Source organism: Lepisosteus platostomus, chromosome 12 (genome assembly GCF_059453375.1).
Source record: "Lepisosteus platostomus isolate fLepPlt1 chromosome 12, fLepPlt1.hap1, whole genome shotgun sequence".
Classification (NCBI taxonomy): domain Eukaryota; kingdom Metazoa; phylum Chordata; class Actinopteri; order Semionotiformes; family Lepisosteidae; genus Lepisosteus; species Lepisosteus platostomus.
In genome coordinates this window covers 10,612,982-10,850,326 of record NC_142622.1, presented here as the reverse complement: position 1 = coordinate 10,850,326, position 237,345 = coordinate 10,612,982, and the positions used below count along the sequence as shown (strand labels likewise).

General features: G+C 38.2%; 2 protein-coding genes across 7 annotated transcripts in view; one reads left to right on the top strand and one right to left on the bottom strand.

Annotated features, from left to right (window-relative positions):
- Positions 1–1,465: 1,465 nt before the first annotated feature.
- Positions 1,466–173,443, bottom strand: LOC148651071 (oxidation resistance protein 1A-like). 4 transcript variants are annotated; one of them, XM_088600923.1, is made up of 17 exons: positions 173,292–173,443; positions 155,728–155,820; positions 97,428–97,630; positions 55,849–55,931; positions 42,756–42,863; positions 41,292–41,405; positions 32,060–32,212; positions 30,992–31,176; positions 28,523–29,310; positions 25,468–25,636; positions 20,673–20,838; positions 9,934–10,014; positions 8,327–8,452; positions 7,519–7,671; positions 5,992–6,087; positions 3,821–3,894; positions 1,466–3,158 (listed from the first exon to the last, which is right to left on the bottom strand). In XM_088600923.1, exons 2-17 carry the CDS (start codon positions 155,742–155,744, stop codon positions 3,023–3,025), a joined length of 2,652 nt encoding a protein of 883 aa, XP_088457049.1. In that variant the 5' UTR covers positions 155,745–155,820; positions 173,292–173,443; the 3' UTR covers positions 1,466–3,022. The 4 variants fall into 4 exon arrangements, with proteins under 4 accessions (XP_088457049.1, XP_088457051.1, XP_088457053.1 ...); XM_088600925.1 differs by lacking the exon at positions 173,292–173,443 and adding an exon at positions 173,117–173,135; XM_088600927.1 differs by lacking the exon at positions 9,934–10,014.
- A 34,419-nt stretch (positions 173,444–207,862) lies between these two features.
- LOC148651070 (uncharacterized) overlaps positions 207,863–237,345 on the top strand; it is a 32,610-nt gene continuing 3,127 nt past the window's right edge. The window contains exons 1-8 of one of the 3 annotated variants that reach the window (XM_088600921.1): positions 207,863–207,882; positions 210,505–210,667; positions 211,585–211,656; positions 212,377–212,453; positions 215,666–215,766; positions 219,471–219,587; positions 221,455–221,529; positions 232,573–232,711. In XM_088600921.1, the coding sequence (XP_088457047.1) occupies positions 212,379–212,453; positions 215,666–215,766; positions 219,471–219,587; positions 221,455–221,529; positions 232,573–232,711 (507 nt within the window). In that variant the 5' untranslated portion in view covers positions 207,863–207,882; positions 210,505–210,667; positions 211,585–211,656; positions 212,377–212,378. Of the gene's footprint in view, positions 207,883–209,656; positions 209,830–210,504; positions 210,668–211,584; positions 211,657–212,376; positions 212,454–215,665; positions 215,767–219,470; positions 219,588–221,454; positions 221,530–232,572; positions 232,712–237,345 lie in introns of those variants that run through there. The other 2 variants (XM_088600920.1, XM_088600922.1) reach the window with 2 other exon arrangements.

Here is a 237,345-nt window from a genome sequence, read left to right as displayed (position 1 = left end):
GGGAATATTATCTGACACAGGTATGCCAGTCTTACAAAGGCAGTATCTGCTCTAAAGCAACACCAGATAAGCAGAGAGAAGCTGGTAAACTGGCAAGACGCTTGGTTTGAGTGGACCAGGTAATAAAGAGCTGATCAGGGAAGAACACCTACAGAGACACCGACCCTCCGGCACTGGGCCTGGACCATCTTGACGCATCGCAGATAAGCAAACAGCCATGGCTCATGGCTCATGGCTCATGGCTCAGGCAGACGCAGCCTGAATCAGAGTGGCAGAAGACCACATTTTAGCTCTCCTCTGGTGCCCAGATTACAGCCAGTGTCTCAAAGCAGTGACTTCTCTGGACTGGCTACACACATTCATCTAAGAAAAAACAACGGGGATATGCGGATATACAGCATGGTGTTCAGCAGCTGCATGACAATTTGACTGTTCACAAGACCAAGGTGGCAGAGTCTGCCTATTCATTCTATTCACACTGTCACTAGTGTGGTTTTCAACGGTTACATTACTGACCCTACAGCCTAGATCAGGAACAGGAAACCTTAGCTCTTATATTTCAGTTTAAGTGTTTGTTCCAACTAATTCTTAACTTCTAAAGTGATCTTTAATTGTTCAATTAACCAAGGTGCTGAAGAGTAATTCAAGTTCAATAACACTATGGAATAGAAGAGCAGAGACTGTCTACCCCTGGGTAGACAGCCCCTAGTGACTATTATTTACTCCTTTGCCTTTGGTTTGTGCTGCACAGCACGCAGTTGCAAGGCTATTAATTTGCATAATGTTTGGCACCGATGAGATGTTAAAGGAGCAATCAAAAGAGGACTGTGATTAGGGAATTGGTAGCTCACAACTGTGTTAGTATATTAAGAAGAAGAAGAATGGCAAAATGGAAAAATAAAGTCAATAAATTATTTCTTGGAAGAGTTTAAAGAGATGCTGTACTCCATATGACCTGTTTATGTGAATTCTACATGGTATGCTGCATATCGCTGTATTCAAGTGTATATTTGAGATTTTTCTCGCTTATTAAAATACTATGTTCATGGTTTGACTTCAATGCTCATGTCTAATTGTGCGTTTTCTATATTGCTAAGGATTATGGTGATATAAAATGGTTCTAACAACGAATGTACACACCTAAATGTGATTAAACAGATTAAATTCACTGACTTGGGGAATGGTGCATTTTTCTGCAAAAAAACAAATCTGACAATCTCTTAACAATAAAGATACACATACATACTGCATATCTGGATGCCAATAAATCACAAAGGCTTATATTTCCCTGTACTATGACAGTTTCAAGTTTTAAAATTCAAGAGGATAAAACAGAGAAAAATACTAAGCAAAGTTGATAAATTAAATGTAAAACATGCAAATAGCTTGGAAATTAAAATAATTCGAAAATTATTTCAAATTAAAGAAAGATTATGACAAAGAAAACCAATGATTCAGACAATAACCAGGTTACAATAATTTATTTTTTTTACTATACATCACTATTACATCATAGCCTGATGATACCATTTTAAGATTTTGTATTGACTCCACAAGGACAATAATACTGTTGTGGAAGACCAAAAAAGGGAAGAAAGCTGCTGTTAAGTTTATTTACAACTGTAAATTCTCTATCAGTTTGTAAACATTCAGTCTACATACTAAAAGTCACAGAACTAAATGCAAAACATTGAAGGGAAATAACGATGCCCTGTATTTGTTTCTTCAACATTCAGAATAACTTTTAATACAGAACATTACATTTGCCCTTTTTGTACTGTAGCAGCAAGCTTTCTATAAACAATTAACATCTTTATGATCTAAACAAATTACTGTACATCTACTTCTAATTATGCTTAAGAACCTGGCTTTCTGCTTTTACATTTCTATAATAAAGTGCTATAAGCAACCCACCAATCCACACTTTATATATATGTATATATAGGAACAAATCTACTATTTTAACATTAATTTACAGGGTAATATACATTATATATTTGTAACAGCTGAAAATATCAGCACAAAAAAAGTCACTGTCACACATATAACAGCAATATATATATTTTTTTCATGTAAAACAAACAATATCTCAGGCTTTTCTACCGATATGCAGAAAAGCCCCTGTTTTCCAAATCTCTTTAAGAGTTCCTTCTGAAAGAGTGACAGGCTGCAGTGGTCCTGTCAGTATTTCTGAGGTCACATGACAGTAATTTGCATATTCCACAAATCTATTGCAACACATTACTGCCTACGTACAGTGTACACTACTCTTCTTTAGAGCTGGTGTTAGCTGAACTCACACACACCCACTTGACAGAACATCACAACTATGAATATTCAGATACTACCTATGTGCTTGAGGATGTGCTATGATGGTGGATGGCAGGGAGACTATAATACATTAAGTCTACACTTCTTTCAATTGTTGGTATGGAAACTTCACTGTAAAAAAAATGGTCCTTACCGACATATGAATCCTCATAAAACTATTTTTAAACCCTGTCTCAGCGATAAAAGTGAAATTAGTTTATTCTTTTAGATTCGTTTCCAGGCCCACACCAGGAAAATGTGATCTTATCCCAGCTAAATCGTGTTATTACACGCCTTCTATAAATCTAGAAACATGTCTGATACAATCCAGAACAGTTCAGGTCCCTGGCCTGTCACGGCTATTATTTTTATTTCCAGACCTGTACGACCAGCAACAACACTTACAACAGTGTAAATCCCCTATTCATTCTTAACTCGATGTGACAACCAGCTAGAAAACAAATATTTGGTGACAATCTTCGGTGTTTTCTCTCCATTTCTTTACTTCTGTAGAAGGTTATAAGCTGTATGCAGCTTTAATGTAACAAAATAGTAATTTTAGGAATACCAGTGCACACACTTTAGTTACATACCAAAGCATAAAATATACTTTAATATCTAGCTTGCTGGGAACCTGTGTGGTACCTAGTCAGGTTAGGGACACGACTGTTTTTGGGATAATGTTTTTTTTAATTGTATTTTCCACATTTTCTCATTCAAAAGCCCAGATTTCAATGTCTTGCACATAGAAGTCTTCTTTCTTGGACAGTGTATGGTTCCCGAACGTTTTGCAGGAGTGACTTCTGCCATGATAGAGATCTCCATCCAACCACAAACCAAATTCTCCCCTACCATCAAAAGCAGAACAAGATGGTTATGAAGTGCAGGAGACGTAAAACTGTACATCTACTAATCTGAAGTCTGCAGAACTGCTGTCATACTCAAGCACTTTTTTTTGTTTGTTTTGAGAAGCTGACAGATCTCTGTAGAGGCCAACAGATCATGTAGTAAATATATTGTGAATGATTTTGGTCTACTGAACAATTATGTATTATCAGTTTCAAATTAAAAACCGCCCAAAACATACAAATCTTTTTTCAGATTGAAAAACGTTTGTCTGAGGCACTGATGTCAGCAGAGCTTTTTCAACACTCATACTGAATTTGCAGACCTTCCAGAGCTATTACATAGTATTTCTACCAGTAGTTCAAACAAGGAAAGCAAGTTTAAGAAATGCATCCAGATTCACATGATTGCAGTGAACTGCAGTGCAGCCTTGAAGTAGACAGCTGAATGTCAAACGAATTTGTCCATTTTGTTGCAAACTTCAGATTAATTCAATTTCACAGAAAACAAAAAGTTGGATTGTGGAGAACAAAGCTCATCACCACATTAAAACCTTCACAAAAGGTACAGTAACTACAGATTACCACAGAATGTAATACAAAACTGTTCTTAATATGCTGCTGATACTTAAACAAGGAAAAAATCACCAGAACAAGTTACTTACCCCCCTCCTCCAAAAGCTAAAGAGTCCATATCTCCCTTTATAAAGAACATGTTGTCTCCTGTCCATTTGAATACCTGTAAAGAAAACCATATTTGAACAGAACCGAAACACATCTTGTTCTGCATTATACAATTATATACCTTTATATGCTTATATCAAATAATTCATACATAAAAATATCACAATTAAATGTTTTAATGTAAATTCAACAAAGTACAAAGCAGTCAGCCTGGATGGAAACAAATGACTTATAACTGTATTGGTCAGCACTACAGTAAACACTTCTGATGGAAGGAAGTACAGCTACATTTTATTGTGCTTGTGTAGAAGCTATAATGGTAAGGCAGGGTGGGTTTGACTGCCTCTCTTTCCTTCTTCTCTACTGGATTTTCAGTCCTTTGTGGTCTGTTCTTTTTTAGTTCTCAAGATTTATCAAAACTAAAATGAGCCTGTGTTTTCTTACACATTTCAAACACTTGGAGAAGGGCTGTAAAGAGGTCATATGATAAGGTATGTATAACAATACAGGAAATCTTAATACTACAATATATATGGGATCTGTAAAAAGCCACAATGATCTCAAACGTCACCTGGCAGTAACTTGCCTAACAGTTTTTGTTTGGTTAAATGCTGTGGGACTCAGACAATCAAAAGCTTGGCAGAGCTCAGTAACCCTCTGGTCTTCCAACCCTTAGCGTAGGGCTGTCTGGCCTGCTGGCCACTGGTGTGACTCAGTTGTGGTCAGAGCCTTTTTGACAAAGCTCTGGGTGACGTTACTGTATCAGTGTGCCAATCACACACGCCCTGCTGGTCTCTACCTGGACTAAATGGCTTTGTCTCATTTATAAATGTAAGGTTTCATGTTCTCCACCTACGTCCAATTGTGTGGTGCTGCTGTTTGATGATGTCACAGATCTAACTTGATAACGGCATCTTTATATGAACACAGCGTTGAGGAAATAAACGGACACTGCAAGACCACGCTATCTCCAAAACTCCTTCTCCAAACCGCGCAGCAATATCAGCAGCTGAACTATCATTGGTCGAACTGAAGCTGTACCCTATGTTTACTACCTCAAAAGGGAGATTTGTGAACATACTGGACAAAATACTGTACAGCAACGAAAAGAACAGCTGACATGACTGATTTGTACAACAGGCAGTAGTTGTAAAACAGGTATAGCAATAGGTGCATGTATGTATCTGATGTCTAGTCAATATTATTCTACGTTTTTGAGTGATGTCCCTCTAACCATGCGTCTTGCTGAATTGGTCTCCCAATTAATTAACAGAGTTTGTGTTCTTCTGAACCAAGGTGAACTGTGTCTCATTCATCATCACACGTGTGTTGATAATGTGTTAGTTTACCAGGCTCTCAAGCAGACTCATACCAATGACTAATCCCAGAGCCTGCATCTATAATGAAAAATTCTAAAAAACGTGCAGCGGCTCATTATTCAATTCAATACGTGTATACAGTACATATCTACCCATCCCCTCAGCTTGTGAAGATAAATCTTTGCCCACTGTTTACAAGTTAAAGCTAACAACTCTTAAAATTTATTTTCAACATAACAGGTTTATATAGCGTACAATAATTATACTTTTATAAGTACACATTTATAGTATAGTTACAATTAATTATAACTTTTATTTTTATTTTAAACTAATGGTTAATAAGGGTAAAAACATACTCAGAGGATAATGAGTAAATTTTGCTGAATCCTATTGACTGCTACTTGCAGTTCAACAAGAGCTATTTCGTTGTAAAATAAATACCAAAAATGCAAAACACTGCAAATAGTTAAAAAGGCACAAAGGCGTTGCCTTGATAAACTGGTCATTTTGGTTCTTTTCTGGTACACAAGACTTGACACTTAACAGGTTCAATCACTTAATCTCATGTGCCCAGTCAACTTACACTACAATAAGGTGATGTAAGGCTTATGCAACAAAGTCATTCAAACAAATCACCGCCATGCACAGTCATTTAATCAAAAAGATGTAAAAAACAGTTGAGCAATATCCAAAATATACATACTTTTTTGTTTTCAATTGTACACACGTGAATAGTGATTTCTTTTGATGCTCAGTATGTAACATTCTTCAAACAGGCTGTCACTCAAATTATGAGGTGAAGTATTCCATTTCAAAGTTCTCTGTACACCTACCTCAAATTCAGGGCAAAACGTAAACAAAAATGTTTCGCCAGTCCCATAAAAACAGTCACTAACTTTGAAGGGATCAGATGCTAAAGCACCGAATATCTAGAGAAAAAAAACATTTTTCATTAATTTATAGTTACTCATGCAAATGCATCAAACAATTCTTTCATAAATTTTACTGAGGTCTCCTTTATTATAAATGTAGAACATTGCAATAGCTATATGGTATACGATATAATATATAATAGGTTTTAGCATGATTTTGACTTACAATATTTGATTCTGTCTTATCAAAAATGATAGTGGGGGAAAAAAAAACATTCTATGTTTTATGTATAAAAATCCTTGAATAACTCACACCGCTCAAAAACCTGGAAAAAGTATAAGGATAAAAGAGAAACACATGAAAGGTCTTTTAAGGATATCATCTCATATCACCTACAGTTTTTCTACAGATCTTCTAGTCATCTGATTTTTAGTCTAGTATTTTATTTTACTGCAAATTGTACAACTTTGTAATGAAATGTGCATGGAAATTAAACGTAAGAATTTATAAAGAAATTGACTTTTTGGGAAACCAAATGTGTGATGTTCACAAAATACAGCACAAGCAGTCCCTAGCCTATACAGGTTGTTCTGAGCTATCTCTACAATACCCATGGCAAAATAATGAAAGTCCATAAATTACCAACCAAAGAAAACCACAAGCGCGACACGACAGTCTATACTATGTAATGGCAAGGATAACCGTGTCATTCATGGGTGTCATGTCATGTCATGTCAGCGACAGTATCTGATGGCTTGGAACAACATATTATTATTCCATTAACATATTGTAGCACAAAGCCCCCATGGTTTTCCAAGGGAACAATTAAAACTGCTCAGTTCCTCAATTTGGTGGTTCACCTTTCTACTTTTCAAGGCAGTCTTCTTAACCAATTTGTTGAAATGCTAAATCTAAAACAGTTCACTGAATGTGATACAGCGACTATAATTACATAATTAAGATCTAATTAATTATTGTATAATATAGTTACAGTTTAAGGACTGAGGGGTTGCCTAGCTTTAGTAATAGGATGGTCTTCAGAGTATGCTGCAATAGTGTAGTGAGAGATGTATGGGGAGTGAATGCTAACACTGGCGAGCTATAGTAAAGCTGTAGCTGTAAATGCTCTGTATGGCCTATAAAAAAACCTCAGGTAAAGAAATATGATGAGTGCATAATATTTGTGATCCCTGAGGTCTATTATCTGCAATCAGATTAGTTTTCTGCTGGGGGTTTCAAACCTTATGAAAAGGCACCTTAGATTCACTGTTATCCAAACACCTTAACTGCAAGCATAACAATATGGTTTCCAAAAATGTATTTATGACTCATTCAAAAACGTATTCTGTATTATTCACCGGGTGCTTTGACATTAGCTGCACAAAATAAATTTCATTTGTATGATAAAGGTATTGTTTAAAATGCAAGAACAACAATACTAGTTCCCACTGGACAAATTCTACTTCTAGAATGAATGAAATCCTTACCTGTCCATCACTATCTTTTATCACCATCAGCACTGGGGTGTCCTGGCCTGCCATTGTACGGTACAGAGTCTTGATGCTCATGCCATGCTTCGCAGTGCTAAAAGCAAGCGTCCATGGGTAACCAATTGTTCTGGGTGGAAGATGTTTTGCAAGCTGAAATGTAAGAATGCTAAGGTTAAGAAATATTACCTTGTTCAGAATCTTCTCTTTCCAAGGTTATTTACGCCTATACAGGTAGATACCTGTACACTCACACAAAAATATATTCTGTACTACTCACCATCATGCCTTTGATGTTAGGGGTGTGACCGTTACTGTGCATACAATTGTTTTAAATGCAAGAATGTTTCGAAAAAGCAATTTTTGCCACTAAACTTTAAACTTCCAAAAGCAGGTGTTATACACATAAAAGACTCATGCACTGTATGGAAATGTATTACTGGACTACACAACTTTAACTGTTTCTTTTTGTAATTCTATGGGATTCCTTGGAATTCAATAAAGTTATCACATAATACACAGCTTGTGAAAATCCAGTGCCACTTGCACAGTTCTACAATAAAAATACCAACTTTTATAATCAAGGTAACCAATACTGAATGCATTTTATCAAACCTCTTTTGAATAAATTTCAGTTTCTTAATTACAGAGCATTTCACCTACCAAACATTCAATTTGATTAAGTCCACAGAAAGCAATGAACGAATATTTTGATAAAATGGCAATCCACTTTCCACAAGAAACATACTGTAATAAAACATGCAGAAAACAGCAGGCATGAAAAGAATACGGAAGAAATCATGCTGACCTTCTCAATCTGCTCTGGCTGAAGGAGGTCACTGGGCTCACTGAGATTCGGTCTGAAAGTGTCTGGTTCCAAGTCCGTTTTGATGGATGTACCTTGTGTTGAATTGACTTCTTCCTTTGTAGTGATCTAATAAGATAAAAGCAAATACATTTTCAGCACACTATTAAAAATATATGAGAACTATTAAAGGCAGGTTGGAAATACAAGTAAAGATTGTTTGTGCATGGGCAAAAAATGGCATTTCTGGAGTGTAAATTTGCTCTAAAAAGTCACTTTCACAGTTAAAGAGGTCTGTGGTGACAAAACCCACCATCTTTGAACTCTGAAGCTTAAAAGGTAGATTTGATGAATGCCATGAATTCAAAACAAATAAACAAGGTTTTTCACACGCAGACTGGGGTATTGCCCACCAAAGACTTTCAAATGCTACCAAAGGTTAATTTTTTTTCCGCAAAATTTCCAACAATTTTCCAGAATACAACTGAAGCATAGAAGTGGTAATCCTGTGGCAGCACTATTGTTTAACAGATCCAGAACAGGAAAGATGGTTCTATAAACAAAAGCAAATCTCCAAGTGTTTGAATTACATGAGAATCTAATGCATACAAAAGTCTCCGAAAGTAACTCCAAACAACTTCCAATACATACAGTATACCAATATACCAGTATTGTAATTACTACTCTATGTATAGCAATATTTATTTTATGAATTGCACTTGGATATTTGCATTGCTACCATGCTTATTCTGGTCTTTAAATTATACGTTTAGTGCAACCAAAACCATTCTGATCCTGTTGTTAGTACACTGTGGATATTAACTGAAGAAAGCAGGAAATTTCAGGTGAACCCATTGTATTATCGGCTATACCGAAAAAGGTTGCAAAATATATTTTTTTAATGGGATTTTCTGTGGTTTCAGGAATTGCTGTTTTTTTTCCTAAGGCCCAAGCAAAATGCATTGCGCATCAGCAATGACTGCTTGGATGCACTCAAGTTACTTGATCCTCGCTGAATTACCTGCATTGTCTTCAGCAAACAAACCCACAAGGCCAAAACAAAACACTTCTGCTCCCCCCCTCACTTCCGAGACGAAAACGAACTGTGAAAGGCAGCTAGCTCCTCATCGCCACAGAAGCTGCTGTAATGTGAGGACAGTTTGTGAGGCGTCACTAAGGAGGCTAACAGAAAATTCCTCATTTGTCTGGAATAACACCATAAAATCCAGATAATGTTTTAACCCCACCAGTGCCTTGGGTTGATGTAATTATTTGTTCTGGACACAAAACTGACTGATGAAGAAACCCAAATAACAGAGTGTGTATGCATGTGGGAGTGTGACGTGTCGCTCATGAGGACAGACAATGTGCAGTCTGAGATATTGTGCATTGTTAGGGTTAAAAGTTTTCCAAACTTTGCAGAAAAAAAATCACAACACATTCACAAACCTCAAAAAATGATGGAATTTTCTGCTGGAACTCTATTTTGTGGAGAGAAGCAGCTGTTGACAAACCCACCGAGTGTGGGACTTGTCCCAGTCAAAAACACTACAACACTGGAGACAAACTACGGTCTCTGGTGAAAGGGTTTTAACTACTGAAGGGGGCACCTTGAGACGTCTGCAGAGAGAGCGCAGATCTTCAGTGTTTAGAGCATCGATCCTGCGGTGATACTCAGCCACTGACACTACCTGAATACAGAGACAGGGAGAGAATGATTCTGCTGACAACGGAGGAATGGGAGGCAGGACAGCAGTGGAAAAACAGAACACAGTACAGGGAACTGGCAGTACAGTGCGGAGGGAATGCAGCTTCTCAGTAATTTGGTTAATGATTTCATCCTAAGCGACTTGCTTTTGCAACTATTTATTCAGCATTTTACCGAAGTACTCTGATCAAGGGACAAAACAACAGCACCTCAGCCGGGATTTGGGACTCCCAAGTCCTAACCACTCCTCCATACTGACACCGAAATTAACGACTTCCACATCGGGATCTGAATCAAAACTGTGGATTTCACTGTTAGCAAAAAGCTGTGCAGCATTCAGCAGTTTTACCTAATGGACTTGTTTGGTCGACCAGGCTTTCTGTAAGGTGATAAATAAATCCACTTTAACATAATTTATCCCATTTATATTGTCAAGAAACAAATTACTTCCTGTTAAAAAGAATCACATTTATTTCAGTTCATCTCATTACATGAGTTGGTGCTTTTACTAGTGCCATAACTAGGAAGAATTTCCTTGATGTCACATTTGGCAACAGCTTCAAATTATTCTTATTGACTATGAGGCACACTGGATCTGATCGCTCATCTGAAAAGTTATGCATCTAGTGCATTGTAAATCCCTCATGTCACTGCAGTATGGATATACAGACACTGAATACTGAACTTGTGCTTAAGTGTCGAGAGCACGAAGGTGCTCCAGCAGTGAAGAAGATGCTACAGTACATAATGCCAGAAGCTCAAATCAAGGCATCACTGAGTGCATCCAATATTAAAGATCCTAAAACAGCTGTCCTAAGAGCTTCTGTAGTCCTTCCTATGTGCACAAGTAACATTAATAAGTGTTAAAGCCATAATGCGTGGTCTTTGAAAGCTATAAAATGCAATTTGCTTATTATTTTGTATCATTTTCTAAACTTTAAAAATAAAGTATATTGTTTATAGAATCCAAAGTTCATAAAGAGTATGGATTACATGTTAGTCACTTGTCAAAATATTTCTTGTTTTGATATGCATACCATTCTAATTCAACCAGTGACTTGATCTATAATATTGTATTCCTTCACTTTGCAGTTAAAGCTGATTATGATTGGCTAGAAACAGTACTTTCCATTCTTGTGGCATGTAACACAGAAGGAACGCATGTTTTCATAAGTGTCTGAATTTTCAAAGTGTCTAAAATGCACTACAACTCAAATGAAACCAAACCCACTTTGACTGTAAAACACACCCACACTCATATGACAAATATGTAACAAGAAATGTTAAGGCTCCTTCATTTTCACATGACAATGATGCACATTAACAGCAGAAGCAGAATCGGATCTGGCGTGCAACAGCCCTAACGCCACTCCAACATCTTTACAAAGAAAACCTCAGTCATGTCATGTCGCATCGTACTGCCACGTGTATACAACACCTTCACGACTGAAAAGTGGCCAAAACGTTGCGTAAGGAAAATCAGCTTAATTTAAAGGATCTGTATCGTAAGATCCCTCTACCAGATAAACATTGTCACATGTTCTGAACCAATCAGTTAAATGCAAAATCATGCAAAATGTTTCATCAACTAGTACATTCCAATTGCAAATAAATAAGCAAATAATTACGTGTTCCATGAATGCGACAGTAGCACGATTGTCCAAATGCTTCCGAGGACATTAAGATGAATTTTACCACATTTTAAAACAAAAAGTAGAACACAAAATTAATGCTCTACATGCTTTCTGTCGCTCTTCAAATTTTAAGACCTCCAGTCTCTTCTGGTAAAGTAACCTCTCAAAACTGTTCCACGGCCATGGTAGTACACACCTAGGGGTAGCGAGGAAAGGCAGACCTTCCAAAAAGGCATTACAAGTACTAACTGACACCCGAAGAAGACCCCACAGCCGAAACGTTGTGTTTTCTCTCTTCTCTTTTCAGCATGGAATAAACCTTTACTTACTCCTTTGGAGCCTGCGCATGCTGACGCACCTACCTGAACTAATTGAACATTTGACCAATTTAGATGGTCAATTAATTTTGAGTATCAGAGAATTGCTTTAGCCGATTCAGCATGGAATGACCCAGACAAATCTGCTATGTATTTTGAAAATGGGAAATCTTTGATAACTTTTCAGGACATAACAGAATCCTTTACTCCTTTAATCAACAGGATTATATCATTGAGCCAAAGAAAGCTATTGTTTCAAGATAGGATCAGCTGACATCAGCATGCTACCCTGGCAAAAAGCCTGTTGTCTACTGTTGCCCACAGATATGGGACAAGAAGAATTCACAGATATTTAGACTGTACAAAAATGTATTGGCAAGATCGTATGCTATATAAAATTCTATTCACAGTACAGTAGATATTTAAACTATTACATGCCTTTAAATGTACTAAAGAGCAGAATACAGTTACACTTTTATGTGACAGTACAAGAGATGTGCTTGATTCCTCTTTACAGTCTAAGCTGGGATAAAATGGTTTCACACCTCTTGTAAGTCAAGTCCCATAAGTTTAGTATGAGAAGGCCTTCCAATAATTTTCAGAAGGCATTCAGCTGAGCCATGCAATGATTGTATGTATGCAGACAACAATATGATTGGTTAATGCAGGACTAGAGGCTACTGAACAGACAAATTGTACTTAAGTGTGTATAAAACTTTAAGGATATAACTGTGATAAATAAAACAATTTACGGCTAATCACAAAGATCAAGGCTATTCCACAAAGGTTATTTAAAATCTGACTAATGAGGGTCTTACACGGTAACAGAACTAGAGACTTTTTAGGGTAACAACTTTTTTCACATTCTGCAAAACTGTCAATGGTACAACAGCTGCAGGTCTCCTTCTATCTATGATTTAAACATTCTAAGAATGCTGCAAACAGTAGTTTGTAAATAACTACAGAACAAATCAAATAACTTGGAATTTTAGAATGAAAATGGTCCACAGTTTTTAAAACAAGCTACATGGTTCATTTTAATTTCCATTATTACACAATGCCATATGTATGGTTATATATATATAAGAAATACAGCAATAAACTGAGGCATACAGTTTATTCAGATAATGGTTATCTGAAAACCATGTAACAAAAATAAGTTGAAGGATAGTGCAAAATAGAGTATCTATAACTTTGGTACATTGTTAATGTAATTTGCACAACCCTAGCACTGGTTTTCAGACCGGTACAACCAATTTCCATACATCTTAACAACTATAATAAAAATATAAGCAAAATACCAGTTGTAGAGCACTGTCATAGTATATGAAAGTTTAATGATAAATGTCATGGACCACACAGGTCATCGTCACCTTCCAGTCTGGTCTAGTCAGAACTCAGAAGCTATGCAAGGTTGGGTCTGGTCAGTATTGGGGAACAACTTAAGAAAATCAGGATGCTAATGTAGTTTGTATTGGAGGACCAGTCGGTGGCACTCTTCAGTGGAATTGGACCAGAATGTCCCAGCATGGTGATCATTTGTGCTGTAGCAGATGCCATTCTTTGGATGAGATTTGTCAAATCGAGGTCCCAAACACTGATCGGTAAAGTTAAAGTGGAATTGTTTTTCAACAGCATTAGTGTTATCTCTTGTCCTACAAACTTGGACTTGCAAAATCTGGTCCACCATGATGCAAACCGTAAAGCAATTTCTTGCTTCTCTGCCTGAACTGCAGTCCAGTAGGACTTTGGTGTGTGAGGGGAGCCACACCTCACCCAGGTGGGTCTAGCATTTTAATTAGTGGATGACATGGGTCCCTCTTATGGGAAACAGTGCTTTGTGGTGAAACGCGACATAAACATACAGTAAGTAATTACTCATTTACAGAGAACTTCATAAACAGCTTAACATCATGACGATTACCTGGCTAAACATAACAGCAATGTGGCTCCGGTTTCAGACTGATACTGACTTGATATTGTAAAAAACAAAATAATGATCAAGTCCCCTTTAAATACATGACCAGAGCAACAAATGTAACATAAGGTTCTTTCGACACGTTTACCTAATATAATTTCAAAGAATTCATCTTAATGGAAATAGATTCATATAATTCTAAATGTTTGTGAGCTGATACATTTTTGCAACTTTTCATGTGCTTTTATTAAGACACTATATGAATAAGGCTGTAAAAAGGGTTAAAGCAATGATTTTGTAGATTGTAATGACTAAAGCAAAAACATCAAAGATTTAAATTGCAATTTTAAATGACCAGGCTAGCAAGACATCAGTATCTAAGAACTGAAAGATCCTAAAGAGGGATTTCGTAGAAATACATTAAAAAACATTAATTACATATTTAAAATCACAGTAAATAGGGTTAAAAAAAAACATCTATTTTACTCAATTGTCTGGAAAGGCGGTGGGCTAGGAACTTTCAGTGATAAATATTGTAATTTATAAATTTTACAATATGAGGGTTTTAAAATCTGACAGAAGGATAAACCAGAGTGTAGTTCAGGTTCAGCTAGAGTACTAATAGTTTGTGCTGAATATACTGTATAAGCCAAGTCAAAATATTCTAGGTCAAGGTGGTCTCAGTCCGATTTCTAGGTCACTTTTGAATCAGAACCACTTGAAATATTAAGAGAAGCTGGAAAATTGCCACAATTATGCCTTTCGCTGATTGCCTATAATGATTGTTGGAAAACTAATCATTTTGGACTGAGAGTTGTAACACCAGACTTAACATCCATTCATAAATTCACTCTCATTCATACTCTCTAGCATCAAAATGGCATCAAAATTATTCCCAACCTTAAATGCAGTAATCGACATAAATAGTACAACGACCAGGAAAATCTCGGGACTAACTCTGACAATCGAGGACTAGATATAAAAATGATACGACAGGCAGCCAAAAACAGCACAGCATGCTTTGAGACACTTTCTCTTGGGGAGCACCTATCGACAACGACCAAGCTACGATTCCTTCTTAAAGGCTCAGTATAAAGTAAAGTGTATTATCGTGTCGGGTAAGGCATAATTCACGCCACTCGAATCAAGAATTACAAGAAACAAGAAAAAAAGCTGAGTACAACTGATCTGAAGGGAGCTGTCAGAGAACCTCTCGCTTTGCTTGATCATATACGAAACAACACGTCTTCATGGCAAGTCTATAGTATAACTGCACGCCTACAGTAACATTTATGAGAACTGCAATGGATCGGTATTGGTATTTGGAGAAAAAAAAACACGTACATGAACGAAACAGTTAAATTAAAATTAAACACAGTGCACCGAAGACCGTTTAAAATACGTCTCGGTGACAGCTAACCCCTCTGTCGTATTTTCGTGGTGATGCAGGTACATAACTGCTGGGACCAGCGTGCAGTCACAGACGCAGGTCACAGTCACTTTGTCGTGAACCTTGGGCAATACAATACTGACTTTTTAGTGGTGCCACACAAACTGTGAATAAGGACAAATATTGCAGTTCCGGCTACAAACTTTTCCGAACTGTCAACGCTCAACGTTAGTACTACTACTAGGCAACGCAAGACCGTAGCTGCCGTAATAAAGCAACCAAATCAACATTACCAAAGCATAGCTGTATTTAGCCGTCAGCTGCTTTTCGTCCTTCATTCCACTGGAAGAAAACATTTCTTATTTGGGGTCAATCGGATCCGTGACATTTACATTTCACCTTCCTGACTTCCTTCCATTCAGAATCTGCCAGCATCAGAAAACAAGGAACAGCACCGACTACCCTAAATTATCCACTTCTCTCGGCTTGTCCAACACACATACGACAGACACCGCATACGGCCAATAGGAAGGTGAGGACTGAAGGATCGCGGTTTTTATTGGACAATCCCATCGATGAAGGCGGGATTTCCTCTGACCACCGGATCGTTTTAGGACGAGACGTGCGGGATTTAAAGACGCAGAACATTCTTGTTTGGATTCTAAAAATGCCGTTTTCTGGGGCCTGAGCTCGTGACTGTGTGCGTAAACTACAAACAACAACAACAACAACAACAACACCACATTGCTTATGTACTACTGACAATAATTAAACCTTATACTGTAATAGTAAATACAGTTTAGATTACGAGACAACAAACATTGAAAATGACTGTTTTAAACAGAACAAGCCGAATTCACATTGGTTTAAGTGTCATTTTCTGTTAATTTTGTTTAAAAGCTCTCCAACGTTAGTGTATCCAGTGTTAAACAAGTCAGAAAGGTTCAGTCTAGCGTGCGCAGATTACAAAAACGATTCTACAAAAAAAAGAACTGTAATCCAATAATGTTGATTCATTCGGAATTGAGAGAGCCATATCTTTTTAAACTATTTACATGCCAGTGTAAGGGTACGCAATTACAAGCCGTTTCCTCTAAAAGATCCCAGGGTGTCGCTTAACGATTCGCACAAAATAGAAAAAGTCTACAACATAACCCAATTACATCCTTAAAAGAAATAAAATTATTACATAGGCAATTAACGTCACCAGAACATCTCGTCAAGATACGTCGCCCATTACTATTATATTCACAACTCGGCACAGACGTCGGTTACGTTGGTCCTGATTTGATTCTGCAATTTATGTAATAAAACCAACAGAAGTAATACCGAATGAAAAAGAAAGAAATATTAACATCAAAGCACCCAAATCTAGATATTTTAATAGCTCACTGTTTTGTGCTTTTGCTATGAGATATTTTGTGTATTAGGTATATTAACTACTAGTAAAACTAAAAAAAAACCATTATCCAGGGACACACCATCTAGAGAAAACGCAGACTTCTTAGCACAAAAAAGTACTACTGTAATTCTTCAGACCTTTCCAGATAAAACTCTTTTCATCACACTTCGTACCTACGTTGTCCCTCTATTACAGGTATCTGGGCAAAAATTGTATCGTTTCAAGAAAGTACTCGGATTGAGAGTGTATGATACCATACAGCTGAACTTTATTAATATGATGCCTCAGGAACCTCAGCTTTTTGTATTATTTTAAAGAGGAAAAGGAATTTAAAATATAATGTTGCTTAAAAGTCATGCTTACTCATAGGACCGAGAGACATTGAAAGGATATTGTTTTACTTATTCCAATCACAAGATCAAGTGGCTTTTCAAAGTCTGTGAAGCCCATGAGAACAAATCAGTCCACTTTGTTTCCTACATCATTTATCTGCATTAATATTTAAATTTCAAGCCGGAGCTCAAGTATCCATTTCTTGGTGTCATGTATCAATTTCATACCCCTGCCTCTCAAGAGAGTCTCTTATGTCCAGTTTCTGGCTGCCTCTCAGGCTGTCATTGGTAGAAACTCTGAACAGACTCCTGTTGCAATTTCCTATTCCTGTTTCTACAAGGTGCTCCCAGAGTGATAAGGTTGTTTCATTACTTTCACTACGTCTGAACAGAGTAACTTGCTAGGAGATGGAAAATAATAGTCTCCTGAGATAGGCATTTCAATTTAGAATTACTACCATGCCTGTCGTACCATACTGAACCATACTGATAGGGTGCGTGTATTTCCCTATGCTGAAAACATGACACCTTGGAAAAAAAAGGGTTGGAAAAATACAGGCTGTCCTGGCCTGGCATACTGTATGTTCACGTGACATACAGGTAACTGCTTAAAAGAAACAAACACTTGAGTAAATGAAGGACCCAAAGCATATTGAAAACAGGTGTGGTTCCTGTGTTAATTCAGCAATTATCATCCCATCATGCTTAGGGTCATGTATAAAAATGCTGGGCAGGGCCAGGTGCCCATTATTTTGGCTACCATGGCTGCAAGAAGAGATCTAAGGACTGCGAGAGAGGGGTGATTGTTGGGCACGTGTGGCAGGAGCTTCAGTGACAACAGCTGCTCAGCTGGCTGATGTTTCACGAGGAGCAGTGGCTGAGGTGATGCTGGCATGGAGGCCGAAGGGAAAAGACATCGTCAGCTAGGGGCAACTGTGGACGAAATTCCACAGTACTCCTCGACCACGATGTCCGTGCATTGGTTTGGAATACAGGGCAGAACAGACGAGCCACTCTGAATCGTCTCTCTGCAAATGTCAATCTAAGGTGCGCGCAGGCAGTTTCATCAGCTGGAATGCAGCTTGAAATAAGCATGATTTGTGGCATATAGGGGCCAGCATCACAATTACCACTAAAGTTTGGCTAAAAGTATAATTTTATTTGGATTCCAATACAAAAAACGAGAGTCGGGTTGGAGTGCATAAACCCTTGTTACAGTTAAAAATGTACTTTTGTAAAGTGGTGCAGAGAAAACGGGCAATTGTCTACTAAACAGTGCAAAAAAAGTAATATGGTCAGATGGGTCATCCTTCACTCTGCTCTCAACAATGGGACGAGTACAGTACATTCTGTATATGGCGCAGGCCAAAAGAAGCCTACAGGCTTGACTACTTGTTTTTGATGGTGAAGGGATCTGGTGGCTCTGTGATGGTGTGGGGTGCATATTCCTGGCACGGTTTAGGTCCGCTCAACCCCTTAGAGGGCAAGGTAACTGCCAATTAATACAAAGCCATTCTAAATGGTCACGTGAATCAAATGATGAAGCATTTCTGTCCTGATGGGAGTAGAATCTTTCAGGATGACAGTGCCCCCATTGTCATCCAGTGACATGAGTGGACACTGAATGGTTTGATGAGCAGGGAAATGATGTAAACCTTATACCATGGTGATCTCAGTCACTAGATCTCAACCCAGTTCAACACTTATGGGAGATTCTGGAGTGGCGCCCCAAACTGTGGTTTCTACCATCAAAAACATCAAATGATGCAATTTCCCGTGGAAGAGTGGTGTATCATCCCTCCAGTAGAGCTCCAGACACTTGTAGAGTCTACGCGAAGGTGCACTGAAGCTGTTCTGTCAGCTCATAGTGGCCCATTGCCCTACAATGACACGTTATGTTGGTGTTTCCTTTATTTTGTCAGTCACCTGTATGTTCACCCTAAACAGAGAGAATGTGTACAGCACAAACCTGCCAGCACTAACCAGACACGTAGAGCTAATCATTAGCCATGCCGCTGTACTGTTGCACAAGACTTTGTTGTAAGCTGAAGGGCCCTAGCCTCTGCATATATCAGAGCTCAATCGGCACCACCTACTGAATCATCAATCTGCAACATGGTTCCCATAATTACGAGTGTTGGACTACTCACAGGGAGATACTGCTGCTTCTATTCTGAATGATTCCATTATTTTACTTCAGCTGATGATCAACAATAATTCATCGATATACAGTACACTGGACTTTTCCATGTCGGCAGGCTACCGATCGAAGAGAAACAAGAGCAACAGTGCATGGTAGATGCATGCTGCTGTGCAGTCCCCCCGAGAGTTGCAGAAGAACTGGAAGGCTGAGTATACTAATAGAACTCGGCATCACGTAGGGAAACCTCTAGTTTAAACATCTTTTTATTATTTCCTGTCAGGGAAAAGCATGACTACCTGTATTAATAATGTTAATGAAGAAACCATCAACCAGGCAGGTGTAAAAATGTGTTTCTTTGCGATTGCGTGTATTTAAGAGAACTGCCCCCCGAAAGTTATGATATACAGAAAGGTTAAAATAAACATTTAATCATCACAATACACTAGTAAAAGTCTACACAGATCATCCTAAATTTAAATAGTCAAATTATAAGGCACAATGTTCAGAATTTTATAGAAAGCAGGTAAATTAATTAAAAGCGACTTGAGAACAAAGTTAAAGAAAAGCCAGAGGTCTCGCTCTTCCTATATATGGGGATTTGTTGTACTTTTTATAGTGATCCTGTTTTAATATTTACCCCAGAATATTTTAAGAAATTAACCATAACCTAGACAGATGAATCTGCTCTCACAACTACAAACGTGAAATCATTAGACAAAGACAATGTTCTTTAAAGAATCGCAGTCGCTGCAATCCAGTGGTATTAAAAACAGAGTCAAGGGACAAATGCATCTCTCACCCAGAGGTTTGAGACCGGGGTGTTTTTTTATTCAAGTGTTTTCAATGAACCTTCTAGAACGTTAAGTGCATTGTCAGAACTCTCTTGCAAATAAGACCTGTGCAAAATCCCTTACCTTTAAATAGCATCTGACCATCCTATTAAAGATTTAACAAGTAACGGGTCCATGATTACATACCGTTTTAGTGAATCCTTTCAAGTGATAAAACACCTTTACGGCATTAGGAAACAAAAAAACACTAAAACAAGAGATTTAATGAACATTGACAAACACAAAAGCATTCATGCAATACTAAAACATTATACAAATAAAATACACTTCTGTTTACTTGTTTTATAGATAACCATATCGGTGACATGCAAAACATATCAGCTCTCACATTGCCATAGATGCTGATGTAGTTTAGCCTCATAGAAAGCATGTCAAAGATGCTTTTTAACACTTCATGCAAAACTGGATAGCTCAATGACAGTACAGTCACTGGAAAAGCAAAGCCTTTCAGCAAAGAAACCAAGGTTTCACAGACCTATAGAAAATGCACCTTAATGACATGAGAGGATCATGCCAGGAGACGAATAAGGACTAGTGACTGCCACACAATTGTACATGTGTGAAGACAAACCACAGTTAGACGAACAGTATCTATGCCAAATATCAAAATTACGCAGAAAGACACAGATAGTAATGAACGTCCCACAGCCCTACCTCCCATTCTTTGGCTGTCACGTCAGTGGCCAGTGGTTCCTCCGCCGATTCGGGCTCCTCGTTCTTTTTGACCACCATGAACCCGGGCTCCCGGCTCAGGCCCCCAGCTCCTTCCCCGTACATGTCCGGGCTCCACTGGATGAAGAACACATACAAATGGTCCGACCTGGAGAGACAGGAGCAGGCGAAAGGCTACAGTGTCTGCAGGAGATCGGTCGCCCGGACGACCCGGATGCTAACGACGAGCGCTGGCGGCCAGGTGTCGCGCTGTGGCGTTTGTGACAAGACGCATGATGCTCCGCTGCCGCACTGAGTTATTTTCTCACCTACTCTAAAACTCTGAGGCTTCAGAACTTTTGAGGGAAATAAGATCTGAGTCTTCTTCAAAGGCAGCAACTTTTGCAACGACAGCTGTACTGATAAAAACAGTAATGCTGTCCATGAGGCTAAAAAACGGTCAAGCAGGGAGCTGCATCAGCATGCATAGGCTGCAAAGGAACAAGTAAAGGTTAACTCCATGCTGAGAAGAAACACGTTTCGGCTGTGGAGCCTTCTTCAGGTGTGAAGAGGTGTAACACCCGAAGAAGGCTGCACAGCCAAAACGTTGTGACTCTTTTCTTTTCAGCATGGAATAAACCTTTACTTGTTCCTTTGAAGCTAAAAAACACCACCGTAACTCCTTCCTTGCACTCTGCACAACACTATGAAATAACACACATGATCCATTCCTGACATTTTGGCAAAGGACTTGACAGGCACACAATACTTTATAATCGCTCACAATGAGACAGTTTTAGCCAAAGGCTAACTGCCGAACTCCAGGTAAAGAGAAGCCAGGTGAAAATGACAGAAGACAGCCTAAGGACTTGACAGCTGTCAAGCACTTTCTAAAAACGCACCTCAGAAACAGTCCTGGGATGTTTACATCACACCTTATTTTGCTATATCGTTGTTCTGCACCTTGCTTCATCATCTTGAAGAGTGTTTAGCAGAGAGTTATAATGGAGTTTTTAGCCAGAATCAAGTAAAGCACAAAGACAGCAACGGTGAATTACATTTTTTATAAATCGTCCAATGCCTTTCACTTACAAACTTTAATTGTATATACAGTTGGTAAACACTTTTCATTTTCTACTGCAGCTACAATTAAATAAACATTTAAAGATTCCTTAAGGTTTGCAATTATTAAAATGAAAAGCTCTAGGGTGAGTGAAGACAGACAATTCTGAATGCACAATTCAACATTTTCTTGAGTTCATGAATTGAACTAGTCAGCTGCTTGCATTTTTTATTTCACTTCAGAAAAGCACTGGCATTCTGATACATCTCCATATCATTCATATATTTAAAAAAATATTTCTGAAAATATCAATTAAAGTGAAGAAAGATTGTCCCACAGCTTATTCTTTAAAGACACAGAAAAAAAGATTAACCGACACTCCAAAAAGCACCACCTCTTCTGTGAAAGCTAGCGTCATGGCCTGGACATACATGGTTGCCTCAGGAACTGGCACGTGTCTTGATTAATGATGTAACTAAAGATGACAGCAACACAATGAGTTCTGACGTTTACAGAAACATTACGTCTGCTGTTGTAGGAGAAAATGCTTCTATACTGGGTGGTGCTTCACCATGCAGCACAACAATAAACAACACATACAAAAATGCAACAAAGTCATTCATCAGAAGCCAAAAAAAGTGGAAAATCTCCAGTGGAAAAGCCAAGCCAATCTCCAGATTTAAATCCTATTGAGTCTGGACTTTGCACAGCGAAGAAAGAAATTTTACATGCTAATGAAAAATGGAACACCCCCAGAACAGGTGTAGTAAGGACTCAAACACAGACTTCATGCAGTTGTTGCCTCAAAGAGACCAAATATACAACCAAATACTGACTTTATACTTAATGTGAATGAGTACCAATACTTACGGTCATTTGAAATCACTGGGTTTAACACAAAGTTTATATTCATACTACTATTATCAAATATATGATTAACCAAACATATAAGGCATGTATCATTCGTACTGTATTAATCTCATGATCATAAATACAAGTTTACTGGATTGTAAACCAAGAATAAGTTTTGCCTTGCAGTCTCAGTACTTTGTGAGAACACTGTATAATACCAACATTTTCTCCTTGCTATATTTCTACAATAAGAATCCTTTATAGGACCCAGTATTATGTTGTATGAAGTTGCCCTACATCAAAAGAGGTTTCCCTCAGTGCAAAAAAGTTCTCCCTTTAAGTCAGGTACAAAGTAATGCTTTTTTGAGAAACAATTAGAAAAATACAAACAAAAGATATGTTCAGAGGAACAGAAACAGAATGTAGTGCCAGTTTGCTACTGAGTGTTCCTACAGTATGTGGTGTACTATGGGATAACGACGAAAACATATTTTTTAAATCTCTGCGTGCTCAGGATTGTTTTGATATTTTATGCGCATCTTCTGTGTCATCAGCCAACTGGGACATGCATCAGTTAGCATTTTGCATGAATTTTGATAAAATGCAGTAAAACTAGACTGCTCATTGAGTCTGTGATTGCTTTTTGAAAAAAAAAAAAGCTTGCTTTGCTGTCATGCTGCAACTTGTCTCAATCAGGACGGGAAAGTACAGAAAAAACGAGCCAGATTTTTAAATGAATAGCATGTCACTGTAACCCTAACTTCAGATTCCAATAAATTATATGGAAGTTAAGAATTTCAGGAGTCTGCTCTTGGCAACACATGACATGTGCAATCAACTGTATTACACAATAAAACATACAAAACAAATGAAAACAACAAAATAAGATGAATCAAAACCAAGTCAGTACATTTCTTGAAATGTCACAGCTAGAATAAAAGTTTATTATCTGAACTAAAGCTGGTACAAACGTCTGTTTAAATCATGTGTTTTTCTTTCCAGTTAGCTACCGTAATCAAATATCAAAGTGCTTGTGGTACAGAACAGTAAAATAATGTCATGGCTTATTTAGTTGAAGATTTGGGGTAAACAACAGACCCCTTTATGAGACGACTAATTTGATTAAGTTGTTGGAGCAATTTAGACTAATTTGCTGCAAAGTTGTGGTTATAATACAGCTTTGTTTCCCTATAACAGATCCTCTTTGAAATGACAGGCTGTTACACACAAATGTTGACACGCAGTAAATTGCAGGGAAACTTTAGACTGTGAAATTCAGTCATTTCATACAATCAGTAATAGCAGCAGAAAGGGGACACTATGTCTGGCATGCTGCTTTACACAGAAACCCATGTCGACTGCCCTGGGTGGTGCAGTGGCTCTGTGGCTGGAAGGTTGCCAATTCGTATCCCACGACCGGCAGAGGAATCCTACCCCATTGGGCCCCTGAGCAAGGCCCTTAACCCCAACTGCTCCAGGGGTGCTGTATAAATGGGTGACCCTGCGCTCTGACCCCAAGCTTCTTTCCCTGTCTGTGAGTCTATGTGTTTCATGGAGAGCAAGCTGGGGTATGTGAAAAGACAAATTCCTAATACAAGAAATTGTATATGGCCAATAAAGTGATCTTATCCCATCTTATCCTTAAGCCTTTTCCCCCTAAAGCATGGCTGTTTTACCTACAGTTACCATGAGAATTACAAAATGACACCGATTCTTACTGTATGACACTGTTCTTTTTTTTAAAACTACTGTATTTTACATGAGTAAAAACATGAGCCTATGCTTAGTTACATAGTACATTTAGCCTCGTACATTTGTACAAATTTGCCAAAGGTTTGTAAGGAAAACTATGAAGTCTGAATTTTCAAGGTTACCCTACTTACTCATGGCTGTCACATGCAATGTCATATGCAATTATTTGTTATAAATTCACTGATTAATCTGGCACACGTATACTGTAAGTGGGAGCAGTGCTTTAAGGGTTGTGGAATCAATCCCCTAGTAAACACGAGGGCTGTATGTCTCGGTATGCTCTGACTGCTCCAGTCCACCCAGCTGTATGAAAGGGTATCGGCACTGCTGGGAGTAGAACAGCCCTGAGATGAATCAGGGTCCCTGGTCCCATCCAGCGATGGGTCAGGTACTCTCACCCTGCTTAATGTATCAGAAGCTAGGACACACACTGGTCTGAACACAGCTGCACTTGCTCTGGTAGAGTAAGCTGCAGTGTTGCACTCGTGATGCAAGCAAAAATATATGGAAGTCTGTAAGAATTAATCACATAATTAAATTTCAGGTCACAAAGGCACTTAAGAAACTTTAGAATTCATTCTAGTATAACACAGCATATTCAACAAATCATCCATGATAAAATTACAACAATTATATTTTAAAGTCATTATTCAGGGATATCAGAAAGTACCATATAGAAGAAAGATGGTAATAAAGTACCAAACAATTTGCATAGCAAATTTCAAACAAAAACATCCTTCACAAGGCGCTGTACTTGAAGAGATTATGTTATACAAAGATTTAAAAAAAAAAGATGTGAAAAAAATGATTAATGTATAAAGGCAAACCACAAAACAGACAAGAAATAGTTAAAATTAATTTATTTTTTCTTCTAAAGTGAGTCAGTAAAAACACACCACTATATTTCAAAGTAATAAGCACTCCAAGACGCTGTTTACAACTACTCCCAAATATAGAATGCGAACCTGTGCTTGATCATCATGCAAATTCTATTGCTGTGAGCAGGCTATAAGGGCCTTATCTTGGGAAAGGCAAGAAGACACACAGTAACTACTGAGAAGAATTCTCCTGCTGTGGCAGGTGATTCTTTAACAGCGTCTGCCAGTATTACATACAGTAATCGTGTCTCACCTTTCCTGCGGCACTGCAAACCAGTATTCGTGCTTCCTGTCCCTCTGTGCATACTGCTGCATGGACGCGCTCGCGTGGGACACAAAGGTTTTCCTCATGGGCTTCCCAACCCGCAGACACAGAAACTTGTGAGATCTGTGCCTCCTCTTCTCCTTGCAGACGACAGAACCTGCAGTATTCAGGACGCACAGGGGTTTCAGGTCAGGATGAGCAAGGAGACCAGTCAAATTGGGCTCAACTCTACCATCTCAATCCGCACCTTCAAAATGTCGTGATAAAAAATAAGGTTGACAAAAAATGGAAGACATAATGTTTCTTCAGGACCAGGTCTTTGTAACTTAGACATCAGAAAGCAGGCTATATTAAGTGATGTCAACGTGTAACAGCACTTTAATTTAATTACATTTAATTTAATCTACAAACAGACTGGCTATGCCATAATGTCTTTGCCGTTCCAGTCATTGATACTTACGTGAAATCACTGTTAACCCCTTGAAATACCAACATAACTGTACAAGACAATGTAATGCAAATATTTTCTGCCTGAAATTATGAAAGATCATGGAAATGTTATCTAGATTTTGTGCAAATTAACAGAGTAAATGATAAATTACTGCACAAACTGAATTAAGGGGAAACTCTAGGTCAAATCATGCAGAGCAAACTGTAGCCAGGTTGCCAGGGCTAGTGTGGGATCTTTAAATATAGAAGTAAAGTTAGGTCCTGATGTCAGAAAAAGAGCACCTCCTATAGCAGAGTGTCCCCATTAATAATACTGGGGCATTGGTTTGGAAATTCCGGCCCAGACGAAAGAGCGCCACCTACTGGTCAACCAGTACCACATACAGCAGCAACTGTGTTTTCTTCAGAAGTCCCCCCCATCCCAGCATTGTCCTGGCTCACCATTGCTTAGCTCCTGATATCGGACAAGATCAGACTACAGGTTTTTTAAAACTCCACTGTGAGGAAATTCAATTTGAAATAATTTCATCTCTAGTGGTTTTCCAATTAACAATCCTAATTATTTACACCGACAGTAATAACCTCAAATACATTTCAGATCTAGGCTTTAATCATTAAAAAGGCATGCTTCCCAAAAACCTTCTAGAGAATACATTTCAGTGTACAGTATGACATGGATACATCCCTTGCACTGCTGAGCAATAATGATTATGTGAACAAAGCAAAGGAAGAAAAATAATGCGTGCATCTAAAACTGCACATGTGCTGAGTTTTCCCAGTGTCACTTACCCATGAAACACCAGCTCAATTCATTGCAGAGGCTCACCAGCTCTTAAAGATTAATTTTTCAGAACAAGAACACTGTGCAGAGTGACAGAGTGTGCAGGTTTGATTAAGCCTGGGATGCTTGCCTCCCAGAGTTTGCATATTGCATATTCTCTCTATCCAGACAACTCTGTAGGAGTTTTCACCAGGTGTATCGACTTCATCCAACTTCCCAAAGACACAAAGACTAAGTTAATGGCTGTCTTAACACTGTCCATGCTTGTACGCGCCAGTTTGCGTGAGCTCTTACAATGAATGAGAATGAGCAATACTGTTCTGTTACATATACAATTCAGCTAGTCGAGATCCTCGAGGTGCTTCAATGGCAATGCAGTTGTTGCCGAGATATTAAGAAGAGTAGAAATGAGCAGTAGGAAAACGTTTTGCATTTCAGACAAATTCAACGGTACATTTTCCTTGCAAATGATGAGACAAATTTTACTATAAAATAGAGAAGCACTGCACTTAAGAGAGAGTAATAAGCTGAGCTTTCATCAAATATGCCACTTGCACAGCACATTCTAAATATACGTGCTAATAATGGTTAAGTGGTTGAATACTGTAAGATATTGAAGAATGAGGTACTAGAAGGAGGAGAGTTGTACCAATCCCAAAAACTAACGAAGAACAGGATTTTCTCATTATACTTGTCAAAGTTACTATAGTAACTGAGGACAGACATGACGTTTGTGACCTGTGTGTTACAGTAACTAGCCCTTTAGTGCAAGGGGTATCTGGAAGGTACACTCTAAACCTGTTGACTGAGTTCAGTGCTCCTCTTCAGTAATGGATTCAGTATCCAGGGTTCACATCTTATTTTGACTGACTGCTATTGCAATGCCTTCTGTGTACACAAGCAAACTGTTATCAAACCCAGGACAGGGGTTTTAGTTTTTGGCATCAGGTGGTTTCCTGGATTAAGCAGGAAAGGAGCTGAACAAGCACTAAAGCAGGAGACAGGAGTGAGTGCGTGGCAGGAGTCCTTTGATTACAGAAAGCAATGAGGGTTATTTAATTGGAGAAAAGCCTTTCCAGTACACAGTGAGAGGTGGACAGGGCAAGATACAAAAAAGGTGGAGCTCAGCTGGCTCTTGTGATAATTAAGGCCGTTGAGAATTACTTTTCACAGCTATTCTGCTTGGCATTTAGGTTTTGATCGGGGAGGTTTCTGAACTCCTGGTTTCCAATCCTTAGATTTATTTCCCTAGTCTCTAAGGAAAGGCCGTGGTGTCTGCAGAGCTTATGAAGCCTTGTAATAATTCACAGTACATGGTTGCCTTGGGTGGTTGTGCTTTTCAGCTGTATTTTCTATTGTGTTGTTTCTACAATTACTGTGAATGTTGTGAAGTACTTATTTTATTATAATTGTCATTGTTCTGCAAAGTTATTAAATATATTTGTTAAGAAGTGTAACCAGTGTTACCAAGTCATTTATTTTTATTGGTATGATAAACTAATCACACACACCATGACTTTTTTTATTATTATTAGCCCCGAGATCCACAAATCATTTTGGCAACATTCAATCAACAGTATTCTTTTAACCTTACGTGAATTAGAAGGGAGCTTTGGCTTACTGCCTTGGAGTTGCACGATGAAGATAATGAATGTTGGACAGAACTGTAAGTACTGTAAAAAAAAAGTCACCTGCATATAAAAACTGGGCTCATTTACCTATGAAGAACACAAAGCAAAACCATATATTTGGAAGACAACCATTTAAAGTAGCTGTTCATTAAAAGGCGCCACCACACAAACCTTAACATACCTTCCAGTGGCAATAGTCCTTCTATGACTTTCCCTGGCTTCGGTTTCACTTCTTTGTGTGGCTGCTGGACATGCTGCCTCTGCTCCTTGGCTTGTTGCATAGTGTGAGTCTTCCACAGCTTTCTTAACTCCTGCACCTCGGTCTCCGAGTCGCAGCTCTGCTCCCTGCTGAGGCTGCTCTTCTCTGGGCCCTCTCTGTCGGAGGGGTCTCCGGCCGCAGCTCCGGGGCCCTGCGAGTCCGAGCCGGCGCGCGACTTGGCCACGTCGCCCTTACAGCTGGAATGCTGGTCTTTGCAGGCTGGTGTGCTCGGTTCTTTGTCTGTGCTGTGCTGTTTGGACCCCATCGGAGACTGCTTGGGGGTTTGGCTCCGGGACGGATTTTCCTCCGGATTTCCTGCCGGTTCCGATTTCTCCCCCTCTGCCCTGTGCCTGACAAGACCTCTGTCCTGGGTGGGGGTGTCTTCAGCACTCGGTTTGGGAGGCTCTCCAGTCTCGGAGACAAGGCAGCAGTCTGCCCCAGTCTGGTTTATGGTTTGAACAGACTCTGAAGAAGCTCCCGATGACTTGTCTTGCCGCAGTTCGTCAGAAGACACCAGCTCTTCCCGGATTGGGGAGAGCTCAGATTCCGTGAACACGTCTTCCGACAAGGACTCCTCTGTGCTCCGTGGAGCTGTGCTGGTGCTATCATTCCCTGTATCCCGAAGTCTCAGCTCCATCTCGTCTGTATTGCTGCGTGGTATTCTTTTTAAGTGACAGGGATCTCTTCCAGATGCCAGATGTTCTAGATCTCTGTGAAGTAACAAGCACACTGACTAAATGTAAGGTTACATACACTGTAAAAGGATACTATCTGGCTTACCTGCACAACATACAAGCAACTTCACAAACCAAGAACATCACCAAGACTTATCTTCAAAGCCTCCTGAGACTCGATATAAAAACACCACTGGGCAAGTGTTTTCTACAAACCTGAAAACCCTTGGTTTAGGAAGTACCACCTGATTGTTTTAAATCCTGAATTCAGCTGCACTTAATCGGCAGTTACAGCCTGCTCTTTGATCTTTGTGAGGAACTTGAAGTAGAGGTCTGTTTTGACTCTGCCATTTTCTTTTTATCAATTTTAAAACCATCGATCAGATCTCCCCTGTATTTCCTTCAAAGTTGAAAAGCTTTATTTCACTTTATCCATTTAAAATCACTCAGAAGATCAAATACAACTCTGGCTACACTCCTCTGCACTCCTTCTAGTGTTGCAGTATCCCTTATAAACAGTCATTGCTCTAGGTCCCTTCTAGTAGAGTACACACACAGACATTTGCTGTTGGTATTAATCTTCATGCTGACAGTTTTTTGAGATGTGTTCTGACTGTTCTTACAATAGCATTGACATTAACACAATCCTTTTAATCTTTCAATACAACAATCCTTTCTCCAACACAGCAAATAATATATATCAGTGTCAAACGCTACCAAATGACATCATTAAACTGTCACTTGCCTTATAGAATAGGGAAGCATCCCTGAGACCCAGGTGCCACATCTCTGCCGCTTGTTCCAGTTAACGGAGGACATGCCTTGTAAGTGACGGCGTTTGGCTCAAATGCGCCATGTGACCCGTACCATTCATGCCTTTCACATTGTTACTTCCGGCATTTGTTTAAAAATAATAATACCACAAGCCGATGGTGACTGTGAGTCAGCAATGCACACTAGGCTTAGGAATGGGACCAGTTAGCCCCAGCTGATCAGCTAGCTTTCTGACAGTACGAAGACTCCTGTGATTCGCCAGGTGCTGCAGGGTTGCGCCGATGCCAGGGAGAGAGGCCCTGCTCCTCTGACTGGTGCTAACACCCCTGTCTGGTACTGTGGGGCATGTGCATTGCTACAGGCCTCACCTGCTCCCTAGATGACACGGGAGTTGTTGCCAGAGTTGAGTTCTAAAACAATTAGCGATTCCAAACTGGATGGCCATAGAAAATTCAAGATTCCAATGCACAAGGGTTATAAAAAGAAAATACTATAATGGATAAATCCACCACACTATTACCTCTGGTAATGCATTATAAGTAAGCAAATGTGGAGAAATGGATTAGGATGGGATACGTTGAGCCTCGTAAAAATAATTTGATGTTCTACTCTATATCAGGCCTATAGTACCTAATATGACTGCTGCATTAAAACAATCTTCCATAGTGAAGAAAATGCTCAGGAATCTGTTGTTTGGAACTAATGTGTCGAAGGTTCATGAAGTGCAGCAAGGCTGTAAATACAGTTTCCATATTTTGTTAAATGAGTGCATTCTTTTGCCCTAGCCAGAGAAAATAACCAAGCTATGTTACCAAGTTTTTCTTAACCCCTATAACTGGCGGACTCGTACATATTAACTAACGATAAGCATCTTTTGCATTCTTGGTTGGGGTGAATTCTGTACTCTGAAGTGGGAGGCAGTACAATAAGCAGCAGCTCTTACGGAGGTAACGACTCCTTGATTTTGCTGTCCACGATTTCCTTGTGCATGGCGGCAGACATGACCTCTTCCAGGGGACACATGATGCCGTACTCCTCACAGCCGTGTTCCTGGACCAGGGGGTCTGTCTTGTGCGGGTCGAACATGATGTTGTTGGGCGTCACCAAAAGCACACCGCTCACTGCCCCCTAAGAAGACACCACGATCAGTTAAAGCATCACAGCTGCAGCAGCACATGGGTGCAACCTCTGAAAAAGGGCTTGCAAAGTTGACCATGAGGTCGTGCGGCACTGCAGCATATTGCATATGCCCATTTGTGAAGCACTGTGCAAAGCATTCTGGGAGACTGAACATAGTTTTCTACCTCACTACCTCACATTCTGTATCACTCATGCATTCAAGAAACTGTTTTTGACTGTAGGAGTCAGCAGGGAGCTCTTCAAGCAGCAAAAACAATAATGGGCACGAAAACAAATGGAGCAAGAAACGGAATAACTGTAAAAAACCTGTAATCAGGCTTTAAGATGTGGTAACTCTCATGGTAAGATTCAAAGACTCTCATAATACATACTATTATTGGAGCTTCTGTCTAGTTATTAAACCCCAGTGGATTCTTACTTTAGCTATCTATCAAACAAAGGGCTGTTGTGCCTCACTTAAAAGTAAATCAGGCCAGATTTCAAAGTATAATTACAGAACGAACCTCAGTTTTTGCCATCTCTCGCATATGGATAGCTCTGCCACTGTATTCACGTGCCATTTAAGGAGTTTAGGATGCTAAGGACCCCCAAACACACACACACCGAGAGGAACACCTACAATTGCTACTGTTTCCCTATAATCATTAGTTACCATTTATTACGCCTCTTGCCACGTAAGTAACACAGGATTCCAGATTCACATGAATCTGAATAAGTAGCTCTTTTCTATGCCTTTCTCCCTTCTAGGATGTCCAAGAGGAGGCACTGTCAGTGATGTGGTGTGGAAGCATGCTGAGTGCATGCTGTAGCCCCCTCTCACGTTCTTACTGCTACACTACAGTGCTCCAGTGGGCTGAGACAAGAGGTGCACCTTGCCATCCGTGATGTATTTGCAGTTGATTTTAAGAAACTTCTCGGTCAGCGCTTCTTCCTCCTCCGAGGTGGACGATACCACTCTGGCTGGCCGGGTGCAGGCGTGAGCTGGGGACGAGGTGGCCTCCTTCCTAGGGACTCCATCCGAATCCTGTACAGAGGACATAAAGGCCGACCCTCAACAAGCAGGACATGGATATCTGCCGTGTTTGATGAGTTCTTGTGTCTATGGATCTGCATTTGAGGAGTAACGGTTAACATAAAGCCCATATCAGAACTACAGTGGCTCAATAGGCCATGGCTCATCCTCATTCCTGTGTTAAGTGGACAAGAGAATACCTACCCCCCCCAACCCAGTCACCCCCAGATGGGACGCTGGTCTGTCACAGGGATTATGCCCTCATCAACGCTGGTCCCCCTCTTATACAGCTCAGTGGACTGAAGCAATTGGGGTAAAGTGCCTAATTAAAGAGTACAAGAGCAGAGTCTACAGCAGGGACTTGAATCCACAACCTGTCTGCTACATGTCTCATTACCGCTACACTATGCCAGCCTATTTGAGGAGTACAGTTCTGTTAATTTCAAAATACAAAAAAGTCTCGATTTTGCACGGATGACAGCAGCAGGGAGAGTATAATGTGTCTGACGAGAAAGAGCTCTGCTACAGTCCTTATTTGTACCTAGATAGTTTTTTTTATAAACTGCGTGTTGTTCCAAAGGAGAAAGAATGACACTATGCATTCCCTATCACTACAGTATAGTCCAGCATTGCACAGGATTCAGTCCTCACACTGTCAGGTCAACAACGCCAAAACAAGTGATAATGTGGCAAAATACTGTCACAGAATGAGAAAAAAAACTGAAATGGAGTTTTCCTGAGGCCTCCTGCATGTGCTATTAAATATACTGAAAGACTGCCTTAACTGCATGAAAGGAAAAAACTAGTGGAAGAACCAATATGATAAGTATTTGTCCCCACTTATTCATTTACATGTCAATGCGGTAGAAAGGCCTGACAATTATTACCACTGCTGCCGTGAATCACCATGCAGGCTGTACTTTCTGTTGGACAATAAAGCTTGGAATAAATTACCCAACAGATATAAGAATGGGTCTAAAAGCTAGCATGCAATCTACAAAGTGCCACACGGAGGGTATTTAACTTTAAACCACAACAGAAAAAAATTGTGAATCTACAGTTTTTTTTAGAAACCCTGCTGAACTATGAACATGCTGTATTCCACCATGTAGTGGATGGAAAATAACAGGTTTCATAACTTTTCTTGGACAGCCTTTATCAGATATAATTATATTAATATCTCAGAGAAACTACTGTTAATCAATTGATCCCAGTTACCCAGAAAAGGAAAAATAGACCAATCACAACACACCAATAGACTAATCACAACACACCATTGCTTGTCGGACCTTATCAGCTCGAAAGCACAACTCATGAAGAAGCAGGAGGACAATGCAAAATCTGAGTTTAACGATATTTTAAACACTTAAGAGAATTGCCTATTTTCCTTTTAGAGCACTTTAATATTAAGCACATACAGTAAAGGTGAAAAGGTTAAAACATACTTGCAGTTAATTACAATTATGAAACAATTTAATGACCTGGTGAAGTCTGAAGACCTGTAGCATAACCGCATAAAGGAGATGTCAAAAGAAGCTGTGTACTGACAACAAACTTCAGAATCCTAGAGTTCCTAAAGAAGGTGGAGGACAGCCATAAAACCAGCTGAAAAGGACTAATATCGCCTGCTGAAGGACAAAGAAAACAGAGCCAACTTACAGCGTGTCTTGATAGACTAGACAGAACGCTCCAAAGCTGACTGAGAGGGTCGTTTTAATTTTCCCACCCAAAGAAAAGCTTGGAACAACAGTTGTTGAAATTCATATCACTACAGTATCAAAATTCAACATGCAGTAGTCAATACTTTGCAGCTAAAATGCTACGGCTTGCTAGGTCAGATCTACTTTGCCCATTTCTGCCTATAGCAGTGCTTTAGAAAGGTTTTTGAATCATAAATGACAACTTTACATACCCAAAATATTGTTTTCAATATTTGTGTTCAAAGTTGCTGACTATATTGTGGTGTTTTGTATGTTTCTACACACCATTATAATAAATATTATGGTATAAGACATAAACGTTGTCATGAGATAAACCCCATGATCTTTGTCACTATTCAAAATACATGATAACCTATGCAAAACAAATGTACAAGAGTCTGTACTTTGGAGTTTTAAAAGACCTCTTTTGCATTACAGTGGTTAAAATGCCAACAGTCTGGTGCACAGGATAGAACATTGAAGGTTAGGCTCCATCTGAAGCAAAATGTTAGAGCTGTAGGACAAAACATCTTGCTTCTGTACTGAACACTTATGATTTATTAACAACCTGCCTAAGAAGAAACACCACCATCATTGTCAAGTTCTTATAGTTGTATCAGCAAGTTATAGTGGTACGAATCTGAATTCTTTTCAACTTCAGTTTTAAGAGATAATCCCAGTATAAGGAATACTACAGAAATACCCCTATACACTCCTATAAACCTAAATTGTATCGCCTTACTATCTAAATATAACTTTACGTTTTAAGCATCTCTAACTTTGGCTGAGCCACTCATGCTTCACAAAGTGTGAAAGCTGCTCTGCTGTACAATTTCTCTTTGTCCATTAATAACATATTCTTAGCCACTGCCGTGTCTCTGGAGAAGCACTTTCTTTTGAACATGACACAGCATTTTAACACATACAGTACGCACTGCAACTTCACATATACAGATAAAACCCATTTGACTGTGTGGGAGATAACAAGTACATAAGATCTTTTGTGCTGTAAAAATATCAGTGACTGCATCAGCCATGCATTAAATAATCGGCATCTATAAGAACTGCCCCTAATGTACACTGATATAGGTTTCTTGTCCAACATTAAAGGCAGCATATTGCAGATATGTGTGGTCCTGCATCCTCATTCTGACATGTAGTATGTAAATACATATTGTAAAAGAGCAAGAATTTAACAAGACCCTCAAGACAAAAAACACAAGAAAGACATCAAGAAAGACACAGGGATCTTTCATTAAATGTATATGAACTGTTAGTAATAATAATAAATAAAAACATTGAAATATGGGAATGGTGATAAGAAACATGAAAAAGAACATTGGAATATTAGTTAAAGTCTGAAGGAATATTGGCTTCCTTCAGACTTTAACAGTGATTCCATCAGGACTTCCACGCTCCTCTGACTCAAAATCACAAATTCAATCAAACATCACATTTTGGATTTGCACTGCAATATTAAATCACCAAGACTGGGAAGGAAAAACAAAGACAGCATCTTCCATAATTATATTGGATATGATCATCATAATGTAACTGGGGGAATCAAAGTCTACCGTCTAAAAAGTAAAACAGTCAGTTATCTCTAATGAAATAACAAAGCCCTTTAAGCAAGGTTGGTTTTCATTTTTGCTTTCGCAAAGGCCAGCTAATTATTTGTCTGTAGTCTTGAGTTATCCAGATATCTGGATAACTAATAACTGGAAAGTGGGGCGGAGTGGTGGCACTGTGGCTAAGGATCTGTGCCTGTGGCTGGGGAGGTTGCTGGTTCAAATCCCGCGGCTGGCAGAGGAATCCTACTCCTACTGCATAAATGGCTGACCCCTGTTCTGACCCCAAGCTTCTCTCCGTGCCTGTGTGTCTCATGGGGAGCAAGCTGGGGTATGTGAAAAGAGAAATTCCTATTGAAGAAATTGTATATGGCCAATAAAGTGATCTTATCTGAAAGACATTTTGATCTCAAAGGCATCTTGAGGTTCCTTTAGTTTTTTTTCCAATCTTTCTTTAGACATTATTTCACACAATACTCATTGCAGTACTATGTTTTAAGGGTGGCTTTATTCTTTAAACATCTTTCTTTCAAAGCAATTCAAAGCACAAACATTACACGACTGTTTTGACCTATGTAAGGTAGGAAGAATAATAATGAAAACATGCCTTTAAATAAGAAGCTTTTTTGTGGTTTAATTGTTTTACCTATCAGGCCTTATTAATGTTGAATCTGTCACAAAAAACAAGGAGATTAAGTAGACACAATATACAGTAAATCCACTCAAATCTCAAGCTGGTCAGTTGCTCACATATGCTCCTGAAAGACTGGAATCAATTACAAGTGAACCCGGTTAGTCTTCCAAATGGTGGGGAAGAGGCAAAAGAACAGCTGAGACTTATTTAATATCTAAACTTATCAAAAGGCCACATTCATTGGAATTAAGAGCCAGGCTACAACACAAGTCCATCAGTGGCATTCTCGAAAAACTGCAATGCCATTAAAGATAACTGGATCAAGCTGAAACCATTAAGCACTGACAGAATGGATGAGGACTGCGTGCAGGCCATTCAGTCACAGTGTAATGCATTCTCTCACAGTATACCAATGGCTTCAGTGGGTGGGTTCTGTGCTGGGGTCTTCTAAGACCAAAATGACACTTCCATCAGTCCACTGTTTCATGTTTCAAGAGAGAATATAAGATTGTGCATACTTTGTGCGCCTGAGATTTACAGAGGCTGAGGGCTTTCACCCTTCTGAACAGTGCACCTTTGGTAGGCTCCTCATCATTATTCACTAGAAAATTATTTTTCTGTTGTTTCAGGCTTGAGCTCCCTCTTTTCAGTCGTTATGTATTGGCGTTCTTCCAAATAATTACTATTCTCTATTTGGAGAACACCCCATGCTCTGCACCCCATCCATAACCAACTGGATAACTGGACTTGGTGTTAGTGGGGCCAGCAGGGGGCGCTCACCCTGCAGCTCACGTGGGTCCTAACGCCCCCAGTGTAGTGACAGGGAGACTATACTGTAAACAGGTGCCGTTCTTCGGATGAGACGTAAAACCGAGGTCCTGACTCTCTGTGGTCATTAAAAATCCCAGGGTGTTTCTTGAAAAGAGTAGGGGTGTACCCCGGCGTCCTGGCCAAATTTCCCATTGGCCTTTATCAATCATGGCCTCCTAACAATCCCCCTCTATGAATTGGGTTCATTACTCTGCTCTCCTCCCCACTGATAGCTGATGTGTGGTGAGCATTCTGGCGCACTATGGCTGCCGTCGCATCATCCAGGTGGATGCTGCACATTGGTGGTGGTGGAGGGGAGTTCCCCATTACCTGTAAAGCGCTTTGAGTGGAATGTCCAGAAAAGCGCTATATAAGTGTAAGCAATTATTATAATTATTATTATTATAAGCAAAGTGTCAGTTTTTGGAGGCCACGCCAGGTACTAGTGTTGAGCGTGCAGGTATCTGTCTACGTGAAGTCAGGCATCTGCAACAGCCTCCTCTGTGATAACTGTGATCGGTTTTGAAATTACATACCAAAGAGTCCCTCCCCCTGCCTGTAATGGACTGCCATCCTGTCCAGGGTGGGGGCAGTTATGTGCTCTGAGTTTTGTTTTGTGTCCAACGCTACCAGCAATGCAAAACCCCAGACCAGTAGATACACATTTTTGTATTTTCTTGGGAGGATGCTTTTTTTATTTTTACACCATTAGATATACATGAACGGATGAATGGAAACCTTGTCAGCAGTTTATGAAGCGACTTTGCCCAGATAAGTACAAGTAAGAGGAGGAAGAATTGTGGAACTATGGACCAAACTGCAGGGGAGGTGTGAAACGCAATTATATGAAAGGAAACTACAAAAGTCGATGAATGTGTCAAATTAAGAGTACCTCGCTGCTTCCTCTCTCCTGTTTGTCTTGGGCAGCTTATGTGTGGTCAGTTAATTGCTCTTTCACATTGAAAAACAAGTGCAAAATGTAGGTTTTTTCTAAATTTGGAAAAAAAAAGTGCAGGTACATTATCAGAAAACATAAGCGCAGAGATTAATTTCCCATGTTTCACTTCAAAAAGAAAAAGCTTTGTGAAAAACAGATCATTTTACCTGTCATAGCTGTTTCAAAAATTTGAAATGGCACTGGGTAAATATGATCTGAAATACAATGAATAAACCTACAACAATATAGGAAAGTTAATTGAGTGCCTAATTACTGTAGGATTTCTAGGCTTCTGTTGAAAGTTTACTATTTTTAATATTTCAGGTGGGTAGCTGCGTCAGCATGCGTAGGCTGCAAAGGAACAAGTAATAGGTTTATTCCATGCTGAAAAAAAGAAGAAAGAGAACACAACGTTTCGGCCGTGGAGCCTTCTTCAGGTGTCAACACCTGAAGAAGGCTCCACGGCCGAAACGTTGTGTTCTCTTTCTTCTTTTTTTCAGCATGGAATAAACCTATTACTTGTTCATTTTTAATATTTGATGTTTATCAGCTTAAAACGCTATAATAACTTCTTTTAACATAACCCTCTAAAACCACCAGTACCCTTAAACTTGTAACAATCTGTAGCACCACACAGTGGAAACATTATGCATTGCAGTCATAATTTATTAGCTTTCTTGAGCATAACATCTTTTTCAATTTAAAATGAAACCGCTGAACCAATCATGAATTTCACCCCTAGGCATTTAAATCCTTGGTACTAATTGCTGAGTAATTTAGGTCCTACATTTTCCTACAGAAAAGCAACAAAATAAAAAAAAAAGAATAATCTCCTCACATAAATGCAATAAACAGGCGTGTTGTAATTAATCTCCTGCTTCTTCAAATGAAGAAAACGCCCTATGACAGCCATTAAAGTGGCCTCTCCTGTCTCGCTCACTTGTTTATAGTCCCTATATTTAGAACAACACAGCAGGACGTGTGAGGAAATGTAAAGGAAGGGGTCAGTGAATAAGCAGCAAGGCTCAGTGCCGACGTCAAGAGGCACAGAAGGCACTGGGAACAGAAATGACTTGTTCTTCCTTTGAAATGACAGAAATCCAGTATCTTGCCAAACATTATAATGAGTGCAAACACAGCCTTCTCCTGCAGGGTGCTGGAATATTTCCGTCATAGAACTACAGTAGATGCCTGTTCAAGGATAGGATGTGTTAAGGATATACATTCATTATAGGATATTATGTTACTATGTTCATATTAAAAATTCAACTGCATATTAATCTGGCTTCTTACATAAATTACATAGCTATTTTTTCCAAATGTTTTATCTTCTAGTAACTACTGGCAATAATCTCATTAATCCAGTAAACAAGTCTCAAAGCCACTACGAATTCTTAAAGATCTATTTAAACTGTCATACTCCATTTCTAAGAAAGCAAATGAAATCCAAGCCTAGACAAAAAGAACATTAAACGTTTAATCACCACCACTTTAAAAAAAACATCTCACAGGTTAAACTAAATTTAACCTAGGAAACAAACTCTAAAGAGACAGAACTGAGACAGTGACCTTCCTGATGTGTTTAGAAACTTGACCTATCCACCAAGCACATGATTCGAAAACATCAATAAAGAAAGCCATTGCAATATGAAAAAAATACCACTGCCAATGGTAAGGATGTAAAAGAATTCCTTAATTGGTAATACAGCATCAGTTCAAGCATGACAACAAGTCTAATATGTTGCTTGCACAGATGCATTCTGAACCTCTTCCTTCGGTTGTATAAAAAATAACTAATTAAAAATCAATTAAATAATTACTCAAAACTTCAGCACTTCTTGGACTAAATCATTAATTCGTATCACAGCCCATACTGTATCACTCTCCAGAACATCAGACTTTGCATCTGTGAAATAATTTTATTAAAAGGGTATAATCACCAGCTTGTTAGGCTATATTACATAAACCTATTAAGTTCTCTAAATGTCGAGAAGGCTTTTCTAAAGCTTAACTCCCCCTTCATCACATTGAGCCTGGACTGAGAAACAGTAAGGAAAAATCCTGTTTCTGTGACAGAAGCTGATTGAAAAAGTTTCAGTGTTTATTTAAAATTTACAATGTCACTTTAGACTGTCTAGAAAGATAGTCACATAGTAAGTGGCAATTATAAAGAAAATTACAATGCTGGGCTGACTGAAAAAAAATATTTTGCCAATACCTCTTCTCTAATGCAAGTCACGATGAGTTGAACATTTATACTTGCTAAAAGACTATGACTTTGAGTTTAATCGTCATGCATTCCGGGACTCCTTTTTAATGGAAATTTAATTTTAACAAGATCACAGGAACCTCACAGAAACACTTCAGATTCATTCCTGTTAAGCATACTCTCAATTAAACAAAGTGCGCACTTGTGTGTCCATGCAAGTATCCACAGTATATAGAAAGGAGATTAATGATAGCAGGAAACAGGAAAGATGAGGCGTGCGCTGAATTTTGAAGCAAGAATTCCTGTAAGGGTGAAATTGTGAAGTGACAGTTACAGCTGCTGCCTCAGGGGTCCCGGGTTCAATCCCATCCTTGGGCATCTGTCTGTGAGGAGTCAGTGTGTTCTTCCTATGGTTTCAGCTGTTTTTTCGCTGGGAGCTCTGGCTTCCTTAAACCTCCTAAAGACATGCTGGGAAGGAATGAGTATTCTAAATTGTCCATTTCCCCTAGCGCTGGACTGCTATCCCATCCAGGGCAGAGAAATCAGGAACTGGACATCCATTCCTCTGTTTCCAGGACAGGTGGTGCATTAGCTGCCCACAGACAATGGATGGAATTTCTCTTTGTCAATACATTCCAACATGAGAACGCTCAAGTACTTCTCCCAGGTTCCAGGAGCACCCAAAATGGACTCTGCTTACTTTTTTAAGATACCTGTGAGACATGCTTCATTGTGTTACAATCCACAAATCTTACTATGCTGGAAGTAACACAACAATTGCTTGTTTATACTGTCATGTACTTCTAAAAACATTTTTTTTTCCATTCACAAAAATGTTACATTTCTTAAAATACAGATGTGAATTAAGCTTATAGGGCACAATTTTTTTTTATTTGTGGGGAATACATCTTTCTAAAATGGCAATAGGTAAATGTTTTCACAGAGTATAAGATTTAGAAATGTTTTTGTGTGTTAGGGATTTTAAATAAGGTATAAAAAGCATTTTTGTACTTTTGTTTGTAGGTAGGGGTTTGTTAGGCAAATTAATGTTTAACCTGTATTTTTATGGACAAAATTCCTTTACTGTTGCTTCACTATATATATCAATTGGACTTTTCTGGAATGTAACCTGGATGGACAATGGGGCTCATCTCACAGAAACAAGTCCCCAGTCCCACTTCCCAAAGATGACAGAAACCCTTCGGCGGCGTTTCCCCGAACATGTCTGCGTACCGTGACTTTTTCGACCTCTGCCTCGGATGAAGTTGGTGACAAAGGGCTGATGGGACTAATGGAGGGAGAGCTCTCAACACTGGAAATGTACTCTGGGTCTGGAACGTACAGAACCTGCAAAACAGGACCAGAAGTCTTCTTGTTGAAGAACTGGCATCAGGTTGAAATCACAAGACATGACAGTACGGAAAACATCCTGATAAATTACAGAGCATGACTTTACTATGAAGTGACTTTTAAATGTATTGCAAGCTCAGGCAACAGAGAACAAATACTAATTCTTTAATACCAATATACTGTATTACCATCTTCTTTAGAAAGAGAAACATGAAATTTGAACTTGAGAGATAATTACGCTACAGTGAAAGCTATTTGCCAGGCAAATGTGACCCTCTGGGCTGAGGCAGCTTTCAGCAAATTTTAATCTATTTCAATAGGAAAGAGAATTGCAGCATGTGGCTCATTTTCATTTTAGGGGAAGGACTAAAACTCAAGGAAGATTTAAGGACAGGGCCATTCGGGTCTGCTCTTTCCACAATTTGCAATAAGTAAAGATCTGAGCTCCTGTTTTCTCATTAAGGGGTTTAAGAACTATTTTAATTTGTTATGACCCCACCTCCCTCTCAAAATGTTTTGGAGACAAGAACTGTGAATGAATTCAGCCTGCTGCCCATGTACTGGACAAGTAAAGCCACAGACATGGCCATTTCCCCCAGCTGGGTCTGTCTTAAATTCCAGTTTTTAACATTCACCCAAATGAATGTTTCACATAAAAGGTTAAAGCATTGAAGAATTACTCTGACATTAAACAAACAAAATAGGAGTGTTTGTACTAAAGATGTACTGCGAAAATATGACAGGGTGGGGGTTTTCCAAAATTGTTTTTCATTATTTCAGGACAAAAGAGAAGTTTTCAAATAGAGCCTACCAAGAACAATGCATACAAAGTATTTTTACAGCATTCAGGCATTTAACAATTGAATTTGGATATGCTGCACTCTTGGTGTTGATGAAGGGCTAATGAAAAACTCCAGAGGCACCCCAACAGGCAATCTCGAGAAGTCGAGTGGAAGCTCAAGACCAGGGGTACATTTTGAAAATAGGTTTTTCATTGCATGCTCAATGTCGACCGAGCAAAAGAATCTTGATGACAGAAATAATTTCCATCCACAAGTACAGCACTTTAGAATCAGAATGATCCTCTTTGTTTCTTAAGTGCCCAGGTCTTTAATAAAGATTACTGGAAGACACACAGCTCATGAGTAGGCTGTTTGTGAAACTGAGCATGTGAACAAAATAACACAAAATACCTCTTGAAAGCAAATGCTTGATTTATTTTATTCTGTACGTTAATGGAGCAATCAGATCAGATGGAGTTGTGTCTTTAAAGACTTCTTAAGGAACATAGCCAGGAAAAATCTGTCCTTTTGCTGGGCTGCACAAATATGACAATATGTTCTGTACCTGACCGGGGACAACTGCTCTGGAGAAAAGCTTGTTCAACTGGACAAGCTCATTGGGAGTGGTGTCGAACTTCAATGCAATGCTGTTCAACGTGTCCCTTGATTCCACCTGAACAAAAAAGAAACGCAAAAAAAAAATCATCATGCAAGTTCTTTGGTTTGTCAGGAAGAAAAACCCTTAGCAGGGCTATCACAAAGCCAGGTGCTGCCATCCTCTGAGACAACACTGGACAGCTGTGATGATAGCTGACCGATGAGTAGGAGAATTCAGACTCACTCCTGTATTCTTCATGCCTGGTCAATCCTGTCCGTTAACCTACAATTCACCCAACACACGAAAAACACTTTCGTGCGCAGTGAGAGACTTGATGGTTGAGAAAGAACTGGTTACTAGACAATGGAGGGTGGATGGAAAGAATTAATTTTTCTTAAATTAAGCTCCTGTGCTGTTTTGCTTGCCGAACTACATCCCTAATACAAATTTAGGAAACAACGGCTGACTCCACTTCTGCTTGTCTGATACACAATAGGCACAATCCTGCTACGGATGTTTTACTAAAACATTTAAGCAATGCTTATAATATTATAGTGCAATGAGTAAGTGCTAGTAATTATTCACTCAGAATCTTACCATGAAAATAATATTGCACAGAAAATAGAAAACAATAAAATGCAGAAGCCTAATCTTCAAATTGTTTGTACGCAAAAAGCTTAATCTTAAAATTAAAAGCTCATCTAATGTTTTCTTTAGAGTAGAACTTTAAATTGTGAACATAAAAACAAAAGTATTTACTTGTCCTTTAAAGTGCAGCAATAAATAACTGATTTAAAAACTTGTAATTGGTTAGCATCTGGTTACACAGATGCGCAAAAGAGCAAAGCCTTCCTACTCAGCTATACAAACATCTTCCAGAAGTGCCCTCGACCTACTAGACAAAACACTGAAGCAAACATTAGCACTAAAAAGCCTTCTGAGGTCTTTAAAATGCCACATTTCTCAAAATTAATAAAAGAGAACACAAGAGTTAGGGCGTAACGAAAAAAGCAACATTGCTGTGCTCATTAAAATTAATTGCAACACATGTAAGATCATTTTCCTAACCCAATCAGATGTTTTATGGGAGGCTATGGAAATTGTGCTAGAAAACACAACAGCCTTTCCTTGGCAATGAACAACTGAAGCAATAATGTGGTTCTTTGCACTATAGCACAACTAAATTCTAAAATGATATACAGTTATCAGTAGGGCTTTCTGATATCTTTAATAAGATAATCCTAAACTATACTACTAGTAAAATGGGTGTAACACATGTGATTGAATCTGCTTGTTTATCATAATGAGCAGGAAGATAGGACGTTTTAAGATTTTTTAAAATGAAAAGCTACTATATAACAATTTTGGTAGCTCATAAAAACATTGGGATTTCTGATCTGAAGTGCCTCATAATCAAGAAAAGCCGTGTTACAAATCCATAATGATACCTGGAGATCAAAGGTTAACTTTCAGGTACCACTCTAACAAAAATGCCGTCAGTCTTGTTGCAGCTGGGGTCCCCAGGGGATCAGCTCACTAACCTCGCTCCTGTAATTGTGTGCAATCTCAGTCACACACATGGAAGTACCAATCTTGGCTAGGGACCCACAGGGCCTTCACAGTGGCCTAGGATATCCCTGAAGGAAACCGATAGGGATTCATTTGTTTCACTGGTTCATTGCAAAATCCTTTGAACAGCTCAGGGACAAATGTAGCCAGAAGGCTTTTGAATCTTGAGCAGGGAAAATGGTGAATTTCAAATGTGATGTCTAACATGACAGATGCCTGTGCAAGACAAATGCTATTTTAGAGACTACCAAGGTTTCCCCGAGTAAAACACTGAAAGACGTTTCTTGTATTTGTATTTAGGTGTATATGCATAGAAGTCCACATTATTTGACTGCCTCTTACCTCTAGGCACCCATGTTTAGATCAGATGCTTTATAGGTTTATATACAAATAACCAGAGCTTGGTGAAATCAAAAACTCAGCGAGAAATGTGGAAGAAATGGGGATTATGCTAAACGATGAAATTAAAATTGACAGATTTTTCAACAAGCCAAAAACATACAATGCCTCCACTGATAATAAACCTTGATTATCTATAACTAAAAATATGCCTTAATACAATATTTAGTTTTAAATCTAAATTTACATTGCTTTTACATTTAATGAACATGTTTATAAAACAATAGCATTTATTACATGACAACATTTCATTACTATTTAATTACCCTGTTAAAGAAGACAGGGTGATTCATGATGTCCACAGCTTGTAAGGTGATGTATGTTTAACACTGACAGTTCATAGCTGGTAAAACAAAAACTAAAGGAACCACCAGCTGTGAAAAATAGCTAAAGAGACCTTTTTTGATTAGACTGGAAGCACTATCAATCAGATCTCAATCATAATTCGGGCTTACATAACAAAATCAGGAACATACAGTATGTGTAAAGGAAGAAGTGGTTAGCGTGGGAGATTTTCATTTTCCGCACATAGACTGTGAAACCTCATCGGCCAAAAATAAAATGGCAGACATGACTAACAGCTGCTTTCTTCCTCATTTGTCAGACCACCTGCCAGAGGGGGACTGTCTGTACAGATCCAGTCTTTAAGAATCAAAACAGACTAATGAAAACAGACTGGAGCCCATCCTCAGGGAACTGTGATCACAACATGGTATGCTTTGAAGTCTATTTTGAAACTGCAAGGGTAGAGTATAATGGAATGAGATAATAATGGAATCAGCAAGGAAAGGAAGACAAGATATTTTGCTCGGAATGCATAACAGATTCAGGCCAAGAGGAGACTGTTGAGGCCAGAGCAAACAAGTCAAGGGCAAGAAAACATTAAATGGTATAATAAATAAATTAAAAACACTAGGGAGAAAGAAAGTACAAAAATAACCAATAAAGAAAAAGATCTACTCGAAGAAAAGGGATATAACTGTGAGTACATGCAGGAAAAGGTTATTGCAAAGGCTACGAGAAAGTGTTGTAATGACGACTAAAACTCAAGTTGAAGACAGACTAGAAAGTTCTATACTAAACCTGTAGGAGAGGTGGAAGTGTTACAGGTACTAGAAGCCCTTAAAGCTGCAAGGCGTGATGTTATTCTACCAATTCTATTAAAGGAAATAAGTAATGTTAATCAAACAAGTTTAACAAAAGTGTTCTAACAGCTACTAAAGACAAGAGTAATACCCATTGACATGAAAATTAATAATGCACCAGCCTTTTGTAAAAAAAAGAAAACTGAAACCAAGTAATTACAAATCATTAAGTTCTAAGAATGTAAAAATGAAGAAATCAATATGATGCTTTTAAGTTCATGTGGGGCAAAAATAAAAATATCAACAGAATGTTACAACGTATAGTTAAAAGAATATAATTTACATGAAGGGATGCTACAGTTTGTTGAAACTGTACAATGCTCAAGAGCTCATACTGCATAGAACATTGTTCAACAAATTACTGAAAAAGGTCCTGCTACTCAGGAATCAGTCCAGAAGAGAATCTGATATATTCCTGGGTTTAAAAGTATGCCTTACCTAGTCTGACATGTTAAAAGAACTTAAGCTCTTTAGTCCTGAACACACAAGGCTATGAGGCAACCAGATTCAAGCACTCCGAACCCTCAACATGGCACTGACAATCAAGCCAACCCGCCAGACTTCTTCCAAATCAACAGTGAAAAGCAAGTCAGGAAAGGTAAGTGAACACGGAGGAGGAGATGTAATAAAATTGAGATCAAGCGGCACTTTTTTTTACACAAATTGTTGTGGGAGTCTTGAAGTCAGCCACGTTGTTAAAGCTGGGACTCTCTGACGGCTTCTGAGAAACAGCTAGATGAAATCCTATGACCAGTTATCAACCAGCAGCCAAACAAGTTAGATGGGTAGAAGTGGTATTCTCTCATTTGAAATATTCCCCAAGTTCTTATTTACTGTGACTTTTCATAATATGCAAGGAACTACGAACATAGTTAACATCCAAGTAGGAAACAACCCAAAAAGGTTTCGTAAAGGAACAATAACGGATCAAATTTCTATTAGTCAAGCACAAACGTCACCCAGGAATGCTGGTACTTACTAGTAATCACTTTCACGGCGGGTCCTGCTGCTTAATTAAACCCGGCTATTAAGCACTTATTAGTTTGTGCCTGGAAAGACCAGCAAGCTTGTTCTACCTGCAAATTGCTGACACTAGGTTTATAATAGGCAGTGATTAACTTGGGCGCATGTACATTTCTCTCCAATAAGCTCAGAAGTAGAGTTTACCCTTACAAATGAATTGATTTATAGGAAATGAGATAGCTGGCGTTTTGAAGAAAGAAAAGAAACTGGAACTTCTTTATTGATTCATTTTGCCTTGAGACACAAAAAGAATAGGAGCTAAGAATATCTGCTCTTTTCCAGTAAGTTTGCAGGAATGGAATTTACATAAACCAGCTTAAGCTATGCAGAACAAAAACATAAATCAAGATTTATTTAAAAACAAGCATAAAATCAAGAGCCAGAGGGAAAACAAGCAGCTGGAACAGGAGATATTGCTCACAGCAAAGGGAAAGATTCCCCTGCAGTAGATATCTGACATCAGCAGCTGAAATCCCCTGGCCCAGCTCCATCTACCCCTGTCCACTACACTGGCTTTCCTCATCTTGCCCATCAATAGCATGCAGCCCACACTCTGTCCTGGTCAACCTCCCAGCCTCCTGATTCAGCACACAGAGAGAAACAATTGAAAGACTCAGCTGGTTGAGGTCCGTCCAACACCATCAACGGGATGAGCACAGACAAATGGGAAGCCTTTCATCTGAGATTTTCCACGCCAATTCCAGAGGGTGGCTGAGATACCCATCAGCTCTATACAACGGGACCACGATACGGATTATTGAGAGCGAGGATGCTGCTCAGTTTACGGGGGGACAGCATTAATGGGCTTCACTGGATAAGAGGAGACTGTTGGAAGTTTCACCACTCCTCAGGACTGGCAGTACCATTCAAGTCTCCTGTGGCTGCAGGCCTGCATTAGGCTACAGTGGGCAACCAGTATCTTGTGTGGGATACAGGTATAATGCTCACATCTGCAAGAAGCGACAGGAAGAAACCTTGCGTACGACTGCACACACAACACAAGCTCTCCTTAAGGAAGAGGTAACTGGATTCTTTCATCAGGGTGGGGACCCACAGGTGACACAAAAAGTGGCCGGGCTGGAATATGAACTTCTCCCCCATTTATTGTTAGGGTCCAAGACAAATATGATGGGAGTTAGGCTCAGGTATAAGACTGAAATAGGATGTTTTTTTCTGTTCAACGAGCACACACCCAGTCTCGTTTGCCAAATTAAACGCAGCATTCAACAAATAATACATCTGCAGTTCTGGCAGCCAGAGGCGAGTGGGACAGTCAGCTGTGCAGTGCTCTTGCTCAGTCAGTTTAACTGTGCAACATTTGCTCCCAGGCCTGTACTATTTTAACTTGACTGAGGTGTCTCAGAACAGACAGATCAATCGATCAGTTGCTACATGTGGCTTTCAGCGGAGGAGGCAGATGATATACAGTTTTCAAACAGCCTTTTTAAAGTGAAATGTATAGTATTTAATTCATTTCTAAGCCACATGTTTTCAGTATACTAAACCCTGATAATAGGAAAATTGTTTTCTGCTCATTTTATCCATCTATTCATTTTCTAACCACTTTATCCACTACACAGCTGCAGGGAACGTTAAGCAAAAACTTGCAAACTTCACACAGATAGCAGCCCTTACCCCCAGAGCTGCAAGGCAGCAATGTTAATCACTTTGTCACAGTGATGCCCAGTGCATAAACTATTCTTTACTGATTACTGATTATTTGCACGATAAAATATATTATTTTATCACCACAACATGCTGTCAGTGATATAAAATGGATGTACATATAAGTCTGTTATTTATGGGAATGTGTACGATTGCAGATTAAGCTTCCTACGAAAAATACCCAAACCAGAAAGCCACCTGATTCCCTGTAAGGGTCATGGCAACCTAAACCCATCCCTGGAAACAGAGGGTTCAAGGCCAGTCTTCCTCCTGGATGGCGTACCAGTCCACTGCAGGGTATAACACACACAAGCACACTGGTTAAAACTGGGTTAGGGTTCGGGACTGGTAACTGGAATCCCGGGTGAGACACTGCTCTTGTAACCTGCAGCAAGGAACTGCACACAGATTGCTTCAGTAACATACCCACCTGTATACAGTAAAAGGGTACAATGAGGATAATCCATTACTTGTTCCTTTGTGCCACAATAATTTAGTTGATTCAGAGAAACCCATTAACTGAGCCAGCATGCCTTTTTATAAGGTGGGGGGAAACTGGGGTATTGGAGAAAACAAGCATGAACATGGTGAAAAACTCCATGCATGAGGAGCCTCAGCACAGATATGAACCCAGCACCCAAGAGTTATGTGGCATCAGTGCTAACAGCCCTGCCAGCGTGTAGCCCACACAGAAGCACGTTTTAAGGCATTATTGGAAAACGACTGGCATTTAAAATTTGAGGTTCGCACATATTCTAAGCTTTCGTCTTATCTGGATCAGTGCTGAAATCTGCTGTGAAAATCACAGGCTGATAGTGGGTATGGCTGCTGGCAGAAGCAATACAAGCTGTACATCTGCGATACATGCTTTGCACCAGGTTGCAGATGCCATCTAAATGGGACGGTGTCCCATCTCTCTTGCACAGCCTGGATAAGCATGTCAGTGCGCCCACGGCACAGCTGCAAGAAGAAAACTCATCTCGCGAGAAAGACGCTGCTTCACGAGCTGCACAAGAACATCCCCTGTCCCGCAGGAACAGCTGTCACCTGGACTTGAGCAATAACAATAATAATAATAATAATAATAATAATAATAATAATAATAATAATTGCTTACACTTATATAGCGCTTTTCTGGACACTCCACTCAAAGCGCTTTACAGGTAATGGGGACTCCCCTCCACCACCACCAATGTGCAGCCCCACCTCGATGATGTACTGTAGCACGGTGCTGTCAGGCAGACATCAATCAACGACAAGCGAGCTTCTGTAGTAACTAGACACTCCTGCCCAGACCATCACCATCAAACTGACAGCTAATTGTACAAAACAATTAGCGCATTTTTCTGTGTGTCCCCCACCATGCTGTGGTGACAGCTATCGGGGAGGTCTGCTAAAGAGGACCAGGGACCACTGCTGGAGAGCCCACCTGAGGAAGACACACCAAGGGCAGGAATCGTTCTTCTCTTGATAAGCAGAACATTGCCACACGCAACAGGTTAAATCACCTCAGCACGTGTTCCCCCTCTCGCTCATGAGGCGATTGGAGTTTATCAGTCAGTCGCGAATGATCAATTAATTAAAATGACACCAACGCTTATACAAAATCTACTTTATTTTGAAACAACACACAGTTCTTAAGATTTTATTGAATGTTAATACCTGTGTCTAACTGTGTAAAGTGTCTTTTAATGCTCAGTGTATTTAATGAGTGCTTGGAATACACACAATGATATAAAATACAATATTTGACAACAAACGATCTTCTGTCATTAGCACAAATTACTCAAGACACTATGAAGACAAACAGTAAATCTGAACAGTAACAATTTTACCTTGTTTTTTGGACAGGAGGGAGGTTTGCAAATGTCTCTCTCAGATTTTCTCCTCTATTTTTAAAAAGTGAACTAGCCTATTAGCTTGCCTATATTCATTGTCATTCACTAACAACAGAGTATGTTGTATTCTTACTTGGTGTATAATGCTGGAGACCAAAGAAAACAGACTCCTTTTTTCTGGGTTCCTACAGGTACAATACTGTATATTTCACTAAAGTAGAGGAAGATTGGGGACAAAATGTACAAAAAGACATGCAGAGTTCTAGTGCCGTTTTCACAGAATAAGTCAGGAGAATTTAACAAGAGAGACTCTCAGCAAGAAATCCATTGTTGCACGAGTGATCTAAAAAAATAAGTCCTATATAATTAATAGCATTCATTTGTATTACTTCTAGTACCATATTACTGATGAATAGGACTTATTAACACTTGGTTTGCATGTTCCCTATGTATTTTTTTAAGTGTCATGCTGGAAAAAGAACAAAACACCATAAAAAAGATCCTGTGTCCTGTGCAATTACACTAACAGTAGGAGGACAGATTTACTCTGAAGAATTGCAGCTGCATCAGAAGTGTCCTGGCTGTTTTGCCAAACAAGCCGCTTGACTGTACCAGACAAAATTATCTGTAAGTGCTGGGATTAATTCAAGAGCCATCTTCATTCTTTCACACACAGAAATTCTAGTGTTTTCAGAACACTAAAACGCACTCCACGTCTGAAAAAACAACTTTGAAGATGAGATCTTGCAAAACGAACTGGACTGTTTAAGCTTAGTTCGGTGCTTGTAGCAACACAGCACGTCCCAAAACGAGTAACTTATGACATAAGCTGTACAAATACAAAAAGTAGCACAGGCTATTTTAAAGTAACAGGCAGGTGAGAACTTTCCATTGCCCTCCTACCATCAGGCATTTTCACACACACACCATAACTTGTGATATCTAAAAGCTCAGACAACCATTCTCTTCTTCAGACGTGTTAATCTTAACGTGTTAACACGTACAGAGGTTTGTGGACTAAAACCATCGAAAGGTCAATCCAGATCTGGCAAGCTGAACTTCAAGGTTAGCCACATAGTTTTGTCACAAGAAAAAATGAAAATACCGAAGTAAAGGGGTTCCATCCCTCTCAGACCGTCGAAAACCCAGTTCTGAAAAATGTTCAAGTAGATATTGCAGAGCTACAATGCTTGTCTGACAGTTGCCATAGCAATTTCCCTGTTAAAGCCAGGATGAGGATGTTAGGACAACCTGTAAGGGTTGCTCTTCCTGCTTCTGGCTGAATGAAAAGAGCTTCTTAGTTACCATGACAGCACCTTTTAATAACTACTTTCAAAACAGTCAGCAACTCAGGAAGGAAGAAAAAACTGAATACTGTTGCTACACAATATTCTAACTACGTGTCCTTGAAGCTCATAAAATTGGTTTAAAACAAAACAGTCTTATTCCTTCAAGCCAAACAGCAAGTCTTGAAACAGACTGTTATCTGAACAGAAATTCCTTCTTGTGAATACAATTACTGAAAATTTTCATTTAGACTTTTGTCCATTTTAAATGTCTTAAACATTGACTTTGTAGATTGTTTATTTTACTTTGAAAGACTAAGACTTGAGCCTCAAGATAAGTCTGAATATTAGAAGATCATAATGGTAGGGTCATTCCACAGCAAAAAGTTACTGTAAATCGACAAGTAGTTACTGTAAGTAAAATTACAAATGACAATTTCTTAAAGACAAATGGGTAGCTAGCATTGCTGCCTCACAGCGCTGGGACCCGGGGTTCAATTCCTGTGTGTTCTCCCTGTGTTCACATGCTTTTCTCCCCAGTCTAAAGACATTCAGTACTCGTAGGTTAACTGGCTTCTGGGAAAACTGCCCCTGGTGTGGGTATGTGCATGTCTGTGTTTTGTCTACAGTTCCCCGAGATGGACTGGTGTTCTGTCCAGGGACCCTGCCTTGCCCCCTCTGCTTGTCAGGAGAGTCTCCAGCTCATCCTGCGACCCGAAACTGGCTGAAGAACTTCGAAAATGGATGGGTGGACGAAAGAAGCATGTAACAGAAAATGCTGTGTTGAACTTGTTCGAAACACAAAACATAAATGTGGTTAGGCAACTTACCACTAAGGATAATTTTCCCTTTAATCATCAAGATAAACTCATTTACAGTACACAGGGCTAGTATTTACCTTATTCCCTCTGATCTGCAGGAGGACAATTTAAAGCTACAGTACATAAACTGGCTAAAAGTAAAATACTTTAAAAGAGACATTCATACAGAAATGTGAAATTCGAATGGAAGTTCATATTGCTTTATTTATGTCTGACCAAACTGGCAGAGCATTTAAACTTATACATCAGTAGCACCTTTTTTTCTACACACTGCTACTATTACTAGCAGTGCAGTAAAATATAATATGCACTGCTCAAAATATAACATGCGGATTTTAAATATAAAATATTATATAAATTGCCCAAGCAATCCTCACAAATGAGATAATATCATGATGTTTGAAATTTATTTTCATTCTTATACCAAGGTATTTAGTGAGCAACTGAGAAGTGCCTCATTTAACATCCTGACAACATGAGGCGCATTATTCTGATGGTGACAGGTGACCTCTTGGCTCTGATTGACATCCTTGCCCTCCTCTGCTAGAATCAGCTATAGAGAAGCAGTGTCCTGAGATCAAACCCGTGCAGATGGACTGGTATGCGGTCCAGAGGGATCTCTTCTCTGTGCGCCCTGTCCCGCCTCATTCCCCTGGATTCTGGAATTCCGACCTGCCGCGGCCCTCCCCGGACGCAAGAAGCCGCAGAGCAGTCCGGCGAAGGTTTGCAATGAGTTTTAATCCGTCACGGAAAGGCCACTCTGGAGACCAGACGGAGAGACTGTCTGGCGTGTATGCACTGCAAATGCTCATTACATTAAATACTCTAAAGCATCAACCTCAAATGCCATTCATGTTAGAGAACACGTTTTAGGACACGTATATTCAGAATAAACCTTTTCGCCCTTCACACAGATTTCCATATATGAGACAACTGTACGCCATATTCATCTTTAAGTTATATTGTAAAAACAGTCGAACAGGTGGTGTGTCACCAGCTCCAAAAAAAATCATGCACGAAATCCTACAGGCAGAAGTGGTTTACTGGGACTGGAGGGCATTAACAAAAGTAAACAGATAACAGAAGCAAGCACACATATGCAATCTCACGTAGAAATAGCAATGGTGTGTAATACGGGACCTACATCGTTAGACTCCTTAAGGAACATGTACAAATGGACTCGGGGGGGATTTAATATTTTTGTAAATGAGAAACTTCTTCATTCTGGAGAAGTGAATGTTTTTGGAGACTTTTTTTTTTAATTCATAAGTGTGTTTAATTTATTGCGTTATTAAAGGGTTAAAAAAGTATTTCAATGTATTAAAATGTAAAATGTGGAGGTGTAAGAGGAAGAAAATGCGAAAAATTCAAGGGGGTGCATACTTTCTGAAGGCGCTGTATGAAACATTTATCAGTAAACAACGATAATCTTGTCTTATTTCTCACATTCGGATTGGAATAAAATTACATAAATATTTTTTATTAGAAGAGTTTAGTGGAAAGGGAATTTGTATTCTTAATGGCAAACAAATGAAAAATTGTTGAACAAGTATTATTATTATTATTATCATCATCATCATCTTGTTTTGTTTTGAAAGAGTATGATAAAGATGACCATTTGGATCTTTCCCAGCTCTTATAGGTTTGCTTTACTCCAGGGACAGTGGTCAGGAATCCATGAACTCATTTCTGGGGCCCTTCTGTCTTCTGCTCGTCTTTTGTTGTGCTCCTTTCTCTCCAGTGGAGTTCTAACCCTGTTTAATTGGCTCCAGGTCAGGGAATGGGAGGACCTTGCTGAAAGAGGGAGCTACAGCAGGGTGACTGAGCAGATGGTTTTTGCGGCTGTTTTTCAAACTGAGATTCTCTTGATAAAACAAAGGCTTTCCTGTTCTCTAGCGGTCGAAGATTAGAAATTTATCTGATGGAAAATCACCGTCCCCTTCAAAAAAGTTTTAAGCGAACACCAAAGACTGCAGGCAGCAAATCACCCTAACTTAATGTCTTCTTAATTGAAAATAGACATCAGAAAAAGGACCACAATAATATTGTTCTTGTACAGAAGACAGTCAAAATGCCTTAAATACGCTGCCACATGACAAACAAACTCACACATGGCATTCTTGGCATTCTTCAATTACTACAAACAGTGCTAACAGCAGAAGAAAAACCCAGGTAGTCACAGCCAAAGCAACTTATAACGGATAACAGAGATATGAAATTCATGCCTATCTATCATCCCTGCGCATGACAAAGCACACTTCCCTATGAAAATCCCATCTTGCTATCAGACACTTTAAATGGTCCACTGATGAAAACAATTTTGCTGTCATTCCCTTGCAACACTGTCTGTGACACATTTGCAGGAGAGGCGTTTATCAACACCTGCTCAGGAGGGAATATGCTTCTAAATGCAGAATGCACAATACTGATGCCCGAGATAACTGCTCACTGTGTTCAAATAGTATAATTACATCTGTAGTGCAAAGAAAAGAACCAGATGCTGAGGCATACTATTAAACCAAGCAGAAATCAATCTGCTATACAAATAATACGTCTGGACACTTGCTATTTTCAGCCCAATGGTCCTAGCTTGTGACTTTGCTCCAGTAACAACTGAGACTCACATCAGACTCCTCATCGTTTCCAGGGAGTGTAAGAAACTGACTGCAGCTGGGTTTGAGGGTCATTTGAAGAACATACAACAGACAGAGCCAGGCTCCATTTTCAGTTAATGCTTAGGAATTGGAGCTTCTCTCTACAGACACCAAATCAATAGAAATGATAACACAGTTGCAAGGTCATTTGTGAACACTGCCGGAATGTATGTTGATAACAGGCACACAGCACACAAAAAAAAAGAAGAACAGACTCATTCATTTCATGGACTTCAAATTTAAAGGGGACTTCTACACTCTGAACGATTTCGATCTTTAGAAAAGATTCTTTGCTTACTGTATACTTGGAAAATTAATACTTTGTTTTTCTACAAATTACATACAGCACAGCGTCATAGCCGTTTATTACTCTAGCATGCGTTTCACATCAATGCCTGTTACTGTAAACAGAAGAAAGGCACTGCTCCAACTCCAATTTCCAAAGTGTTTAGGTGTGCAGAAGACAAACAGGAATGTTTGTCTGAGCAGGAATGGCTGAAATGGAAAACATATACAGTACACCTTAAAAATGAGGAGGGGTACAGTCTCACCACAGTGAAAGAAAAGCATATGTGCAGCAGGTAAGAAGACATCACATGAACTAACAAGCTCCTTCTGGAGAGAAAGAAAGTGCCTGTGATAAAATCGGCTCCTACTTACAGAATATTCTATGGTCCCTTTAGGTTTCTGGAAAGACATCCGACGCCCATCTTTCTTCTCTGGAGTCTTCTTCTGCCCGGTGTCTGAAAGCAAACGAGGCAAGGTGCGCATTACATTCATGTTCCTCTCTCCCCAGCTTGTCACAAGCTGCTGATTCCAGCCCTGTGGGCAGACAGCTCATTCGTCAGCTAAAAACAGTTTGCGCTGCAAGAGACTCTACCCCCTTCCCTTCTCCCAGCCAGCCAGCCAGCCAGCTGACAGACACAGATTCCTCTTCACCTTGCTGCTCTCAGGCTTCATCTCGCAGACAAGACACAGACCGCCGTGACCTCGGAGAGGTCGTTAACAACAGAGGCACCTGCTGGCATCTGCTGAGGGCATTAGTGTGGAAGAGGCTGAGCAACTGACTTCTCCTCCACGGGCAAAGTTACCCCCGCCATACAAGCCCCGTTAAGAGCTGACAGGCTTTTGTGTGTTGCTATGACAAAGAAACACTGTCACACATGAGTCACTGTGACCAAAAAAGCTTTTCATGAGACTAAAGATTGCATTGGGGGGAAAAAAAAAGATAACTTTGGCAAACAACAGGTGAAACTCTGTCAAGGAAGAATCCATGTTGGAATAGGTAGCCCTACGTTTCATATCTAGACAGTAAAAGGTACTGTATACCAAGTCATTAAGAAACATAAATATTCACCCTCTTCAAAGAGTGCAACTAATTTAATAAAAGATTTCAGTGCAATTGCTAGGCTTTGCAGAAGTCACAAAAAATATTCTGAATTATTCTACTCATTAAAAAAAACTTGTAATTCTGTGATCCATAACACAATCCTAAGGATATCTTTTACTGCTATATAAGCAATTTTGTTTTGAAATAACCAATTTGTATTTTCATAGAATAACAAGCAGCTTTTAGACTTATGAATGTGTAGACAGGAACAACTGTGATGCTCCTGATGAGGAAGACCTGACTTGTTTTGACTGGAAAATGTGATGGATTAGCTACAATTAAATGTCATATTGGCTCCTCATGCATAATTTACATTGAATTGTTGTGATGACGTTTTTGAAGTTTCTGATCAATGTGAATTTAAGATTGTGAAATTTCTCCCAAACTAAACTGTGTTCCTAAACTAATGTATGTTGTCCTAATAGTTGTTCATATACTGTAAATGACTGTCTAAGCTTAGTTGTTTTATGCTCGCAACTGGTAGTTTAAGAAAAGGAAAACTGAAAACAACAACTAAAAAGTAGACAAATTCTTCAAGACAGAATAATATTAATTGAGCATTCCAGTGATTCAATAAAAACAGAACATTAGTACTGAATTGTTCTTTTCAAGCGGTGTGATCCAGTGGTTCATTATTTGACAAGGACAATAAAATAACCTTTTCACCAAAGTAATAACTCTCTTTGGTGATCCATTTACCAACCTTGCAAAAGCCCTAATGAAGATCTTTGCATCGTCCAAAGAAAAGGGGAAGAAAGTTAAAATGACTTTTTCCATTTGTCAGAAAAAGGAAATCTGTGCAAGAGAAACCTCATTCCGCCCCATATTGCAAATTGCTCCTGATCTCATCGAAGCCCATTTGTCAGTGTTTGGAACCCATACCTTTCCAGACAAACCTTCCCCAAAGCTTGACCATCCTTATAAAGCCATTGGTACCAGCTGTGGGATCTGCGATAGAACCTAACCTGTTTGGTTAGTAACGTCAGCAACAGTGGTTTGTGGTTTGGAAAGTTTTTTGATCATCTCTCACCGAAAGCGATCAAAGCAATTTACAGCACCAATATAACACTTCATTTGTGGAGCTGCAGAAGGGCAACACATGGTGATTTTAAAACATGCGTCTTCCAAACTTGGTGCTAAAACTGAGATTTTAGATCAGAAGCTGCGAGCATCTTATAAAAAAAACTCCCCCCTCCTTTTAAAGCCCTTATTCCTATATCAAATGCTTCTTGTTTCTAAAATAAAAGCTGTTGTCTTTGATTTTTTTTTCACATTTCACCTAATCGTGCTGTGGTAATAATGACGGTGGACAAAACAGTTATTTTCATGAGGACAACTTGTTCATTTGCACTACATAATTCATTTTATACAGCCATTGAACACAATGCAAGTCACCTGTTATTTTTTCAGTCAACAAAAAACAGTTGCACTGAAGCTGAAAAATTATAAACATCATTCTGTGAAAAAATCATAACATTGACAAACAGAATAAAGGGGGGAAAAGCCATTACTGCTTTAGGAGAATACAAATGGATTTTCTTACATTGGTACTGTACAGTATGTGTCTTCAAAACTGCAAGCCACTATCCTCAAACCTGTGGTTTATAAAGCTTATGAAAATGAATGTATACTACTCTGGTCAATTAAAACACGGTATTATATGGAAAGACAACATTAGTCATCTGCAATTACATCCATCCACCTATTTTGTAGTTGTTTTGTTCCTATACAGGAACCCATCCCAGTGAGCAACATTTGCAAGGCAGGGTGCATCCTGGACAGGATGCCAGTCCATTACGGGGTGTGCACAAACATAAGACGCACACACTCGCACCAGGGGCAATGTTCCCAGAAGCTAATTAATCTACCAGCGTTTCTTTGGACTGTGGGAGGAAGCCCATACACACTCCACGCATAGATAGCCCCAGCAGATCTGGGACTGATCCCCCGTGCTGCGAGGCAGTAACATTAACCACTGTGCTGCCCTCTAAATTTTCGGTTTATCACAAAAACAAAACTCCATTAAAAAAAGACCCAAAAAACTCAATAAGTAACAGAAGCCATTGCTACTGCAATCTAGATAAATCAAGAGCACAGCTGCAGCACAGGGGAGGGCACGTTCTAAAATTACATCTTCGTCCCAGCCACAAGAAAGAAGAAGGCAGCTCATTTCAGATCACAACACGTTACCAGACATTCAGGATTAAACCCTCAAACTACATCACGAACAGGGTTCTGCCTACATTGAGGCAAAATTCTGAAAACTCTGTGGCTCAACTGTGAGGTTAGTTTACCCTTTACCACTCCAAAAAATAAAAACCACGTGAAGGTAATTAAACCTCTTTTTTCAATTGTGGTAATCTTCAAATTTCAGTTGCATTCCGAATACAGAAAAACAGGAACATTAAATTAGAAATGCACTGCAGCATTATTGTGCTTTACCTGAAGTGCTTAACCATAACTGTACATTCATGCAAAATAAAAAGCCTTGGCTTCCTTCAGCAGGAGAGAAGCAGTGTCAGGGGTTTTTCACATTATAATGCCTTAAAACCTGATTATACCATTTCCCCAATGGTCTTTAGTGCCTAACACATGACCTATTATCTCTATGCCTCTGATGGTTCTAGAATCCACCGTTAGAAACCTGAAAAAAATAAGCACTGCTGACTAGAGAACCCCTATTGCCTAACATTGCCTTGCAGTCTCAACGCCACTATTTTTCTTCCATCTTGCTCAATCAGACAACACTATATTGAACAATGTTAACAGATTTTTTTAAACTGAGTTTTTGTTTTTAATCGGCAGTTTCTAGAACAGGTACAATAATGCTGTTCGTAAAGTCCATTACTTCAGACCTGTATACAGATACACTGCACCGTTTTTGACCATAAGAAAATACTCAAAAACAATGTAAAAAAAAATCCCTTTTCACACAGTACAGGAGGATCACTGCTACATTAGTAAGATGGTACCAGCGATTAGTCATGGATCTTTGTGACCTACAGTATGTGTACAGTTACCTATGGAGGTCTGGTTCATGTTCCTACCTCCATGCGAATGCTAGGAATGTACTGTTTGAATAAGAGACTTTATAGCTGAAGACTGCAATCTCTGCATTACTTAACCTTTGGCTTCTGTTCTATATTATTTATCCAGCTATCTAACTATTGTATTAGAAATACCTTTCCAAACATGTGGGCGACACAAATCATCCACTTCACAGAGGATGCCAGACATTTTCAGGTTGACCTCCAAGGAATAGCTCTTTGCATACCTGGAGGTGAATGAAGTGACTGGAGTTCTTGGAGCTTATTCGTGTCATAATGTGCAATTCATTCATTCGCGACATTCCAAGTTGTCCCTGGTCATAGGCTTGGGGCCTTCACCTCCACTCCCTTTATTACAACAACATCTACAGGTCTGGCTACAATGCTATATAAAACAACAAGTAACATGCTTTAAATAAAAAGTCAGTCGTCATTAAATATGACAGAATTTGTTGTGATATGATTTCAATGTGTAGCCTGATCTTGAATGAATTCTTACCTTCAATAGCACTTACTGTGGAAAAAAATACTGAAGGCACAAACTTGACCATAAATCAATATAATGTTTTGCCTACAGTGGCTCAAATTAATTAATTTTAAATTCATTTTAAATGAAAAAAGGATAGATACTAAAGACTAAGGTTTTCCTTAAATTGGAAATTAGAAATTTCCGTTTGTTGGACAACAACAGAAGGTACAAGAGTGGAATATACTGTAATTCTCCTCAAAAAATAGTAAAGAAATCTTTTGAAACTTTTTTCCTTTAAATTCACGTAACACGTAGAAGTTATTTCATGTACCTCTCATTCACTGCAGCAAAGCATAACAGGAGCATTTCTTCATACAGTAGCACGTTACAGGGTGTCACAAACATAATTACAAACAGGCTCTACACAAGAAGGAAGAGGGTTATGAAATGGGCTCATTTCTGCACCCAAATCTTGACAGAAAGACGACACACAAGCCTGTCTCCATTCTGCAACACGCAGCCAAGTACTGGCACAAAAGACAGGAAATTAGCCAAATTATAAAAAGACTTGTATGGTATAACCTGTCCATACTGTACTTGCATTTTAAAAACTGTACCTGGAGAAAAATATGATTTCACCCTTTCTAACCCAAAAACTTTCTACGTGACCCAGGGTTTTTCCTCAATTTACAGAAACAGGTCATAGAATCTCTGGCAACTTGACAGAAATTATCGTTCCACATGAGAATCAACCGAAAATGAAACCTGCAAGCAAAGTGCTCATTTTCTAAGAATATTGTGTATCTGAGCACATGGGAGCTTTGGAGAAAAGAAACGGCATTCTATCGGACAGCTTTTGCGCCTCGTCACACAGCCTGCAGGTGTTTCCACATGAGCCACAGTATGTATGAGTTGTTCAGCCTCTTTCTCGAACACAGAGAGAAAAATACGTTCTAGCAGAAAATATATAACTATGCAAAAACTTGACTCGGAAAGTATACAAAATGAGGGTTTGGGGAAGAGCAAATAGGGTTAGAAAGAAGTGACACTGTTAGATACCGTACATAACCTGCTTGTAGTTACTATACATACAAATCTGCAGCCAGTGAAGTTTGCAGTAGTGAAAAACATTGTGGGATTAGCGCTGCAATGTGTGAAACACCACAGCTGGAGCTCACGATTATCAGCAAAAGGCTGCACGCCCGTTTTAATGGCTATGGACCAAGAATTTCCCATCCACTTCTGCAGGGGCACTCCTGTCAGAAAATAAAGACAACAACCTTGATTGTCTCCAGTCTTCCTGAACACTGGTTTTAGAAGAACAAAACCAGGAATCTGAACCTGCAGCACAAATACAGGAGTTGATTTTAGATCTTGCCTGGCACTATCATAAGTACAGCACAGGCTCGTGGATAAAAGCAGGAAGAGATTTGTGTGAAAGATAAAACCCGAATTATTTGGTGTCACACTAACCACTCTGGACAACTAACAGTAATTATGAAGCATGAAACAGGGCATGACAAAGACAACACTGAGAGAGAAGACACTGTACATATAAAGATAACGGAAATCAAGATTTTGTAAAAATGACACATGAATACATCAATACACAGGAACTTAAAGTATACACGACTTTGGTGAAGGTTGATCTTAGTCTCAAATATCAGTCTGTAAAATGTTGTTCTAAAACTTTACTGGCTCACACCAATTTCTAAGCAGATTTTAATATGGCTTTCCTTGTCGCTGATGAGAGATTAACATTTGAGGAGTAGCCTTGAAGACAACCTTGCGCTGTCTCATTCTTCTGAGAGCCAAGGATTTTTATACCTTCTTCCAGGCACACTGGAGATTGTTGCGGATTTTACTGACAAATGTTCCTTGACAGATCTGATATCTTTGTCATCATATCTAGGTGTTTTTCTTAGCCAACCTGGTCTTAACTTGGAATTCATATTTCTTTAGTTTACTCAAAATAGAATATTTTTGTATGCCCAATCCACGTGCTTTGCCTCTGCCTGATATTCTTTAACAGAACATTTTTTGGTTTCAAGTTCAGAATGCCAACCCCGACGTCAAAGTGAGACAGACTCACAGCTCTTTCATGAGCGCCTAATTATCCAAGATCAAACACCAGACCGACAAAAGATACCCTTCAGCTAATTGTCCTAATGCTTCTTCTCCTCCACGATGAAGAGATTCAACACTATCTAATCACACTAATTTGTTTAATTTGACTCAGGAGGCAAGAACTGAATTGTTTTAAAATACAATACTTAGAAGCTGTACTTAGGTATTATTGACTTCACTGTGTTTAGACGTCACTGTCCCAGTACTTTTGGAGGGCAGTATATGCATCTCACAATCAGAGGGAGAAACACCTGCACACAAAACCGCTCCATAAACCTGACTAGTCATGTGTTGCAACCAGTGAGACTGTTATACAGAAACGGGACAAAGACTTTTCACTTGCATAAGCAGAAAATGGGATAGTGACTATTTACACTGCTCTGCACATGCCCATATTTCTGGTACCAAGTGACTTGAAATGTACACACTGCAATAGAAACTGTTCTTTATGTACACGCCGTGACAAATTAACTAAGATTAAGTGTGACATACATGAGGTACGTAGTGTTCTACAGCAGTAGTACAGTTTTGATATCCAGTACAAAATCATTATAGACCCCCACAGGAAACATAAGGTTGAATAGGCATCAATGCATTTCAATCTCTCCTGAAGCAATCTTTCAGAAAGGTGCTCCTTTAACAAATTCATTACTTATCGGACAAACATACTGTACAGTAGTAAACCGACCCTGCCAAGTCTGACTCTAATTTCATCTAATGCAAAACACAAAGTTTTTGAGGAGCAGGAGATCTGCCTCTGCTCACTCCACATGCAGAGCTTTTGTCAGGTAATCAAAGGATTCATAGCAGCTCATTAGGTGTTTTCCTTACCCTGAGTGTCTTTGTCATTAACAGGAAAAGGTCGGTGCATTTGCAACACACTGTATATTAAATGTTTTCTTTGCTTCTGAAGACTCTGCCAAGCTGTTAACAAACAACATGCCCACACACTGTCAATCATTTCTTCATTAGCAGCTTGATCTTCAGAATATGGAGCACTGTGGCAGGGATGGCTTTAAAAAATAAACCGATCTGCCGTCGGTCTTGTATTTAACACATCACCTTAACCAGGGGAGTTTCCCCCGACCCACATCCTGCTCCTTTGCATAATTAAAACTGGAGACTTTCTGCACACATGCTAAATGGTGGCCTTCAACACACAAGAGATGGAGACTAAACTAGATTATTGGCTGCCACAACTGAAATAGGACAATTTCAGGTTTATTGTTACTCATTCGCAAATAAACAGTGTCCCGAGAATTTTGCAAATGGGTTAGAAAATATTTTACCTCTTCTTCATTGATATGAAGTCTCGGGATTGAGGAGACATGAGAAAGCTGAGACCACTATAAGCTTGTGCAGTGAACAAAAGAATTGTCTTACATGCTACTGCTTTCATCAACGAACATCTTCTAATTAAACATTAATGACATCCAATGACGAGATATAACTGTTACAACTGCATCTACCACTTGGTTCACATTCACATTAAAAGATGTTTATTAAAAAATGTTTGCATCTCAAAGGATCCTAACTTTGGTCTGTTCCGGTAATCGCCATGTCATTTAAGATAACATTTCAGTACATGGGCTGAAACTATAACTTTCATTCAGATTTTGTAAAGTTTTTCAGATCTGTCTGCATTTTTGTCATCATAAAAAAAATGAATGCAAATTGGATTAGCTAAGACTGCATCAGTGACATGATCAGATTTCTAACTTGTAATTCCTAACCTTTTGCAAACACAGGTTCAGACAAACTGCACAAATTGTGCAAGGGTGCAGACTGGGCACCTTGACTCAGGTGGTTCTGGTTTCTTGCGTTTTCCCACTGTTCATGCCAGGAGTGTCCAATCCATCTGTCCAGATGGCTGGCATGTCTGAGGTTTTCATTAAAGTGCTCAGCTCTTAAGAAGAACCTGAATCAGCTCATCGGTGATTTTAACACTGCAAGCTCTTTGGGTACAGGTGCTCCTAGACGACCTGCAGGTGCCCCACTACTCCTGGACCAGGACTGGACAACCATGAACTACACACTGGAGAGTCGGGATCTTCCATCACTTTGACCTCTGGAGATGGCATCCCCAAAGAAATCAGGGAATCAGCCTGAAAACATTATGTTTACCTTCTGTATCTGCTCAGTTTTTGGCTTTTGCAATTTTTAATTTATTTGATATACTGTAAAGTGCTTTTAAAGGTGCTCTATAAAATAAAGTTAATGAAAGTACTGTAATCTTCCAGTTGTTGGAAAGGTCCCCATAAACTCATTCTTTAAATATATTCACACCCTGCTGTGCTTAGCGTCTAAAAATCAACGCTAGACACACGAACAGGCAGTATGCCATCAATAAAACCCAGTCAAAGTCATTATAATGATGTATTTCCATTTTACTATGTCTTTTTTCCTCCTCAAGGGCAAAATCCATACACTATTAATCTGCACAGTAAAATTTTAACATCAATATTAATATTTATATTATTTTAACAAATGGATGGATTATTTAAGCATCACAGTTATTTTATGATCAACTTCATATCCCTGACTTTGCAAGTCACAGCATTCATTACATATCCCTATCCTCAACTGCCATAGTTTGCTGAAACTTAAAACAACTTTTCGGTTCATTATCTGCTGTTCAGGAGCTCATTTATCATGTTAGGCTCTACTGTGGCTTTATATGCACAAACTTGTCTCACAGCCTCCTAGACTATTTTGCTAACAAGGAGCTGTTTTATGGTTACTGTTATCTGTGACACAGCATGAATTGCAGTCTATGACAGTCACTAGCAGCCAGTATAATTAAAACACCATGCTGCCATATGTACAACATATTAGTCACACCTATGTAATTGTACATGCACTACCTAAACTGCTGCAAGTGTCTTGCAGATGTTTAAATTACTTAGAAAAGGAATTTATTAGAAAACCTCCACTTTAAATGTATCCTGTTCCATAATTACAGAATGGAACTTTTTTTTAATTCTTTCAGCTTCTTTATACCATGACCAATATACTACGCCAAGCCCACTGTAGTGCACTTTGGTCTTAGAACTGCCACTCGGGATGCGTTTGGAAAGACTAGGGCTGACAGTGATTTGCTGATTAGTACTACTGCCCAACAGTTCCAGGGTCCTGGGTTCAATTTCAACTCGGGGTGCCTGCCTGTGTCTTTTCTACTTTATATTGTTGAATTTCAGAGGCTTGTTCTAAGTATCACCAGTGCCGTCTATGGAACTATAAATAAATGAAAACTACTACTACTACTAATAATAATAATAATAATAATTGCTTACACTTATATAGCGCTTTTCTGGACACTCCACTCAAAGCGCTTTACAGGTAATGGGGACTCCCCTCCACCACCAATGTGCAGCATCCACCGACGGCAGCCATAGTGCGCCAGAACGCTCACCACACATCAGCTATCAGTGGGGAGGAGAGCAGAGTGATGTAGCCAATTCATAGAGGGGGATTATTAGGAGGCCATGATTGGTAAGGGCCAATGGAAAATTTGGCCAGGACGCCGGGGTTACAGCCCTACTCTTTTCGAGAAGCGCCCTGGGATTTTTAATGACCACAGAGAATCAGGACCTCGGTTTTACATTTCATCCGAAGGACGGCGCCTGTTTAAAGTATAGTGTCCCCATCACTATACTGCGGCATTAGGACCCACATGGACTGCAGGGTGAGTGCTCCCTGCTGGCCCCACTAACACCTCTTCCAGCAGCAACCTTAGTTTTTCCCAGGAGGTCTCTCATCCAGGTACTGACCAAGCTCACACCTGCTTAGCTTCAGTGGGTTGCCAGTTGTGAGTTGCAGGGTGATATGGCTGCTGGCTAATGTTCATGAAAAGGCTGAATGACCTCCTGTTATTTGTAGCCATGCTGAAAGCCTTCTCAAAGTTACTCATTTATCATAGTGTAACATACAGTATTAGTTCTACTGTACATCCAATAACATACAGTACAACCAAACAAAATTGTTTCTAAATACTACTCAAATTTTCTTGACAACATGATTGCAAACTTTATATGCAATCTTATGCAACAAATACATAAAACATCGATGATGGCTGACAATAAGAACTGTTTAAAATGTCGCTTCTACACATCTGGGATAATTGCAGAAGGTTCCAATTGCTGTTATTAGATTGTAGGTCCATGGTCACAATGTTAAACAATGTGAGGAAATCATCAGCTTAGGCAGAGCTGTATTGCAGCTGTCAAAATCTCAGATTAAAATTCATGAAAATCTGGACGGACTGGATATTACATCAACGGCATATTGCGAAATATACCATCTTTGAATTACATTTTTCTTACTTTAATCAGTGATATTCCTTTCGTGGTCATAAGCACCTGCGTGTACTGTAATTCCACAATGCTTTTCCTATCAGAACAATAATGGTTTTCTATAAGCTTCTGCAACATGGTACAAGAACAGAAGTTCAAATATCATAAATCAGAAACAATAAAGTAATATATGATAGAATGGAATACAGAAAAGCACAAATGTAGATAGAGACTTCTTATGCACTATTTCCACAATAAGCCTACTCCATATTCAAGGGCTATTTAACTTTACAGTTTTTTTGCCCTGCATAGGGTACATTTTTATTAAAAGTAAATACAACTTTACAGGGCATTTTGTAGAGCTTGTGTGGAACAAGCTTGTTTTCTTGTCATTTCTTTTTGAACAGAATGACATTAAAAGACTTTGTATTTCAGAACATACCTTTTATTTCATTAATAATTAAACTACTGAAAAGAAGGTAAGTTAAGGCCTGATAAAATGCCTGATTAGCAGTCTGGCTTATTTCCCAGGCTCTGAGGGACTCAGTCAAACACCAAGGCAAGGACAGCCTGCAAACTGACATGCACAACAACACCCTTGCAAAATCTGGCTCTGTCACAACTACCCAAATGGTGCACGCAATTTTAAAGGGCTGATCTTCTTTTCTCAGTTAACCCTTGCAAGCTTATTTCAGGACTGTATAAAGTACCAAGAGCCTTGATAAAAAAAAGAGAACAATGCAGTATAGCATTTAATATCCTTCAGACAAAATCTCACTGTATATACAACTTCCTAGGGACAATCTCTCACAATACATGACCAGCCTGCACCCCTGCACAAACAGTGACATTTATCCAAAAGATATGGATCACAAGGAAGCCCACAGCAGACACTTACAGACCACTGAAAATCAACAATAAAAGTGAATAGAAGGGGTTATGTCTTGCGATGTTTCCCAGCTCCAAGGCTATTGATACTTCAAAGGAATTTCTGCTACCTACAGACATTGCCTCTACAATTAAAAAAAGACCATGGGATAGATTATGGGCATTGACCATCAGATGAAAAGCTACAGTATAGAGAAGCAGGCACACATTTCTTTGCAAAAACTATGATCTGGAAAACGAAAGGAATGCTATAGCTAAAGTTCTTTCTCACTCTGCGTTGCAGGATAACTGCCTTCATGCAAGTGCGCGTACAGTCATGTAAAACTGGCTGCACCGGGCTTCAGGTGCTGAATCTGTACGTTATGCTAATAGATCCAGCAATGTGCGTGACACAAAGAGAGACTGATATCAGGTCATAGATGTTGCTACACGACAAGAATGCAAAGGTCAGGGAAACCGACATTTCGAAGCAGTGAATGAAACTCAATTTTTAAACTCCACGATTGTGCAGGCCGACAGAAGTGCAAATACAAATGCATGATTATTCATGTTTAGGGAGTCATTTTCTACTTGAAAAACTTCAGCCAACTGTTGTAATGTTATTTTCGCACAAGGTGAACAGTTTCACACAGAAACAAAGCTCCTATGCTTACCAACGAGATGACAATATTTTTTTGTTTTTTACATAAGACTTTGGCCATAATTCTTTTTTTCAGGCTGTCTGTTAACCTGCCTAGAGTATATTTAAATTCATGCTGCTGACAATATCACAAGATACTGTATTATTTTTTAACTGATTGCTTTCTGTGCACATCAGAAAGTCAAAGTCAGTTGCACAGTGTCTTCAGACAACAATCCCTGATTTTTCATCCTTTTTTTCTGAAATAAGGAATACTACAGTATTGTTTGTGAACATTATTGTTTGGCGTGACCCTCACCCAGGAGTGAGCAGCTTTCCAATATCAGGCTGATGGATACTTAGTACTCAAGAAAACACTCAAAAAATTGTACCTGTCTACACTTTAGGACTCAAGGGAATATGTCTGAGAAGACCGAGCCCTGATTTTCATCAGGGAATGCCATTTTCATTTCATGAAAAATCAGAAGGAGGGCAAGCTAAAATACTAATACTAGATTTGGAACATTCTTAATAAAAACCAGATCAGATCAGAAAAGCTTTGGAAAAAATTAAAATGTTCTGCGATTTTTTAAAACAAAACCTAACATCATCCAGGCAAACCTTAGCATATTTTCACCACCATAGCCTTGGGTCCCGGGGTATTATGCAAGGAAAGATGAACAATTTTTAATTACATGAAAAACACTGAGGGAATATCGAGAAAGATGAAAACTCAAAAATGACAGATACAATAAAGACGTGCTAAATCTTTTGACGTTGCATAATCATGTCCTACAGAAGTCAGAACGTCTTCGTTTTTATTTTCTTTAAAGCTCTCTCACTGGGCCCGTTAGACAGTGTCTGTCAATCCAAACCAGTGGGAGGCTCTCACGGGGTTTCCCAATTTAGACCAGTGGCAAAAAAGACCTAACGCTATGGAACAATGTGCAGCTGATGTACAGTAGCTGTGAGTCAGATACAACTCAAAATTAAAAATTAGCACTCTGGATACCAAACCCCGTTGGTAAACGTGTCAGTGTATTAATCGCGGTCCAACGTTGAAGACTGAAATCAGTTTCAAGACGCTTACACATGAGCCCTACCAGTACAGGATATTTCTGTGGCAGTAATGTGCTGTACAAAGTGCAGTCCAGCACGCACACGCGTTAACGCCAGCCTTCATAAATTCCAGGGTGTGACACACCGTGCAAGCACTTTAGAAACGATAACATAAATGGGTGAACGTTATGAAAGCCCAAAACATTATAAACATGAAAGAACAAAACAATAATTAACTTTTTAAAGTGCGGTAACTGCATTAGGGTAGTTAAAATAAGTCTTTCTTTACGTAAAGCATGAAAAGTCAAACAGTAAGAACAGAACGTTTCAGCGTATAGAACAAAAAGCAAGCATTATCATTACAGTAATATTAGAAAGTTCAGACCTTTTACTTGTTGCACAGCCTGCTTTATATGTGAGCATTTAACTTGTTCTTCTGCAAAGGAATCTTTAAACTGTACTTCTCGACTTGATGCAGGCCATATCGTACTGGATACCGCTTCTTTGACAGACCGAGCACTCCTCGTAAACGTCAGTATATAATCCATTTTGGGTTTTCGAAAGCGCACGGTTTCTACTACGTATCTTAAAAAACAACACCAAAAATTACTTCACTTCTCAGTACATGTCAGTGTAGTCGCCATGTTTCCTAATGCCAGTCGAGTGAAACGCTGTGAGACAACACGTTCAAACAGGAACTGAAATACAGTCACACAACATCAACAACTGCGGAAAAGTTTTCCCCCCTCCAGCTGGCGAGAAGCGCCGCAGTCGCGAACTGAACATACAGTATAGTACACATTAATAACGGTTCCCTCAAAACATGTACGTAAGGATAATTCATCTGCAGTATATCTCCGATCGACTATTCTTACTTTTTATGTGTATCACGGTGTTTTAAGTGCTTCTCCTAATAATGCTTTACAGTAGTACTACTACAGTACACAACACAATCTACGTATACGTATAAAATACAAAACTTAAAATATATTGTTAATGTACGTTTACTTCTGCTTATGATCGATCTAGTCACCACAATCTCTGGTAAAGCTGCCAATTTTATTTTCCCCTCCAAGTGATTCATGTGATTAATGAGAAATGGCGATTACGTCTAGTTAGTACTGAAGTGATAGAAGCTAGCTGATTCTGTTCCTGGCAACTAAAAGGTGTCAAATAACCGAGGACCCAGGACACAACGCATTTCTCATAGCGGTATTTTCCTTAAGAGAAGGCGTTTTAAAACTAAAATCCAAAACATTTTTCCCTTTACTATTATTGTTACAAGGTTTGTACAAACGGGGTTATTGCTGTACATCTGTTACTGTTACTGAAGTTATGACCTGGTTAAAAACATTTTTGGACCTAGTGTGATTGGACTATTTTACAAAGTACAGTACTGCCATTACAAAGAATAAAGGCCACTGGTAACATTTATTATGACTTCAGTAGTTTATCAAACAGGGAACTTCATGACAACCAAATGAATAGACTTGCTCTAATTATAAAACTCCTTAGGCTATACATTATTCTGAATGTACAAGCACACAAGATTAACTGCACTATTTACAACAAAGAGACCACTGTTATTTCTGTCAGACGGGTATATTTCTAAAAATACAATTCATTTTAAGAAATGTTTTGCCTCTCATTTATAAATTCTCTGTTTCCACGGGACTGGATGTGTGAAAAAAAACATGAATCCCATGCCTAGAGCAACCAAATCCATTCATCACCGTTGAATGCCATTTTAATTTTACTGTCAAATCCTTTGAGCGTCTCCCTATAATCACTTAGCAAAATGAAAACAAAGCAGTTCAGAGTTTGATTCAGATGTTTAATAATAATAATAATAATAATAATAATAATAATAATAATACTCTAGAGAGTTGTTTGGTAAAAAATTGTAAATAATTGAGGACTTCTGTTTGTTCATTGGGCCTACTCATATACCACACTGGCTTTTAAACAAAGCAATGATGTGATACTGCAAATGTTTTGTGATCAGATGAGACAGAATTGGACCTTTCTGGTCTTAATGCGAAATATTACATGTCCCAAAAACCATCACTGACTCGATCAGCACCTTCTCTGCTGTCAAGCATGGTGGCAACAGCTTTACGTTTAGGGGCTGCTTGTCATTGACAAGGACTGAGAAGCTAGTCATAACTGAGGGGAAGATGGATATGCATATTGATGCAAAAATCTGACTCAGGCCTGAGGTCCTTACTCCAGACCTGGCTTGAGAGAGTTTTCAGGAAATGGCCGTTCTCATTTCTATTAAACTGATCTCAGACCTTTACCAAACAGAGCTGTGACTCCTTGCATCCCTAGATTTAGAATATTTTTTACAGTGAGAATGGTGGGGCTTGCCAGTTTTCTTGGAGATTAAAGTAACAGTGTGCATCATTTTCTTTGGTCAACTGTTAAATTTGGTCAACTGCTAAATTATCTATGTGGTGCAGTTCACATTACAGCTTAATTTTTTTCTACAAAAAAAAAATAAACATCATGACTAATTTGCCTGAAATACACTGCAAGGACTTTTGAAACCACAGAAGGCAGTTTCAAATTAATCTGGCAAATTAGTAGTTCTACATTTACAATAATGAGTCATGTAGTTAAATGTGGGGCAGATATTTTTGCACTCCAGCTTTTTTATATTTAATTTAAGCATGAGTGGTGCAACTATTTATGTAAAAAAAAGCCAAGTGTCAAAGCTTTCAGCTCTAGTTTACAATTAATTGAATTCAAATCGATTCAATCTGATGTCCTCTAAAATATTTTGAATTATCTTAGATGACATCTGTCCCAAAAATTGTGAAAATCTGAATATTACTGATGTCTTAAATTGAGTATTTATTTTACTTGTAGCACATCACGTCCTCTGAAATTCAGTGTGAGATTCAGCACAAGAAGATGATCCTAGACAAATTACTGCAGCTGAACAAAAGTATAATAAAACTCCTCTTTCAACAGTGAGTTTCAGAGTGAGGTTGCAAGTGAAAATGATACAGACACGCATCTCTGATTAAAGCTCTACAGTTAATACTAACCTAACTTTAAATCTAACCCTTGAACCTACACTCCAATTACTGTACTTATTACAAAACCTAGTCAGCACCATTTTTATTTGGGTGAAAAATGTTTTTTTACCATAAAGTGTCAAGAAACAGGTGCTAGTTTTGTAATTTATAATTAACTCAAGGTTTTGATTAAATTTTACAGTAACAAAAAATGCCTCAGGTACTGTATGGTTAAAATAGGGTAAAACATGTAATAGCTGCAGTATGTTTATTAAGAATTTTTATTAGTTTTTTCTTCTGACCTTAAGTAAAACAGAAAAATACCCAAACAATAAGTCTCACACTGTCAGCACCATATTTACTATTAGGTAGAAATACAGTAGATGTACAGTGATTGGACTGCTTAACTATATGCCTCAAACAAGAAGAGTAATATTTCATATTTCTGGATACTCACAGTTCATTTGTAAACACTGTCTAACAAGCTGGTTGTTGAAAGTCTAGAGGTCATAGATACTGTAGATGAAAACACAAAAAAGTGATTGATTTGAATTACTAAGTTACTGCAAGTGGAATTGTAATGCTATATATCAATTTCTTCCCAAACTGAATATTGGACCTATTTTGAACCAAAACAAAAAACACACACACTAACACACGTCTATAGTAGTTAACCCTGGCAGCTAACCCTGTAGCTACTGTACACGTCTTAGTTAATTCCCTCTAAAGTATTATTTTTGTCATCACATTACAGTCTATTGATGGGATGGACTGCCATCCTGTATCTTTGCCTTGCAACCCCTGCTTGCCAGGATAGGCTCCAGTGCCCCGGGACTCTGAATTGGATGAAGAGGTTATAAAATGGATGGATGGACAATTCCATTGAATGTGTTTACACGATGTTACACCCATTGGGGGAAAAGGTTTTGTGAATTGATATCAGAAGTTTTAAAGTAAGAATCACAAGTGGGTCTGCCTTTTTACAATATATTACCGGGAGATTTAAAAATAGCGCACAAGTCCATTTCTACAAAAACGTCTTACCTCAAACAACGCTGTAGGTCTGAAGCAGCACAGATCTCAAAGAGAAGAAGAACATATTTGAAAATATTTTTGGAAGAAACAACACTTCCAGGAGACTTGTGGGAGTTTGTTTTCTATTTACAAGTCTCGGAAAGCTTCTCTTCAACGTGGCTGCTGGTCCATTTTGTTAGAATACAAGAGGTGACAAAGAGGGGACCAGTTAGGCTGATTATGCCTATGTGGTTTCTAGCAGATAATAGATCCAAGTATCTAATCCAGTCGTTCCTTGAACTGATTATAGATTATTATTATATGTATTGCTACGACTATATTGGTCCTGAATCCACATCACAGGAACTCGCTATTATAAGTATTCAGTATTTTTAACAGGTCCAAAAAAATAAATGCAAAGCATGTACAAGTTCTCATGGAAACAATCAGGAAGAATTAAAATGATGCCTGTAATATCTTCTTTGTTTTTGCTCCCACTGACAGGTGTAAGAAAACTATAATACAGGGAAACCAGTAATATAGCAAACTCAAGACTGCTTCTTTGGTAGAGAGATGGATTATTTATCTGTGCACCGAATCCTCCTCTACTTTCTGACAGGGAAAATTCTTGCACGATGATGGCTGTGAAAATCAGAGCATCTTTTATTGTTCCACTGCTTAATTTATCTGAGGAGGTATCTTTATGCTGACAGTGAGTCATAAAAAGTAAAACAAGATTGAGGATTTTAATTTGAACAGATGGTAAGAAGGCATGGTTGTCAGTAAATGCTAAACCAAGAAAAAAATGCAGTTGGGTCTTCCCTTTTTATATCTAAATATCTCAGAAGCTGAAAAACTCAGTAGACCGGAACAACATTTAATAATTGGGAAGCAGAATTAGATATTGAACTGGAAAGAGAATATAAATAATTCAGAAGCAGAAACCTTGCTACTGTTTGGAATTAAATCTGTCTATATTCCAAGAGAGATAAAAATGAGATGCACAAAAATACAATTGGACACATGGCTGAAAAAACACTTAAATATAATTCATTGTCTGAATGAATGTAACTCATGTAAATTCTCAACCTGTTTGACTCGCATAGATTTCTAGCATTCCAAAACCTACTTTGATTTATATTTGTACATATATTATATATTTGTGCTTGCTTAATCACTTAAAAAGGAAAAATAAGAGCAGTTATTTAATCAGATAATAGAACTGTATCAATTATTTAACTTTTAAGGCACCACATCAATAACACATTACAAAGCTTTTAGGATGACTTTCTTTGGAACATTTATAAACCATGACTGCACTTAATGGCCTTTTTTTGGAGAAAGCAAACTGGAAAGCATAAAAGGGTTAAGAATGTGAAATGGAGTTTGACTTTAGTCGACAAAGTTTATTTTCCATTCACTGTACAAATATCTATCAGCTCTGCTAGCAATTTTTCACAGTAATAACGACAGCTGAAACATCTGTTGCAATCAATGGTTTCTTTCAAAATATTGTATTCTCTTTGCAATCTGTGTCAAATTCTTCATGCGAACATCAAGCCTTACACATTATCATTGAGTTTTAAGGTGGGGAGTGTGGAAGTAATGCATAGTGACTCACGTTAGATATGCCTTATGTTTCAATCATGTGCAAAGCTTATGTAGGAGAGAAGATTTAGGTATTTCTTCCTGTTGCTAATAACCAAATAGCTGATTATCTTTCCTAACTTGGAAAAACCGAAGGTGCGAACAAACATTTCTTTTCACCTTTCACAATCCTTCACTTATGGAATAGGTTGGCACTACACCCTAATGTTGACCTATTATCCTAATCTTGTAATCTAACAATACAGTAAGTGATACAGTATCTAAGGACAGATATAGGAAGAAACAAATATTTGAGACACTATTCATCCATGTATCGTGAACATCATTCTCCCACAACTGTTTATTAACAGTAATGTAACTTAAAAAGCTGTGGTATTATTTTTAGAATCACTAACTACTGTATATACTGTACCCTCTCAGCAGCATGAAATTAATCAAAACAAAAACTATTGATTTAAGAGTTTGTACAGTACCTTACTCACCTCTCCCCTCCCCCACTAAAAAAATAAACAAAGACCAGAAATCCAGAGGACACACTGCTTTGCACTGTGGCCCACACAATGGTGATAAATGACAGGAGTCCTGTGTGTTGTTTTTAATAAAAGCAATGCACGGAATTACTTCTGACCGTGTTGCAACCTCTGAGAGGAAACGATGACTGACCCCCAACCTAGGCAAGGGCCCATAGGAAATAAAAGCTACAGAAGGACACACTGCTGGAGTCAAGGTAAGATTGAAATGGAGAAGCTGAGTGTTTATAATGGGTAAAGTAGCCAGGAGCTGCTTCCCCAGGAAACAAGGCAAACCAGAAACTGAAAGTATTCATGTCTATTATAAGGCAGAAAAATGCCACTCGGGGCTCATTTTACTGAAATATGTGACAGCCTATAAAACCGCAACCCAGTCATATCAACAGATCGTTAAATGCTCAACTGTAGCTAAACTTTCTCACAGCTTAGCTCCTGTAGAGTTGAGCTGTTATGATTTTCAAAAGGTAGAAACTCTGAAATAAAAACAATCTACGATGCCCTGTGGTTGTAATTACCGAAGCAACATTTTAATAGGACTTGGATTTGATTTAAGAAAAACATTTTCAGCACATTTCAGGATTTAGCATGACATTTGAAAATTATGATTCTTCATTTCACTAAACTCACTACGATACTTCTGCATTGACCTACAGTAGGAGAAAAGCTTGAACAGCAAATAATTTGAAAAGAAAAAACTATACAGAACACAAATAACTGAGGGCAAATTAAGGTGTGATAACACGAAAAAACAAACAACCCTTCCCCTTACATGTTCCACTATACAGTACACAACATAACATGTTCACTATACAATAACATCAATTTCAGCTCCATCTGCTTCAACACAAACAAGAAAGTTTAAAAACAGACACAAGGCCTAACTACACTTTTAAAGTAATTAAAGTAATAAAAAAAACCTTTAGATCTCAGTACAGAGCGGTGCAATTTCCAGATAGAAAAAGATGGCACGAATGAGATATGAAAAGTTATTGGTGCCATATTCAGTACAGTACATATATTATTGGGTGTTATATATTGTGTTTATAAAGCTAATTGACCTTTGCAGAAAACTAAATTCTGAAAACTTTGCCATGGGCTTTGCTACAAACAAGAACAGGACTGCGACAGTACACACCACATCTGAATTGGAGAAGTCGTATCCTACTCGCTGGTGGACACTGGTGATGTTAGTGCCCTCTAGTGTGCATAACTGTCATGGATACCAATACGTTTACATGCTTCTTTGATTTAATTTAAGATATCAATACAATCAAAAGAGTCTGTTACGTGTTATCATAGTTGCTGTGTATTTTATGGCTTTGCTTTCACTTACTGTAGACAGTTTAAGAGCCTTTAAGATAAGATACAAAAAGTATTTTATTTGAACGACTTACTGTACGTTGGCGATCATACAATTTTAAATTACTGTATCATTTGATTTATTTATACCATTCTGCATTTTACAGTCCAGCTTTAAATGTAATGAATCTAAGGGTCTTGGTTAAACTGAAATAATTTACTGCAATTTCAGTGATCCATTGTGCGGAGAGATGGCTGTAAAGATGCCTTGATCTTTTTAAGATTTCAAGCAAAACAAGTGCACATGTTAGTTTTTAAATACAAATGAAGAGCTGCTTGACCCAAAACAAGATAACACTTTTCGCCCCACGGACAGCTTACTTCAACACTCTGGTTTGATTCAGTATCCATTTTACAAAAGAAAACGGCTTTTGTTAATTACAGAAAAAATGTGGATTCACTGTACAGCTGCTCTCCAGGCGGTAAATGGCTAGTAAGAGTATGATCAAAGGTTTATCCGCAGGTCTATAAAACTGTGTCAGACCCAGGCCGGGAGCTGAAGAGGCAGGGCCGATAAGCGTTGTCAAACCAAGGTAACCGATAGACAGCTGGGGTTCATTTGGGAAAAATTTCTGATGTGTCTGGAGCACACTTTCGAGAGAAACGGCCAGAACAGCAGCCGTAGCTGTCAACTCTAACCAGAGTTCCGCGTATTGACAGAGCACACAGCATCATAAGGGGAAAAAAGGAACTGCGAACTTGACTTTTACACACCGAGTGGTTTTTTTGTTAGTATTTTATTCAGGAACTTTGAGGAATTCAGGAGTTGTTTTTTTTGCATTTGTAAAGCTGCTCTGACACAAAGTGTTAACCAATAACCATGAGAATTACACCCTTTAAAATGCTGAGTTACAATATTTTATTTCTTCTCCATCGGAAGAAAAACACATTTAAACTAAAAACCTCCGATAGTACTTGCATTCCCATCACTCATGAGAACTCCACATTCCTCAAACATCTCCATTCCCAGTCCTCGAAGCGAACTACAGCGTGACTACAGTCACTTTACGTGACTGCAAATCCTTACTTAAAGCGAAATAAAATTTGAAAACGACAAGCTTGTATATCCGGGGGGGCTTATTGGCCTTATTTTCATAGCGGGTAGCTGTTCCACATCCTCATTTCTTGTAAAAAATCCCCCTGTGTTTGGATATATCAATACAGTTTCCATTTGTTAGTTTCACTGTTCTGAATTAGTCTACTAGGTTGACTTAGTTAATCCCTCAGAGGATTGAGTAATACTTGAGTCACATCCACTCAGTCTGCTCTGTTCAAGTCTGAGTTTTTTGTCTATCAATGTGGGATAATTCAATCCGGGGATGTACAGTACAGTATCTGTAAAGAGGGAATACTACATTATGAAGGTCTTTTTTAATTCCAGAATTTCAACATGTACTGTAATTTCTAAGCTAAAAGATTTCCTTATGGACATAATTGAATGTACACTAGTCCAACTTTTTCCCTCGGCATTGAAGTAATAATGGTTTGCCTAGGCATATTCAGACAGTCACATACTGTACACGTACTGTAGCAGTAACCATTTAGAATATTAATCTACTGTAGTTAACTCCAGTGTGGTGTATAACATTACTTATCCAGTAAAAGAATTATCATTGACCACTTGTGAACCAGTACCACAATACCAGTTCAATTAGTGTCCCGTTCAGGGCTAAATAAAGATGAATTTCTCAAGTTGGTAAAACTAAGAGAGATCCGTATTTTCTCTAAATAAAACAAGAGCTTTATAACCCACTGTACTTGTTGCTAATGAGAATGCTAGGTCACCCTTCTACAAGACTTTACACTCTGTTTTCTGTCAAGTACGATCATTTAAACCCCCAAAACAAAAATAACTACTTCTGGAAAAATGATGAACCCTGAAGAAGTCAGTGCAGGACACGCACAATTGCCTAACAAGGAAAGGAAAGACTAACATAGCATCGGCAAATGTCTCTCTGCAATCTTCCGTTTCCAGCTCAAATTAGTCTAATATAAATGCAAGAAAAAAGTTCAGTCACGCGGCACTGATGTAGCTAATGGCAAATGCAATCAACCATTTAATCATGCAATAATTTCTTGTTTCGTTGCATTCTACTTTACTATCAATTAATTACGAAAACTGAATTGGAAATAGTTTCACGGTAAAAAAAAAACATCTGAAGCAAATAAAAACTGCAGAGTGCTGGAAGGGGAATAAGAAAGCAGTCAAATACAGTTTGCCACAATACCATCATCCTTTCATTTTCTTACCACTTTTATCTAATACAGGGTCACAGGCTAGTCGGAGCCTATCCCAGCAAGCAACAGGCACAGGGCAGGATGCACCCTGGACAGGGCGCCAGTCCATTAGATAGACAAAACCATCAAGATGCTACAAATGCCCGTGTTATCATAAGATCCCTGCTTCCCATGTCACTAGTTAAAGACTTGCTAATCTCCGCGGTGGACTGGACGACTGCAGTTTTCCAGTCAAGACAGGGAAAAAGGCACAGACAACTACAGGTGGTAAGGCTTGGAGGGACTCATTGTAAGATTGATGTATATTGTGCAATAAAGTTTATTTTGTTAAAAAAAGACTTACTGATCACAAGTAACATCACTGACATTTCAGTCTCCCTGTTATTGTCAGATATGGGTTCTTTTTTACCTTGCTGGTCTCTTTTTTTTGCAGCATGTCAGTCCTCAGCACAACGGTCTTAAGAGCAATCATCTTGGGGATAAACTACTGAAAAAAAGTTTTGCAACCAGCTTCTATGGAAGTACTCATCAATTATCATAATACAGATTGTTCCTGTTTGTTCCTGTGAGCTACTAACATTAAACTATTTTATTATCAACAATATTAACATTGTTTAGTAGCTCAAAACCTACAGTATAATTGGTGATTAACAATACTGTTGTGCTCCTTAGTTAAAAAGAGTTAAAAAATATGTGTTGTGTTAGCAGACCAGGAAGGATGGGGTTTAAAAGGGGAAGAGTTTTTTAAACTGAGAACGAGAGACCTTCTGGGGGAAAAAAGGCTGGAACAAGTTATCCAGCCATCTTGTTGAAGCCAATACTCTTTCAAGAAACAGCTGGAAGAGAACTTTAGATCAATTCACTCTTACTAGCCAAACTATCTAATTGGATTGAATGGTCTCCGCACATCTGTGATCTTTTTTAGTTGATAGTTACTGCCTTGTCTTAATGAGCTCCCAAAGCTGTTTAGACCTTTTTCTCCAGTCTTCTCCAATGTGAAAGTCTTGAATTGTGGTATTTGTTCAAAGTAATTATGTGTTATTCACATAATCACATAAAGCAGTTATGTTCAATTTGAGCATTCTTCACATTTCATGCTAGTATGTGTTGTTTTAAAAAAATGGAAAAAAGACAAATGCTTTCACCTTATAACCACAGAATCAAAGAGACATTAAATATGCTTGATGTGAAGAAAAAAGGAGTTTCATAATTACCTGTATTTCTTCACATACAATATTAAGTCACAAGAAAATGGGTCTCAATGGACGCTGAATCGCTATGATTGCAAAAGTAATCGGATATGATTGCAAATGGAATTATGTAATGCATCCTCATATCAATCATAAAACACGCTACAGTGTGGCAGCCTATATCAAAATTACTGCCCCGATGGGACAATTGTGTGATAACTACAGAATATAATTTGGAAACGAAATGAACAAAACATTCACAAATGCAGGACAGCTCAAAAATCAAGAAACATTTTTTTTCTTTCCAGTAATTTCAAAACTTGCATTGACTTAGTTTATCACATAAAATCATTTTCTCATATTTTGTAATGCATAAATATTTCATTTCAAGGCTTATGTTAAAATAAAGCACTTTGTAATATAAAAAATTTCAGTGCCATTCCAGCAAGTAAAACAAAACATTACTTGTAACCTATATCCCTAATTAAAATTCCCGTGTGAAATAATAATGGTTGGTGAAATGTGTTGGTGAAAAGTGCAATAACGAATAGGCTGACATCACTGTCTTGAGTAGTTTTACATATGAACGGCATTTATCTGCTTTCAAGAGAGACAGTTTAATATTATTTTAACTAAAAATGAAAGCTTAAAGGAAATACTAATCATTTAAGAACGTACAAGTGCTGTAAGAATGCATGAGCAGCAGTGGAATTCTTGAAATTTGAGGTTCCCCAGTTAATATTACTGTATAAATCATAAGGAATCATAAAATAGTCATTTTATCAGAGAAACTTACATCCTAGCTTAAGACAGAAGGGCAATATCGAACAGGGAAAGAAGGATATACTACTAATCAAAAGTACCTGCATATATTCAGCAAAGATTGGCATTTTAAGCATTGTGCTGCACAAACTAAAATCAAAACATATGTTTAAGATTTATCTTGTTTTTTATATCATTTATCCACTTATTAAAATAGAGGAAATAAGATCCTTTTTTAATAAAGAAAATATGCACATCACTAAATTATTTCACCCAGTAATATTCTGAATCCCCTTTATCCTTAGAGGGTGGCTGGTAAGGGCACTAGGCCCAGAGACACCTTGGATGGGACACCTATCTAGCACAGAGCACAAACACAATCACATGTCAGCCATGAGATTAGAAAAAAAAAAACAAGGGCAAGTATTACTGACAAAATGGGCATTCACTTTCATTCAATACCCCGTCGTCTACATGCTATATACTGCCAGTTCTGTACAATGTAGCGTTCTATATTATGGTGTCACTTGCATGGTTGTAGAAAAATAACATCACTGGAATGTGAAACAAGTTTAGTACATGAAAAATGGGAGAGAAAACAGATTTCGAGGAAACTATTTTTTTTTATCTTACTGAGCTGTAGTTGCACTCATAAGCCTCCTACAGGAAATATATATTTCACAACTCCCAGGGACTAACACATGGAGCCTGTTTACACAGCATATCACTGACACACCACCTATCAGAGCAGTCGGAGGAGCAGGATCACAGGCCCTGTGACTCATCTCTGGCAGGTTCACTGGAATTTTTTAATTTTTTATCCTCAATAAATTCAGCACTAGTCACAGAAATGTTTCCAATACAGAAATTTAAGCCAAACAAGCACAAAGGCATTATTCAAATAAAAGAAAAGCGGCACAAAGCCTGTCATTTCCTTGCCAGTGTTCGATAATGGTGAGCTGAATCATCAAGATATCTAAACGAGTTTGGTGCCCGTCCAGACACTTCTACCCTTCCCCTTTAATTCTGAAGCTGGCTGTTGAGATGTCATATCTTTCAAAGAAAACGGAGTTACTCTTTCCCAAACATAAACTAATCCAAACATTCTGCACGGCCATTTCATACAGTCTGCTCTTGACAAACAACAGGTAAAAATAGAGATCCAATCTGTCCTCATCAATAAGAAGACAATTCACCCAATCGGATCATTGCCTTGCCCTTCTTGATCTTTCCCAGCACACACCTTTGACTGATGCCAAAAACTCGCAGTCACTTTACCAAGCTTACTTTTGTGCTCCTTCCATTACCAACATAATGCTCAACAGCAGGGTCCACAATAAGAAGCCCATCTGTACCAGTTAGAAGCAACACTGCAATGCTAAAGTGAAGCTTGTTCTGTAGGCTCAAGTACTCTAAGAAAGACAACCCAACCAGAATACCATTCAGACAGGCCTGAGAGACAGCTAGCCACCCTCAAAGAAGAACTGTATTTCAGATCTTCATGGTCTTTCGCTGTACTGGGTCTCTTGGTTCAATTCTGGACCTCGGGGGCTATCCGAGTGGAATTTGTATGTTCTCTCCGTGTTCACATGGGTTTTCTGTGGCTACTCTGGTTTTCTCCCACAGTCCGGTAATATACTGGTCCTGTAGATTAACTGGCTTCTGGGGTGTGAGTGTGTGTGTTTGTGTGTGGCCCTGCGATGGTCCCGTCCAGGGTGTTTCCTGCCTTGCGCTGTTGCTTGCTGGGATCGGTCCAGCTCTCCTAGATGGAGTTGGATGAAGCTGTCAGACAATGGATGGATGGATGGATGGATGTTCTGCATGGAATGGGGGAAGTGAGCGAGGAATACCCCCTCCATAAGAAAGAAGAAAGCAGGCGAAGGGATGCCTCTGCCAGAAAAATGAAAACAGACAAGGACCCTGCTTTCCATAAAATGAATTAAGAGGCCCCCTCCTGAAAAAAACATATTACATGCCTCCTTGAGCAACATAATGTAGCATAAAGGGGCTGACAACTTTGCACGTTTTTGAAGAATGGGCAGCTTTTTAAAATGCAAAGGAACAAGGTTTACTGCACGCTGATAAGAGAAGAAAAGAAACACAATGTTTCGGCTGTGGAGCCGTCTTCACCTGAAGAAGGCGCCACAGCCGAAATGCTGTGTTTCTTCTCTTTTCGGCATACAGTAAACTTTACTAGTATGCTGAAAAGTAGCTACCTATCTACTAGCTACCTCGGGTAGTAGCTACCCGAATCAAAGACATTCACACCATTATGCCTATCAGCTCATGGGGTGCTTCATTCAATGTGTCACAGTGGTCAAACACTGAAGAAATCTGATTGTGTGTGTGGTCATGTCTGCAGGGACACTAACACTTCCATTTTTCTTGTGAAGTGTTTCTATACAGGCTTCAAGAGTGGAAAAGATTAAATGATGAATTATCCTTGCACATCATCTGTGACATCTGTGAAGAAATGAATTGCTATCTGCTAAGCCCATTTTTAGAGCTAAAATGTCCAGAAAAGATTTATTCTTTTCAAGTTGCAGCAGTTTATTCTTAGTAGACGCCTTTCATGTTCAGGAATAGAGGTGGTAATAAGTGTTACTAGCTACCCAGTACGTCTCCCTTTTTGTGACACTTAACATTCATAAGATTGCAAACCGGTTCTGGCTAGAAACCAAACACTTGGTCTTGTTTCACAGAAGTATCAAACAGCACGATGGAGACCGTCTCTTCAATTCAAGGCCAATCTATAAGTGAGGGGGAAAGAAACTGGAGAAAAAAATGTAAGCTTTAATTTAAAACAAACAAAGGAATACATCAACCACGCATCACTGAACCTGACGTATGCAATTTATTTAAAACAAAGCACAGTGCCGTTTTGAAGGCTAGATTTAGTGATGTAAAATATAGCTGACAAAAGATGGCTGAAGAAATGCAGTAATAAATGCAAAGTGTTTTGTGAATATAGTATCATCGGCACACACATAAACAGATGACATTTCAACATGTAAAATCAGCACAAGATAAATTCATATAAATCAAATATGACATCTCTGTTACAGGCTTAGCTCCTTAATTCATTATTGTGTCCCACCCTTATGGCTGTCAACACAAAACAAGCTCATAAAATGATCATCAAATGAGGATTTTGAAGCATGTCCAATAATAGTGCGATTTAAAACAAGAAGCCAACATCAAAATTCAACTTGAGTGACATTAAACTGTGGGAAATGCCAAGTTTAGATCAAATCCAAAAAGAAGAACACTATATACTGCACCTCGTACATAAAATCTATATAAACACAACAGGACAAACATTTGGAAGCTATGAAGGTTATACTATGTTACCAGTGCTGAGGACTGCATGGCTTAACGGTACATTGCAAATTTCAAATCATAATTCATTAAAATATCAACTAAACATTTCAATTAGTCTAGCAGGAGCTACTATTTCCTCATTGATTCCAAGTTTTCCTCCATGGTACAGAAGTCAATAGCAGTCAAATCACAAAATCGGTCACTTTGCCATTTTTCAATTAGAAAATGGATGGATGGATTTATTAAGTCCGTTGTTTAGGGATTACAAAGATATAAAAGGGAAGTAAACAATGCATCTGAAAGTTGACAAGAGGCCACATCAGAGACCATTTGATGAGGGTATGCAACAGCCCTCATCACAGGCAACAATAGCTCAAAAGCTCAAGCCCTCATCTAGAAAAGAAAAAGGCCTCCAGGTTGCAGTCACCTGATTTCAAGTCAAATGACACGACAATAGAGTTGAGCCGAAAAGGGTTTGTAAGACACAAGGAAAAGGGGGCCCTTTGTCACCTCGAGCCTGTTTGATGAATAACATTTACAGATGCTGCTTTGTGCTTTTCTAAGGGTTCACTGGCAGACAGTTACATTTCCTACCATTGATGCTCAATAAAACAGCATTTTTAATTTGATGTTTTTTCCCCATTATGCTTCCAAACATCACAGTTATTTTTCATGTGTTTTGCTCCACTGCAATATTTGTGCCACTTTTCTTCTCTCCGTTCTCAGACCTCAAATAAAGCTAAAATAAAAAAAGAGAAAAACGTTGTTTTGTTTTCCACACCCAATTTTCTGTCCAGCTTGATCTGCATCTTTACGCTCTCAGAAATACTTTCTGCTGATTAAGAACATGCTCTGCTCAGGAGGAAACCTCATTTTTTACAGCTCTGTAACAGAACTTTGCAGCTCTTAGCCATGCTTAGAATATGCCATCTTACTCTGCAGTACATTGCTTTGGGTCTATGCTGCATCACAGAGCACACTTGGGAAAAAACAGGCCCTGTTAAGCAGCTTGAGAGGAGTCATATTAGGTTCCAGGACAGAAGAGCCAGAGTGAGAGGAAATCAGTACCCAGCAGTGAGCACCGGTGAATGAGAGGCTGGTCAATGACTGAAGCCATCCAGCAAGAACGCTGCAATCGCTCTTGCTGAATGTCACGAAGAGGTCAAGGAAAAATGAGAGTACAGAGTGTGCAAGCAGACAGCAGTGCAGCAGTTAAAACTCTATAATATATGACGGAATGCTCGTCAATCATTTTCTGAGGGAGCTGAGCCTTACTTGTGCTGGCGTGAGATGGTTTATAACCATGCTGCAATACATTTCAAGAACTGTCCTGGCTGCCCATTTGACGACATGATCACAAATTTTGGAAAGAGCAAGAAAACCTGACAGAAAAGGGAGTCGTTTTTAGGGGAAAAGGTGGCCCAGTCTGTTGTGACTGCATGTCTATTTGTTATTCAAGTGTAAAGAGTTTTGTCTCAGCTCCTGAGCTGCCTTAAGTATATTCAATAATCTGATACCACATATTAACATATAGAGGTATTTGTAAAGTAGAGCACAGACTTCATTTATTTGCTTTTTGGCATTTTTGCTTTTATCCACAGTGACACAATCCTTTATGTTACAGGGCTGTCCAGTCCTGGTCTTGGAGGGCCAGTGTGTCAGCAGGTTTTCATTGCAACTCAGCTCTTAACGAGACAAATCAGCTCATCACTGCTGTAATTAGATCAATCGAACAGCTTCTCCCAGCAGCAGGTTGAAGAGCAGGTGCTCCTGCTTCGAAGAGACCTAGAAAACCTGCAGAAACACTGGCCATCCTGGATCAGGATCAGAAAGCTTTGCTCTACAATCCCCTATTTTTGCTACATATAAATTCTGGAAGCTGTTTTTATAGATGGGTTTGCTGGAGCAATCTGAGTCAAAGACATTACTCATGGATACTGCAAGTGTCGTCTCCTAGGGTTTGAACCCACAACATATTAATCTAAATAGGTTCTAATGTAATCTTATTAACCTATTAGTCCACAGCCTTAACCAGACATAATAGCACTCTTTTAATCCTTTATTGTAGATCACAACCATTTTTGTGATTCAGGTAAGAATTAAAAGACTGATTCCCCCTGGCTGTTATTTCATCTTTGGCTCAGCAGAAACACAAAATTATGAAAGTTTTCATTTTGGCCACAGACCTATACAGAGGAAACCAAGTACATTCATCCATGATAAGGCTAAGCCTTAAAAGAATGCCATTTCAAAATTACAGAATTAAAAATGTACTGTAAAGAAAGCAACTTTTAAGCACTAAGATGGTGCTTGAATTCTATACACTAAATCTCATCTGAGTAATGATTTTTTTATTGTACTGACCATATAATTTACGGTATGGCAATGTAAATTTATAGTTTACACTAATTGGCTGTTCACATTTAGTTTTTGGAAAGCTGGTAGTGGACAGTACATATTGTCTAAAAGCTCACTACATCTTTAAACCAAAGGAAATTACAGATGACTTAATATGCAATTATATTACAAATGCAGACATTTATTTTAAAGTGGAGCTTGATTTATAAATATGAAATTATGCATCTCTGAGGGAGTTACTAAAAATGGCTTGCAGCACAACACAGATTACAACACTGACTCTGCACCAAGTCCTCCTACTCCAGGTAAGCAAAGGGGAAGGATCTTTAACACTGCAAATGCTAATTCCATGCAAGAATCAAAGAGCATTAGACTATATTTAGAAATGCTTTATGAGGTGAACTTCAAGACATTTTGCAGTAACCCCATCTGACATGCGTCTTTATACTAATTAACTATCAAGGCAGATGATGAATTAGTAAAGGTTATTAAGGCTACTGCACTTGGGAAGAGTAGCTATAAATTATTTTGCATAACTGACCTATTACTGCAGGATTAAATGGATATTCCTAAACACAAATCAAACAAATGTGGACAAGTTAAACATCTGATCTTTTGAGCAGTTTGAAGTATATATTAATTATGATGCCTATGAATCTAAACTAATAAAACCTTAGAATTTGGCAAAGGAAGAACAGATTTAAAAGGTCTGTAATAACACAATATTCCAATATTAAGAATAAGTTATGTTTCTTTGGGTGAAAATGTTTCTAAAGATAAAAGTCGCATGAAACACTACCTTCAGGTATAATGAACTTGACAGCACATTTTAGATCCAATAGACCTACAGTAGGCTTTAATCTACCAAAATCAATAACTGGGAATGTACTGTGACCAAACCCGGGGACAGAGGAGTACTGTATACCCCAGTTTATCTTATTCCTCCCAATTTTAAAACTTTATTTTACTTAGAAATTCTTCTTCTGTTGTTTGGTCTAATTCAACATTTCCTAGACCTGTGTATAGTGACCTGGAACACTACTCTTAAATTTGGGGTGAGAGTATGTCACAGTGGCCTTGATGGAGCACTGCCTGCCCTGGGGTAAAACATGGAGCCTTTCCTACTGTATGAGTTTATTTTTTTCCTCCACTCCGCTCTTACCAGGTCTTAAAGAAAAGTTACCACTGAGATAAGATGTATAAAAGATTTTTCTTTCAACCCTATAAAACAGACAGAGGATTTTCTAATAAAGAATAACAACCATCTCTATTTACTTTAGGAAGTCCAAAGTAATTTGATCAGGAAAATATTTGGAATTTTTTTCAAGAAATCCCATCACACTTTATCCGTGCTGGATATTTAACATTTGTAAAACTGAGGCTGAAATGCACAGTTTTATTGTTGTAAAAGTCTTAAATATTCTCCTTACCAACATAATGAAGCCAATGACACTACAGTATGCAAATATGAGGTTTGTTATATATATATTAATGCACTGTAGTCTGTCAGAATTCATTAGGAATGTGTGCCCATTACTAAAAAGTGTGACTGAAATATGACATTTTAACTTTGTGAATGCAAACATATAGAGAGTGATTTTAAAAGCCTTTTACTTCAATGCAAAATCTTCTTTTTTAAAAAGAGCTGTGAGGAACATTTCCATGCAGACAAATTCCCCAGGCCTCAATTCAACGACATACTGACCTCTGACCTCTGAGTGCAACCTCTGAATTTTGTCTCTTGAATTTTCTTTTGGTCAGGAACACGAAGGTCTGAAAATCACTTTCGGCGGAACTATTGCATTGCCTGTCCTTTTGGCAAAAATAACTGTGGAGTTCCTGGAATAAAATGATTGTATTTTACATTTCAAATATAGACTGTCAAATATAGACTGGAAATCTCATATGACTTTAAGGAAGCTGGGCAAACCTTAATTTTTTCAAGCAACGAAACTAAATTTTGAAATCGCCTTATGACTGAAAAAAGAGAGTAGAGAGATATGTCTAATGAACCAAGGAGATGTATTCATTGCAATTGTTACAGAATTAAGGAATGTTTATTACTTCAGTGTAATACAGTACTGTGCCTCTACTTTAAGTACTTTAAGTTGAAGGGTCTTTTTAACATATTCACACAACAGATGCATTAACCATCACAGTACCTTGAAACCCTAAAATCCAAACTTCCAGCCTTTGGACTAAAACTTTGTATACTACAGTGGGTGGGTGGGAGTGAGGGTGGCACAGTGATGTGGCAGTAAGCACTGTTATCTCACAGGCCCAGTGACCTGGGTTTTATTCTGGTTGTGGGCTTCTGTCTGTGTAGAGCTTGCATGCTCTCCTTGTGGTCCTATTTAATAGTGCACTACAGCCGAGGAAATAGTTTAAAGCATGGCTGTAAATTTTTAAAACAAATTCAATTTAAAAGTCTTTTTTTAAGATACTTCATCGTCCTGCTACATGAATTTTACATTTTCCCCCTACTGTTTAATTTTAAAATAAAAGTATGAAGATATAGCACTTCTGAGTACAAAAAAAAACACATAAAATAATAATAAACTAAAATCAATAACAGTAGTTTAGAAAGGCAGATGTTCATTTCTCAAAATGATGTCGGAGAATGAATCAATATTGCCTGGCCGCTGCAGAAACTGCTTACTCTTCATTTAAAAATATATAGTGCTATATAGTGTTTGAAATATACAGTTCCTAGTACTGAACAGCTACAGTGCTTTGATACACTAAGCAGTAAAACAATTGCATTTGGTCCAGCGACCGTGTTTAAGAATTGAGTATAACGATAACTACTATACTGAATGTCACGGGCAAAAAAGAAACATAACAATGAATAAGGGACAGTGACTATTTTTCGTGGCTATGGATGTAGTCTTTAACAACTACCATCAGTGACTCAACCGTCTCTGTCACCATTGGATCCACTGTGTAGGAAACGTCAAAGCCATTTTGGCTCAGTAAAATTAGAAACTGTTTACGGAGGTCCTGGGCAAACTGTGAGGACAGGGTACAAAATGTCGTATACATTTATCATTTGTTCACACTGTCCATTACATTTGTTTCATGATACAAATCTGAAAAGCCTCTCTGGAATCAGTGTATACGTGGGCATGTACAGTATTACTATCATGCATACCCCAAAAGGATAGAAACTCCTGTCAAACAGTTTGTGAACTTCCCCACTATGTGTCTTTTTAAAATAATTACTAATAATTAATAATTATTAATAAACAAATCAAATGGCATCATCTTTCAATTCTGTAAGTACCAAAGTATTTCTTCCCATAGTATTTTATCCTGTAAGGAGTTTCATTAGTCTGGAATAGAAAATAACAGAATCAATGGGATATCCCCACAAACACAATAATACAATTGAGCATTTACAAGCCTTGTGAAGCACAAAGACATAATTCTTTGCAGAACAATAGGTAATTCTTAATACAACAGGCTGTGGGGATATATAACATTACCTCCATCATGCTTCACAGATGAAGTAGTGTTCTTTAGACCACATTTTAACTCATCTATCAGTTTGGCAACAGTGTACATTAGTCTCATCTGTCCATAAAACTGTTCTGAAGCCCTCCTGACTCATTTTGTACTTCTAAAGCTTGGTGGAGGTAATGTCTTATTTGTCTTAAGTGATGGTGAAACGAATGATGGCTGTAGCACTCCGACATTCACAGAAACATTTTTGCTTGCTTGCTGATATAGACAATACTTCCAGACGTGTCTGACTGTGCTTCTCAATACCACACAACAATGAGCCAAAACATGGCCAATACAAAGAAGGAATTCAACATGAGCAAAAATGGAAAATCATAGCCTGTCCAAGTCAAACTTCATATCTGAACACATCATGAATGGACAAGCATGCAAATTTACTGCAGAGGAGATTTGGCTAAGCATCTCAAATGATTACTCAAAGAGTTTGGGAAGGCTCAGTGGGTTGCAGACTTCATGCAGTTATTATCTCAATGGGATATGCAAACAAACAGTGACTTTTTACACTCTGAAATTTACTTTAAAGTGAATTTTTCAAAACCTAAGGTCACTTGACATCACATGGTTGAACACAAGGAATGTTTTTGCAGTCACTGGATCAAATGTATGTATACATTGTCAAATGTAGGTATACAAAATAAAAAAGGATATTGTACTTATGATTTATATTAACCTCATGATTACAAATACAAATTGCTTGGACTGTAAAGCAAAAATAACAGGTGTGAGTGAACAGCATGTTTAGTTACGATGGCAGCTCTGACTGGAACCACATAACCCAGAAAGCTTGGCGGTCCTGCCACCCTCAGTCACCTGACCACGCAGGAGAAGACAATTGGTCTGGTGATGACTTAAAGATCTGGAAGCTAACCTTCCAGGAGAGACAGGCAGAAATGAGAAAACAGTCTGTGTGCTGTGGGTTTTCAGGAAAGTTTTAGAAATAGACTTAGTTTTTGGTAAGTGTATTTGACTAGACTCTTGGAGAGGAGCTGTTTGTGAAGCTTGTAAGCAACTTGCAGTAGCTGTCTTGATTATTAGAGAGGAACATTGATGAAGTTAACAGTTCAAAGAGAAGCTTAGGTGGTTTCTGGATTTTTTTCCCTCACACTAGCTTTGTGCATTACAACTTCATCTGTGTCCTTTTTCTTGATACTCATTTATTAAAAGATCACGTGCTGCAACACCCCAGCCACCCAGATGCATTGCACAGTTTTGACTTATGCTAACCCAGCACTTTGAGGGCACTGTATATTATATTGCATAGTTGTGTGGTTAAGCGCCATCTAGTGTGAAAGCAAAGACACAATAGCCTGTTTATTCCCTGTGGACATTTAGGATGTGCTATAATATTTGCTGCATTTATAAAATAATGGAAATGTCTCTCAATGTTTTCACTATCCATTATGACACCTGCAAGACTTTAATACACGAGGAACAAAACTGTACTTGCGCTGAAAGAGCAATCTAGATCGCCCTGCCGGTAAAGTTAAACACCAGAGACAACGCTGTCTGACAGGGTATATTGTACAGGTGCCGCTCCTACCAAATTGATTTTCGACAGCCATCACCATCAACCTTGGCAAGTCTGCTCCAGCAGACCTTTGCCCTCCCTCTGCTGTACTGAACATCCTCATGACCAATCTCTCAGAGAGGTGACACGACCCACACTTAACCCAACCTTCCACAGACACTCTAGCGTGCTTGGACAGCTAGTTGTGTTCAGGATCCCTGACTGTTTCCATTCAACTGAAAACAGGCAAGACAAGAACAAGAAGTGCTTGGGCTTCAGAATCTAGTTAAATATATATTCAGAGGCACTACTGTTCTATATAAGCGCTGAGCTAAGAGGAACCGGTGCTCATGCTTTGCCTGGAGCACCAGCAATCTCCATCATCTAATGTTATGGTTAAGTCCCAGTGCACTAAGTCATAGATGTGACTTAAAAAGAAAACAATATCTCCCAGCTTTGCTCTGGTCGCATTTATACAGCGCTGCTAAATAATAACAGCCAGAGTCTCAGCTGACAGTGGCTCAATCTATTGAACTGCTGTGAATTTAAATCTAGCCAGCCAGCATTCTTTGTGGCAGAATATAAATAACAGCATTACATCCATGGGACGCACAAGCAGGGTATAGTAAATATTTGTGTTCCTGCAAACTAAATAAAAGGAAACCTGAGCATTGCAAATTGCTTGATGGAAGGACTAAAGATTTTATTAACAGTCGCTCATCAATTCCAGTAACATCCAACGTTTGAGATCATATTTCATTTTGGACAAACTCCCACTGGAAATTGAAAATTCATTACACATGAATAAACATTACAATGGTATTAATTTAAAAAATCACATTACGGCTATCGACCTGATGAAATAAAACCATTTCCTCCTGTTAAGAAGCTAGAGAACACAAAATTCACAGAGATCAAAATTCATTTTTCCTTTCAAAAGAAAATATTAATTTCATTTTAGTAATTCGTCGTGTACGATCTTAAGGGCTTGACAATGAAATTTGTCAGGTACCACTCAGAAAAGAATTTGCAAAAGAATATGTGGCTTTTTCAAAATCACAGCAACCTTAATGTTAAAAAAAAAATAACATAACTTGGATATACATTCACGTGAGGCTTGTGCAAATGTCCTAAAAATGCTTACTGCTTCCAAGGGCCAGACCAACACTCACTTACAGCACTGACAATAACCTTCAGATGGGATATAGCTGCCTAATAGCTCTTCTAATGAGCTCTTAAGTACCTTTTCCTTCCATGTGGAATTCTTAACGTTCTTGGGACAGATACTGTATATGCCACACAAGCCTGCAAAAGACTATTTCCCTGCACACAGAAAGAATAATCCATATACTCTCTTATTGGCAAAGTGAAATAAAACAAAATCTCTGCATGTAACACTTCTAAATGTGCCAAGACTGTAGTTGTGTTTGTGTGCAGTTTACGTCACCTTCGACACAACCGACATGATGGATATCATATGATTTGACATCATAATCAATACAACCGGGCACACGTATCTTAAAATATGAACAAGAGCTCATTTCGAACTCGAACCTCTAAAGAAATCGACAGCAAGAAAACCGCACATGTAATTTTATTACGTATTCGAAGAACACATCCAATAACCATAATATGGAAAAGAACTCTTTTCTATTATTTATAAAAATTATTAAATGTAAGCTATTCACTTTAAGCAGCCAAATCTATCAAAAAAAAAAAGAGAAAAGTATCACTCTTCCTAAAATTCATATGGGATCCAAAATACAATGTCTACAAAATGTCTAACAACTGTGGGAATGCTAACCCTAACCCTAGCTGGGGTTTAAACTGAGTACTTCTGTGATCAGTCTATGAAGCCCTTCATTCAACAGAATTCAAAAGGTGCCTATGTGCACAAAAATGAATGCACTTTTGAAAGTGCATCAGCTTCGAAAATGCATCTTCTTGGCAAGTTTTTCAATCGTACGAAAAATACTGTTAACATGGTATTTACATGACCATATATTTCAGGCCAAGCTAGGGTTGGGGTTACATGAACCATCTATTTCTGACTCTTTTTATACAAGATAGAACATGTACCTAAATACAATATCGTGTAGAACAGAACCACACTAGCGTTCAACAAAAGTAAAAGGTAGTATTTACAGGATTAACTGAGTTTTCATAAGGGATTAACCTTGCACACCCAACACAGAATTAGCTGCAGCCCATTGTCCTTCATTCATTTTTCTTTGTTAGCAGTTTTGATCATGTTTTAATAGAGATGGGTTAAGACAACTTACTTTCAATGAAAGTGTAAGGAAGAACATTTCAAAGTTCATTATCCTACATTCAAAGTTCCACTGGGAAGCTTTATACTTTAATTGGCTTTAACTTATTTTTTGAGTGGATGAAATAAGATTCTCCCCTCTATCCATCTAGCCATCTGTTTTCTTACTGTTTCTTCAATTCAGGGTTGCAGGCAATAACAGGCACAAGACAGGGCACACCCTGGATGAGAAGGAAGTTCTCCTCCTTTATAATGTGTTTAAAATGGAGTTACTTATTAGAGAGCTCATTTTCTGTCTTGGCATACTGTATACTGTATGTTTTATAGTGCCACACAGGTCACAGGTAGTACAAAAACACTTGTGGATTGCAATATGTATTAAAAACAAAAAGCTACTAGATCAGTGTCTTTCAAGTTAAATTGAAATATGTTAAATTTCAAATTTTAATAAAACTTTAATTAGAACTGCACAACAGATGGCACACTTGACAATATAAAGATAAGCCTTCTGAAATTGGTAATGCAATCTGAAATTAATCTTCAGGAGAATATCATCCAAAATTTAGCAAAAAAAAAAATGTTTCAAATTCTATTTCAACCAGGAAATTTCAGGAACAATATAAAATTTTGAGGTAATTGCTTTCAAAGGTACTTTTTAAAAACTTTAATTTGCAAAGAATTGCAGTTCCTTTGAAAAAGTACTATGTTTTTTTCACATATTGTTGTTTTTAAGTTTGCAAGTTAACTTTGAAGTAGAAATCGATATTACACATGGAAACTCCTCAACACGTTCAGAGCTAAAAACAAAAAGATACGTAAATGGATAATATTGTATGAAAGAAAAATGGAAAAGCCATGACTAGGTAAATATTCAAACCCTCTGCTCTGGAAAACCTGAATTATTTATAGGACAAAAATACCTCACAGAAATGTAATATGTAGGAAAGCAAAACACCGGCCATCTTTCCTGTTAGAAATTGAAAATGCGCATGTTAAATATTTCATGTCATGAGGAGGTGCCAGAGCTGTGCCTTCAGGTCCAGGAGTGTGGACACACTCAAACTGTGAGGTGCCTTAACTGAGCTCTGGGACAAATTAAGCACAGTCTGTAGAGTTGCTGTGACTTCAGTGAGAGATGTGCTGCTCCCATAAGGGGCTAGATAACCCGTGAAATAATGACCCGCTCTGCAGGCGAGCATGGATCCCATTCAACCGTCATAAGTGAGTCTCTGAAGAGTGAAGTCTTCAAACTGTTCTTTTAGAAAATGTGCACAGGTTATAATTGGCTAAGCTCATTTTGATCATCATAAGTACCTAAGATCAGGTCACTTTTGCATTAGCCTAAAAGTTCTGAAATACTAGTTCTAGTGTAAATGCACTGTTTATTATCCAGGAGGCTGTCTGGGGTTGTATAACAAATGCCTATAAACGGCCTTCCAAATAAAGCCCTGCGGTTCTGTGATTCTAATTGTCACCGAGTAGAGTTGCTATTAATGTGCAATGTTTCAGTGAAAGTGTCTTGTACTTTATATTGGTTGTAAGCTGAAATGGACATGTAGCCCATGTAGTTTCAATCCCCAGAATACAAGTGCTCATTAAAAATATGATTTCTATTTTACAGTTTATTTCAAGAAAATTAGTGTGATCTTCCAAACATTTCAGATAATTCTCTAGACACATAGTTATCAAAAGAAGTAATCCATTAGATGTGGACCTAAAACTCAAGCTCATTTTAGATTTTTCATTTATTTAGTAAGGACTAGAATCAAGGAATAATAATCATAGTGTAGTATTTGATCCTCTGCTGTCAGGATTACAGATCTTTCTTGAAGAGAAAAGTTTGGTGCCAGTGCTCTAGTGTCTCCAGAGAACATAATGTCTTATCTAGTAATTAACACAGAAGGAGCTCTACCACCAAACACCAGAAACCAGTTTGGATATTCTTATTACTTCGTGTGACATTTGTCTGGATTGTCCCAGAATGTCCAAAACTGTCACTTCAGAAGAAACGTATTTTCCAGGAGAAAGGTCACCGCCATTAGCGCTCAGACAGTGTCAATTAGTCAAGATGAAATCCCTGCAGAATATTTTGATCTGAAAGAACCACTATTCTCTATCCCAGCTGGGTGTAAACAAACTGAGAGTCTTATTGATGCTCCACTTCAATGCTTCTCATATTTACTGTACCTGTACAAGTGCAGACAGACAGGTCGGTAAAAATCCTGTTAGCCCTCCAAATACAAAGACGCATGTACTGTAAACGAATAAATAAGAGCCAGTCTTATTGGCTTTAAAAACCCAGACACTCACCCTACATCTTAAACAAGGCCCTCCATTGCTTTCATTAGTGCATCATTGAAGCTCATTTAGACATGTAGACTGGATGCCTGGATTTGCGGTCTGATCACATGGGTTACATCGATTCTGTAAAATAGCTGAGTAAGTACGAGTTCCCAGCGCAGAAGAAGCTGAGAAGAAGCACATTTTTTAGAACAAGCTTCTCAAAATTCCCAGTTCTACAATACTGTTTTTTATGCACATTAGAGTTGTTCTAATCTATGTGCCAATCATTACATACAGTTCATGCCAAGACTAAATGTCATTTTTCGTTAATTGTGCAGAGCAGCAAAGTGAAAGATAAAGGAGGTCTGCTAATTTTCTCTCTATCGTCCTAGGCAATGTCAATGACAGACATTGACTCTGACACCAATCTATGACGGGCCTCCATCCACTACTAATTATTCAGCTTCCTCAGAGGGGTAACTTCAGGCTTTAGTTACATAACAGGAGCTTCAATTTGTATGTGCTACCAAAATTAGAAACTTCAATTCAGTCCAATGACCACTGAATGAAGATGATTTATCTTTCAATGGGCCCCAACAAACAAATCCTACAAGAGATGGGTTCATACAACAAACCAGTATAATAGAAAACTGTATTTCATGCCAGGTTTTTTTCATTTTTGGTATAGTTGGGTTGTTTGGCACTGTGTATTAGGCATACCCTATGGTACAGTACACTGCATGTATAAGGTATAGAAAAGCTTTTTTAAATGTACAGTATATACAGTACTTAATGTGTTTCATCATCTGCAGACAGTTCTAGTTTTACTGTATATATCCCCTGCAAATAAGGAAGACTGGTTTTAATCGCTAAAGATACAATGAATTTCGGACCAAATGGATCTCCTTCAGGCAGCAATTCATGAAGAGCAAAGCAAAAGGCTGAGTTGTTGTCATCTGGTATAAGATGCTACGCCAGGAAAACCCAGCTGTGGTCTCCGAAAACAACTATTCAGCAAGTCTGAACCACTTACCCATACCAAACCCTTCTATTGTTAAGCACTACTCACTAATTTTTGATGTATCAAATATCTCACGTGTAAATCTCTTAAAAAAACAAATGGCCAATCTTTGGACTTTAAAAGCGTAATTAAAAGCCTACGTACGCACTAACACCTCTACGGTCAAAAACTGAACGGAGTCAGAACTGCATCTTATAAGACTTGGTAATACCTTGTGACTTAACTGGCACAAACATGTGCCTAAGCACGAAAAGAAATGATCCAGGACACATCACCAAAACGAACACATTTCCAGGGACTCACGAACCCAAATCTGCGGTTCTGAATTTCCAGCTTCATTTACCTATGGTGTAATATCTCTTCAGCTCACTGCGTCGAGGGTTGCGCTTCTGAGAATTGCTTGCGTTGTTGTCTTCTTCCTCAGAAGTGGTTGTCTTGGCAACAGGTGGCGCTGGCCTGGTGATCTGTGATGCCGTTGTGTCGGCTACCAGGGGACCAGAATATCCTTGAGCAGTAATGTCCACCGACTGGGACTTCTTCTTCAGTCTGCAGCAGTTAAAAAAAGAAAAGTGACTGAGCAGGGTTGCCATTGTTCTGACACAGCATTGACAGACAATTCGTTCCAAAATGACAAAATGAACCAAGCAGGAGCTTGGTAGTGAATAGATCAGCAAAACAAACTTATTGAATGTGTTTGTAATTATGCTTGTAAAATTAACTTAATTAACTTAACTTCTTTTACAATTAATTTGGAAAAAATATACATCTTATGTGGTGTATAACCCCTTATAACATTAATTTATTATAAGTGCTCATTTAAACCAATGGAAATGCATTATTACACATTTCCCATTTTATGTTGAAAACAAACAGTACTTCTTTGCTGATTGAGCACTGTTTACAGCATGAATGGCCGTGCTGCAAATGAAAAACTTCATATTCTTAAATGAAACACACAACTTCATAGCATTAAATTCAAGATCAATTGTAATGCTTAAAATCTGCAGCGCATAAAAACAAAAACAATCATTTGTTAGAAGTATATATATTTCAGAAGCTTTTTGTTAGTCAAGTGAAGTTCACTCACTTCAGCAACAAATTCATCATTGTCTTGCTCTGCTGCTGTGAATTTTATTTTCTGCAAGGCTTACAGTACAATTTATACGCAATACTGTCTTATGTCTTAAAGTAACCTGCATCTACTAAACAATATGCATTATTAAATATGTAGACGGATAAATGACAATGCATATGTTGCTCCTCTTTAGTTGTTTTATTGTAGCACACTGAAACACAACCGTTTTACTTCAAAAGCTTAGCACATAGAAACCTTAATTACAGAAAGTTTAGACCTATAAGAGAAAAAAATTATATTGTTGTATTGTTGTGTAAACATAAAGGCACTATTACTATATTGTAGTAATGTTAATGGTAGACAACAAATACCCTAACTGGGGTTGGTAACAGATGTAGAGAGGAAAAACGTTTATGAAGCTTACAATTTCGACTTTCATATACAGTACTGTACGACCTGAAACACCAAATGTTGTGGCAGGCATGACACACTTCATTCCTGCAGTTTAGCACAAAAGCACAGTCCCCAATATTAAACATTATCTTGCTATTATCAAGCAACACTGGTGAATGATCCTTTATCGTCTTCAGCTGTACAGGGCCACTGTGGGGAAGGTGCCTATACCTTCTATCTTCTGCTTCTATTTAAACCGAAAAGGCATTCCATTTTTCAGCTGAAACAAATATTTTGCCATTCAGCCACAGCACATGGATTCATCGAATGTGTTTTAGGGACAGGTACAACTAGTTACACCCTTGACAGCTGGTTCGATAAATGCAGCGTTCAGTTTGAATAAACAAAATCACTATCCACTCTAGCATACAGTAAGCTCCATCAATACAGAGTGACAGCGTTTCCCTTACATCTTATTTAGTGCACATCAATAAAGTCCTGAACTGGAAAATGTGACCTTCATTTCTGGAGGTGAGTGTCTGATTGAACATGGATGGTAAATGCTCAGCAATATATGGAACACGTAGGTGTACGCATAAATTTTGCAACTGCCATTAAGTACTTGTTCATGTTTCATGTTTGGAGAGGCTTTTTTAGCATATACTGCATTTAGGACATGCATATATTTACTGTAGGATTAACATTTTGGTTCTGCACATAGATTACCATGCCTTCCAGTGGCTCTCAAATTCCACTTATGTTTTCTGCAAACATTCCACACATCTACAGTATCTCCCTTCTTTCGCCTGCACTCAACCAAATTTTTAATACTTCCTTTTCACACACACACACCCACACACACACACGATGGTCTCAACCTGTGTAACATGAATATGCCAACACCCTTTCATAATGGAGCTTGCACTGCCAATTCCATGGATACAAAGTGGCGAAAGAATGACTTCGCCAGATGAGCCGAGAAAGCTGATAATTTCCCCTTTGAAATGTAATGGAATGCCAACAGCATTAGAGATATGCACAGAATACGAGGCCTCCTGAAGTCTCGCAAACTCCCAGCTCTGAACACTGCAGCCAGCGGACAGGCAGGTTTGCCATGCCCACCACTGACCACTACAGGCCTGCAATGCATCTACCATGTGTCTATGTTCAGGACCTCACAACTGCCTCATTGCCATTGTGATTACAGAATAAATGTTTCATTGATTGCAATGGATGGTCCCGATTAAAAAATGCATTATACAAGCGAGTGCTGAGCTTGTTTAAAAAATATTTCTACTGTCCCTAGAGACTGTGGTGAAAAATATCTTATGTGTAAAAGTTTTTTTTTCTGTGTTACTAAACCATTTTTAGAAATATGAATGGAAAATATGGATTATCCATTCATCTTCTAACCACTTCACAACGGGACCAGTTCTCCCAGAAGCCAAGTAACCTACCAGTGTTTTGGATTGTGGGAGAAAACCAGAGCACCCAGAGGAAACCCACGCAAACACACGGAGAACATATAAACTCAACACAGATAGCACCCCAGATTCTGAACTGAACCCAGAGCCCTAGTACTGAGAGGCAGCAAAGCTAAGCACTGACCCACCATGCTTCAGGTAAGAGCTTGTACTAATACTGTACCTGCAGGAGCTTGTAAATTTAGAAATAATATCATTTGTTATGTTACCTTTTATGTCATCTCAAACCATAATGTACTGAATTTTAATGGCAAAAGCAATTCTCCATTCCTTTAAATACCATTCCTTCGAGGCTACTTTATTTTTTGTTAAAATAGTGTTCTCAATTACTGAATGCATCGAAATTCTTAATTAGGTCTATTATCATAAGTGACAGCTTAAAAGATGTTTTTTGACATATGATTGATGGAATTTTGGAGCAAAGAAAAAAGTACCTGAAGTCAACAAGGTACATAATCACATGTTAAGATAAAAAAAAGTTGTGGTGAGATTAATAAAACAATAAAACACCCTAAACTTAAAGATGTTTCACCAAAAAGAATTTTCAGATCTAAAGACTCAGTTTTCCTATAACTGTAATAAATATGACCGTAATCAAAATAAAATTCCACTTCAGGACATTTTTAGATTTTGATATTCTTTGGTATATATATAAAAAAAACAACTTCTTACAGCACATTACTGTGCCAGGCCTATAGACTCAAGCTGTGGTGTTAATAACGTCATAAATTAGATGTGTGCAATTAACTAATGGAATTGGTCCCCTATGTTATTCACAATAATCTGATTTTATTTTTCACCAAACATTTACTTCCAATTTCATGAGGTGACTATAAAATATTAAGCAACTATGTCAATCACAGATATTGCTTGTTCTTTAATTCCACCAGGAATCAATTGAAGCTATATAATACGAAGCAAGAACAAGTGCTATTTCAGCAGAAAGCTACAATAGACATGACATCTGGCAAGAGCAGGAGTACCTGTTATAGTTAATACGAGGAATAAAAATATAGCAGTAAGAGGTACTATAGCAATTGCAAATTAGGAGAAACATACATTTTGATAATTGACAAACTGTGCACAAACACCGAAAAAGTCTAAAGTTGTAATCGGTATACAGAAGCATTACAAGTATTAATTTAAAGTTATTTCTTTAGGACAACCTTATAGAAACGTGTACTGCAAGAAGAGTCTTCTAGTGCCCTTAGAAAATAGCTGAACATCCTCTCATCAACGGCTGACTGAATTGCTTGTTGAACAACTGCATTAATTAGCAATTTCTCTCATTGCATCATGTTCATTGATTAAGGCAGATCTCTCAATTTATCCATGCCGAAGGCATTGACATCTCTCCTGGTTAATTTCCACATGCACACACAGCCATGGTTTCTAACGAATGAAAAACAGAGAAGGACCTCACAACTAGTGAATTTAGATGAGAGGACTACTAGAACCTGAGAAAATAAGGACTGCTAAAATAGTTTACTGTAAATCTCCTGAGCTTTAGTTCAAGAATAATGCAACAAAAAGGGGAAGATGTACTGTAGTTACTGTAACTTGCTAGAAAATCTGTACTAGTTACATTACATTATTGTAATAATTGTAATTGTAATAGAATTACATAGCACAATCTCATTTGTCAGAAATAACTGAATTTCAGAAAACGCGAGTATCACAGTTAACAGCTTTAAGCGTTTCTTTAAACTTAATCCAAGCAAAACAAATCTACAGTAACATTTGGCTCTTTGGAATTATCGAAGGAACCCTCAAACATATATATAGAGGGCTCTGAAGATGTCCTGTTTCTGGGACATAAAAGGAGATAACACACAGATGACATTCAGCGGTTGAATACAACATCACAGTTAAGGTCGGAGTTTTTGAAAGACTTGATGCAAATGGTCATTGACAAAACACAGAAAACTGAATCTACTACTGTAATGTCTATTATCACTTCTAGTAAGTGGCAGCCTTACCAGGAAGAGGATTGTCTATTTCTTGCATCTGTATAACAGTATGTAAGACATCCAGACATACTGTAGCAGCTGGAGATCTCAACAGAAAATGGCATTTCCAGAAAACAAAGGTTCAAACACTAGCATCCAGCTCCATTTACAAGACTAGGGTGCAAGGAAAAAGCCTCTTTTGGAACCATGGTCTAGAGAGGTGAAAAAGTTTTTGGGGCACATTCATTAGCATTGTTCGGTTTAAAATGAACTGAAACTCATGTTGAGAAAATACCCATGCCTACTTTGAAATATGGCAGGGGTACCATCATATTTTGGGTTTATTCTGCATCTAAAGATCCATGAGTCCTCTCATGGAAAGCAAAGGCTCATGAAAATAACAGTACAAGAACAGCCCACAAACGAGAGGTTGACATTTGGCCCATGTTGCTTGTCTGGTAGTTTAGTGGCTAAGTGAACCTAAAATTTCATCCAGCCATTTCTTAAAGGTGCCCAGAGTTTGTGCCTCAACCACCTGACCAGAAAGCCTGTACCAGACACCTTTGTATGACAGTGATACCTTAAGACACTTAAATGAACATCCCTAATTTCCAAAATGTCTGAAGGTTCTCCCTCAGAAGTGCCAGAATCTAAAACTCAAATATTACAGGAGGTGTCTTGACAATATAAGAGAAGGATTTACAAAATCCTAAGTAAAGAGGTACGAACAAATGTGACCAAATATGTTTTCTGGACTTAAAACTATGCTAAATATGACATTGCTCTGTGCAGGCTATTAAGATTATACTATAACACTTACAGTAGATTTCTTTGACTGGACAAGATCAGTAAAACATTCTGTTAATTGTTGTTTTTTTCTGATTTCATTGGGTGTATGAATAAATCTGGAAGGCACTTCATATAATTACTTTTTCAGTCAAAGGAGCAATTTACAGAAATTACTGAAGGGAATAATCTGGGCATTGCTGTTATTAATGTATTCTTTTTATATATTTCTGTGCTGCCCTGTAGCTCCTTAAAAGAAAATAGTTGCAACACTTTCCAGAAAAAAAACCTTGAACAGAAAATTTGCTGCCCAGGAACCTGCAGAGAATACATGCTGCAGATTATGATCCTACAAACAGATGATAACAACAAAACTAGAAAGCTTTTTAAAAATTGCTTCCCAGCATCATTCACAAATCCCATGTACAGTAAGTAGAAATTTCCAATCTGGACTTGCTGTACTAAAGCCCAGAAGCTGGGGACCATACATTTAAAGGCAGGATTCCTCAATATTTCTTCAGTGCTCAGCACCAATCAGAAATCCCTGTGCCTCAGTGAAAGCGCAGTCTCCTTGGTTTCCCCTAGAGTCCTGACCAACAGGGTCACGTTTCAGTCTTCTCCTGCCTGTGGTCTCTAACCAGAACACGTATTCATATGAAAGACAGGGCTGAGCAGTTATGTAGGTGGTCTCAGCTCGAGTACACCTGAAATTACCTGGCACAGCCCAGTTGGAGAAGATTGGGAGCAGCAGCCTTTCCTTTCATAGCCACTAATGTAATGGAGGTCATCATGATAATTAATAATACAAATTGAAAAATCCCCTGCAATTGTACAGTACTCTTGATTTACTCTATAGGAGATGACCCACTACACACACTGTGATGATTCTGCACTGACGGTTCACTACCCAGAAGATCAGGTGGAGAAGATGGAAATTACTTCACTAATTGGATTAAGCAGCCTGAGCAAGCCTGAAACGGAATTTAGCCAATAACAACAGCATCATTGAATCCTTAATGACCACAGTTATCGAAGTACTGTCAACAGGTCTTGATTTAAGATCTCAGGAAAAGGTCTCACTACCTGCAGTATAGTGTCTCCTATACCCCTATACCTACCATACCGGGTCGGGAGATCCAGAGGTACAGTACCTAGGCTTTCCAGTCCACTAACAATCTGGTTTTCCCCAGAGCAGAGCACTGGTCCTGCAGACCCCAAATCCAATCTCAGAAATAAATCACTCATCAATTAAGCAAGCAATCAGTTTAAATTACTGTAATCTGGCAACCCACTGAAGCTCAGCAGGTGTGAGCCTGTCAGTATCTGGATGGGAAACCTCCTGGGAAAGCTAAGGTTGCTAATGGAAGAGGTATTAGAGGGGCCAGCAGGGGGCGCTCACCCTGCAATCTGTGTCGGTCCTAATGCCCCAGTATAGTGATGGGCACACTATACCGTAAAAAGGCAGTTCTTCGGATGAGACGTAAAACCGAGGTCATTAAAAATCCGGGGCGTTTCTTGAAAAGAGTAGGGGTGTTACCCCGGCATCCTGGCTAAATGTCCCATTGGCCTTTACCAACCATGGCCTCATCACTCTGTTCTCCTCTCCACTGATACCTGGTATGTGGTGAGTATACTGTCGCACTTTGGCTGCCATCGCACCATCCAGGTGGGGCTGCACACTGGTGGAGGGGAGTCCCCATTAGCCTTAAAGTGCTAAGCGTATAACTGTAAGGAATAATTATTATAAAGATCTCTAAAGGGCCCTAAAGGGTCAAAGTTTGGTTCCAAATGATTGTAATTTAACATACTGTATTACCTGCTTAATCAGTTACGAAGCTGGCAAAGGCGGTCTAGTCATTTATTTAAAAAACTTTAATATCCTCACATCCCACTCAGTAAGCCTGGAAATCCCCTTCTATAAATACAGCAAATACAGCTGAGAACCTGCTGCTGAAGTGCAGTAGCTTGGAGACAAAGCAATGATAGCTGTCTGAGCATTACTTCACGCCTCCCGTGAGGCCCAGGTGCACAGCAAGCCTCAGACACCAGCAGCGCCATGCCACGCTTCAGTGAAGGGTCCAGGCTGAGACCCGCTGGTGTGGAAACACAGTGTGATAAAATAATCCTGCCACAAAGCCGTGAAAGAGCACTCCATCGGCTGCCACGGCCTGTACTTCCACTAAAACTAGACTATTCAACTTACTACTGTAGGTTTCTCTCATTTACAAAGAGAGAAACACCACTTCCAAGATCCATCCGTCCATCCTTTTTCTATCTGCTTGATCCATTTCAGGGTCACGTGGGAGCTGGAGCCCATCCCAGCAAGCAACAGGACGCCAGTCCATCACAGGGGGCACACACTCACACAAGGGCCAGTTTTCCCAGAAGCCAATTCACCTACCAGTACGTCTTTGCACTGTGGGAGGAAACCTATGTGAACACAGGAAGCTAGCACCCCGGGTCAGAACTGAACGCCACGCATCAGTGCCGAGAGGTGCAGCAGTAATGCTAACCACTGCGCCACCATGCCCCCCTTCAAAAAACATAAAGAAAGTTAGAAGTGAAATATCATAAGAAAACTTTGAAACTTTAAAACCTCTGCACTTTTTAAAAGGCAGAAATGAAATGTAGGTGTAGTGAGTTAGCCATAGGAAAAAGCGAGCTTAAACGTGAAATTCAGAAGAAAAGATGTTTGTTGGCTGTTCCAAAAAATAATACAGAAATAAAGTGGAATACTAATACTTTTGAAATATAGTTCACTCCTGTTAAATCAAATGTGCTGTAATAATAAAAATTGTAGATACTCAGGCAGTTACTTTCCAACCATTACAGCTGACCTAGCAACACTGCAGAGAAGATGCCAGATAGCTGCATTTAGTTGCTCTGGTCCATGAAAATGATTTCAATTTAAACTGTTCATCTAGGTTTTGGAATACATCTTAAAAATGCACAATGATTTAGCCAAGCTGATCATTGCAGAGCTTCTTGAACATTGTCTGCACTTTTTTCTTCCACACAGCATGTACCAGCACTGTTATTGTTAACATCTATTACTCATAATTACTGGAAGCGTCTTCTACCAAATCTGCTAGAAGAAAAAGTACTGAATTATGAACAATCGATTTACCTTCATGCTGCAACCTCCACCAGGACAAGTAGGCTGGAAACGGATGGATGATTTAACTTTCAGACTGTCTTTAACAGCCAAGATACATTTACAATATTGCAATATCTATATGACAAATCTGAAATAATGCGGCAACAACAATTATTAATGCCCTCAAACTGAATTCAATAAAAAAATAATTACGTCACTGAAATATTGGAGATTTTAAAGACGCTGGTGTGATTTCTGGCAGATTCACTGCCAATGAGAGACAATGTGCGTCTGATGTGTTCCCTGAAGTGAGGAACACATGAGCTTAGGCCTCCTGTGAGGTTGTAGACAGAAGAAGTCTCGGGGGTCATTACTTCTCCAGTAATCAAGAACGCCTTGGCTGACCAATCCCACTTATACCCCCAACAGCGCTGATCCACTTGTGTGCCATCACAAAATGGGAAATCCCAGTCACAGTTGGCTACGTCTCCAACTCTGGTCCTAGGAGACCCAATCCAGCAAGTGTGGTACAGTAGCTCACCATTAAAATCACCAACTTCCATAGACACAAATCCTTTGTGAACAATTCAACACATGCTTTGTTAAATTAATTCGGAGATCTATTTAGACACCCTTTAAAAGTGCATTTACCACTGTTGGCGGTCCCTGTTTTGCATTCTCTCAAGGATCAGGGCTACAAGGGGATCATTAAAAGAAACCCATAAAACACATGATCCCCTGCTTGACATCAGAAGAGCAAGATTTTTTTCACTTGGATTTTAGTCTTCAACCACAATGGACCACAGTTTTCTTAGCTGAAAAGATTCCTCGCCTAATTCATCAATAGCTTACACGTGTTGCCAGTCTTTAAAAACAGGTGACCTAAGAGAACTGAATTGGTCCAGGGTGGGAGACCACTGCCTTAACAGAACATCAACAAATGAACGCAAATCCATAAAATACTATTTTTAATACCAGGCTCTTTACACACAGTTTGTACCCTAAAAAAGGAAAATCCCAAGACATGCATTAATAAGGTTTTTGACACCATACATATTTTCCAGCGCTGTCTAATTAAATCATTAGAATGAATTCATTAAATGACTGTTAGTTCATGTAATAATCACATTCAACACCTTTTGTTTAAAAAGTAGAATCATCTCAGTACAGGAAAAACCGAGCACGTGCAGACAGGTCTGTATCGCAACACAAGCGCATTGTGATGAAGGACAGAAGCCCCAGCAGACCATCCTGGCAGTGGGGAAAAAATGACCGATAACTAGGACATTAGAACTTCGTCTCTCTGCAATTAAATTCCACCAGCCAGATCACAGATATCCTCACAACACAGAGAAGCCCATAAAAATAGAACAAAAAAAGTGACTTTTACTATTATCTTAGTTGTCTGGCAGGAACATTTAAGCACGAAGGGTCGTAAATTTGAACCCTTTTACAAAGATGGGCAGTGCCGGATTTCCCATCAGGCACAGTGCCTAGGGCCTATGAAGGAGGGAAACACTAGTGATTAATGAAAAACGAGCAGAAAAAACATGCTTGTGATTGTGACTCTAGGTGCTCCAAATCAGTAATCCTACGCTATCTAGTGGCTGTTCTAGAAACTAGAAGTATCGAAGTGAAGGTCGCTCGAATCGCTCCATCAATCACACGGTTCAGCATTAGACTAGTTTAAAGTGCACCATGTCAATCGATGTCATTTAGTTGGCGTTTACCCCTCTTTTTGCACATTTCGGAGTGAAAGTGCCTAGAGCCTACGAACACCAAAATCCAGCCCTGAAGATGGACATTTACTATGAGCTGAGTGCTCAAAGGGAGAACACAAACGCCCTACCCATGATTTGAACCCACAACCTTCCTTTTATGAGCACAGTCCACTTCTGAGAAAGTTTACATGTATTGGTATACCACCTTTCCTGTTCAACACAAATAAGTATGTTAGGTGATGCTTCGTTGCCTGGTTTTGAGTTTTTAAAAAGCAGGGACTATCACCAGTTTACAGTTTGTCTGATGCTACGGTCACTTGTATTTTTAATGACCTCAGGGTGGGATTGATCCTTGGGAACCATCAGCAGTGGGAGATGCAGTCATGAAGGAGTCAGATAACAATTAACACCTCCTTAATAAAGTTTACACACTTTCTTTTTCAATTATTGTCAATAGAAAGTCAGAGAAAAGGACTGGATGTTGCAGAATTTCAATGATGTTATGAATCAACAGAAACAACGTTTGGTGTTAACTGACCTGTCCAAAGAAAGTTTTAATGAACGTGAAAGATTTGTGCACACATTGCAAAGACACACCTACCAGTGTCAGCAAAAATCCTATTCCTTTGCACCACATAGAAAAACTAACAGGAAATATTAGTGGGATTAAGGGATTTTGTATTCACAGCACAACTGCTGTTCAGAGGCTGTTGTGTTGGCATTATTTATCACAGTTTTAGAAAGCGAAGCAGATATGGTTGAAACACACTACGCTTTTGAAGCATGGTGTGTTAAGAAGGACTATAGCGTGAAAAACCCCACAAAACAGACATCTTCATCCGATATTTGATCTATAAGTAAACACTCTAAAAACGCAATGAAAAGCTGAATTTTCATGCTCCCTCGTTCTGTGACTGTGCCTACAAGGAAGCTGTGCAGTGCCAAAGTGGCATAGTGAAGATTAAACAGCTCAACAGGGGATTCACTTGGCTTGGCATAAAAAGTATAAACAAAGGCAATTTGGGATGACTCACAACATGCTTATCACCCTCAGTGAGATGGATTAGACTTGTGGAAAAAGGACGCATTGCAGCAGCACAACTTTATTTTTTTACATCTTTTAGGTTATTTATAGACACCGACAGCAGTTCATTGAACTTGAGGTCATGGAAATGAAGAGTTTTTCAAATACTGTGCATTTCCTTAACTGCTAAGGCACTGACTGATGGTGCTTAGGTTCTGGAATTTAATTTTTGTATACAAATGTATTTGTATACTAAGGCCTTTATGAGAAGTCATGAGAAATGATATGGATTTGGAATGACACAAACAGCAGCATTTTGTATTTCAAATGTTTTGTCTTTGTGTTTAGAAGACTTTCATACCCATCTATTTCAAAGGTCTTTCTTGATAAGTTTGATTAATTCCACGCAGCACATCTTTTCCAGCTTACCAATAGAAAGTATTACAGAGCAAAAAAAGTGGGGGAAACAAGTTAATTTCAAACTTCCCATTTCATGTTTTAGATGACTCCAGAGGACAGTGCACTGCAGTATGAGCAGATCTGATAAAGGAAGCAGAAGCGGTGTTGAACATACACGTTCTGAAAGGCACGTTGTTGAAAAACAGCATTTGTGACATGGCAAAACCTCAAGGATGTGGACATTAATTTAATTTTAGTCTTTGCAGCCTTGCAGGTTTCTTGGTTTTTCAATTCTCTCGTTCACAGGCGAGCAGGCAAATAAAATAAATTTAAACATGGAAAAATGGAATACTAAAGGCAATAATGGATTTAACTAAGACACAGCATACGAGTAAATGAAGCTTTATAGGCAACAGCCTTGAATGATTCATCTTCAAAATTACATACAGCGCTATTGCTCAGTTTCTTACATAAACTAATATGTAGGTGAAAAGAGTCAGAGACAAGTCACTGATAGCTGTCAGATTCGATTTACAGCTACAGCTCGTGATCAAAATCACCGAGAAGGTTTGCTTTGGTATCCTTTAATGAATGCGTAAAAGACATTTTACTTTCAGACTGGCAATTATTTAACTTGACAGTGATCGTAAAACCACTGCAAATTTTGGAACTTTCTTTGATGCAAATAATGGAGTCAGTTAACCTGTTGTTCCTCTGGGATGGTTATTTTTGTTTCAGTCCTTGGTACAGTTTCATTGGTATTCAAGTATCGATCATGAAGGATATCATATTCCTTTCCTTATGGCTGCAGGCATGGAAGGTCAAGGACAGCTATTAAATTCCAGAGACAGAATTAACCTCTGCAGATGCCTAAAGACTATTGAGAATGTTTTTACATTGATATTAGGCTTTCATTAAAATGCATTTACAGTACATAATCTGCTACTAGAAAACAAATACTGTAAAAAATTAAGGCATATATACTGCAACTGATACTCCGGCCCACTGTGCGACAGTTAATGAACTGTTTAGCTCTGCTGAGTTATGGTATAAGGTAACATTTTGTGTTCCATGGTGACTGAGTCAAATCTTACTGTCCTACTGTACATGCTCCTAAACACTTTGTCAAAGACTTGGAAAAGCATAACCGATTCTTGACTTATTGCTTGGCTCAAATAAGAAACCCAGATAACAGATGACATGAAAACCAAAAACATTTGGCTTTGGGAGTACTAACCAATCAGGAATCATTCCCAAGTTCCCCGCTGTTCAGTTCTCAACACTGCAACATGCATGTCATCAACTGTTTTTTTTTACTTATCGTGTCTTTAACAGCTGAGACAGTAAGGAGAATCTAGGAAGATAAGGGTTCTCATTCAGCAATCTCTGTTTTATTTGTTCACGTATGCTGTGTACCAATCTAAACAGGACACTGTCCATATCTAATTAGTGTGCTCTTGTTTTCCTCTTCGTCTTCCTTGTTGTTTCAAGCATCGACGTTTTGCGCTGTTTTATGTTAAATGTCACTAACTTTCAACTCCATCGGACAGGGGGAACCCTGGGATAGCAGCTCAACATTTCAAAATTGTCTAAAGAAAGTGCTCCTCAGTTATACATCAATAGGCTAACAGTTTAGACTACAGTAGAGTGTCATTAAGACACGTGGAGAGGCTAAGAGTCAAAATGTGAAATCTATTTTGCACACTTATAATTTCAAAAAGGTACAAAAGGCAACAAACAACACTGACCAATGCTGTTTTATTAAAATGGTCCAATTTTCTTCTGGCCAATAATTGCCTCTGCAAATACCTGATGATGGAATTTTGTTGTGTCTCAGATTAGAGTAAATAAGGTTCAATTATTGTTTTAAATCCATCATTAAAAACAAAACCGGGCTGGGTGGTTTTGAAGATCTTGGAGGCAAAAAAATACTTTTGTGAAAGGTTCATTTTTTGATGGTTCCTACATACCTAATGGTGAATGTAAATTATTAGTTCACCATTAAAGTCACACATAATAGAGCCATCGACCTAGAAAACAAGGATAAAAATAGCACTGCAGCCTAATGTGAAAGCCATACCCTGCTCTAGCTGTGCATCTTAATGAACCCGTTTTCCAGCATTTAATCATGTAATAAATTACAGCAGGTCTTCGCACTTTTGACTGCTGTTACACACAACTTTGCATAATTATGTATGGAAATTAAGACTCCTGTTTGTATAGGGCAGGAATCACAGTGTTGAATGGCTCTAATATGCTTTGCACAGTGAAACACTGAAATCAGTGACATGGACACGAAGAGGCTAAAATTTTCAAATAGTTTTGTACAGTTGTATCAAAAGACATAAAACAGTTTAAAAAAACTCATTAACCAATGATACTATAGCTTTTTAGTTATGCAACAGAAAAAAACAGGTTTTAATCTTGGATTGTTTGTGAATAAAATACTATCGAATGCTTTCTTTTTTAAAAATAATCACATTGCACAGTATGCGTCTCAACAAACCTCTGAATCAGATATATACAGTATCTACCTTCTAAATCAATCTATTGAACCTATCAAAGGCTTATCAGTGATGTGACACAGGTAGCCAAATTGGGATTAATTATCCTTCTACCCTCAAACAGAATCCAGCATTAAATTCTGATCAAGCAAACATCAGGGCTGGCTTAATGAGAATACCCGGAGGATCCATTTTGATCAGGCAGATGGAGAAGGCCTTTGTGTCGTCGCATCTCACCAACAACAATTTTTTCCAGGACCACCGAAACCATGGAGTATTTTGAAGACCCCTCTAACCAAGGATAACCAAGGCTGTTGTCAATGACAGCTCATGTCAGAGTTCCACACACTGATCATGAGGATGGCAACTGACCAAGCTGACCAAGAACATTACAGAGGAATTGCGCTGATGTCCATCCCAGGAAGGGTCATGGCAAAAGTCCTCCCAAATCATTCTGTTCCACAAGCCACAGAGCTCCTCCTACAATCTCATTTGTAGGGCACAGCCGACACGATTTTCACTGCTGAGCAGCTACAGGAAAATGTCAAGAACAACACAGAGCTCTCTCTATGCACCTTCTTCAATGACCTCATGAAGGAGGGCCTTGAACTCTATCAATGTCATGGCTGCATGACGGTATGCGAGCAGTGAATCTCAGTCAGGGATCCATCATGCCCCACTGAGGCTACGACAGCAGCTCTTAACGTTATGCAATTGCCCTAACACTTTTCTTTTTCTCCAGGCTTATACAGTATGTGCTGTTCCACAAGCAAAGAGAAGATTTTCTCTTTTCTTTTTTTGTTTTTGAATAAGCCCTGTTGAGCTGCTTCTTATTTCTTTGTATTGTGCTACTTTACATATGTCCACACCCATTTCTACTGTACATGAACATTTGTTTTCCTTTTTCAGCAATATTACTACAGGAAAAGCCCTGCTTGGGTAGATGGAGGAGAGAGGGCGCGTTGGAAGGTTTTCATATTGTTCTTCTATTTGTGCATTTCACCATCTGTTTGTAATTATCCTTGTAAAAACCTAATGAACATATTGATTAAAAAACAGAAGACGAAACTAACACAATCTTTCCATATGGTTTTACACATTAAGCATGTGTCCATGTTATGGGCCAGTTCAATATTGACAGTAATTAGTTATATCTGCACAATTTTATTTGTTTTATTGTAACCATCAGTACTAAAAGTCTTCATCTCATTCATTCATTCATTCATTAACTTGCATAACTGAAGTCCAAGTAGTAACATGCTTCTTGTTAGTACCATTATTGGGAGCAATAATCACACATTACAAAAATACCCTAAATGTAGTGGCAAACGACAAATACAAGCAGCCTGCCAGAGGGTTTTTATCACTGGACTATAATAATGCACGTGGTGTCTGTCTTTACCAAAGGGAACAATCTCAATGGTCAGGAACTGTTGCTTTTGAATGCAGCAGGAAAGCACTTGCTCAGCAGTTTGGGTTCTGCAATAGCTGGACCTACTGTATATGCCATTTATTGGAAGTGAGCTATATCACAGGCATGACTACAATCCATTATCTAACCATGTTGCAATCCGGCTGCTTGATGCCTACATTTAAACGGTCTACAGTCTACTGCTGACACGTTAAATGAAGCAAGGAATTCTAAAGAAGCTGGAAGGAGTGCTCTGTTTCATTGAGCATGTAACACTGGGTATTGGAACATCCTATCTGAAAAATAAATGTTCTATTTGAAGTCTTTAATGTGTTAAAGCACTGAAACTGAATGAACATATACATATATACTGTAAATCTTTCATTACTCAATGAGCCTCAGATTATCACTGGTCCCCAATTGGTGTCAGTGCACCTGTCTGTCAAATATTGTAATCATGAACAGTTACAGTTCGTACCGCAATTTTAATCAGCAATAGGGGTTTAAATGATTAGAAGCACTGGAAATAGCATATCATACACCAGAGTTCTAAATTCCTCTTGGGAGATGCTATCTGTATAGAGGTCTATACAGGTCACTTAGAATTGAAAACAGATATCTTCAGTCTAGTTATTTAAACAATTTGAACTTTAATTATTTTCCTGTTCACTGGCTCCACAAATGTGCGCACATCCAGTTACTGTTTTATTCAGAATCATGTAGCTCATACAAAGCAGGTGATATATTATAATTCTGCCATCTATTGGACTTGTCGCATACAGCATCCTTCGTTCTGTCCCACTTTCTGAAAGAATATACTTTCTCTTAATTGAAAAATTAAGGATGACCGCTACATTCTGAAAAGTACTACAACTGAGTAAAAAAGGGAGTGATACATGGTAAAAGTAATAGTTATAAACAAATTACTAAACTCTGTAGGCCCCTAATTAAAATAAAAATAGCATACAGATTAAACTAATTAGATTTAGTTCATGCATACTCTATACAGTACATTACTTCAGAAAGTATTCACCCGCCTTTGAATAATTGCATATTATTGTTACAACCTGAAATTTTAATGCACTGAAATGCATTTTATTGTTTAAAAAAGATGAAAAATGTAAATATACTGAATTATTCACACATTCAGTTTCTTGTTTTAATATTTAACATCTTTGCACTTTGTGACCCTTTTCCCCTGTAAGACATCAGTACATTAGTGAACTCTTCAGTTCAGGTAACCCTTGAAGAGTCTCTCAGAAAAGAAGATTTTTTCGATTCATCCTGCGCTGTCTACAGATCAAGAATACAGTGCATCCATGATTAGGTTTCAGGTACTCCACTGTATTTGTAAAAGGTATTAATCTCATTTAAAATAAGTGCTTACTTCTGAAGAAACAGCTGTCACTGCAGCTATGCCAGTCATACCCAGCTGCACAGAGACATTAAAGGAACTCTACAGTTTGCTATACGACATCTTTTCTAGCTCTGGGGCATGTTGGTCTGCCTTTGAGTTTTTGTGCATCTACTGAATCACACGTCCACCCGCATACTGTGCAAGAAAGATTTGATCTACTGAGAATCCTCTTCTCTCTTTTTATCTCATCTCTATCTGTGATAGTATTGAGTTTCCATCGGCACGTTAAGATTTGGGTATGACTAAATACATAGAATGCTTTCAAGTATCAGACATTTTTTCCTCTTCTTGATTCTCTCTGTCAGTAATCTTTAATTGGTTGATCAATTTTATTTTTTTCTGGCATTCCGGAAGTATCTCTTGTTTAACATGATCAGCTCTGATTTTCCTAGTCCATTACAAGGACTGCAAATAGCAAATACTGCCGCAACAGTAAGCACACCGATGACTGCATTAAACCAGGGCATAGTTACCCGTGGATGAAATTTTCTGGACTCACATTACGCAAGATACAAGCCTGTGATTATCTGGTTTATTTGTTAAGGCTAAACCTTAAGGTCCTCTTTTATCCTCTTTTATTCAGGTGAAGAACACCTGAAGAAGGCTGCACAGCCGAAATGTGGCGTTTTCTCTCTTCTCTTTTCAGCATGGAATAAACCTATTACTTGTTCCTTCACACACAGTTACACACTCAAACCTTAACTCACATCTCTTCTGGGGCGGAGTGGTGGCTCTGTGGCTGAGGATCTGCGCCTGTGACTGGAAGGTTGCCACATCAAATCCCGCGGCCGGCAGAGGAATCCTACTCTGTTGGGCCCCTGAGCAAGGCCCTTAACCCCAACTGCTCCAGGGGCGCTGTACAATGGCAGACCCTGCGCTCTGACCCCAAGCTTCTCTCCCTGTCTGTCTGTGTCTCCGTGGAGAAAAGCTGGGGTATGCGAAAAGACAAATTCCTAATGCAAGAAATTGTATAGGGCTAATAAAGAAACATTATTATCATTATTATTCTAATATCATACTGACTGTCCCCTAAAATTCTGTTTTTATATACTACAGGTGATCCTACTGTTTTGTTTCCATAACCTTACATGTAGCAGAAAGAAGACTAAATGTCTTCCATTTTATAGATGCGCACAAAATAAGAATTTTTGCAGTCCATGAATACTGGCTCTGTCCTGAGTAACAGAAGAGTAGTGAATAGCATTTGACATTTCCTTAAGTACAACTGGTAAAATACCATTAGCCCCAACAGATTTGTTTATCTTAAGTGCATCTATAACTTCAATCACATTAAGCCCTCTATACTATCTGATATAGAACTCTTTCCTTCTGCAGTCTGAGGCATGCTGTTGATTTTTTGCTTGGTAAACACCCAAGTGAGATCCTCATTTACTACATCAGCAATAGCCCGGTCACAATGTGGAAGTTTCCAGATTAGTATCTTGGACAAACTGTACTGTTCTAAATCAGAAAATAAATCCTCAGCAATATTCACCTCTATCTCTTGGCTGTTATAATATCTTGGCCATTTTTTACCTGTTCTTGCAATTTATCACAGTCCTTTTCTTAAACAGGATTCTGTTTGTTATTCATCATTTTCTTTCTTTCAATTTATACTGTATTTCTTTCAGTTGATTTACTAAAATCAAATTTGGGTTAGGGTTAGGGTTAATTTCTACAGATTCCTTTTCCATCATGACCATGAACTTGTGGCTTATTCCCCTTCACAGCCTGCTTTCCTGAAATTACAGGCCTTTAATCTGGACTCTACCTGCACAATTTCAACAGATACTGTAGTTCAACCCCCCATCCCTTATTATGGTCACAAATGCAGAAATTAAAAGTAGAGGTTAAAAAAAGCACCAAGCCACCCCTCTGTGTGGATAAAAATATGTAAATAATGCCCTGAAAAAATTAATGGGAAACTCTTTAGAGCTCATCCTTTACTCTCTATTGATACCTGCTAAATATTTCTCAATTAGTTAAGGCAGAGACTCAAATTATTTCTGTTTTAAGAAGTAATCTGTTAATTTGAGGAGGTGAACATTTCATATACCGAGTGAAGGATTCAAGAAGGCTTCGAAAGAAAACAAAATAGACCAGCAGGCATTAAAGCTACAGTTTGGCTTTTTTTGTGTGGTTTGAATACTTTGCAGTGCATTAGAAAAATCCTTTCCATTAGGATTGGCTAAAATCTTCATGTATAGTTAATAGAAACACAGTTTTTCTCACCCTGTCACGGGAAAGGAAGTTTACAGCTGCAGGATTAAAAAAAAAAACAGCTAGGAACCCTCAGACAGATTCCTCTATAACACGTTCTCTGACACGACCTGTATTCCTCAACTTTTTCTGCGTTCGCCCCGCAGCTCTGGAAACCAGATTGGCTGAGGCACATGAAGCCTGACATCTCAGCAGCGGTTATCAGGCATCAGGCTCTTTTCGCATTATTTAGTGCAATCTGCAGCCAGGCGAAATGGGACGCGTATCCTCTCCAAGTGCAAACGAAGGCAATAAAAAAAAAAAGAGCCGACTGCGATAAGTTTTCCCTTATTGAGAAACTAGACCGAAAGGATGGAAAAAAATACTGCTTCGGAAGCAGAAAAAAAACTTCTACACAACCGTCAAGCGCTACAGCACGAACAGTCCTTGGCCTGCCTCATGGCTCATATAAAGAATAGTACTTTTGTTGTTGTCACCCAAGTTTAGCTACACAGCATTTCATGATATGGCTGTTCAACCTGCTCATCTGAGCTTTCCATTTCACTAAATCAAACTGAATTTCACTCAAGCTCAAACTTTTGATAATTGATATATTACTAAAATTGAAATACCAGAACTGTAGGAGGTAGCCAAGCTGTCGTCTAACTTCAATGTAACCATCCGTGTTCCGCACTCCTTTGCTGTATTGCTGTGTTGTCCACTCTCCCCGTTTTCCCTTTTAATTCTCTCTGCGTTCTTTGTGAAAGGTGACAGCGATGACTCGACAACACCTCAACCCTTTTTTTAATTTGGTATAATTATGCTTTCTCGTCAAAGCAGCAGGCAAAAAGAAACCCTTTTAAACCTGATTTAGATCACACTGTATTATTTTGCACAAAGCCAGGAGCCTTGGCTGTTCTCTGTAATACAACATTGCCAGCAATTTCTGATAGCTTATTATTTTTAAAACACACAGAAAGAACGGCAATATTTTGCTTCAATATGAGCAATCTGATATCAATAGATTCGAGGCACAAACTTGGTCCTGCAAGCTTCCTAAATAACACTGAGCATTGGTAGAGTTTTAGATATGAACAAAACTCACAAAATAACACTATCACATCACAACAGCAAAATCATATAACAATATATAGGTTCAAAACTTGATTTTGTTTCACCTAGTAATTTATTCTCATCATCTTTCGCTCTCTGTTGGCACACAGCAGATGGTGCCAAACTACGGAATACCAGGATGTGATGAAGTGTTGCTCTGAAAAAGATATTTCTAGAAAATAGCTAATAATGACCTAGACTAAGCTCCCACTGGGATGATCAATTAAACCGACCTAATTGCATTTCACACCATGCATACTAACTCCATAAACAAGAGCGAACTATTGACATCAATTTTTTTCTTCAAGTGGTGGAACCATTCATGGAGTACCAGTCATGTCCTACAGAGGATGTGTTTTGCTCTATAGTTGTCAAACAACCCACTGAACAGCATTCTGGGTAGATATATTTAAATACCACACTACTGTATGTGCATCTATGAGGAGGAACAGATGTGTGAGTGTGCAAGTGCGAGAGACATTAATCTTGGCCCTGCCCTCTGTGCTTTAAGGAGCTCCTCCAGGAATAACAGTGTTCAGGCAATCTGTGCATATGCAGGGATTTTCAAGACCCTATCAAGTTCTCTGGCTGTGCATGATCATCCTAAAAGGGAGAGCAAAACGTCTGAGTTTCCATGAGAAATGAAGCAGATGGAAGACAGAAGGCAGAGCATGTGTCAATAAAGAGATTAAAAACCAGGCACTCATTATTACTCATAATTCTCAAGTAATATGCGAATTGCACAGCTTGATCACGTGTTTGAACCTGACTATAGCCTGTAATCCTACGGCCTGCAGATATCAGAAATACAGGAGCACACTGAGCCATAATACCAGATTCAAAGGGAAAAGGGCATCGTTTAGTTAGCATGAACAACTCTGGATACAAAAAAAAACCAACAACAACAACAACAACAACGAATGGAACCAGCTTGGTTTTCTCACCCTGTAAAGAAAAGCTTTATCTTTCAAGATGCACATCTTTTTTAAAAAAAATCCTGGTGATTTCTTCCTCGCAGTTTGAGTAATTTTCTTGGCTTCCAATTAAAAAAAAAAAATCCTTCAAGTTCTGACTCAAAAAATCATATTCTGCCTTTGCTTATCCACTTCACAGTGAGACGGTTTCCTCACTTGCCCTCCCCTACAGAGCTTCACGGGCGAGAAATGCTGTAAGCAAGTTTTGACCACAGCTCACCTTTCACTGTTCATTAAGGGGAAAATCACACAATACACACAGAAATAATTTAAAAAAACAAACAAACAAACCCCAAGCACTGAGTAAAGTGCTAGACTGCCAGAACGACAGGTTGAATGTAAAACAAACGCGAGGAAATGCTCCAGAGCAATAATCGGTTAAAAATGACTGTGCTGCAACCTGAGATCAGCTACTGCCTCAAACACCATCACAGCTATGGGCTTAATGTGCAAACAGACCCTGTAGCAGGTCACTGTGAGTCCTTATTCTTTTGGCCTCTTTGTACAGTATTTTGATTATGCAGTAGGGTCTCAACATTTGAAAAGCTTACGAATCACCCTGCAACAAATGTCATTTCACATTGGTCATGAATAAAAGATTTGAAAAATATCGAATAAACGTAATGGCAAGAAGCGCTGTGCTCTCCGTTAACATCGAGTTGACGCCGGACGCTAGTTCCAGGATTTAAGGCGGCGAAGGAACGAGTAACGCTGTTTCTGTGCGGTAATGCGGCCGGTCCCGGGATAAAGCCAGGCTCGCAGTTTGTGAATATTGTCGCAACTCACGGCTCCTTGCCCGTTTATTGACAGGCAAATAAGAATGATTGGGAATCTTTCTGAACTGGTGTTCATAAGGGTTGAGTAGTTATGGGCAGATGGACAGGATGGGGCTCGCACGCTAGTGCAAAAATGTCGAATTTCACCCAGCACATGAGATGCGAAATTCGCCTCGTATCGCCGTCCCGCAAAATATATTTTTTCATATCGCTCACGGTGATTATTCGCTCACAAATAATCGAATAATCGCAAAAGTTAAATACGTGAATGTTGAAACCTTACAGGATCGAAATCTGCAATTTCTTATGTACAGTAGCATTTCAAAGTGGGCTACTGGTAAATAAACAATAGTTTATTTTCAGCATGGAATAAACCTATTACTTGATCCTTTGCAGCCTACGCATGCTGACGCAGCTACCCACCTGAACAACTGGTAAATAAGGTCATTTTCAGAGTGTGACCACCACCAGCCTTATTTTAACGTCTCCTGAGACAAAACATCTGTTCTTCACCTTTCTTTCTCTACCATCAATGAGGAACATATATGCACATCACTCTGGCAATGTCTGAAATTCAGTTATGGATTTGGTCTTTCTCAATTCTACTGAGGTACAAGAAATTTCCATCTATAGTAGGGAAGGAATGGAGCTTCAGATGGAACATGACACATCAGAAGACCTCTAATATTCAGAAACACAGACATGTTAAAAATGTTGAGTACATTGAAATTACTTTTTCTACACATTGGATTGAAAACAGAACCTTATAACCTCTTAAAGCGCAATGTCTTTGGGTTAAATATAGTTCTACTGCTGGAAACATCTGTTCGTGAATCATGTGAAAGCAATTTTATCAAAAGAACAATGTATAAATAACCATCAGTACACAGACACATAATCTTTAGTTAGATCATGCTTTGAAATGAGGTTTCATAAAGAGATTCAATGAACAGAGGGAGAACTAGGGCAGTGCAGTTGAAAACTTATTCTCCTGCATTAGCTGCTGAAACAGAAAAAGCTTACAGATTTAGTAAGTTTTAAGTCTCCAAAATTAAATTTAAAGACAAATTTAATAGGCTTGCTGCATCACCTGCAAAACTTGATTTAAGAAGGAAAACTACACTGTCTGCAAAGCAAAGGGAAATAGATTGAGTGGGAAACAAGATACGAATAATTAAAACTAAGATTCTCCTTCAGTCTAATTGTTCCACAAATTTTATTAAAGGAATGTGAAGAAGGTGCACCCCTTGTTCAGTCTAACCTTAACATTTCCTCTTACAGTTGCTTTTCACATACAGTAGTACTGCCTTGTGTGTATGCTGCTGTATCACTTTTGTATGATAGTGAACAGTCTGCTTTGCCAACCATCAATTTTTCTGTTTCTTTTAGAAAAAGGGAATTCTTCAAACACCAGTTTACTTGTGAGAAAAGTTGTTTTGTTGTACTGTTTCTGAATCGACAGAACAAAAGTAAAAAAACGGCCAGCAGCCATATCACCCCGCAACTCACAGCTGGCAGCCCACTGAAGCTCAGCAGGTGTGAGCCTGGCCAGTACCTGGATGGGAGACCTGCTGGGAAAAACTGAGGTTGCTGCTGGAAGAGGTGTTAGAGGGGCCAGTAGGTGGCACTCACCCTGTGGTCATGCGGGTCCTAATGCCCAGGTATAGTGATAGGGACACTATATTGTAAATTGGCGCCATCGTTCGGATGAGGTCCTGGCTCTCTGTGGTCGTTAAAAATCCCAGGGGATTTCTCAAAAAGAGTAGGGGTGCAATCCCAGCAGCCTCCTCTATGGCTGCCGTTGCATCATCGAGGTGGGGCTGCACATTGGTGGTGGTGGAGGGGATTCCCCATTACCTGTACATTTTGAGTGGAGTGTGCAGAAAAGCACTATTAAACTGGTGAACTTGAACTTAGGTGTAAGCAATTATTATTAAAATTAGATATCTAATATCTTTGATTCTTCTCCTCATCCTGATATACCTGAAGAATGTACCATAGCCAAAAGGGTGTTAATTTTTACTTTTCACTACCATAGTAATCTCAACCAGTTACATTTCTTTATCTAGTGCATCATTACTGTATATTTGTTTTACTCAGAGAGCAATTTTGGAGATCTAGAAAGAAGATTGCAATGTTTACTATAACATACAAATTCAGTAAGTTGACGTAAAATGACTACACCTTGTTGAGCCACAGTCTTTAAGACGTGAAGCAAAAAACACATTCAAAACCACTCCAAAAAGTAAAGGAAAAACAGACCTAAGCAATCTTGCAGTATTGACAAAAGAAAGTAACCCCAATGCAATCTTCTCATTACAACCTGCAAAAATGCACCAGATTAATGTCTCGTAATGTACAGCCTGATACATACTGTAATTTGAGAAAACAATCATACTACAGTACTTAAGTGTTTCATTAGCTAACGCTACTTCTGTAATTCATCATGAAAAAACCAATGTGCTTGTTTATAGTAGTCACCAGCTAGAAAAACAATTGGAATTGGATAACAGAAAATGAGGTATAGGGGAATCAAATTTCCTTAAACCGGCAGTGTGTTGACATACTAAATGTGGAGTAAGAGATGGTGCACACTTTTGCTTAAGGCTGTCCTTAAATCTGTTAGGCTAGAATTTGTTTGATTAATTTTCTGCATTAAAGATATACTGTATGTGCTAATATGCAAATGTGAAAAATTCTGAGTGTTTGCTCCTGGTGAACATGAACAGAATAATAAACATGGAAGATAGACCTGGCACCTTGGATTCAAGAGTACAACTGGGACCTCTCTCATGGTGGCATGGTACAAAAGCCTCATGATGTGTGAAAAGGGTTTTTATTACAACACATGTAAAAAGGAAACAATAATATTAGTTTACCCGTTTTGAGATAACAAATGCCAGAAAACATCATCATTGACAGAACCACTTTAAACACTTCTTATAAAATACTTCGACAGCCTTGTTCATAAGAATTAAAACAATTTCCTCCTGTACTGTACTTATCAATGAGTAAACAGATGTCTTATGGAGGGCTGGAGGGTTCAAAATGGATCAATTTTGAGCACCTCTGTCTCCTGAATGATAGACCATTCAGGCCCAGAACCCAGTGTGTAACGATGTTTCCCCATGGACAAACATTTACGGAAAGCTTGTTAAAATCGAAAGGGGATAAGGTCAATACGCAATTTCCTGCATATGGAATTACCCTGTATAATCTAATTAACATAACCTTACAAAAGAAAATATGCAGATAATCTAGTTGTCATTAAAGTAGCATTTTGCATAAAAAACTGCACATAAATGACTACACAAGGTAAATAAAAAATATCTGACAGCAAAAAGCAAAAACTAACCTGAGGTGATTCTGATTGGGATGTTATCTGCAGATTCAGTTACTTCTGTTGGGGATCCTGGGTAAGTACATTTTGTGTCTGTAGAGAACTGCTGTTCTCATGTGTTTTTTAAGAATGTTTTCCTTATTGGTTATATTTTAATCAGTTGGAATTCAGATGCAGATTTAGAGATAAACTGAAAATTCATCTGCATGAATGGGGTACATTTACTTTATTACTTTCCACAGTAAATTAATACTTTTTCAAGGCATGAAGTAAAAAAAATACAAAACACAATATTGACAGCTTTTTTAATCACATTTCTAGAAAGAAAAATATTATATGTGTGTAGAATAGATGATTTTAGATCACAAAGTTTTCTTCTTAAATATTGTTTTATCTACTGTACAGTATATAGAAATAAGTAAAGGTTAGTTCCTGAAAGACAGAAAGAAAGAATAAGCCACATTTCAGCAGTTAAATCGTCTTCAAATGTCTTCAGGCCTATACATCAGAAGAAGGCTTAACAGTAAACGGAAACAATATTATCTTCTTTCTGCTTTTCAGTGTGGAATTAACCTTTACTTGTTCCTTTGCATCCAACGCACTGACGCAGCTCCCCACTCAAAATTTGTCTAATCTAGGCTGTTTCTCTCATAGGACTGCACTCAGCGGTGTAGTAGAAGGCTGCTTGCCAAATAATTGAGTGTTATCCCATAACAAATACACTTTGGATAACATTTTTTTAAACAAGGGTAATAACGAATTCTGTATCCCAGGTATTTACAATTGATAAAATTGCTTTCACTGTTATTCTAAGTCCAGTATAATGTAGAGATTGGTTGTTCAGGGGATTTTCTTAAACCCTGAAGAGCCGAGCACTATAATAAACAAAGTGGAATCAAGTGTTTCGAATCGAGTGTTTCAAGTGATAATGTTACAAAAGTCATCTGAATGTTTTGGAAATGTTAGTGCAAGGTCTGAAATCCTAGAATATAAACTTTGGTTTTTAAAGAATATATTTCAGCAAGTCTTAGTAACTGTCCATGGTACAGGGCAGTGAAAGAAAAGAATCAAATTAATTTAGTCGTAGTTTCAGCTGGATTTCCTCTACATTGCTCTTTACTTTGGTTATGAGAAACCAAGCAAAGCACTGACTCAAATTCAGCAACCACATTTCAGAGCCCACCTCACATAATATATTCTAGCTATATATTCTAATATATACATAATGCACCCATTCCCAAGAGCAAACAACCCACTTGCCAATTGCTGAACAGCTATACCTGACAAATACTGTACTATAGGAAGAATGGTTCAAATCAGAAAACCTGCTTCAGTGTTCCCTGCTCACAATCCGCCTTTCCTTCCCCAACAATCACAGCTTTGGAATGTTGTTTAAGCCTAAACGTTTTATACGTAAATGGATTAGCACAGATGTTCTCCTGGTTTAATTGCAAAAGATTTTATATTTAATATGACATCTCTTCAGGTAAAGAACAAGTACCTTATGATATGATTTCCACCCACAAGGGCTTATTGGATATCCCATAAACCAGCAAAACACATTGTGTTGGGGTGAATGAGTTCTGAAACTTTCTCGTGTCCTCAAACGTTTCTGGGCACACCACAGCGATGTGCTATTCCATGTAAATATCTGAAAATATGAGCATCAAAGAAGGTAACAGCAGCACTCTATTTTTGCTTGTTTGTTCATGTTCTTTAGGAAATAAAGCAAAGCATACAGATGTAGTTAATCAACAAGTGATGTTGCCTGCTGAAGGTGAAACTGGGTGGAAATGAAAACCACCAGACAGAAAGAAACCAATGTCCTGCTTATCAAGAGAGCTCCCCTTTCCTGCCAGGGACGTGCTGAAGTCAACGCACTGTCACTCTCCGTCTGGGGTGTTCACAGCCAACGGTTTCCAGTCTGGAACATGACAGGCCACAGTCTGGGAGACCACGAGCCACAACACAACACTTACACAATCAGTTATTTAGTGCTTTATAATTGAAACTAATTAAGGAGTTAATTGCGTTTTCACTTTGACATTATAGAGTATTTTGTGTCGATCAGTGGTGCATAATCCCAATTAAATACATTATGATCCCATATTATGGCAATTAAATGTGAAAAAACTGTAAGGGGGTGAATAGTTTTGATAGCCGCTATACACAGTATTGTAAACTTTCATGTGCTGCTTAGTATACTTTGTATTCCTTAATTCTTTTCAAAGCTAAAGAAGAAATAGTCTGCTTGGAATGTAAAACATTGTATATAAATTTTGTCCTTTGCTAAAATGAAGCATGTCTCACCAGTGGGCTTTATGAAACTCAACTGCTAGTTTGTAAACTTTATTCGAAAAGTAATCTATTTCTGCTGGAAGACCTAGGTAGCACAAGAAATAAAAAAACAAAAAAATAATTTTCAGTACGTCCACTTAATGAATGTGTTAGTCTTCATGGGTTAATATAACCTATCCCATTGCCCATATACTGTATATATAGGACACTCTTAGAGAATCAGTGGTGCTGTGCTTTGCATTTCAGTTCATATAATCAGACTCAGCTTTTCAGCAGTCTTTAACTGCAGCTGTCATGAGGAAACACAAAGGCAAGCCTGCTGACCTTGCCAGTGGTCACAAACACTAAACCACTACAAACAACAAGGTGAAGCCCTTAGTGCTAATCTCACAGATTTAATGCAAAGACTGAGGCCTTAACTCACTGCATATGCACTGCTCTTCAGTGATCTAATTGAAACACAGTGCTACAATATTTTACAAGAACTAGTTACAGACTAATAAGTGTTACCACCATTACATGTAAATGTGTCCTCAGGTTTAAAGAACTTAACTGCAATATTTTTTATATGCTATAAAATCTTATAAGGCGTAGTCTGTATGGTTCAAGGCAGAGCCCATTTCAAAGTACTTAGACTACTTTAATCGAGCACACGCAGTGACTGATACAAGCCGAGTTCACAAGACGAGCCATATTTATTTTATGATACTAGCTGTAATGTACGTAAAGTAAACGCAATGAGAACTGGTAAATGTGCAGTGATGTGAGGAGTAAAAAAAAGTATTGGAAAACATAAAGCGTTTTGAGTTTTCAAACAATTTTGAGCATTTTCCGATTTTATTCCCATCCAGTTTGCAATTACCAGTCTATACAGTATGTCATGGCGACAACTGTACACAAAGTGCAAGAAAAAGGAAGAGTGCACAGTGCTCTCAGTCACTCAGCAATCGTTCATCTTTTGATACACTACAAGTCCTGCAAAGACATACTCTATTTGATGTTCTGGACTGGCAGGAACAGAAGCAAGTTCCTCACTAATGCTACCGCAATCCTACAGACACCAGTGAACCCACAGGGACAACAGCTGGCCAGTGACATGATTCAGGCTCAGAACAATTCCACGTTTAAAGTAAACATCACACACAGAATGTCTCGAAGTCCTGAACAGCTTGGTTAAAATGGTTTAGTCATCTAACCGAAATCGACACAACTGTTCAGAGGTATTCTAGGTTATTGCTAATTTTGTACTAAAAATGAATCCAGTACATAACAGTGGGTTACAACTGTTCATTGCAGAAGAACAGCTTTTTGGGAAGGACGTGAAACTGATGCTTAAATGATTCTGGAAACACTGCACTGTGTTCTATTATTACCCTGTCATTCTAGTTTAGCAGCCTTAGGTTAATCCATTTATAGAGTATATTTAGATGAAGCGGAGAAAGGACTCTACCTATTTAACATAAAGAGGAGGTTTAAACTGACCTCCCTGGGAATCTGGGACGCGGGGGGCAACTTTGTAAAGTCAAATCCACTTTTTCTGATCCAGCGGGATTAATTTAACCTCGGGCCGGATTAGAATTTTGTCCAGGAGTGCTTGGGGTGCATCCCCACTTTCCTATTTACACAAATAACAAGGTTTTGCAGAATAACGAAATGGACTAAAACCCTACAAGGGCCGACCAAAGAGACGTTGACGAGAGCAGGCACTGCTTAGCTATGACACTAATGAGCTGCTCATTCTTGTTTGGTCTACATTTGGAGAAAGTCTGTTTACACATTTAGTTTTCTAACCTTGCGGATGGAGATTAACAGTTACAACACAAGTTTCGTTTTCAGTATATCCTAGTATGGGCCAGTGTTGCCAGGTGAAAAACAAACTCCAAAGTCAATCCCTTTAAAATAATTATAAACTATCTTAAGAGTTTTTAAGAAGCCCAAAATTCAGACTATTTCAATAAACAATTATATATCCTAGTATCACAGAAGAATATTTATAGTAATTTCATTCTTTCAATATGACCAAGTAATATGCCGTTTAAACAGAAGGCAGGAATTCAAGACAAACCTTTTAGACTCTGAATTGTCAACTTTACCATAAAAGAGCAGGATCCTTTAACTTTTTTATTAAGTAATTTAAAGATTTGCCCTTGAAAAGTGAAACTCCTCAAAGCTGATTTTAAAACATCTAGTGTTACTTCTTGAAACTGTATGCAATACACATCTCACACAGTATATAAACTATTCAAGAAGTCAGCAGCCTCATCTGGAATTCAATTAAACCCTCAGTGAGGACATGTAGTTGGAATCAACTTCTTAAAGTTGTGATTGCACAGCTTTATCACTATGCATTGGGTCAACCACGTGCTATGAAGACAGACCCATACGCAAGTGAAATCAGATGAAACAACAGGTTACAGAAATAGCAGAAATAGACGGCAAAGGACACAGTTATGCACTTTGTGTACAATGTGTATAATGTAAGAAACACACCATCGACAGCGCACTGAAAGCACTGTTGAAAGCACTCTCAAAAGATTTCTTCAGATGTAAGTGAAAGAAGCAGGGCTGTATTGATCTCACACATGCTAGGGTATCAGGACATTGTCGACTTGCCAGAGAATGAAAACTAATGATAGATCCCCAGGGGTTAGTCTGGTCTCGAATCCATGCTGCGCCATTCTGCGACAGCAGACGTGAACACGTCACAAAACGGGCCTACTTCCATCAGCACGTGGCGGAACAGAACTTGCAGGGAGGTTCACAGCTTGCATAGCAACTGCAGTAGCTGGCCTGGTACCTGCGGATTCAGTCAGATCAGTGGGGGCCCCCCGTCTAGCTTCCAGCAGAAACTTCCTCTCCGATGCCTCTCTTTTAGACTCCAAGTGCAGGGGGGGGGGGGGGAGTGATCAGCCAGATGGCCTGTCTTGAAGCGCTTGGGCCTGTGGTTTTCTCAGATCCTTCTGGGGATGCCCTGAGCAGTCAGACAATATGAATTTGTATTTGTATTTCTACAAACAAAAACATTTAAATCTTCGCCTCACAAATGACAAGTTGTGGTGCCTCAGAAAGAGGAGCATACAGCAAGGGAGAAATTCACCCTGCAAGTGGAAAAATGCCACAGAAAATGCAATGTATGAAGTCCAGCACAACCTGCAGTATTTGTGCATGACCATTAATTTCAATTAACTAGCACTATTTGTGAAAAGTCGGGGGACTTCCTGGAAGCGAGCTTTGACCACATCTCCAAATTCTAGTTTTGTTCTAGTGAAAACTGAAATACAATATAGCTTAATAAAGGAGCAGCGTTTATCTGCTATTATACAGTATACAAAACTGAAACGTCTCCAAGCAAAATAAAAGGCTAGATAGGACAAATTAACCACTTTTCTCCTACAGCCGTACAATAATTGATAAAAAAAAACACCTCTTACATGGCGAAACCATCTCTGTCAACCAAACGAATAATGAAATATGCTTCATTCAAGTTTGTTTCCGATACTGACGTGAACAGCTATTGTACCTTGTTCAATCTATTTAACGTGAAGATACCACCACTGGGGAATCCTCCGATGCTCGACAGGCCCAATGCAAATTTTCCTAATCAATTAAAGTTTCATCCTGTAAACGTAAAGGATACGTCCTCTCACAGACGTCTCCTTAGACAGAGATGGTTGTAAAAATGTGGAGACCCAAAGTGAAAAACCTTTCTAGCAGGAGCACGTGACAAGCCCTCGTCTTTGCTTTGCATTTCTTCTCCCTTCTGCCTTCCCCTGTGTACCCAAAGAAGTGGAATTAACCTCTACTTGCTCCTTTCCAGCTGTCAAATACACTTACAGAAAGATCACCAGGGTATCTAAGGGAAGCAGCCCTAAAGTGGATATTTGAGACAGCCACTAAATGCAACAACATATTGTTGTACTAAAGTAGGTTAATCCTTTCATGCAAATACCAATCTTGTCCGAGATCCAAACACGTCTCGGAGAAGTTATTTTTGTACCACCGTGCAGAAAGTGCGACAGAAAAATGAACAAATACAAGTCAGTGCCAATGAGTCAGTATCAGAGCTGGGAGAATGCACTAAAATAAAGTTGCATGAACAGCATAAGCTACTATAATGAACCCATGCTAAATCAAGTTTGAAGCAGTAAAGGTGGGCTCATTTCATCCTGTACATTCAATCACTGCTTTCCGGGCCAAAGCTGCAAAAAATGTTGCTTGTGAAAAAAGGGGTTTAGTTATTTTAAAGGAGATGGACAAATCCCATTTCATCATATACTAAATGATATGATGTACTGTATTAGGAAATAATCTCTGTGGTTATCAATATATTTTAATCATTTAGATTCAGCCTGCATCTCCTTCAGTCTACTCCTTTTCACAATTTATTTTGTCACAGCCTGGTCTTTAATTGTTTAACTGATAATCAGCAGGATCAATACAGCAATTAAGGAGCTGCTTGCAGCAAAATTCCAGAATGCAGCAGATTTCCAGTGCGGCTAGCTGAATATCCCAAGCCTTCTCTTTATAGGCATGTCCCCTCCGGATCAGTTATACCCGTTTGACTGTAGAACTTATCTATTTTTTCCTTCTGCTTTAACTTTAGAGAGAACCCTTTTCCAGTCCTGAAAGCAATGTGTGACTCTAAAACTGGGCAGAGAATGTGAATTCATGCAGACAGGACAAAAAAACAATTAAGTTTTAAAAATACACTGCAAGAAGCTACCAAGCCACAGAGGAAGAAGTCAATGCGCTGTAGTTATTTAACTATTTACAGGGAATTTAGAAATGTCCAAGACACAGACATTCAAATACAAATAATGGCTTGCCTAGCAGAATAGTACACACTAATCAGAATCGGATTCACAGCCAGGGGACACATAATGATCTTAGGAAATCAAGAGAGAATATCCACCTTCAGCTGTAACCATCAGAAAATTCCAGACTGACACAAAGACTTACAGTACAGTAGCTGAGTAAATCTCTAGAATGTTGCTGTTATGCAAAGGAAGATCTTTTGGGTTGAATGTGCAGAAGACAAACAAGGAAAGCACTAATAACCTGTGGTTTATTGGATTCACTCAAAAGGTTTAACGTGGTTTAATAAAAAAAAGGCAACAGAATTACAAATTAAATAATCCCAGTATTTTGTTTTGCATGATATACAGTACAGTATGCCACACTGTCAAACAAAATGAAGAAGCAGGTACAGTGTCAGTTATAACCTTGCTGGACATGTCAGTTTACTCAGTATCTTGCTTTTTGCCAATTGATTACAGATTATCAGTGCAATTACCTTGCAAATTAGGTCCAAATTGTGCCCAAAGCACACAGTTAGGTTCAAATAGGTGGACTGCAGTTAGATGCTTTATATCTCAGTATACGGGCCGGCAGAGGCTACTCTGTTGGCCCCCTGAGCAAAGAGGAAAGACAAGTCCCTACATCAAGACATTGTATATGGCCAATAAAGCGATCTTATCTTAATCTAGTCATTTTGAATGGGTAAGAGATTTAGCTTCAAAAAAAAGGAAGCTTAGAATCTAAAAGCAGAAAGTGTTGACAACCCACACAGGGTTCATTTCCCGACACTAAAGGCGACATATAAGGGGCTAAGTGGGGTAAAGCCGACAGTGAAGTACTACAGGGATCTGTACTGGGCTGATGCCGGTTTCTAATGTGTATTTGTTCAAAACATAGAACAAAAAGAACACAGTGTAGAAAATTAAGTCATTAAAGGAAATGTCAGTCAGTTTTATAAAGCCTTCTGTGGGCATTCACACTACAGGATACAAGCTATCACTTTCAAAATGATCGATGTAGAAGTTAAAATAACCATTTACAGTCCTGCAGTTTGCACCAAATATAAAAGCATTGTCTGCACAGCATTAGCGTCCAGAAAACTACTCACAACATCTGCATAGAGAAAACTAGGACTGTACTCAGGTTCAGAGCCTGAATTCTTATCTGCAATGTCTTATAATTGAACTGCAAAAGCAAGACCTTCGCTATGGAAACACATCAGAGTCTTATCCAGCACAGTGGTACGAATTTAGGCTACCAGCTAGTTTGCAGTAGAAAATAACAATAGCCAGTGAGCATTGTAACCTAGCGTAAACAGATTAAAACACTGCTGTGATATTCACTGTACAATAAAAGGGGATAGATTTTAATTCCTTTCATTTCATTTCTTATGTGAGCTGGTCTACATTCCAGTAGCTGAAAAAAGCATTTAGACACTTCTGTAACCCCCATTGTAATAGGAAAAAAATATAAATTCATGTACTTGTAATTTGGTTCAGGTCTTCATTCTGTGTAATATTAAGTGCCAATGACATTAAGAACAAAACCATGTTTCACTCAGAATAGCTAAGGGTAAAAATATGATACTTTATGTGCATGGTTCCAATTTATGCATTTTTCCCAGCCCCATGAATCTTATTTAGGCCATTGTTATGTTATTAATCCAAGGTGGCACCTCTCGCTATGAGAATCCTGTCATCAGCAGATTACATTTCCTTGAGGACAGATTGAAATTCAGAGTTTTTTCTGCTCCTTCTTTGAAAAATCTGAGTCGGACGACGTGACCGACACCTCTCATTCAGAAAGGCATTTTCCAGCAATTTGTGGTGAAGTATTTATTGTCACCCTGAACCAAACCCCTAGCAGAGCAACACATTTTCATCAGGTGCACCAAGGACACGGGAAAAGTGGAAAAGCGAATGAAATGTCTCCATCAGAGCTCGAATGAAGAAAGTTAAGAGAACGCTGGGGTCAGAATGCACTTACAACAGAGTGCCGAAAAGTGGCAAGCACGGCAATCCTGAAAAAAGCTGAAAAGGCTATCTGGGAAGTAATTCAGAAAATCTCTCAGTTTTTCAAGGACACAAATTTAGTTCAGCTTCATGCTGTGGTGATCATGTTTCCTAGGCTTTTACTGTACACAATCTATATTTTAGCCCCTAAAATTGGGATACTAATAGAAGTACAAAATACAGCCTTTTTTAGTTTTAACTTTTTGATGCATACTTAATAAAAGATGTCTAACCTTCTTCTAAAAGACTTTAGACCTTCTTCTAACGTAGTTCAGGTGGGTAGCTGTGTCAGCATGCGTAGGCTGCAATGGAACAAGTAAGAGGTTTATTCCATGCTGAAAAAAAGAAGAAAGAGAACACAACGTTGTGTTCTCTTCTTTTTTTCAGCATGGAATAAACCTATTACTTGTTCTTCTAAAGTAGCACAATAATTTAACAGACCTGGGACATCCATGTCCTTTCTGAAGCTTTAACATGGCTTCATAATGGCTTTCTTCATAAATTCTAGATCACACCAAGTGCTTTAAATTGAGCTATTCTCAGTACAATACTGGAGAAAATACTCTTTTACATAATTTGCAGGTTCCTATATTTGTTAACCTGCATGTGCACAGTTTGGCTGTTGTGCAGTCAGAGCTCATATGAAATAAAAACCTCGGGAATATGAACTGCAACATAAAGACAAGAAGAGCTAAAAAGCAAAAAGCAAATAAAAAATAGGGGGTCACTTGCACACTACTAATGCAATGTATATTCCCTCATTGTGAACCAACAGAGTACACCACACACCACAAAGTACACCACACTGGGCACTGGTTTCTAAAGGAAAAAATAAAACTGACACTAGTATCTAACCCAGAAAAAAACATCTAATTTTAGTATTTATAGAAACATAAGATGCCAGATTATATACTGGAATTTGGAAGAAGTACAGTAGAAAACAGATTTGCTCTTAGCCCAAGAGCAAGAGGCTTAAGTAAATCTAAATAAGTATGAATTTCATCTCCAGTTGATGGCTGCCTGCAGAAGTCAACAGTTAGCTGATTACAAAGCAAATACCAACAAGCTTCATATGCAGTCAATAGCCAATGGTGACACAGGGGCATAATTTATTTGGAATCTTGATTAGAATTACACTGTATAACACTAACATTGTAACAGGACACAGGGGACAGAAACTTGGAATAACCCCCAGATAATAGATGTACAGTACTCTAACAGAATAACTGGGATTCTACTGTTTACATCATGTAACCTTTTTTTTTAAAAAAAGGGAACAATTATTAGAATATTAACATTTCTTCATTAATCTGAACCATCAAATCATATCAATACATTCCAGAAGAGTCTAATAAATGTTTATCACAGCAACATGCAGAAAAAAACGTTAGCAGGACATACATGATATACAACTATTAAGTGCTGGATAGTTAAGAATGGTTGCATCATAGTTTTAACAAAACATGCAGTTTATTAAAAATAAATTTCACTAAATATCAATATCATGACAAATAGGTTGTTAAAGGCTAATGGTTTATAGCAGCATAATGAAACTACTATTGGGGTAAAATATTAAAATGATTTCTTACCAACATATGGGCAATTACAATATGCGTGAATATTATTGTTACTTAGGTCCCAATTCTGTTTTCACCACCTCCTTCAAAAAATCCTTCTCCTTTGAAACCTGTTTTGTGCTTTTTACGGTCTTGTAGATTATGGGCTCTCATTTGAAACTATCATGAAGAAATGGTAGAAAATGTTTATATTTGTAACATGAGGCGCTGCTCAAGTACACTACTCATGCTGGTTACCCACTGTGGAAGCTGGCTGAAGGTAATAAAGCTTTTGCCTTGTTCACAGGGCAGAATTCCTCAGAACAGGGACAGGAAACGCGGCAGAACAGCTGCCTAAGAAAATCAAATTCTTCTGGTCTCAGTTCATGTGCAGGTGATAAAAAGCAATGATACTGGACTTCACTTAGTACACCTACTGTATAGTAACTAACCTACTTTAAAGGCATTTAAAAAACACAAGCACAAGGACATTAAGCATTGTAATCCAGGCCAGGGAAAATGTATTCATCCCTAAAGCTTTATTTGCTGATGTCTTTATGCGCTGAACTGAATACTGTACATTCAGCTACATTAAATGATCTTTCATGATATTTACAGCCAGGTGTCCTAAGGCTTTTGTAGCCCAAGAATAGCTTATGTAATGCTGATGTTATGCATTAATTCAAGTTTAAAATGTCATGCATGTTACTTGATAATGAGCGTGGACAAAGAGAACATATTTTGTCCAGGCTTGTATGCAAATAGTATTCTGTAAAATTACTTCCACTCGCACATTTAAGTAAGAAATGAAAGTGACCAACAGATTTATCTTTCTGTTTCTATTTTGGATGTTACAGTAATTGTAGCAGAATGCTGGTCTCATTAAAGGAATCTTTTGGGCACACTAAAGAGTTACTCAAATCTCCTTAAATAAGACAAGCCAGATAACAGATAACCTTAAAGTTTGAATTCATTATCATGACACTTCGCAAGTGTGCCATCAGTTATGGTTTCCAAGCCCTGTCTGAAATATGGCAATCATTTAGATTCAAGATACCAGTATAACTACTAGACAAAGCATTCAGGACAAGTGCTCTGTGGATTAAGCACTACTGATCTTTTATCTCAGATCTTTTACTTACTGATTTAGTCAGTAATAAAGTACTAAAAGAGCACTAATGGGTACTGTTCCTATGCTGTGTTTTCATTATGCATTATTCTTTTTCCAATATCAATGCTTCAGCAAATTCCAAATACGAAGAACAATTTTCTGTTATTGAAAAGCAAAGATCATTATGTTTTCCAATAAAATAATGAAAACAAGCTTTGCAGGGCATAAGTATTTGCACAAAATGTGTCCTTTCACTTCTTTCTGTATATAGAATTTTTTTTTCCTTGTCTATCTCTTCAAGGACATCTGAAAGAAAAAGAGATTCCAGGTTTCTTAACACAATTAAAACAAATAAAACGGAGACATACAATTTAACAATTCTGCTTCAGTCTGTGATGCTACTGCATGTTAATGAAACATACTTAAATATTCTAACTAAACCATTCCAAATGCACTGAGATCTAACAAGATTTATTCAAAAGTATTTTCAACCAATATCGGATATCACAGGAAAAAAACAACAAATTACAGATCAAAGAATCACAACATCCATCCATTTTCTTACCGTTTCATCCAATTTATCCCGGAGTCTATCCTAGCAAACAAGGGGAGGAAGGTAGGATACTCCCTGGAGGAGACATCGGTCCATTGCAGGGCACAAACAGATACGGACACCAACACGCATATACTCACACCTGGGCCAATTTTTCCACAAGCTGATTAACCTACCAGTACACCTTTGGAGTGTGGGAAGATAATGGAGCACATGGCAAAACCCCACACAAACACAGGGAGAACATACAAAGTGTACTCCAATGGCACTCCAGGTCTGGAATTTAATCCTGGACCCCAGTGACCCCGATGTTAACAACTCCACTGTTAACAAACATCACAACATATTCAGCATGAAATACAATACAGTGGAAAATGACATTAGCATCAGTAAGACTTCCCTGCACACTAATACAACCCTGGCAGCAGTGATGCACAGACCTGATCACCCCTGGACAGGCTGCTGTGGGATATTCACCACTCAGATGTACCGTAGCTACCTGGTAAAGGTTGGCTGGCTGCAGCCAGTTTCCCACTGGTATTGTCAAATGGCCCCATTGATGTTCTACTGCTCTCAGGACATGAGAAAAAATGTCCATGGAAAATTATTTCCCAAAAAGTATGTCATTGTAATCCCAGAAAACAATGGAACACAATGTGCTGTCTTGCATTATCCTGCTGGAAAACTGACAGTTCTGGATTGGCTTGCAGTAGTGGAGAAACTGCTGGCTTCTTCTGTTAAAAAAAAGCTTCCTCCCTGTACTATTATACTTTCATAGACTCACTTAGTAAGTATATCACTTGACATAGTTCAGGTGGGTAGCTGCATCAGCATGCGTAAGCTGCAAAGGAACAAGTAATAGGTTTATTCCATGCTGAAAAGAGAAGAAAGAAAACACAATGTTTTGGCCGTGGAGCCTTCTTCAGGTGTGAGCACCTGAAGAAGGCTCCACAGCTGAAACGTTGTGTTTTCTTTCTTCTCGATTCAGCATGGAATAAGCCTATTACTTGTTCCTTATCACTTAACATCATGATTCCACATACTGTATATCTCCTACCACTGCATCTGTTAGGAGCAAAACTCTTTGTTTTAATAAGTAAATAAAACACTCCATCGCGCCCCATAATACCCCCATTTTTATTGTGCACATTTTCTAGTAACGTTTTTCCCATAAATCAGCTTTCCTTATTTTAAAAAAATAACACCCCTTTTGCTTTTTTTCATGCATGTAAACTCTAGCCTTTGTCCACAAAGAAGAAACATTTGGAAGACATTAAGATAGTTGACTGGCTAAAAATAAGTTGCAAGCAGATTTTTAAACCAGATAAAGGCACTGTCACATCAGAGAAAGCGAGCTGTGCCCATAGTTGTCACCTGTCACCTTATATAGAGCATCACTATTACCGAACGTTCCTCCAGACTGACTTGAGCCGCTCTAGGGTATAACATCTTTCACGGTTTTGGGTTCACTGATTTTACAGTATTGCTCTTGGCTTTTGCTAAGCACTAAGATATGGGTTAAAGAACATACCATTTATCAAGTATTTGAGAAACAGTCATCTGCTACCAGCATCTAAAAATCAAGTAAATAATTATAAAAACAGGTTCATTTATTTGGTGTAAGATTAAAAGAAAATAGATGTCTTCTCCATGTATGGGATATTTGTTTACTACACTTGTATGCAAAACTCACTAGTGTCAGAATGGGTTCAAAATAATATAATAATATAAACTATATAGTTTATATATAATATATATTATATATAATATATAAACTGTGCTGTTCTTCACAAATGTGTTGTGTGGAACAGACTAAATGCATTTTGAAGACTTTAAAATGTTCACTGTATTTTATACTGTATACAATATTAATCCATCAGAGTATTAATACTGCCTCTTAATAGAAGGGTCAGACACTGCACAAGAACATTTACAAAGAAGAGGGGGCCATTAGCTAGCTCTTCTGCTTTTTATTATCTATTTGATCTAAGGATCCTTACCTAATATAAGAATTTTAAAACCAGCAGAGAAGATCCTATTAATATTTTGAACCTTCAGTTGATGCTTGACAAGTAGGCTGCTTCTTCTCCTGTCTGACTCGATTTTCACCAAAGGATGACTCGTGCCGTGCCAAAACAGAGCTGGGTCTGAATGTCAACTGAGGAATTTACGAAAGTTTTCAGTTCTGAAGAAATCAACATTTTGATTCATCCATTTATTTTTTCACAACTTTAGCCAACATGGGGTCACGGGGAGCCAGAGCCTATGCTGACAAGCATTTGGCACAAGGCAGAGTACACCCAGGATGGGATACCAGTATGACTTTTGAGTGTGGGAAGAAATTGGAGCACCCGGAGGAAACCCACACAAACGGGGATAACATACAAACTCCACGCAGATAGCACTCTAGGTCCAGAATTGAACCCAGGGACCCAGCACTAGGGGGCTGGCAGCCATGCTAACCCACTGTGCCCCTAGTGAAATTTCTTGTCAATCTGGTATAGAGATACTCCCTGCCAATCTCTGGAGACAAATCATGGCATAGTGCAAAAACTGTTTGGCAAGGTCTGAAACATAACTTCCTGCGATTATAGCACTTTTTATCCAAAATAATGCCACACACTTTAACATATACTGAAGGGACCCACTTTGTTCACCACTGAAGTGCGAAACCTGCTTAGCTTACGAGCAATTTGCTTGCAGACCCACCACACTGAGGATCAGGCAGATGAATGAGAATGTTTTTTAAACAGTTTAAATCGGAAAGGTTAGACCTGGCTGTGTACGGCAGAGTGCAATTTAGCCAGGGCGCTGGGATAAACACCACTGGCCTTACGAGTGGTACTATTGTGTGACAGGGGATCAGCTATTGGCCACATGAGAGACCACAGCTGCCAGTGGTTACTACCTTCATAGGCGGCAGCCACAGTTTTCCCCAATAAAACACAGAGCCTACTTCTGTAGGTGTGCAAAGGTGGAAGGAGCTACAGTAGGTGCAAGCCACACACCAGGGCTCTGTGGGAGAGCCAAAGGCAGCCTTAATAGCAGCAGAGACACAGATACATGTGGCACACAGAAGGAAACAGGTGGAGAGAAATAGAAGTTATCAAAAATGGTAAAATATCTTCTTCCCCATTTGTTTTCTCTACTTTGAATAGTTATAAAGACTAGAGCTCATGCTCGAGTATGGTAAATTGTTTTTCTGTTATTGCTATACAGTTCTGCGTCATAGCTGTAAAAATTGCCTGTGTCACTTCAATAACTCCATCTCGCACTTGAGAAAGAAATATTATCAGCACGAGCTATTAAAATTGTCTCCATCCTCCATTCAGCCTTACACAGTTCCGCTTCTTTGTTCTTTAAATATATCTCAAAAAATCTATTATTAAAAAATATTTACCAATTTATACAACATGCCATACAAAATGACATTCAGACACCACATTTAAAAATGAAATACTGAAATGACTGGTAAAATGGGCTTTGGAAATAAGTAACACAAGGCTTAGAGCATGGTAGGATTTATTCAGAAGAAAAAAAAAATTACCTCAGAGATTCCATCTGATTTTGTGCCCTAGATGAACGTGTAATGGTTGTCAGCAAATTGAAGAAATATAATGAGCAGATATCCAGACGAAAAATATTTAAGTCTTTTTCATGCCCTTTACCAAAATGCATAGTCTCTCAAATCTCTACTTACTAAAGAAATGAATTAATTTAGCCCTAAGGATGAAGTTATTGGAAGAAAAAAAATGTATATACTGTGTTGCTCCAGTTTGAGATCTTTGAGGAATGACATACTACAGTATATGCATAATAAAAATAATTAAAAAAATATCCAAAGACAGCCTGATCAGACACTGCCAGAAACTCTAATGTGGAAAAAAATACAAAAGTATGGGAAAGGTAGCTATATTAAAGGAAAAAAAACAAGCAAAACATTAAAACCTGGTCAACAAATCCCTATACAGAAAAAAAAACACAGAAATGTTAATACACAGAGTTTTGTTTTCAAACTACAGCAAGCAATCTCCAATTGCTTATTCAAGATGACTCATCCCTGCTGCTCTCAAAGGTGTTATTTTGTATTAATTACTTGCTCAGCAGATGCCCTTACCCAGGCCGACATTCAATTCAGAAACATTACATTATTTGCAAGGATAAGGAACAATTGTGGAAGAATATCAAGGTAAGTAGATAAAATGACAATGAGGTAAGCAGCCACTGAACCAAAAATTTACTGTAAGTGGCTTACAGTAAATAAGAAATAAAGGTCATAATGATAGCATGTAGAGAGGAGTAAACACCCTGTAGTACAGTATGTCTTTACAGTAAGCGCAATTAGCAAATCTGAGAATTACAGACATTTGTGAAATAAGTTATAAGACTAACTGAAGGATGTAGTTCAGAGCTGAGTGATCACAAGAGTGATGGGAAGGTGCTGAAAGGTTTTCAGGGACAGAACAGATCTAATTTCTGTGGGGTAGCACATCATACCACCAGCGAGCAGAAGTGGAGAATGCACAAACTCTGGAAATGGGGGTCAGAAAGTCCGGTAAATGAGGAGGGGTAGAGTGGACTGGAGGGCTGGAGTGGGTGTAGATAGAGATGAGACACTGAAAGGCACTGAATGGGAAAAGGCTAAGAATTAGAGTGTTGAAATGGATGTGGGCGTCAACAAGGAGCCAGCGTAAGGACTGGAGTGATGGAGAAGCATGAGAAAAGCAGGGAAGGTAAGTTATAGAATTCTGGATTAGTGGAAGGGGATGGGTAGCACTGTTGGCCAATAGCATGTGACAACAGCCTAGGCAGGTGGTAGTTTAGCAGAGCCCAGACTATTAATTGTGTTCAAATGGTGTCATAGTGCTGGACTCAAGAGGAATAGAGACAGAGAGGTGCCCTGAGGGAGGGGGAGGGGGAGGGGGAGGAAGAGGAAGTGGAAAACAGGAGGTCAGACTCATACCCCCTTGAGCAGAGCGGTTGAGTTTGAGATGGTGAGACTGCACCCAGGATAAGACGCCTTAGAGTTAAGATGTGATATGGCAGCTGGCTTGAGTGTCAAGACAAGCAGAGCAAAAGAGAAAGATTTGAGCTACAGCAGCAAAGCACTGACGTTGCAAGTCATGGCAGGTGATTAGAGGACTCTGGGAGTGGGTGTGGCGCAGGTCCTGGATAGGCTGGAGCACCTGCAGGTTTTCATTCCAACTCAGTACTTAAAGACCTAAACCAGCTTGACAAGTGCTGTGGTTTCAAAGAAACCTAAAGAGGCCAGCAGACATATCATCCTGCAACTCGCAACTGACAGCCAGCTGAAGCTCTGCAGGTGTGAGCTTGGTCAGTACCTGGATGGGAGACCTCCTGGGAAAAACTAAGGTTGCTGCTGGAAGAGGTGTCAGTGGGGCCAGCAGGGGGCACTCACCCTGCAGTCTGTGTGGCTCCTAATGCCCCAGTATAGTGATGGGGACACTAAAACACTAAAAGGGGAAGTCCTTCAGACGAGATGTAAAACCAAGGTCCTGACTGTCTGTGGTCATTAAAAATCCCGGGGCGTTTCATGAAAAGAGTAGGGGTGTTACCCCGGTATCCTGGCCAAATTTCCTATTGGCCTTTACCAATCATGGTCTCCTAGTAATCCCCATCTATTGATTGGCTACATCACTCTGTTCTCCTCCCCACTGAGAGCTGATGTGTGGTGAGCGTACTGGCGCACTATGGCTGCCGTCGCATCATCCAGATGAGGCTGCACACTAGTGGTGGTGGAGGGGAGTCCCCATTACCTGTAAAGCCGTTTGAATGGAGTGTGCAGAAAAGTGCTATATAAGTGTAAGCAATTACTATTATTAAAAACCATGCAGATACACTGGCACACAAGAAACAGTACTAAACAGGCCTGGTGTAGAACAACAGCTCTACAGGAGGTGCGGTGGCAATGTGGCTAAGGATCTGCGCCTGTGGCTGGAAGGTTCCCGGTTTGAATCCCACAGCCGGCCGAGGAATTCTACTGTTGGGCACCTGAGCAGGATCCTTAACCCCAGTAAATGGCTTACCCTGTGCTCTGACCCCAAGCTCTCTCCCTGTCTGTGTGTCTCATGGAGAGCAAGTTGGGGTATGTGAAAAGACAAATTCCTAATGCACAAAATTGTATATGGCCAATAAAGTGATCTTATAGGACCCAGGGCAGAACCCTGAGGTACACCAATGAAGAGTAAAGAGCATGACTTGCCAGGAGAAACCCAGCTCCTTCCGCCACCACTCAGGGTAATGATAGGCTTGCTGAATTATCATGCACTGTAGGATAAGATTTTCAATGTATGGAGACACAAAGGAGTTATTAATGAGGCCCATTTGCATGATACATATCGTGTACCACAAAAAAGAACAGAAATTTTCTAAGAATAATATAGACAGCTGATCTCCCAATGCTGTTTTCAAAAACACTGGAATTAGAAACCTTGGGTATAAAAAGTACAACATTTTTAAAAGCATTAATTTGACTCATCATACATGTTGCCCGGGGAAGACTGACCCCTTAGGGCTTCACTGGTGGAGTTTTAATTGTTGGCGTCAAGTCAATGAAGTGCATGCGGTGGCTGTAATTTTGCTACTGGCACAATGTTCCTCACCAGCAGGGACAAGACAAGATTTTCTCCTTTCACCAAGCTGTGCGTTTATCACATGCACCAGCCCGCAGTGCTACGACTGCCTTCCAGACACTTTTTAGTCAGGAGCTATAAGCATTAGACTTATGAAACAGCTAAAAAATCCTGAACTTAAAGAAAAAAAAAGAAAACTTGTTTTACATATGTGTTTAATTGCAAACCTCTCAAACAATAAGTGACTGTACAGTGCAGTACATGTGACTGCTCTGTGCACTAGAGCCTACCAGCCCAGAAAATCACAACAGAGATTTAACATTCAACAATTTTATGTGCTGTTCAGAAGAACGTCTACATTGGGAACGTGGCCATTTTAGTTTGTCATTGTAGAAAGTTAACAGAAGCCCCCCTTGGTGTAAAAACCAGGCCAATTGCTTAACCCAGATGGTTTTAAAAGCAACAATCCCTTTTACAGTATTTTTTAACTGTTGCTTCCACAGATTTAAATTCTTTAAGAGTCTTCATTTTGTTATGATTCACCTCCTTGTATTTTGTCATGTTTAAGCGGGAAATCGAAAGATTTTGTTAGCTCTAGCACGGATCGTGAGAAACTAAACCACTGTGAGACATTTAATTTGGCTTAACATTTTCAGTATTTTGTATTTTATGTTCTTATTTAGGTTTATGTTTACTGTGGTAATTTGTTTAGAGTGAGAGAGGTTTTATTTAATTTCTGACACAGGGGAAAGTGCGGTGTGCGAGGCTGAGGAGAGAACGCACGGTCACACTGTGTTCGTTCTTCTTTTTCTTCTAACCTCTTTATTTTTGGCTCCCAATAAAGTTGGGTAATCATACAGTGGAAGCTCTTTTTCCTTCATATGAATGCTTAAAACCCTAAACCATAGTATTTATCAACCAGGGTTTTGGAACATAAGCGAGGGCAACTTGTATTTTAACCAGAAAGGTTCATGTTAAGAGCACCTATTATGACAACGCTGCTACTGTACATACTGTAGTGTAAGGCTGGATTAGAGCAGAACTTTATTTAAAACCGGAATCAGATTTTTTTTGTTTTTAATGGTTACTCAATTACCTCAACACACTTGGTACAATCTGTATTAACTGATCAATACAAGCAGCATACTGAACTGTATATAGCACCAAAACCAAACCTTTCCCACAAAAGCAGTTCACATCCCTGTGCAGGCAGAACAGAAAGTAGCATTCCAAAATCCCAGAAGGATCTGAAAACATTTGAACTGAGAATGATGTACACAAGCAAGAAGATGAAACTCAGGCCCTGTTATTTGAAAATACCCTGGGCAGTGTCTGAAGCCTTCCTTTGAAGTCAAAAATTGAGACTGAAAACTAACCCCTTAAAAATGATTTCTAGAATTTCTAAAATCATTTCATAAGTTTCTGCTTGTGATGAAGAGCTGTTTCAATTATACTGGGGGGAAAAAAATGGAAATCTTAATCCTATTCTAATTTTATAACAAATATAATCATTTAAAAATGAACTGTTAACTTAATTGATGAAAATGTATTAAAAACTGCTAAATAAAGAGAAATACAGCCTTCTGGACTATTGATTACCTCTCAGCAGTAGTAATCATTTAAAAAATAAATCAGTTGTGCTTCAATTCCAGTTTAGAGGTTCACTGATTGAGCTATGAGTTTTCTCTACTTTGAATTCAAATTTAATGAACAACACTCAAGCCACATTTTAAGCAGTAAGCAGCAGCAACCATGAATCAAAGCGAAAAATAAAGTGGATATTTTTAATCAAGGGCCCGTTATTACAGATGGCTGGAGGACTCTGGGGAAAAATCTCTTTCCTGATTGTCACTGGGATTGAATGTGTGTCTACAAGCTGCGGCTGACTACATTTGTCAACACCGATGACAGCTGTGTGCATTAAGTCTGGTTATGCAATATTTGAAAGACTCTGCATATTCATGCTTTGTTAGTCATCCAAGGTGGTCAAAGAAACAGATCTGGAATGATCTGGCATGTAAGTGAGTCCGAATAAATTAACAAGACGTCTATAGTATGTGACACTAACGCTCAAGGTTATAAAACGGGTGCTGGACAAATAAGATCATATATCCTTCTGGCTCACTCCACTATTCTCACATTCACAGAGAACAACTTCCCCCAGGGATATTTGGGTCTAAAACTGACAATCCATCAATAATTAAAAAAACATAACTTCTATTTCTTTTTTTTTAATCCCAAGCTACCTCCTGAGCTTTTTTCAATTTTCAGAAACTCAATTTCTGGCCATCGGTAAGCATGCAAATCTAGTCGTTTTCTAGAAGCGTGTTCAGATAAAGGTTAGGGAAGTTCTCAGGGATCGCTTCCTCTTGGCAGTGTCCCTCTTCACTGCTGAATTCATGAGCAGAAATGCAGAATGACAGAAGGCTAACCAGAATTCGTATTACCCGACTAGACGCATTACTTTCAAAATCCTCCTCATAACACATAACTATCATTCAATATGAATGCACGCAACATAAGGGTACCAATGTCAGGATGAGAGCAAACAAGGAAAATGAGGCACAAGCAAATATATGCAGTTTCTAAGGGGTAGTCAAGAGACATCTGCATTTATTTTCATTATTTTTTGTTTTGAATTTGTGTGCGCATTTGAATACTTTATGAGACACTCCGCAGGGTGTCCTCCTAATCTTACTGTTTCATACGGCCTTCCTTTGCCAACTTCAGGGTTTATGCTCCTGAATACCCCTGTGGCTGGTTAACACTTGAATACACTGTATAGAAACCAGCTGGAAATGTTCCCACAGTCTGTTAGATTCACCAACGGCTAACTGTAACTTGCAGACCTCTATCCTTAAAAAAACCCAGATCACCGACACTAGTATTCAACATGCAAAAGCAAAAAATGTTGAGGAAGTGAGGGAGATGTGCGAGAGAGATAAGTTGGTGGAGAAGCCATGCACTTTTTAAAAGTTTCTTCAGGCACAGTGAAGGGGGTTTCTGCTAACCAGAAGTTTTCACAGTTGGGAAGACTCACTCAGTATGGAAACTGTGTGTGAGCAAATGTTGGCAAATCTGCAGTAGAAGAGGAAGGCTATACTGTATAATCATCTAGCAAAACACATGAAAAGCAAAAAGAAAAAGGTGCTATAAAGCAGAATTGTGATCTCTTAAAGCCAAATTCCATTTTCTTCTAATATTTTCTTTATTTAATTATATTAATATAATTTAATTGCAAATAACACTTTCCTCAGGGCCACCACAATCCATCCACACAGAAATGTTATAATCCAAATGATAGAACTACATAACATTAAAAAGTCTGCACAAATAATTTTTTAAAAAAATTGTATTTATTATGGGTATGAACATGTTAACCGGCTCTTTATTCACAACACTAGAGCGGATACTGTATACCCAACCCTAATGCAGAAGTGTTTATTCCGAGACGTAAATACATCTGTCACACTGATGAGCCCTTACAATGGGCAATACAGCTGTCAGAGGTTGCTAATATTGACTAATAAGTGTTAAAAGAGAATCAAGAAAGTTGCAATAGTTTCATCTGTTGTAGTGCTGTCACAGAGAGAGCCAATTAATATTCATAACATAGTTCAGCAAGCAACTGGTCCCAGCACAGCTTAGAAGAGTGTTCATTCTAAAATGCTTATTACAAAACTTGTGTCTTAAAAAAACACAAGGCAAATGACAGGCAAATTCATATTTAATCTTACTTTTTTAAGACTATTGTGCTAGTCTTGCTCTCCTTCAATCCAACTTCATCTCATAAGAGATTAAGAAAAAATAAGAATAGGTCACGTCAAGTTAATTTCAGAATTTTAATAAAGGTCAGTAAAATGTACATGGAACTGATAAAAGAATTTGCCGACTCACTGGAGTTTCATCCTTTAACTTGATTTTCAACAGCGGGGTCTTCAATCTGTCTCTATGGGGATCTGTCTATATTGAATTTTAAACCACTTCAATTTCCACCTTGTACATGCCGGCTATCATTTCTTCCTTTTTAGGCAAGAACAATTGGATATTTACAGTATTATCAGAAAACAGATTCAGTGGAGTGGCCCCAGCCTTTCAGTTACTCGGTGACTCAATGCTACAAAAATCAATTTCTTTTTATCTCTTTCTTCAGGGTTTTCAGGTGCACTCACTCTCTGTGTAATGATACTTTTTGGCTGAGAAATGCACTAGAATGCCAATGCAGAAACTATGCTCAGTGACCATGGTACACAGTATACCATCTACTGTATATAGTGGATTTAACTCTAATTTTTCCGAGTTCCATTTTCTACCCTATCTGTTGATATACAGCAAATAGGCACGATTTCCCCAAGAAGAAAAGGCCATCTTGATGAAAAGCAAATAAAGCAACTGCACATCCCAACATTTTCCTGTGTCACATCTGAACATGCAAAGTTTTGGTGTCGTCCCACCATTTGTCTTTAGATGGAAGGGTTTAGTTTGAAAGGCCTTGTTTCGAAGGCTTTATTTAACTCCACTGTTTTACAAGTAGACTCATAAAAGTCGATTCCCAGCTCAGTTAGAAGTGACTCTGGAATCCCCTTGTGACAAATTAACTTCCTCTGCACCACACTCACCTGTTTGGCCTCTGCTGTTTGTAAAGGAAATGGTTCTAAATATCAAGATTATGATAGCACAATCTGCACATTCTACATCAAAAACAACAAATCTACAGTACAGCGGTCCCAGAAGGTGAAAGATTTTTCCAAGTTCTAGCACTCAGTAATTGCAAACATCACGGCAACACTGCAGTTGGTTTCCATCCTTACTCTATCTGTACGACATTTTCCTCTTTAGGGTAAGCCTATTTCCCACTGGATTTGTTAGCCTTGTCAAAATGAGCTGATAGAGGCACATATCTTTTCAGTACACTCTTAAAATCCCAAGGGTCGAACTCACCTACAGTAGCATCACTTGTTAACTGCCCGTACAAGATAACGCATTCTTCTTGCCTTGTCTTCTGCTCAGACACAGTTTGCCTAGCTCAGTATATAACTCGCAGTTAGTGAGATGCCTGAGGTCCATTGCTTCCTCGTCCTGAGAATGAATTCACTCGTCTCCGTTTCTGTTCACTGCTGAATTACAACAGTACATGTCCTACTTTAAGCCTGTGCTGTTCCAGAAGGAACATCCAAGGGCAGATTTTTCTGCAGTCTTCGTGTCCAGCAAATATTTCTGACGGTGTGTACAGTACAGTATGAAATAACTTTTCAGGCACGTATTATTGCTCTTCCTCGTTTAGGCAATTAATAATACAGGAGCCCTATTAGAGAAAAGTAAGGATAGAATATAAAACAGTACCAAGATCCTTCTATGTACTGTAAGTGCAAACATCACTATATACAGTACTTGCCAATTGCCAATGCCTGATGGATACATTCTCTGATCTGCAGAATTAACACAATAGAGTATTAATTGTTTGGCAATTCATTCACCGAAGGACAATAAATAAATAGGCTTAATTGGTCACATCCCTCTGCCTTAATTTTATGTTCATGGAATGACATGGACATGGAGGAGTAAATATAATTTTTCCTATTAACGGACATTTGCTATGAGTGACTGCACTGAATTCTATAGGAAAAAAACAGCTACATCTGTTACTGTTCTTTAGCATGTTTTAAGCTCTTAAGTGTATACACATAATATAACTGCAAATCACAGATGATCCTAGAAATAATTTAATCCAAAGAACCCTAACGTACAGTACAGCTACATGAAAAAAAAAAGGTTTTTACAACATATACCCGGAACAGCAGAAAGAATTACAATAATGTTCAGGGCTTGTGACTGATTTTCTGGTGACTGGATTTCTTATAATTTCCCTAGATTTGTAAGTAATGTCGCTATTCATGTGTCAAGGACCACCAACACCTTTCAACACAACAACTGATGTGACTCGCATTTCCTTACAGGGGGCAGAATAATCTGACTTTATCCTACCTGCCAAAAGAATCTTCAAGCTTTCTTTACTACAGCTGTATCATTAATCAAGCATAATGCCAGCTGGTACATTTGAGATTTCCAGCAATTTTAAATTAACGCTGCTTTGAACACACATCAAAGGGAAGACATATGTAAAAGATTAACTGTATTTTAGGAGGCTAAAATCAGTACCCCCTACTAAGAAGCTTTCCTTTGTTTTAATCGGGAAACCAATGGTTCTTATTTTTTCCCCAACTCGCCTCACAGCTTCATGGCTTGAGTGGAGGCACTTTGTTCAGCTTTGCAGTCTAGTTCCAGTTGCAGATGCCCCAGAACAGAGTACGATCTCCATTGCTTGTCTGCAAATGACCCCAAAGAAATAGATTTTTGAGCTGCTTTCAAGTAAATAATCTTACTGTAAGTCATGAGAAGGAATGGCGAGGATGTGCCACTGTTAGACTGTTTAATTACACAACTGGAAAGCGGATCAATGTAAATTGATCCGCTTACCAATTTTAAACTTAAGTGTTAAAACAATATAATACTGCAAAATAAAATGTCTAATATGGGCTAGCCCTGACGTGCCGGCACATTGCATCATTCTTAGAAAAGCTAAAGCTTTTTTTTTTAAAGCAACTTGAATCTTAAAAGGGGAAGCATACGATGAGCAAGGTCTCTAAGAATGTTAGTGATTCTGAGTTACGTACACACACACGAGGCAGAGTTCTTAGTTATTTTTGTTCAATTTGCAGAGGACCATCTTGGATATAATGATGAGTGGGTAGCACAGTGGTAAACTTTGCTACCTCATAGATCCAGGGTCCTGGGTTCGAGTCAGGGACAGAATGCCTATCATGTTCTCCCCATTACATGAGGTACTCTAGTTACCTCCTCCCTCCCAAGACAAGCAAGCTATAACTGATTTGCTACTCTAAAGAGTCTTTTTCTTTGGACAGGGAAGAGGAGCACACATCTCTACAGAAATAAAAAATTAGACTTTGAAACCTTACTGATTCATACTACTTATTAAATTAAGAGAGACTCTACTTTCTTTAATATCTGACATTTGTATAGCACCATTTACCCCCAAGGTCTTCAGATGCTGGAGGGAAACTCACTTTTTCTACCAATAAAGTGTAACATCTTTGAAGATACTGATAATGATCATATTGTAAGAAGACTTACAGAAGATAAATTGCATCTTTAAACAATTACCATTATAATAAAAGTATCTGATATTAAAGGCATTTGATATTGCAGCACTGTACTAACAAATATTTATCATTTCGGAGTATAAGGAACTACTTTATAGTTTATAGGAACTGTTTATAGAGTCAGGTAAATATACAGTAAGTAATGTAGCATACATTGATTTAGCCATTTTAAAATAATTCTATACTGTACATTCTCTCCTCTGTCTAAGCCAGGACAGGCAAAGAAGTGAGATTCATTCAAATATCACTGGGATAGAATGATTCTCCAAACCTTTTTTTTTCTTTTAAAGAAAAAAGTATTCATTATTACCAGTATACACATTTATAAGCATTTACTTACAAGGTGAATCTTCTAAAGAACATATTTAGTACTACAAGGTCCAAAAGGAATTATCAAGGCTTTTGTCTTTCCCCCTTATCTCAGTCTTTAAAACACTTTTGATCCTACTTAAAAAACATAAATTTGAGTCCTTTCACATTTGCACACAAAAAATGATATTCGTCTTTCTAACCGGCTTCTCTAAAGAAAGTATGCTGTTCCTTAAAAGGCGACAGACTTAAAGGATCGAGTACAATGCTCTGAAGAGATATTCTTCCTCCTGGTGCGGTTAAGGGCATACTTGCCTTCTCAAAATGCACTTTAAATTGATCTAGTCATTAGCCCTCTAAAATTAGATGATATGATGCAACATGGGATGATTCATTAAATTCCAGCATCCTTTAGAGAAGAAAACAAATGACTTTTCGGCTTTTATCTTGTAAAGCACTTATTATGTTTCCCTTGACTAAAAAGGCCTCTTAAATGTTCACTGACTAATCATGTGGCATAAAGGCAACTATTATCTTGATGAGAGAATGAGGTAGCTTTTGTTAAATAAAATGCTTTTAATTGTTTAGGGAGTACGTTTAGCCAAATGGCACATTAGGCCAGCATGAAGGCATGGCAGTTATCATCGTGGCTTCATACTTCTTGTGCTCCGAGTGTGAATCTGGGCCAGACGAGGGGGCTCTGAGCAGAGAGCGCCTCTTCTCCATGCTTCTGAGGGCTTTTTCTGGGTGCCCTGGTTTCCTCCAACCCCCCAAAGACATGCTGGCATCTCTAAATTGGCCTTGTGTGTAGTCCCACCATGAGCCCTGGGCTCAAGGGATATGTTCTGAGTTGCCATGACTCTTAATGGGAATAAGTGGCACTTTGATAACAGACTGATGGATGGATAGAAAAGGGCACCTTACTGCCGATCTGGAATAGTAGTAAAAAACAGCTATGTAAGCCTAGAAGGCTCAATATGTGAATGAAGTCTGCAGTGGTAGTAAAAACAGCTATGTAAGCTTAGCTATGCAATATGTGAATTACTACAGCAGTCCATGGGTCCTGGAGGGACCACTGTGTCTGCAGGTGTTCTGGATCCGTTAAAGGCAGAAGCACCTGAAGATCAGGGAGACGCTATTAAATTAGTCCCATCCAATTAGGAGCGATGTAGGTTAAGAGATGATTTGGAATGAAAATCCACAGACACCATGCCCCTCCCCAGTACTGCACAAAGAAGGAAACTGGATGGGAGAATTTCTTATGTAAGCGAAAACATTTTGAAAATACTAGAATAAGGTAGTTAGTGCACAACAGTGCTGGTAAAACATTAAAAAAATGTACAAGACATGGCTACTCTTGTGCAAAATGAGATTAAGAACATGGAAGCCATCAACAAACGCAGTATTGCGCTGTAATTAAATAATGCATTTAATCAAAAGACACCATGTCCGTCTTTAACGATGCAGAAGACAAACCCGCGTACTGTCTGCATAAGAAGTCAGCATGTAGAGACACAAAGTGCTATTAGTGAATTTCACAGTTTAATTTCATTTTAATGATCTTTATTGGATGTCTTTCAAAGGCACTTCTGTGGACTGCGAGTTGTCCAAAAGGGAGCTGTGCTTAAATTTTCAGAAATAATTAGAGGCCTTTTGCTGGCTGTCAGCGAAACCTGCAGGGAGAGCTTAGCCATGGCTGGACTGCCAAAAACAGACAAGGTCACACACTGAAGTGTATTCAAATCACCAGGATGTGGCTCTGATCCTTAGATCTCCAGAAAAACTCTGATGCGCTACATATGCTAACTACTTTCCTTGAAAATTGTGTCATTTGCTTAGGTGAATTCATTTCTGAAGTGCAGCAGTGACATGCAAGGTACTGAAAGGACTACTCAACTCCACATCATAATGGAGAAAACTCCACTTAATTTAAGTGCTGTAATGTTGTAGGAAACGGTCTAACCTTAACATCTACTTCTGAGTTCCATAAACTGAAATACACTTAAATGGTCATATTTAACTGACATTAGATTGAAATTCTTCTTGAAAATGTAAGTAATTAGATGTAATAGAGAAACAAACATGCCTATAGTTTGAACCAAAAAGTAATCTACAAAAACTAACTAATTTTCTACTGATCTTGGCCTAAACAAGAAAGGGCCATGGTCTATTAGCTCAATTTTCCTGGAAGCTGTTGGAACTCACATTGCTAGTTCCAGTAGAATGTTTTTTTTGTTTTTTTTACTACAATCATTTGAATTGCTACCCCCCCACACACACACACACCACCCAGTTTTTACTGTTTCTCACCAAGTTTGAACTGCTTCGTGCTAATTACAAACTGAAGAAACTGGCAGGCAGTCTCATGCACTTGTCCGTTCCAGATAACTTGTGCCACACTGACCTTTACTGCCTCACCCACACGTCTTGTCTTGTACTCTGTGCTGCCATCCAGAACAGCCATCAGGATGTGCATACCAATGTCCCAACAGTGCCTTAGTATAGAGCCAGGCAGGTTTATGTACAGTATTTAACAGCTAACACAGATTAACACAGATTGATGCTGTGGTAATTATACAAAGCTCTGTTGCCATTCCCAGTACCAACATCTATAAACTGGGCATGAAATGACCGTTATCACTATTTATTACCACCTATGCATAGATGTTTTGAGAAAACTAAATGTATATGGATTTTGGATCCTGTTTAAATACTTCTAGCATCATTTTGATGCATTGATCACTCATGTGTAACTGTGACATTCTCGGTCAGTGACTAACTGTAGAATAACAAGTGAGGTAATGAGAAGATTTAACCTGTTGAATACCAAGCCTGGGGAAAATAACGATAGAAAACCGGAGAGGACCCATGTACCGTAAATTGAGTTGTACCTTTGTGCCATCAATACGTTGCATTGTTGCTCACCCTTGACAGAGTGATCTAATTGCGATGATCTGGGCAGGAATGTCTAGTTGCTACAGAAATCCACTTGCAGTGATTGATGGCAACCTGACTGCAGGACGCTACATTGATCAAATCCTGGGACCTCAGCAACAGCAGAAATAATTTACCCCTGCCATTTCTATTCAATAAGATGCCAGCACATGTGCTACAAACAAGATTGGCATTTTATCATTTTAGTAACTCATTATAGGGCAACACCTGCTCAACTTATCGGAGTGTGCAAAAAACTCCACTATCAGTCACCTTCGGGTATTTGGATGATCCCCAATCACAAGGGACAGCCAATTAAAGAATGAAGTGAGTTTCCTTGAATGTGCAATATAATTAAGAGTTTTGACAGGCAGACTTTAAATTTCTTGAATTACATAGCCTACAAAAATCTAAAATACTGTCCCCACTTTCAGCCTCTTTTGCAATCCTCTTTAAAATAGTATGAACTGAATATAAAAAATTGTTGTTAATAACGGAGGATCAATGGTATCATTCAGTATTCATACAATGATATTGGAGTAAGCTGCAAGATGAAATGCAACAAGAGATTGGAAAAGAAGTTAAGGTCAAATTCAGCCAACAGATACCCTAAGGGTGTGTTTTTTCCTATTATGTATGAAACTAATCGCAAACATTTGCAGAAGCACAGCGTAGACCATTTATTTGACACTTTGTGGATGATCACGAAAAAAAAAAACATGCTCTCAGGGTGTGTTCTTAACATTATTATGCTATTTTCTGATGTAAACAAAGGCAAGGTTCATTAGAGAGAAACATACCCAGTGTGGCCCAGAGACAAATTACATAAACCTCTTAGAAAATTATGTCTTTCTCACTGAATAAGATTTATGACTTCACTGGGGCAAAGTTTTAATGAGTCGCTAAAACTACAAGGCAGCTCAGTAACTAATCCTTCAAATTAAAGATCCAATTTAATGGTGCTCAAGCTACCTTTAAATATGCAAATGTACAGAAAATCATTCAATCAGATGCCTGCTTCACCACGTCACCTGCTCCATTAATAATTATAAAATGTTTCAACACCACTAGGGAGCACAGAAAAGTAGCTTGTACGTCTCAAATTTAAACCTACTTCCCCCACCTAAATATACAGATTTATAATGCTCTTCTCCATTTGGGAATTAATCCCAATCTAATCAATGGTTAAGTAATATGTCTCTGCTGTTGAATGGATTAAAATTTAATGAAAGACTTAATTAAAGTCTTCGTGTGTATGCCGGGTGTGAATTCATTGCCTCCTAGGGCTTGCAGAGTAAACCAATATTAAAGTCAGCAGATGCAGTCTGGCTCACAATAGATAAACAGGCATCAACAATGCTACGCAAGTCCCAGAACATTTTTTAACAGCTCTTGGATTAATGCTGTACACTTTGTAGCACGCACATACATTAATTAAGTAAGCTACACACCTGTACTGCATCTCTAACTCATTTGGTCACCCTTCCCAAAAAGTGCTGATCTGCAAGCAGTTGACAACATTGCAGCAAAGCAGGGCGACTTGCCTTTTGGCAAAAGTAGCAAACCTACTTTTCCTATGTGAGTTCACTGCAGTGAATTTAATGTGGCATTTTCTCATTTACCTCATTTTTTCTGTGCTACAAGACTATTACTGACTATTTCGACACCTATTTGCTAGGGTATTTTTTAAAGTAATAGATTCATTTAATTAAGTCTAGAATTCTATGGAAGCCTTTTAGCGCCATGGATGGAAACTGTTGAGCTGAAATGAGATAACACTGCAAATACAATAGGTAATGTTATGACACTTTTTTTTTCTCCATGGTGCAAACAGGCTTCCATAGGAATACTGCAGCTTGCGCTAACTAAATGTACTAAATGTGCAGGAATACTGTACATTAACTTCTATCCTCTGTAAGTTGTGCTAGAGTCCAGTGTAATTTAGAATAGAATTGAAGATTCGCCTGTAAATGAAAAAAAAGGCAGCTACTGTAGTTTTACAGTACATAATGTTGAAGGAGGCAGCATATACAACATATTACTTTGATAGTGTGGTTGTAAAATAGGTTCAACAACAAGTGGCTCGGCATAAAAATAGAAGTATAAACAGAATAAAGTTGAAATACACAAATTGAACTAAAATAAAAATGAGACTTGTAAAGCAAAGCTTTAATGATTTCATTACGCTTTCTTCTAATTGAAGATATTTTGACATGACAACTTTAGTTGTTGAGGGTGTAATGAAATTGAAATTTGGTCAAACAGAATAATAAAGTTGCAGATTAGGGTCATGGTAGTATCATAAAAATATATATATACAATCATAACGGTTATTAACCACAAGACCTGACAGCATGAGGCTGGGATTAAGGGCTTGCCATTCTTGCTTATGAAACTTTAAAAAAAACATCAAACGTCAGCAGTTCAAGCCTTAAAATGACTACAAGGCATTTTTGAGCAATTACACTTTCAATGATGACTATTTGCTACATTGAAGAACCATTTAACTGTTTTAATTTACAGTATACGCTGGAACATTTACCTACAAATCTGTACTTTCCCAAGCTTGTCCTACAAATATACAGAAATATTACACAGAAGAACATTTAATGAGACACACAAACTAGGAACAAGCCCAAACTAAGACAAAATACCGAAATAAGAACCCAGAAATCAGTGGATTTGTATTTTCTTATCTACAGCATATGACCAATGCAGGTGTTCAGTTATTGTGTAAATTTGAAAAGAATTTGAATAAAATAAAACTATATTTGTTACCGTGCTATAGCAATGTCAAAGCCCTTGAATATGTTAAAGGATTCTCTTCTAAGAAGTATCCCCAAATAAAGTAATTGCTCTGAATTGTCTCAAATAGTTCCTCAGTATTTAATCTTCTGTTTTCCCAACATTATGAAAACTGTTGTTACAGTATATACAAAACATGAAAATTATGAGACCACTGGGATATGAAGTAAAATACAGTATGTGAGTCATAAGGCCACAAAGTTTTATATTTGGTGAACAGACAATTCTAACTTACAACCTTCAGGACTTAAACAGGTTTAAATATTTGCAGAGATGCTGCACTTTAAAACAAGACAAGGAATTATCTTGTTAGAACCAATTTAACCAAAGAATATAATTAAAATGTTTATATGAAAATATGAATCAATTATTTTATTTGTGTTGTTCTATTTTACTGAAAACTGCATTTGCTTATGAAAAGAGCTGACACTATCAACCCTTTCTGCAAAGCCTTTTCTGGTCAGTCAATTTCTAATCCTACATATACAGTACAAGTGAATTTCCTATAAAATTGGCTTATATATTGATTCAGATGTAAAAAAAAAAATCATGGTATTAACTGTCAGTAAATATACCCACTGAAGCTGAAGTAAGCTGAAACTTGTACACTTTCAACTGCAAACTATCTTTTTTCTACAAATAAACTGAAAATAACCTTTGCACATTTCATTCTAAGACTATGCAGAGGAAAATCTGGTACAAATAAAAAAAAAATGAAGACAAAGAAGCGGGATGCATCCAAGTCGAGTCATAAAATCCATTTAACATTTCTGCAAAACACGCATTGCCGAGTAAAACCAAAGGTTTATAAAAGTCCAAGACAAATACTGACCTTTTGGTGCTAAACATCCTGGCAAAGCCTTCCTTCTCCGATTTAAGTGATTCTGGAGGACAAGGTTAAGACGGGGTGCCTTCGGGGACAGAGCTGTGTGGAAAAGGGAGACGAGAATGACATGAGGCGATACTGTGTAGTTCACATAATGTCAAGGTTATCCGGCCCAGTGCAAGCCCTAACAACCTCAATTAACGTTTTTCAATATTGGGGATTCAGCAGGCTGAGGCAGGAGAAATTGCAGCACGCAGGCAGAGAACTAAAGACGAATGACAACCAACAAGCTGTATGGCCTGGCAGTCATCTTTATGACCATTATCCTTTAAACACTTAAATGCAGGACAGAGAGCAAGAAACATTGCATTCTTGCTGTAGGGTTTGGAACAAGATTTTGATCTATCAGGTGTGTATACATCCATTCATTGAGAGGCAAACAAACGCCATAATCTTCCGTTATTCATAACCATCTCCCCACCTAAACCTCAATCCTATTGAACATTTCTGATTCTAACTCAAGATGAGAGTTCACGAACAGAAATCGAAGCACAGACAACTAAATATGGAAGAGTACGCAGTAAATGACAAGTCTCTCGTTTACCATTAAACAATTACAGTGCTTAATTTAACAAATGAATTAAAAGTTCTAAAACATTTTTCCAGATCTTTTTCCAGGCCATTTCTTCAGTACATGCTTAAGGCATGACCACTGCTTTTAACACAGCCTGGAGCCGATTCCTGCTGCAATCCCAATCAGCTCCAGGCTATTCTACGATGTACTGTCTGCATACATTGTTTTGTGGCAAAAATCACACATGGAAATGCTGCTCAGAAACCTTTCATAACACTTACAGTACAAATGCCATTCCCACCACTACTAACATGAACATTCAGAGACCCTCGAGCAGGAAAAGTGACCTTTTCTGTAGCATCACTGGGACGTCTTGTTACTTTTATTTAAAGCACAAGCAGGTGCACATTTGCATTTGCAGAAAATCTGGGGTTATCTTTGAGTGACCAATACATTTCTGATTCTAACTCAAGTCGAGAGTTCACTAACAGAATTTTAAGCACAGACAACATCCACATGAAGTACTGCTCATACTGAAAATGTCCACTAAAGTGAAGTGCCAGAACCTCATGTCGCACTAGAGGAGGTGTCAGTGTATTCCCTGCCAGAGGAGGATTTACCAAACACAAACTGCAGGGGTGTGAATATGTGTGACCACTGTGTTTTCCAGACCTTATGATAAACAACTTTGCTGTTTGCAAAGCAATGACTACTTTAATTTTTGGAACTTATAAGGAAGAAATACGACCCATTCTGTAACACAATCTGCTTTATATGATGTTATTTGTTCCCATTTCACCATGGGTGTGAATATATCTAAAGGGCAATTATATACACGAACCTTATGCTCTTCTCACTGAAAAGAGTTGAAAAAGTCAGCTGTGCAAGGCGCTGAATGCCAATGATTCAGTTGGGCAATCATCATCAGAGTCTGTAAGTATCCGATTGCGCTGCTGCTGCTCCCTAAACCTTTGCACCAAAAGAAACATTTGGGTTTAGGTGCTGGGTGCAAAGTCTGGTCTTGGCAATTTGCAACTTGCTTTCCTCCAGACTGCCGATGTTGTTTCAGACAAACAGAAGAGTTTGAAGAGAAAGAACAAAAAAGCAGATGGGCTAATGTTTGGGGATGTAACATTAACCATTACCCCTCAGTGAAAATCTACAGTACCAGCAACTTAAAATGACATTTCTGGTACATAAACAAACGATGATCTGATGCCAATTCCAAATATTAAGCCCAGTTCCTATGTTAATAAGAACGTAGCAATGCAAACATTGAAAGGGTTCAATGAATGTTAAAGGAGCACACTGACCACTGACAATGGGGCATGTTAACAAGAAAAGCATCTGTGCTCAAACTAAGTAAAAAAGCTCAAATCCCCCGTGCTAACACAAATGCACGCTTTAATATGTATAAAAAACATTTCAATATATAAAAAGCACAATAGATCTTCTGGATTCAAATCTGTAATGCACAATCTGTAGGTAAAATAACTGAGCTTACTTCTCTTTCATGAAAGGTCATAACTGCAGAGGAAATAATTCAATAATTTATGGTAAGGTCCACGCAGACACGGTTCACACTTATAAATTTATAATAAGGGCAGTGGCCTTGGTGATTGCACAAAATGGTCATTTTCCTCCTATCTTGAAGAGCATAATGATTCTTTTCAGCTTCCATTAGTGTGGCAACCTGTGCTACTGTATGAATGACTTTTGACTAAAACAACAACAACTGTGTATTTGTCTGCATTTACCCCCCAAAAAATTAAACAAAGAACCAGTGATTAATTGTATTATCTACTTATTTAACCAAAGAAAATTAATAATGTACGGCACCCCTTCTACTGTACCTAGAGACGTGTAACAGTGCTTATGCTGAAGAAACCCAATGACCTATACTGTCTAAAATGGTGTTTCTGTACACAGATGAGCCCAGACAGCCTTCTCTGTTGAATAAAATGGTTTGGACTGCATTTAAGGTATAATTTCAGCTAGTTAGAAAGAGGGATACAATGCACAGGTTATCTAGGTCTTTAGCATTTCAAGGACAGAATATCAGTGCTCCCTGAAGAAAGTCAGAGTATAGTATCCACCCAGCTGACAGATTTATATTTTTTGTAATACACAGTTTTGTCTGGTAGACAAAAGACAAAAAGAACTTTTAATTTCTTCTCTACATGCTTTATTTTAAAAGGTTACAATTTCAAATGCAGTTGTTAACGCCATACAATATACAAAGACACTACTGTCCGGTATGTTTGCAAAACATGCATTTGCAGTAACTTTGCTTAAATGATTTGTCAGTTTGATCACAATAACATTTACACAACTACATGGAATTATACTTCTGCCAGAATTAAGCTTGATGGTGGTCTATTAGGAAACGTATCATAGGACGTGACAAGGGATATACTGACCTTTCAGCTGCTGATTCACACAAGCTGAAGGGTCGGAATCAGGCAATGTGTAACCAAGCATATGTGTGAGCAAACACTCATTCTGCCAGCACTCCCTGACCTGGAAATTAGTTAGAAAATGCACGCTCCGGAAGGGATCCCAAAATAAACTGAAATGGTACATCACATAGGGCTGTGCACATCAGACAGAAGCCCACACTAAACAAGCAAGTGACTCTCAGGACATCTAACACATTAGCTTGATGCCCAGATGTCAAACTGCTGGGAATCAGAAGCCCAATTACTGTACTTACAGACGTCATATTCCAATAATGGTTAATCATCTTCTCATAGATGGACATCATGTTGCATCCACAATCTTCTTCCACATGGGCTGCGCGACATTAGATGAATTTCAAAGTAAGAATAATGTTTTTCTCACTAAGTGCCCAATGCCACATTAGTACGCAGCTTCAATCTGCAGGATGGTTAATGGAAAAAAACTGCTTCAGGTCCATCTACAAATTCACAGACAGCTCCTCTCTACTGCGTGTTTTTAGGATGCAAACTGGACAGGATGAGATTTACGTCTGATGGGTGGCCTACACTAGAATGCAATCTCTCTGAGCACAAAGCAACTTGACTGAAAACAGTACAGTGAAGTGTGATATACTGTACAGTAGGAAGACGAGGCTGAACGTTTAATATACATTTCTTAACACTAAACAGCAAAAAACTGTCAAAAATACTATTGCTTTAACATACATCAAAATGCATTTTCATACTTCTTGCTCATTTTAACAAAGACCAAAGCATGTACTGTACAGTACTTACATCATGTAAGGGCATTTTTTTCTTCATTCACTTAATGAAAGTTATCAGCACACAGAAACACTAATTAACCAAGAATACATCCATCTGAATTAAACCGCTTTATCCAGTACAGGGTTAAGGGGGAAACCCAAGCCTAACCCAGCAGGCAACAGGCGCAAGGCAGGATACACCCTGGACACAATGGCCGTCCATCACATATTCAAAATGACAATACACTTGTAGCCCCGAGCAAAATGACTACATGGCCTGAAACGAATAATACTTTGTCACGATCCCCATTTTACTTCCATCAACATACACAGAAGAATATGTTACATTTGGAGAGGCAGCCCAGGTGTCAACCTTACCTCACTCCAAAGCTTCTGGTGACCAGCTAGACCCTACAGTACATGACCACTACTGGGCGGTTCTTCAGCTCAGGGGATACAACACAGCTGTCAATCTGTCAATTCCCTGGCAGCCAATTGGTGAAGCTTTAATTAAGCCATTTAAAGTCCCAAGTCTTTATTTGCGGCCCTCAAAGATTGGAATCTCTTCCTTTTGATGGACACAGTCACTACAAAATCAGGGGACATTTGGAGGAAAGACTATAACATTCTTGGAAACACTTCTTCCTGACATTTCATCATTGCACTATTTCAACAATTTGGAATATTTTCTTCTTATCATGAAAGCGATTATTTTTATCAGTGACAATTGCTACTGTATGTTACTATCAATCTTCAGTTACAATATCTTTTACAGCAGACAAAAATAACATCTATGTTCCTTACAGGTCTGGGTAGAGATTGAAATACCATTTAATTATTCCTCCTTGTATTTATTTGCAGAAAATGTTCTTCAAGAAAGAAGTAAAGCTAAATTCTGATCACAGCTTAGACAACCTTTTGCAAGTTCAAATTTTTAAAGTTACTTTGTATATATTTTTGATGCTTTATTTTGTCTGAACTGTACAACAGTCCAAAATGAAAACTGTGATACTGGATGACAATTTTATATTAACAAACCTTTGTCTAATTTCTATTAATCAGACTGCTGTATATGCATTCTAAAGGTACAGTCCCTTTCAAGTGGAATTGTTCAGGAGATACAGTAGCTAATTTCAAATGCATAAGCATTTATAAAAATATATGCCCTAGAATCCTGAATGTAATGCAAGGTATGAAATACAAACCAAACTATGGCCTAGTTAGCAAATACCTTTTTCAAAGTCTTCCAAGACGGTTTGACTTTCAAAACTTAAAAAATGAAATAAGTGATATTTTTTCTGATGTCAAACTCCACATAAATGTTGAAGAGAAATGAAACATCCCACACATTCTACACTAAAATGGTTCACTTTAAATCTTTTGAGACTTCATTTTAGAACAATGGAAGAAAAGTGCTCTGAAGCTAAAAGCTTTGAATACAAACTAGTGTATGCACAACTTTTCAAAAATCTGTGTTGTGCCTGAATTAGACAAAAATATTTCGGTTGCTTTTGAAAGACTACCTTTATCTTTCTGTAAAATGTCATAGATATGATTATTGTGCAGTACATACATCTCTGTTCTATAGAAAATAACATCAGAGGTCTCATTCAACAACTGCCAAAAACAGTTGAACAGCCATGTTCAACTACGTCAGTGCTGCCAGTCTTCAAAAAAAGGAGATACAACACTGTTTGCAGTCCTAAAGAACTAAGGTTGGAGACCTCTGCCCTACCACATACTGTAGCATTTTAATTTCTCTAGTTTTTGTTTGGTTTCATTTATTTAACCACTTGGCTTATGTAAAGCACTAAATTGTATATTTCAGCAATGTTAATGTTTCACAGTTCAGTGATTGTTCTCAGCTAAGTTACATTGGTTAAAGCTATTAGCTAATGATAAAGCACTGAGTTTAAAAATGCTTGAGGTGCATTAACTTTCAGCTAATTGAATAATCTCATTTTGACAAAACAGTTACAATTGATGGAATACATATGTAATAGAAAATTATTTCACATCACAGTTACCTTTCATTGTAGGGAAAATAATAGCTGGATAATTGCTTGGACAATTTTAAGGATAAGAAAAATAGTGTCAGGCACATTATAATACATTCATGTCACAAGTTGTTTTAAGCACAGATTTCAGTTTCCACCAACGTATTCGAAAAACAAAATCTGACACATATGTTACATCTAAACTGTCACAATGCTTTGTCGATGTACTCTGAGCAGAGCACAGGAAGAGAGGTTCTCTGCTTATGGTTTGATAATAAAGTGGTGAAAAACAGCTCCTTATGAAAATAAACCCTACAGGCAGTGGTAAAGTTTGCATATAAAGCTACAGTACCTAGCCTATCTTTCATATGCATTCACACAAACACAAACAGAACATGCAAATTGCACACAGACAGGGTTCAGTACTTGGTTAATCATAAGATAATGATTTTAATAAGAAATGTTGAGCAAATACCGGAGATGAAGATTACTTAAACTCAATCAATTAAGACATTAAACTGCTTTTGTGTGGTCCTAAATTCTGAAATTCATTTAAGACTACGGGCCCAAGCGGTTATGCTCTTTGCACTAATATGCACCGTGTCTGCAGGAGCAAGTGTCACCTCAAAGGGTAATAATCCTAAAATAAATGATATAAAATGTACATCTTTACCAACCACTTTTTACATTTACTGCACCATTCCTGAAAAATATAATGTGACAAGGGAATAATTAATGTTGATACTTTCACCCAGAAAATCTAAGAGCCTTTGTCCCTGTTTCTCTTGAATCTTACCAGCAAGTTTGGAGATTCTTATTACTTTTATCAACTCATTATTTTTTCCACTGCAGCTGGCATTAGAACTGTTTGTGCACTGCAGAAGGTTACCTTGGCCCTATTTTACGGAAAAATAAACACCCACAAGACACAGTGCAATAGACACATCTACTGTTAAAACGTTGAACGGGAAAAGATGAAAATGTATCAGGGTTATCAGCAATGTTGATAAAGTGCTAAATCTGGCATCGTCTTAACAGCTAAAATAAATGTCTATTTGATAATGTGTTATTTGGCATTAATTTAAAAACAAAAAAAGTGTGACCTTCAGTACTCGACTTTCAGAAATTATTCACATGGCCAAAGCTACAGACATGTCTTGTGTTGATAAGGTCCACTCAGCACTGGGATGGGAGACCTCATACAGAGAGTCAAGCTGTTGCAGTAATTGGTGTTGGTGGAGCAGTGTACTACAGAAGGTGACACAGTTTCGATAAGACATTTAAAACCAAGGTTACGAATGCTTGGTCCTTAATGACCCCATGACACTGTAAAGTTGGTAGAATTAACACCAGTTTCTTGGCTAAATTTGACTTTGGGCTAACTATTTGGCCTACCTAGAGCTCCCCCCTAAATTCAACTGGTGAAGCAATTTCTCACTTTTCCACATGAAATGCTGTGTATTTGCGCAGCTGCCATCATGTCGGTTGCACTTAATTACCGTACAAGGAATTAAAAGGAACTCCCAGTTGGGTGCTGTCCTTCTGTAGTGGATAAAGCATATCCTTCTATACAGTATGTAAAGCACTCAAGGATCAAAAGCATTATATTCAGTACATGTAAATCCAAGGATTTATTTCAAGATATTCAATTCTAGTTATTAAAACTATATTCGATCACTGAAATTAATGTTAGCAATTCATTTGTTTCCTGTATTTTGCCTGTGTCTATCCTGTTACAAGAATATAAACCCTTTATCTTCCAGACACCTTTAATTTTCAATATAAGCAATGTGGCACATCAGTCTGCTCTCCTGATTGGCAGAACAGAGTGCTAAGCTCCTCTGCAACTTTGAAAAAGGAAATGTGCAAAAAACATTATTTCCCCAAACTGCTGTTAAATAAAGGTAGCTCACTACTGTTTGTTTTGTTTACATACACATAACTTTTTTAGTTTAAGGTTATAAAATAAAAGACGTATTGTTGGTTGTTAAAGAAACCACAAGTTTGACAACTTTAGGATGAAAAAAAATATTTCTCAGTCAGGTTTGAGATCATTTTAGAGTGTTTACATACATTTTGCCCAAGAATTTGATTTGGGTTAGTACAACCATTGCTCTCAAACACAGTCATCATTACATTTCGCAAAAAATATATGGACTTGCCTTCATTACCTTTCCTATACTAGAACAAATAGTATTACACAAAATCAGATTTGATCAAGTACTTTGCGTTATGTACTGTACTTACTCATAATTTTTAAATAGGAAAATTGAAAACAGATAAGCACTCAATAAGAGCCTTGAAGAAAGATCACTTAACCTCATTACAAGAAACATGAGATCTTTGAATCATTGCAAGGACTGTTTGCCAAGTCTGGAAGTTACTCCAATTTCCAGGATGGAGTGTGGCCAGTTTCAACTGAAGGTAATGCCAGCACAACGGGCTTTTTCACTTAACCCCAACACTAGCGCTAAAAAAAATGCAAATCTCTACATAAACAAATTCTATGAAAGAGCAAATTATTTTTTACACCACAGTGAAACAATCAATATTTCCTTCAGTACTTACAACAGAATACAGTATATTCAACATTCACTTTCCTGTTTTAACTTACCAGTCTTGTTATCACCCAACTGGATCAGTTTTGAATTACATCCGTTTCTGCAGATTCACAATTAATTAATAACACATTTCAGATGAAGGCATGAAACTTGTTTTCAGTTTGTTCTACCACTCATTACTTTATTTACTAAAGCATGTACTGTAATCGGGATGCTTTTACGCTTCTGGTCCTGGAAGTCTAGTGTGTTTTCATGCTAATTCAGCTCTTAAACTAAATCAGACTGCAGAACTGTTCTAGTGACTGCAGGTCTTGTGCCCACAATGCATTTCCTCTTTCCTTCACTAAGCTGGAGAAGTGCAAGTACTGCCTTGTTATTGAAAGCACACATCTAACCAAGCAGTTGAGATTTGTTTTCTACTTATACTCAAAAGGTAATGAAGAGTGCAAAAAAGAAGGATCCAACAGTTTCTACAGATCTTTCCCAACCTCTAATAACAGCATACTCAAACAAGCTAATTGGTTAGCATTCCATAATTAATCCCTAGGAGGGACAATACATATTCTTGGAATGCAATATTCCCTTGCAGTCGATTTGAATTGAATAAACAGTGACCCCTTTATTATCTAATTTTCCATGAATGGCACGAGCTTTCCGAGAGTGCCCATCCCGGGAAGTCCCTGCTGATCTGGGGGTGGCAAACACCAAACAAAAAAACAAAACTACAAATGTGGAAGGACCCAGGGGAGTTAGTTATAAGGAAACCATGATAAGCTTGTTTTTGTCTCCCCCCAAGAGTAATTAAAGCAAGGTTACTGGAACTGAAGATGCAAGAAAACCCACTTTCTTCATGGTGACTCTCCTCTGTCCACAGATGACAGTCTTACATGTACTTTTCAGTAAACCCTTAATGGACTTCACTTTAATGGACTTCAGATCATACGGACAAAATCTGCTGAAGGAGATTTTTGTCTGTAAAATCAGAAGTGCCGGACGTCCCTGGCAAATAACAGGAAGATGCACAAATAATACAACAGTGCAAAAATACAGTATACTGTAGGTTTAAAATTCAGGAATATCAATTGTGCCCTATAGGGGTAGGTCGGTTCCTTATGATGGGTGCATGCGTAGGCTGCAAAGGAACAAGTAATGGTTTACTGCTTGCCACAACACCGTGTCACACCTGAAGAAGGCTCCACAGCCAAAACGTTGTTTTTGTTTTTTTCTCTTTTCGGCATGGAATAAAACTTTACTTGTTATATGTTTAGTCTGCCTTAGCAGATTCTATATAGTACATGTATGATACATGCTTGTGTATTTATGATAAAAAAGCACAGGAACAATTTTCATTGACTGTGTTGATTGCAACCGCTAAAGTCAAAAGATCCAGAAAGCAGATATAAAGTATATACTTGCATACATTCTTATATAAAACTGTGTTTTTTGGGCTGAAAAAAAAAGTAATTTGTGATTTAGCAGACATTCCGCAAAAATTGACACCCCTTCCCCCTATTAGTCCGTTAAAGTGAGGTTTAACGTCATATGCATTTAGTGTCTCCTGGTAAATCAACATGTAAACTGAACATTAAAAATGACCATCTAAGCGTATAGATTGATAGCTTTGACTATTCAGTATAATTGTAACTGGTTAACATAAACACGTGCAACCGTGACTTTTAACAAGTCAGGGATTTATCTTTAATAGTCTACATCTGTTTACAAATTCACCTCGATACACATGAGACTCTCCAGATCGCATCACGCATCTCTTTCAGTAACTGCTCATCCACGTTTACACACGGGGGCCCAGGGCCTATCCCTATACACTGGGTGCAAGGCAGGATATACACCGGACGGAACGCCAGGGACACGCTCACATCAGGGCCAGTTCTCCCAGATGAACCTACAATGAAGCTAATGAACCTACAAGTATGTCTTTGCACTGCAGGAGGAAACCCACGCAAACACAGGGGGAACATGCAAACGCCATTGCAGGAGGCACCCCAAGGATTGAACCCAGGGCCCCAAAGCTGCGAGGCTACAATGCTAATCACGGTGCAATCACTGTCAGTGGATGAATCTTCATCCCCATTAAATATATCTGTGGTAGCATTGTGGTCAAATCTGGACACCACAACAATCCAACCACATCTAAGGATCTCAAGATGAAAGGGTGAATCACGTGTATAACCAGGGGGTTAGAGGAGGGAAAGCAGATCCTGTATTTTACAGGCTCATTGCTTCAACAAAAATGAGAACAACTCTTACGGTTGGCATTAAAAACATCTTACTGATCAATCGACTGAAAAGAAGCTCTCTCTGCAAAGAGATTTTTTTTTTTACAAAAAGCCACTGCATCAGTTTGTTCAGCTAATTGGATGAGGTCTATTATCAAAATCTATTTAACAAGCAGCATTTCACCATTTAATTTTTAGAAACTGACATTTCTGAAAAGCACATTATTGTGCTGGCTTGACCAATTATTTTTACGGTCCACAAAAAATTCAGTATACTAAAGTCGTCCAAATTAATTCCAGATTAGTAATTTTGTTCAGGAAAATTAATTTGATCTTAGAATGCAACATTATGTAATATGAGGTCATCTTACTGCCTTTATGATCTCAATCTGTTGGCTCTTTCTAAAACTAACTTTACTTTTTTAAATACTTAATTGCATGCTTGTTGTTCACTCTTTCAGGAAGGGCAGGCCTGCCTTCTGATTTTGCTTTCAAACAACACAACTACTACTAAGAACGTGGGAGGTTTATAAAGCACACAAAACTTTTGAAGGATTTTGTTGTTTCTCATGAAAGGTTGCAAGCACTACCAGTCATTAAAGAACAGACACAGAAGATCATCCTTCAAGTGAAGATGGGTCCTTCTATTAAAGGCAGATTATATTAAATGTTTTTTTCTCCATAACAAGACCTTTATAAATGCAGCCTTTCAGCACATCCCTATTAGAAAAGACAGTGATTAATGTTGCTGCATAAAAACAGGCCTAAATCACGTCCAGTAAACCATTACGTTTTCTCTAATTTATGATGTAGAATAAATGTTCTTAATCAATTTACAAAAAGAAGACACTAAAACATCCAAAATTAAACACTCTGTGTGAAAAAGGTTTAGAGAGGGTTAGTAAAAGCTAAAGGGACTTATTTCACAAAGCTAATCAAATAACAACAACGTTCAGAGTGACTTTATTCCAATATATTCACTGTTATGCACAGATATTTTTAAACCCCTTGATCTAATATTAATGACTCACTGCACAAAGATAATTGATTGCAAAAAATTAAAAAATGTATATCCAGACCAATACCAATAGAGAAAAAGTGCTGCCTTTTCTCTAAAATAATGCATCTAGCTTTACATTTGCTATTCTGCAGAACGAAATGAAATGTGGTAGATGTCAAGCCAATATTTTAATGTAGTGAACATGCTTGCGTGTTCAGTGGTTCTCAAAGTATCCAAGATGCAACGCACAGTGGTAATAAGACGACAGTCTCTGTAGCAGCAAAACCTCCGATAACCCTGTAACTCATGGTCAGCATGCTTGAATCAGAATGAGAAACTGTCCCACATGAAATTTCTCTCTGCTCCTTTGCTGCAGACTCCTGTTATAATCAAGGTATTCTAGAGTGCCACTGTGTTAAACAATGTGTAAGCTCAAGTAATTCTGCTGCTGCAAATCATGCCAGATCAGAGATATCAGTTCCTTTACGTACAGTATCTCTCTTCCATTACAGCGCACACTGAAGTGTCACCATGCTGGAAGGGGTGCAAAAGAAAGGTCAGAATTGGTCAGAATCGTCTGTTGATCATACCACAAAAATATGAATTGGCCTGTTACTGTAAAAAGCTGCTTAGCTAAGGCACCGTCCATTTTCATGCCACCACAGAAGGCAGACTTCAACTCAGACATTTCTGATGTCTGACAAGTCAAAAAAGGCACATGAGGCATTTGAAGGTCACGCTTGTATTTGCATTAGGGCATGGTTAAGGATAGGAACCACAGGACAGAGGTGAACCCTCAAAGCAGACATTTTTGTCGACAAGTGAGGAAGCAAATACAAACAGGATGTACGGTAGTAAGACCTCATTTAGAATACTGTATACAATTCTGAGCACCACGACAACAAAAAATATTGCTGCTTTGGAATCGGTCCAGGGAAGAGAACCAGATACTTTTCTGGGGTTTAAAGGAATGTCCTACACTGACAAGATAAAGGAACAGACTCTTTTTATTCTTGAACACAGAAGACTACACAGTAACCCCATTCAAATTGTGGAACTCAAAATCAATTCAACGGGCTTCTTCAGTGAAACATAAACGGAAACTATGGGGAACCACTTTTTTTTTTTTAAAGCTGAGAATAGGAGGCACTGTTTTTATGCAAAGTTTCGTAGGTGTCTGGAATAAGCTGCCCAGTCATTTTCTTGAAAACAATCATTTCTTTCAAGAAACAGCTGGATGTGAGCTTCATATACAGTAAATGATCTACTAAAAATCTAATGACCTTCTCTCACTTATGATCAGGACTTGGTCAGGTCCTGAGTATTTATTCATCTTAAGCAGTCTAGTATCCAAAACACTTCAGCCTCTTCTATGCTAATACTATTTAATAGGTAACTTTGTCCTTTCACTGTCTGAGGCATGTTGTTAACTACTTCCTTAATGAACACCTGAGTTAAATGCTTGTTTAATTCAACAGACATTTCCCTTGCATTGTTAAAACATTTCCCATTATTTTCCTGGATACAATTTCCTTCAATCCTGACTGTTATTTTGCTGTTGCTGTACATAAAGTACTTATTTATTTTAGCCTGCATTGCATTATTTCTTTCAATTTACTTATTTATTTTAGCCTGCATTGCATTATTTCTTTCAATTTCTCTCTTAGCATTTCAAATACGCTTTTTTACCTTCGCTTGCTATCTATCCATTGGACTATGACTAGAACCAGACATCTTTATAAATTTGTTAAAACACCTTTCTTTTCGCTTATGTGTTTACTTAAATCAATTTATTGAAGCATTTCAGACACAACATTTTATCTTCTGATTAACAGACTTTTAGGGATAAATCTGTCCTGTGCTTGAAGCAGAATCTGTTTAATCTGCTGCCATCCCCTCCATATCTCTTCTATTTTACTTCTCTTAAACTGGGTCTCATTACCTCAATTTACAATCTCCTTTCTGAAATGTGCAAACATTTGCTTTGGATTCAACCTACTGTATACAATTCCAAAATATACCATGATTTCATGTTTTTTGCCACTCATTTGCCTCCCTCACAGATTTACTATATACAAGTATTTTCTCTTACAGGCATTCCTAAGAACTGGGTGAGAAAGCTGCTGTTAACCAGGTCTACCATTGGTTCTGGCTGCTGACATTCCTATGGGGTTTTCTCATTCTAAATGTGGAAAATTGATGTCCCCCATTATAACTGCTTCTGTTTGCATATAATTCCTTAATTTGATCATACAGTGTTGAATTATAGTCAGAATATTTATTCTGTTGTCTGTAGCAAAATCCAAACACCATAACTTTGAAATGTTTTTTTTTAAATGACTGATCCATACAGATTCAGAGGCTCTTGATTCCTCTAGCTTTAGTCCCTGAGCCTGAACACTATTTAAGATATAGCACTCTTATAGCATCTCCCACTCTTCTACCTTCCCCATCTCTCAGGAACAATGTGTATCTGATAATGCTACATACATCCCCATCATTTTCAGTTAGCGATGTTTCTGTAGCACCATACCGTATATGACAGGAACCTTTACCCTGTTCAATAACCTCTGTGTTGGCACTACTGGGTCACAGTGATGAAGTGGAAAGTTTTTCTCTTGCGTTCACCCCTCCTACCACCTTCTCCCTTAAAGACCGAATAAAGCATTCGGACAGAAATGTCTGCCTCAGGTCTTTCACACATGGTTTCTAAGAGCCACAGTCCGGCAGATTATGTAGACCTCCTTACAAAACCCCACAAACTGTGGGATCCTACAAAAGGGTGACATTTATCTGAGTGTTTAATTCTGTTAGCTAATCAAGAAGAAATATAAACCAGATGACCATTTGGGTTCATACAGTACCTTTAAAAAAAGCTTCTGCAGCCAGATCCACGTTCCCACTACTCACATTGCTAAATCTTTACGAAAGACATCAGCTCAGTCTTCATAAAAGAAAATGAGCTTTTCTTTAGTTTTATTTTCTTTAAGAAATAGGCTATCATCTCTAATGTGCTTCAAAACAATTATCTGGATCAAAAATGCTAGTTTATGAAAGATTCATAGCATCTTCATGATCATTCACCAGAACATTTTCAAATAATGTTTGATGATTCTTACAGCATGCACGGGTTCATCACAGAACAATTCAAATAGAATTTTAGATATAAATAACATTAAAATTGAACTATAATGAACATGCACATAGTAAATCATCACCGAATTGCAATTTTTGAAAGGTTTATTTAGACAATTCACAGTTATTAAATTTCACAACAATTAATTAGAAATATTTCAGTACAGTTTTCTGTGGTATTCCCTGTTGACTTTTAAAAGATTATCTTTTTTGTTTTACATGAGCTCAGAGGTATGCAGAATATTTTCCTCTAGCAGGCTGAAAATATGGGAATTTCTTGTTTTTGTAGAAATTAGGACCTTACCAGATCTGTAACACCAGATAAAAAAAAGTATTTATTTAGAGAAGAGGTGGGAATTAGCTGTGAATTAACTTTTCAGCAAGCAAAGACCATTTCAATTTATTCTTTATACATGCTTTGCTGATAATGCCAGATAATTGGGAGTTTTGCATTTTCTACTAATCACCAAACACTTAGCACATTCCACAAATCCAACAAAGCTCTCTTTATCGATGTAATAGTAAGTCTTGTCCAAGCCAGTTTTGAAGGGAACACATAAGATAAGCCAAGTACACTAATTCAAAGCATCAACAGAGCTAATTACACAAAGCTCGGACAGCATAAGCACCCCCATGTTAAGATCACCCAGCACACACCTCATCACAAAGCTACTGTATTTACTTGGAGGTATTTATTTCAGCAGTATCCAGCTTTGGTGGATATTCAGGTACTTTCACATACAGTACAGGATAAGGAACACACTGCTGTGGCAATGCTTCACAGATCCAACTGTATAATTATGCACTGTGACTTGAGTTCTCACGTTCAGCCACTCACCCTGCAACAGTGATTAACGTTAACCCTCAGTCTGCCAAATGAAAATGAGTCTCTGTATAACTGTGTTCTTCTTAAGTCATATTAATGCAGAATAAAAAGACATACAGTACCTCAGAACTGCAAGCTCCCCATATCCCTAGACTTGCAATGTCAAAGACACCATTCAAAGTCACAGTACGGAAGACTGTACTACTAATAACGTGAAAAAACTGTCTTATAAATGTTCTTGAAATCCACAGGTGACTGTATAAGATTGTTCGTACCGCAAAGAACACTACAGTAATGTTGCAAAAGAAGAAAAAAAAAATTGCTCTCGGTCCCTTGAGGATTTTGTGCATGGTCCAGAGACACCTCAGGAAATCAATTTCTCAGTTTAGGGTAGCACAATAAAAACCCCATAGCTTTTTTAAAATCATTAATTAATTGTCGGGCTTTGGAGAACAGAGGTGGTGGGAAAACACATACATGTACTGTATACACTCAAGAGGGTACATGGATAATGTCAGGAGTGCCTTTGCTCCTCCCATCTATGTATTGCACAGTATCATGAAACCTAAATCAGACTCAACATTTTTTTTCCTAGAGTACAATGTCTTCTGGCACTTTTCAAACAACTCCTCCTCATTTTATTTTTATTAATACAGACCCTTCCAGCTGGGCTGAGTTGGGTTGGGGCGGGGTTCAGTTTAAAAAGATGCAAGTTAATGACAACATGTGCAGCAGTGTAGGGAGTTAACATACGCGGCATTGTTTGTTTTTTTTTTTTATTTTGAAGGGGTTTCCGAATTTAATGTATTGATTTAATTCCTGACCTTGGAATAAAAATATGACCACGACCTGTTTGCTCTCCCCCTTATTCCTTTTGTTTTTATGTGAAATGTTCCCTGCTACAGTTTGTCCAATCAACAAGCCTTCTCATGAAACGGACGCAAGGACTTTATGATGAACCGGTGACAATTACAGTAAAATTCTCACTACCAGTGTTGACTAGCGACTGTACTGTATATGCTACTACAAAATGTACTCGAGCTGTAGCTTTTGTGCATTTTCACCTGCTTCATGTGTGTGGTCATTTTCGGAAAGTACGTCCATAAGCACTTTTTAAAGGAATGAGCCCGTGAATAATTTATTTTTTACAGGAGAAACGCCAAGTGTTTGCAGATATTTTAAAGTTTTAAGTTTTCAGTATTTTACAGCGATATACAGTACAGTACAAAGATTATACGGCGCTCGTTGTCATTTCCAACTAACCAATTTGAATACACGCAGTTTGTCACCTCAGTTCAGAAACGTTCACACATTTTCCACACCTGTACAAACTGCAATGACGTCTGTTATCCCCAGAGGTAATGAAATATAAATTCGTGAACGGACACAGTACGAATACACTCCTAAAGATCAATTAATGTATAAGAAAAAGACTGCACTAATGTAAGCATCACTAGATGTAAAACATTTAAAATGATGTGTTCGGTGACCTACAGCCTACGGCAGCCACTCAAAAGAATAAAAACAATAACCTCATCTACACTGTATGCTTTATAACACTACAGCAAAGCAGGAGTATTTTACACTGGACAGCCATGACAACGGGGTTGTACAATAGTTTGCAACATATACACGATCTCATTAATAGTTTATTAATATTTTAATAAACAATACCACAACTAGGAGGTCATCTCTACACTACATACAACTCAATTGCCTTACCCAAGTTTCTGTTTGCAACAGCCCTTCACCTAGCGCTCGGTTCGCGAGTCCCTTCACCTGTCACCGAAGAAACTCCCTATCAAAACTTAATCTCACGCCTTCTCCACGTTTCATTTGTATAAACAACCCCGGCAGATTTACCTTCTTGTCTTTGCCCGCCTGTTATTTCCTTACTCCCGTCTCTCACTTGACTTGTTTCCCCGGACTGAGGGAATTATCATGCATCAGAACTGCCTGCATCACGCACGGGGAGAAGCGGTCAAGGCGAGACGGCATTTGAGCTCCTTAAAATAAGCATAAACACCGCGCAACTTACTTGCAGAGGCTTACGTTACGCCATGTCCCAGTTCAGTCGTTAGTGCTTGCGCGGTGGTGAAGTGCAAGCCCAAGGCCCCCGCATCTAATTCATCTGCAAGCGCATCTCAGCTGTATGCACAAGCCATGCTCAGTAATTTGACCTTCTCATAATAGAAACTACCATCAGCAACGGTGCTGGCAGGGGAGGAACGGATCAAACCAAGCTGAATGTATCAGGCAGACAACAGCTGACTCTTGCGAGAGGTGGGACAGGTAGTGTACAGTAGGTCGGAATATGTAGAAATATAAAAAAAAAAACGTAAAGAGAATACAATTGTACGCATTTATGTATATATTCTACACAGACGGCCTTTAGATTACTTTTCATTCAGACATCAAAGTATTAGTTAAACAACTGTATTAGAAATTTAAATAACGTAAGGGTTGGCCAAGTAATACGGAATTTATTGGTGTAATAGTTTGTTAAAGTCCCATCACAAGCAAACGCCTATTCCCAATCGCACTAGCGGTCATTTGACATGGTGCCAAGAACTGCGCAAAATGCTGCACGCAATTTCTAATTGCACCCGGACTCCCGAATTGCACCCAGCTGGTTGAAGTATTTTGGATGTACAGTACATGTTTTTCAGATCTTATTGGTTCCTAAATCTGGAAAGTCCAGTCCTTTTACAATTCTGCTTGCATAAAATTAGCATTCTTTATCAGCCACCGAATTTTTCTTTTGAGTTCCGTCTCTAATTATTGTATTTATGGGCAGCGTAATCCCCCTCATGAATTATCCCAAAAGGGAACTACTCACTTTGAAAAACCTTTGACACGCTCTGTCCTTAATCAGGGGACTTTGTAAATCTTATGTTTAAAATACACAGAGAAGACTGTGATAAATAATTCATTAAACTATTCTCAACCTAATTAATTCCAGCACGAAATTTAACCTGGGATATGAGATGGAATCTCCCCCTCCAAACGGACTGTGTTTTTGATTACGTTATTATTGTGCAGTTTTTGCTATCTACTCATTTGGTAGTAGCTTTTGCTCAAAGTGATGTCATAGCATTGCTGTTAAACTGTTGTATGAAATAAAACCACCTAATTCATCTGCATTTTTGTTTCTGACAGGATATGTTGATCTAATCCAGAATGGAGTTTCACAGGGTTCAGTAATGTAGCTGAGAGCATTTTATTAATTTATTCTAAACTGGCATTACCCCATATACATACAACACGCCTTAATTTTTACTCATGAAAAATGTAATGTTTTGTTAATATGCATTAAAAGATACGTTTTTCATGAGAACCTTCAGTCTTAGTTTTTCAAATTTCAAATTAACCACTGCTGTTCTCTCATACTTTCCAAAGAAATGTGCCCAGAGAGAGTAAAGTAACAGAAAGCTTTGCTAAATGGACCAATTAGAATGATTAATGAGAGTGTAGAGAACGTTCCTTAAAATGCACCATGATCATATGAAATTTTAAAATGTAGTGTACCTCCGATGTAAAATTAAATAAATAAGAACATTTTGAAATGTATTGAAGAATGCCAGATTATCAGGAATCAATCCAGAATTATCTGATTACCAAATTTTGCAACTATTATCAGTTTAGCAGATTTCTATAGCAACTTCTTGGACTTTATTTAATCTGGGGTCTATTAATCACACTTACAAGTAATCGGTAGCTTGGCTAATGTAACTGAACCTAATGTTGAGAGTTATTACTCAGAGTTATTGCTCTGTCTTTAAAAAATACACCCCATTCATGCTGTCCTTTGTTTGTAACACAGGTTGGCATTCAACATATATTTTAATTGTTGTAAATCACTCTGGATTTCTAATACCAAATACACTTATCCAGTTTCTTTTGAGTACATCCAGTCATCCGTCCATTTTCCAACCACTTCATCCAATACAGGATTGTGGGGGAGCCAGATCCTGTCCTGGCAAGCAATGGGCACAAGGCAGGATACACCCTGGATGGGACACCAGTCTATCACAGAGTACACACACAAATACACCTGCATTCACACCAGGGCCAATCTTCCCAGTAGCCAGTTAGCCTACCCGTATGTCTTTGGACTGTGGGAGGAAACCAGAGCACCCGGAGGAAACCCACACGAACACTGGGAGAACCAACAAACTCCACACAGACAGCACCCCAGGTCCAGAATGGAACCCAGGGCCCCAGTGCTGCGAGTCAGCAATGCTCACCACTGCTGCGCCGCATTGCCCTCCTTTGCCTGTATTTGATTTGAAAAACGAAAAAACCCTTCTGGTTTTCCATCTTCTTCAGTTGCTTATATTGCCTCTTGCCAGACCAGCATTTTTAAGCTTTTAGAAGGTGAAATAACAGTTACACAGGGTCACAAGCGTGTTTTGGATCAATTGCATAAAGTAAGCTTTTAATGACCAACACTGAACCCTCAGATAGTATAAAGACCACATGGTCTTTAAACTGACCTTCCTGAAATAACTGCCAGATAATTAAACCTATTTCCCTCTCACTGTCCTGGGTAATCTCCTTATCAGGCAGTGAATGCCCACAGGTCTGGAATATAGCCCGGCTCCTGTCCTAAACATTTATGAAAGAGCCTTTTCAGCACATGAATCAGAGTCCCTTTACAAAGAAACTACTAAAAAGTATCTAATTTACTGTAATTGCACTTAGCAAAGAGATCTGTTTACACTCCCGTCTCGCTTTGATTCCTCTAGAACTGTAGTTTGTTACACATTAAAATTTGTCCTTAGCAGTGCATACTGTAATGTGTGAAAAACTTGACACGACCAATTTTGATGATAAGTGAAAACGTTTTCCATGTGTTTTTTAGTTCTGTCATCTTGAAAGAAGACCGCTATGCAGTCTGAAGGCATATCTTGAAGGATAGTCAGACTTATGGTGAGGAAAGAAAAAGCAAAGGATTACTGCACGCTTGAAAAAAGGATTACTTGATTATTTGCAAAAGAAGGATTTTGACTCCAAAGGCTCCTAGGATTTTTTTAAAAAAAACTTTTGTGAAAAACCAGAGCTAACAAGAACCCAGTGACTCTTTGGAGTCATTTTATGTAATATTTGATTTTCTTATTAGGTCAATTAACACATAATGGCATACATGCATTGGGGTAGATCGGCTTTTTCTTGACCAGGGGCAGATCCAGGCAGGGAACTTTTCAGCTGTAGTTTCAGGCTGGCAGATGAGCACTTCCTTCAAGAATATGAAAGGACTGTTCTCACAGGAGGGATTTATCAGAGCGAATATGAAACACATGGAAAAAGGAAAGATTCTCTTCCTGCCAAGTTCTTCTGCCACAGCTAGGTAGACTTTTATGAAGCCTCGATACTTCATATTAACCGCTTTTAGGTGTTGAAGCTTATAATATCCTCTTACCGTAGGAGGCAGAAGTGTGAGGAAAAAAGCACCTTCAAAACTACAGAGGTTTGAAGCACTTCTTGAGAGAGCACACCATACCCAACGTTGACAGCCACATGCTGTGTGGTGCTTTGATAAAATCTCAGGGGTTAGAAACTGTAGTTCAAGGGAAGAATTCTCACTCTCTCTACCCCTGCGGAACTACATGGAAGTGCATTTAAAACTGAAAGCAGGAGGCTCTTCTTTACACAAAGCTATAATATCCTTAGATGAATTAGCTACTACCAAATCTATCTACCAGATGGGCTACAGGGGATAGCTGGGCTCCTATCATGTGTGATCTTTCTTATGTTCTTATGAACCTCAGAGCACGCAGGCTCTGTGCAAACCTCGCACTCGCACCACAGCCAAGTTCCCCAGGAGGCAATTGAACTACCAGTGTGTCTTTGTGGGAGGAAACTATAGCACCTGGAAGAAACCCACACAAACACGGGGGAATTATATACAGTACAAAGCCCACACAGATAGCACCCCAGGTCCAGAATTCAACCCAGGCCCCAGTGCTACGAGGAAGCAAATGCTAACTCCACTGTGTAACCATGCCTCTGTATGCATAATACACAAACACATTAAACAGACATGATAACCACAGACAGCAGAAGCTGGTAATAGAAGCTGGCCTTAAATGGTTAAATGCCCTTGACGAGCAAGTTAAAATGAACATACTTTAAATGACAGCAGCACAGCACCAATACTGAATGTGACATCTACTATAGTATAGTACTATAGCAGTTCAACACATTGGAAGCATCTGAGACAAATATACTTTTAAAGTGATTTATGCACTGTATATATGCAACAAATATACTTTTGAAACAGAGAAGATTTTAAGCAATGTTCTCTTGGAGGACTCACAAAGAACTGCATCATCAATACCAATGTTTATTTAATGGATGGATGAGAAGTGTTCTTTGCATATTACATGAGGTCAATATGTGTAACTGAAGCCCATTGTTCATAATCTTTTACTAGTCAGCTTAACAAACACTGGGAATATTGTTGTACTGGATAATATTATTGTATTGTTAGATTTAATGAATCGGTATTATACTTAATCAAAGAGAAGCAAAGTCTGTCTTTACAGAAATGTTCTTGTGGGGTATTTTTATACATGGTAATAGAAGAAAATTACATAGGGGAACCGGTTAAATTTTACAACAGCAATACAAAGGATTCAAATTTAAGGGTTCAGCCAGTACGATTATCTGATCTCAGTTATTTTAAAGGAATGTTTGATAATGAATTATATTAAAATAGGTGGTATTAGTCTTTCTATTGTTTTAGTTGGTGATTGGGTTATGCTTGCAGGATAAATGCTTAGCAATCTGGTAGAAAGTAATGTGATAGTCAGTGGAAGTGTTGTACAGAAGGGGTGAACACTGCACTGTTTTCTTCTCAACTTTCTTCACAATAATCAACAATTTAGGCTTCTAATGACCCGGATCATCATTTCCTCCTTAAAAATCTCCTGAAGACACTGACAAGCGGGTTTATGCCGGAGATCTTGTGTAATGGCTGCTCACCTCCCACCTCTCCCTAAATCATCTGTTGCTTCAAAGCTGTGAAGGTGCAGTGAAAATGTAGCTCGGTAATTATACAGAAACACAGAGGGAAAGGAAGGTGTTGGATTAAGTAGTCTAAGTGTGTAGTGAATGATGGAAAGCCATACAGCAGAGAAATAAACTTAAAAACATAGTTTATTTTAACATGGGCTTTAGGATATTATCTGCAAGCATTTCCTTATCAGCAGCAATTCAGAGCTCTGTCTCACTGGAATCCCTAACCTAGTAAGCGCAACACAGATCTTCAGGATTTGTGGAATACAGCATATAGTGCTCTTCGGGGCAGGCCACTAGCCTTTCATCTTTATCTTTTTTCCACAAAAGGCTGACTTCAATTATCCAATCTGCATCCCATCAAAAGAAAATTGCAGCTCAGTGGTTTATGCCGTAAATGGAACATGTCACTGTGGTGTGCGTTAAAGTCTTTAGTTTATTTAGGGCAGAAATGAAGTGAAGAATATAATTTAAAGGAAGGGCTGGCAGGGTGGCACACTGGTTAGCTTTGCAGCCTTGCAGCACTCGGGTTCTGGGCTCAATTCGAGTGCGTACGTTCTCCCTGAGATGGCGTGGGTTCCCTCTGGGTGCTCTGGTTTCCTCCCACAGTCCAAAGACACACTGATAGGTTGATTGGCCTCTGGCGACATTTGCCCGGTCTTATGCCCGTTGCTCATCAGGATAAGCTCTGCTCCCCCCGCAACCCTGTATTGGACAAAGTGGTCGGAAAATGGTTGGATGTTAATGAGATCACAGGAATGTCAAACACTTCCAAAAGGTTGGAAAGTGTTACCTTGCCAAGTTAGCATCAAATAGGGGTAGCCTGCAGTGTGTGCAACACTTTATTTGCCAGGGACAATATTGTTCAGGACAGTTTTAATAGTCAGGGGTGATAGATATTTTCCATTTTCAACCTGGGGATTACTCTCTATATATATTTCTGTTGTATTATAGACAGCTGTCTGAAAGGTATTAAATAGGTCACACATGTTTTTTGTATTGAAGTAAGAACAGAATGTGTCATTGATTTAATATCGTCACAATTCTTCGCTACAAAACATATTCCTTGCGATATTATTGATCATTCAATAGTATACTAAATTCTTGATGGATGTGATAATGGTACAAAGAGTGTTTACAGCTGTCCCAGTTTGGGAGATATTTGCTCTCAAGCAGGTGCTCTAAGATGCAGTTCTAATCACTTGCTATTTCTATACACTGCTACACATTTGTTTAGGAAGCATACAGTTGAACATCTGACAGTCCACTGGGAGACGAAAAGCGTAACACTGTTCTAAAATTGCGTAACAACTGACCATTAAATATTTTTTCAGTTAAGAATTTCTGTATATGACATAACTGGCGTACTGTCCAGGTGTATCCCAGAATAGACTCTGGCTCCTTCACAACCCTGAACTGAATGAAGTGGTTAGAAAATGGGTTGAGGTTCTGTACATGACATAGAGTAAATATGCATCATCAGCACTGAAATCTCTTATGGGTACAACTAATTAAATTGGACAGGGGAAGGTGCGGTGGCTCTGTGGCTAAGGATCTGCGCCTGTGGCTGGAAGGTTGCCGGTTTGTATCCCACGGCCGGCAGAGGAATCCTACTCCATTGGGCACCTGAACTCCAGGGGCGCCGTATAAGTGGCTGACCCTGCGCTCTGACCCCAAGCTTCTCTCCCTGTCTGTGTGTCTCATGGAGAGCAAGTTGGGGTATGTGAAAAGACAAATTCCTAATACAATAAATTGTATATGGCCAATAAAGTGATCTTATCTTAGATAGAGTATACTACATGCATAGTCTGCTTGACAAATAAAGTCTATATGACTAAACATATTCAGTTTTCCACAGTAGGAGGATGTTTTTCTCTTCTTTATGCCTCTTAAATGGCATACATATTAGGCTGTATTAATCAGTGCAATTTTATGCCGTAGTTTTTAAGACTTTAAAGCAACTCCTATTCATAAGTCATGCTTAGAGATTTGTGGTACAGACAAGACTGGAAGCTGCTGGGCCAACAGGTTTGACTTGGATTTGTTCAATTTTAATTAAAAAATGATGGCCTTGATGGTTTGGACTTCTATATTGAAGCTGAACTAAATCAACATCTTACGGTTAATCTAAATTTATTATTACAATCCTCCACAGGATGTGGGAGATTTGGTCTAGCAGATCAGATATTGAACCAGGGACGTCAAAGATCATTTATAGCATGTTAACTCCAATTTCAAAGTTTTTCCAGTAAAATTAATTAAATTTGACCTTCATTCTTTCCAGTTCATTACCTCTATGAAAGACAATTCTGAAGGTTCTCACTTATGATTCACCTGATTCAATAATTGTTGAATAACAGTACAGTATGTTTAATATGATTCTAAAACCAGCATTGTTTTCAATAATCCAAAGTGACAAAGAAGACATCTTGTGACTTTTTTTAATTGAAACTTCTCTTGCTAGAAAAGCAGTGGTTCAACATTAGACTGCTGGAAATAAAGAGTCTTTAATAAACAACTAATGATAGTCAAGCATTCCATTTAAATTCCAGGCCACATAAAACTGCATTGAAATGATCTTTGCTATGGTAACTGAGCTGAGCTATACTCTTATCTAATTTATATTGAAAGAACTGCCCACTCTTTCAAATACCATGCACCATAATACCTTTTTTAAAACCCATAAGGGCAGACACGTGCCCTGGATACCACCATTCCATTTTATCAACAGGGGCAATGACTTAACATGACATTTCTGAAGTTCACAGCATTAATGTGAAGTGTGATGGGGTGCCTCGTGAAATACTTGTTAAAACTGTGAATTAAGTTTCCAGACACATCTTCATGCAAGATTGTTTACCAAGATGATGAGGTTGAGAGAGGTCACAGTGTCAGACAACCTCCTCAAAGATTCACATCTCTTCCTAATTAGCTATGTTGGCTAGATAATCAGACTTGGTGTTTAAAGATCACTGTTTATGCTTAGAAGGTTGATTCAATTTTTGTCTTATTGCATACTAATTTGCTGATTCAAACAACTGTTAGGGTATATAGCTATAAAAACTGGATATTCTACCTTACGTGAATCATGTTCAAGGGCTCTTAATGATTCAATATTTTTCTCTGCATTTTTTATGAATAATACGCAAACTCTGTATACTGTAAATGTCTGCTAATACACTGCTTTAAAACAAATAGAATCAATTCATAACAAATGTTCTGTGATTTAATTTAAGGTTATTATATAGATTAAAAATTATTATTTTGACACTACAAAGCCTGTTTATTCAATAACTGAATTTTATTCTCTTAACTAATTTTATGTGCCTACATTTTTCTCTATTTTTAAGAAACATTATATGACAACTTGTTTTAAGTGCACACTGTTTAAAGTTACATTAAGGGTAGCAAATCCCATTTTATAGAATGAATGACATATTTTAAAAGGCTTCTTAACTTCTTAAGATCTAACAATCTAGATCAAGTCAGACTGAATCAAAGTACAGTATTTGAAATTCCCTAGAGGGCTAACCACCTTTGCTTACCAACCTTCACTGACACACATTCCACTAATGCTTTCTGTACACAATGGTGTACCTATCACCAAACTATATTTTCTATGTAATTATGGTAGTTGAGTATATTAATTGAGTCACCTTGATTCATAACTGTATATATGGATGTTTATTATCATACTACAAAGCCTACAACATGGCTTCACTCTTCACTTGTAAGGAACTGTAAAACAGGAAACAGGCAACCACCATCAGTAATTTAGAAAAACACATTTTCTAAAGTAGTATCACAAATTGGGTAGCATGGTGGCACAGTAGTTAGCATTGCTGCTTCACAGCGCTGGGGCCCTAGGTTCGTTTCCTGTATGGAGTTCTCCTGCTCTCTGTGTCAGCATGGGTATCCTCTGGATGCTCCAGTTTCCTTCAGCAGCCCTCAAAATACTGGTATGTTAATTGGCTTCTGGGGAAATTGACCACACAGGTACTGCAAATTTGTTTATAGTCTTCAAGTCAAGCATTTGAGAAATGATCTAGTAATGAGTAAACAGCTGTGGTTATCATAAAAACAGTGCCTCTAAATTACCATTTAATTTAATTTACACAAAGTTTTGAAAATGTGTGAAGAAATTCGCTTTGCCTTTACCTTCCTGAAATTCATGCAGAACTTTTTTTGTCCTAATTAACTCTGAGGAATCATAATGATGACATTTGCAGTCCTGCTTCACCTGCAGCAGTTCAGTATTATGTCACTGGGTAAACACAATAAAGGAATGCATTCAACTGTGTCCTCTAATTAGAGATTATCCTGAGATGCTTTCAGTAAAACTGGTAATAGATTCTCTCATACAGCACACATTAAAAGCATAAAATACACAGTATCTTTATTACTTGACAACTTTTAAAAAATGGAATGACGTGAAGGATTTCAACAGTAGTTTCTTATCCTCTTGCAGTTGGCTTCTGCTTAAAATATGTAAGAATGGATGAACAAATGAGAAGAGACCACTAGGCCCATCAAGTCTTAGCTGCTAGTCTCTATGTAACAAGTGGTGTGATGAACCCTACGCAGGTCGGGTAGAGAGCGAGTCTAGTAGGGCAAGGTGAAGCCGGAGTCGGGTAGGCAGGCAGTGTTGTTATCCAGGAGGCAGTTAAGAGGGTGCTGACAAATCGAAAGGGCGAGATGAAGATGGGGTGGGGTTTGCAGGCAGTGTCGTTTCCAGGAGGCTTGAAGAAAGGGATCGCAAAGGTTTAAAAGGTAAAGAGCTCAGGAAAACAGTAGACTGTTTAATACCAAACGAAGTGAAGTGAAGGTGGAGGAGGTTTAAATAGCAGGTGCGGTGAGAAGTGAGAGACGTGACGTGATAATAATAATTGCTTACACCAGGATGCCAGGGTTACACCCCTACTCTTTTCGAGAAATGCCCTGGGATTTTTTAATGACCACAGAGAGTCAGGACCTCGGTTTTACGTCTCATCCGAAGGACAGCGCCTGTTTACAGTATAGTGTCCCCGTCACTACACTGGGGCATTTGGACCCACATGGACTGCAGGGTGAGTGCCCCCTGCTGGCTCCACTAACACCTCTACCAACAGCATCCTTAGTTTTTCCCAGGAGGTCTCCCATCCAGGTACTGACCAGGCTCACACCTGCTGAGCTTCAGTGGGCTGCCAGTTGTGAGTTGCAGGGTGATATGGCTGCTGGCATGATGATTAGCTTGTCGTTTTCGGGAACTGGACCGGGCTGGTGTCTGATTGACAGGGGTCGTGGGAATGTGCCAGCATTTATCCGAATTATGCGGTTGATTATGTGAGAGCGTGACACTCTAACTGATCCGCGAATCCCACCCAGCTATTCCATGAAAGAAGTCAGGGTTTCAGCTTCAGCAACATGGCTGGTACCTTGTTACATCTTCCCACAATCCCGCAAGTAAAGAAATGCTCCCTGTTTTCAGTGCACATCCATGGATTTTCCACTTGTGTCTTCTGGATCCCATTTTATTGTGGATTCTGAAGTTTAGGCTGACTTACTATTGCCTTTGGGGCTCTAGTGCTGAATGAGGTCTCCTTGCAGTTGACTTTAAATTGTTATCAAAGACCTAGTGTTTCACTAGATACACAGTTTGGAATCTGTGGGTTTTTGCATCATATAAAACACCATTTTAGAGATTTTTTTTCTATTACATAAATGAGTGAGTTCAACAGATTTTCCAAAAGTGACTACAAGTATTCACTAAGTCCCTGGATTTAAAACACATACAGTAAACATGCACATATTTAAATCAATAGGTGGCTGCTGAAAGCTTTTTGTTCACTACCTTTTGAATCAAGGAATTGAGAAACTAAAAATTCACAAACTAAAAGCAAAAGGCCCAATGCTACTGTACATCCAGAGCCAGTTCGAGATCTTGATTACATTTAGTTTGTTGTGACTTCTTAGTGTTTCATTTGTGCATAAAGTTAGAGAAACCACAAAACACTAAGACAGAAGAGGCACTGTACATTACCTGCAAATGTGCCGATGTGACTTAACCGAACTTAAGTCGGGGATAAGTTTATCTGTGGAATAGCAGAGAAATGTCAAAACAATTTATAAGGAAAGGAGATGTGTAAAATAGCACAAATCAGGAAACAAAAAAAATTATCAGAGCCAAAAGCACAAAGAACAGAATTACAGCAAAGCTGAAAGGATTTGAAGGTAAGCGTTTGGGAAAATGAAAAGTACTGTGGGGTTTCAAGCAATAATAACTCGTTCTGTTACTGACTTGCTTCCATAACCCTGCAATTCCTTCAACATTGGATTAAAAAAATACACCTTCAAACCAAATACAGTAAACCCACTTTACCGAAATTACTGCAGCCTGCTCTATAAATCTAATAAAGATTGTGCCCCAAAGTCAATTTATTAAGGCATCAAGGCTGAATGCGGTATTAAGTGAATATAACAAAAGAGTACAGATCTTGAAATATTAACTCCTGCTATTTCCATTGGATGCCCTGTGCATGCTAGTGATGCCCTTTGTGATAGCTCACGTCTGGAGCGGAAATATGTTCTTGTTAACCTGCTTTATCTGATGGACTGATAAAGAAGAAGGGAAATGGGTTTCGTGCATTCTCATGTTATCTAAATAGGTGATAGATTTTTTATGCCAGGTTAATCTCTACAAACGTAGGCTAGTTAATACTTCTGGAAATAACATTAGTTATACACATACTGTAGATAATATTAATGAGATAAAAAGAATAATAAATAAATAGGAACACAGATATGCTACAGTATGCAAGTTACATAATTTAAAGTTTGATTATATCTGTTAAGTTAAACAACAGTGTCACTCTCATCATAGACATAAAAAGAACATAAGTAAATATTTTCTTTCTGTATTTATCAGATTGCAAACAGAACAATAATAATCCATGTTAGCCAAAGTCCCTCAACCATTTCGTAGGGTGATTCAGTCCTTGTATTTTTTCATAATAGATTCCATCCTCTTGAATATCACCTGAAAATTGAAGAACAACATACTGTACATGAATAAGTCTTAAACTTTATGGGATTTTCCTGTTGGAGGTGGTGATTGTCCTGCTTTCCCCATGATGCTGCTGCTGTGCAGGGGTGAGCTAGCATTAGCATAGCAGCTCACCACTGCTCCACCCACCTGTCACTCAGCATCAGTAGCGATGGTCACCAATGTGACAGGTGACCTGGATCACCTGGAGACAGTTTACTACCTTGCCCGCTTCAGGTGGTTCAGGATTATTTAAGGGCTGGTCTGATTAAGCTCAGGGCTTTATGGGTCTGGAATGATTTTATTCAATTTTATCGCACATAATTGGATTTGCTGACATCTCTGATCTTTATTATCATTAGAAGTACAGGTACCATACTGTATGTGTAAAGTATACAGTATACGTACAGTAGATATGTAAAGTCTACACACCCTTATTGAAATCAAGATACATAATGTCAGAAATGTTTCCATCTTTAATGTGACCTTGCAACCAAATTCAAGAGAAAAACAAATATATAATTATTAGGAAGCATAACTGAAATTAAATTTACATCACAAAAACCTGCTATTTCAATAAGGGTGTGTAGACTTTTTATATCCACTATATATACATATATTTATGTATATCTCTGTAAATAGATTATGTTAGAGGAACCTTTTTTACATTGAACATATTGTAGATTTCAAACAGCTCGGATATTCTGATGTTCAGTCCAAAGCTATTGGTAAAGTGACTGTTCTGTTTGCTATGAATCTAGTTGCCTTTCTTCATGAATACAGTGTGACATTGCCTTGTTACAGCACGTTAAAGTACAAGAACAGCAAAGGACTGATCACAGCTGACTACTGACACTAGTGTTAGTGTGCATATTTCACTCTGTCACTATTTCTTATGAGGAGGTGAGCAATCTTTCTCCAATTGCTGCAGCAAATAAAATGAACACAAGCACTTGACGTCTACGAAGATTATTACTGTACAGTATACTGAATGTGAAAAAGAGACTGCTGTTGGTAAATGTTATACAATACAAATACACTTCCATCTCAGTGTTGAATCATACTCATGTTATGAAACGATCCTTGAGATTATGATTAAAATTCCCTATATGTTTTCAAGCAGGCTTGTCTTTCCCAAACAAAGATCCGTATTATCCAGTTCTGCTGTTATTAAGACAGAACCTAAACTATCGCTGATGCTTCCTGTTATTGTCCTCTGTGCAGTGTTCATCCTCACGCAAGACAAAGGCATCTATCTTATACTTTTCTAAAGTATATATGTCCTGTTAATCCAATTTTGTCTGCACAATTGGTAATTGGTTTATACAGAACATGAGCCATTCAGTAAGTCAACAAGTACATTTGTAAAATCCTTGTACCTATCTCTATCTCACAAGCAAGTTTCAGAAATCAAATTTTAACCGTTTACCATATTTGAGGACAATGAAATATATTTGTGCTGAGCAATGATATTGTCATCGATCCATCTGTATTTATGGGTTCAATACCTTAATTTTGAGGGGTCTGAAGAATAAGAGAGAGTAGATTTGACAGGGATTTTTTTTTTCATGAGAGATCAGCTTTTGAACTGCAGAACAAATAAGTATGAAAATAACTATCTCTTGTAATTTAGATAGGTGTTTCAGGAAAATCTACAAGCTAGCCAAAAAAACCATTATTTACCTCTAAATAATTTAATCATGATTGTAACATTTATTTGTCCTGAAACCCGATGAAATCCAACTAATGAGTGATCAGGCCAGCATGTAATCTCTAAGGATCTGATTACATTAAAAAAAATCTATTAACTAGCTAGCAGTTAAACATCTGGAGAACATCATATCATGTAAAAATAAACAACGAGAGGCACAAAGCCAGACAGGAGCAGAGCAGGAAACTGCACAGACATTGAAGAAGTTGCTATGGAACATGTGTACTGTTGAAAACCACCATAAAAATCAAGAATAGAATGAAAGATGTCCATCAGACAGCTGTGGAAGATGCCACTGTGTTGTTAAAATGAAAGAGGAGCTGAAAGACTCCAATAGGCACGCCTTTGACGGCTAAAGACTTCTTATAAAAAGTGAATATAGCAATTTATAGAAATAAGTAGTAAAAGCTACTGCATGCAGAATGATATTGTGCATAGAGTACATAAAAAAAGGATTGTCATAAGGGACCATGGGAGACTGGGACAGGGACTCTGTATGGTTGTGATCTGTAATATGAGTCAAGGGGTGTTACATTCTGGAAATAAAGGTGCATTCTCTTGTGGAAAGCACCCATGACATCATCTTCTGCACCACCTCCAGAAGAGTCAATGAATAGGAGGCATCTCTGTGCTGATGACCATTGGAATAGGACTCACAATTGGCTGCCCTCTTATGCCCTGCTGGTCCTTGTTTCTTCACTGTGCCTAGAGTTAGGTAATACGATTATCCTTTGTCCCTAAATATCTTAGAGCCCGATGAAACAGGAAGTTTTTATTACTATCAAAATCAATAACATAAAGAGCATTTGTGAAACAAAACAAAAACAACACAGCATGGCAATCTTTTACATCTGATGCAGAGAAACATTTAGTAGAATATTTTTTATCTTATTCACCTGTTCTTAACAGGCTTATCCAACTAAAGTCCAACTTTAGATCCAACTAAAGTATCCAAAATTGATATGGACAAGCTCAGGGCATTTTGCTGCTTTAAACTAGATGATTAACAAAAATAAGGCATTTATCATATTCCAAAGGAGGATTTGTATGAGATGATTATTTACCATTACATATCATTATTGGCTACAGTAGCAGGTCACAGAGGCTCTACTGCATTAAGATGTATTATGTTAAGGGTTTACATTGTTGATTTAAATGTTGTAAATGATCATTTCTATGAAAAACATGGGCAACATGATGGTGCAGTAGTTGGCATTGCTCCCTGGCAGAGCAAGTGCCCTGGGTTCAATTGCTAGGGGGCTGTCTACATGGCGTTTATTATGTTCTCCCTGTGTTCGCTTGGTTTTCCCCCAAGTGCTCTGGTCTTTACCCACAGTTCAAAGACATACCGGGAGGTTAATTGGCTTCTGGGAAAAGTGTCTGCATTGTGATGGACTGGCTTCCAATCCAGGATGAATCCCACCTCGTGGCCATTGCTTGCAAGGAAAGGCTCCTGCTCCCCTGAAGCACTGTATGGGATAAAGCACCTAGAAAATGGATAGATATTTAAAACATATGGCTAAGGTTCTAAAAAAATCATTTATTACGTGAATATTATTTAAATAATTACATATCTTAACTAAAACCTCTAAATGCATTAGGACATTATTAAATCATGCAAATAAGAAGCCTTAAACACAGAATATTATTGAAGAAATGTGTTGCAATTAGTTTCATTTTATGCTGTCATTTTCTTTTAACTTCAAAGCTCTGTGTTTCTGGCCCCTCGACATTAACCCACCTGAGCTTTTTACTTGGAATATTAAATCATATGTCATGATTGCACAATTATCACCACCTTCAACATCAAGGAAAATTCCAAACAATTAATGTACAAATACTTACTGTATATCTTTCTGCAATGTCTGGACTTGCTGCAGCTTTTTGGAGCCATAATCATTTTAATAAGCAAAGAGTGTTCTGTTTACATCTCTAATGAAGCATTTGCACTTGGCAGCGAGATCAATGAGATGCATTTGCAATGTCCTGTCTACCTAATTTCCTTCCATATTTAGAATGAAAGGATGAACAGCATAATAGACATAAAGAAACTAACCACTAATTGGTGGCTCAAAAGTAATTAATGGCGAACGAGAAAATACATTTGACCTGCTGGCAATTAAGATGGCAATTAAAGATTAGAATTAAATGAAGCAGTCCAATAACATTTTTCATCTGATGTCACCTTATTTTATACCATGAATTAGCCCTTTCATAATCCTAATGAGTTTATCTACAGTATGGAACATTACCGCAACTGTTTCAGCCCTGTTTTATTATAACCTGGATTATACAGTATAGGATATTGGCATATTCAGTTTTTTAAAAATTGATCTCAGTAATGCAACGGTAAACTTGAGAATTTGTAAGGTTAGAGAGGTTCTTTAAATACAGATACTGTTAAATTAATTTTGGGGGGTATAAAATTTAGTAATAATACTAAACTCCTTGGGTCCCTTTACCCTTTTAATACTGATTTCTCTTGGTTTGAATCAAAAGAGAGGACAGAGGCCTGAGCCAGAATGAGTAAACCTTTCTCTTAATTATAATAGACTATACTGTAATAACACTGCACAGAAAAATTTAAAATATAAACATTTACTGTAGCACCTGGTTGCCTGAAGGAGGTATGACATTTGGAAGGATTACCCCCTCTTCACCACTAGAGGGCCCTCTAAACTGTTCTCTGTCTAACTGTTGCGTGAGAGTGTGTATCGGCACCATCTGGGTTCTTGGGTTCAGAAACCCTATACTACATCTTACGCGATTTCCCTGGGTTCGCTCCAGAACCACGGCACCGGCTGGAAAGCCCTTTTTCCTATAAAGTTTCTTAAGCGAGATTTCTATACTTGCTTAGAACCTAACCGTTCATTCTATTTCACTGGCTGGAAGAACTAATTCTGAGTGACTACACGCTGGCTCTCTACCTCATCCTGAGATATTAAACCTCCTGCCAGTGAAAAGGCAGCCCTGAAATCCCACACTGTTACAGAGGGAATATCACCATTATTCTGGTTGGAGCAGAAGAGGGCTTCATAGAGTCTCCCCCAAAGCCTGTAGTCGATACACTCTGACTGTAGTCTTACCTTCTGTTTCCCTTGTCTAATCTGTGGTGTATCGCAAAGATCACGCTGCGTTACACCGAATGGACACGCCCTACACCATTTTATTTTTTTCAAATAATCCGATGCAGGTGTTTAAAAAGTGTTTTAACTATGGTTCGTTCAGCAGGATAAACTTTTAATGGGAGGACATTCTAGAGGATGCAGATTCTATCATTCCTAGTTGTAACTCCAAAGAGGATGCTGGGCAATTGTGCAGTCTGATGTAATTCTAGAATGTCACATCAGTATGCGTCTATGTTCCCATCATTGTTTCTACAGTATGTACATGAAGGTTCTGTGTGGTGCTTCAGATCTGAAAGATGTGCTCGTGTTAATCACTACGTATGAAATGTGGAGGCTATTATAGTTTCCTTGTTAGCAAAATTAATGAGCAACAGAAGAAACATTTGACCATTTTCTTGTTTTGGCACTTAATAGTATAGTTTCTGTATTCGCTTGTACAAAAAAACAATTTATCTGAATGTAAACCAAACTACACCTTTCCTTCTGATAAATCAACTGGGCCTTCTACCCTGCTCATCGGAGTGCTGCATCTTGACTCAGAGGTGCCTAATGAGCGACTTCTCAAACTTCCTGGAAAAATGTCTGAAAAGCAAGAATGAATCTGAAACTCACTATCCTTCCAGTAAGACACATAAAACAAACGCACAGCTTGAGCACATAAGCCAATCTATTGAAATATGTAGTGCTTAGAGGACATAGAAATATATAGAACAGAAGTGATAAATCAATGTTAGAGGAGGAAAAAAACTTTTCTCTTTCATCAAACTATGGGTCTCAATAAAATGAGCGTGGCAAACTTGTTTCACTCGGAGTATTGGAATAGGTGCCTGACAAGGTCAGGAAGCTTAATTTATCTGCCTAGTAGGATTGTAGCTGTCATCTCGTTTCTGGGATGGATAGCTGCAGACCTGCCAGAGTTTGTGTTTTCACCACTGTGATCGGAGGTGCTAATCAGGTCCCTATGTGTCACAGCACCATGCAGACATCATGTTTTAAGAAGCAGTCAGCTCTTTTCCATTATAACCAATCTTGTGAAAGACATTTTGACATATATAGAACTTCAGGTGTACTGCCATGTCTGTCTTTTGGATCATTTTAGAGGTATAATCCTCAAAAACGTTTGCTAGCTGTGTGTTAATGTTGTACTGTCACAGGGTTTTGGAAAGAAACATTGTCAATATGCAATGGCAAGTCAAATAATGTTAAATAAAGTTAATTTAGTTAACACTGCGTTTTCCAGTAATGAGGATGAAGCTTTGACTGTAACCTCAAGGCAAAAAAAGAAAAGCGCTCCCTGCAGTGACATGAAGCATGTCAAGTGAAATGATGGCAATTTCATGTCCCATAATTTTTATGGAATATGAACATACTTTATTGATAAGATATGAACATATTGATTTCAGCTCAATTAGCTAGGCCAAGCAATCGAGAGGGGTCAAATGGCCTTCTTTTACAACCGTTCTTATGTTCCTTGTTTTTTGTGCTGTCAACAAAAAACAGGATGAAAAGTGAATAATATAATAAGTGCAGTATCTTCAAATAACAGTGATCACAGCATTAGCTGGGGAATGAAATAAAGAAAGGAAATATAGCAGACAAGTTTAGCTATGGTATACAAATATGCCTAAACATATGTTATGCAAGATATATTAATATGAACAGGTGCCTGATTGTCTCTCAGGGATTTTTACTGCACATTTACAAAATGCTGAAAGAGACTGGAAGTCCAATAATCTGTAATACATGCAGGAAATGCAAAGCTAGAAGGTGCAAGACATCATTGAGAGCAAAATTGCATTTTTTAACAGTTTATGTTCTTGACTTTCAGCTTGTGTGGTTAGGCTGTGTTCTTCGACCACAATTGTACACAATTTTATGGATGATGTCTAAATGTCTGAAGACCTAATAAGGTTTATTATAACTTATAAGACCTAATTAATTGCATTGTGCAAATATTCAGTCATCATTATGCAAAAAATATATTTTGGTCCTTGTTTTAGTCCGGACACCATTGTTGGAAGAACACAGTCCTCTGATAATTCTCAAATGCACTTCTTAAAATGCTGACATCTCTGTAACAGCTTTTGTTTTTTTTAATGATAAGCTCTTAGATATTATTCAAGACCTTATACAGCATATTTTCTACTTGAAGGTAAATGTGCTGCTTAAATGGATTAATGTAGGAAAACAAAATGCAAGTTGAATAACAGTGTGCGATATGCAAACGTGTCTTATTTTGACAGCTCTTTCTTTAACAGAAATATCCAATAGATCAATCATAATCCACTTTGATGTTGCAGAGCTGTAAATGATTGCTACTTCAGTATGAATAAGAATGCATTTTATGGAAATGTAGTGACATGATTTATCAACCTTTAAATGCACTAAATCTGATTTTTTTTAGTGAAACATAATGTCTCATGGATTGAAGTAAAATTAATGACAACTATTTATTTCTTAATCACAGAATTTTCAATCTCAGACCTTCAATTTGCAGAAATGGCAACATTTCTTTGAGTATAGGTAAGAACCAATGGTGTTTCACGTATGTACAGAAGGGCTTTCTTTTCATCTTACTGTGAATTGCTAAGCCTTCATTATTCCACAGTGTGATCCTGCATACGCAATTGAATTCTGACTTGATTTAATGGCAAGTACAGAAATTTAGACGCTGGAAACACTTGCCTTTAAAAGGGTTCCCTTCCGTAATTTTAGGAAGCTGTGGACTTAAAAATTGTGTCAAGAGCTCTCTGAATTACTTACCTGATGAAAATTGCATTTGATGAGTTCTCCTACCACTAATAAAACTTTTATACAGTTCCTTTAAAAGCAATCATTTCCATGCAATTTACAATATAGAAGATGCACATTTCTTGAAAAGAAATTAATGGAAATGACCAAATAAATGAATGCAATCGCAAGCATTTTTAAGAGCTTGAAGCAATCTGATGTTAGGTTCAAGTTAGCAGAGATACAAAGTGCATATTCTTGTCTGAACCACAGGCATTAGGGTATGTACAGTACTTCTGTGCTATTTAAGAAAGAAACAGAACCTCTGAGATGTGCTGCATCAGCAGAAGAAGACAGTGACCCACCTAGACACTGGAGGGAGAGTTTTGTTTTTGGAGCTGATAAGCAGCTCAGCTGACTGGCTATTTATAGAGAGGAATACCGGATTAGATGTGAAATTAGTGATTTCAAAGTGGATATAATAGTAAATTGAATAACTGTTAACTGAATATAATTGTAAAGTGAATAACTGTAAACTAAAAAACAAAACAAAATCCTGGCGGAGATTAAAGGATCCATCCACTAGCAAGCAATCTGGATGAACGGAATGAGCTCTTCAACTGAACTATAGCCCTTACGTTCATTAAGTTCTGGATGAAAAGACAAGCTTGAACACTCAGTTCCTATCTCCAGCTCTTCCGTCGATAAATCCATTATTTGATCACTGAGCTCTGCAGTTTACTGTCAAAACAGTCGAAGTTATTAAGTGGTGTCATGGTTCATGTCTCAGTGGTTGGAATGACCACTTGCAGCTATATTTTAAAACGCCCAGTTTAAATACCATACTACACATTCTGTATGGCTGCATGAGGAATCTTAAAATAATAATTCAGGGTGACTTTTACTTTTGGTTTATTACAGTATTTGCCTTTGTCTGTTATCCATCTGTTTTCTAACCTCTGTATAGATAGATAGATAATACTTTATTAATCCCGTAGGGAAATTGATGTATCCAACACAGGGCCGCAGGGAAGCTGGAGTCGATCCAAGCAAGGAACAGGCGCAAGGCAGGTTACACCCTGGATGGGATGCCAGATCATTGCAGGGCACATACCGTAGACACGTTTTATTAAATTGGAATTGTGGTTTCAGGCTGCGTAGTGGCACAATGGTTAGCACTCATAGTCTCTTTTTTTCAAAAACAGCAATCAGCTATACACTGGGGTTGCTCACAATCCTTTGACTTTTCAGTTCTTTATAAGGTACCTGTCCTCTGTGCATGGAAATATCAGACCTGGCATGTTTCTTTCTCATCCTTAATATTCAGCACATTAATATTCAGTTCCAGGGCTTATTGATATTGTAGCACTTCGTGCTGTGGGTTCTCTGGGAGTAGATGATGAATATTTTTGCTCTTGATGAAGCTGTGAGCCACAAGGAGGAACAGTGGAACTCCCTGCACACACACAATCACACTCTAGGAGTCAAGATCTAGGAGGGACGAACAAACAAGGAAAATCAAGGGTCGGTGTGGTGGCTCTGTGGCTAAGGATCTGCGCCTGTGGCTGGAAGGTTGCCGGTTTGTATCCTGCGGCCGGCAGAGGAATCCTACTCCATTGGGCCCCTGAGCAAAGCCCTTAACCCCAGCTGCTCCAGGGGCACCGTATAAATGGCTGACCCTGCGCTCTGACTCCAAGCTTCTCTCCCTGTCTGTGTGTCTCATGGAGAGCAAGTTGGAGTTTGCGGAAAAAGACAAATTCCTAATACAAGAAATCGTAATATGGCTAATAAAGTGATCTTATCTTATCACGTGAGATCAGAAGCCATAACAGCAAACAGCACCACTAAAAGCAAAACAACAGAGCAGCACATTTCAGTCACTCTCAGGCTCATCAGCCTCTAACATGGGGGTGTGTATAATTAAGCTTTGCTCTCACTTCATCTGTCCTGTCATCAAAAGAAGTGACCCTGAGGTCTCTGAGCATCTCAGTGTTCTCTTTTTATATGCTTGAATTTGCATCAGTCATTGTAGCTGGACGGAGCCTGTCATCATGAGACTTTTCTTCTCTGTACGAAACTACCCGCCACCATGTACTGTACATACCACCTCCTATTCTGCTGATGGCCGCAGTTCTCACAAGTCTCCCTCATCCTGTTCCAGTTGTTGTTGTGCCTGGCAGCTGCTCTTTTGTGGCTACTGCCCTAGCAGGTGTCTCATACTGTACCTCTGGTGTGCTACCGGCTGATCTCCCATTTTAGACTGGCACCTCACTCAACATTATTAGTTCACCCTTAAACACAATTTGTACACAATTGACTTTTCATCGTTCTTACCTCAGATTTTCAATTGACTGATTTTGTAGCGTTTATCTTGGCTGAAGTCTTTCTGTTGAGTAGAGTAATGGCCCCTGGAGTGCCTCAGTATGACCCAGTTAATATCCAGAAAAATACTTTCCTCGGGACTCCACTTCTTGGTTATTTTCTTATGATAACTTTTTAGTTGTGAAGGATTCTTGATGTTGGTAAACAGACATCTTATGAGATCTTGGCCCCTGTTTCATTAACATATTATTTCCTAAAGCTAAGTATAACATTTTTTTCCAAGCTCAGTTCTGGAATCACTTAACATTTTTAGTCATATACTCAAACAATGTTTACAAAGACACCAACAATCATGCAGATACAATATTAATTGAAGAGACTAAAAACAATTCTTCTTTATGACTCTGATTTGTGCTCTGCAATAATACAGTACACTGGATTCTTTTAATAGACAGTATTTTTTATCATGACAGATTATCCTGTATATTTGCTGAATACCGAATAAATAATTTGAATATCGTATTATTACGCTGACTTCAAGAATGCTTAGTCATTCAATACAAAACATTTAATTGTATTGTTATACTGCAGCCAATGTCTGCTACCACTCTCAAGGAAAGCAATTCTAAGTATGTGTAAAATGTTTGCAGTTTCCCTCAAAACATGTTGCGTTATTACTAAAAGATTTAATAGAATAGAAGTAAGGAAGTTAAATAAGTGAAGAACTTCATTATTATTTCCCACAACACGTGAAAGAGCATATACAGGTGTTTTTGATAGTGGTAAGACTATAGGGGGAAATAATCTAGAGCTGTGATACAGTACGTAAATGTATCTGACATTGACATTTCAATTAGTGTTACAGGTGAAGCAGGTAATGTATAGTAACTCAGTCTCAGCAACAACATTAAAATTGAAACTTTCTCATCATTCGAAAGCAGAAGGCTCTTTCTTGAGCAGTGCTTTTGTAAACCTTTCCTAGGAGTCGCTCAATACAGATGAAGAAGATGTGGGGTAATTCATTAAACATTTTCACTATTTATTCTACATGCTTTCAGAAAGTCTATGGTCTCAATAAGCTAAGCGTCAAGTAAACACAGATAACAGATACGAGAAAATCTAAAGAAAACCATAATAATAATGGGGGTAATTTTATCTTCATGCTGCACATATGTGCCAGTAATGGGATAGGGAATGTAATTATTCTCTTTATAATTTTATTGCACAGTATTTTTACTTTATTTTTGCAACACATGATGTTTTTGTGTCAATCAACATTGTTTCCAGCTGGCAGACCAGATAGGCTGTATCCAGGGTAGCTCTGTCCTCATGTTCTTTGTGTCCAGGACGCAGTTCTCCGAACAGAGTTGCCAAAAATGACTGGAGGAAAAGATCTGTGTCTGAAGCAGATCTGCCCTGGAGACAGAATTGATTGATATGGCTTAAGCATTTTAAACAGCCATATTTTGGATGAGCCAGTCTGGGGTGTGTACTGTATCTGAGCAGAAATTCTGTTATTCACTTTTAACTTTTTGTGGATTTCAATTAAATTCACCTGACATGTGAAATAAATGTGGCCTTTCTTTCCCCCCCTTAGTGCATGTGCCCTCTTCTGCCCTTCTCAGATTATTAACCCTTCCTGTAATTCTTAATTGAAGCCTGAAATTGCTTTCCATTCCGCTGAGGAGTAACATTAAGCAATGCAAATCCTACCCTTAAATCCTATGAAAAAACATCCTCAAGGCAGCCGCATTGTGTCAGGGGAGCTTCAGATTTTATATTTGCCTTCGGCAGCACAGAGTCTAATTCTAAACTGAGCTCTGCTTGATTCTTTGCGACATTGTTTTTCTTCGGGGTCCAGTCTTCTGTGAGGAAATAAAAAATTATTCGCTTCAGGTCCAAGATGGCTTCTAACTCAGGACATTTAGAAATAGCAATTTTACACAGCAGGAATGTGTTTTTTTTCCAGTGAGACCTCTGTTGAAAGATACACTAAGGAAAAGAAATGTACTGTAGTACTGTAGTTTCATTGTTGGTTTATTGGTGCTGTCTTGTTTTTACTTAATCAATATAGTACATAGATACAGTACACTGTCTATGGACTGTATTGATAACATTAAGCAGAACTGATTCTTCTTTCTGGAAATGAAGGCTTTATCTCAGATGGCTGGTGTTTTGCATCAGGCTGCAACCAGATGCCACCCCTTACGTTATCTTTTGTCAATCCTCCACTTCCAGTGTAGACTCATGGTTGGAGTAGCAGTAGTTTGTCACTATTCAACTCTGTTAAAGCACCTGTTGTGCACTAGGCCATTTGCTCTCTGAGCTATTGAATGCATCTAGAGCAGAGCTGTTCATTCCTGGTCCTGGAGGGCCAGTGTTCCTGCAGGTTTTAATGCCAGAACTCACTTCCGCTGATTTAAAGAGGCCTTCAACCATCTGCAGACACACTGGCTGTCTAGAACTAGGACTGGACCTGGTCAATTGCTAAGAAGACTTCATAGCCAAATATTCTGGAAAAATACAAGGGTTCTGAGAGTCTACTGGAACTATTTAGTCTATTTTCTTGATATGTTTTTTCTTATCTTGTGCCATGTGCTGTAGGAGACCTTTCAGTTCTTACAGATAAAAAGGGTTTACCAATGTGTTCTCATTCTCCTAACATGGACTGACAAACATTTTCAATTTTTATGAACAAGCTCATGTGTTTTTTTGTGACTAATAAATCAGTTGACATATTGAGACTCCAGGGAAAATTACATGCCAACTGCTGTTTTATACTGTTTTCTGTTTTGCAGGATTATGTTTCCTATGACCTGGGTCTTTTTCAACTCAGCAAGTTCAGATAAAAGCTTTATTCTCCATTATTACCTAACTAAACGCATAGTTTAGAAATTAATCATCCTAATTGCTCTGGAGGTGTACTGTAATATTAATATCGTGGGAATTATTAGTATGGTATCTCATCATATTGGAGAGCTTTTCTGAGCATACTATAACTGTCACTTTTAATAGTCCAACATTGAATAATATTTGCAGTTTTGGATTGCAAATTTGGTCTTCTCGGTTAGAAAGGTATTCACACTCAAAAAGAGTAATTAAAAAATGATAATGATGGCCATGAGGTCAAATAATATTTATTATTAACAGTATAAAGAATTTTCTAGTAATCCAAACCTTTTCTCTATAAAAAGAATATTCAATCAAGTCTGTTACTCAGAACAAACTTTAGTGAATTCATCAATATCGAATAATCAAAATTAGTATAAGACATTTCATATGCAAGAAAGGTGTAAAAATGAAATATGTTAAGAACCACTTTTTAAGAGCTTTGGATTACGAAAAAGAGAACACTGTGTACCACATAATACATTGTGTGTTTATTCAAAGAATATGTCAGATTCCTGAAGGAATGCTTTAAAGTAACCAAAAGAAACAGAATTCAAAACATGGGTTGGCAATTTTTTTTTGTTTCGTGCACAAAACAATTGAATTCAAAGACACATTTAAAGAACTAATTCAGAAAGTAAAATCCAGTCTTCTACTTTGCAGCATCATGGGTTGGCGGTGCTGGGAAACTGGGAGTAGTTTGGGGGAAACGTAATCGGGATTCAGGAAAAAGAAAAAGCAATGCCTGCAACAGAACTAAACAACATTTTTCTGTGATTCTTGGAACCATGATTACTCAATTCATCCACCAGATGACATTTAGCAAAGTGTTAAGCACTAGGTAAAGTACTTGAGAACATAGTTTATGCTGATTTCCGCCCACAATATATGCCCTTGTTGATCCATTTCTCATACCTGGGAAGGCTACGCAATTTACAGTACATAATATCACCAAACGTAATGGCAGCCCTTCTGTGTGGAATGTCATTGAATACAGTACATACAAATTAAAAAAGACTTCACTGGAGTACGGGTTCAGTGTTTGCCAGTTGTGTCCTTGATGTTTTGTGTATCACTCAGGGCCCTACCAAAGTGATGAATAAGATCCTTGCCTTGAAAACGTTTGACATCATTCTATGCATTTCTTGGAGAATTACACTTTTCTCAACACTTTCATGAAAACCCTTAGAAAATGTTCTTCTACATACTTCTAACCTCTGAAAATAAGTAATTATTCCATTTAAACGTTTCTTTGTTTTCTGAAATTGTTACTGTCAGTGTTTATCGTTTCTGTGAGTGAAAGCAAGTGGCTCCATAGAGAACAAAGTAAGCTCAGGAATGCTGGATCAGGCAGTGTAAGACACCTGTGAGAGCTGTTCAGAATATTATGTATATTATATATTGATTGTGATTGTTGGTGATATAGCAATAGTTAATAGCTTTATTATTAGGGAAATGATATCAAATTATGTTTACTCGCACTTCAGTAAATCAGTATTTACTCACCATTGTCACGAGGTAGCTTGCACAAATCATTCCCATTGACCATTGCACAAGAACTAAGGTGCATCTAAAATTTTAATTTAAGATTTTTTTTATTCACTCATTAACAAAAACATGCTATAAAGCTACAAATATGCACAGCACCTCAGAGTTAAGGATTATAGCACCTAAAGTGTAGCATTTCATCAGATTTACTAAAATTGTTAAAAGGATTTGTTGTTGCCACGAGTTGCATAAATGATGTCTTTACTTTTAAGATACTATAATTCCCCGACTGAAAGAAGAAATCATTATTTTGTCTTCCCTGCCCTGTGCTGATAATTCTTGTTCTTTGCTTTCAGCCCAGTTCAGGACGTACTACACTGTAATCAGCATGCTGTGTTCTTTTCAGGAACAAGGGGAAAGCACTTTAACACACGATTCTTCATCACTGCAGTAGACATCTATTAGCCTTGGCCAACATCATACACCCATGAACTTCAGCACCCATTAAATCATCACTACAATGTGCCCAACCCTGCTGTGGGAATTCTTCCCTGAGGAATAACAATGACCTTTGCACTCAAGCATTTCATTATGGTGCTGTGGCAAACATGTGGAAATTGAAAACTAGGTTTACTACAGTATATAAGCAGAAATGGCCTTTCTGCTTTGACTCCAGCTTCCTGTCTGCATGTATTTGAAGCACAGCATTTCATTTTCAGGATACACTGTATAAGGAAAAGTACAAAGAATAGAGACAATTGCAGTGCGGTTTAAACATTTTCTTCCCTGTGCTGGTGTTTTATTCTGATTTAAATATGCCTGGTAAAGAATTGCAAAGATGTATACAAACCTGCAAGAACAATGGAGACATTCTAAATGTTTTTAATCCCTTACTGCATGTTCCAGATAAGACCCAAATGCTAACCTATTTTTTATTTAGGCATTGATCCTTAAATATCTTGAGTTCAATATGACTTGATTGACAGTGAGGTTAAAACCTTTATGTACCTCTTGAGAATACGACTGGAAAGCACACAGTGATTCACAGAATAGTGGATTAAAGATTTCTAAATGTTTAAAGAACCTTATTTTCAAATCAGCTCAGGAGGAGATTTCTTCTTTTTTTTTTTAGAACCGAGAGAATTTCTGTAAGTAGGAATTCAATTGGACCAGTTCATGTACCGGTTACATAGGGCAATAAAGTTCAAGTTCAAGTTTTTGCACCATCTACAAAACATATACAGTATTTCCAATGCATCCGATCCTTGGGATGTAGTCTTTGCTTCTACCCAGTCCTTCCAGGATGTAGCCTTGTATTGTGCCCTGTTATTCTAGGATGTTCTCCCAACTTGTGCTCTTTCCTTCCGGGATGTAGTCTCCTCTTGTGCCCTGTCAGTCTGGGATGTAGTCTATCCTTGCACCTTGTTATTACGGGATGTACTCCCGTCTTGTTCCCAGTCCTTCAGGGATGTGATCCTGCTTTGTGATCCTGTCTTTCCAGGATGCTGTCGCTCTTTGTGCCCAGATCTTCTGGGATGTACAGTAGTCTCTCTTTGTGCTCTGTCATTCTAGGATGTATTCCTACGTTGTGCCCTGTGCTTCCCAGATAGGCTCCGACCATGATTCTCCCCGGGACATGTGACTTTGTGATTTTGACTAATGTGCCAGACGGGTCAAATGGCTTCTCATTTATAACCCTTCTTATGTTCAGTAAAATAAACCTACAGTATATTCAAACACTTTGAGGTAATGCTACCTAAATTACAGTACCTGTTAAGGCAATAGGAGCCCAATAGCGTAAGGAGTTACAACCCTTCTAGTACTAAGCTATTGTGAAAATGCAGCTTTGGGAGCAGAAGAGCTTCTGGAAGGACATCAGACTGCTGTTAATGTCCTGGACACACACCCTGAAGCCCGTTTTTGCTGGTTATTTTTAGGACAGTTAAAAACTGTTTTATGAAAAACAGTGCGCTAATCCTTTGTCATCCAGACTTCCAACAACACCTTTTATTACCCAGGAATTCCAAGACGTAAGTATTATATGTATTTTCACCACTGTTGTAAAGCTGGGGGAGAAAGAGGTACCAATCGTCATTTTCCAGCTACTGTGCATAGCAGTTAAATACACACCCATGCAGACGTGTGCAGTATTCCCACACTGCACACGCCACAGGGCCAGACTGATACTCCTGACATCAGAGGAAGGCAGATAACTGAGCTCCAGTCACCAGATCCAAAGGCAAGCATGTACAGTATCAGCCAGATAATTCATGCAGGCAACCAGCAGGCGGCGATCATACAGCAGTCTGCTCTCTTTCTTCAGCAAGCATATTAAGTTCATCCCCACAGGCAAGCAACAAAGATCAAAGAAAAAAACAATCTCTTTATGTTACAATGCGTTTTATTTTTCCTGTTTTGAGGCAAACTGTGCATTTGTCAAAAAAAAAAACCTTATCAAATGTTAAATGAGGTGAGACTCCTGATTTTTCAAAGGAGGATTATGTGACACTGACAGTTTTTTCCTCCACTATGCACATATTGAAGAAAAATTGCCTTTGGTCAATAGGAATGAATTAAACCGACAGAAAGTAGCCCTTTGAAGGTTTTAGTGTAGCACAGACTATAAGTGAATTGCTCCCTAATAAAAATTTGATTTGAGCTTTTATTCTGCAGTCTCCCTGTTAACATCCTCAATAAAGAGTATGCAGTAAGAAAAAATGTATGTAAAAAAGACATAATATGACTTTCCATTACAATAACCAATACAATTTCCACTTTCAAAGCAATCATATATTTTTTGTTTAGATTTTCATTCAATTTTGAGAGTAGATGGTTTTACTTAATTTGTTGATCACAACAGCACACTGTATGTGCTTTGAGCCCAAAGTTCGCAATACTGAAGTTTTTGGTAACATTAGTTATCTTTGGAACATTCTGTTACCCTATAGCAAAAACACTGCATTGCAAAACTCTTAGATATGAGAATGTTCAACTCTTCATTCTGTGTTTATCTCCTTTATATACTGTAGTACTCTTTGGTGATGTCCTACTGAAATTTTATGTATTTTCCTTTAAGATAACAATTAAACCCGATAGATTTGTATGTCATTGCACACGATTTAGGGCTTTAAAGAGAAACAAGGGATGTACTGTAAATGACAAATTGCCAGTTTGTAACTGGTAAATGGGATGAATTAGTTACAACTATACTTCATATCGGCATTTCATGTGTACTGTACGTAGTTTACCTAGAGTTGTTTTTATCATGTTGTTGAAGATTCTGAAAGATTGCTAAATCACAAGTTTGGTTTCTTCTCAGCAAGACTAATCTTTACTGGTAACAGTCAAAGCCATTGCTTTGTGGAACTGTGAAGTAGAGACTATGAGTAAATTGTTGATCCTCATAACTCATACCACACATGATATTACTCCTGATTGTTTAAGATGTCTGAGACATTCGGAAAGCACTGTCTTTATTAAAGACTTTATTATCTTTTTTTCTGACTCATTTTGCTCTGTGCTGGTCCACATTAGGAACTATCTCTAGCAGTGCTGAGAACTGCTTTGTGTTTATTTGATCCAGATGTTCAAAACACCCTCTACTCATTTATTGTCTTCACTACCCCCTTACAGTTGTATTACTTGCAAACAGGTGTAAGCTTTGAATTTCATCTAAATTACTTCCATCTGTATTATGTTTCTGTACGTTTGTTGCTACTTTTATGGGTAGTTATTAGGAATGCTCATTATTCTGGCAATTGTATCTCTTATCACAGTATTTCATGCTGTCACTAATAGCTGCTTTGCATTTCCAATGCCCTCCGTTTGACATAAAAGTGACGTTATTATAATCATCCAGTGGTTTTGGTGATGAAAATAATAGCTCGTAATTATCTTTCTGAAGTATCCTTCCTACTTTGACCTTTTGCAGTTACGACACCTATTCCATGTTTAGATGGAAGTGTGATATTGCTAAAGACTTTTTTTTCTAGTGAAGGATGTTAATGACCACTTTCACTCCATATGCCAAGAATTTTGTGCTCCATAAGTCTTTTTCTCAATATAATATAATCACGACTTTATAAAACTCTACTTTTTGTATCGCATAGATGTCTACAAAACAACAGGTTCATAAAGACAAACTATTATTATTATTATTATTATTATTATTATTATTATTATTATTATCAGGATTCCTTTAGTGCCACCATCGTGCTATGAAGCTATAATAACATTCTGCCATTCAGTTCTTCTAGAGTTCCATCTGTCCTCATGGTTGCCCATGGTCAAGGCTTGAATAATGTCGAACTATCAGATCAAGCTAAATTAAACAGCAGCTGAGACGTGGCTTTGCTGAAGACTGCACTGCATCGACTTTGGTACTGTAAGTACAATACTTGTGTCTTCTCAGTACAGTGGTTGACTTTGGTACTGTAAGTACAATACTTGTGTCTTCTCAGTACAGTGGCACAACTAAACTATTCCCTCCTATTAATGCTTCTCTGTCAAAGAACAACATTTTGGCTTCAGGGTGAATTCATTTGGATGATCAAGGCTGCGAATCTCGAACCCCATGCCTTGAGCGCTGAGTGTCTTCAGGGGTTTTGTTCCATCTGAACTCTTGTTACATTGTTGACTCTAGGTATTTAATTAACTGCATAATTATAATACTTCTAACCAGGCTCTGAGGTATTTTATATGAAACTGTAGTATTAATGAAGTGAATATTTGAGTAAGCAGCTGTAAAAATCCATACGTCAATAATATAATATATATGTTCTGCAGCCTTGGTCCTGGGGGAACAACAGTGTTTGCTGTTTCTTTTCCCCCCAACTGAGTCTCCAGTGCTAATTGGGGTCTTTAATTGATCTGCTTCATTGATTAGGCTTTTAGTTTACTGTACTTTTTAGAACTCAGTTCTAAGTTACAAAATTGCTTCAGGTCTATTATTTTTAGCAGCTTTCGCATACAGAATTTTAAGCAGCATCTCCTCAACCTGCTTGACCTTATTTCCAACAAAGTTCAATTGATGATGAAAAGACGCAGGTGGCAGGGCGATCAATTGATGATGAAGAGACGCAGGTGGCAGGGCATCCAACATGCCCACAATATGCCTTTAGTTTAGTATTTCTTTTCAGCGGCGGTCCTTTCAGTTACATTTGAGGCAACCTGACATCGAGGGCCGTTCTTTAAATTCAAAGCTTGGACAGGACGGATATCAATCGCAAATACTATTCAATGTCTCAAGAGCTGAAAGCAGCTTTAAAACCACCCCCAGAATTTAAAATCAAAATCAATTGAGAACTCGGCTGAATTGACAACCGGCGGTCACAGTTTTCCATCTAGATGAGGGATAAGAAGAGAACCAAGGTTCTATTCGAACTTTCGGTTTTTAGCAAGTAGCTGTCCTAAGGCCTAAATTGCGGACTAGTTACTACGGTACTACCTGGTGATCTCCAGCTCAATTGCGACGAAAAACCATTCGGAACGAAGTTGAAGACCAGCTGAACCTGTGCTTAGTACGGTGCTGACGGATCGGTATTGTTGTTGTTCTAATTAGCACGATCTCCAGGGGGCTCTGAGTCCGAACATTTTAGTTAATCCGAGCAGTCAATTAATGTGTAGGCCATAATTATTACTATTTCTGTCTCGTATTAATGTGTAACTGAATGTCCCTGGCAATGTAATGCTAGATTTAATTTAAGAATGGCATTCATGTTAAGATACACCAGATACATTTACCTAACTACTAAAGGGATACTCAATTGCAATTAGTTACGAAACAAAGGAGAATCGAAGCTAGGGGTTTGAGTTTGATAATGTATCGTATTATGGCTTTTATTTTATTTTAGTGATAAATGATATAGATTCATACGGAGATCCATTCAGACAAGTAAATGACCATAGTGCTACTTTGGTTTTATGTACAAGCTACATTTGTGTCTGGAATAATATAAATGTGTTAGCAATTTCATGGGTTACATTTGTGGCACTTCGTTTGCAGTCAGGGGTTTTGAATTTTTGTACGGGATCTTCTCCGTTTGAGGTAGTGCGTTAGGTAAGTGACCGGTACAGTACAGTATGTTGAGTGATGACAAAGGCATTTACTGCATATTCCTTACAGCGCAGTTAACAAATCGTAACAGAAAGCACCAGCAAATGTCCAATTGCGTCAGAAATTGTATTTCTTAAACAGAATTAACATTAATATAAGATGCAATAAACAATAAACAATTCTGTAACAGATCTTTTCAGGTCATTTCGGTTCATTGCTGGTCCTCGGACCTTGTGACTCTTTGGAAATTTAAAACGAGTTTTACATGTACCAGTCCATTAAGAGCCACACCGGCACTGTGGCATGTACGGTCCTACACAAACTTGCTATCGACTTAGATTCATCTCCTGCTCCGTCTTAAAGACTTTACGACTTTAAATGTTTAAATAGTGTAACGCTTACGGCCGACAGGTACTGTGTAAGAGCCGGCTTACCAGAGCAGGTGATGTCACCGCCATTCCAAGTAATAGCACGACAACAGCCCCTCGGCTGTGGAGAGATCTCTCTTTGGCTCACAGGGCTGGGTCCCTGCTGAGTGACGCGGGAGTCCCGGGTTCGAGCCCCCGACAGTGGGGGGCCAACCTAATGCGGTAAGGGCGCCCGCCTGAGCCCCCGTTGCGTTACAATATATTTCAATATAGCGCCTTCTTTTCCTGGCTGTGACTTACAAAACAGCAAAGTCAAAGATCTTTCAGTTGTGATCTTTTGATCAGTTGATCCCTGACTTTGCAGCCTTTACGCGAATAAACACTTACATTTAGGGATTAGTTACTATGTTAGTTCATTGGGTTACGTGTTTTCTTTTAATTTTTAACCATGTTCTCGAAAATGTATTGCTTGTGTACTCCTTTCATTGGCGAAGAGACACCGGTTTCCAAATTACCGCTGGTACAACACGAGAGCCCATATTCACATTTTAGGTATTAGTTTCAAGATCGATATAATTTGACAATAAAAGAATAAAATTGAAAGCACGAGCATAATAATTTAATGATCATAGACTTTACATTTCTATTTATTTTTGAAGTACAAAGCAGAAGGTTTCCCCTACCTTAAATATATGATTAAAATAGTTAAAATACCATGTATTCATTACAGAAAGCAGCGGAGACAGTTATATTGTATTTAAATGTATAAAATGTATTTATTTCGAATAGTACGGGTCATTGTGAATCAATGAAGATGTTAAAAGAATAAGCCGATGTAGTTATTTTGCAAATAAGTAAAAATAGATTCTCATTGACAGTAAACAAGCCGATCCGCCTGGCACTGCTAGCTTGAACAGCTCTCAGACCCGTGATTGGGTAAACCCCCGAACAGCTCGGGCCGCGATTGGGTGAAGAGTGAGAATCGACACTCTGATTGGGTGAAGAGTGAGAATCGACACTCTGATTGGTTAAAGCGTCACAGCGGAAGTTCCGACAATATGTAGATACACAGGTGATGGATGTTCTTCTTGGTCTAAATACTGTAGCCCCGGTTAACCGTGTGTTCTGTATGTGCGATATGACATTCCCCGACAAAATGCCCTGCGCCCATTTCGCGGCAAAATGACATGCCCAGCCCAAAACGCCCACCCCCCATGTCGTGACATGGAGTCCATATATCACGATATGACAAAAAATTGTCATGCCCATGTCGCGACATGAAGCCCGCATATCGCGATATGAAAGACCCCGGCAAAAATGCCCCGCCCCATGTCGCGACATGAAAGGCACTATATCGCGATATGACATACCCCGCCAAAATGCCCCGCCCCCATGTCGTGACATGGAGTCCATATATCGCGATATGACAAAAAAATTGTCATGGCCATGTCGCGACATGAAGCCCGCATATCGCGATATGAAAGACCCTGGCAAAAATGCCCCGCCCCATGTCGCGACATGAAAGACACTATATCGCGATATGACATACCCCGACAAAATGCCCTGCCCCCATGTCGCGATATGGAGTCCATATGTTGCAATAGGTACTATCTGGGTATATAATGTCCTGATATAGACCTTTGTTGCGACAGCGGTGTACGGGGTCCCTGGAGGTCAAAGTCACCGTGCATGGTCATGTGATCACCGGAAAACCAACGTGCTGTATCTCGGGAACGACAGAAGCACAAACGCTACTTTAACCTGCACAAACCGGCACAAAGGTAGCACTAACGAATGAGGTGGGTTTAATCGCACGTATGGGTTTCAGAGGTTGGAGTAAATGCATCGCCCCAAGTGTAATATCGAGTGAGACGCCATGAGAATAAAAACTGCAAAGGTATGAAAATATTAAGTTCTGAAGATCTTGTTTGATCCTTCATGATGCTTTTAAACTTGTATGAAACCCACGAAATTAGTATTCTATTTTCGATGCCAAAAGACACCTAATTTGGAAATTAGACTTAACACTGAATTTTTATAGTCGCATTGCAGAGCTAACCAATTCGTCGTACCTTTAATTGCAAGAATGGTCAGCTATTAAAAGCGTCAAATACATACTTTGGATGTATTTTAGCTCTGTAAACGTCGTTCACTGCAGGGCATATAGAGGCGATCTGAATAGTTATATGTAAAATGCACACTCACATCAGTCCGTCAATATTATCGTGATGTTATTCATGCAATCCAAAACTAGTAATTTGTTTGCAGGAGAAAGTTTAGAACCTCATCGTGTTTAACTCCTACAGGTCGAGCAGGTATCGAGCTGCTACTTGCGGTCCAGAAACACTTGTATTCGGGAAGCCGGGCTGTACTCCTTAAAACCCAAGATGCCTGTAGCATCTCATGTGTCTTATTTGTTTCGGGACTGGTCTGGTCATTAACAGGCGGATTTCTGAAAAACGTAGATACAGTATATGCATTTGTTTTGCCATGTTGGCTAATAAACCAAAAACATAGCGCTAGACAGCTCCAAGAGCGTCTGACGACAACGGTAGCTAATTAGGCTACGGCTACACATGCACCGCCCCGCTATATTTACATAATTGTCTTATTGGTCACAAAAGATACTGCGAGCCAATAGCAAATCACATACGATGAAAAAAATCAAACACGTAACATTAAAAAGCAAATCATGTAACGCAAACAAGGGAAAAAAATACTTAAATTACTTCGGACTGATAAGGTAGGCCTAGGATCAATCAGGATGGGCCTGGCCCACCCGTGGCTACGCCCCTGATCACAATAAACAATACCACAAATCTATTCAATTAACTACCAGATCTGACAGAAGACATTAAAGTAATTACACCCGATATAAATATGTATTTACTTAATTTCAGTTCTCTTCACTCACCGGGATATCTGAAAATGCACTACCGCATTCTAATAGCTCTACATGCATTAGCTGAAATAAAGATAGACGCCAAACTTCTATCTTAATAAATGGCGCTTTTATTAATAAACGTCACTATGAAGAATTGTGGTGTGTCTGGAAACCAATTGCATTGCGACGGATGCATAAATTCATTACTTAGTACCGATATTATTTCCATTATATTCTGAACCATCTCATAAGATCCAGAGTTCTGTTTAGTATATTACTTAGTTCGCTGCTAAGTTGCTTACTTAATAGCTGTTACTTTGGCTGCGTCGCAACTGAGAACGTTTAGTACGAAGCTGCGGACTAATTTTATTTTTAGCAGCCATGTTCGTTGCAATTGGTCTTAATTTGGCGCACTAGTTTAGCACGAAGCTGCGTTGTAGCCATAGGGTGAACCCCTGTTAGTATGCTGTTTTTAGTTAGTAGCAATTGATCTAACATGTCTAAGAAAATAATGACGTGAATTGCTTGAGTATCCAGTTTGGAGCAACCGGTATCTAAAAAAAAAGATGTCCATACTATTTTAATATGAACTGTTATTACCAATATTAACGTTTATATTAGCTATAATAGGAAATTAGTTTCGGATTCAGATTCTAACTGAATTCAATATTGTTGTGGATATACTACTTGAATATGCGTGAAAATGCATGAAAATTCTGAAGATTTGCTCTCAGACGCTTTTGGGGAAAAAACGCTTTTTTAAAAAGTTGTTTGACCTAGTTGGCGCTCCGTACACATACGGAAGTTTTGATTTTTACTATTGTGCACGTGTCCCGAGATTCTGACGTGTATTTTTGTACCTTAACATTTTTTTTCGTGGTTTATGGAAATAGAATAAAAATGCAGCGAAAAAGAACACTAGCACAAAAAACATCAGAATCTGTTCCGCCTAGTTCGAAGGTATTCAAAAACGTTCCGATTATTGGATTGTAACCGCGATGTTATGCCTTAGTCGTTACTGGCTACCTACTGTATGCAATTACTAAAACGAAATTTAAACGTGCCTTTTCTTATTTTAAAACCTGGATAAACTGTGTGAATGTTTAATGATGATCAGAAATGTCTGCAACTTGTTCATATTTGGAGTGGCGGTGGAAAACAAATGCAGGGAAATATTTAACACTTAAAAAGCTGATGAATCAGTAGTAAATCAATGGATTTAGTAGAGAAATGTATAAATGCCCCATAGCATTTTAACAGAAGTATGCCGCTGAGATACAGAAATGGTTTATCTATACTGCATTTCCCCAGCAGAAGTAGAATAGCATTCAAACTAGGAAGAAGAAAAACATCATCTAAATATTTTTTTTTTCTTTGCGAAAGTTATTATTAAAATAAGATGTGTACTTCCTATGTAAATACACACTTTTTTGAAATTCCTGGACTGTATATTTGCTATACACATGTACAGTATATTCGTCGTACATTATTAGTAACTACTATATTAGTATAGTTAGTATATTGTAGTTTATTAAATGTACAAACTATGTTTTTGTCCCTCAACAGCTATTTTACAATATTTCTAAGCAAATAAATACGATCTTTTGCGACGATGTGATGTCTTTTGTCTTGTAGAAACCTAATAAAGGCTGTGAGGAGGGTTCTAATCCTCGTTCAGATGGCGGGTTTTGGGCTAGAGTTGTGTCAGCCGGGAAATGGTTTTTTCTTCTCGTCATTATCCCGCCGGTCCTAAATTATGCATCCCTGCAGAGAGAAGCGCTCTTGTTACAACCTGAAGGTAAGAAAAAAAAAGAGGAACCGGGGTTGAAACTGTAGGAATTGTTAGACGAAGCACATAACCGAGAACTGACAAAAAATCGCGCGTCCATTTAATTCAGTATATAGATTGTCAGCATGGAGGGAGGTTAATTTGTTAGCTGGTGAAAATCTAATTTACTTGACCCATTGGCACCCGTACCTGCAGGTGTTCTCTCGCTGCTTTATTAATTGAATCCTTAACTGAACTATCGTTTGTCAGTTTTATTTCCTCCTTAGGAGTTGGTGCTCTTCCGTTACTTACAAAATACAATTTAGTAGACATTTCAGCGTTGTTGTATATTTTTGTATCACTGTAGTTACTACCCCTTCTCTGCATATTCCTGTGAGAATTCCACAACGTTCTGAAAGGATTGTGAGTTTAGAATCTAGCAGTAATGCCTAGCCTAGAAAAAAGATGCTTCCATACACGAAAAGCTTCATGCAATCAGTTAAATTGGAAACTGCTTTGAAATGTTATTTGATTATGGGTTGCTTTGGGTAAGTGTCATGTCATGTCAGTGACATGATGTCTGATGGAACGTATTGTTAATAGGTTTGAATAGAGACCACTAATTGGTACATTGTGGTGCAAAAACCCATCTATGAAATGCAGGAAGATAACTTCCTGCATAAATATATGTATCTGCTTTTGAGATATTTCCTAAGTCTATCCCTCAATCATAGTTATACTTTAATTAGAAGTTGGTGCCACCTGGAGGCCACATAGTTTTGTTCACTCCCATATTTCCTCTATGAAAAATCAACATTTGCATGGAAGGGGCATGTGAACCTGTTTATAATGGCATGCACATGTTTCTGAAATACACATGAACAAATTTCTCTGTAGAAAATCGAAATACAAAATCTGAAATCTAGTCTTTCTCCACTTTCTTTCAGGAGGGAAGTTAATTGACATTGGCTTGGGCCAGAAGATCTACTTGGTCTGCAAGGGACAAGGACGGCCAGTTGGTAAAAACAACGATCTTAAATATTGAATTACTATTCCCATGTGATTCAGAGACTTTGAGAGCAGAGAAGGCAGGGATGAGCACGAATGTTGTGCAAGATTAGTAGCCAATAAGAAATTTAGGATGTGCCTGTAGCAGAATTGTTTTTTTCTCATCTGCTTTTTCCATCTGCTTCGTTTTAGGTGTCATGTCTATTCTGCTGTTCCTTAATTTTTCCACTTCTTTTCCATCTTTCCACTTTTTTTCAGCACTTAGGAAGTGCTCTTTTGCTATTCAAGAAAAATAAAAATAATCTTCTGAAAGACATTTAAGAGTTTAGAAAATTACCTTCCGAAATATATAGGTTAAAGGCTAAATAATTGATCATCAAGGAGAGAAAGGGCACTGAAAAACAACAACATATTTCATAAGCTAATTTTATTACACTTTTAAACATCCATCTCCTGTTATTTTTGGTGGGATAGAAATCGTCATTCTTAGAGTAACTATCTACATAGAGCTCAGTGTAATTCAACTGATAAGAAGAAAATGAATGAACAAGAAAGGAATATGAGACAACTTGAATGAAGTGAGAGTGGATAGCATCTCTGCAGACAGAAGTCAACACTAAATAAATTCACCTTGAAACTGTAAATGTTTTCAGGTAATCTGTTGACAAAATGTATCGTATATATATATTTGTATAGTTTTATAATTTCTCACACATGATGCTTTCTTATAGTTATGCTGGATGCTTCTACCGGTATGTCTTCAGATGTGTGGTACCAGATACAGGATGACCTGTCAAAAATAACACAGGTTAGTACAAAATCTTTTGACACAAAACTATAATAAGAACATGCTAAGCAAAGGTCGGATCCCAAACAAGAAGGTAACTTAATAGTGAATTTGACAGCATGGCCACGGAGACATTTTGTTGAGATATGTTGAGTTTTTACCTGCAACAGAAGTGATATACAGGGCTGGTGTGTCGTAGGACTTAATGATCTCTTTATTGGCTTAAATTGTACAATTTTAAGGATGGAACAATGAATACAGTGGTTAGCATTGCTGTCTTGCTGCACTAGGGCCTGGGTTGAGTCAGCATTGTGTTTCAGCACTGTAGTTAGTGCGTCTTCTTTGGTAGGTTAAAACTGAATTTCTGAAGCGAGGGTTAGGGTTACATTTCTGCTTAAACATATACAGTACTTCAGGTAATGTTACATCCACACTTTGAATAGGAATCTAAATATAGAATTAGTGGTGTTGTTATCCTTACTTACAATTTTTGTTGCAGGCATCCTTTGATGAAATAGTACAAGATTTTTCCATTGGCAAAAGCCCACATCCCACTACGATTAAAGTGCTTGAATCTGCCAGTACATTAGTTAGGCCGTGTGGAATATAAACATAGCCCTGATAGTTTTAAAAATTTTCTCACCCTAACCAGGCGTACATCAAGAAACATGCATCTAAATTGCTTTTTAACCTGATTTTTAAGAAATTGTGGCTTAATGTGTAATTTAACATTGTATTAAGTTCTGCATATTTTTTATTGTATGTTTTATTGTAAGTTCTGCTCAGGTGTACAAGAAAGGGTTTATTTATCCTTAGAAACTTCCACAGGAATTAGTATGATTTCACCTTAGAAATGAAAAATTGGAGTGCTCATAGTTGATTTTAGCATTTGTTTTTCACCCTAAAATGCAGAGAAACTAGACTCCCATCTGTGATCAGAGTCAGTCATTGGCAGTGAACCATTATTAATAGTTAGAAAATTGTCTTTCCGCAAGAGTCTCCAGAAACCTAATGTGATCTTTTTAATGTGGTCACAAGGCCTGTTGTTAGTGGCAGCTGGAGCTGAACACTCAAGGACCCAAGAACTGATCAATAAACTAGCACATAACTGTGATCTGTAAACTGACAGTAGATCTTACTGTACTGTATGTTTTCTGTTTTGTACAACTGTCTTTAGTTAGATTTAGACCCTCTTTGGGTGCTGCTTTGTTTCACGCCTGTTTAATATAAATTACATTAAATCTTCTTGTTGTTATGGACTTATGCTCTTCCTGCCTTGTGCTCTTTTTGTAATTTCAGTTTAGAGTAATAAGATTATAGTTTCATTTCCTTCCATGATGCAGTACTGTCCAAGATTTGATTGTTTTTTAAAATAAATTTTGAATTGCCAATTATCTTTGTGTTACCCCTCCCCAAATTGGAATACCTCAGTTTGCACCTATGACCCCCACGATGACACCCAGGGGAGAATGGAAAAGTGTGGGCGCAATGCTTTTGGTCCTCCTTGCACCTGGGGGGCATCATAGGCTCAAGAGTCCAGAAGCATTAAATACTCTTGGAAGTCCTGGAACAAGCTAAGACCATCCCTAATGACAGTAGGTCTTCGGGAAGTGAATCCAGTGTTATTCCCATGTGAAAAAGGGAAAAGAGAAATACCCATAAGGATCTTACAGTTATGGGAAAAGGGAAGATTGGACATACCTTTTGTGATCTCGTGGATGTTTTTACTGAATGTCTAGATTGTGAGAATTATAGGACCAAAACACAGTCTGCATTGTTTAAAAGGTATTCCAGTATGAATCAAATTTTAGGGGTTAAACTAAATAGACAAAATGCATGCAGCACTACTAAAATCATATTGAAAATTTGGCAAAGCCAGGCCTCTCGCAATCCTTTTGTGTTGTCTAATACCGGGTTGTTTATTGCTCCGATCGGTAGAAGTAAAAAATTCTGTTGAAGAAGGATTTTTGTTTATTACGTAGTCTTTAGTCTGAAGTAAATTAGGGAAATCTGCTCCCCGATACCATGCTATCTGAACTGTTTGACTAGTAGCAAAGTTGGAGAAAGGCCATTTCTGTCCACTACAAAATTTAAAAACCAAAAGCAGGCTTGAATGACTCATTTTCATACCATGTTAGAGCTCCAAAGTCATTAAAAATAGCAGATGAGGCAGGGCTTCATAGACAGTGCTTACATACTGAACGGCAATACATCATCTAGTTGTCATCCGAATAAGTGTAGTTAGCAGAAATAGAGGCAGACATAGTAGAGAAGATCAAAGACCCTAGGCTAGTGTTTCCAATGATGACAAGAGAAACAGCCAGTGTGAACCTTCCTGACAAGTGCCCCAATGTAGCATATTGGGAAGACAACTTGTTGTCTGACAACACTGTTACTGAGAGATTAATGTATAAAATCTTAACCATAAGGAAACCTGGTCCCAAGTCTAGAATAGGTATTCCTTCTCAAGCACAATTTAATGAAGCATTCCATGTGGAGAGACTGTAGCTTACTGTGGTGAGCTAATTTGGTCCCATCAACCTCTAGGCGCTGTGAGTGGCAGGAATGTTGGCAAAGCATTCATTGCTGTGGAGTGTCTCAGCTACCTTTGAATTCTTTCCTTACAAGGCTAATTTCATGAGCAGTGGCATAGCAAAAGGTGAATCGTTGAGCATCTGCTGAAAAAGCCATTTTATTTTCCAGTGCAGTACATTTAGTTAATTCATACAGTGAGGCAAATACAGTAGAATTCTCTTTCATAAAGCCTTTGCATTTTTTGCCTCCCTTAGAAAGTAAGTGAACATCAGTTAAAATCAAGAAGCAACCCCAATTTAGTTTGAAAATGAATGCAGGAAGTATGTTATTCCTGTAGTGGTGCCAGTAAGGTGCACACAGTTATTTACTATCGGCAGAAATGAACACGATAATCCAATGGTGGTGTGCATTTTTCTGTATTCTGTATTCTGTATTTCTGTATACCATTGGGTAGCAAAAATAGTGTGATTTATGTCTAGTTGGAAAAAAAAATTATTTGATAAATGTATTAAACATCATACAAGATATCTACCACACCCAGATGAGAAGCAGTAGCTCAGTTCTGCAGATGACCTACACCAGAATCTATTGACTTTGATTTATTGACTATAAGATTCAAGAAAACATTAATGTCTCCTCCCAAAAATGAAAATCTGCAAGTGTTAAATAATGAACTCTCTGTATTGAACTTTTTGTAGGTGTGTTCATATGACAGGGTTGGACTGGGTTTCAGTAAACTACTGATGGAGAATGAGACCACAGGAATGGAGAAAGTTTGGAGGAAGTCAACAACAGGAAGGTAATTTGTCATGAATATAGAGCTTTGAGATTTCATTTCCATTTTCTTTCTGATATAACTGGATTTTCTTAAACATTTGGAAAATAATGACCAAAATTTTAAAGGATACTTCAGTTCCAGAAACAATATCTGAAATTGTTTTGCTGCATGGGAAGTCATCAATGCACATTCAATTCACAAACAGTTAGATAAAACACTGACTTCTTAAAGTGTCCTTTTACAGGCACGGTGAGGTGCAGTTCACATACTTCTGCTAGGGATCATAAACCATAAATTGAACTAGGAAGCATTTGTTAATGTAGTGAGAAGCACTGAAAATGCAACCATTGTACAGTTGGGAAATTTTTGTGAAACAACATTGGCCCTGCAGTGTGAAGGCAGCACTAGGCTGACAGTGCGTTGGAAAATCGTTTTTTTGTTGTGATGCTTTTCCTGTTCTGATAACTATTGATGTGACCAGTTCTAGAATTCCACTTGTCTATACAGTAGGTGTTGAGGATTTAAACAGGCCTATAGAAAATGCTGAACTGGAGAACTGAAGTCGATCATCTCAGCAGTAGCTCAGATTTCCAGCTTTATCTTAAGTAAATAGAATGTGACTTGCGTTTTTGTTTTGTTATTCTAATCAAATAATCTCTCTGCTTAAATTACCATGAACAAACCTTTATAGTTTCCTTCAGAAGAACAAGTATATTAAGTTTGTATTTGCTCAAAAACCTTTGAAAAACCCCTTGGTTTCCATTTGGCAAGAGCCTTATAGCTGTCATGCAGACAATAATTTGCTTTATGTGAACTTGCAGGAACACTAATGCTGTGATTGTTTTTCATTTGTAAGATAGAGGAATGTATTCGTGAAACATTTGCAAGCTGTTTTCACCTGTTTTTTTCCAAATAGGGAAATAACACTGAATTTGTCAAATATCTTATAGATGCATTTAAAGTTTTCTTTTTTTGTGGCCTTTTTTTAAAAAAGTGGGATTAGCGTAAAATTCTTTAGAATGTGTGGTAATGAAAGCCCTCTGTCAGAATAACTCGGTATAGTTTTTACATGCTTATTCTTTATTATACTGTATGTCATGTTTAAATAAGATGTCAACTGTCTCACTATGTAAGTAGTGTGATACCCAATACACCCACACTGGAACATACAAAATGACAAGCTGTCACAAATTGAATTGTATCTACAGTAACTACACGCTAGAGAGAGATGCTTCTAACTGCTTGCTGTAATATTGTTATCTGTGCAAATGCCACTTCTTTTTACTTTGTGCTGCTGTGGTATGCTGAGTTTGTAGACTTTAATAACCTGTCTCTTGCTCCACCATTTTTAAAAAACTTAGCTCTTTAGTGAAGGAGTTGGCCAGGCAGTATGCTTCTCACATGACTTCATCACTTTATGGCTGGAATCAAAACCACTGTGTTAGATTCACAAGGGACTAATTTAGTGCCGTATATAGCAGTTTCTAGCCTGTAGTCATGTCCTTCTCCCAGCAAAAGTAATTTAAATGTTGTCCTTACTTTAGACATGTTTGGGACACCTTTGAACTACAGTGCAATGATGTGTTGCATATCTAGTGATTTTGATGTGTAACTCAAACCCAGTCTTCACTCTTCTCATCTTTTTCCATGTATAAGATAAAACCCGTTTCAGGAGTCCTGTGCCACTCTGGAGTCTTGCTATACCTTGTTTTAATATGGAAGAGCCACACCAAGAACACCCACAGCAAATGTCACAGTTGACATACATTTCTGAAAGTCACACGAGAGTGTTTTCCATTTCAGTGACTGCCTAGCGGTCCTTGGAAGTTGCTCTCTTGTGCTCCCAATATATAAATGAGCTCTCTCACTCTGGGGATTTACTGTACACTGAAAGTGCTTCCAGTGGATCTGTTGAACTGTAGTTAGAGGATGGGACCTTCATCACCACCCCCCTGCCCTCAGCAAACCAAATACATTATTTTGAAGTTGAATTAGAGATCCTTATTGACTGGTATCTCTTGAAAAGAAAGAGAGGTAGACCTCTCTTAAGAAAGTTTGAAAATCTGTAAACTTTTATTAATGGGGTGCTATTTACTTGAATGCAAAAGAGACCGATAACAGTAGCAACAGCTTGATTATAGTTAAGCATGCAATTGTACAATCTTTCATTCTCATCAAATCATCTTTCATTTAGACTGGGTGATGGATTTTTATTGTTTTATTTTCATTTTTTAGCCTATAAAAGGATAGTTTTATGTCACAATAGTTTTATAGACCCAGCCTGACTAAAATCCTCATTTATCTGACAGTTAAGATTGAGCAGCCTGTTTTTGGAAAAACATAACAAAGACGCAGTAATAAAACATAATAAAACGTAGAGTACTGGCTATATAATTGATTTTATAATGCACAAATAATTGGATTATAGCATTTACATAGACTCTCTGGTAGTTTTTTCTCTTTGGTTTCATGCATTTCGTCTGGCCATGTAAGCACTGTTTGTAATGTCTGTTGTAATCTTTTGTCTTTGACAAAGCAATCTATTGTTGAGTATTCAATCTACGTGAAAGAGGTTAGATGTTGTATCTGGCTGGTCAGCAGTTGAGCTTGTCCTGGCATCAAGCCCAGACAGGAGGCAGCTACTGATTTTGATGCAAGCAATCAATTTCCCGAGTTCAATAACCCAGCAAGCTGGCATTTTGATGAGTACCTTCCCTGCTGCAGTAAAACCTCTTAATTTTGCCAGAGCACAATTTTGATTTATTGGTATTAGAGACCCGACACAACAGATGGCGTTTGGTTGACTAGCATGCTTAACATGGTGTTTCTTTCTCGACAAAACAGCAGTTGTGCATGAGCGCAGTGCTGTGAGGCATATATCGTCTCCTGAATTAAGGTTCTTATTTGTCCTTGATTTTAAAATTGTATTTAATATGTTGTCTCTTTCATCACTTAGTGAACATTTGGTTGTGGAAAGTCCTCAGTGATCTGTCAATTCATAGTTTCTTTGACCTGTCTGTCTCCATGGGTTATTGATTTCTGCCTTTCAGTTTCCCCAAGCACAGTGGGTCTCAGTCCTAGTCCTGTCAGTTTTTGCTCCAGCCGGGTTCTTAATCGAGGGCCGGTTCATTTCAATTTCCTGTTTGAGGCTTTTTTATATAATTTCCTTTCAGCTTTTTTTTTTAAAAAAAGCTGATTGAGATTTGTAATTGGTGTGAACCATGTGCTAATTAGTGAGTTTTAGGACTGCCCTCATTCAGGTGTGAGAGCTGAACTATAACCAATTACATTATAGTAGAAAGAAGAACACCGACTCACTGTGGGAGCTGTCTGATACAGGCTCATTCCAACCTGTATCCGTTCATCATCAGTTGATCACTTATTAAGAGCTGAGTAGTCAGAAATAAGGGAGTAAGGGAGCAAATTCCTAATTAGCAAGTTGAGGAGAGTTTGTGTCAAAGTCCTGCGTGCTAAAATTGTTGGAAATGATGGGCTTTATTGTATTTTTGATACCGAGGACTGATTGCCCAAAAGTGTCTGAATCTAAAAGACAGTCAAAGGCATCGTTTATCTTTGCTGGTTAAGGGCCCGCTTGGAACAAAAAAAACAGCAGACACAGGTATAATAATGGGGTGTTCTGAAACTGGATATGGATTAAAACATATGCAGTATATTTGTCGTGCAAACAAGATAGGGATCTTACTTTTTTTCTGCTTGTTTTACAGAATGGTTGATGATCTTCACCGCCTTATCAAAGAAGCAAAAATTCAGAAGCCCTTCATCCTGGTTGGCTCAGAGCTGGGTGCTCTGAATGGGCGATTTTACAGTCACATTCATGACACGTGAGTCAGAGTGACTTCTTGTTTTTTGATTACTATGTGTTCAGGTAAAATAAAATCAGTATTATATCTGCAGAAAATGTATGATGTATTTTAAATGCAGTGTATGTGACACTTTATACCAATAAAGTTTAGTAAACCTGCAAAACCACTTGTTAGATTCACAAAGATATAAAGAATAACCCTTGAAAATAGAAGAATAACTTAAGAAAATACCTTTTGCCAGATTTGAGGATTTGTTGCTATTCATTAGTTAAATTTCAGTATCTTCGTTAAAAATAGATCTAGATGATATCCTTTGCTCTGTTCACAATCCAGATTATGTTCTTTTATGTATGCTAGTTTAGTTTAACATTACTTGTTTAAGCTTCAGTCAATGCAAAATGTAGTTTTTAACTCTCCATAACTGATAATTGTAGTGCATGGACTTGTTACACCTTATTATTACATTTGAAATATAAAGCAAAGTCATGTTTAGTACTTACCAGAGCATTTTAAAGCTTTTAGTTGTGACAAACACATCATTAAGAGCTGTGAAATTACTAAATTATTTCTCATAGAGATAATTTGAACTGAAGCAGGGATTCAGAATTGGACTTTCTTACTTAAAAACAAAAATTACTTTAGGTATTGCACATTGTCTGGTGTTGAAAAATGAGTGGCAAAAAACAGTGCTAAAGATGTTCTTTCAGCTGTATAAATGCCAGCCAGTAGCCATATCACCCTGCAACTCACAACTGAAGCTAACCCACTGAAGCTAAGCAGGTGTGAGCCTGGTTATTAATATTATTATTAAATGGGCAAAAATATTTTATAGGGCAGCATTATATATTTAGGAACAGGCAAAGGTTTATTCCTTGGTCCCTTCTTCAGGTGTCACAACTCTTCAAACCTGAAGTCTCCACAGTCTAAATGCTGGGTCTCTTTTCTTTTCCTTTCTTTCTTTTCCTTTCAGCATGGAATAAACCTTTACCTGTTCCCTTGCAGCCTAAGGGCTTGAACTTGTTCATTATGTATTTAGTATCCTTACATACACATGAAGCTGACATTACTTTTTTATGAATTTAACAAAAATATCTTTCATAATGCTTTAAATACTGTTGTAATAGTTTTAATACATTTTTATTTAGCGAAACAAGTCAAGTTATAAAATATACAATTAGTCATGTTACTAGCTAATTTAATGTCTTGCTAATTAGTCACAGCCAAAACTATTCTGTAGTCTGTAGTCTTCTCTGTTTTTCAGGTTGGCAGAAATTGCAGTAGAATGTACTGTAGATAAGTGACAACACCTTTACATTTTGACAATTTCAAAATGATCTTAAACACTGTTAGGGCAGGTGCTTTGAAAGATGATCTAAACCTTTTGGGGAAAAAAAATGAATGTTTTATATCACAAAACTGTATTGAAAATTGATTTAGCGCAGTATCACTAATATTCATTATCCAGATACGCTTAATATCTCTGGACTAGATATATACATAGACAGCACTGGAGAAACAAACTTGGTGCTCCAAAGTATGCAGTCTTAAGTTGAGAAAGAAAATTAGGATAGGGCCAAAACTATAGACCGTCACAGTGCAGGGTGATTAATTGGACCTGCAGTCTCGTCTTTGCTGCAAGATTTAAAGTTTCCATCACTTTTGATGTTAGGTGGTTGAGAAAGTAAATGAAGTTGTGGCTAATAGATGACATCCGGATATGTGCACAGGGATAAAAAAAAAAACATTGCTCCACACCCACACAGTCTAATTTATCTCTTGAACAGACAGGTGGGCTACATCATACATCTCATCCTTATTACTGTGTGGCTTATACAGCAGACAGGCTGGAGTGTGCAGTTTATCATGGCGTGTCGTCTTTCTGCAGTGAGGTTTCTGATCTCATTCTCATTGATCCAATCCCTGAGGGCATTTTCACTGAGGGCCTTTGGCAGGAGTACTGGTAAGTCGTAGCTAAGCTGTTGTCTGTGGCTTTCTAGACCCTTTCTTCCTGAAAAATGTCCTCTATGTGTCTTGAGGGGAAAAAAGTGCCATTTCGTCTGTTGTCATGGCATTTTAAAGAATTAATCTTGTTCCTTAACCTCCACTTTATCCCCCATCACGATGCGTTGTAATTGTGAGGTGTGTGTCATCGTTAACAAAAAAGACCCATTATTTTTCATAAGACTGCAGTCTGAATTCTTTAGTGCAGTAGGAGGTTTCTAATACATTAAAAACTTTAGCTAGTTTTAGTAGTAACTCTTCATGTTCAGATCCTGCTCATTTAAAGGTGTTATGGGGTAACCCACAAAAGGACTGCAATGGCTAGGGAGATGGCCTCCACCAGTACATTTCTAGATATAACTGTTCTGGTGGGTATTGTTTAATACTGTTGGAAATATTATTTGCTTTACTGGAAAGTGAGGATTTTTCACATGGGTCTTATCTGTAGAAAAGGGTCTGTCACAGAGATAGAGGGAGCAAGGAGATTTATTGTCAGGCTTCACTGTGAGAAACTTTTTTCATTACACAAAATGTGAATAAAGCCTGGACTGTTGATTTGACGTCTGTGTCAAAGTGGAGGTTTTATTTTTAAATGTACCTGAGCCAGTCATATTTTTTTTTAGCATCACCAGTTTTTTTGCAGTTTACAATGAAACGTATGGTAAACTTCATTATCTGGTAGTGTAGTTAAGACCAAGAGCTGCATTCCTTTATGAAAAGGGTTGTGGGAGTATGGAACAAGCTACCCAGCCATTGTGTTGAAGTACATACAGTAGTTTGGCTGAAGAAACAGCTGGATGACATCTTGGAATTAATTAGCTATTAACCTCCAAATAGGCTAGATGGGCTGAATGGCTCTTATGTTCTTATGAGCTAAGTTATGTTTTAAGAAATTGAACAGAAAATGAAGAAATTATATGCATACATACACGTTAAATCTGTCTTTTAAGGAGTGGATTTTTTTTACTTTTTATGCACTTTCCATTCTGGTGCAGAGCTAATGGAGCAGAACTTAAGCTTTCTATGAATGGTGAGCGGGAGTTCATGAAATCCTGCTCTGCGCACAGTCATTACATTAAAAAAAAATCTGTCATTTTCTTTTCCTTAAAAATATGTTGTTCAGCATTCTTGAACTTTCTGTTGAGGATTTTGACAAGTCAGTAACTTTAGCAAATAAGTAGCCTTTTTTGCAATACATTGAGTATAAATTATTACAAGAAAACAGCAGTGTCTGACACTGTCAGGCTCATGTATATAATAGCTTACAGATTTGCACTTCAAACAGATTTTCATTCAACATGGCTGATTCTGAAAATTATTTTTGTTGCGTCTTACAAAATGAGTTTTTAGTGTCTTTAGGGAATATTTCACATGGATTTGAAAGTGGGTAGCTGCAAGGGCTTCAGGAATTTCTTACAACCTTAGAGCAGCTTCTCTTTTATTATAAATCACAAGAGAATGAAGCAAAAGATCATGCATACAATTAAAAAAACATATGGTGTAAGTGGTAAGGAAAATATCCACTTAGGCTACATTATTGTGAGTATTCTCTCTGCTTCTGGGCTTATTAACTTCTTGGTAGCGCAGATTGGAAAACCTGGACGTTGGAATTTCTACCACAGTTGTGATGCACCTTAGTATTTACCAGGGTTATATACAAGTGAGGAACTGCACAGTAGTACAGTGGTTAGCATTGCTGCTTCACAGTGCTGGGGCTCAGGGTTCAGTCCCGAACCTGGGATGCTGTCTGTGTGGAGTTTGTACATTCCCCTCGTATTCATGTGGGTTTTCTCCCACAGTCCAAAGACATACTGGTAGTTTAATTGGCTTCTGGGAAAATTGGGCCCTTGTTATGAATGTGTGTATGTCCGGGTGTCTGCCCCACCTTGTGCCCGTTGCTTGCTGGGATACGCTTCGGTAAAAAATTACTACGACCCTGTACTGGAAGAAGCAATTATAAAATGGATGGATATGCAAATGACATTGATTATACAGGTAGCGACATGAATCAATGTTTTGGCATTTGAGGGCAGAGCTCTTTATGACACATTGTGTCAAGAGATGGACAGTCACAGGTTATTGTTCTAAGTATTGTACTTTTTAACGATCATTACTTGGTAAGCTTTCAGTGCAGATGGTTGACTGATAGATGTTGAAAACGCACATAGCCACTGCCTATTCAGTTTTTTCATTGGAAAAAGCAAATTACAATTCTTGGGCTTTAAGGTAAAGATTACTAAGCATACAATGAGGCATCATGGTTGAGTGAAGCACCATTTGCAAGTGCTGCTTGTTATGTGTACCAGACCGCTTCTGGCCATTTCTACCTTTTTGTGAAGATGTGCAGAAGTGCATGATAAATATCTGCTGAAAGAATAAATCAATACATACATGGTACATTAAACTTAATTAAGGGAATACATTTAACTTGATATCAACAATACAGTATGTACTGTAGCTTTAGCATTCTTACGAAATTGCTCTCAAAAAGCACTGCAAAACATCAGTTGCACTAGTTTCTGATATTTTGTGCCAAAGCACATTTTTACATTATAGAGACTTGTTGCTTTGTTATTTGTCACTTTTTAAAGAAACAGTTGCATTTTAATTTTTGAAGCCTACATTAGGAGATTTCTGTACGAGGAGAATCTGTCGTGTATTTTTGACTTCAGCCCCTAAACAAAACTTGATGAAACATAAGATTTAATTGTAAAAACCTGAACATGCTTCATGCATATTTCAAGTTAAGAAAATTAGCTTTCTTTGAATTACAGATGCAGAATATATCTGACAACAAACATAAACAGGGTGATGTCTAGGAGCTTAGTTCTTTTTATCATTTAGGCTTGATTCAGCAGCTTGTTCTGATTGTTCAAGAGACAGATATTGATTACATGGGCGTGGATGTGCAATGTAAAAACAGTAGGTTACACTTTTTGAAGGATTGCTTTTTAAGATGACAGGCTATTGTTTATTAATGAGATTTATACTACAGCTTGACAAATGCCTGGGTGCAAGGTGTTAAAAGTTCTCTGCACACTGTTGACATTTGAAAATCATTGACAGAAACTGTTATGCTTCTCTTTATGAAGTCCTTAGATTTAGAAGTGAATTGCATGGATAAAAGCATTCTGTTTGTCAGATCTCAGCAGGGGAACCTGCAACAGAGTTTAAATCCTGATTGAATTATGAGTTCAGATATGGAAGGCAAGATGAGGCAGTGTTTCGACCACACATGTAATTTCATCACTTAAAAATTACATTTACGTGATGGTGCATGGCCATAACAGGAAAAAAAAACTTGATTCCATCTGAGCAAATGTGTTTTTGTCTAGTTACAAATAGAAAATAAAATGTCCATTTGTCTGTTATCAGAAAGCTGCCTAGTCCTTGTAAGGGAGGATTTCCAGCAATCCAAAGCCTATCCTGGAAATATTCAAAGCATATTGTGAAAAAGACAGTCCAGCACTGTACACAGTTAATTTGCATTTTAATCACTGAGCAGTTAGGTGATTGAGTGTCTTGCAATAACGCAATACTGATCTTAATTTTTGTTGTTTCATAAAAATGGCAGATGCTCTTTTCCTTAAATGAGGTTAAAATTGAGTTAAAATTGGCAGAATGAGTTTATAACAATCTGTAGTCATAGCGATTAAAAAAGAACGATTTTAATCAACACAAGAAAACCAAAAGACACAACCACTTTGGACTAATGAAGACCTTTTTGGTTACTGTCTGCATAATTTAATCGAGTCTTGTGAGAGAAGTTGCCTGGAGAATGGGATGTCTTTAGAGAATCAACATTAGTCCACTGAGACCAGGAAACGAGCTGTGTCAGGAACCAGGTATATCCCAGAAGGCTGTGGGTTATGGTTAAAGCCAAAGATAACCACATTCATTGTATCTGTTTTGAATTCCATTGGCCTCAGCATGAGAAATTACAGGAGGAAATAACCTTTGCATCAAAATGACTGATATAGCACACTGACAGAAGCTTGCTGTCTGGATAATAATGAGACTCGGACACTGTTCAGACACTCGGACACTGTTGCCAAAAGGCGAGCATTATGCTGGCTTTTATATTGCTCATGCCAACTGGTGAGGATTTGGGAATGTGATGATAGAGTGAGGAAAGATAGCCTTGAGGGCAAACATGCTGGTACATGATACATCACTAAAATCTTTGAGTAAGCGAATTTCCTGACTCCTGACAGGCAATTTGAAGATTGGAAGGTGCCAACTTTGTAGCACGGCAATGCAAAACTACACAGTACTGGGATTACAATGGCACAACGTCGCAGAAAGCAAGCTTTGTGGTCCTGGTGAGGCTAGCCTTTTGTTTGGATCAGAGTTTGATAAAATCAACCAGACAAAATAGCCAATTCCATTAACGGGATATTACAAACCAGATGGATGTGGTTGAAAATCTTAGAGTAATCTTTAGGGAGGCTCATTCGGTTGTTGCCTCAGTGCTGACTGGATTATGTTAGTGCTCAGCAAAGTTATACCAATATTGTTGTATACAATAGTACAATGTTTTGATTTTATTCACTCTGCTTATCATCCATTTTCTTTAACTTTTTAAATGAATAAATTAATTCATGGCCTTTAAGTGTTGTTCCTTTAGTACTGTACATGTTTGAATTTGATAGGGTTGCATAGACTGAATTCCAGGGTAGCTGGACTCAGGAGTTTACCTTGTGCTTTGGTGCTGATGCACTGATCCCCAATCCAATCCCAAGGGGTCCAGGAGGGTGGGTGCGTCTGCAGGATTTCCAGATGTTTTTAAAGTCCCAGCACCTGAAGAGCTGGTTCAGGCCATTAAAAGCCCAGCTGGATCACGATCAACAACCCCTGCTTTTGTGTATTAGTACAAATGCACAAGGTGGATGCTGCACATTGGTGGTGGTGGAGGGGAGTCCCCATTACCTGTAAAGTGCTTTGAGTGGAGTGTCCAGAAAAGCGCTATATAAGTGTAAGCTATTATTATTATTATTATTATTTAAAAACGATTGCTGAAGCATGTGGGGAACTGGCTCACATAACTTCTTCTTCAACCCCATCAAAACATCAAAGACAGTTTTGAAATCCCTATGGATCATTATCCCAGACTTTCAATGTGGCATAACTGGTATTAAAAGAAGGCAAGACTTTGCAGTGCAACAAGAGTATGTCTGGATGCTCTAGTTTATCAAAGTGTCCCAGATGGAGCTCTGATTTTAAAGGTGCACTCCTAAAGCACATTTAGAGTGGAAGCTTGTTCACTTACCAAGCTCAGTTTTATTTAAAACATTTAAAAAATACATGAAAGAATGAAGGAGCTCTTCATCTATGACTAATCTAGTGTCATTAGTTTTGGAATTTCACAATCTTTCTTAACATGATTTTGTCCCAGGCGTTGTTATGCTATTAAGATAAATTCCTTTATACTTATCACAGGACATTGTGGTCTGTATTATCAGTCAATTATTGCTAATATTAAATGTTTAAGCATTATTATTTTAATAAAAATAGAGGTATTGTCATATATTGATGGAACTATACATTAAATTAAATGTATGTAATGTAAATGTACTAAACACGATGCTATTAATAATATTCACTGATATAGGATAGCCAAGGTCTTCAGTGATTCAAACTGCCCTGTGCACTAGCAGTGTGAGGATTTCTTTCTCTGTTTGTGGTGCTTGGTGGACACCCAGTGGTAGTGTGGAGATATGCAGTGTCTTTTTCTGGAAGTGTTTTTATTTTAATTATTGGGAATTTTTGAGTCGGGTTTGATCCTGGCTGTGTGATCATATTTCATGGGTACTTAGGACAAATGTTGTAAGGAAATACTACTGGGAATAGGGAACTAGCGATGGATACTTGTGTGGGGTAGGGGAAGCGTTATGATATTATATTTTTAGAAAAAAAACAATTTGATCAAAAACAATATTTAATTTTGAAGTAATTCAAAGTCTTGAGAACTGGAGATACTAAAGAAAGAAACTAAAGTCAGTGTTTGAATAATATGTATCTAAATAGTCTATGAATCTATTTCTACATTGTGTTTGTAATTGCACATGGTAGCTGTGTGATGCATCCTTGAGCAGGTTTGTTTGTTTTGAAAACCACGCTGTTTGCATAACAGAGGATCTGCTGTAGACCGAACTGGAAATCCTTACCCTCATGCTTTTTAGAGTGCGATTGGACCAGTTGTCTGCCAGTTGGTCAGGTAACTGAGGATGGCAGGTCATTCCTCAAAGCCTTCTGGGTAATGTAGTTCTTCATCTTGTTTGAACCTGCCTTCCTCTCACAAGATGTTTTAGGGGAAAGAATGAATAGATTACTTTCTGGGAACCCAAGATAAGTGCTGCTATTTGCAAACCGTAAGGCCACAGCTAGCCCAAATGTGAAATTACAAAGTAAAGCCTGCTGCCTGTGACGTAGAAATCTTTACTGAATTGCACAGTCATAATAAAAGAAACAGCAGTTATCCGACCTGTACTAATCCATATTAAAAAATCCAACAGCGAAAATTCCATACCACAAACTCATTTCATCTCTTTGTTCATTTCGATATTGCAGTCCCCAGAATTTTTTTTTGAAATGGCGGACAAAGGAAATGTGTTTTGCTTAACAGGGTTCATCATATATTCTAGAATTATCAGTTGAATACATACCTCCACTCTTAACCATAGTTATGCACAGTCTTTTTCTCTGTTACACCTCACTTCCTTCACATAATATTCCCAGGCAGAATTGAAAATAAAATAGTGAATGTTTAGCACAAGAAATCTTTCATCTGTTTAAGTACATCAGAAATAATGTGACCCACATTCATGTAGGTTAAAATTAGTATTTTTAACCGAAATGGATTCTGAAATATTTATATGGGATGAGTCTTTTAAATGAATACCATAGAGTTAATTGCAGGTTTTAGAACTGTAGCAACTTTAATTTGATTTTAGTACTTTAGAAATTCTAACTCCTATTAATAGTTCTGTGCTGTGACAAGCTTATTGCATTTATTGCTCTTATGGATATGATTACATTATATTTTTGTATTGGCACTCTTAGTATGCAGATTAAACAGTGCTTGAAATTAAGTGCAATCTGACCTTGGAGAACATGCAGCCTTGGAACCCAGTTATGAGAACAATTGATATAATGCTGTATAGTGATAGTTTCTTCTGGGAGCCTTAAAGACACCACAACACTTTATTTTATGTTTCAGTGATTTGTCACCCTCCACCATATACAGTACAGCCATTATCTCATGGATACTGTATATGGTACTGTGATAGTACAGTTCGTACATACTAACCCCAGAGTCAGGTACTTTGCTAGGTACAATGCCTTGCAAATGTACTCAGACCTTTTTATAAGTTTTCAAATGTTGTTGGATTACAGAAAAATACTTACAAATAGTTTTCTAACTCAGATGCTCATACAGAAAATATTTACAGACAAAATTATATACTTGTCAGCAGATATCTTAAAGAAAGTCAAAAACTGAAATATGCTGCTTGCGTAAGTATTCAGACCCCATACATTAATATTTGGTGCAGCCACCTTTTTTTCAGCAATAATAGCTTAAGGTCTCTTGAAGTCGGCGTCTACCGGATTTGCACAATAAGAGAGATTTGCCCATTCCTCTTGGCAAAGTTTCTCTTAGCTCATTCAAGTTTCTTGGACCCTGCTTGTGGACCACAAATTTTCAAATTGTACCACAGTTTCTTGATGGGGTTGAGATCAGGACTGTGACTGAGCCACTCAAGGATATTCACCTTTTTATTTTTGAGCCACTCCAATATTGCTTTCGCCCTGTACTTGGGATCATCGTCCTGCTAAAATGTGAATAATTCTTTTTTAGCAGACTGAGATGAGTTTCCTTGCATCATTTCCCTGTTCGTTTGCTCCATCCATTTTTTCTTCAGTTTTAACAAGATTCTCTGTCCCTGCTGATAAAAAAAGCATCTCCACACCATGGTGCTGCCACTTCACTGTAGGGATATTGTTTCTTGGGGTATTCTTAGTTTTAAGCTTGGGTTACACATAGTGCTTTGAATTTTGGCCAAAAATCTCTATCTTGGTCTCATCCGACCACAAAACCATTTCCCAAATCTTAGCTGGATAACAACTAAGTGTGTGTGGTTAACTCCAGGTGGGCTTTGAAATGATTTGTTTTGAGTAACAGCTTCTTTCTTGCACCGTCCCATACAGGCCAGTGTTATGCAGAGCTCTTGACTGATGTGCCTTTACTACACTCTCAGCCACTGAACTGAAGGTCTTTCAAAGTGTTTGTTGGCCTCTCAGTGGCTTCCCTCACAAGTCTCCTTCGTGTTTGGATGCTGAGTTTTGCAAGGCACTGTATGTTCTAAGGGAAGGTCTGGATAAGGACTGATTGGCATATTTATAGATTTATTAGAATTGCCTGTTTATTATTTCAGTTTTGAGAGTTCAGTAAACATAAAATGGTTCACATACTGAAACTTGCGTCTTAAATCCCCAAAAGATTAAAAGGGGGTTACTTAAACAAGTTTGTAAAATAGAATTTTTAGTTAGAGCTCCCGAACAGGTGGCTGAGAATGTGTAATGAATGGACTGACATTTAAGGAATATCCATTTCAGCTTTCACAGTAGATTTGATAGTTCTCTGAATGTTGTTATTGGTCAAGCCAGGGGCTTAAGGGGGGTTTAAAGAGTTTGTATTTGTCCAGAAATGAAGATTTCCCTCTAACCATTAAAGGGTTAAAGGAATAATAATGTAATCTGTGATCATATTGTTTTTATTAATAAAAATATTTATTTTTAAATAGTGTCTTGTTCAAGTAAGAAGGTAACTAAGTCACAGCATGAACTGTCAACTTGCAGATGAAGATTATAAAATATAAACCTAATTTTATTATTTGAATAATATATTGAGTTAACTGATGAATTTCAGTGTAAACAAAATGGAAAAATGTAGTGTAGTACCTTGAGAATGTTTATTTAAGTTTAAGTTACTTTTATATAAAAGGCTTTATGCTGTAGTTTTAATTTAAAAACATTTACTGAATTTTCAAGAGAAAGCAAACACTTAAAACAGGAAATTTAGACATTATGGGAAGGTTTTTTTATGGGAATTAGCAACACGCATATCTTACAACTGTAATAAGCAATGATTTTTTAAACTGATTTTGAAAGCAGTTACTTTTTATTTTGTAACCCAGCATTGAACAGCAATTGCTTACGCTTCTCTTTGGCTTGTGTTTCAAACAACGGGTGTCATGCATAAGAAATATACACAATTTTCAGGTGAAATTGATAGTTTACTGATAAATGTATTTTTTCAGAATTGGACCCCATTTAAGGCTTAGTCTAGTAATGTCAAGTCAGTTATTTAGAAACGTTTGGCTTTTCCATTGGTTAGATCACGTAGTACTTCCCAGATATAACTTGGTGTATTCTGGATTCATCCTGAGCTCTTAGAAAGTTTCATAAAAAGTGTTGTTTTTTCCTGTATGTGTGACTATTGATTGAGGGCTGCAGGCTGAGACCAGCCAATTCATTGCACCATTGAGCTGAAACCAATTGGGAGTCCTGAGTTATAAAACCACAGCATTAATTTACTGCCCTCCATGCTTCCCGTCTCTGATTTGTTTAGCTGTGGAGGGGAGGGTTAGATTTTTTTTTATTCATCACTGTTTCATTTCTGGATTGAGAATGGAAAAATTTCAAATTTGGGGAAGGACATTTACAACAGTACAGATCTAATCTATTGTTCGGTATTCCCATAATTATGGAGCGATACGTTTACGCACAGCAGTCTTTGTAGTAACAGGTCATATTTTTTAAAGTTCTCAATTGAATGCTTATTTTAAAACATCTGTCATTTTTGTTTAGTGTATTATGTAACTTGTCCCATTGTGCAGACCATTGAGTGCCATATCGTGAATTACTTAGAAAAATTAAACAGAAATGATGAAGGTACTAAACGTATATATGAAGTCCATCCATCCATTTTTTTAACCCCTTTATCCAATATAGGGTCGCAGGGCAGTCAGCACCTATCCCAGCAGACAGTGGGAAGAGGCCATAATACACCCTGGACTGGAAGCCAGTCCATCGCAGGGCACACGTTCACACCAGATTTAATATTTAATATATATATATAAGTCTCAACAGTTTATTAAAGACAAACTATATGCTATACTTGGCGTTAAGAGCTTTCTCACTACTGCACTAAAATATGTACCACTAAATAAAAAAATTATTAACAACCGCATGGGAAGTAATTTAAGGGAAGAATTGGGCCCCTCAAATTAGTAGCATTTGCAATGTCTGGTGCATACTGTATATTGGATTCTTCTTTAGAAAAACTATGTAAAGAGCAGGTCAGACCAATAGAATAACTAATTGATTTGAGGCCATTGAGCCATTTCTTGAAATAATCCAGGTCATTGGCCTCTATAACATTGCCTGTTCCATCTTTGCAGAACCCTTTGTGTGAAAACCTTCTGCTTTCAGTATGTTCTCTTAAATCATACTATCTGTAAGTTTTCATTTGTGCCCTTTGGCTCGTGTTACACTGTCTGCAGACATCCACTGAGCTGACGCTCTCAGTGCCTTTGAGGAGTTTGAATCCGTGAAACAGGTCTCTTCTTAGTCTTCTGTATTCCACCATGAAAAGATTCAGATGTTCAGTTCTTTTGTCTGTCGGTTTATCACTTTCCTTGAAACTTAAGAATGTATTGGGTTGCTGTTCTCAGGACTGACTTGGCATTTTTTGACGGTACCACAAGGTCACAGGTGCATAGAAAGAGTCCTTCCAGCCCATCTTAAGGATTCCTTGTTGTTTTTGGTGTGTTACGATCTGCCTTTTTTTCTTGGTGGCAATGAGATATCTTTGATACTAATGGTGTACTCACAGATAATTTGTTATACTTTTTTAACTTTTAAACAAATCTCAACATAGAGCTGCAAACTGACATATCTAAGCAATATTGAGCATCCATGTACGGCTTTATTTTTGTAGGTACAAAGATCTGGTTCCATCTCTCCAAGCAATGCAGTTTTCAGCAGCCATTGGCTTGAACAGAATATTCATTATTTTGGGATGGATGAAGCTCCCTATTAGAGGTGAAAACATTTCAGAGGATTTAATACAGCGACAGGTAAGTTTGTTTGATACAACGCTAACGGCTGTTAAAGAGAAGAAAATGATGATCATTAATAGATTTAAGCATGTGTTTATCTTGTCTGATAATTAGAGAAAGTAATTTCTCATATGGCTTAGTTTTGCTTATAAATGTAAACCTTAGCTAATGAGTCATTTCTAAAAAGGGTGCACTTTGGGCATCTTATAAGTCTTAAAAAGTATAGGACTCTGCATATTACATTGGTTTACAATGAGCAAAAATAAAAAAGCAATTCTGTATAACAAATGTATAGTGCCTTGCAAAAGTATTTAAACCCTTCATATGGTGCCCCATTTTATGAATTATATACTGTATACTGTATGCATTTTTTAAACTTTTTTTCAAGACTGAAAACATTGTTAATATTGAAGACTTCTAAGGGTAAGATTAGTTACAGTAAATGTAAGCAAAAACTAGAGAAAATATGTCCCCATCAGTCTTTACAATCTTCCAAGTCTCCACTGATGAGAAGCAGAATTACAACATAATGCTGCTTTGTTGTGAAATCATGTGGACCACTATTACTGTACATTGTCAGAGGCCACTCTAGTGCAACTAAATTAATTTAGGTTTGCCACATTAAAGGGTTTGTTTATCCATCCAAGTACAGCTTTTTCAATTTTACTTCATATTCATAATAATAACAGATCTCTTTACTGTACATTACTATTTATGGTTTTTTTTTTTGGTTTTTGGTATGAGTAAGTTGTAAACAGTATATAACAATGTGTAATGACAGAAAGCTTTAGAACAAAGTGAAAATGATGTCAGGATCTGAATACGTTTGCGAGGCACTGTATACGAAAAGAACCACTAGATGGTGTTAGTGCCAGAATGTTAGATTCACACACGCGCATGTGGAGAAAGTATACAGACATCTGCAAGCCTGAAGCCCGTTCTTAGCACAGGATCTGTCTGAAATGGTGTCACTGGGTTGCCTTTGCAGTGATCCATCAGGTACAACCACCACATAATGTTAGTAAAAGGTCAGGTAACTGGACAGACCACAACCCTCTGGCAAGAAAGTCGCTTTCTTACTCTCATCAAATCAAATCAGTTTATTCATCAAATGCACAACAATACAGCGTGCAGCAGTAGTTGCTGGCAATGAAACGTCTGTATTGGACCGGGGCACGATTGCTGCGCTGCCTCAATCTTACCAGAACGCCTGCCCGTTTACCCCTCTTCCTGCGACGCCGTCTTCTTCCCAAGACAGGTGCAGGTGAGACACCACAGTCCCGATAGTCTGCAGGAATTATTGGTGTAGATTTAACTGTGCCAATATTCGATCTTATGTCTATAAGTGTTTGTCGGTCATATCTAATCACCGAGCAAACAGTATGTGCAGTTAGCAGTACGAAAAACAACAGTTATAAGTCTTCTTTGATTTAACATTGTTTTATATTCCCATTCCTGTCATTGATTTTAATGCATCTCAAATCATTTTCATTACTTGTTTCAAGACCTAAATGGAAAGTTTTTTATTTGATGTTTTTTATTATTTTTTTCATTGAATTCCTGAGCAGGAATGTATTACTGAGAGTGTGATTCCATGCTCAGCTCAGTTGGGTGCGTGTTTAAAGAGCCTGGCATGATTTTGGCACAGAGATCAATCTGCATAATAAGAAATGCCATTTCTTAATAGCAGTACTGTGCCAGTGAGAGTTGCTCAGAAACCAAATATTTCTTAGTAGATCAGAATTTATATAACAAGAACATCAATAAAACTAAGAAAAAAACCCCAATGTTTTGTCACTATGTTGTGTTGAACTTTGAGATGAAAATACAATATGGATCCTTAGGTTTTCATATTTGAATTTGATGAAGCATTGCAATTTAGTATGGATTATTCATTTAATTTTCTAGACAAATATCCACACTATCAATAATCCAGTAGCTGTATTAACTAAAGTCTAAATAATTTTTATGCGGTTTTTAATTTATTGTTTGATCTTAAGTTGACTTGACCTAACGCATAGAGTGATAGAGGTTCCTAGTAAAGTCTTGTGTTGCTGATGCTATTCAGCAGTGACATAGTGACATAGGTGGTTTCTGGTTACTAACTGTACAGCACTATTATCAACTTAGAGGCCAGAACACTGTGTGACTATTGGGTCAGCACCAGGGCTGCGAGGCTGAGCTTTAGCAGTGTGAGCTCTGCTAATCAATCATCAATCAAGACGACATTAACCTGAAAATAACAGCCCAGGTAAGGGCTGCAGTATTATTTCCACACCCTCTCCTGTTGTTTTGAAAGGCAACTTTGTTTTCTTGATGTCTCCGATACACTGTATGGCACCTTACAATGTAACGACCTTCCCTAATTATCTCTTACTGGGACTCTGCATCATTTTCATACTGTCACCCAACCTTTAACCCGATTTATGCAGAAAGCAGTGCTCTGCCCTTGTCTGAAATGCCAGTCGCAAGACGGCGACAAGTGGGCCTGGAGCTGCCGATGTGCTGTTGATCGGCACTGGTCTTTAATGAGTTTACATTAGTCTGTTCAGCAGCAGTAGGGGCTGGCAGAAGTCAGTCATATAAATGAGACTGGATAATGGCATGAATGTGACACTCCAGTGTAACGAGTGAGCAGGCACTACTGGGATGACCCGCATCCAGCTCCTCATTATTTTGAATACAAAAATTGCTAAAATACACAGTATGCATATGAAAACTGTTTAGTAGTTTTGTCTCTTCATTTTCGTTTACCTTTTTATATTGCTAATGAGCGTCATCAGCAAATAATGCCGGCTGTGCGCCGAGAGATTTATTATTCAAAGAAACTTGATGAGAAAAACAAGACGCAAATTAAGTCATTTCCATCTTACTGAGCATCCGCTTCATAGGAGAAATGCTTTTGCATGGTTAGTTTTGCACTTAGTTGTGGGGAGCTCAACAGTCACTCAGCACAAAAAAGCAATCAAATAGCTCTTAATGAATACATGGTCCTTTTATGTGATGATGAGAAGGTTTGTGGCCCTTGAAATTCTTTTTGACATTTTAATTTGACTAGTCAGTTGCTTCATGTTGTACATTATTCATACCTACTATTCCACTTAAGCCTGATTATTAATTGACTGTGTAAGCCATGTGCTGGCTTTGAGTACCTCTGTTTTGGGAAGGTGGAGGCAGAAGGAATATACAGGTTTTCATTTGCAATTCCCGTGACAACTGGGGGAAAGCTGAAAAGTCACTTCTTTCAATGTCACTTCCACCTGTATTTGTATACAAGATTATGATAATTGAGTGAGACTGACTTTCTTTTTTTGTCACATAGAGTATAGGAGGCTGAAAATTAGCTCAGGCTATAAAGTCTCTATCTGTTCGGCGTAGATGACTGCTGCAGGTTAAAGCTGAAACTGTTCATTAAAAATCCCCTTTTTTTGTTCGTACTTTTTGATGGTGATAGAGATGAGGGACTTATTTCGGCTTTTGAAATATTACAGTTGTTGCTAGGGAGATAAGTACATCAAGTAGGGCATTGTGCTTGAATTCTCAAGGGAAGAAAAAGGTTTGAAGACAGACCAGAGAAGGTTATAGCACAGACTCAGTCATAGTAAAAAAAAAAAAAGTTCTCCTTTTTTCTCAAGGTCACATATTTACACCACCCAGTTTGACTAATTACAGGGTTTGTTTGCGAGTAAACAATGGTTTTTGCTTTGTTAAAGTGGAAATATAAATCAAAGGTCACACTTTTATAAATTTAATTTGATATTCTTGCATATAGCAAAGCAAAAAAAGATTTTTAATGAAGAGAGTGGAGAGGGAAATTATTATTTAGTCATTTTTTTATTCTTAGTATGTTTATTAATCTTAGTACGTTTTATGTCCTTAGTGTAAGACTTATTTATCGTGTGTGGAAAATTGTACGCAAAAATCACTTATTCACTACAGAAATTAATAAGTTTGTACATGCATTTCAATTAAACTATTCCAGACATAAAGGCAGTTTAGCATTTCCTGCGAGCTGGTGGCTTTGTCCATTGGGAAACATACAGTTCAGATCCCATCCATGTGGTGCTTAAGTTAGACAGACCAGTGATTCTGTAAAAATGGCCTAAAACAAATTTGTAAAAAAAAAAACGGGCAATTTCTATCATAAGCGGCTAGCTGTTCATGATTTGTAGGTTGGAAAACAGAATTGGTATTGCATTTCGCCAGATGTATGAAAACATGACTACATTAGACCTTTAGATAGCTCTGGCATCAAGCACAGTTTTCTGTTTTTGCTGCTGTTTTTGAACCTGCTGATAAGTGGAATTTAACTTTAATTGCTGTCTTGGTTTGCATTTCTATATCATAGCTGGCCATGGTGATTTGCCCATGACATGGTACTTGCAGAGTCAGATGCAGGTTGACACAACATGTTATTCAAGCCTCCAGCTGGCAATGTTTGACTCACAGTAGTTTCTGTTTTGACTCTATGTGCTGCTACTGTACAGTTGTCTGTGCTAAATGCACCCGAATGCACTCAAATGTACCAAAAGTAATCTTGACCTCTCTGTCCTGATGAACCTTATAAACCATGCTATCTTGTCCCTTCTTTGACATACAAGCTGGCTTTTTGCAATATATAAACATTATTGGGTTACCCTCTCCATGCCTGT

What these genes read in the sequence shown, in the direction of transcription:
- LOC148651071 (XM_088600923.1), bottom strand. An exon ending in GAGCAGTTGTCCCCGGTCAG is followed by an intron (nt 41,406 to 42,755) that starts GTACAGAACATA and finishes CCTGTTTTGCAG; the next exon opens with GTTCTGTACGTTCCAGACCC. An exon ending in CAGAGGTCGAAAAAGTCACG is followed by an intron (nt 32,213 to 41,291) that starts GTACGCAGACAT and finishes TCCTCTGTACAG; the next exon opens with GATTCGGATGGAGTCCCTAG.